Here is a 288,358-nt window from a genome sequence, read left to right as displayed (position 1 = left end):
GTTCTCATTAGCCATCTAAACATCTAATCCCTAAATGCACTCTCTCCTGACATGGGAATTTAGCAGACGCATTTCAGGGAAGATGCTGTCCAGGTGGCCCCAATAGGAAATCATCCTTTCCTCTTAAGTTTTCTTCTCCACACTGGAATACCTAAAGGCAACACCATCACTGGAAGGTGTCCATAGGGATTTAGAGTCCCTGGGGAATTTGAGCAGCAGATCACTTGAATGTTTGTGTAGTATAGGCACTCAGGTAGCAATGCCTATAGTTGAGGTTGCTCATCACTTTCCATTATAAGACCCTGTTTTTAGTTGCTTATAACTTTACCACACTTGAAATGTTTAGGCTTAAATTTTCCATGCCAGGTGTCTGCCTCAGGCTGAAAATATATACAAGTTTTAGCTAAAAGGATACAGCCATTTCTGAGAAATGAGATTAGGAAAAATATATTGAGAAGCTCTATCACCCCCAAGTTTTGGACCTAGGACTTAAAATTTGGCTGGAGTGCGTGCGTGCACATTTGAAGGATGTGTGGTTTCACACTGGTGTCAGGGATGTGACAGGCCTGCGGAAATTTGCCCAAATTTCCTCTAGCTATAAGTCTTCAAAAATAGCAGTTCAAATATGCTCAGAAGAGACTTGTTAGAGTTTGGCACCTAAATTCTCCCAAGATTCCTTCTGCATTGACCATGCTCCAGTCAGAGGCAGATTAAGTTTTTATGGGGCCCTGGGCCAGAGCAAGTGGGGTCCCCTCTCACCCCGTGCCTATGCTTCCCCATGCCCCGACCCACTCCCCGGCAGCAATAACCATGAAACCCACTAGCTGTGAAACCCACTGCCCAAGTGTTTGGTCTGCAGTTGGTAATTAACAAAGATGGTAGCAGAATGCACACACACTAAATTAAGGTTGCACAGGATACTTTAATTCTGGCATTTCCTAACTTCTGAGCATTTGGCCCATGCATCTTTAATGTTCTTTTAACATTTTTGATAGCAGATACAGCATGTAAGGTTCTGCTAGTAAAGGAGCTGTACTTATAGTTGTAAAGAGCAGAGCAACCTGACCCAGTTATCCTGAGGCTAGAACCAAAACAACACACCCATCCCTGATGGTATTATACCCCTTTCTCCCTCACCTATATTCCCAGCCTGAAGAATAACAATGGCATTTGCTGCTAGGTTTAATGCAGTTAAAACACTGAATTTTAAACTAGAACTCTTAGCAAGAGAGAGTATTTTGGGACTGCCACAGGGCATGAGGACAGGGAAGGGGCCGTATACAAGCAGAAAGTGATGGAGGTAAGGTTTATGGAGTTACTGTAGCTCAGGACTCTCAGATTAAATAACCTGTATAAATCTTGTATGTGTCTTTTTTTAAAGTTAGACTTTTGATGAGACTATTAATGTTATATGGCTCATTTACTTTCAAGAACTTCATTCATTTAACTGATTTCAGACACCAGTAAAGTGGCACCTCCTAAATTGGAACCTCTGTTAAAAGCAAGATGGTGCCTGTGATTAATAATTTCCTGTAGAAAAGAAACTCAGACAAGGATTAGTGAAATAGGTCCTGCATGCTTTACAACATTTATTTATGCTCAGCTACTGTTGCCTTTTAGCAATAGAGAGAACATAGCAGCTCAGGTGGACACTTTTATACCATTCCAAAGGCTTCTGGCTGAGTCCAATGAGGGGCACTTCACCATCAATGCTGGAATTCTTTTGCAGGAAACTAAAAGAAGGACCACTTTTCTTTTAAACTAACTTCATCTAATGAGAAGTACTGGGATAAATGTCCAAGGTTTTCAGTGCAAAGAGAATGTCTAATGACTGGCCATTGGTCTTGCCTTTACCAGCTTGGGAAAGTCTAGTAGTGGTTGTAGTAGCCACTGCAAGTAAACAATATAAGTTATGTGTTACTTTTCTCCCCTCTCTCTGTCTCTGTCATTGTAATGATCCAGATTTAATCATAAACAGGAGGCAAATAGACCTGATAGAAACTTTTTTATAATGTTTTGATGAAAATTTGTCATGATTTTTCGATCAGCTGACCAAGCACTCCTTGGATGGGAAATAGTCTCCTAAATATCTCCCCTTCTTACTGTAATATCTCTTGGAGAGGCATGGCCACAAGTTGATACTATCAACACCAGCAATACAGAAGGGGATATGGAATCTCTCAAGGGCATTGAATCAGGAGGCCATTGACCATATGTTCATACTTTAGACTCTAGATACACCTGGAATCACAGCTATAAAGAGCTGAGCACACTGGAACCTATTATCCTCAGGTTATGATGCCAGAGTCAAGAGACACCCACCCCTAAAGACACCCACCCATTTCTTCATCACATACATACCCAGCATGAAGGATAATGATCTCTTCTGTTGCTATAGCTGTTCCAGTTAACCTGCAAGGCATGAAGATGTCATTGCATTGAGTGTGGTATAAAAAAATGCAGATAGAATAGGTAAAAGTACTTGTGTCAATTTTCTTCTAGTGTGAATTCTCATGCAAGTCTTCACATAGGAATGCATATTTGCACCTGTATTTGTAACACTTGCCCCTTCTGTAAACATTTTTGCAAAATTTTGCTCCCATGTATGTTTATGAACAAAGAGGTGCGATTACACGTCTCTAACTTCCCGATCGATTCCAAGTCTATCACTTCTCTCATACTGTGAGACCATTAGACAGCTTATATTTTTTAATGATACTTGGCTTTAATGGCATTATTCTCTAAGAGTTCTAGCTAGCTGGCTTGTTTCTTAGATAAGTAAGCTACTATGACCTCTGCATTAGGAGGGTAGTTATGGCTGGAGGAATTGAGGATTAAGGCCCTTAACCCAGCTGGTTATTATTTGACAGGAAATGCTTGACCCAGAAGTCATCACTGTTATTATTAACTCCAAAATTTACCAATGAGCACATTTTAATGTTTACCAACAAGTTATTATTTTAAGCTAGTTAAAAGCTGAATCACATAGACTAATGGAATTTGAAACCCATAGAAATTAAAATAAATAGAAAGAAAATGTGGAACAGGTGTAGCTAACATCCATTTGTTCAAATTGCTTATTTGTTGCTCCCCTTTCGTCAGTCCTTAATCTCTATAGTCTCTATTAGATTGTAAACTCTTTTGGGACATGCATTCATGTTATGTCTAGGCAGTGCTAAGAACACAGTGGGTTCTAGACAAATTAGTGTGTAGTGTCATCTCAGCCAGAATATCATTTCTTTCCTCTCTAAAGTGCGAGGGGATCAAATCCAAATGACAAGTTTCAGAGTAACAGCCGTGTTAGTCTGTATCCGCAAAAAGAAGAACAGGAGTACTTGTGGCACCTTAGAGACTAACAAATTTATTAGAGCATAAGCTTTCGTGGACTACAGCCCACTTCTTCGGATGCATAGAATGGAACATATATTGAGGAGATATATATACACACATACAGAGAGCATAAACAGGTGGGAGTTGTCTTACTAACTCTGAGAGGCCAATTAATTAAGAGAAAAAAAAAAAACTTTTGAAGTGATAATCAAGCTAGCCGAGTACAGACAGTGTGATAAGAAGTGTGAGAGTACTTACAAGGGGAGATAGTCAACGTTTGTAATGGCTCAGCCATTCCCAGTCCTTATTCAAACCGGAGTTAATTGTGTCTAGTTTGCATATCAATTCTAGCTCTGCAGTCTCTCTTTGGAGTCTGTTTTTGAAGTTTTTCTGTTGTAATATAGCCACCCGCAGGTCTGTCACTGAATGACCAGACAGGTTAAAGTGTTCTCCCACTGGTTTTTGAGTATTTTGATTCCTGATGTCAGATTTGTGTCCATTAATTCTTTTGCGTAGAGACTGTCCGGTTTGGCCAATGTACATGGCAGAGGGGCATTGCTGGCACATGATGGCATAGATCACATTGGTAGATGTGCAGGTGAACGAGCCCCTGATGGTATGGCTGATGTGATTAGGTCCTATGATGATGTCACTTGAATAGATATGTGGACAGAGTTGGCATCCATGGGTCCAGATGCCCACAATATGCCAACATTTTTATGGCTGACTTAGAACAACGCTTCCTTAGCTCTCGTCCCCTAACGCCCCTACTCTACTTGCGCTACATTGATGATATCTTCATCATCTGGACCCATGGAAAAAAGCCCTTGAGGAATTTCACCATGATTTCAATAATTTCCATCCCACCATCAACCTCAGCCTAGATCAATCCACACAAGCGGTCCATTTCCTGGACACTACTGTGCTAATAAGCGATGGTCACATCAATACCACCCTATACCGGAAACCTACTGACCGCTACACTTACCTACATGCCTCCAGCTTCCATCCAGGACACACCACACGATCCATTGTCTACAGCCAAGCTCTAAGATATAACCGCATTTGCTCCAATCCCTCGGATAGAGACAAGCACCTACAAGATCTCTATCAAGCATTCTTAAAACTACAATACCCACCTGCTGAAGTGAAAAAACAGATTGACAGAGCCAGACGAGTACCCAGAAGTCACCTCCTACAAGACAGGCCCAACAAAGAAAATAACAGAACACCACTAGCTGTCACCTTCAGCCCCCAACTAAAACCTCTCCAGCGCATCATCAGAGATCTACAACCTATCCTGAAAGATGATCCTTTACTCTCACAGATCTTGGGAGACAGACCTGTCCTCGCTTACAGACAACCCCCCAACCTAAAGCAAATACTCACCAGCAACCACACATCACTGAACAAAACCACTAACCCAGGAACCTATCCTTGTAACAAACCCCGATGCCAACTCTGTCCACATATCTATTCAAGTGACATCATCATAGGACCTAATCACATCAGCCATACCATCAGGGGCTCGTTCACCTGCACATCTACCAATGTGATCTATGCCATCATGTGCCAGCAATGCCCCTCTGCCATGTACATTGGCCAAACCGGACAGTCTCTACGCAAAAGAATTAATGGACACAAATCTGACATCAGGAATCAAAATACTCAAAAACCAGTGGGAGAACACTTTAACCTGTCTGGTCATTCAGTGACAGACCTGCGGGTGGCTATATTACAACAGAAAAACTTCAAAAACAGACTCCAAAGAGAGACTGCAGAGCTAGAATTGATATGCAAACTAGACACAATTAACTCCGGTTTGAATAAGGACTGGGAATGGCTGAGCCATTACAAACGTTGACTATCTCCCCTTGTAAGTACTCTCACACTTCTTATCACACTGTCTGTACTCGGCTAGCTTGATTATCACTTCAAAAGTTTTTTTTTTTTTTCTCTTAATTAATTGGCCTCTCAGAGTTAGTAAGACAACTCCCACCTGTTTATGCTCTCTGTATGTGTGTATATATATCTCCTCAATATATGTTCCATTCTATGCATCCGAAGAAGTGGGCTGTAGTCCACGAAAGCTTATGCTCTAATAAATTTGTTAGTCTCTAAGGTGCCACAAGTACTCCTGTTCTTCTTTTTGCAAATCCAAATGAAAACATAATGCACTCCACAGTCTCCCTATATAGCATTCCTCCCAGGCCTCAGCACCACAGTCCTTCAGACTAGCCGAGGAAACAGCTCCACCGGATGCCAAAAGATATTCAAAACACCGGACAACCCTCACCTCAAAAGTAACGTAGAAATCACTGGAGGAACAGAGCCAAAGCAACAAGCCAGAATGCCACAGAGCCCCGTGCAGAACCTTCACACTGGGGCAATTGCATCTCAACAATGAAATGTGACAAACTAAAGCAGACTCTCACTCTGTACAGTATCAGAGACTAGAAACTACAGCTGGAAATAGGAACAGACATTTGAACCCAGCATAAAACCAGGGAGTAACATCCTTGCAACCAGAATTGAAAAGGAAACACTGAAATAGAGGAGGATTTCGTATTCCAAAATCCAAAACGTGAGGGAGTGTGAGAAAAATATTTCCTCATATATTCAGAAAAGATAAAAGACATTCCATTAAAATGAGGAAAACTAGTGCCTAACCCTGGGAGAAAAGAAAGAGACAGCAGAGATAGTACTAAGCTATGTAGCAACCTTCTGCCAAATCGGGAATGATCAATGGCAAGTTGCTACAGGTGATTGAACTCCAAATGCATTGCCAAGTGCTATCCCAGGCAAATAATTGAAATACTGTATTTATCTCTACTAGAGCCCTGATGACTCTGACCCCTCTTTCCATCTTTGGCAATGCTTGTATGGTTTTCCTGCCAATAAAGTATTTTGAATAGGACAGCAGTAAACTGGCCAGAGAGATAATACTTTAACAAAATTTGGTACAGTGCCTCAAACATATAGAAAGCAACTTATGGAACTGGTGTAGAGGAAAAGGAAAGAAAGGGGGAAAAAGCAAGTTGAGATTTAATACAGCTGCGCTAGTGCTCCTGAAGACAAGCTGCAGTGAAGACAGAGTGAAATGGTGCAGTAGGAACTGGAAGGAAGGGAGCCAAGTTTAGTTTCAACGACTGATTGAAAATGAAGAGGAGGATTTTAAAGTGGATTTGAAGCAAGGAAATGACTCAGTTGCTTGGTGACAGAGAGAGCCATAGAGATGGGACTGCACCCATGAAAGACTGTCCCCCTCTGTCAAGAGTTACTCAGGAGGCCAGATTAGGCGAGGGGAGAGAGACAGTATGTGTGTCAGAGGACTAGGTAGATACTAGGTCCAAAAAGCAATACTTTTGCAGTGGATTCTGTAGTGAACAGCAGATGATCAGTGAGGGTAATGGAGTTTAAGATGAGAGGAAGCTACACTGTAACCAGTTAACTATCAGCAGAACTTTGCCAGTAACTGGATTAAGTAAACAATTCCTGGCAGGGAAAATGCTACCTTTATCACGAATATTACTGTAATGCCCTCTTTTATGTCAATAGAACAGATGTTAATGTTGTTGCATCATCATACTGTATCACACATTCCTCTGCTAGCCAAAACAGACACTGCTGCACATTTTTCAACTACTTGCTGTGCAAAAAGGGGCTGGTTGTCTTTTTAGCTGCCTCGGCTGTCTCCCATCTACTTACCTGACTTAATGTACATTCAGTTCCATGTTGCCTGAACTTGAAGCATCTCCAGCAGCTTCTGTCCTGGTTTAGTCATTTAACCACATGAAGTGGTTTTTACTCTTGAATAAAAAAGAAAAAGGAAAAAAAAACAATCCACTAGAAACCATGAAACCCTTGAAAACTTTGGGAACATTTTTGATGGGAAGCGTTTCCTATTTTATTTTTGTCAGAAAATTTCAGAGTATTTTGACCAACTTTGTTTCTCAGCTCCCTTCTTCCTGTTTGCCCAGGTGTAACTGAGAACAAAATTTGGTTGGCTTATCCCCATCTCTTTTCCTGCGAGACACTTTGTTAACAATGCGGCTAACAGGAAACCGTTCATATGAAACCCTGAAAATTTATAAGAATCCTATTAACTCAAACCATCCATTTTTGGAAAGTGATGCATATGGATAGAGCCTGAATAGAATTCTCAGGATTATTTTTCCTCCCCTCTTGTTACTAGTGACAACTATGATTACTAGAACTGAGATACAAGAGGAAAGCTTCCTTTTTCTTTCCAGTTTGTTTACTCACTATATTTGGGAGCATTTTAAGCCACTTACTCCCACTAATAAGCACAGTTATTCACAGAAGTCATCCCATTAACTTCATTGGGACTGCTCATGTCAATAACTACACATCAATGGGAGTAAGGATTTCAGACTCTAGCCACTGGTGTCTGACATGTGTGGGTCTTTGACAGAGCAACAAGGGAAAGAATATTTTTTTTTAAAATAGGAAAGGGCGATTGTAAAACCACAAGTAACAGACGGAGTCAAGGGAAATTGCAGCGCCTGAGACGATTTTATTTTTTTAAAGTAACTACATTTCAAGTTGATGCTGTCTCTTTAAATTCTCCACCAAATGTTTCACTCATCTCTAATGCTGAATTAAGAGTGTGGTCATCACTGAATCTTTCTCCAAATATTTAAAACAATAGTGTCTTGTCAAACCTTGTAAGGGAAGAGAGAGGTTCCTAAGAAACTGTATGGGTGAGTTACACTGGAGTGTCACAAACCCTCTTCTGTAGCGTAATTTATATCCAGTGAGTGAAATAATCTGACCACAACCAGACTGAACTGAAAATAAAAGACCAGGAGCCTCTTTTTATTATGGGAATTTGAAATAGTGGAATTACTTGAACATGAGACATTGCAGGCCTCTACTGAAGTCAATGTCTTCACCTCAAGGATGAGCTCAGGCCAACATTTAAAAAGCTCATCAGAAACAACTGTGGAAAAAATCCTTTCCTGCATTGGCGATATTGGTGAAAGAGCCTATTGAAACTTTGCTGCTTTTTTGGCGACTGACTGGGATAATTATTAAATAACTTGAAAGATATTTTTGCCACAAATTCATGTGACTATGGCAAAGCTGACTGGCAGTACAGTATACAACACAGTAGGTGAAATCCTGGCCCTATTGGCCAGTGGGAGTTCTGCTATTGACTTCAGTAGAGTGAGAATTTCACCCAACATGTGAGTAAATTTTTACACTGAGGGCCTACTCCAAAGCCCTTTGAAGTCAATGAGAGTCTTTCCATTGACTTCAATAGGCATTGTATTAGGGCGTTGTGGTTCTTAATAAGAAACTAAATGTTCAAGCCCAAATAGAAAATATCCCAGTATGCATGAACATATTGTGACAGACCCAGACCAGTGGGGTACAGAGTCTGGTAGAGGGCAAATATACTGGTCACTGGATGAGTAGTTTTCTGTTCCCTGAGTGACCAGAGCAGAGTAATCAGGAACCTGCTAGAACCAGTTAAGGCAGGCAGGCTAATTAGGACACCTGGAGCCAATTAAGAAGAAACTGCTAGAATCTATTAAGGCAGGCTAATCAGGGCACCTGGGCTTTAAAAAGGAGCTCACTTCAGTTTGTGGGGTGAGTGTGAGGAGCTGGGAGCAAGAGGCGCAAGGAGCAGAGAGTGAGAGGGTGTGCTGCTGGAGGACTGAAGAGCACAAGTGTTATCAGACACCAGGAGGAAGGTCCTGTGGTGAGACTAAGGAAGGTGTTTGGAGGAGGCCATAGGGAAGTAGCCCAGGGAGTTGTCGCTGTCACGCAGCTGTTACAGGAGGCACTATAGACAGCTGCAGTCCACAGGGCCCTGGGCTGGAACCCGGAGTAGAGGGCGGGCCCGGATTCCCCCCCAAACCTCCCAATTGACCTGGACTGTGGGTTCTTCCAGAGGGGAAGGTCTCTGGGCTGTTCCCCAACCCACATGGTGAATCTCTGAGGCAAGAAAATCCGCCAATAAGCGCAGGACCCACCAAGATAGAGGAGGAACTTTGTCACAATATAAAGATCCTAATGGAAGATGGGATTATCAGAGAATAACATTTTACTTTTAAATCTCCTCCTTTAAAACCCAAAGGAAATATAAGAGCAGGAAATAAATTACAGGCAAACAAGTCTCTCTCACTGGCTTGTGACTTACTTTGACCACATCTTGAAACAGATTGCTGGTGCAATTGCCAAATATTTTGCCTGTAGTCCCAGCTAACGATTTTGGGGATTTATGATAAGGGCTGAAAAACCAGCTAATAAATCTAAACCTTTGGCAATAAAAGGTTTCCAGTTTTTCTTGTGTTTGATGCCAACCTTTCCTCTTGTAAAAATGCTGCTGTTCATTATTATTTGTGTTACAGCAGCGTCTATAGGTGCCAACCAGATCAGGACCCCATCGTGCTAGGACTCAGTATACACATAGTCAGAGAAAGCCTTTCATATGAAACACCACAATTGACTTTGTGCAGACAGACCCCTGCACCTGCGTGCAGTCTCATTGGCTTCAATGAGGCGCCACAGGGTTCTGCTTGGTTTGTCCAAGGTTACACAGAAAGACTGTCTTAAAGTTGGGAATCGAACTCAGATTTCTCGTATCCCAGTCCAGTGTCAAACACAAAACCAGCCTTTCTTGCTTCATCTTACTTCATTCAACAAGAACTAGCTTTTAAAGGGGCAAAAACAGTGGAGTACGTTAGAACTATCAAATTTCAACCCGCTCAGGGAGAATTGAATCTTTACATCATTTTAATTAATTTTCCCTGAAAATGGAACAAGTGAACATATTTAGATGAAAACTTTTTGAAACCACTTCCCTAGATAAATGCAGTGTAATCAATATGTCTTTTGGCTCTCTGCAGGGAGAAATTAACTCCTTGGGTGGTTTTGAATTGAACTTTCCTTAAACCTTAAAATGACTTAGGTTTCAGGGGGGATGAGGTGGACGAGGCTTTCTTCTGGCAACTAGCAGAAGTTGCTAGATTGCAGGCCCTGGTTCTCATGGGAGACTTTAATCACCCTAATATCTGGTGGGAGAGCAATACAATGGTGCACAGACAATCCAGGAAGTTTTTGGAAAGTGTAGGGGCCAATTTCCTGGTGCAAGTGCTGGAGGAACCAACTAAGGGCAGAGCTTTGCTTGACCTGCTGCTCACAAACAGGGAAGAATTAGTAGGGGAAGCAAAAGTGGATAGGAACCTGGGAGGCAGTGACCATGAGATGGTCGAGTTCAGGATCGTGACACAAGGAAGAAAGGAGAGCAGCAGAATACGGACCCTGGACTTCAGAAAAGCAGACTTTGACTCCCTCAGGGAACAGATGGGCAGGATCCCCTGGGAGAATAACATGAAGGGCAAAGGGGACCAGGAGAGCTGGCTGTATTTTAAAGAATCCTTATTGTGGTTGCAGGAACAAACCATCCCAATGTGTAAAAAGAATAGTAAATATGGGAGGCGACCAGCTTGGCTTAACAGTGAAATCCTTGCTGATCTTAAATGCAAAAAAGAAGCTTACAAGAAGTGGAAGATTGGACAAATGACCAGGGAGGAGTATAAAAATATTGCTCAGGCATGCAAGAGTGAAATCAGGAAGGCCAAATCACACTTGGAGTTGCAGCTAACAAGAGATATTAAGAGTAACAAGAAGGGTTTCTTCAGGTATGTTAGCAACAAGAAGAAAGTAAAGGAAAGTGTGGGCCCCTTACTGAATGAGGGAGGCAACCTAGTGACCGAGGATGTGGAAAAAGCTAATGTACTCAATGCTTTTTTTGCCTCTGTCTTCACGAACAAGGTCAGCTCCCAGACTGCTGCACTGGGCAGCACAATATGGGGAGAAGGTGACCAGCCCTCTGTGGAGAAAGAAGTGGTTTGGGACTATTTAGAAAAACTGGACGTACACAAGTCCATGGGGCCGGATGCGCTGCATCCGAGGGTGCTAAAGGAGTTGGCGGATGAGATTGCAGAGCCATTAGCCATTATTTTTGAAAACTCATGGCGATCGGGGGAGGTCCCAGATGACTGGAAAAAGGCTAATGTAGTGCCCATCTTTAAAAAAGGGAAGAAGGAGGATCCGGGGAACTACAGGCCAGTCAGCCTCACCTCAGTCCCTGGAAAAATCATGGAGCAGGTCCTCAAGGTATCAATTATGAAACATTTAGAGAGGAGAGGAAAGTGATCAGGAGCAGTCCGCATGGATTCACCAAGGGGAAGTCGTGCCTGACTAACCTAATTGCCTTCTATGATGAGATAACTGGCTCTGTGGATGAGGGGAAAGCAGTGGATGTGTTATTCCTTGACTTTAGCAAAGCTTTTGATACGGTCTCCCAAAGTATTCTTGCCGCCAAGTTAAAGAAGTATGGGCTGGATGAATGGACTGTAAGGTGGATAGAAAGCTGGCTAGATCACCGGGCTCAACAGGTAGTGATCAATGGCTCCATGTCTAGTTGGCAGCTGGTTTCAAGCGGAGTGCCCCAAGGGTCGGTCCTGGGGCCGGTTTTGTTTAATATCTTTATTAATGATCTGGAGGATGGTGTGGACTGCACTCTCAGCAAGTTTACAGATGACACTAAACTAGGAGGCGTGATAGATACACTAGAGGGTAGGGATCGGATACAGAAGGACCTAGACAAATTAGAGGACTGGGCCAAAAAAAACCTGATGAGGTTCAACAAAGACAAGTGCAGAGTCCTGCACTTAGGACGGAAGAATCCCATGCACTGCTACAGACTAGGGACCAAATGGCTAGGTAGCAGTTCTGCAGAAAAGGACCTAGGGGTCACAGTGGATGAGAAGCTGGATATGAGTCAACAGTGTGCTCTTGTTGCCAAGAAGGCTAATGGCATTTTGGGCTGTATAAGTAGGGGCATTGCCAGCAGATCGAGGAACGTGATCGTTCCCCTTTATTCAACATTGGTGAGGCCTCATCTGGAATACTGTGTCCAGTTTTGGGCCTCACACTACAAGAAGGATGTGGAAAAATTGGAAAGAGTCCAGCAGAGGGCAACAAAAATGATTAGGGGTCTGGAGCACATGACTTATGAGGAGAGGCTGAGGGAACTGGGATTGTTTAGTCTCCAGAAATGAAGAATGAGGGGGGATTTGATAGCAGCCTTCAACTCCCTGAAGCGGGGTTCCAAAGAGGATGGAGCTCGGCTGTTCTCAGTGGTGGCAGATGACAGAACAAGAAGCAATGGTCTCAAGTTGCAATGGGGGAGGTCCAGGTTGGATATTAGGAAACACTATTTCACTAGGAGGGTGGTGAAGCACTGGAATGCGTTACCTAGGGAGGTGGTGGAGTCTCCTTCCTTGGAGGTTTTTAAGGCCCGGCTTGACAAATCCCTGGCTGGGATGATTTAGTTGGGAATTGGTCCTGCTTTGAGCAGGGGGTTGGACTAGATGACCTCTTGAGGTCCCTTCCAACCCTGATATTCTATGATTCTATGATTCGGGTCCATTTAAAGATAGGGCATGAGCCATGTGACTCCGTAGATTTTAATGGAGGCTGGGTGGCTAAAGCACGGCACCTGTTGCTTTGAGGAGTTACAGGTTTTGGTCCAGAAGGCAGTGGAAAACTTTCCCCAACACTTGTGCTGGCTTTAATAGTTATGATATACTGCAGCTCTAAAAACATCCTAAAGGCTATACTATGTTTAATTTTGAGCTCTTTAGGATAGCTTTACAAGCAACAGAAGTAACCACTTCACACAAGAAACCGGATTCTAAATCAGTTCTGCTTCATCTGCACAAAGTTTTACTGTTTCCTATGCAAAAAGGAGCTTTACTTCAAGTCCTGTATTTCAGCCCAATGAAGGAGAAAAGAACTATGGCAGGAAATGATGGTGCGCAGGCCGGGTTTTCCCTTCCAGGCTCAGAAAGAAGACATTTTGCCAAGCGTAATGAGATTCTGATTTGATCACAATTATAAAAGAGGGTGAGTTAGGACTAGTAATGACATTAAGGCCCAGATCCTCACAGGTATTCAGAAGCCACTGAAATCAATGGGACTTAGGCATCTAAATACCTTAAGTGCCAGATTTTCAAAAGAGCCCCCACCGAACTATGTCCAGTTAGGCACCTAACTCATCATCATCATGTTCTTATTATGCCTCTGGCATTTAGGGCAGCGACAAAGCTCCTCCACTCCTGTCTGTTTCTGGCAAGTCTTTCAATGGTTCCCCAGCTGTGCCCAGGGTTTTTCAGCTCAGCTTCCACAGCTCTTCATCATGTTGTTTTCGGGCGGCTTCATTTTCGCTTGCCTTCAGGCTTCCATCTCATTGCTACTTTGGTGATAGAATCAGTTTGCATCCGAAGCACATGACCGATCCATCTCCAACGCCTCCTGGCAATGATGGTGCTCAGATCCTCTTGGCTGCACTGTGTCACTAGATCTTGGTTTGACATTGTTCTGGGCCAAAAGATACGGAGGATTTTTCTGAGGCAGGTTGTGTGGAATGAAGACAGTTGGACATGTCATACTTTCTCATTCCCCAGCATTCTTCACCATAAAGTAGTGTTGAAAGTACGCAGCTCTCATAAATCTTGAGTTTGGTTTTGGTGTTGTATTTTGATGCTTTCCAGACTGTATTTCAGATCCTGAAGGTGTTCCTGGCTTTATTGATTTTGTTCCAGATGTCCTGGCTTGTTCCACCATCCTGGCTGATGGTGCTGCCCAAGTATGTGAATGTTTCTACATAGGTGAGAACATAATCCTCTATCCATACTGGTGACGGTGAGGCAATATTAAAGGTCATGATATCTGTCTTATTGCAGTTGATTTTCAATCCAATTTTCTGGCTGAATATGTTGAAGCGAGTTGTTTTTTCTTGTATATGGTGTTGGGTATGTGATAGGAGAGCAACATCATCTGCAAAGTCCAGGTCTTCAAGGGATGAAAAGAGTGTCCATTTAATGCCTCTTGGCATGTCTTCTGTTGTACGCCACATTACCCAGTCAAGAGGCTGAAGAGGATTGCAGACATGACAACCCCCTGACGTACTCGTGTTTTGACTTCAAAACTGAGCTCACAGTGATCAACACTGCATGTAAAGTTGAAATAGAAGCTTTTGATGACGATTATATGGAAAGGAATTCCATATACCTGCAGAATGCGCCATAGGCTGGTCCTGTGAATGCTATCAAAAGCCTTCTCAAAGTCTATGAAATTTATGTAGAGCTGCCGTTGGCATTCTAAGCACTGTTCTATTCTGTATTGTAGAGTGAAGATCTGGTCTGTGCATCCACACCCTTTCCGAAAACCAGCTTGTTCTTTTCTGAGCTGCCTCTGATATACGCTAGACTATGATCTTACACAATACTTTGCTTGCTACAGATAAAAGTGTGATACCATGCCAGTTATTACAATCACGGAGAGTTCTTTCTTTGGTATCCTCACTATAACCCCATTGGTCCACACATCTGGCACTTTTTCCATTTCCCAGTCTGATGTAAATAGAGGGGCCAGAATAGATGCTGCTAATTTGGGATTTACCTTGAACAATTCTGCATTCAAGTTATCCTTGCCACGAGCTTTCCCATTTTTTAAGGATTTGATGGCTTGAATGATCTCTTCCTTCGTTGGGGTGTCTGTGTTGATATCAAGATCTTCTTCTGCCTCCTAGAAGTTTGCTTCCTCTTTAGGTGGCTCCCTGTTCAGCAATTCTTTGAAATGCTCTGTGCAGCGCATTTCTTGTTCTTTTTCGGTTGTTAGTAGGTGTCCTTGTTTGTTCCTGATGAGAGTGTTTGTTGGTGTCTGCCATTTACCACTGATAAGCCGTATCATTTTGTAGACAGTTCCTTGTTCACCACGAGCAGCTGAATCCTCTGCTTGTGTTGCCAGATTATCAATATAATGCCGTTTGTCTGCTCTCACAAGATATTCGACCTCCGGGTGTGCCTTGCTATACTGCTCGTGGTATTGGTCCTTTAGCTTCTGGGATTTTGTGTCAAACTTTTTTCTTCAGGGCTCATCTGGTTTCTATGGCATTCCAAGTGCTGAGTGGAATCCACTCCTTCCTTCTCTTCTGCCTGTAGCCTAGACAGGCTTCACTGCTCTGTTTATAAATTGCTGTTACTTTGTCTCACTTCTTGTTGATCTCCTCATCTGCGTTCCCCTCCTCTTCATCCAGGTCTGCAAGTGCTTGAAACCTGTTCTTTAATTGCAGACACCTAACTAGGGAGCTCGAATGTCAGAAGATTTCAGCTCCCATTTAGGCACTAAATGAAGTAGTCACATTTTAAAAGGTGATCAGCCCCTATTGCTCTCAATGGGAGTTTCTGGGTGCTGAACTTCCAGCAGGATAACTGAAAAGCTAAGAGGGCTTGGGGAGAGTTTACTGAGCTCTGAGGGTTATTCTGCTTGCTACACTATGCATTTAAAGCGGAGATCTTCAGAAAATTGTGAATCTAGCTGTACTATATGCCTACACAAGCTAAGCAAATCAGATTATCTGCTCCCCGATAACTGATAGCTAGTTTGCAGTATTGCCAACCTCAAGAGATCAAAAATCAGGAGTCAGATCCCTACAAATCATGAGATTTTAAAAACATGAAAGCATGTTTTTAATCCATCTTGTGACTTTTTAACTCCCCTCTACTCTTGTGACTGGGTGAGACAGGATTTCAGGGTGAAAGGTCAACCTTAAATGCATACAAATGCATGCCTCTCCTTGGCTGCTCAGAGACAGCCCTCTTACCCTCACCTCACCCTGAAGAGAGGGGAACTGCCATCCATTTCCTATTACTGTCTTGACACCCCTTCCCCTGCCCCACTGCCCCCTAAGGCTCCAACCCCTTCTCTGGACCCAGCAGCACCACCTCCCCAACCCACTCCACCTCAGTGCCCCCTAGGGTTCTCCTCTGCCCAGATGCCAAACAGAGGAGAAATCCAAAGGCAGCAGGAGGCAAATAAGTTTTGCTGCGGGTTCCAGGGCCTCAGACATGGAAGGCAGGGCTCAGTGGCAGGACAGACCTATATCCTTAGCCTCCAGGCTCTCACACAGAGCTCTGCCCAGTTCTGAAAATCATGGGAGCTTCTCACTGTCATGTACACCCCATACACTGTGGATTGCATGGCTGCTACTAGCTGGTCAGGTTTCTATACCAGATATGGTCTGGCGAAAGCAGAGGTTCTCAAACTGGGGGTCGGGACCCCACAGGGGGGTCACGAGGTCATTACACGAGGGGTCGTGAGCTGTCAACCTCCACCCCAAACCTTGCTTGCCTCCAGCATTTATGATGATCAATATATTAAAAAGTGTGTTTAATTTATTAGGGGGGTTGCACTCAGAGGCTTGCGATGTGAAAGGGGTCGCCAGTAAAAAAGCTTGAGACCCACTGAGCTAAAAAGCTTCCTTCCTGGAAAGATACATCAGAGATGTGTTCACCTTAAGACAGGATATACTGCCAGGAATGCTTGCTATGAGCTAAGGTGTGTTGCACACAGTGCCACTTAGTGGCTGAACATTATAATGCAGTTTAACATTACATCACTTTTAAGTTCTAGATTCCCATCATTTATAACATGTATACTATCACACTAGTTTTGAAGTTTAGTGCAGATCTCTGAATCATACTGATTAATTTCACAACCTAAATGTGCAAAAACCTGATCATCTGGCTGTCCATTAATTGCAATGACTGGCTGTGGTTGGTTTGGAATCTTTGAGTCTGGTTCTATTTGTTCTGCAGCCACCATCTGTTGAGTTTGCTCTGGTGATTGTCCTTTCTGAGGAACAAATTGAATATGTTGATGGTTTCTGTTGAACTCTCCCCTGTCAGTCTCAATCACATATGATCTGGGCAATGAATTCTTTATCTTTATGACAGCTGGATTTCTCCATCCTTTTACTCCATCCACTTTGACAAACATTGTCACCATTCTAGACCTGGCAGTTCTCTAACTGAGTGACATCTGCTATAAGAGTGTAAGTTCTTTTTGCCTTTTTATCCAATTTGGATATTCTTCGTGTCTGGCCATTTTGGAGATAGAACTACTGTTCTGACTGAGGAAAAGAACCTGAGTTGTCTTCCCATCAGGAGTTATGCTGGACTATATGCAGTAGATGGTATTGGTGGTGTTCTTCAGAGTTACAGATCAAGGAATGGCTCTTCCTGCTGTGGGATTTTCTTGATGGCCTGTACAGCTCTCAACCTCTCCATTTGCTTATGGGTAATATGAGCTGCTAGCAATATGATCAAAATCATATTTAGTTTGGAATGACTTCAATTCTCCTGTGGTGAATTCTGATCCATTGTCTGTCACTAGTTGTTCAGGAATATCGAAATGACCAAAAGTGCACTTCAGTTTCTCTATAATGCTACGTCTTTCAAGTACATTTTTTCTACAGACCTGGAAAAATGGTTCACAACAATCAGGTAAGGATGTCCTCAGAATTTGCATAAATCTGCATCTAGTCTCTTCCAGCTTCTGGCTGGTAGAGGTGTTTTATTTTATATGTTCACAATTATCTCAAGGTAATTTATACTGGATCCCCTTTCAGAAGTCCAATATAATCAAATACTTCGTTGAGTTTTTCCAGCTTTCTCACTAGGCCCATCATGGCTGCTATGCTGCAGGTGAGAAGACTGTTGGTCTGATCCTTTGATCACATACAAAGACAAGAGCTTCGCATTCAGAGTGTAAATTGTTCTATGGCTGAACTGGCCCATGCAGTTCAGAATACCTCCATGGCTAGTCAGGCCTGCGTCAGGTGACTTCACCTCTGGGAGATGCTGAAGGTTATTGTAAGTCCCTTCTGAGAGGACTGTGACATCTATTCCTAAGAGTCAATTTTAAAGTCAGCAGTCTTTCCATGAATATTCAGTTTCACTCTCCAAGCAGGCTCTGGGTCATTGCACATTATAGATCCCAGCAACAATTGCTCTTGATTGACTGAAATAGTAGTCAACTTCCTGACTGCTTTGGAGTAGGAAACAGCTGCAAAATGTCAATATTTTGTGCATTTATTATACCTTGCCAAAAATACATCTGTTTGGCTATGATTTTTTTTCCACATCTCATGCATTTAGATTGAAAGGCTTTGGTGTTTGAATGGAATTTGTCCGTTTTAGCCTGGGAGTTCTCTCTCCTTGCCTCGGGGATTTTATGAAAATGACTTTGAGTTCTCATGCTGTTTACAGCTCCCAAACTAGTTTCAGGGTTTTCAAGTTGCTCCCGCCTTTTGTTCTGCTGTTTGACTACTTCAGACTGCTTTGCCATTTATATAGCTGTAGATAGGACTGTGGGTAAGGTTAAGTCTGTTTTTCATTGTAGCTGCTGTGAAATATTTTTATCTATTAACCCCAAAACAAGCCTGTTTCTGACATTTTCATGGTTTGCAATCCCCAAATCAGAGTTTCTAGACAATGCATGCAGTCTTAGAAAATATTCAATATTTCCTTTGTTCCTGAATTCTCTGATGAAAACATACTCTTTCATAAATCACATTTCTCAGAGGTATAAGGTATGCCTCAAACGCAGCCAAAACTTTCAGTCACCTTTGTGAATGTCTTTAGTAAAAACGGAAAGATTTAAATATAGATATATGCTGCCTGCTCCCCTATAACAAATTAAAGAAGATATCAGAGTATCTCTAGTTTCTTCATAGTTTGATTGCAATATGGCATCTTGCAAAATACTGCTTCCAGTTGGTCCATTCTGAAGGTTTGTCAAAACTGAAGTTCTTTGGGGCATCGAAGAGTATTCCTGACACCATGTCATATAAACCTTGTACACAGAACATTGTTACTAGTGAGTCAAAGCTTCTGTAGCAGTCGTGGACTGGCTACAGAGTTTCCCTCCTAGGGAGATACACCAGAGATGTTTTCTTCTTAAGACATTTTAATGTACTACCAGGAATGCCTGTTAGAGAGACAAGGGGATGAGGCAATATCTTTTATTGGACCAACTGCTGTTGGTGGGAGAGACAAACTTTCAAGCTTACACACAGCTCGTCTTCGGGAATGTCTGTTGTGAGCTAAGCTATGTTACATTTGGGGCCACCTAGTGGCTGATTATAATATATTAGCATTCCATTACATGAACATTATTGTGACAGCTCCAAAATCCTGTGATTCATAATTAGTTCATGAGAGTTGGCAACACTGGCTTCCGTCGGCTGCTCAGAGGGGACTCCTTAAACCACCACTACCCTCAGGCAGGGAGAGCTCCCATTCTAACCTCTCCCCCATCACTATCCTCTACACCCTCCTCATCAGCCTCCCTCCTGCCCCATGTTCTACCCTCTTTTTCTGCAACCCCTAAATCTGCCTCCTGCTCTCACTCATTCACCACATCCACATTTCATAGTGTCTTTACTGCTCTTTACAGCCCCTGTGTCCTATCCAACCCCTGAACCACAAAGAGGCAGCCATTTTGCCTGTGGTCATAGCTTCTAGCTTATTGAAAACTATGGGAGGTGGCAGCCAACTTAATTAAGGGCAGCCTCACTTCCACATTAAGATACACTGTAAGGAAATGGAGTTCACCTTGCTGGCTTCAGTCTCCATTGACAGTAATAGGTGGCCATTTTGAATAAGGGAATATTTGTGAAAACAACAAGGAGTCCAGTGACACCTTAAAGACTAACAGGTTTATTTAGGCATAAGCTTTCGTGGGTAAAAAAACCCCACTTCTTCAGATGCATGGAGTGAAAATTACAGATACAGGCATAAATATATATTGGCACATGAAGAAAAGGGAGTTACCTTACAAGTAGAGAACCAATGTTGAAGGCCAATTCAGTCAGGGTTGATGTAGATTCATAGAGTCATAGACTTTAAGGTCAGAAGGGACCATTATGATCATCTAGTCTGACCTCCTGCACAATGCAGGCCACAGAATCTCACCCACCCACTCTGTAATAAACCCCCAACCTATGTCTGAGCTATTGAAGTCCTCAAATCATGGTTTAAAGAGTTCAAGGTGCAGAGAATCCGCCAGCAAGTGACCCGTGCCCCAAGCTGCAGAGGAAGGTGAAAAACCCCCAGGGCCTCTGCCAATCTGCCCTGGAGGAACATTCCTTCCCGATCCCAAATATGGCAATCAGCTAAACCCTAAGCATGTGGGCAAGACTCCCAGACAGACAGACAGGAAAGAATTCTGTAGTAACTCAGATCCCACCCCATCTAACATCCCATCACAGGCCATTGAGCATATTTACTGCTAATAGTCAAAGATCAATTAATTGCCAAAATTAGGCTATCCCATCATACCATCCCCTCCATAAACTTATCAAGTTAAGTCTTGAAGCCAGATATGTTTTTTCCCCCACTGCTCCTCTTGGAAGGCTGTTCCAGAATTTCACTTCTCTGATGGTTAGAAACCTTCATCTAATTTCAAGTCTAAACTTCCTGATGGCCAATTTGTATCCATTTGTTCTTGTGTCCACATTGGTACTGACCTTAAATAATTCCTCTCCCTCCTTGGTATTTATCCCTCTGATATATTTATAGAGCGCAATCATATCTCCTCTCAGCCGTCTTTTGGTTAGGCTAAACAAGCCAAGCTCTTTAAGTCTCCTTTCATAAGACAGGTTTTCCATTCCTCAGATCATCTTAGTAGCCCTTCTCTGTACCTGTACTTCTTAAACATGTTTTCCACTCCCAATAATTGATGATGAGGTTAATACCAAGAGAGGGGAAATTGCTTTTGTAGTGAGCCAGCCACTCCCAGTCCCTATTCAAGCCCAAATTGATGGTGTTAAATTTGCAAATGAATTGTAGCTCTGCAGTTTCTCTTTGAAGTCTGTTTTTGAAGTTTTTTTGTTGAAGAATGGCTACTTTTAAATCTGTTATTGAATGTCCAGGGAGATTGAAGTGTTCTCCTACTGGCTTTTGTATGTTACCATTCCTGATGTCTGATTGATTCATAGATTCATAGATTCTAGGACTGGAAGGGACCTCGAGAGGTCATCGAGTCCAGTCCCCTGCCCGCATGGCAGGACCAAATACTGCCTAGACCATCCCTAATAGACATTTATCTAACCTACTCTTAAAAATCTCCAGAGACGGAGATTCCACAACCTCCCTAGGCAATTTGTTCCAGTGTTTAACCACCCTGACAGTTAGGAACTTTTTCCTAATGTCCAATCTAGACCTCCCTTGCTGCAGTTTAAACCCATTGTTTCTGGTTCTATCCTTAGAGGCTAAGGTGAACAAGTTCTCTCCCTCCTCCTTATGACACCCTTTTATATACCTGAAAACTGCTATCATGTCCCCTCTCAGTCTTCTCTTTTCCAAACTAAACAAACCCAATTCTTTCAGCCTTCCTTCATAGGTCATGTTCTCAAGACCTTTAATCATTCTTGTTGCTCTTCTTTGGACCCTTTCCAGTTTCTCCACATCTTTTTTAAAATGCGGCGCCCAGAACTGGACACAATACTCCAGCTGAGGCCTAACCAGAGCAGAGTAGAGCGGAAGAATGACTTCTCGTGTCTTGCTCACAACACACCTGTTAATGCATCCCAGAATCATGTTTGCTTTTTTTGCAACAGCATCACACTGTTGACTCATATTTAGCTTGTGGTCCACTATAACCCCTAGATCCCTTTCTGCCGTACTCCTTCCTAGACAGTTTTTTCCCATTCTGTATTTGTGAAATTGATTTTTCCTTCCTAAGTGGAGCACTTTGCATTTGTCTTTGTTAAACCTCACCCTGTTTAACTCAGACCATTTCTCCAATTTGTCCAGATCATTTTGAATTATGACCCTGTCCTCCAAAGTAGTTGCAATCCCTCCCAGTTTGGTATCATCCGCAAACTTAATAAGCGTACTTTCTATGCCAATATCTAAGTCGTTGATGAAGATATTGAACAGAGCCGGTCCCAAAACAGACCCCTGCGGTACCCCACTCGTTACGCCTTTCCAGCAGGATTGGGAACCATTAATAACAACTCTCTGAGTACGATTATCCAGCCAGTTATGCACCCACCTTATAGTAGCCCCATCTAATTTGTATTTGCCTAGTTTATCGATAAGAATATCATGCGAGACTGTATCAAATGCCTTACTAAAGTCTAGGTATACCACATCCACCGCTTCACCCTTATCCACAAGGCTCGTTATCCTATCAAAGAAAGCTATCAGATTGGTTTGACATGATTTGTTCTTCACAAATCCATGCTGGCTATTCCCTATCACCTTACCACCTTCCAAGTGTTGGCAGACGATTTCCTTAATTACTTGCTCCATTATCTTCCCTGGCACAGAAGTTAAACTAACTGGTCTGTAATTACCTGGGTTGTTTTTATTTCCCTTTTTATAGATGGGCACTATATTTGCCCTTTTCCAGTCTTCTGGAATCTCTCCCGTCTCCCATGACTTTCCAAAGATAATAGCTAGAGGCTCAGATACCTCCTCTATTAGCTCCTTGAGTATTCTAGGATGCATTTCATCAGGCCCGGGTGACTTGCAGGCATCTAACTTTTCTAAGTGATGTTTAACTTGTTCTTTTTTTATTTTATCCGCTAAACCTACCCCCTTCCCATTAGCATTCACTATGTTAGGCATTCCTTCAGACTTCTCGGTGAAGACCGAAACAAAGAAGTCATTAAGCATCTCTGCCATTTCCAAGTTTCCTGTTACTGTTTCTCCCTCTTCACTAAGCAGTGGGCCTACCCTGTCTTTGGTCTTCCTCTTGCTTCTAATGTATTGATAAAAAGTCTTCTTGTTTCCTTTTATTCCCGTAGCTAGTTTGAGCTCATTTTGTGCCTTTGCCTTTCTAATCTTGCCCCTGCATTCCTGTGTTGTTTGCCTATATTCATCCTTTGTAATCTGTCCTAGTTTCCATTTTTTATATGACTCCTTTTTATTTTTTAGATCGTGCAAGATCTCGTGGTTAAGCCAAGGTGGTCTTTTGCCACATTTTCTATCTTTCCTAACCAGCGGAATAGCTTGCTTTTGGGCCCTTAATAGTGTCCCTTTGAAAAACTGCCAACTCTCCTCAGTTGTTTTTCCCCTCAGTCTTGATTCCCATGGGACCTTACCTATCAGCTCTCTGAGCTTCCCAAAATCTGCCTTCCTGAAATCCATTGTCTCTATTTTGCTGTTCTCCCTTCTACCCTTCCTTAGAATTGCAAAGTCTATGATTTCATGATCACTTTCACCCAGGCTGCCTTCTACTTTCACATTCTCAACGAGTTCCTCCCTATTTGTTAAAATCAAGTCTAGAACAGCTTCCCCCCTAGTAGCTTTTTCAACCTTCTGAAATAAAAAGTTGTCTCCAATGCAGTCCAAGAATTTGTTGGATAGTCTGTTCCCCGCTGTGTTATTTTCCCAACATATATCCGGATAGTTGAAGTCCCCCATCACCACCAAATCTTGGGCTTTGGATGATTTTGTTAGTTGCTTGAAAAAAGCCTCATCCACCTCTTCCACCTGGTTAGGTGGCCTGTAGTAGACGCCTAGCATGACATCTCCCTTGTTTTTTGCCCCTTTAAGCCTAACCCAGAGACTCTCAACATTTCCGTCTCCTATGTCCATCTCTACCTCAGTCCAAGTGTGTACATTTTTAATATATAAGGCAACACCTCCTCCCTTTTTCCCCTGTCTATCCTTCCTGAGCAAGCTGTACCCATCCACACCAACATTCCAATCATGTGTATTATCCCACCAAGTTTCAGTGATGCCAACAATGTCATAGTTGTATTTATTTATTAGCACTTCCAGTTCTTCCTGCTTATTCCCCATACTTCTCGCATTTGTATATAGGCATCTAAGATACTGGTTTGATCTTTCCTCCCAGTTTTTTCCTGACTCTCCTTTCTCTCTGCCAATATAGCCCACACTCCCTCTTGTTTCCGACTCATTTCCCCGGTCTCCATGTTCCCCACTTACCTGTGGGCTTTGCTCACCTGTCCCCGTGTCCATTGGTGTCCATTTATCCTTTTATGTAGAGACTGTCTGGTTTGGCCAATGTATATGGCAGAGGGGCATTGCTGGCACATGATGGCATATATCACATTAGTAGATGTGCAGGTGAATGATCCCCTGATGGTGTGGCTGGTGTGGTTGTGTCCTATGATGGTGTCGCTAAAGTAGACATGGAAACAGAGAAGTCAACGAGGTTTGTTACAGGGATTGATTCCTGTGTTAGTGTTTCTGTAGTGTGGTGTGTAGTTGCTGGAGAGTATTTGGTTCAGGTTGGGGGGCTGTCTGTAAGTGAGGATTGGCCTGTCTCCCAAGGTCTGTGAGAGAGAGGGATCGTTTTCCAGGATAGGTTGTAAATCGTTGCAGATCGCAAAGCTTGAAATGGACGTAAACAAAATGCTATCCCAGCCTCCCTAGATTATGAACAATAACTGCTTGCATTTTTTTAAATACCCCCACAGCTGCAGTACTGGCCAGACCCTCAAGCCAAGGACCCTTATCAATGGTCAAGTGTCTGGCAAACCTTACAAGGAGAAACTGGAAAACTCATGATGAAATGTTGACATCATTAGAGATTCCCCCCCAAAAAAGAGCAAAGAGGGAGGCAGTACCTAAGGACAGAGAGAGACTCTGACAAGGAGCTTTCCAAGGAGATTGGTGCAGTGCCAAAGAACAGTGTGGCAAGTTGCCAGAGAAAACAATGCCATGGCCAAAGACTGTGGAAAGAGACAGGGAGATGCAGAGGCAACTCCAAGCAGCAACACAAAATCAGTATGCCTGGTTGCAGCCCATGTTACCATTAAGGCAGCAGGCAGTGCAGTGCTGCAAACCAGCACCACCCATGTTATGCAGACCCTGGACAATACAGTCTACTGGGAACAACAACTGTTGTACCCACACAGCACTGCTCCCTGAGGCTATTTCCCTCACAGACGCCAGCTCAGGACACTGAGAACAGGGGGCCCTCGGACATCAGCTCCTTGGAGCCCTCTGCAGCCCTGGGTAACTTCAAGCCTTGGTACTCAACACCGGAAGTCCCACAAACCAGAAGAGGCAGAGCCAAGATATCTATCCACCCCTGACTTTACATCCGCCTGACCCTTACATTGCACCCTTCACTGCACATTTTGTTTCACTGCTGGTTTAATGAATTTTTTTTTTAAATATATTGTTTCATTATTCAAACCTGTTTCATTTTCATTTCAGTTGAAGGATCATTTCTGTTTTCTGCTTAATAAACTGAAATTGTAAAGGTTATTATATTAAACATTCATGAGGACTTTAGAGTTAATTTTACGTAGCAAATAGTTAGGTTTGCACTAATTCATAAGGTTTTAGAAACACATGTAGGCACGTAAGATACAGCAGGGATTGCTACAATATTGCAGCTCTACTGCCCACAAACAACACTGAATTGCACAAAAACTTCCAGTTTCAGGCCCAGGACTCTAAATAAGAGTAATAGCCTTCTTTGGCAGTATTGCTCCAGCTGTTTGACTTTTGTATTGCTCATTGGTTCCCTCATTGTAGCGCTGGGGTTAATTCAACATAGAACTCCAAAATGGGTGCCTTACCCATCCTGAAATACTCTCACTGCTGTTGGTCATCCCAGGTCTGCAGAATCATTCTTTCCCACCAATCCACACTAGTTTCCCAAGCCCAGGAACTGGTCCTCTACTATCTGTTTCTTGGTGTCTTCCTCATCTATGCCCCTGTTCTACTGGCACTGAAAACCCTCCTGCTGCTGCTGGAGGAGCTGCTGCCACATTATCTGCTTGGTGGTGCAGCTGATGAAATCCCAGGCCAAATTCATCCATCTGCAAGTACTGAAATGCAGCCCAAACAGCCATTGCATATCCGAGGTTACAGCATAGGGGCACAGAACACGATTGAGTCCATGCTGGGCTGGCAGCAATTCAGAAATAGTTCTTGTCACAGTTTTAGTGCAACTGCACCTGTGTTCTCCCCTCTGTGGTCCCTCAAGGGCAGCCATTTAAAGGTTTCTAGTTCCCTGTGGTCACCTCTCTTGGGAAGAGACCCACCTCTCACTCCCTGCTGATTAGGGGTTTAAAGGCTGCACAGCTCCCCGCTCTATACTGTGATATCCCCAGCAAGCCAGTCTGCCTAAAAAGGCCAGCACCCATGCTTTGCTTTCTCTCTGAGGACTATGAGTATTGCCCTCAATTACAAATTACCTCACAGCTCATTCCAAGCAAGCACATTTATTCTTCAGGTAAAAGAAGAACAGAAAAAACATTCATAAACAATAAACATTCCGATATGCATGCTAACAGCTTACCAGAGGTCACCTATCAGTTTTATGGACCCCAGAAAGCCAAAGTCTTTCCAACCCTTCTGGGTGTCTCCCACCCCTTGGTCCTGTTGGTTTGCTGGACCAGAAAGAAGGGCCTGAGTCAGTTTAAACTCAGGTTATTTATCCAAAAAAAGTCTTTACTTTGTCCGTTTGTCTTTGGAGAATCCAATTTGAATTAGGCTATGTGATCCTGCGCAGAAGGTGGTACCACTCTGGGGGTGTGTGACAGGGTGCAATCACCACTAATGGTGCCTCCTCTTGGCCATCCTAGGGATTAGCTCTGCCAGGCATTGCACCCTCCTCTGGTGGTGTATTCATCCATCCTGTCTCACCCCTCTCACTCCAGGGACCGCAGCCTCCTCTTTGTCACTTGGCTGTTCAGCCAAGTCACTATGTGGTTCCCCCTTCCAGGGCGGGTGGGAAGGAGGTGTAACTAAGTCTTTCTAGGACAAACTGTCCCAGGCAGTCTCCTGTCTTTTGCCTGTTCTAAGCCACTTCCTCCGGGGCTGGTAAGACAACCCAGGTTCACCCTTTACTCCAGTTCCAGCTCAGGGGACCTCTAAACAGCAGCCAAGGTCGACACTCCTATTCCTTGCTGTTCGTTTCCTGAGCCTTCTCCTGCCATTCTGGCTCTCCCTTTCCCTGGTTTGGCAGCCTCCTAACTCCCCTCAACTTGGGAGTAACGGTGGACTACCTCCCTGAAGCCCCCTTCTGCTCTCAGCTCCAGGACTTTATAGAGGCCTCTCCTATTCCTTCCCAGGTGAGTCTCATTTAACCAACACCTGCTCCCTGGCTCTGTCTCCAGGGGCAGCCTGTGGAGTTAATTGACTTACCTGGCCCCTATAACCTTTTCAAGCCTTGTGTGGGGTGGGCATCCCATTAAAGGGTACGTCTATACTTACTTCCTGGTCTGGATGTAAGTGATCGATCTTCTGGGATCGATTTATCGCGTGTTGTCTAGACGCGATAAATCGATCCCGGAAGTGCTTGCCGTCGATGCCGGTACTCCAGCTCAGTGAGAGGAGTACGCGGCATCGATGGGGGAGCCTGCCTGCTGCGTCTGGACCCGCGGTAAGTTCGGACTAAGGTACTTCGAATTCAGCTACATTATTAACGTAGCTGAATTTGCGTACCTTAGTCTGAAGTGGGGGGTTAGTGTGGACCAGGCCAAAGGGTGTTACAACTTGGCTGATTTGCCTTAATCACCCACTGCTTTTAGTTCCTGGCAGAGCTGTGGTAACTGTCCCCATGAAGTAGAATACAATCATACATAAACCATTCATGTAGACAATGGACCACAAAGATACTGCATGGGGTTAAAATACAGTTTCTCAAGCCCAGAAACAGCTCTGAATGCTGTGAAGCTGCTCCTGGAACCTGTCCTCTATCATCAGTGGCTCAGTGTCTTCCTCTTCTTCCTTGTCTGTGTTGCAGTTCCACCACCACTGAAGATCCTCCTGCTGCGGGAGGGCTGCTGCCACATCACCTGCTCAGTGGTGTGAGAGGTGATGTCTGAAGCCTTAAGTGCTGAAGTACAGCCCAAGCAGCCTCTGTGTATTTGAACAGAGCACCATGGAACATTGTCGGGTCCATGTTAGCCAACAGCAGTTCGAAAATGGCGCTAGCCCACCCGTAAAGGAAAGATGGGGTGGAGACAAATGAATCATGGGATTTTTTAAAAAAATTGAACTAGCTCAGCAATGAAGCAAAGGAGCATGGGATACCCTCCAAGAATGACACGCTGTCAGTTCGCAGCAAACCCCCCATCATGTGTACACAATGATGCATACTGTCCTGTGTGCATGCTATTACTGAGGCTTGCCTACAATCCATTACCCGACACAGGGTAAAAAACTGTGGATTAAACTTCCCACGTAAACAAGCCCTATATCTACAATGATATTGAACAATCCTAATTTTTTCCCCTCAGTGAAGTGCAATATGCAAATTGCAATTCTAGTTTCAGTGAAAAACCCACTTACAGCAAAGCTATTCAGTGTGTAAAAGCAACAACTACATCCCAAGAATTTACTTACAACTTCTGATTGGAACGAGGTTAATTCGATCATATTACCCACCATTTTGAAGTTTCTCCTTTGGCTCCCACTGAAATCCTGGATGGATTTCAAAACTACTCATGCTTGTTTACAAGTATTTAACAACATTAGCCCAGAATATCCATCTGACTTACTCCTCAACATCTCATTGGAGATGTGTCGGTGTGTCCAAAATATAACTTGGAAACATCTGGAGCAGTAACTTGTAGTAATTAAGCTTCCTCATTTGGGAACTAGCTTCCAGTCAAACAGATTCAGCTTTTTGGATGGCAGGTTTCTAAATCAGAATTGAAAGGATTTAAGATTGAGGTATTTCTTTGTCATTGCATAGTGAGCGTTAGGCACTGTTAGGTTTTTTTGGAAGGAGGTTATAGCTTATTGTTGTTGTTCTTTGCTTAGCTTTTCCATTCACTGATATTATATATATATATATAAATAAATAAAATATAAAAAAAATCAGTGAGATCAGATTCAGAGAATACAAAGACATCGTGTATGGAAGTATGCGGATTATTTAAACAGGAGTGGGAAATTACTGCCCCAATGTGGTGCACTCAGTTCCTGCATGTTTCTTTAAAAGAGTTTAATTCACCTCCCTTTCCTGTATTGTTTACATTTTTGAAAGCTTTTCATATCAGTACGGTCACAAGCTGCACCAAGCTTCAGCTTTGTTGGTGTTTGTCACTTACCTAATACTCTGGGTCGTTTAACCATACACTAGTGAACAGCTACTACAAAGCCAAATTTTCTGTTTTTTATGAATATGTAGATAGAGTGCTGCTTATGATGCATGCACTTACCCACAGCAGGGTAAGAGATGGCATGCTATCTGGCAACTGAAATAAGAAAAAGCCACATTCAATTAACACACCTGGACAAATGTTTTATTGGAAGTCATTTTTTGAGAAACAATGTTTGTTTGAAATTTTCCCAGCTTTGGTAAAATTTGTCTTCATGCCTGGGAAGTCTCAAGAAATAATAGCTTTATTCACCACTTCATTACTCCACAGAGTGCAAAGCCATTGATTTCTACTGTATAAGAGAGTGGTATTTGAAGCCCAGGACCTGTTAAAAATGACAATTGTCAGAACAGAGGCCTGAAAATCTGCTGGCAGAGGAGACCTTTTGTGTGTACAAATATTGCCTCAGAGTTTCCTTGTACTACCCTGTCTCTGTGTCTACGTGTTGTGTCTTGCATTATTTAGATTGTAAGCTCTTTGGGACTGGGACAGTCTTTACACTGTATTTGTACAGCACCTAGCACAATGTGGGTCTGGCTCATGACAGGTACTCCTAGGTGCTATGATAATACAAATAATAAACAATCTCACTCCTCTCTCCCCTGTTGCTCAGCATAGATTACCCTAGGGATGCACTACAGCCTCAGCCTGTGGAGGCTATACCCTTTTTACTTTAGTGCTGGGACAGCCACCAGTTGGGAAAGCCCTTGTAGCATGCTCCATTGCCAGAGATTGGTAGGAAGGAGAGTGCCATGGAAACATGAGGCATCTATTCAGACTGCCCCCGTCTCCTGCAGATCATCTTGGATCTGTGTAGATTCCAGAGGATCTGAGATTCCGCCCTATGACCCATTCTGCAGGGCAGACATGCCTATTGCCCAAAGGAATGATGGGGGAGGAAGGGGAATTCTTCAGAGATTTCTAATACTTTCTCCCCTTTGCATAGGTTCTCATTCAAAACCACGTAGCAAAGCAATTGTTTAAATGCTCTAGGTTATGTCTACACTACAGTTTATGTTGGCATAACTTATGTCACTCTGGGGAAGGGAATAGATCACACATCTAAGCGACATAAGTCACATCAATAAAAGCACGCCGGTTTGGACAGCACTATGTTGGCAGGAGAGATTCTAGGGAGGTGGTGGAATCTCCTTCCTTGGAGGTTTTTAAGGCCCAGCTTGACAAAGCCTTGCCTGGGATGATTTAGTTGAGAATTGGTCCTGCTTTGAGCTAGGTTGGACTAGATGACCTCCTGAGGTCCCTTCCAACCCTGATATTCTAGGATTCAATATAGCTTCTGCCGCTCGTGAGGGCTGGAGTAGTTAAGATGATGGGAGAGCTCTCGCCATCAGCTTAGAGCAGCTACATTAGGGAGCTTACAGCAGCACAGTTGTATTGGTGCACCGCTGTAAGCTCTCTAGTGTAGCCGTGCCCTTAAAAACCCAAGTACCTTAGCACCAAAGTAATTGCTGTTGGCTCATACCAGAGAGAAGCAAAAACCATTCAGAACTTCTGGCTGGATATCTGACATAAAAACAGTCCACAAACAGGTCATAAACCTAAACTCATTCCTTGTAAATAACCATCTTGGTTTGGACAAAGTATTGTATCCTGACCATTCAGCATCACTACTGCAGACAGAAAGCAAAACGGGAGGTGGTAGGTAACTTACATGCCGGTGGTCACAAGATGACAGAATTCACATTACCAAGAATAGAGTGATGAGAGCAGCAAAATAATCATCAAATGGTGGGGCTGACCTGATCCAACATAGGACGGTTTAAATCAGGAGCAGTTCCACTGAAGTCAGTGGTGTTTCACCCCTGTAAAGCTAGTGCAAGTAAAATCTGAATCAGGCCCAGAGGGCTAGATTTTCAAAAGAGCCCAGCACACAGGGGATGAGATGCTGTGCTGTACGTCTGAGAACTGCAGCCCAGAGCGAAGAGTTGACAGGGAGAGTTAAGCCACTTTTGTGCCTTCTCCATCCTAGGCTGTTCCAGGGACTGGAGAGTTCCCTAGTGTAATTTATACAGCTCCAGAGGCCTTTTAAAGTTATGGCTGCCTCCCCAGGCTGTCATATGGGCTGCAGTGCTGCCTGGAATCTCTACCGCACTCTGTTATGGTCCTGTCCCCAGCATGCCCTTCCCATCCCTAGCCCCACCTCCATTATGTCCCCTACACCAGGGCTTGAAAGGGGGTCTTTGGGAGGCATCCTTATAGCTCTTTTTGCAGTGTCTGTGCTGGGTAAATCCTCACACAACAAGAACCTGGGCTTTGAGGGTCACTTCACAAAACTTCAGCCCTTTTACATTGTAAGGGAGATAGATCGAGGGTGAGGATCTCACTCCAAATGCCCAGCATTTAGTTTGCTCAGCGAAAGAGCTCTTTATTCTTTTTCCATAGCAAAGTTTGTGGTATCAGCTGTACCTAATCTGTTTTATAATGCCATTGATAAATGTACTGTGCAAAGATAATCAGGTTATAAAGTAACCATTGCTCAATCAATATATCTACCAACCAACTAGAGAAGTTAATTCAGGCCTCTGATCATAGCATTAAGAGGTTATGTTGACAGTGACAGGCCATTGTTGCAGGAAAGTGTTATTGCAACCAAGTTACTTATGGAGATGGTAGAGGCAGAGGGATAGAAACAACAAAGAAAATAAAATTGTTACAATATTTGGTTTATTGGGAAGAAAACTATATTTCATGTATTTACATAACTAATTTCCATTAAATGTAGACTTTTTGGAGGGAAGACTGAGCAGAAAGCATACATATATATATATATTCCACTGAAGAGTGTAAGTTATTACTGAAGAGCAAAGTAGTAGAGAATAATTGTATAGCCATTCTGAATTAACCGGAGAATAATTTGTGACAATATGCTAACTTTTATGTTCCAAAGTCATAGAATCATAGAACTGGAAGGGACCATAAGAGGCCATCTAGTCCAGTCCCTTGTGGTCATAGCAGGACTAAGTATTATCTAGACCATCCCTGACAGGTGTTTGTCTAACCTGCTCTTAAAAATCTCCATTGATGGCGATTCCACAACTCCCTGAACAATTTATTCCAGTACTTAATCACCCTGGCAGGAAGTTCTTCCTAATGTCCAACCTAAACCACCTTTGCTGCAATTTAAGCCCATTACTTCTTGTCCTATTCTCAGAGGTTAATGAGAAAAAATTACCTCCCCCCCCTCTTTATAACAACCTTTTATGTACTTGAAAACTGTTATGTCCCCTCTCAGTCGTCTCTTCTCCCAACTGAAAAAAGTGAGTTTGTTTAATCTTCCCACATAGTTCATGTTTTCTAGACCTTTAATCATTTTTGTTGCTCTTCTCTGGACTTTCTCCAGTTTGCCCACATCTTTCCTGAAATGTGGCACCCAGAACTGGACACAATACTCCAGTTGAGGACTAATCAGTGTGGAGTAGAGCAGAAGAATTACTTCTTGTGTCTTGCTTACAACACTCAGAATGAAGTTTGTTTAAAAAAAACCAAACCAGCAGTGTTACACTGTTGACTCATATTTAGCTTGTGATCCACTATGACCCCCAGATCCCTATCCGCAGTACTCCTTCCTAGGCAGTCATTTCCCATTTTGTATTTGGGCAACTGATTGTTCCTCCCTAAGTGGAATACTTTGCATTTGTCCTTATTGAATTTCATCCTATTTACTTCAGGCCATTTCTCCAGTTTGTCCAGAGCATTTTGAATTTTAATCCTATCCTCCAAAGCACTTGCAACCCCTCCCAGCTTATCATCCACAAACTTTATAAGTGTATTCTCTATGCCATTAAAGAAGTCATGATGAAGATATTGAACAGAACCAGACTAGAATTGATCCCTGCAGGACCCCATTTGATATGCTCTTCCAGCTTAACTGTGAGCCACTGATAACTACTCTCTGGGAACAGTTTTCCAACCAGTTATGCACCCACCTTATAGTAGCTCCATTCAGGTTGTATTTCCCTAGTTTATGAACATCATGTGAGACAGTATCAAAAGTCTTACTAAAGTCAAGATATTCCACATCTACCATTTCCTCACCTATCCACAAGGCTTGTTACCCTGTCAAAGAAAGCAATTAGGTTGGTTTGACAGAATTTGTTCTTGACAAATCCATGCTGACTGTTACTTGTCACCTTATCTGCTTCTAGGTGTTTGCAAACTGAGTGCTTAATTATTTGCTCCATTGTTTTTCCAGGTACTGAAGTTAAGCTGACTGATCTGTAATTCTCAGGGTTGTCCTTATTCCTCTTTTTATAGGATGGCACTATATTTGCCCTTTTCCAATCCACTAGAATCTCTCCCATCTTTCATGACTTTTCGAAGGTAGTCGCTAATGGCGCCAATCGGGGCTTTGGAGCTGTGCTCCAGCTCCTGGCAAAAACCTGCAGCTCCACTGCTCTGGAGCTGCTCCAGGCTCCAGCTCCAGGCTCCACTCCAAAGCCCTGGCTCCAATATCTCCTCAGTCAGTTCCTTGAGTGTTCTAGATGTATTTCATCAGGCCCTGGTGACTTAAAGACATCTAACTTGTCTAAGTAATTTAATTCATTCTTTCCCTAATTTAGCCGCTGATCAACCTCATTTCACTAACATTCACTAGGTTAGATGTCCAATTGCTACTCAACTCTTTGGTGAAAACTGAAACAAGATAGTCATTTAGCACTTCTGCCATTTCCATATTTTCTGTTGTTTCCCCTCCCCCCCCCAATTGAGTAATGGGCCTACCCTGTCCTTGATCTTCCTCTTGCTTCTCGTGTATTTGTAGGATGTTTTCTTGTTACCCTTCATTCCAGTCTCTTATTTCTTGACAGTATAGGCATCTAAAATTTGGAGGACTTTGTGAGGTTTTTCACAGAAATGTTTTGTCAAGACTATTGGTCTTAATTCACTACTGGTGACCATTGTCATCTTCTCCTGCCCCACCCCCAGTCCTTTGATAGGGTGGTGGTGGAAAAGTACCCCAAAGCAGTGGGTTTTGAAGTTAATTCTCCATTGAAATGCGTAGGACAGTTCATACCACTCAGAGGTGCTATTTTAGGCTGTCTGACTATTCAGGCAGACCTTACTTCATTGATTGCCCTTAGTGTACATTTCTGAGCTTTCCTTCACAATGGTTCATGCTGGAAACTTTAGAAAAAACACGAAAGTGGAGATTTTGAAATTACTCTGAAAGCGAGGGCCTGGATTCACAAATGGATTTAGGCATTGCAATGCTGAGCATCACAATACCTAACTTTTAGGTCCCTATAAAAATCACAAGGAACAACACTGTGATTTTGTAGTCTGAGTTAGGGACCTCAGCTCCCTTTACAATGAATGTGGAGACGTGCACCTTAGAATGAGATCCACAAAGCCAACATGCTAGATGGGAAGATGCCTATCCTAGCCAACGGGAGATACCAATGAGAGGAGTGTGTACTAAGCCCCACTCCTTTTCAGAGATAGGTGCTGAAGCCCTGCAGCCAAACTTAGGTGCTTATCTCTGCTACTGATTCACAAATTGGGGGAAGATAGATGCTCCTTCACCTAGCTCACATGTGGGACCTGATCTAGGAGGTGTGCTCAGAGGTTCACTAGATCTAGGCGGAGAAGAAGACGCAGCTTCATATAACCTGTAGCCCAGTGGCTAGAGAACTCACCAAGGATGTTGGAGATCACTGGTTCATGTACTCTACCTGATGAGAAGGTACGTGAATGGTGATCTGATGCCTCTCAGGTGAGTGCCCGAGCCACTAAGCTAGAGTGTCATTTTAACCCTTTCTCTGGTCTCAGTTATTTAATTAAAGTGAAACAACTTCAATAAGAGACGGAGAAAGCTCCAAGGCAGAATACACTATAGTCCAGTGGGATGGAGCACACCCTTGAGCAATGGCAGACCCCTGTTCAAATCTTTTCGCCTTCTCCAGAAGAGGGAAGAATTGAACTGGGGTCTCCCACATCTTAGGTGAGTGCTTTAACCACTAGGCTAAAGGTATAAGGGAGAGCCTCCTCCCGCACATCTGTTTTGTGTAGATCTAGGTGGCCCTTGAGTACACTCACCAAATCAGGCCCTCATGTGACAAACAGCAGAATGCCTGTATTCCCCTGCTTCATGAATTGCTCTGATTCTTAAATGGGAGAAAGATGGAGGCATACCTAGAGTGAAGCAATAGGGCACATGCTCAGAGACAGGCACATTGGAGCCAAGGGGACTTTTGCTGCGGAAACTTAGGCACTGAGCAAGTTTAGGTGCCTACAGGGTTTGGTGGCAACCGAGTTTAGTGGTTTGCAGTGGTGCCTAAAAATGGGACTTAGGCACTTGAGGATCCCTTTCTAGGAACAAATGTACAGACCGAGAGCGCCTGTGCCTTAATCCAGCCCAGATTTCAACTTATTTTTCCCCCCCCTAGGAAAAAGTTCCCCTCCTTCATTGATAAATAGGGCCTTAAATATAGTAGATTCCTTCTGAAGAGTGTTTCTTCCAGGTAGTTTTCACACCTGAACATATTGAGCACCAAGTTATACTGGATAAACATTTAAAGATTTAAGATAGCATGGAGTATCTAGCAAGGTAATTGTTATGGGTTCACTCACTGTTACGGGCACCTCGTCTTGGCCGCTCTGGGGATTGGCTCCTTCCAGGTGCTGGGCCCTTCTCTGGCGGTCTCTTTATCTGTCATCCTCTCTCACCCTACAGCCCCTCTCACTCCAGGAGCTGCAGCTTTCTCTTTGACTTAGCCCTGCTGCCAGGTCACTACAGTTGTCCCCTTTTGGGGTATCAAAGTCTTGTAGGGCAAATTATCCCAGGCAGTCCGCTCTCCACTGCCTGATCTGTGCCACTTCCCCAGTGGCTGGCAAGAGAACTCAGGCCTGCCCTCTACTCCAGGTTCTAGCTCCTGGACCCTCCACACAGCAGCCAAAGTTCGCACTATCATATATCTTGCTGCTTCCCCCAAGTCTTTCAGGTTTGCTAGACGAAACTCCCTCCTTCCAGTCCCACTCTCCCTCTATGGTCCCAAACACACCTCCCTTCACCCAGGGAGTGACTGCAGACTACTTCTCTGCAACTCCCAGCTGCTCTCAGCTACTGGGCTTCATATAGGCCTTTTCCATTCCTATCCAGCTGAGCCTCATCCCCAATTAGTTCTTGCTCCCTGGATCCTCCTCCAGGTGCAGCCTAGGCAGTTAATTGGCCCACCTTGCCACCTTAACTCCTTCAGGCCTTGTGTGGGGTGGACACTCCATCGCTAATGTCTAGTCATACAATAAAACTTAATTTAAATTGTCTGGGTGTAAATCAAACAAACACAGGAGGTCAAATTCATACTTGATGTAACTCCATAGAAGGGATTGGGCAGATATATTTAGTTTATGGTCTGCAAAAATCTAGAGCTACTTCTCTGCTGCTAGGTGCCCAAATGAAGCTAATCTAATTATGATTAACCTGCCAGAAAATGCAGATTGACTAGGCTATGAAAGGCCATATAAGACTGATTTCACTACCACTTGTCTTCCAATGGTGTTGGTCCCATGGATCCACTTACAGTCATCACCTGAGCTTCCTAATGTTATTTCCTATACTGGGGAAAGCCAACTATGACAGACTGGTGGCTTGCTAAGCAGTTGGCATATAGCTATACTGGTTCCTGATCCTATAATGGATTTACAGACATTTAAATTGATAGATTAGGACATGTTTGTTTCAGTTAAACTGAGATGAGCTCTTACCAGAACCAAATATTAAAAAAACCCCAAACCAAACCATGTAAGCAGCTCAGTAACTTCCCTTTTATTTATCTATTTTCCCCTTTTCCTTTATCATTACTAGAATAACAGAGGGGTTACCAGTCAGAAATGAAGTAGCAACGTTTAGTAGAGAAGCACCTGCCTATTTATATTATGCTTGATGTAACCAAGCCCAGTTCGAAACCTATTCCTCCAAATAGGAGACCCATTTTAGCATAGAAAAAAAAAACCAAAAACAAAAGCTTACCTCTTTCCTGCTATTTATTTCAGAGCAAATGCAGTAGAGCCTCTCCAGTGCCTTGGGTTACTTTTTCAATCAGAGTTCACCATGCAAAATAAGCCCACAGAAATAATTCCTGAGGGAGTTGAAAGGAGGTTTCCCCTAACAGCAGCAGCCTTCCTAGGAAGCAGCTGTCTTTTCATTTGCTTTTTTAAAAGATTGGGAGCAGCTGTCCTGCCTCCTTCCCTTGAGCTCCAGAGGGAACTCCTCTGGGTCCTAGCTTCCCACTCTCCTGGCAGATATTGCCTCCTTTCATTAAAGAAGAGTTGGGGCATGGGTGGTGGTTAGTACAATGGCCACAAGGTCCCCTGCCTGTCACGTACCTCCTCCCTTAGACCAAGGCCAGGGTTCTGCTGATGGTCAGGTATCTTACCCAGACACAGAGAAAAGGAATCATCATTTAGGTGCTTGGTCCTCAGCCAGTGCAGCAACTGAAGACAGTGATACCAGATCAGTATGAAGCCAGTGCAGTGGGGCATAGTTTATAAGAGACAAATGGTTTCCCTAAAAGTAGTATTGGAGGTTTGTTATAGCCCACTGGGTCAGTAGACACTCCTTCAAAGTGATGGCATATTGAGTTTCTCTAGGATAGAGCATTCAGCATCAGTATAATATTGGGTATAAGTAATTATGAAAGATCGAGGCCTAGGCCCATGTTTGAAGCACCACTTGTAGTGTGAAGGCCTGTGTGAAGCCAACACTCTGAAGCACAGGGTGCTGCTGCATAGGCCTGACATCACATAGACATTCATGAAAGGGATTCTGTCGCAGTATGTCATCTAGTGGACCTGTTTTGGAGTTCTCTATCTCGTGACTTCTATTAAGGGAATGGCCAGGATGACATAGTAGGAAGCACCTGTAATAGCTCTGTAAGGGGTCAGACTCACCCCTGCGGCGCTTCCTGCTGGTTACTCTGGGGAATCAGCTCAATCCAGCCTCCAGAGCACCCTCTGCAGGCCAGTGATCTGCCTTGTCATCTGCACTGGCCCCATGTCCCTCTCAGGACCCCGGTGCCTCTTGCTTTGGGTGCTGCCCCCTGGCAGTACCCACACACACTGGGTCTCCCCTCCCAGGGGAACCCCCACCTACTAACCCCACCTTGCCTCAGTATCAGGCTACTGCCAGTCATCATCTAGCCCCACGCCTGGGGCAGACTGCAGTATCAGCCTACTCATCACTGGCAAGGTTGGGTTTGGACCTGCTGCCCTGGCCTACACCTGGGCTGCCCTCTGCAACCCCCAGTACCCCTTGGCCTAATACTAGGCCACAGCCTGGGGCTTTTCCAGGCTGGAGCACCGCAGCCTTTCTCCAGCCCTGCTCCACTCAGGTACTCTGTCTTAGCTCCCTGCAGCCAGGCCCTTCTCTCTCTGAGTGCAGAGAGAGACTCTGTCTGAGCTCCTGGCTCCCTGCCTTTATGGGGCCAGTTGAGTCTGTTTGGGGCGTGGCCCCAGCTGCAGCCACTTCCCCCAAATCAGCTCAGCCTTCCCTGCCCCAGCCTTCTCCCAGGGCTGTTCCAAACCCCTCAGGGCAGGAGCGGGTGTCCACCCCGCTACAAGCTCCCTAGTCCTTGAACAGATTACACGTTGTTTTTGTTCAGGGAACTACGGTTTTCTTTAGTGCCTCCTCTTTATCTAGGAGGCATAGAATTTTCCCCTTGCCCTACCAGGAACCCCAAGTATTTGGTTGCCTGCATAGCAAATTTATTCTTCAAATTAGCTGTGAATCTGGCTTCTTTCAAAACTAGTTTTGGCTTCCCATTGGTGGGGCTCAGATGTACTGCTGGCCTTTTTGGGTTTGGCTCCTAGACAGGGGTAAAAATGTAAGTGGTAGCACTATCCCAAGCACACTATCCCACTGACTTGTGGTGACAAAACAAACTGTCACTCAAAGTACATTGTGTACTAACCCTAACCAGGGCCGGCTCCAGGCACCAGCCCAGCAAGCAGGTGCTTGGGGCGGCCAAGGGGAAGGGGCGGCACGTCCGGCTCTTCGGTGGCAATTCGGCAGCGGGTCCTTCGGTCCCTCTCTGAGGGAAGGACCTACCACCGAACAAGAAAGCGGCTTTTTCCCCCCCCTGCCGCTTGAGGCAGCAAAAACCCTGGAGCCGGCCCTGACACTAACCCTAAAATATTACTATTAACAGTAATGATTATCCAAGGAAATATAGTAGCAAATGTACAATTTGACCTTTTTCAGTTATTTTGATTTGATCCCCGTTGATTAAAGAGGGAGCAAAGAGTAAATGTCAAGCAACTGAATCACCAAATATTGAAAAGGTTAAAGCAAAACATGATGCTACTAAAATACAATTGACTGGAGATATAAGGCATTGCAATAATTGTATTTGGGGAAAAAAACAAAAAACAAAACAAAATAGGGTAACAAAACTAGGAAAAGGACCAAGAATCTGTTGTAGTTTACAATGATGGGAACAAGAACACAAAATAGTCTCAGTTCACTACTAAAGGACTGGATGACCTCTCGAGGTTCCTTCCAGTTCTGTGATTTCTATATAGCTAATCAGGAGCAGGTTATGGTCGCTACAAGGTACCATTTGTTAGGCTGTAGTCACTATAAGGTACTGATCCTTTAATGAACATATACCTTCCATTTTTATGGGAAATCAAGATTGTCTTTCAGACTGTGCCTACACTACAGAGACTGTATGCTACCACATAGTGTAGATGCAGCCTACACCGATGGAAAGGGGTTTTTCGTTGATCTAGGACAGAGGTGGGCAAACTATGGCCCTTGGGCCACATCCAGCCCCTGAGACCCTCCTGCCCGGCCCCTGAGCTCCTGGCCTGGGAGGCTAGCACCCGACTGTTTCTCCTCCCCCGCAGCCTCAGCCAGGGCCAGCTCTAACTTTTTTGCCGCCCCAGGCAAAGAAGAAGAGCGCCGCCCCGTCGTACTCCCCCCCCCAGTGCCGTGCCGCCGAACACCCCTCCCCCCCAGTGCTGCACCGCCAAAATCCCCGCCCCCTCCAAGCGCCACACTGCCTGAAGCCCTGCCCCCCTCCAAGCGCTGCGCCGCCGAAGCCCCCGCCCCCCCTCTGAGCGCCGCACAAGCCCCCGCCCTCCCTCCAAGCACCGTGCCAAGCCCCTGCCCCCTCCGAGCGCCGCCCGAAGCCCCCGCCCCTCCAGCGCCGCGCCGCCCGAAGCCCCCACCCCCCGTCCGAGTGCCTCCTGAAGCCCCCACCCCCCCTCCAAGCGCCATGCTGCTCTGAGCACCGCCCCGCCTCCGAGCACTGTGCCGCTCCGAGCGCTGCCCCCCCAGCGCCATGGAAACAAAAATAAAACCCTCCAGCGCTGCCCCGACAACCAATAAATAAATAAATAAAAACCCGAAGTGCTGCCCCGCCCCAAGGTGCCGCCCAAAGCACGTGCTTGGTCGGCTGGTGCCTGGGGCAGCATCCAAAGCAAGAGGCACCGGCGTCCTGAGAGGGACACGGGGCCAGTGCAGATGACCGTCAGTGCAATGCTCTGGGTGGCAGGCTGTGAGCTCTTGCCGGGCAGTGCAGCTGCAGAGCCGTGGCCTGACCCAGTGCTCTGTACTGTGCGGTGACGTGGCTGGCTCCAGCTGGGCAGTGCGGCTGCCTGTCCTGGTGCTCTGGACAGCACTGCTGTAGCGCCGCCAGCCACTGGTGCTCCAGGCAGCACGTTAAGGGGGGTGGATAGAGGGCAGGGGAGTTCAGGGTGGTGGTCAAGGGTCGGGGGTGTGGATAGGAGTTGGGGCAGTCAGAGGGTGGGGAACAGGGGGTTTGAATGGGGGCAGGGGTCCCGGGGGGACAGTCAGGAAGGAGGGGGAGGTTGGATGGGGCAGCGGGGGGCAGTCAGGGGCAGAGGTTCCAGAGGCGGTCAGGGGACAGGGAAGGGTGGATGGGGTAGGGGTCCCCAGGGGCCATAAGGGGACAGGGAACAGGGGAGGGTTGGATGGGGCAGGAGTCCCAGGGGGGCCTTCAGGGGGCGAGAAGCAGGGGGAGGCAGATAGGGGGTAGGGAGCCGGGCCACACCTGGCTGTTTGGGAAGGCACAGCCTCCCCTAACCAGCCCTCCCATACAATTTCAGAAACCCGATGTGGCCCTCAGGCCAAAAAGTTTGCCCACCCCTGGTCTAGGCACACCATCTCCCTGAACAAAGTTAGCTATATTTACGAAACCATGCTCCTGTTGATGTAGCTGCATCTACACTGGGGATGTAGCTGTGTCACAGTGGCCAATGCCAGGTGCCCCAGAGGGAATGACCAGAACAGGTAATCATCAAGTGATCCATCCCCATTGCCCATTCCCAGCTTCTGGCAAACAGAGGCTAGGGCAGGGGTGGGCAAACGTTTTGGCCTGGGGCCACATCTGGGTGGGGAAATTGTATGCAGGGCCATGAATGTAGGGCTGGGGCAGGGGCTTGGTGTGCGGGAGGGAGTGCGGGCTGTGGGAGGGGGTGCGGTGTGCAGGATGGGGCTCAGGACAAGGGGTTGGGGCAGAGGAGGGGAGTGGGGTATACGAGGGGGCTCAGGGAAGGGGGTTGTGGTGCAGGAGGGGGTACAGCATGCAGGAGGGGGCTCAGGGCAGGGGGTTGGGGTGCAGGAGGGGTGCAAGGTGTGGCAGGGGGTTGGGGTGCAGGCAGGGGGCTCAGGGCAGGGGGTTGGGGTGCAGGAGGGGTGTGAGGTGTGGCAGGGGGTTGAGGTGCAGGCAGGGGACTCAGGGCAGGGAGTTGGGGTTTGGGGTGCGGGCTTACCTGGAGTGGCTCCGGGGTGGCAGTGACGTGCATCTGGGCCAGGGCAGGCTCCTCCTGTGGGGAGGGGGAGAAGAGTACTCCGCGTGCTGCCCTTGCCTGTGGGTACCTCCCCCGAAGCTCCCATTGGCCACGGTTTCCCGTTCCCGGCCAATGGGAGCTTCGGGGGAGGTACCCACAGGCAAGGGCAGCACACGGAGCACTCTGCCCACCCCCCCCACCAGGGGTCACAGGGATGTGGCGCCAGCCGCTTCCTAGAGCGGCGCAGGGCCCGCGGCGCCACAGGGGTGGCAATCCCGCAGGTGGGATCCAAAGCCCTGAGGGGCCGGATCCATCCCGCAGGCCGAAGTTTGCCCACCCCTGGGCTAGGGACACCGTTGCTGCCCATCCTGGCTAATAGCCATTTGTGGACCTATCCTCTATGAACTTATCTAGTTCTTTTTTGAACCCTGTTATAGTCTTGGCCTTCACAACATCCTCTGGCAAAGAGTTCCACAGGTTGGCTGTGTGTTGTGTGAAGAAATACTTCCTTTTGTTTGTTTTAAACCTGCTGCCTATTTTTTTTTCACACCCCTGATCAACTTGGCTTGGCTTTTTAAGTGTAATCCATGCCTTAGCCTCACATTAGCTGCCTTTTGGGTCTGATCTCCTTCAGTGGAAGTGTTTTTCCAGATGAAAAACTTTCTAATTTGTCAGTTATATTTTCCACAGGCCCAGTTAAAAATTAAGCAGGACCATTTATGAGCAAGAAATATTATTCAATTGGGTATTTTCTAGTGAATTAAAAATACATTAAATATTAAAATGGAAAATGAGCAATTTTACACATACAGAAGATTTCTCTTGTGTTGTGTATCAGCATGCTGGCACATCATATGGTCTATGATGTCTTAATTACAACATCCAGCTACAAATTTTAAGCTTCAGGGAAATCTGTGAGATGTAAATGCAAAATTTCATTTAGCTAAACTGTCAGCTGGGACAATACATAAAGGTGCAAGAATGTGCACTTAGTGAAATTATATGATACAGCTGCTCTAGTTAAAGTTCTGCTGGGATCTCCCTGTATACTGTAAATGATGATTGGGAGTGCTTAATATTGAAGATATTTTAAGCTGCGGTGAGCTAAAATTCAGTATGCCAATTGGTAGCGCCAATTAATACTTTTTTACATTCAAGATCCTGGTTCACCAACCATGAACTACTGACTACATAAACTCTCCTTGGGTTCAAGGAGAGTAATTTTCTCCCTCTTTCACCCTTGGGAGAGCGGCAGCTGAAGTGGATTTTCACTGCTCTCTACATACAGCAGTTCTGCCAGAAGAGTAGTTTTTAATGCTGGCTGGGACTCCAGAACAAATGTTCTTGGGGAGCCTCCATGGGAGATGTGCTAAATCATAATGCTGTCCCCTCTAGGACCCCCAACAAAAGGGTTTGGGCTGGCCTGCACTGCTGCACTGTATTTTGGGCAGGTGTTCTGTTGTGTGGGGCTAGAGCCACAAAGGGATTTAGGAGTTGCCACACTGAGTGTAGCAACTCCTAACTAATAGATGCCCTGCTACCCAGTAGAATTCACTGCTCTGAGTCAGGCATCCAGGCTCCCTATACAATGCATGGGGGAGAGGTATGCACCTAAGAATGGGATTCACAGAAGCCAGCACTCTGAGATGGGAGCTATCCAAGTTAGCCAAGTCAGAACTCCTGAGAAAAGGGACAAGGCCTTAGCCTTATCTTTCAAAGGTTGTTAGGCTTTGCTCAGGGATCATGGACGTGAATCCTCCCTGGAGTTAGGTGCCTAAGCCAGGTCAGCTCTTTCTCATGAAAAACAAAAGACAGACCCCTCTCTTAGCAGCCAATAGCCAAGTGGTTAGGGCACGCATCTGTTTTCAAATTGTTCTCTGCCTGATTTGGAGAAAGAACTTGAGTCTCATATCCCAGGTGAGCGCTCTAACCACTGGGATACAGAATCCATCTCTTTATGTAATTATTTGTACAAAGTGGAACAGCTTCAACCGGAGAGATTGAGAGCTCCACCCCAAAATACCCCAAATCCTGGTGATTAGGGTACTCGTGGGAGAGAGGGGACCCAAGTTCAAGTCCCTGTTCCAAATGAGGCCAGTCTGAGAACAGTTCTCCCATATCCCAGGTGAGTGACCTAACTGTGATGTCCTGCCCCTTTATATGGTTGGCCACTTTGTGCTCAGAGCAGAGCTTCAATTCCATTTGTTCATATTTGTTTCCAGAACAATAAAGTCACCACAGCAGATAGCTGTGTTGAAATCAACTCCCCTTGTGTCTCTCTTTGTCTCTGCTGGGTCCAAATAGAACAGTGGTGCTGAGGAGCTTCTATCCCCCGAGTGTACAATGCACCCACAGCCTGAACAATAAGAAAAAGTAAGCAAATAATAAAAAAGCAAAGAAAAGACGTTCACTTAGAAACACAAGGTGGCAGGCTGAACCAACTTTATGTGAAAACCAGTAGCCACTGCCTAATATTGAAGATTTGTTTGCTGCTCTTAGGCTGTGTCTACACTACAGAGTTAAGTTGACTCAAGTTACGCTGATGATCATGAGCTACTATAATTACATCGCTTGTGCATGTTCACATAATGCTCTTTTTGTCGGCAGGATGCATCCACAGTTGGTGCTCTAGGGTCGACAGCAAGAGCAATCCGCTGTTCGTAGCTATCCCACTGTGCAACTCATCACCTTCTGCAGCTAGGAGTTGTGGGAAGGTGGAATGGATTGCAGTGCATCATGGGTGCATGCTCAATGTCCCATTATGCAGTTTTTTCTGTCTCTTCAGTCCATGCTCTTTCGACTATCTTTCATGCCATTTTTCAACAGCCCCTGTTTACTGTGCACCTGTCATCTCTGTCTGAAAGATTGAATCCTGCACAGCTCTCTACTGTTGTGGTCAGTGTTATGAACACAATGCGGCTGATCATTTAGTATATCATGAGCTTCAAATCTAAAGAGGAATCCATGGTGCCTGCCCTGCTGTGTGCTATGGAAAGAAACAACACCAGATTATTTTAGGCATTCACGGAGCAACTGCACACAGTAGACCATCGTTATTGGGCTTGGGAAATAAGCACTGAGTGGTGGTATCACATTGTTATGCAGGTCTGGGATGAGAAGCAATGACTGCAGAACCTTCAGAAGTGTAAAGCCACCTTCCTGAAACTGTGTGCAGATCTTGCCCCAGCACTGCGGGGCGGGGACACCAAAATGAGCACTGCTTTCTTGGTGGAGAAGCTGTGGCGATCACTGTGTGGAAGCTAGTGATTCCAGACTGCTACTAGTCGGTCGCAAATCAGATTGGAGTTGGGAAGTCAACCATTGGGGCTGCGGTAACGCAAGTGTGTAGGGCCATTAATCGCATTCTGCTACAAACGACTGTGACTCTTGGCAATGTGTGTGACATAGTGGATGGCTTTGTGGCAATGAGATTCCCTAATGTGGCAGGGCAATAGATACATGCATATTCCAATTTTATCCCCAGACCATCTTGCAACAATACATCAATAGAAAGGGGCATGTCTCTAAGTTATTGCAGATGCTTGTGTATTACTGGGGTCATTTCACTGACATCAATGTGGGGTAGTCAGGGAAGGTGCATGATGCATGCATCTTCAGGAACACTGGCCTATACAGAAAACTGCAAGCAGGGACTTTCTTTCCAGACCAGAATATTCCAATGGGGGATGTTGAAATACCCATAGTGATCCTGTGAGATCCACTCTACCCCTTACTCCTATGGATCATGAAGTCTTACATGGGAAACCTGGATGCAGCATGGAGCACTTCAACAATAGGCTTAGCAGGTGCAGAATGAGTGTTGAATATTTGTTTGGCAGATTAAAAGCATGCTGGTGCTGCCTTTATGTCAGATTAGACCTAAATGAGGAAAATATTCCCATGGTCATAGCAGCTTGCTGTGCACAGCATAATATTTGTGAGGCTAAGGGTGAAAAGTTTCCCCAGGGTGGAGCACGGCAGTGGATCACCAGTTGGCTGATTTTGAGCAGCCAGATACCAGGGCTATTAGAAGGCCACAACATGGGGGTGTTCGAATCAGGGAGGCTTTGAGGTACCATATTTACAATGAGCACCAGTAATGTGTCTTTCTGGAAAGCATTCTGCCATGCTTTGTTAACTTGCTGCATTGCATGAAAATTTTGATGATTGCTTCCTGACCGTGATTTGTAGTTTGCAAATGTGCCAATTGCTACTGTGTATTAATTCCAGCAGCAACCGCCATGCGTAGGAGACAAATAAAGATTGATTATCTTTCAGAGCGTATCTGTTTATTAAATAGCAACAAACACCACAAAGAAAATGCATTGTTGAAAGGGACATAACACTGAGAAGGCCACTCCCCCAATGGAGGCTCTCATAGCTGTGTGGAACTCCAGCTATCATTTGCAAAGAGGTCCGAAGGAGTGGACTGAATGGAGTACTACGACTGGCTGGGAAGATGCAAGGAATGTGTGAAAGGAGTTTGGGAAGGGCATGTAAAGCAGTTCTGTATGGGCTACGAGGGGATGAGCACACATGTTCTGCCTGCAGCACAATTAGGGACTTCAGCATCTCTGTTTGCTCCTCGATCACTTTTATCATCCACTCCTGGCCTACTGAAATTAGTTCCTGGCCCTGCTTCCTCTCATGCCTATAGCCTTTTAAATTTTCATTAACTGTCTCTTTCTGCATGCCCTGTGTTCTTGTTCTATGGCATCAGAGGATTGGAACACATCCCGAAACGTGTCCTCCTTGCTCCTCCTCAGTAGCTTCCTTGTCTGATTGAGGTGCTCTGCTGGTGTGTAGGGGCTCCCCCTGAAAGCCACACCTGCAGAAGCACAAGAAACAGAAGCGTGATTGTTAGTGCACTCACAGAATCGAATCATAATAGTAAAATACACCTTTTTCTCACTGTTCCTTGGCAAGCACACAGCTCGGCATAGTCACTAAATATGGTGAGTTTGGCTGGGGTATGTGTGTGTGCTCAAAATGGGGCAAAGGGTCTTGGTGTTTTTTTAAGGGGATCACTTCAAATGATGAGGGACAATATTGTAAATTCTGCCACCATTTTCCACAGGGTCATTGAAGCCATTATCTCACTCCTGAGGGTAAGCAAGGATGCAAGGGTGCATCTCCTGCATTCGTGCATCTTCAGACCTGGTCCCTATGCTGCTTGCCTACGTGCCAGTTTCGTCCCTGCACAAGTGATTGCCAATTCGTGTGCAGAAAGTTTCCCACAATGGGGGAAAGAACAAAGCAGCTCTGCCAAAGAACCTTTGGCAGAAGATTGGTGAGTACCTCCAGGAAAGTTTCCTAGCGATCTCTCTGGAGGATTCTTGTTAAATCTTGGTGTGCATTAACAAACTGTTCCACAGAGCCCCCACTGCATAGCTGCATCAGAGGGAATGTGAAACCAATGCAAACACAGCTAGTCTTGTACATTTCTATCCCTCAACCCACTTCTAGCATATAGCAAAGCAAAGGACAGCTCCACCTCATGTAACCAAGCAGTATCAAATCAAAATGAGCACTTACTAGAGCTCCCCTCTCTTGCATCACGTGCACCACTGACAGAGTGATTGGACTAGCTTGACCCCTCTGGGGTCGAGAAGAGGTCCTGGCTTGCCACCGTTTCAGACGACCCTGTTGCCTGTCCCATCTTATCCTCCAACTCCACTTCCTCATCCACCACTTCATCCTCAGGGTCAAGTCTGCTGGCCGCTGTCTCCAGCCCTCCCAAAGTATTCATGGGGTTTTTGGTGATGGAGGTGGGGTCACCACCGAGAATGGCATCCAGCTCCTTACAGAAGCAGTAGGTCTTCAGTGCAGCACCTGAGCAATGGTTTGACTCCCTTGCCTTCTGGTATGCCTACTCAGCTCCTTTATCTTCGCATGGCACTGATTCATGTCCCGCTCATAGCCCTTATCCAACATGCCACAAGAAATCTGACTGTAGGTATCAAAGTGCCTATGGCTGGAGTGGTGCTGGGACTATACAGCCTCTCTCCCCACAGACCCAGCAGATCCAACAACGGTGGTGTACTCCAAGCAGGAGAACATTTGCTGCATGAGGCTGCCATGGTCAGCTGTGAAGATGCGATGTGAGCTCTCCATGCCGAGTAACTAGGAAGTGGAATTCAAAAATTCCTGGTCTTTTAAAGGGGGCGGGGCAGATGCTTGTGTACCTGGGTGCAGGACAGCGGAGTTCGAACTGCTGACCAGAGCGATCAGGATGGGCATTGTGGGACACCTCTTGGAGGCCATTTATGGTGACATAACCAAGTGCAGTTCTACACTGACACTTTGTCAATCTAACTTTGTTGCAAAAACCTCTATGCCTCTCGTCAAGGTGATTTTGTTTTGTCGGCAAAGCAGTCAAGTTTTGTCAGTGGGAAGAGCATTGTAGTATGTACACCTCCACTGTTTTGTCAATGAAAGCTGAGTTTAACTGTTCTTAGATGTTCTCCCTCTGGTTTCTCTTATTCTTGGTCTTCTCCCTCTCACTGGACTAAATAGACAGACCACATGGGCAAAGCGAACAAACTGATGAGACAGCCACTGGTTCTTACATTCTCTCCTTACATATTCTGCTCATAGGCTTGATTGGCAGTTGCTTTACTTACTTTTGCTAATATTTCCTTGTCAGAGCTCTGCAGAGGGCATACCACATCACAACGCTGTTTCCAATGCACTCAATTTCATACTGAAGTGGGGCACAGCCACTTAGTACCACTCCAAACTATAAGGCAATGTGTTTTGGGATGCTCTCTAGCTTGTTATGAGGGATTTGTGTTTTATAGCACCAATAAGGGGTTGTGTTGTGTTAGGGATTTGTGTTTACACCAATGAAGGGTGCTTTGTTTTGGAAAGAATACTGCTTGTGTCAATCATTTATCGGAAGGCTACATCAGTGTACTCTAAGATATTCCTTAGCTACCCTGGAGACCCATACCTGAGGAGAAAAGATGGGTTATAACAGGTAGGCTATTTTGAGGAAAAACTTTGGGAGAAATTTACATTCTGTTTTCAGGGTAACAATGGGTGATTGTTTGCTAGTGAATTATAGCCTCCAGCCATATTTGTATTATCATTGTCTGTAAAGCAAAAGTAGCCAAAGTGATCAACATGTTCAGACAACATGTCACACAGATATTTTGAGTCTGGTACATTTTAATTTATCTCATAATGTATTTGGTATGGTGTTCATTTGAATGACTATATTGTCTGTCATACTACATTTGGCATTGGACTGCTTCAATATATTTAACAAATTCTTCCGTTTGTAATAACCACATAAAAATATCTTCATTGCATAAAAAAAGTCCATATGCATATCTTCATGAAATACAGTATGTACATTATGATCCTTCAGTTTTAAGGAAAGTCAAAATGTGGGCTTAAACATATTTACAGTGTTCATTTAACCTCTGCAATAAAAATATTCACTTCAATAGTACCTGTTTTTTTTCCTTGTTATCTATTTAGTAAACATTTTCCTCATATTAGGTTTATGCAGTTTCAAGGTTTAACCATGATTTAACCTTATATGTTATGGATCCAAATTGTAAATTAGAATGAACGTCATCAAGAAGTTTCTAATATTAAAAGGATAATTCTGTTGCAATTGTTATCTAAAGATTCTAGCAGCCACATTTTCAAAAGAGTTTGTTAATTTTGGGGGACCTACTCTGGACAAATTAGGCCTGATTTCAGAGGGGCTGACCACTTTGTGCTCCCACTGGAGTGGGAAGCACTAAACATCTCTGAAAATCAGGCCCAAAGTGCTTTGAGTTGGACACACAAAATCAAAGTCTAATTTTGGCCTAACTATATGGGCTGGGACTTTCAAAAGGGCATAAAGGAGCTAAGTGTCTAACTCCCATTGACTTCCAAAGGGAGTCAAAAACTGCTTTAGGTTCACTGGTCAATGTAAAAAGTAGGCCATAAAGCCTGAGACAAATAGATAAGGGCATCTCAGTGTTTGCAGTACTCCCTATCCTCACAATAGGGAATACAGCAGATAAAGAGATCATGGTTTTTAATTATCTAAGGCAAGTGATTAAGGTTAAGGGTGGCCATTGTGGGTGCCATAGTTTTCCCCACCTTAGCCACTGTGGTTTCATGCATAATTATAATGACACTGTTCTGGCACCTCTGAAAAACTCTTTTTCCTTCTCCTCCCTGAGAGAGGCCCTTTAAAGTTTCTAAACCCTGAGTTCATTGAGTCTGAGACCTGCAGTACATAGTTTGTCCCACACTCTTCATTACTAGCTGAGCTGGTAAGGCTAAGAAGTTTCACAGAATCACAGAACTTCTCTGGATCAAAGTGGATGTACTCTACAAATGCTACCTTAATAATAACTTGGATTACACTCCAGAAAAGACAGAAGCCCCACCCCCAACATGTACTTATAGTTTATCCCCCTTCCAAAATAATTATGATTTGACCAACAAAATTATCTTTCAGCTCACTCAGTTAGACACTAAAAACCATAATCTGTAACAAATTTCCTGGGCAATGACTTTTTCTTAAACCTTCAGTATAAAAGGAAGAGATGGAGATGTTTAGATTCTGATACTTTGTACAAAAAAAACATGCTCCACAAAGTTTATTCAAAAGCTATTACTGTCAAACTATGATTTTCTTTTTACTAGAAATGGGCCCAGATAAAACCCCGTTATTTAAACAAATTATTTAAACTTTGAAGATGTTCATATCCAGATGCAAAAGCTTCCAAGAACTCAGAGAGGTTAGCATTTAGAGTTTGGTTTGGTCCTTCCTAGATGGAAATGTCAACTAACAAAACGATCCAGATGCAAACTCCTCTAAAATTTGGGGGTGTTCAGAGCTGCTGGTGTGGTTCAAGACATTATAGAAATTGGGGAAGCTCAGAAGCTGGAAACGGATCAGAACTTCTCCAAGGTTCAGGCGGATTTGGATTGCGGGCTTTGCTTCGGACCTCAACAATAGCTTTTCAATAAAACTTTGTGAAAGGTGTTTTTTTCTCAATGCAGGAACTCCCACTGGAATCCAGCTTCCTGGAAGGATAGCTCAGTATTGGTTTGTTGAAAACATAGTGGGATGAGTGGTAAGGAGGCAGCTCACATGATGTCACAACAAACCTCCACAAGGAAATATATTCAAAATTAATTACTTCCATGGCTTTGAATTTTATTTGCAAATTGAGCAGGAAGGCTTTTTTCCCCCTACTTGGGAACATTTTCTTTTGAAAAATAAATGGATTTTGATTTGGGGTGTTTTTAGACCAGGCCTTATATGCCTTCTTCTCTTCCATTTCATTCAATTATACTTATGTATATTTAGGAAAGGAATATAGAAAGGCTATAGAAAATATAATAAGAGGTTAAGATATGAGGAATTTAGATTTACAGAGCTATCAGTTTTAATCATTAATACGTGGTCTACTCAAGCCTTAGCTGATATATTTGGAAAGAAGGAAATTGCACATTGAGTAATCTAAGATTTTTTTTTCCTCTGGAAAGGGGTAAAATAAATAAATATCTTTTCTCAAATGACATTTTTTGTCAATCACAGATGCAAGGGGCTAGCCAACTGCAGTTTTTCATTAAAGACCTGGAATAATTTTATTTCTTGATCTGTTCTAAAAATGTGAACTTAGTTTGAAAAATTAAGGGAGGATAAATATGGCTTGAAGTGAATTGTTGAATTTTTGGTTCATTGTTTAAATGTTTAGGTTAACTCTTCCTTTCTTCCTCTCTGGGCTCAATCAAAAGTTTCTCCCCAAGTTTTCTAATGAGTTCTGCCAGGTCTTCTGTGTTCTGAGATTTTTCCTCAAGAAGTTCATAACGGAGACTTGAGATGTCCTGTTTAATTTCCTTCAGTTCACCTAGGAGAGATAAAATTAAAAGTTATGAAGCAAAAGAAAAAGAGAGTGTAACCAAGGTTATGATGATAACTGTAACTTAGTGCCAGACCATCCCGTGCATGGATTTCCTCTGCCCAACCAGAAAGGTAGGTGTCTAATATCACTGCCTCCATGGCCCTGTGCCTCTTCCTGAGTCTTTAGAGGGGGCTCTCTTTGGGGTCAGGATCCACACGAGGAGACGTGACTGGGAGTAAGGGAGTCTGGGATGAGGAGTAAGGGAGTTGTAGGGGGCACATCATAACCCCAAAGAAAGAGTCTGCTCCATGTATATGAATACTATCCTCCATGTAGAGGAATCACTCTTAAATGAATGCTCTAAAGGTAGCAGTGGCCAAGGAGCATGGTAGATTGGTGCTAGAAATGCCAAAGCCAGTTGCCAGGGAGCGGTCTCAGGGATCACAGAGGCATCTGAAGCCCATTTCCTCCCACACATTCCCTCGATTCCGCTCAATTTGTGGGTAGAACAGCAGCAAACCCACAGAATGATTGGGGGCACCTCCATGAGGAAAGCCTATGGAGTTTTTCTCTCTCCAGAGGCAATTCCTTGGGAAGGGTTGTACTATTGCTGGAAAGGGTGGCCCAGTCTTCAGATTTTAACTCAATTTGGAATAAATATTTTTTCTTAAAGGAGACACATCAAGTAACGCACACAACTGCTGATGTAACATGCTTGATTTAACGCTACTGAAACCAATCCCACAAAGGCACGTTCGTGAATAATCTACTAGTGTCATCGTATCAGAAAACAGGCTTGTTTAAGAGCAGTTTCGAACCAGGCTGGCGAATAAGAAAATGAACACCATTTATTAGAAGATAGGTGTTTTCTTCCTAAAGACTGACAAGCCTGGTTCAGAACTAAAATAATACACTGGAATTCTATTAATATTTCAGTAGTTTAGAAACTGTGGGTAACAAGCCTGCAGGGGTCGCAATGTAGGTCCCCAAAAGACACAGTGATAACCAGCCTTTTCCACCTCCCCTCTGGGATTCACCTGAACCGGTGACAAGCTAATATTTACTTCCATGGTTTTGATCATTGGCAAACAGGCACAGGCACTCGAAGAGCTAGAATACTGCTGAGCTTCTGCACTTCACTATGGCTGTGGCTAAATAAGAGAGTTTACAGCGGCGCAGCTGAACCAATGCAGCTGTGCTGCTATAAGCTCTCTCGTGTAGCCGCTCTAAGCTGACGGGAGAGAGCTCTCTTCTCAGCTTACTTGCTCCAGGCCCCACGAGTGGCGGTAGCTATGTCAGCGGGAGAAGCTCACCTGCCAACATAGTGCTGTCCACACCGGCACTCAAGTTGACATAAGTTATGTCGCTCAGGGGGCGGTGGCTTATTCACACCCCTGAGTGACATAACTTATGTCGATTTAAGGTGTAGTGTAGCCATAGCCTTAATCTGCATCACCTGCTGAACCACAGGGAAAGCACTTCAGTACAGAGGCACAGCTCTACTTTAACTTCCCAGCTGCCTGTCTGGAAGGCAGAAGATAGAGTCAGAAAGAAAAGGAAACAGAGCAGGGTTTAGTGAGCAAATAAGCCAGATATGCAATTGGCCAGGGTACCAGGCATTCAGGGGCAATATTCCACACAGAAAGGCAGAGCCAGTGCATATCTATGGCGAAGGATGAGAGAGGGAGGGCAGCTCTTCTGTGTGGTGGTCTGCAGACCACACTTGCTAGTGTATGTAAAGAGCTGTCTGGATATATTAAATCACATTAAAAGAAGCTAAACTCTGTTAAACACTTTCCCAGTATTACTTTTTCACATAAGGGATTGCTGACCCACACCATGAAGAATGCCAGGGGAAATGGCCACACGACCATCTCTGAATTAACATGATGGTGCTCCATGAGAATTTTTAACAATTCCTAGATCTGGGGAATGTGTAACTACTAGTAGAAGTGGCAACACTCTTGACATGTTATAGCCATTGTTGTTTCCAGTGTGGGCAGCGACACTCTTACTGAAGCAATATCAGGGCTCATACAAACCATCCTCAAACCACTCATCACATAGTGGGCCAATTTCCTCCAAGATACTACCGACTCCCTCCTGAAACTCCACAGTATTAATCACCTCCCCCAGAACACCATCTTTGTTACCAGGGATGTCAGCTCCCTATATACCAATATCCCTCATCACGATGGCGTCGCTGCCTGCCTCAAATACCTACAAGATAATGAACAATGCTCAGAAATCCAGCCCAAACCCATCATCAAACCTATCCATTTCATCACCACCCACCACACGACAACTTTACATTTAACAACAAATACTTTTAAAAACTGTGCTAGGTACTAGGATGGTGCCCCAATACACCAACCTCTTCGTGGACCACCTTGAGGAAGAACTTCTGGAAAAATGCACCACAAAACCAATGATATACCTGAGATAGATTGATAATATTTTCATCTTCTGGACAGGTGACCTAAACTCCCTTATAGATTTCCACCACAACTTCACCACCCATACATCGAACACTCTTGAACACTCCCATGCCAAAATCAACACCCTAGACATCACAATCAGCTTCAACAATGTAACCCTACAAATGCTATGTACAAAAAACCCATGGTGCAACACACTTACCCCCAGATCCAGCAACCACTACAGACACACCAAGAAATCTGTTATTTATGGTCAGGCATTCAGATACCACAGAATTTGCTCAGAAGAGAAAGTCTGGGTTAACACTTAATCACATGTAAAACTACCTTCACTAAATAAGGACACTCCACCAGAGAAGCAGATAGTGTCATGGAACTGACTACCCAAATATCCCGGAACAACCTGCTTTAATACAACTCCCCCCCCCAAAAAACTGACCACACACCCCAAGTTGTCACCCTGATTTGTCACCCCACACTAGACCAAAATTGGGTATCATAAAACAATTACAACCCATACTTTATTAGGACTCAGCCTTGAAAGAAATCTTTTGTGAACCCCCCTCTTCTGGCCTTCAAACAACCCCTCAACTTTGCCAAGCTCATCATCAGAAGTAAACTCCCCACAACTCAAAACGGCACCAGATCCTTCCAGAACAACAAATGCCAAACCTGCGGACATATAATCACTGCTATGATAATCAATAACGCCCACAACACAACTTTCAAGATCCATGGGTCCAACACATGCCCATCACAACATGTCATTTAGCTCATTCAGTGCATCAAATGCCCCCAAAACAACTATGTGAATAAAACAAGACAATCACTATGCTCTCAAATGAACTAACACAGAAAAAAATGATAAAAGACAAAAATATCCTGTCACCCATGGTTGAAGACTGTTCACAAAACAATCACTCAATAGCTGACTTCTCAGTCCTCATCTCAAAGGAAACTTAGACAACACCTTCAAAAGACAAGCCTGGAAACTTAAATTCATAACTCTGTTGGATAGCAAAATCCATGGATGTAACAGAGACACTAGTTTTATGGCTCATTATAAGAATTTGTAACTCATCCTCCTGCCTTCTAACCTTTAATTGCCCACTTCATTTTAAGTAGTCTCCTACAACATATGTGAACCCCTTATACTTAATCTGTCCCACCTTGTAGTAAGCTAACAGATTCTGGTTACCTTCTCTAGACATGAGGAAGAGCTAGCTCACAAGCTTGTCCCTTTTACCAACAGAAGTTGGTCCAATAAAAGATATTGCCATATCTATGTTATAACCAGGAAGCCAATCTCTGGTGTGGGAAGCAGAGATCCAAGAAACATATCTCTCACATTAATGGTATACCTTTTTATTAGGTAATAATTTACTATTAGTTCTGATATATTTTTGTTTTGCCATGTATCCAAGGATTGGATGTGATTGAGATGTGATTGTTCCAAAAAGTTTGGGAAATACTCTTCCAACAAGTTAACATAATCTTTGTTGAGTTGCTTCTTTTGATTCCATGATTAACTTTGAAACTGTGATCAATATGCTACACTCACCTTCATTGACTTCATCACTCTCCTTGTCTATCTGAGCTTTCAGTACATATCTTTTAATGAGACGCTTCATTATCTTCTAGGGCGAGGAAAGAGAAAAGAGTTAGAATTTTCAAAGCTGGACTTGTTTGCATTGATTCTGAAATTCCAAAGCACGTGCTCAGTCAACATTTTGCTGCTGTATATCTAGTGTTGCATTTAACTCCTCCAGTCCATGGCATTTGCCAGGATTAAAGGCCTATTATGTATAAAAGAAACATGACCGTCTCTGCTTTCATCTAGACTATTGATCTGAAAATTAATTTTCCAGTATATGTATATATGCAAGATGACAAAAGTGGACACATCTTATTAATTATTAAATTTTATTTGCAATTAAAAAATGATGCAGCAAAACCAGACTCTATGGGGCTGATTTACACCAGCTAAGGACCTGACCCTTAATCAGTGCTAATTATTAAATAACTTTGCAATAAATGTATTGTTTCAGTATAATTTTACATTACACTAAATTATAAATGCTTCCAAACTCAAGACTGAGAAAATTCCCTGAAGCGCTGGGTTCTAACATTTAATGTGGTGTAACTGTGCCCCATCCTAATCCAATGTGACTTTTGTCTACCTCTAGTAGCTAGACCAAGTATACTGGTTTATGAGTCTGCTGTTGCCTAAACACACCTGGTGTTTTAGCTCAGGAAGTAGAGGCTCATGTTCTAAATCCAGAAGCCCGGATTCAATCCCCACAGATGATTGGATCAGCGGCATCATTACATAATCACTTTTGCAATGTAGATGACACTATGATAATCATAGTGACACTATGATAATCGTTTAATCATCCAAAAAATTCCAAATACAAAGCCACACAGCCTAATGGAGTAACTTCTTAATCATAGTAGCTATCAGCCCATCATAACTTGATTGGCCATGGCAAAAGCCAAGACATTCTGGGCTAGATAGTATCATTAGATACAACATACAGTCAGGGGTGGTACCACACTGCTCCAAGGAAAGCAGCAGCAGGCTTCCTGTCCCGGAGATGAAAGAGATCCTGAGTAGTCGATCTCCATACTTGCTACTAGACCCTTTTGTGGGATGTAGCTATGCCTAGGCTATGTCTACATCACACCACTGGCGTCATCGTGTAGTGGAACGTGTAGCTACATGCTACAGCGAACAGTAAGCTGTGTCTACTCTGAGTGGACTTGTGTTTAGCTATGTAGAGTTACACATGTCAGTGGAAGGCTCTGGCAGGGGGAAGGCAGCGGAGAAAGGCTGAGCCTTTCCTCCCTGCAGGAGCCTTTCCCACTACTGGAGCCTTTCCCCACCTCATGGAAAGGTACCATAGCAGGGACATGCCCAATCCTTTCCCCACTGCCTCCCCACTGCCAGACCCTTTCCCCATTGCTGGAGCCTTTCCCCTCCACAGGAAAAGACTCCCTCAGCAGGAAGCAGCGGGACACTACATTTCTAAAATAGCTTGCATGAGTAGAGAGCATACATGCATACATACCCACACCTTTCAGAAATGTCTTTACTCACCTAAGGCAGGCCTCACCAACTACACTGCTATTTATACCTGTGTTAGTGGGACTATAGAATCATAGAATGTCAGGGTTGGAAGGGACCTCAGGAGGTCATCTAGTCCAACCCCCTGCTCAAAGCAGGACCAATCCCCAACTAAATCATCCCAGCCAGGGCTTTGTAAGCCTGACCTTAAAAACCTCTAAGGAAGGAGATTCCATCACCTCCCTAGGTAACCCATTCCAGTGCTTCACCACCCTCCTAGTGAAAAAGTTTTTCCTAATATCCAGCTTAAATCTTCCCCACTGCAACTTGAGACCATTACTCTTTGTTCTGTCACCTGGTACCACTGAGAACAGTCTAGATCCATCCTCTTTGGAACCCCCTTTCAGGTAGTTGAAGGCTGCTATCAAATCCCCCCTCATTCTTCTCTTCTGCAGACTAAACAATCCCAGTTCCCTTAGCCTCTCCTCATAAGTCATGTGTTCCAGCCCCCTAATAATTTTTGTTGCCCTCCTCTGGACTCTTTCCAGTTTTTCCACATCCTTCTTGTAGTGTGGGGCCCAAAACTGGACACAGTACTTCAGATGAGGCCTCACCAATGTCAAATAGAGGGGAATGATCACGTCCCTCGATCTTCTGGCAATGCCCCTACTTATACAGCCCAAAATGCCATTAGCCTTCTTTGCAGCAAGGGCACACTGTTGACTCATATCCAGCTTCTCGTCCACTGTAACCCCTAGGTCCTTTTCTGCAGAACTGCTGCCTAGCCATTCGGTCCCTAGTCTGTAGCAGTGCATGAGATTCTTCTGTCCTAAGTGCAGGACTCTGCACTTCTCCTTGTTGAACCTCATCAGGTTTCTTTTGGCCCAATCTTCTAATTTGTCTAGGTCCCTCTGTATCCTATCCCTATCCTCCAGCATATCTACCCCTCCTCCCAGTTTAGTGTCATCTGCAAACTTGCTGAGAGTGCAGTCCACACCATCCTCCAGATCATTAATGAAGATATTGAACAAAACCGGCCCCAAGACCGACCCTTTGGGCACTCCGCTTGATACCGGCTGCCAACTAGACATGGAGCCATTGATCACTACCCATTGAGCCCGATGATCTAGCCAGCTTTCTATCCACTTTATAGTCCATTCATCCAGCCCATACTTCTTTAACTTGCCGGCAAGAACACTGTGGGAGACCGTTTCAAAAGCGGTATGTACTCGAAATGTTGCCAAAAGAAGTGTGCAGTGTAGACAGACCTCTGCTCACATGGCCAGCCAGTTCTATTTGTCCCTTTCCCATCCCTTTGTGGCACTATATGAAGGGAGTTGTCTCTGTGCTTCTCCAAGTGCAGGAGCTGCAGTGATTTATGGAGCTTACGTGATTTCTGGAGTTTCTGGCTAAGACTCCTTACATGCTCCCTCCCCACTGTGCTCTCTCAAAGGCAGACTGGGGCCCCATGAGAAGCAAAGAATACATACAATGTACCATAATAATATGGAACTGCAGGAACCAAGCTTACAGTGATTTGTAATTCTTGAGGGATAAGAAAGAGGAACTATAATACAGAAAGGTAATTTGCATTAGCTTTTGAACTGGAATTTTTTCCAAAAAGAAGAGCTGCTTCTGATTTGCACTGTGTAACTGAGATGCCAGTCTTTCCATTTAAGTAAAAGGGTTCTTCGTTTTAACCTTTTACAATATTCCACTCAGAAATGTAGCATTTAGGAAGCATTCTACCATAATCACACAGCCAATGCAATTATTCTGGATTTCCATCCAGTAGATTTACTTCGGATTCACACTATAACTAATATCATAATTTGTCTTCAAATCTTTAATCTGACAAGTCTTACTCCTTTTTCAGTGCAAGTTGTATTAAACTGCCTTTTACCTGGTATTGTCGTGGAGGATTACTTAAGCTATCTAAATGGAGATCATCTGTGCTTCTTATACTTGATTGCTTACTTTGTCCAAGCTGAAATAAAAACATTTGATCAGTATCAGCAATAAATGTAAGGATTATTTGGTTATACTTTCTTATGTACAAGCATTCTGCAGCAGAACATTAACTTTTAGACTTAATGGTAGGGATAAGGGTTAAATTTCAGGAGTGAAATCCTGGCTCTACTGATGTCAATGACAACACTCCCGTTATGTTCTATGGAGACAGCATTTCACCACACCAGTTCACTTTAACTCTTCCATTCCCCACTTCAGGAAAATGCCTCTATTTAGAAAAGCACTTAAGTACATGCTTCAACTGAATGTAAAAACAACGAGGAATCTGGTGGCACCTTAAAGACTAACAGATTTATTTGGGCATAAGCTTTCATGGATAAAAAACCCCTCTTCTTCAGATGCATGGAGTGAAAATTACAGATACAGGCATAAATATACTGCCTTTACTTTCACATGAAGAGAAGGGAGTTACCTTACAAGTGGAGAACCAGTGTTGACAAGGTCAATTCAGTCAAGGTGGATGTGGTCCACTCCCAATAATTGATGAGGTGTCAATACCAAGAGAGGGAAAATTGCTTTTGTAGTGAGCCAGCCACTCCCAGTCCTATTCAGGCCCACATTGATGGTGTTAAGTTTGCAAATGAATTGTAGTTCTGCAGTTTCTCTTTGAAGTCTGTTTTTGAAGTTTTTTCCCCCTGAAGAATGGCTACTTTTAAATCTGTTATTGAGTGTCCAGGGAGACTGAAGCGTTCTCCTACTGGCTTTTGTATGTTACCATTCCTGATGTCTGATTTGGAGTTAGGTGCCTATCTCTGCTTGGGAACCACGGCTTGGAACCTCTCTCCTTACACACCTGGCTAACATAGGTGTAACTGCACTGACGTCAGACCTTATAAGCCACTAGCTTCTGCTTTGCAGCCACTTTGTACAGGTGTAAAGGTTACACCAGGTGTAAGAGAGTGAAGAATTAGGTTCCCTTGGGTTACATTGGGAGTGTGTTGCTCCCCTCACTTTCACCAATGTCTTAGTTTAAGACGATTAAGCAATGCAAGTCAGAAGCTCGTGGAGGTTCTGATTTGACAGTATATTTCTGAACAGTATTTTTGTTAAACCCTGGAGTGAATGGACATTATTCAAAACTGGAGTACAAATTACTGTCAGATAATCCAGGGCTTCAGTTATCTAGGATGCATTATTGGTTAATGTCTTTGAAAAAGACCAAAACACAATTTTGTTATGAAATGATGAATTCAGTAGTGTAGCTGAATGATTAGATTGTAATAAGGATGATTTGGGAATTGTCAGAAGAAAACAAATCATGTATTACTATTGATTGAGACAAATCAACCAGCTCTCTGAACAGTAATGCAAGAAATAAGGAATCTGAAATATAAACTATAATTGACCTGGATGAGGACCTAAAAAGGTCAGCATTACAAAGTCAAAATATTTTACAGTTATATCTGAAATACAAAAAATATTTCCTCTTCAAAATATAGGAACACAGCCGCAGTATCTCAGATGCTATTGTATATTAAACCGAGGGTACATGTTGTATTTTTAGTGGGGATTTTGGTACCAGGCATTCTTGTTCTTTAATGAGTTGAATGTTTAGCTATAAATGAATTGGAAATCCTTGAAACCTGACAGACAGTACATTGGGATATAACAGGAAATAAGCTATGCCTGAATTGCAAGAGGAACTAAGGACTAGTGTGTAGTAAGTTTTCAGCTTGTGTCTGATATTAGAATATGAAGTCTGAGCAGAGAACTTTATTAGGGCTAGATTCTGATTTCACTTATATAGAATGTAAATCAGGAGTAAAACCTGAGAAGTCAGTGTAAAACGTGTGCAAGTGAGATCTGAATCAAGCCCTTAATTTGTAACGAGGACAACACTTAAAATGCTCAATTTTCCCCACTCCCTTCAGAGCTTCCTAATTGAAAGTTAGCCTTATGTCTTAGATTTTCTAATATGGCTTGTTTTCTAGAAATCAAAAGCAAACTTTACTTTCACATCCTGGTAAATCCAAAATAATGCCACTAAAATAACGTAGTTACTTTGGATTTACCCTGGAATAAATAAAGCAGAATTTTCCTGTACGTCTTTAGGCATCAAAATATTTCTTAGTCTAACTTTGCTTGTGTGTATCTGTGAGATAGTTTTTTTTAAACAGGTGCATTATACCAGCAACATTTTTTGTGTAAGCCATTTCATGGTCTTGTTAAAATAGGACTATTGGGTGATATAACATGAATATCTGTTAGAGGCCTAAAAGAAGGAAGCATTGTTATAAATGTAAAGTTATTATGGTTTAAAGAACGAATAGTAGAATAACATTGTGCTCATAGTTTAGGGTGAACACGAGGGAAAAGTTCAAACAGTAATCTCATTTAGTCTATGCAATAATTTTTCCAGTGAAGTGGTGAGATCCTGGACTAGACAAAGCCCTTGAAAATGGCTGGCTGAATAGGATGACAAAATAACTGTTTTTTGTTCTTAGTTTCTATGACTGTGAAGTACCCATCATGGTGAATTTCATAGTTCAATTCCACTCTTCCTTGTTGTACATATGCTAATGTTGGTGACAAGTGAAATTCTATTCTCAGCAACTCAGAATTTTGGCTGGTTGGGAAGTTTTTGATTAAATGACTTTTCAGCAGAACCGAAACGGCTCCTGGGTATGTATTGGTTTTGATCAAACTTTCATTGGGAAGGTTACTGAGAAAAGTCAGATTGAGTAGTATCTTGAACTTGGGCCTTCCTATGTTGTACATGACTGCCCTAACTACCAGGCCATTGGCTATTCTCAGGTAGGGTTCTCTCTTTCTCAACCTATGCTGGTGGAGCTGTTCCACTTTGTTTAAATAATTAAATATTCACTGGAGCAGGGACTGGTACCTAGGTCCCTGCTAAGTGACATAACCAATGGCATAACTCAATTCTAAATTGAGTGCATTCCCTTCTTTCATGTTTTGAAAATAATTTGAAAGGCCTCAGGTTCATTCCAATATGTAATGGGAAAAATTTTCAAAATCTTGAAAAGTCACAGGATGGGAAGGAAAACTGTTTCCTACCCAGTTCTACTCATGATAATGAAGAAAGCTAAAATTTAGCAAATAAGTAGACCAGAGCAGGGAAACTGGATTCTTTCTACCTCACAGGTTTTATATGTTTCATATTATGTATCTGCATCTGTTTGTAATAGCCCTTGAAGGTCTATTTAGTTGGGAAATAAAATATTTTTTTTTAACTACAACAAGGTATTGATTGTTTTTTGTTGGTATCTCTTGTCATTGTTTGCAATTATAAACTGACATAATGTATTATTATGGCAATACTTGAAGGGCTTTTAAAGACAATTCTAAATTAGAAAATAAAGTCATCTTCAACTATCCAGTATCTCTGAAGCTGTATTAGAACCTGTTTCTGAAAATTGCTTCCTGTACCCTATTTTGAAACATGAACAAGACAGAAGTACAATTCTATTCCCACTGAAGTCAAAAAGGGGGTTAGAGATTTCCTTCAACATAAGCAAGCTTAGGTACTTGTTGGCACAAAATCATTTTGTTTGACAATAACTGCAATTTAATGGCTCTACTGTGCATGGGTTGCCATTTTTTGCCATAAGGACTTCATTGTATTTTGGTGAGGCCTCATCTGGAATACTGTGTCCAGTTTTGGTCCCCACACTACAAGAAGGATGTGGAAAAATTGGAAAGAGTCCAGCGGAGGGCAACAAAAATGATTAGGGGTCTGGAGCACATGACTTATGAGGAGAGGCTGAGAGAACTGGGATTGTTTAGTCTCCAGAAGAGAAGAATGAGGGGGGATTTGATAGCAGCCTTCAACTACCTGAAGGGGGGTTCCAAAGAGGATGGAGCTCGGCTGTTCTCAGTGGTGGCAGATGACAGAACAAGGAGCAATGGTCTCAAGTTGCAGTGGGGGAGGTCCAGGTTGGATATCAGGAAAAACTATTTCACTAGGAGGGTGGTGAAACACTGGAATGCGTTACCTAGGGAGGTGGTGGAGTCTCCTTCCTTGGAGGTTTTTAAGGCCCGGCTTGACAAAGCCCTGGCTGGGATGATTTAGCTGGGAATTGGTCCTGCTTTGAGCAGGGGGTTGGACTAGATGACCTCTTGAGGTCCCTTCCAACTCTGATATTCTATGATTCTATGATTCTATGATTGTAGACTCCTGTGCCACAGTCGTTGACTTTTGTTTTTGCAGGTGGGTGCTTCTCTCCGCCCCCTCTGCCCCAGGCAAGCAGCGGGCGTGGCCTCGGGGGGAAGAGGCTGAGTTGGGACAGGGCCTTGGGGGCAGAGTGGAGGTGGGGCCTCAGGGGGAAGATGCAGAGCGGGGGTGGGGCCTCGGGGTGCAGCACGGGTGGAGAAGGGGGCGGGGCCATGGTCTGCGCACCAGGGCCCACAAAAGATTAATCTGGCTCTGCAGGTGCTGAGCACCCCCTATTTTTTTTCAGTAGGTGCTTCAGTCCCAGAGCACCCACGGATTCGGTGCCTATGTCTTATACAATGTTCATAACACCTGATTAAGAAAAGTAGAAATGAATGGCATACTGCACTACCTTTATCTTAACTTTACTACATCTTCCCCTTTGTCAACAGACTTTTTATTAACTGAGCCCAAAGTTGAAAGAAAACAGAAAATGTGAAATGCACTTAATTTAGGCAGGTAAATCAAGTGATATATAAAAGTGTGTAACTTTGTGAAATCAACCTGTAACAGCAATAGAGATGGGATATATATAATTTATTGCATAACTGTGTAAAACCACTTGGTGGCAGGGAATGCCAGGATTACAACTGCATTTCACTCTCATAACAGGTTTGGAAGCTCTCTCTTTGAGCTTCATAGCTGCAGCATTTTCTCTCCTGAAAATTACTCAAACAATAAATTAAGTTTGGCAGAGAAATAACAAACTTAAGCACGAAGATTTATCAACTGTGTAATCATAGACAGCGCATAAGTATTTAGAGAAAGTGCAAAGGATTCCCATCACGCCTGACAAAATGACTACACCTCAGTTCAGCAAAAGAACTTGGAGATGTGCTTAACTTTAAAAACCTGCTTAAGTGTTTTGCTGAATCAGGGCCTTGCCATTTATGTGGCAATGTAAGCCATACAGTGTCTCTCTTATCTAAAGATAAACAGATGGGTAAGTGACAGGTGATCACTACGGAAGTGTTGTGTAAAAGAGGTGGAGTGGTCCAGAACTTTGGTTACTTAGGGTATGCCTGCAGCAGTCCTACGCCAGCCAACTCAGGCTCACAGGGCTGGGGCTGTGGGGTTGTTTCATTGCTGTGCGGACTTCTGGGGCCAGGCTGGAGCCTGAGCTCTGGGACCCTTCTACCTTGCAAGGTCCTAGAACCCGGGCTCCAGCCTGAGCCCGGAAGGCTACATAGCAATTAAACGGCACACTAGCTAGAGCCCCGCACATCCGAGTCAGCTGGCATGGGCCAGCCATGGGTTTTTCTTGGCTGTATAGACATACCCTTAGTGTTGCGTGTCCATATTGTTATATATCATTATTCTGTATCATTTAAAAATCAATCAAGACTTTTTTTTAAAGTAAACCTTGCCTATTGTGGTAGCAGTGTTGTACTGTACTTCATTAGTGTCATACAGTCACATTTGCAAAAGAGGCTGCTGATTTTGAATGCCAGTTTCTTGCTGTCCAACTTGAGACAACTTGAACCTGATTTTCAGAGGTGGTGAGCATCAGCAATTCCTATGCACTTCAGCAATTCCTATGCACTTCACTGGAGTTTGGAATTGCAGCACATCTCAAAAGCATGACCAAGTTGCTCAGTTTGGACATCAGAATCAGAGGGCACTTTTCACCATTGTATATAATAGTAGAATCTATAATAGTAGAATAAAAAAATTACAAAATTATATTTTGCATTGTTAGAGTCAGCAAAAGCATGCTAATATGATACAACAAAATTTGAATTTATTTTCTATTAAGAATACATCTATTAGTTGCTCCTTATTTCTTTTCTGAAAGGCCATTTTCAAATATGACAGCTCACTCAGGACACATGCTGTCATCATTCTCTTGGTCAGGAAAATGAATAGATTTCATGGCCTTCAAACCCAGTTTGTGGAGAAGCAGAATTTTATGCTTCATTCAGAAATTTGATTCTAAAATTCAAAGCAATGGATGCAATTTTTTAAAAAATCTACTTCTCTCCATTTTTTGGTTCTTCACTTATAAAATGTCACCCCAGATCCAGCCTGAAAGGCTGCCATAAAGGAAAGAAAGCCACAGGAGCCTTGGACCAAAAGGCTGAGGCAGGCTGCACACAGGGAGACCCTTTGGCAGTATTCGGAGGAGACATTGATCTTCTCTCTCCAGGAGATGTAAGGGTCATGCTGCTCTAGTCAAGTGGCAAAAAGAATTAGGGGAAATGTGGGGAATGGTTCACATTGAACTGTGGCCATGGATTACAGCCTTTAGGGCCACCGTTTCCTGAGTCACTGATTCAGTGGAAAGGAAGGAATACCCTGGAAGAGAACATGTGTCATGCCTTTATTTCGAAATGTTAGGTGGATTTCAAAAAACTTGTTTGTGGTGTGCTACTTTGTGAGTTCCACTTAAGCTACTTCCCCTATAAACACCAAAGGTCTGGCTTTGTCTCCGGCCTATAGCAATATGAGGAGGGTTGGCACTACAGAATTTCCACATTTTCTCTGTGCAGCCTTCCTTTTTAGTGCCCTAGTGCTGCTACTCCTGCTGTAACAAGAGCAGAAAGGATCTATTTGTAGAAAACATAGGGAGTTTTGTGTCTGATCCTGCACACCCATACACAGTTCAATCAGCCCACTGAAACTACTCCTGTGAGTATGGACAGCTTAACTGGTTAACAGTTTGCAAGATCAGGACTCTTCCCATGGTCTTATTCCAAATTACAAAGCTTATTAACGGGCAGACTGTGGATGCCTTTCTGAGGATGAAATGAAAACAATGATAATGAATCATCCATACCTGGTCTAGATGGGGGAGGAGATGATTTATTATAAAGGCTAGAAAGGGAAGGTGATAAATAATGTACCAATAGTGGTCATTCTAAACAACGCCTTTGGAAACAAAAGTTGTTTTTTTAAGAAGTAGGCAGGGGTGCCATGTGATGGAAGCAGGAAGGGCCAACTCCAGACCACAGGAATGTCCAAAAGCAAAACTGTGACTAGCTAGCAGTTTCAGACTCTGAGGTGGAAACCCTAAATAGCCAGGGGATGTGAGCTCAGAGGGTTTATGGCTTTTCAGTGGAAGAGGTTTTATTTATTTTTTTATTGAGAGTCAAAAGTTTATAGCTGTGTTAACAGGAGAGAAAGTACACTTATTTAGCATTTGATATTCTAGAATCACTCTGCAGATAGTGGAAAACATTATTAATATTTGAAATGTAAGACCCAGGTCAAAGCTGGATAAAAACCTTCCAAACGCGGGTTACATTGCACATAGCATCTTTGACGGATGCCATTTTAAGCTACACAAACAGGACTAGGGTTCTAGGGTTCTGTCCACAATGTCCAAGGTATGATGATAGTTAGCATCTTTCCAGAAACACCTGTTTGTTTATGGTTTTAGTTTAAGGTCCAAACTCAGTTTCCCTGGCCAATACAGATAGGGTGCAAGGATGAGATATGGAAGAAGTGACTTAGAAGTCATTGAAAGCAATTGGGAGTGGTGCTTCCAGGTCCCTTACGTGCTCTTGAAAATCGTACGTGAAGTTGAAAACAAAAATCTTTTGTTTTTTTGTTTCTTGCCATCAGCCCATTTTGAGCAACACATGTACCTCCTGCAAGTCAGTGCATTTCAGTGACACCCTTCTCACTGAAGGAAGCTGTAAAATCAGTTTGCACCTAGTAACTCGACAAGAGGTTTGCAAATGCTGAGGTCATTAGAAACCATGCACAAGCAAAATGAAGCATCTTATCGTGGGTATTATATATGCATTTAGTTTAATTTCTCAAGTAACATGATATGAAATCTGAGTAATGATAGTTACCAGAGATGCACAGAATGTATCTAAAATCAGTGAAGAGGCAAACTGTGTCAATTTCAGTGGCAATATTGCTTATGGGATCCATGATCATTTTTGAACCTATTGTGTATTTGTTGAGAAGCAGGTCACAACATAGCCCAATGCCGCTCCAGTAGTTCCTTTCCTTTTGTCCTAGGATTATGACCAGTTGTTCCTCAATACTGTTTAATGGAAAATCTTATCTTTTAATAAGAGGGTAGAGGAGAAAGGAGACAAAAAAGCAGGGGAGTAGAATGCACATGGACGGAGGAGGAAAGATTACACAGGCAGGAGAAGAGATACAATGCGTAATGATATATGAAAGGGGGTCAATCGAAATCACAGAGCAGAGACAAAAGCAAAAGCTTTTCCCCAGGTGAATCAGCTCTCTCTGCCCCCACACCTCTGCTAGGCTCTTCTTTTTGCTATTGAAGTGCTGTCCTCTACTGTCTGCTCACAGCAGGGCAAACTGGTTGAAATTTGTTCCAGAAAAATTGCTTGTCATTTAACTAATAACATGCTGACACACAAACCTTATTTCCTAGTCCCAGTCACATGAACTTGGTCAAGCCTGCAAAAGTTATTAACCCTGTCACATGACTCCCAATTCCAGTGGTGGTTGTAACAATGGTAAACTTTAAAAAAGCAAACTTCTATAACATTTGCTTCTGCCACCATGACTACCTTGTGACTTTTCCTTAAAAATGTTACAATAAACTCACTTTCCTACTCAGTAGACAGTACTGATAATCTGCTTTCTGGTCTTTTGGTTTGGTCCCCTTCCTCTTGAGTTGCAATAATGTCATAACACCAGTCTTCACACTTCCAATACAGCCTAACATAGTGTGTTATATGATTTGTTTCCATAAAGCAATGAGCGTTTAGCTTACACTGAGATACTGGCAAGGTAAATAATTAACATACTGAGTATAAACACTGAATAAATCCTATTAAATAAAGCAGCAGACCAGCTCTGCTGCACTGTAGTGTCCTATCATCTAAATGCATCAGAGAACAGAAGACTTTTCAGATAAAAGCATGCCACATAAAACAATAGGGGAAGAGGTATAGACTTAGAATGAGACCCACAGTGTTGCAAGGCATAATTTGAGAGGCCGTGCCACCCAGCGGAATCCACAGCCCAGAGTCAGGCAGCCAGGCTCCCTATACAATGCATGGGGAGAGTAAGGTGCCTAAAAAAGGGGGCACACAAAAGCCATCATTGTGAGTCGGGAGCTGACTTAGCTAGCCAGTAAGAAATGTTGAGGAGATGGGTGGGGTGTAAACTCTGGCATTCAAAAGGGACTTGGGTGCCTAAGTCTGACTCAGGGAGAAGTGCCTATGTCTGCTCAGGATTCACAGCCCTTTCTCATAAAAAACTGAGGAGAAGGAGCCTACCCTTATCCCTTAGTGGTCAGAGCACTCATCCAGGATGTGGGAGAACCAGGTTAAAATCTCTCCTCTGCCTCATGGGAAGAAGGAACTTGAACCCATATCTCCTACCTCGCGGGTGAATACCCTGATCTCTAGGCTATGGGGTAGTCTAGGGTAGGGCTACCTCGATCAAGCTGTTCCACTTTGTATGAAGTAGTTAAACAGTCACTGGAGCAGAGACTAGACCCTCAGTCTCCTACTTCCTAGGTGAATCCCCTAACCACCAAGCTATAGAGGAATTCTCATACTCTCACTCTGGCCCAATGACTATTTAAGTATTTGAAATACTAGGGCTTAGGTGCGCACACAGTAACGAGCAAGATTTAGTTGGCTTTGTGCATGCCCACTGCTAGAAATTTAGGTATTTAAGAGACTTTATCAGTGGATGTGCAGGTGCTCAGGGACTTTAGGCACCTACAGGGTTAAGCAGCAGCCGAGGACCTAAATTTTGGACTAAGGAGTCTAAAGCAATAGTTAGGCACCTAAATTCCTTTATGGATCTAGCCCTTAGTGCCTAGAAATAAACATACAGATCCATATTAAGGCACCTAAAGAAGAGCTTGATACTGCTCCTCCTGAAACCAGTAGCAAAACTCGCATTGATTTCAGTGGTGTAAAATTGGATCCAAGGTGGTCTGTTTTTAAAGATGCTAGGCACCCACTGCTCCTACTCAAGTCGACAGCAGAGAAAGGGTAAAAATATTATTAACATTTAAAATGTGTATATGGTGTATTGTAGTGGAAAGTTACCTTATTCATCTCTGCATCTTCCTGAAAACCTTTCTTATGGCATAGGAACACTTTAGACATCCATTTTTTTATTCTGAGTAAGAGATAAAGCAAAGATTTTGGAGTTGGCACTAGGTTGAAGGGTACAGGAAGAGTTCTCCCCTCTTCAAAGTAGGAAAACCAGAGTTTAGCCCTAGCAAACTTCCATTCCACATCAGCATCATCCTGTAAGACAGAAATATGACTATCAAAACAATGCTAACAATGTCTTCATTATTAAAATTACCCTAGCCAATGGCATTTGTGTTTTGAACAAGAATGGCTGACATGAATACCAAGCAGATCAAATTACTATTTTTACCACTGAAGAAATGAAACATTAATTATATAAATTGTTTGTTAATCTGAGAAAAGCAAAGGAATAGACCTAGGAAAAGGTAAATTTAGTTTGACTATCAGCTCCCTCATAGTGAGTGCTATTAGTTTGTAAAAAGTGTCTCAGAGAGGCCCTATCCTTTGACACTTTTCGAAATTAGACTGGAGAAAAGTAAAGGCCTCATAAGCATATGCTTAACTTTAAGCTTGATGTGGATTTTTGAACACATGCATAAATGCTTCGTTGAACAGGGATGGATTTAAGCACATGCTTCAAATAGAGCATAAGACATAAAACTGACCATTTGTAGGAATTAAATATTCCATGGCACTTTTTCTAAGATTAACCACATTTTCCTGTGCAATTTCGAATTTGCTTCCATTACAGTACATTCTATCTAAATTTCTCTCGCATTTTCAGTTGGATGCAGCATCCTTTCTTACTTTCTGTCCTATAAACAGCTGCTGAGTTCTGTCCCAGAGATAAGTGCATTTCAGTGGTCACTGAAGTGGCTGCTCTGTATCCCTTAACTATATTTTTTGCAGGCCTGTGGTTTGAGACTAAGTGAATATCTGTAAAATGCTATGAATAAAAAGTGTCACATAAGGGGTGCCATTAAAAATTAAACATTTACCACAGTATAGTGTCAATACTTAGTGGTGACATATTCTAAATATAAAAAACACTATAGGAAAGTCATTTGTGAAATACACTATTTTGTTCACTTCTGAGTGGCATACATTGCTAGTGTAAAGGAGTAACAGTAAAAACAAAACACAATTAGACAACAATATAAGTCAAACCCCACAGTTCCACTTAGTACTCACACCAGTAGAAACACCACTGAATTCAAAGTGAGTTTTGCTTGTGCAAGGACTCAAGGATTTGATATTATTCTCCTCTTGAGTGCAGCAGATGAGCATTGCCAATGATCATACACAAAGACTCTGGCACTGGGCTAAGTTATTTTAAGGCACACGTATCTGCCCCTTCCTTCATCATTTAATACACAGGTCAATTTTTAAGACTAGATATGGTTTAAAGATTTCACAATCTGCACTTTTTGGATAAAATTAAATTGCTCCATTTTCTTTATCCTTTCCTTTTGTTTTATTTTTGACATTTAGTTTGTGGCATGGCTGGAGACAGTAGAATGTCGTAAGGCACTCCGAAGTGCTTTCAATATGACCCGTAAGGAAAGAGAGAGATTTCCCTGATCATGAGTTTCCTTAGAATGCAGATGAATTTTCAATTTACTTTAACTGTATTTACAGAACAAAATGTGTTCAGTAATTCTAATTTATGTTCACTGCAGGACAGTGTAAATTTCAACTTGATTTTTTTCTCATTGTCATTTTTGTTGAAGGGGTGGGGTCAGCCCTGTAAGTTATGATTATCCATCTACCTCTTGCAGAAGTCATGCTTGATATCTCCTAACTTTGTGGTGGTGGCCCTTCCAGAACTAATCTGCTGAGCCAATTTGCTAAAGACCAATGATAATCAAATTCTGTATTTTACGCAAACTAGTGAGGTTCTTACCCACGAAAGCTTATGCTCCCAATACTTCTGTTAGTCTTAAAGGTGCCACAGGACCCTCTGTTGCTTTTTACAGATTCAAACTAACACAGCTACCCCTCAGATACTAGATTTATGCAGACTCCAGTATGCAAAATAAATACATAAATAAATACTTCATTTGTGCACCTTTGTCAACAATCTACTCAAAGTCACATGGGAAACCTAAGTTGTTCCTAAACTTACTTAAAGCTGGGCTCCTCTAATTTAAATACATTTTTATTCTAAATTTATTCTCTGACCAAAGTGGTACCCAACTCTCTTTGCCAACAGAGAAGGTATTTTTGATTTTTAATGTGATATAGATCTCATTATTTCAAGTAAGCTTGGCATCATGGTTTTTACAGTTCAGTGTTAAAACAATTGTATTGCTGTGTTCACTGGGGTCCTAACAAAATGACGGGTCACAGTGTCACTAAAGTGTGAAGGAGGCAGCAAAGCCACCTTTGCATTCCCTCAGTCCTGGGGCCAGCAAAGAGCCAGCCTGGTTCTCTCTGCCAGACCCCTTTTCTCCCAGAAACACCCTTGAAGCTGGATGATGAGAGACAAGATGGCTATACTGGCTCTGTGTCAAATCGGGATTCCCTTTACAAAATGGTTAAACCAGCTTTCAAGCTGCTTTGGGCCACTGGAGTCATCCCTAGCAGCCAGAGTGGACTCCAGAAAGGGCCTGATATTTATAAGCATAGGTATGAGCATAATAATGGGTAAGTATGGGGTAATTAATCTCATCTCAATTACCAGGATCCTTTATTATGGCGTTCCTTCTAACCTTCATCCATAAAATGCCTGTGTTATATCTTTTGGAAAGTTATTGTTCTTCCACTTCTATGCAATAAAGGGGAAAAATAGAAGAAACTCTTTTAACCAGATAAACTATGTATCTATGTTAGGTACTTATATAGCCCCCATTACCGAAATATCAGAATGTCTCCCAATTTTTAAAGTATTTATCCTCATTGAGGGAGGGGATGCTATTATTCCCATTTTACAGTTGGAGAACTGAGGCACAGAGACACCACAGGTCAGATCCACAAAGGGACTTAGGTGCCCAAAATCCAGTTTTAGGTACCACTATGATCCACAAAAAAATCCACTTGATTGTGGCCTAACCCTGTAGGTTCCTAAATTTACTTACTAAATTTTCACTGTAAACGTTCCCTACATGGCTACATTTCTGTCTTTGGGCATGCATACTGAAGCCTCACTCTAGGCATCTGGATGCCCCTCTAATGCCGAAGCCTCAGTGTGATGCACAAACCAGGAGAAGATAGGCAGAGAAAATCTATCTTGCCTGCAGGGCCTGATCGGAGCACACCCAACTCCACCCCAAATGGCGAGGATGGAGAAGGTCTACCTCCTTTGTAACTTTTAGTCCCGCATTAGGGTACTCACTCAGGATGTGGAAGACCCTGATTCAATTCCCCGCTGTAACTGATGGGGCAAAGGATTGGAAAAGGGGTCCCCAACTCTCAGCTGAATGTCCTAGCTACTGGACTATGAGATGCTCTGATGTTGGTCTCTCTCAATCTCTCCAAATGAAGTTGTTCCACTTTAATTAAATATTAATTGGGAGAAAGAAAGAGTGAGATCACTTTATTGTGAGAAGTTATTCTTAAACATTTATAAGGTGATCTGGCCCTTTATTTCCCACAACACCCAAAGGTTTGTGTGGATTTTTACCTGTTTATTCCATTGAAGATTCTGTTTAGTAGGGAAAAAAGCTGAGTTGCTGACAATTTAAAATGATGTATTGGATTTGCCTATAGGCTGGATGCATATGAATGACGATTCCCTTCTAACAGAAAGAATAGGGGTACCACTCAAATAATAATTTGAATTTAGAGATGGAAAAGACTTGCAAGATCATCTAATACATCCCTCTGTAGCACTGTTCTATAATATTTTTTTAATACATTGTCCAGTCTAGTTCTTACTGTTCCAAGCATTGGAGCTACATCACTTTCAGCTACTTTCAATTTCACCACCAACAATTTGGAAGGAATGTATAGTGCTTATCTAATCCAAAAATAACTCCAGGTTGTTTCTCTGTAACAAAGATATATCTATGTCAAGAAATTAAGTGTTTGTCATAATGTGTGTTTTCTTATACACTAAACCTCAATGAGATATAACCAGTCAAATATAATTATAAAATATAGTTTTACCTCAATCTCCTGGAAAGAGCTGTTGATCATTGCAATTAGCATGTTCAATAAAACAATGACCATAGTAACATTATAGACTCCATAAAGGACATAACCAATATTCTCAATAAATTTGTGTTTATAATTTATAACAACTGATTTCACTTCTGAAAGTCCGAATATAGCCCAGAACAATGTCTTAAAACTTTCTTCAACTCTGAAAGGAAAAACAGAACATGGTCATATGCTACTGTAAAAGATTTATAAAAACTGTTCTCATAAACAAGTCACTGCTATTTACCTACCATATAAACTTCTCCTGAATGAAACTGTAGAAGTCTGATCTTACTGATATTATCCATCATACACTTAATGTAATAAGCACTCCCATTAGAAACTGATTCATAATAACAAAGTTTCAATTTTAAGGCATAAAAGATAAAGCCAACTACTTTAGTTAATTATACTGGTAAATCAAGGCCTGAATATACCCAGCAGGCAGGAGAGAGGAGGAGAGCAAAGAATCAGAGGTTGCAGTGCACAGGAGGAAAGACGTTCATTCTCAGGATCTACCTTAAAGGGAGATTAATACAAAGGGACATGATAAAAGTATATAAAATAATGAATGGTGCAGAGAAGGTAGACTGGGAATTTCTGTTCTCCTCATCTCCTAATACAAGAAGATGGGGACTGTCAATGAAATTAAAAACCGATAAAAAGAAATAAGTTTTCATACACATTTGATTAAACTGTGAAACTCACTGACACACGAAGTTTTTGTGGCCAAGAATTTAAGATTAAAAATGGGATTGATATTTTATATAGAGATCAAGACTATCCAGAGTTGTTATAATTAAATAACAAACATTTTGGAAGGGATATTAAACATCACGTTTCAGGGTTTAAGCCAATCTCTAACTATTAGACATCAGGATCAGATCTCTTGGGGAGGAGGGGAGGACGATCAGATAATCCCACATCTACCTACAGAGCAGTTCTTACACCTCCCCCTGAAGCAGCTGGTTTTGGCCACTACTGGAGACAGAATATTGGATTGAATGGAACTTGAATCTGATCCAATCTGGCAATTGCTATGTTCCTACATCCTCCTCAGCTGTGGGCAATGGTTCTCTTTTGCATTCTGCTGAAATTTCCTTTGAAAAAAGTGAAACTGGCGCACAGCTGGCATATGAAGCTTATGTTAGTTTAAGCAGCTGCAACTCATGGAGAAGCCTCTGGGCCAAACCAGTGGTGACGTAAGTAGCAGTGTAGGTAAATTGGTATCCATGACAAAGCAGCACAACTTGCACTGATTTGGCATTCTTTGGGTCTGCAAAATGAGAGTGACTTGTAGGCAGAAGGGTAGGAGGGTAACTGTAGAAAAAACAGCAACTAACATTGGCATGGCAAAGGAAGCCTCTACCTTAATTTACACCAGCACCATTCCCAGCACAGCTCTCCTGGGGTCAGGTTTAAACCTGATGAAAACATGCCACCTCTTGTGCTGAACCCTACCTATTTTATTCAGCCGAGTATTGATCATTATTTATATTGCGGTAGCATCTACCATCCCCTATCATGGATCAGGCTTGGATCATTGTTCTAGATGCCCTTTGTAACAAAGAGCTGGCCCTTTCCCCAGAAAGCATACAATCTCAGTCCAATTTATGTTCAATGGAGTCGCTCCAGATATGCCCCAGTGGCACTGAGATAAAAATCTTATCCTTGATTTCAATTATATCTTAGTGGCACCAGGTCTACAGAGAAAGTTACCACTCATTACAAGAGCAAGAGATTTAATAAAAGATGGGAATCTTATACCACACATTATGACACTTAGTACATTAATGCATTCAGTTCAAGTAGCTCTCCTTCTACAAAAGATGTGCAATTGTTAACATTTAAACAGGAGTAATACTTACGTTGTGAATGCTTCGTTTTGTTTGGCCCCACGGTAGTAGGAATAGAGATTAAACATTCCTATCATGAAGGCCACAAACACCATGATAAATATTACCATGAACTTGAAGATGTCTTTCACAGTTCTGCCAAGTGATATCTGTAGAGGTCCAAAGCTTTCATTGGCTGGGAGAATGTAGGCTATTCTGGAGAAACTTAAAACAACAGCAATTGCGTACAGGCCTTCAGATATGATTTGTGGATCAGATGGATCCCAGTTTATTCTGGCTAGAAATAAAAGATGAGAGTTTCTTGTAACTGGGCTGAAGTATACTTTAGGCTATTCATGGGATTATTCTCTTTTGGTTAGAAAAGAAAGAGTGGCCCAGATCCTTTGCTAGTGTAACCTGGCACTGAAATCAATAGAGTTATGCAGCTGGGGTGCTGGCTCGCTCTTTAGTTTTTCTTTTACCATACCTGAAAAAGAAATGCAATGCAGCCACTTATAAAGAGGGAGGCCAATTTTCAGACTTGGGTGCCGAAATGAGAGCACCTGATTATGCACCTAAAATATACACATGAGTGAAAACACTGATTGCTCTCAGGACTCAGCTGCTTAGTAGCATGGGCCCCTACCTGCAATGTGAGTGCCCAAACTGAGCCCACAGCAATGATTTTTTAACAGTGCTCAGCAAACTCCTTGCGTGAAGATCCTGCCATCAACCAAGGCTAGAGAAAGAAACATGCTTTCTCAAGTCTAACACAGAAATGGGCTAGTTACCCCAACACCTAATGCCCCTGAACAACAACATTTCAAAACATCCTTATATATAACACAGAAAATGACGTTCCTGTCCCAGGAACTCAGTGGAGAGCTAACATTTAAGCAACACAATAAATAAATGAATGACTCACTGGGTGAATTTACACATGGCATGGACTCATTTAGATTATGTACATTTGCTTGTGAACAGGGCCTTTTTTAGATGTAGTTCATTTCTTGTAATTACATATCTGTTCAGCAAATTTCTGAGCTCCTGCCTGCGGATTTAATTGCATGCAGCATTCTAAAACCAAGAGGTTGGACCCTTACTTTAAGTGCAAAATGGAATGCAACCTTAACTATGAAATCACAACTGGCACCTCTATAATACTGATGTCAATTGAAGCTCCGCTAATACAGTTCTATAGCATGGACTAGAGAGAAGAATTTTCCTTGGCAACTTTAGAAATCCAGTGCAACTTAGACACTGGTCCCTGTTTGTAAAGGCAATAGTTTGCTGTAATTTATAATTGAATTCATGTTTAACTAGCTGTTTTTAATAATTTCCCACAGCTGGAAGTTTTAATCCATGTTCATACTTCAAAAATTTATTTTTAGTGCTCTATAGCACATTTATTCATCATACTGCTTTTATACATCCTGGGTAATGAAGTAAGTCATCCTGCTATGTACCAGCAGAAGTGTGTTCGAGATACTGGTATAAACAAACATCACACCTAATGTAATGAAGAGAGTAAAAATAAAGTTGGGTGAAAAATTAATCCAATGTGATTGAGAGACTACATAAAGAATTAGAAACTTATTAACATAGAAACAATTCTTCTTCGTCCTATATTTAAGTCTGCATTCTGTGAATTCAACTCACCCAATGTGTAGTATTTTGTGTTGGGATCCAATGTTGCAGTTGCCAAGTCCGTCATATCTTTATCTGCATCAACAATGCCCTGGGCTCTGGAAGCATGCCAAAATGCCATAAACCTTGCAATGAATGATGCTGCAAAAATGGCTAACATACCAAAATCAAGCATATTCCATAACTCAAACAGATATTCCTTGGGCCCTTGAGACCAAATTTCTTTACATTCAGACCATATCATGCCTGCGTAAGAGAGAAGAGAGAATATACTTCATTCATTTTTAACTTCAGATTCATCCTCTTTAATATTATATTATGAATAGGATGTGCTCTTGGAAGCAGTCAAACTGGAAAGCATTTTGGCTTAAATATTCTGAATTCCTTTTTGATGTGCAAATCATACACTTAAACAGAGAATGAAGGAAAATTAATTGTGTCTCTCCCATTCCAACAGGAGGGCTAATTCTTTTCTCATGATAGTTTTATATTGGTGTATCTCCACTGACTTCCCATGAATTTACCCCAGTGTAAGGGACAAAAGACTGCTTACATACTCACATGAGTATTTCACTGACTTCAGTTAATAATGGGACTCCTCACAGGTGAAATTCACCTCTGTACAGAGAACAAGCACAAAGCTTGTGCTTCAGTTAAACTAGTTTGAGGGCTTATGTGGGAATTAAGTGATGCATGGGCATTGTGCTTGCTTTATGGATTTTCAATCATGTGAGTAAATCAAAGCTGCTTTAAAACACTAACCCATACAAAAATGGTTGACACGAAGTATAATTTAGGTAAGTTCTACAGACTGCGTTAAGCAGGAGGTCAGACTAGACGATCACAACTATGCTAAATTTTGATTAGTGTTGGCCTCTCATTATCATTCTCAGTATGAACAATAAACTTCCTGTGAGAAGCAACATCAGCAATACAGACAGTTGCTGGTCATTACTAGAGGCCAGATGACCTACAGTAGATCAGCACAGTAGCACATGAAGCTAATGTGACATGTTATCAATTCCCTCTGCTTGACCATCTGAAAAATAATTGAAGGAAGCTGTTTTTCTTTGGATAAAGTAAAAGGACAGATATGCTGCCTTTTATATCTTTATCAAGGGCTGTGCGCATGTGTCAGCAAAATCTTTTTTTCTAGCTGTTTGAAAGGTAACTTAAAAATGTATTAATAAAAACATGTCATGGGAAAACCACTGTGTGTTTCAGATGTGACACTCAAATCCTCTTTACACATTTGTGTGTGAGGATCTAATAGCAGAATGGGCCTGATCCAGTGTTCCTTAAAGTGATTTGTGTTGTTATATGGGCTCAATTCAACAAATTCTTGTTCATGTAAATAAGCCCTTTCTCATGCATGTAATAATATTATTCTTACATACTGGTTTTTGTCTGTATAGCTCAAAGTGCTGTACAAAGGATAGTATCATTATCCTCATTTTACAGGGGGGGGAAATGGAGGCACAGAGCAGTTAAGTGATTTGCTCAAGGTTAAACAGCAGGCCAGTTGCAGAACCAGGAATAGAAGCTGTGTTCTCATTAAAATTCACTGGATACTTCTTGTCTTCCATGAGACTGCCTGCATAAGTAATGACCAGTCACATAGGTAAGGAGAAGGCTTAATATTTCTCAAATAAAATAAGGGAAAGTTTGTATTTGTTCATTTACCCAAAAGCCATCAAATAATATTCAGGTACCATAGGCATGCAGTCTATCAGTATCCTGCATCCTTTTTCATTACCTTATTTTAAAGGTAAGAAGAAAATACCCTTTGTTATAGCTATGAAATAGCCTTGTTGGTTTCTGGACAATAACGCACACTATAGTCATTTTACCAATGATTTACTATAGTTATCAAATTATTTTGTGTAGGACATTTTCAGTTAGTTTTCAGTTAGTTATTTTTCAGTTAGTGTCAATTAAAACCTCACCCAGAGTAACTGTTTAAAATGCAATATATCTGACATCCATATAAGATCATGGCAGTAACTCATTTTTGATGAACATTTACTTGTATTATATGATAGGTACCACAATGAAGTATTAGACAATCATTTCACACAGTTTTGCTCCTAAATCAGATTACAATATATAGGTTTAATTAATACAATTAAAGTTCTTAGACTGAATAATTTATTTATTCATTTATTACTAGATGAATTATGTTTATATAAAGCTATGAAATATAAGTGCTATATAATTTACATGCTATGCTACTATATATTCATTTATTTGGTTAAATATTATAAAGTAATGAGATTGTTAGTGCTTTTTAAGACTATAAAAATGACGATATATGGTATGGCACTGATTTTAATCACAGAAAGGCCATAAAATGCTGATAGCCTCTGATATATAAACTCCCTAATTTACTTAAGCATCCTCCTTAAAAAGTAAAAATAATTAAATTAGTGTCTCTATATTAAGTTTTGCTGAACAGAACTCTAGCTAGACTGAAACGATGAGTCTAACTGATGTGTTGAATAGAGGACAGGAAGAACCATGTCACTTCAGTTAAGGGTAGGAGTTTTTAAATGAAAGTCAGTTCAATGGGATTTAGGCTGGTTCTGTAAGACAACGCTCTAAACACTTGGGATTTGAAAGAGAACCACTCTAAGTTACATACTATTTATGCATCACCCTGACATGTCTTTAGGAGAAAGAAGTATTTGTTCAGTTCTGATGTTCTAATTATGCTTTACACTGAATGCTTGACATACTTAATATCAACTGTGACATTGCACGAAAGCTAGATTTTTCCTCAATAATTAGTGCATTTGCACAGAAAAAGGCTAGAAAAGCATTTGTTAAATTAAAAAATATTCAAATTATGTCTCTCTTTTTTGGCGCCTTATTTTGTTTTCATGTGTCGTCATTTTTTATTTTATTATGGCTAGGGGCCTCAAAGGCTGGAAGGGGCCCAGGCCTTTCTGGACCTCTGAGAGGGCCTGGTCAGTAGGGAATTCCCCATATAAACACATGGCAATATATGACTTCAATACAGTCTTTCTTAGGCAAAACTCCAACTTCCATTGATTTCAGTAGGAGTTTGCTTAAGTAAAAACTGCAGGATCATGGGTCTATATAGCTTGGTTTTCAGTTTCTCTTATGACTGATTTTGCTAAGGATGAGTCCTGGCATCCTTACTCACCCTGAGTAGTACTTTACTCCATTGAACTCAATGGGTCCATTCAGGGTACTTTTCAACATATGTGACGGTGGCAGAATTTGCCCCGTAATATTTAGGAGGATAGATTTTTCCTCCTCTTAAGTTGAGCAATACCTTATTTCACAAGAAGTCCTATTCATTTTAATGGGATTATTTGCACAATAAGATACTACTCAATACAGAGGCAGAGATCCTTAATATGGTAAACTCATTCCATGGGAATGGAATATTGAATTAATAATATGTACCCTATAGAGGCTGACTGCAAAGAAAATGAAAGATGCAGATGTGTTCCCCTTGTGTTTTGTACTTTTTCCATGTAAGACTGGTAGCAGTTACTGGTGTGTAACTGGAATTCAGCCCCGTTGCCATCACTGCAAGACAGAATTCCAATTGAAAATTAATCTTTACCTATTACCCAAGAGATAATGAGCATCTCCATCCACGAGAAGCTGGATGTTTTCATTCTGAACAGCTGTTTTGCATGATCTGTTCTAGTTTCATTAGGTGGGAGTTTGATGCCTTCAAATCTGTCAGATGCATTCATGACTAGCAGACCAAGAAAAATTGTGAAAGAGGCTGCGTGTGCTACAAACTTCATAAATGGTCCACGCATTATCCTCCCCAGCTGCAACACAAAACAAAACACAAACAAATTCTATCAACTTTTTAAAAGTACATTTATGTCAAAATCACAGTAAATAAAGACGATGAAAATATATACACACTGTGATATCAAAATGAAATTTACCTTGTAAAAATGTCTATTTATTGGCTAACTTCAGAAACAAGAGGAACAATTTTGTTATTAAATGTCAGTATTCTTCTTTACCTATATAGCAATGTTTAAAAATATTACTATAATTCTTTCTTGCGCTTCTTTGCATCTATTATCATAGCTCATCAAGAGAAATATTCATTGTCATGGGAAAGTTTCTTTTAATTTTCATTCTTGAGATCCTTAAGAAGCAGCAAAGGAAATGGAAGAAATATTGTATAGTTTGGTAAGTAGGAACACTGAAATATCAATGGGGCTACAATAGAGATGGGGACACCAGATTTTGGTTTGATGTAGTATTCAACTTAGTGGGCAGGATCAGGATAGCAAAAGCAGTTTTTCTGACCTGCCTTGCCTTTTGGTTTTTAACATTTAAACAGGCCCCAAAAGGTTGTGTTTACACTTCTGTAGCTTCTCACATTCTTTCTTGATTCTCTTAATGGAAATTTCCTTAAACACCCACCAACAGAGATGACTACACCTTGAACAGACGTTTAGATTGATTCAGCATGACACTAAACAAAACTGAAAATTCATGTAAGCCCACACCCTTCTAGGCTATTAAAATATCTATTTTAAAGGGATTGGTAACTCCTTGCATTCCTCTCATCAGTCCTAATGAATTCATCCAGTTGCATGCTGGGCACAAAATGCCTATCTTATTTTGGGTCATGACAGCCACTGCTTGTGCCAAAATAGGTGAAGAATTCAAAGCAAGCCTCAAGGGGTCATTGGCTGAAATAGTTAGTATTGGTGGCCACTGAAAAAGGTAAGGAGAGGCCGCAAGCATTAGTTACTATAAGTAGTTATTTAGAATTATTATTTCCAGGTCCAAGTCAGACTTCAGCCAACATCAAACTGAAATTTAAATAACCAAGGAATAAGAGGTCAGTGAAGGATACAGTAGTAGCATTGATAAAACACAGAGAACTTACTGGAAAAGATAGTCATATCTAAAAATAATATTATTAAAGGAACACTGTCAAGGTTAGTAGGCCCAAAATTTGACCTCTCTACTCTTCTACATATCCTTTTGAAAATCCATGCAATTCATTATGTATTTCCAAACCCCCATAAAATTACTTTGTCTTTTTCCTAAAAATAATCAATTTCCTCAGCCTCATGAGGTGCCCTACAACAACAGTTTATTCTGTGTGCAGTGTGACGTGAAAGGATACTTCTTACAGGTTTCATTTTCAAACTTCCCCTGAGGGGTTTATAAACAACAGTGAGTAAAACAGATTTTGAGAATGATAAACAAAATACCTTGACAGTGTCCTTTTACATGCATTATCTGCCTGTGTTCACAAACGAGGATGGGACTGGGAGACAGATGCCAGAAAGAGACATACCCAGGGAAGAAGCAGAAATATTGAAGGAAATCAGGTTAATGCCAGAATACCTGATAAAGAAATTAAAAAAAAAAAACTAAAAGATTGACAAAGCCCCCCGCTCCCCAGAAAACAGAAAAAATCTTTACTAGGTGTAATTAAAAACTCACTGGAAATAAAATAGGCTACAGACAGCCTGGAGGGTTTTTTTGACACCTACATTTGGGAAGTGACCAGAGCTGGTCTAGGAATAGAAGTTTTGTAACTTTGACTCTACCTGTGGAGAAGATGCAGGACAGAAAACATTAATTAAGGACAGAATGGGGAAACAGAAAGACAGGGCTTGAAACCAGAGCTTACTGCACTGAATATGCACTGAATTTAATAGGAGTTGAGGGCATGCAGCATCACATAAGATTGGACAATAAATCTTGGTAGATGACATGGATATAGAAATGTGAAATGACACTTTCCAATGGTGAACAAGGAACAAAACACTTGGTTGCAAAAAGGTAGTGGACATGCTTTTTAGGGTGATCCCTTCAAGCTTCTCTTATAGAATCATAGAGTCATAGAACTGGAAGGGATCTCGAGAGGTCATCTAGTCCAATCCCCTGCACTAAAGGCAGGACTAAGTATTATCTAGACCATCCCTGACAGGTGTTTGTCCAACCTGCTCTTAAAAACCCCCAATGATGGAGATTCCACAACCTCCCTAGGCAATTTATTCCAGTGCTTAAACACTCTGACAGAAAGTTTTTCCTAATGTCCAACCTAAACTGTCCTTGCTGCAATTTAAGCCCATTGCTTCTTGTCCTATCCTCAGAGTTTAAGAAGAACAATTTTTCTCCCTCCTCCCTTGTAACAACCTTTTATGTACTTGAAAACTGTTATCATGTCCCCTCTCAGTCTTCTCTTCTCCAGACTAAACAAACACATTTCTTTGAATCTTCCCTCATAGGTCATGTTTTCTAGACCTTTAATCATTTTTGTTGCTATTCTCTGGACTTTCTCCAATTTGTCCACATCTTTCCTGAAATGTGGCAGCCAGAATTGGACACAATACTCCAATTGAGGCCTACTCATTGCGGAGTAGAGCGGAAGAATTACTTCTCGTGTCTTGCTTACAATACTCCTGCTAATACATCCCAAAATGATATTTTCTTTTTTTGCAACAGTGTTACACTGTTGACTCATATTTAGCTTGTGATCCGCTATGACCCCCAGATCCGTTTCCACAGTTCTCCTTCCTAGGCAGTCATTTCCCATTTTGTATGTGTGCAACTGATTGTTCCTTCCTAAGCAGAGTACTTTGCATTTGTCCTTATTTAATTTCATCCTATTTACTTCAAACCATTTCTCCAGTTTTTCAAGATCATTTTGAATTTTAATCCTCTCCTCCAAAGCACTTGAAAACCTTCCCAGCTTGGTATCGTCCGCAAACTTTATAAGTGTACTCTTTATGCCATTATCTAAATCATTGATGAAGATATTGAACAGAACCGGACCCAGAATTGATCCCTGCGGGACCCCACTCATTATGCTCTTCCAGCATGACTGTGAACCACTGATAACTACTCTCTGGGAATGATTTTCCAACCAGTTATGCACCCACCTTATAGTAGCTCCATCTAGATTGTATTTCCCTAGTTTGTTTATGATATGGTCATGTGAGACCGTATCAAAAGTCTTACTAAAGTTAAGATATTCCACATCTACCATTTCCCCACCTATCCACAAGGCTTGTTACCCTGTCAAAGAAAGCTATCAGGTTGATTTGACACAATTTGTTCTTGACAAATCCATGCTGACTGTTATTTATCACCTCATTATCTTCTAGATGTTTGCAAATTGATTTCTTAATTATTTGCTCCATTATCTTTCCAGGTACAGAACTTAAGATGATGGTCTGTAATTACCCAGGTTGTCCTCACTTCCCCTTTTATAGATGGGAACTATATTTGCCCTTTCCCAGTCTTCTGGAATGTCTTCCATTACTTTTATGGATCTGGGTAGCCCATCATTTTCACATGCACTTCCTTTGCAACATGGAAATCTCATGTTGCAGAAGACTGTATATATCTCTCATATCACTGCTTTGGGAAGTATACTCTTCCCCCAGGGACTGAGAATATTACCTCTGTAGAACTCTCAACCCATGGTGACCTGGCAGTGAGGATTTTGGTTTCATATTTGGATCCCCCATTATGTTGACACTTACTCACTGGGCTGCCCTTAGTTACATCTGTGCAACTCTACTGAAGACACTAGAGTTGCTTGAATGTAATAGAGGACAGAATTTGACCCATACAAAATTTCATGAAATAAAATACTATCCTACAAAGATAGGATCAAATTCTGCTCTCAGTTATGCTGATGTCAATGGAGTGAATGAATTTGCACTTGTGTAAATGAGAAAAAAAACTATTTTAGTAAATATGGTCTAAGGATTGAACTATGTGACAGTGCATAGAAAGGTCAGGAAGATTGGTGCTATAAGAATTGGCATTGGTGATTCTAAAGAAAATGTATTTCCCTCTTGGCCATTACTGAATCAATGTCTCCATGTATTAAGGGGCACAGTAGATTGGAAGCTGCTGCCCTCTGGATAACACTTAAAACAATTCCTGATCATTTATGGCCATTACTATCCCATGGCTCTTGTTTTGTTTGGGTTGAAATGTAAATGTCAGTATCTTTGCTACACTCCAGTATAGGTAATTACATGTTTCCTACCCAAATACTTTCTGTAGTTTCAGTTGGATATACCTGATTCTTGTTATAAACTCTATTTTCGTTTGCTGTGATTTAAACTACTTCTGCTGGTACCTTGATTATAGTTTTAAGCAGTGACTGTTTCAGCACAGAGGTGGGGTGCATTCATTGGCACAAAAGGTGAGGTGATTCCTATAACTACATATGCACTTTGTAAAGTGGGCTAAAATTGATTCTTCTGGTAAACAGTGCTATATAAAAGTAGTGTTGTATCATTATCATTACCTGTGACTGAGAGACATTGGAAATGAAAGGGAAGTAAGATCCGGAGTTATATAGTGATCAATATTTGGGGCATATTTGTCCAATATAAACAACTATAGAAAGTTGTAGTAAGGAAATTATATTTGCTTATGATATAGAACTGGCAAATGCACTTAAATGTAGTGAAATGTAAGAATACATATTTTAACATGCAAAGGACTGGACATACAACTTGCGTTATAGAAAGGAACAATCAGTTGCACACATACAAAATGGGAAATGACTGCCTAGGGAGGAGTATTGTGGAAAGGGATCTGGGGGTCATAGCGGATCACAAGCTAAATATGAGTCAACAGCGTAACACTATTGCAAAAAAGCAAACATCATTCTGGGATGTATCAGCAGGAGTGTTGTAATCAAGACAGGAGAAGTACCGTATATACTCGTTCATAAGCCGAATATTTTTGGTAAAAAAGTGACACATCACAGAGCGGGGGTGGGCTTATAAATGGGTCTACACCAAAATTTGATGATTTTAAACTCTATGGAATCATTGAATTGAATATCTAATATGGGGATTGGCAACCTTTGGCCCGCGGCCCGCCAGGGTAAGCACCCTGGTGGGCTGGGCCGGTTTGTTCACCTGCAGGTTCGGCCGATCGTGGCTCCCACTGGCTGCAGTTCGCCACTCCAAGGCAATGGGGGCAGCAGGAAGCAGCGTGGGCCGAGGGCTGGGAATGGCGAACTGCGGCCACAGGGAGCTGAGAGGCTCCATGCCTGCAGACGCTCCAAGTAAACAAAATGTCCCAACCCGCCAGCGGCTTACCCTGATGGGCCGGGAGCCAAAGTTTTCCAACCTCTGAAATATAGGGTCAGCTTGTGAAAGGGTCATACAGTTTTTCCTATTTTTATCTATCCATTTTGGGGGGTTGGCTTATAAACGAACGAGTATTCTTCCACTGTACTCTGTGCTGGTAAGGCCTCAGCTGGAGTATTGTGTCCAGTTCTGGGTGTCATATTTCAGGAAAGATGAGGACAAAGTGAAGAAAGTCCAGAGGAAACCAACAAATATGATTAAAGGTCTAGAAAACATGACCTGTGAGGAAAAAATGAAAAAAAAAAAAAAGGGTTTGTTTAGTTTGGTGAAGAGAAGACCAAGAGAGGGACATGATAACAGTTTTCAAGTACATAAAAGGTTGGGTCTTGCCCATCTGCTCACTGATTGCCATACTTGGGGTCAGTAAGGAATTTTCCCCTGGGTCAGATTGGAAGAGCCCCTGGGGAGCTTTTCACCTTCCTCTGTAGCATGGGGCATGAGTCATTTGCAAGTTTAAACTAGTGTAAATGGTGAATTCTCTGTAACTTGAAGTCTTTCAACCATGATTTGAGGACTTCAGTAACTCAGCCAGAGGTTAGGGGTCTATTACAGGAGTGGGTGGGTGAGAGTCTGTGGCCTGTAGTGTGCAGGAGCTCAAACTAGATGATCACGATGGTCCATTCTGACCGTAAAGGCAAAGAATCTATGTTGTTACAAGGAGGAGGGTTCTCTTTAACGACGGAGGATAGGACAAGAAGCAATGGGCTTAAATTGCAGCAAGGGAGGTTTAGATTGGACATTAGGAAAAAACTTCCTGTCAGGGTGGTTAAGCACTGAAACAAATGCCTAGGGAGGTTCTGGAACCTCCATCACTGGAGGTTTTTAAGAACAGGTTAGACAAACTAGACATTCCTATCAGGAATGGTCTAGTTATTACATAGTCCTGCCTTGAGTGGAGGGGACTGTACTAGATGGCCTACTGAGGTCCCTTTCAGTTCTACACTTATATGATTCTATTATTATCAGAGCCAGCAACCGGATGCCTATTTCACTAGTCTCTGAGATGTATATTTATTGCACGATGATAAGGATAAAACAAAGCAAAAAGATCCTTTCCTCATAATGGCTCATGCTACCAAACACGACAGAAGAAAGATCCATATTTATGGGGGAAGAAACTTTAAAACTTTTAACACAGAATTTTAGAAGGTATATATAAACATCCCGAACCAAAGGAAATCACTATCATCATCATGCATTTTTATTACAATAGCACCCTCAAGTCCCAAACACATCAAAAGGCATTGTCCCTACCCCATAGAGCTTACAATCTAGCTCTAATTGCTGTTCTGTCCTGACATCATTTACTAGGATCAATATTCCCAAGCTTCCAACACAAAGCAGGTGGGAACATCCAGAGCTCTCAGAGGTGTGGGTAATCCAGTAAAACCAATCATCTGAGGACAAGAGATACAGGCAGAGTGGGCACACGTGAAAAATTCACTTTGGTTCTGGAGAGATTTTTGCTATGTTCTCCATTTTGAATAGAGAAAATAACACTGGAACCAGTAATATATCTAAAAGCAGAATGAACTTTTGAAGTGCCCATCTGTAAGTAACTTTCTTTTTTTCCAAAGACGCCATAGTCAATAGACCACAACTTATTTATTGACTTACATTTGTACTAACTACCTAAAAGAGCACCTACTCCAAGCCCTTGACAAACTCTTGAAAATACAATTAATCCTTTAACAGACTGGCATTTACTCACTGATGACTCTACCCCAGAAACAGTGTGAACATAAACACATAATAAACTCCACCATCAAACTCAGCACTGGAATCTCCAACCTGCCCTATCCCTCAGTTCCCTACAGCCAAGTGTGCCATGAAGGTTAACAAACATGAGCAGTTACATATAGATTTGGTGGAAAATTGGGTTCTAAAGTTACAGGGACCTAACAAAGAATGCCCTAGATATCTAAGGTACTTATGTGGTGCCCATTACTGTAATATCTGAATGCCTCACAATCTTTTATGTGAGGTAAGGAGTTCTATTTATCCCCATTTTAGAGGTGGGAAACTGAGGCACAGAGAGGCTAAGGGCCAGATTTTTAAATGTAGTTAGGCACTGCTTCACTCATCGTTGCAACATCTAACTGATTTACGAGTCTAAATCCTAGTCTCAAAAAGGGAGTTAGACACTTTGGAGCCTAAATCCCATCTACTGTCACTGAGATTTTGATTCTGAAGTGACCAGAGCCCTTTTGGAAATGAGATTTAGGGTCCTAAATTAGTTATACATTGCAATACTGAGTACCACAACTCCTAAATATCTTTAAAAATCTGGACCTAATTGTCTTGCTCACTATCAGACAGGAAGTCTATGGAAAAGTAGACACTTGAACCCATATCTCCAAATTCCCAGGTTAATACCCTAGCCAATGAACCAGCCTTCCTCTCCTGTACCAAAAAGCAACTTCTTAGGTGCCTCCACTGACTGCAACTGTGGGACTATGTCACAGGGAGGGATATCACCTCTGAGATAGGTAGGTGCCAGAAGGTTTTATCGGAAAAAATAAATAGGTTAAAAATCAACCTGGAAACCAAAAAACAGCAAATGGAGATCAGAGAGCACTAGTTTAATATGCTCACAAAATGAAACACCACTTAAAAGCAAGTGCCAAAACCTGCACCAGCTGCATTCCGTGGATGGATTTAAATTGTAGTCTCATGCAGAGTATGTCACTCTAATTTCAAGGTGAGAAAGGGATGCATGACAGTTAGAAGGACCACAGCTGAAATAAATGGGCATAGCCTCCAGGTCATCTGGAAATGAAGGAAAGCTGACCTAGTCATAACTGCAACTGGCTCCTCTGTGAGCAGCTGGGTGTTTAACTGGACTCTCCTATTGGGAATCCAATCCACAAATGCAGGATACATACCCTCCTGTCACATCTTCCAATTGCTTCCCTCAGCCAACCAGCATCACCTCCAACTTGTCTGGATTGAGTCTCAGCCAGTTTACCCTCATCCATGGCCCAATCTCACCTAGACACTGAGAAATGTAAATGACCACGCCAGCTGTATCAGTGGAGATGGAGGTATAAAGTTGTGTGTCATCTCTATACTGAAGACACCAGAGCCTATGTCTCCTCACTAACTTTCCTACCAGCTTCACATACACATAAATTACCCTCAGACTGGAGATGTAGTTACGTTATACCACACTGAGAATAGTGGGCTCAGATATGAGCAGATGCTCAGGGCTGTCTCACTTGAACCTTTTTGATATTCTTAATTAAAAATGATACGGGGCAATAGTACTTCTCCACTGGCCTTCACAAGCCAACAATATCAGTCTCAAGCGCAAGTTGATGGCTGAAGTGTTCCCAGCACTTTCTACACTTCAGAAAGGGACACTGGCTGAAAGTCAAGCAAAGAAAATGTGACTTTTCCCCCTCAAATATCTGCTTTATTTCCCGGGAGTTGGGCAATTCTGACCAAATTCACTCAATTTTATCAGCAACATAAAAAAATTTCCTCACAATAGGAGATACTCAATTCAGCAACTGTGTGGAGGTGACTCAGATTAACTAAACTGTCTGCCCCTTGAAATAGAACAATGGATTGAATAACTATTCCTTTGCCTCTCTCATAGCCATGGCATAAGAATTTCAAAAATCTCTTTGTCATAAAGAATCAGACTCAAGCTGGGATTTTCACCGGACATGCTGTGGTCATTTTCCCTCTCCCTTCAGCTGTTGTTGGACATCTTTAAACCAAGGTGACCCATGAGATAAAAGCCAGAAAAGATGCCTTAGAGGCCACTTCATAGATAGTTGAGGACAAAAGTGTTACAAAATTCCACCCATCCATTCATAGATCGGTGTGTCAGAAGAACAATATTCTGTTTCTCAGTCCCCTGGAACTGCTCTGGTACCTTTAGTTTTCAAGGGTAAATCCCCTGCTAGGAGAGGAAAACTCCAATTTGGGCTCCAAGGAGGTAATTTTTATTTTAATGATTAAAAACGAAGAGGCGTGTCCCTAAAATAAAAATGAAGCACAGCAACAACTATAACAGTTAGAAAGGGATGGGCCAACTTGCCCATTCACAGTAGAAAATGTAACACAATCGTTAAACAGCTATATCACAAGGAGGGGAGACAGTTGTAAAACAGAACAGAGGTTAAATTTTAAAGGGATGCTGTCAATTGAAACTGGACAAAAAAAGCTATGCAGAAACAGATTTTCTAAAACCAAACACCAATCAAAACGATTTTACAATCCAATAAAAAGAAGGGCTTTAAACAACAATAACAAAAACCAAACAATAAATACACACTTCCTTGCAATGTTTGAAACCCTGTAGCAATATGAATCTGAAGGCATGTTTAAAGACAAAAGTCTTATAAAAAACATCGAGACTATAAACAAAAATGGAACAGACTAAATTGAATTTTATTGTCCAGGCTGAGAGAAATGCAATTAAACAAACAAACAAACAAACAAGTTAAGGAAACTGGATATACTTTTAAAAATCTAAGTTGTTAATCATAATACATTTGTTTATTTACAATGCATAATTTTAAATTTACAATGTCCCCTTTACCTGTTATGACAGCAGGAGAACTAAAATACTCCAGGGTGGAAACCTTGAATCAGTGACCAGCTAAAATAGATATTCTAAACAAAAGCAAAATTCTAGGGGATGGGAGAGTTTGGGCATATCTATGTCGGAAATTGATTCTGCAACATGGATCATCCAAACTGACATTCAGCTCTAGAAGCCAAATCGAAGTAACAGTGTTTTGTTAATACACACAGAAAAGACCATGTGACTGCTTTGAAAAAATTCATGAGATGAAATGAGCCTTAACATTATCTTGACAAGCCCTCAGGTTGTAGCAGTCAGATGGTCATTTAAGCACAGCTTTCTCGGTAACAACAGAATTTATTGTGTCAGTGTTAAAAAGTGGTTTGAATTTTCTAAGGCCTTTCTTCAGCTCATCCCAGGGATCTTTTCATTTCAAGGCTGTGGAGAAGGCCCACACTGTACGATGAAATCCTGACCCCATTGACACCCATGGGGGTCAGGATTTCATCCATTGTGTATAGCTTTCTTATACAAACCTTAATTCCATTCAAAATACATCACGCTAAATTCAGTTCAGTTACACCAGTGTACCCAGAATAGTTTAATTCACTTCAATGGATTGACACCACACTACATTAATGGAACATATGAAGATCATTCATTTCAGACATATGCACATCTATGTTGGGCAGATATTTGGGCAATTTGTATTGGTGGTTTGTGGGCAGTAAATATAAACAAAGGTGACATTTTATCCTGTGTGAAATCGTAAGATGGTAGCTAGCTAAGTGGTTTTAATCCTGAATTTTATTTAAAGTTGGGCACTAATGACGGTAGTGTTAGCTTGATGTGAATTTAAGAGGATTATGTTATTCCGACATGTAGCTTGATTTGGTTCCTATCTTTATTTTATTTGAATGGCATGAAGGGCCCCCAGTATCTCTCAGAATCAGGGCCACATATTTTTCTATGAATAATAAACATATTCCCATTTGTAAATAGCTGGCAACCTGGATAACACAAGGGAGAAGGAAGAAAACCTGCTAATTGCAGTGCTTACTATCACTGTCTGAATACTTTGATGGGCAATTTCTCACTAAACGAGTATTTCATTTTTCTGTAATGTTCCGTCAAGCCCCATAAATGTATTAATTAGTTTTTGTAAAATAATCTAGCTATTATATATTTATTTAAAAGCATGGCAACAAAATGGAGAGTACTTTGATTCACTGTTTCGATATTACTGTTTCTACATGGCAATACTTCCTTCCCTCCCTGATCATTTTTTCATTTAGTATTCATTATATTCCACATGATGCATTTACTTTTTTTTATTGTGAATGTTTGAGTGTGTAATCCTGCAGCTATTCCATTACAATCTGGCATTAAATAACACACCACTGAAGCTTTGCTAAGTGCATCAGTAATTTATACATATGTTTCATCTTTGCCAAATTAGAAACTTGCATGCTTTTACAAGACTGTACAGACTAACCTTGCTGCATGGAGCAATCCAGTAAACCACTGACAGGAATGGCAGCCCTACTGCAACTGCAAGAACAACTAGAAACTTCACTGCCATGGTCTGCTGGCGTAAACCTGAGAGATTCTCATACCAGATTGAGAGAAGTTGTTGCTGGCAGTTTGGATGTGCTACAAACTATGACAAAAAAAAAAAAAAGGAACACAACAAAGGAACATTATTGTCAGAATACCACTAAATAAAATGTTAGCCATCTGAAATGGATGTAGAGTGTAGGAATAACATGTCAGCTAATATTCAGAACACTATCAGAGTGTACAGTAGTATAAAATAGCAATCTACTCTTTTTGATAAGCATAATCTACCTAGAATGTAGGCACACTGCTATTCATGGCAGGAATTTTGGCTAAACTGGTCCTAAAGTCACACTGGAGTCTGTGTGGCTAGTTAAAACTTAAAAAAAAACCAACTCATTCTTCAAACTAGGGGAAATTTCATTTCACCTGTTCACATTTCAACAGAATGCCTTTGCCTATGCCTTTAACTTCATCTCAAATGTATGTCAACACTGTTTTATATTATTTCATTGCGATATAATCATGTGAAAAGGAAAAAAAATAAGAAATGAGACACTGAATCGAATTGCTCTATTCACAGTTTAAATGCTATTTTATTGCAAAGTGAGAATACTGATGAGTTTAATGAATTTTAAAACAGCAATCTAAATCCTGGTTCCATTACAGTCTATGGGAATGTTGCCATTGACTTCAGTGGCATCAGGATCTGGCCTGGCATTGGGGTCACGATGGAGTCTTTCTACACCAAGAGGTTCCAATGTGAATAATTTTAGGAATGTGAGATCCCTGCATCCCTCAAAATAATTCAGGTTGAGAAAAAAAATCACGATTCTATGGGTAATCCTTTCGTGCCGGTGATTATTATACTGCAATTTTTCACAAAAGACTTTATGCCAAGAAAATGTATCATCAAAATACAATTAAAAGTGAATCATGCAGAATCAGAGCAACATAGGGCTGGAAGGGAACTTGAGAGGTCATCTAGTCCATCCCCACGGACTAAGGCTGGATCAAGTATACCAAGACCATCCCTAAACAATGTTTGTCTGTTCTTAAAAAGCTGTTTTTACAAACCTTCAATGACAGGGGTTCCACAACCTCCATTAGAAGCCTATTCCAGTACTTAACTGCCCTTATAGTTAGGAAGTTTTTCCTAATATCTAACCTAAATGGCCCTCACTGTAGATGAAGCCCATTATCTCTTGTCCTACCTTCAATGAACATGGAGAACAACTGATCACCAACCTCTTTATACCCAGTCTTTCTAACCATTCCTCATAGGTTATGGTTTCTCAACTTTTTAGCATTTTTGTTGCTCTCCTCTGCACCCACTCTAATTTGTCCGTATCTTTCTTAGTGTGGTGCCCCAAACCAGACACAGTACTCCATCTGACATCTCACCAGTGTTGAGTACAGAATAGGACAATTACCTCCTGTCTCACATACAACACTCCTGGAGGAGAGTATAAAATATATGTAAAGTCAGTGTACCTCTCCTAGGCAAGCAGAAGTCACAAGCATGTACTTACATGGACACACCTTTTTCCCCTGGATGTTCTAAACTGTAGTATGAGCATATGGATTACATAGTATAGCACAACATGAGTTTCCAAACACTATAGTCACTTATCTAACCTTAATTTTACAAATTGTATACGTGATATTTCAACATTCGTGTTTCAAATGGGTACAGATTCTCCCTCTAGCTCTAGAAAATCCAGGACCATGAAAGGCATTAAAGAAGTCATAAATTGAGCAGTCCACATTATAAATACTAATTATTAGTGGCTATCATTTACCATTATTTTAAAGATAATTACTATGGCATTTAGACAGTATTCAGTAACAAAGAATCAGCCTCAATCTGAGCATAATGCACAGGAACTAACTGGATCTATTCTATTCTATTCAGGCTTTTATACCATGCTCATCACCGAGATATCTGAGCACTTCCTCATAATGCATTAAGCAAGGTCTACACATCTGTCATGTGTTGCTTGTGCTTTCCCCAGATGGAAAAGTATGTGCAGTGGAGTCGGGGCAGGGTGTATCTTTCTCTTTTTTAAAATATAAATATATCTGTTCCAAGTTCATTGTACTGGGAATAGCTACAAAGTCTGCTGACATTTATATTCCTGATGCTCTCATTTCTGACGCCCTAAAAGTTGTTGCCTTTGTGTCCTGTACTGTAGATGACAATATACAATTTTCAGTCATGAAACAAGGAATACACAAAATGTTCACATGAAAAATATCAGTTCTTTTATTGAAAACAAGGAACAGCAGTTACTGGTGCAGGCAGTCAGTAATTGTTCTTAATCATGCTATGGCAACCAGGTCATGTAGACCAATTCTGTAAAACTGGGAAGTGTAGAACACAGCCCTTTTTCCCATCCGAGCTCTGTGACATTGTAAAAGGTATACTGGAAATGGAGGTATAAATGGATGATGGGATTTACTTTGCCTGGTCTGTAATAAACTATCAGCCCAAACCTGTAATATTTACCTAAGAACTCAGAGTTTTACAATGGAAGTTTTCCAAATTAAAGGTGACAAAATCAGAACTGATGTCTGCTAAAGAAAAAAAATAGGGGTAAGTAGAGAGAGTAAGTGACTAATTATGAAATAAAACTCCTCCATGTTTAATATGTAGGAGAAATTGTTCAATAACAGTTCAAACTCCATCCATGCACACCATGAATACACCTAACTATTTTAGGATTTTCCAAAAGAAACAGATCAATTAGATCTGCAGAAAATGACTCTATTTCTGCCCAGGTAAACTGGATGGGTACAGTGGGTCCCTATTGGACTTCATAGAATTCCATCTCTTCTACCTTTCCTTGTTACTGGATGTTGGTGAGTTTTATGTGTTTTTCACTGTGCAGATGTAATTCTTTTTGTCATGGTGGGAAAGCTTTATCATAGGTCTTGCGGCTTGCTCTGAAAATGGTCAGATTCTGCATTAGTCTAATCTCCTTTGGAAGTTAATTCAACAGGTAAATCCCCTTGACTAAAAAAACTTTATCTCTGGTTCACACACACTTTGTCCTGGACATTATGAGCTTCACTGTCCAAGAGAAGCATAGTTATCCAAATGAGTAAAGGTGGAGAAGCAGCTACTAATGTAGTTGGGTCCTGACTTACTGAGTGCATTCAAGATCCAGACCAAGGGCTTAAATTGGCAACAGAAGTGAACTAAGAGCTGATGAAGGGGCCATAGCATGGAGATGATATATTCATTCCAGCTCAGGTCATTGAGGAGATTGGTGGCCATGGTTTTTACCAAGCTGGAGCCTATGCATGGCTTCCAGACTGATCATCAGATGATTGATGCTGATAAATTCTGGTATTTTGTAAGCTACCTAGTTTTGCATATGTCTTTCAAATTTCCTAGAGCAAATAAAAATTGGCCTTTCTCAGGAGGCAAATCCTCTGTGAATAGTTTGACATAAAGATGTATTTATTATTATAGGGCCAATATGTTACATGGTACATTTTAATTAACTGTATCCAATGATTTTGTTTTAGAAGATGGATTAATTATCTCTCATTGGTTAAATAAATAAATGCAAAACCTGCAAATAATGTACACAGCTAGTTCAGGTAACCATATATTACTATTACTGTTACCTCCTTGTGTGCTGCATACACCTTTTATCTCTGGTTTTTATTAAGACAATAAGTACTTTGGGGCAGGGACTCTCTTTTACTGTCTGCGTGCACAGCATTCAGTGCAATGGGACCTGGATCCTGACTGGCACCTCTGGGTGCTGCCATAATACAAATAATGAATGGTAATATGAGTTAATAGCACTGCCACTCATTTAAACAACTATTTTATTAATACCAGGGCTTACTTTTTTGACTTCATACTTAATGGCAAGTTTTAAGCGGCTAAGGCTGGGACGACCATGTTCTCCACTATTATGGCTCATCTCCACATCTCCATTCAAAATAGCTTCCACTTCTTCAGTATTTCTGCACAAATCGAGGAGTCCAACTACAAAATCCTTGCATTGCATAGACAATTTTTTGTAATCATTCTGGAGAGGGGGGGAAAAAAAAGAAAATTAATAGCTGTTTACACATAACCCATGAGAAACCATTTTACTCCTTCAAGTGCTATTCCTTTCTGAGTGACTATTCACCAACTAGCCACAGGAGAGGAATGAGAAGAAGAGAACTGGGCATGTCTATATTCCTTTTATTTGTAGTTCTCAAAGTTATTTATGAACATTATAAATTAAGACCAACAATAGTCCTCTGAAATAGATATTATTTCCCCCATTTTTGTGATGTGTAACCAAAATTATATAGAGCCAAATTCTCCCATTTAAATCAGTCAGTTTGCATTAGTTTAACCATAGAAAATTCAGCCCATCAATTCATGGATTATAAGGCCAGCAGGCAGGGGCCCTTATGACTACCTAGGCAGACTTCTTGCAGAACACAAATCATAGAATTTCACCAAGTGGTTAACTACTCTCACTGTAAAACAGCACCTCCTAATTTCTAGTCTGAAGTGGTCTTGCCTCAGTTTCAAGCCATTGCATTTTGGTATGCCTTTGTCTGCTAGATTAAGGAGCTCCCTACTATCAAAAATCTTCTCCCCATGGAGGTAATTACAAACTATGAGCAAATAACCTCTCAACCTTCTCTGGGAAAATCTAAATAGATTGTGTTTCCTTTGTCTCTCACTGTAAGGCAGTTTTCCAGACCTTGAATCATTGTTGTAGATGTTCTCTGAAGCTTTTTCAATTTTCAACATTCTTTTAAAAGTACAGCACCAGAACTTGAACAGTACAGTAATGGTTTCATTTATGCTATATGCAGTGGTGGTAACAGCTCCCTACTGCTACTCAATATCCCCCTGCATACACAGCCAAGGATATAATTTGCTTTCTTAGCCACCACATCAAACTGTGAGCTAACGTTCAGTTGGTTATCCACCTTGAGTACTGAGTCCTTCCCTCAGTCAGTGCTTTCCAAAATACAGCCATCCATCCCACATTCTTGAAGAATAGAAGTTAAGTTGCTCTAACAGTGAGCCAGTGGTAGGGTCAGGGTAGAATTTGGGAATACTGTTCCTGTTTTTGCAATTTCCAATTTCATATAACTTGAAGGTGTAGCCAAGGATAAAAGGTATCAGGTATCAGAATATAGAGGTGAAATATAAGTATTAATTAATGTTGTAACACAGGGCCTACAGGCCTCAGGCCTGTAAAATATTTAGCTTAGCCAAATTAAGCCTTAGGATTTAGAATAAATTAGCATAAGTAAATTAATAATAAACCTGCTGAGCTTGTCTGTTTGTGATATGCTGATGTTTTGAAAATAACTGCTATGATTCTACAATTCCACAGCTTATCTTCCACCCCGGCTCAGGGTTGTGCCTGAAGTCATAATTTATCTGTGACAGGGAGATGTTCTTGGCTCCTGTCTTCCTGCACAAATGGCTGACACACCTCCGGTTTGTAATCACCACTGTGTATGTTGTGTTCAATCCACCACTACTCTCTTACAATCCCGTGCAGCAGTTCTAGGTACAGTGTCATACACTCATCATCCCCTTTTGCCAGAGAGAAGAGATCTCTCCATGCAGAGATCTCCCTTTACCCTGATGCTGCTGACCCACCTCTCTCTCTCATTATCCTGCACTTTCTTCCTGTGCTCCTTTTCTACTCTTGCTGTTAATTGGCTAATTAGTTCCTTTGCTCTCCCCAGCCTAGGTTGATCTAGTAATTAACCACTCCGTCCCTCAATCAGGCCCTCTCCAGGGGAACTAACTGGATTTACAGTGACCAGAGTGCTGGTTCAGCTGCTGATTCTCAGCACTCTGTCACACACCTGCCCCTTTTGTCTGGTGGAGAAGTTTCTTATTCCACAGGTTCTCATCCTTTATTAGAGGTGCTGCTCTCCTTGAGTCCTTCTTTGCCCCCAGGGTGGTTCTCCAGGATCCCTTTATGGGGTCCACCCATTCTCCATCCACAAAAATTAGATTTGTGGGCCAGGATCACCCCCCTAATCCTGTCTCACCCCACAGGTATTCACACCAGGAGCAATCTGGTGGGATATTTGCCCCACTCTCACCCCCTTTCCTTTGTGACAGGGCCCATTGGCAATACTCGCCCTCCTGATCACCCAGAGCCTCAGGTTCTCCCAGGCCTCTGACCTATTCCTGGGGTCTCCACTCTCATCATTCTGGTGATGGGGTTCCAATAACTGTCCAATCCCTGTCAACGAGTATGAATTCTCCTTATCCCAGAAGGCTAATTCTGTGTTTTATTCCTTCTCCCCCGTCACACTATCCCGATGTGCTCTGATGAAGTTAAAGTTTAAACTGAGCACTCAGGCACTTTCCAGTTCAGCCTACCCAGGTAGAGGCCTTGTGCTTTTGAGATGTTTACTCAGAACCTCCATCCATCAATTTGGGTGTCTTTAATGATTTTTCTAATCACATTTAAGTCATAAAAGGATTAAATAAACAAGGTACTATCTCCAGCTAAAACAACACTCCTTGACTTTTTACTGTGTTAAAAATACCCACAGAAAGTTAAATGTATTACCATGACTTGTTCCCACGCCCCCATTATAAGTATTCCTGCTGCTCCCACTTTCAACTTTTCTCTATTCATTTCATCCCCTTTGAATCTTTCCTACTCCAGTAGCTGCCATCTGGAAGCACCCTAGAAGGCAGGTGACTAATTTTCTCTGTGGTAAATTCAGGGCTCTCTGTATTCCCATGATAATCTCTGAGAACATGCCCCAACGTGCTTGTTCTTCACTAGCCCATGGGCCCAGTGCTTCGTATTCCTTTGCAACACCATAGCATCAGTTTGTTACTTGGATAGATTAGCCAAATGACGGTATTCACATTTCACATTTAATTTCAATCAGATATTTGTTCAAAAATAAAAGAGCCACACACATTTTTTAATAATGTCATCTAAGTCTAGGCAGCTTGACTCTGTCATAAAGTGGCAATGAAAATTAATGTGGTTTCTCTACCAAGAAGATGCCAGAAGCCAAGCACAAAATTTTACAATTTCATGACAAGTTGTATACCAATATGGATGTGGAAAGCAGATGCACCCATTTTATATCTCTCAAGAAGGAAATATAGAGATATTAATTAAAACCCTAAATTGGTAGCACACCAAATAGAATTTGTTTTGAGACTAATGTCTCTTTTTAAATTTGTTTGTTCTACTAGGATTATGGTTGAAATTGATGTTGTGGTTTCCCTTTGCCTGGAAGTGTCAGGAAAGATGGCTATCCGTGTTCATCCTTCAACTCTAAGATGAACTTTTCAATATTGGAGTGCAACTGCTTATGCTGTAATAGCTAAGATTATATCTGTATACCCTTTTATAACTAGACCCTGTAAATTGATCTAGGGTTATTCAAGGACTCAGCCAAGTAACAAACCTCTCTAAAAATGTGGACAAAAAAGAACTTGATCTTGTTGAGTAATTGGATTGATATATGCACATAGATATATTTTCTGGTTTGATATATACATTTATGCCTATGGGTAGCCTCTTTGCCTTCTATTGGAATATCAGGTGTGTAAAATTCAACACGTGTGACTGCGCAATTGCAAGCCTTGCAAAGGAAAGAGTTCTTCACTCCGGAGATGGACTGCCAGAACGGTTTCCTGATCAGTTCATTTGGACCCCCCATTCATGTCTTACCCATTTGTATTACCCATTATTACAGTAATGCCCTGACTAACCAAGATTGGGGCCCCATTGTGCTAGGCATAGTACAGAGACAGAGTAGCAGACATTCCCTGTCCTGAAGAATGTTTTTGTACTTTTAAACCTGCTTTCTTTTCACCAGCTGAAGGTTGTGTTTGGGCATTTTTCTGTTCAGCTTTTTATAACATTCCATATTTATCCATCAACACTGAAAAATGGGGTGATGCTTTTTACTCAATGAATGATCATTTCAGTGAGTAAATAATGTCTAAGCTGCAATTAAAAACCACAGCTGGCCTGCCAGCTGACTTGGGCTCGCAGGACTTGGGCTAAGAGGCTGTTTAATTGCAGTGTAAACATTCAGGCTCAGACTAGAGCCTGGGCTCTACACCCTGCGAGGTGAGAGGGTTCCAGAGCTCAGGCTGCAGCCCAAGCCCAAACATCTACACCACAATTAAACAGCCTCTTAGCCCAAGGGCCATGAGCCTGAGTCAGCTGGTATGGTTTTTAATTGCAGAGTAGACACATCCAATGTGGCTAGTGATATAGGCATACTTTGGGTGTGAAAGGGGGAGGACCATGTGTACTAAGTTGGTGCCACTTTGACTATGCAAACCCATCCATCCCCTCCCCTATGCTATGCACCAGCCATGGATGCTAATGAAACCTTAGGGTGGCTGCAGCAGCAGCACAGGTGTGCTGATGACCTATATCCTAGAAAGAAGGGTAGTGCTGCCCAGCTGCCATGGAAAGCCCCAGTGCACAGCAACTCAGTTACGGATGGCAAGTCTTGCCTATCAAATAATGGTTTGAAATAGCACAGCATTCTCCAGGATAAATACTCATGAATGGTCAAATATTTTTAGTCTATTATTTATATAGAGGTTGATATCTGTAAATCCGCTGCCCGTAGGTGTAAGGCTGTAGCACAAAGTGTTGGGAGTCAGAAAGAGGAGGGACGGTTTAGAGCAGTGATACTCAGATCTCAGTGATTCAGGAGCTAAATTTGTGACTCTTTTGGGTAATGTTGATTGCTGAGTGTGAATTCATTGTTTCATTTACTATTTTTTAATATATTATTATTTATTATTATTGTTGTTATTATTTTATTCTCACAGCAAAATGACTGACCAAGTATTCTACAATTGGTTAATAACAGAGTAAAAGCATCCTGATTGGTTAATAACTTAGATTGGTTAATAATTAAATTACACATTCTTTTAATATCATGTTCTGCAAACATAGATGCTGGAACTAGAGGTGTGTGGGGTGCTGCCCACCCCCGGCTTGAAGTGGTTTCCATCATACACAGGGTTTACAATTTGGTTCAGTGCTCCCAGCACCCCCCCTATACAAATTGTTCTAGCACTGTTGGCTGTAAAGAGCCACAGGAGACATGTTAAAGAGCCACTTGTGGCTCCCAAGCCTCAGTCTGAGTATCACTGGTTTAGTGCTTAGTACCCTGGCCTGGAACCTAAGAGACCTGGATTTGAGTCTGTTTCACCACAGACTTCCTGAATGACCTTAGGCAAGTCACTTAACCTACTGCTTAATTTGTGCCAGGGCTTGTCAGGGCTGAGCCCTGGCACTGCTAGGCTTGGCAGTTTATAGCCCCAGCATCTCTTGGCTTGCTGTGCCAGTTATGAAAGTAAAAATCTTGCTTGAGCCCCATAACCACTTTGCTTGCTGCATCAGTTATGAAAATAAAAAAATTGCTTGAGTCCCGGCACCTAATTGCTTGAGCCTCAGCATCTCTTTCATTACAAATTAAGCACTGACTTAACCTCTCTGTGCTACAGTTCCCCATCTGCAAAAGGGAGATAATAGTATTTCCCTACCTCTGAGGAATGGTGAGAAGATAAATGCATTAAAGATTGTGAGATGCTGAGTAACTACACTAGTGGAGGTCATATAAGAAGGAAAGATAGACAGAAATTCAGATTTAAGGTTGATGCTCTGTGCTTGTTTTCTTCGTGTAATAATGAGTAAGTTAGGGACGCATGAAAGACAAACTTCACACTTTATAGCAATTAGCTATTTGTGCCAAATAATAACACACCCACATTTGTTTAAAATATTCCACTCCTACCTCATCCAAGTATAAAACAGAATCCTACTCTGTCTTTTTTGGCTGAAGAGGACTTTGGTATTAAAGAGGAATCTTGTTCATTTCATAACACCACTGATTCACAGATATCCCTGACTGCAGGATATATTTATTTCGGCCAATGTTTGTCAGATATCATCCATAGCCCTATGAACATTGTGAAGGTAATAGCTTGGTGGTAGATCAAGCAATTTAGAAGAAAGGAAAGGTTGGCTCCAGCACAGTAAAGTTAAAAGATTTTATACAGCACCAAACCCTGGAATGTTACACATCTAGCCCAGGTACTGGAGAGCTGGTTTAAATGCTTCTCAGCAAATTTTGTAAAGTTCAGAACTACTCAAACTAAGCCTGAACTAGTTGCTCAGCTTGGAACACAGACTTTTCCATATTGACTCTATTGTCATCACTACATCTGTTCTGGGATCTTTACTCTGGAAGTAGCCCTTTGTAATATTTCTATTTATTCCAAACAAAATATCATCCCATCACAACCTTTAGGTGCATTTACAATAAGAACAATAAATATAACACAATGCACCAGCTTGCTAATGACAGGTTTCAGAGTAGCAGCCGTGTTAGTCTGTATCTGCAAAAAGAACAGGAGTACTTGTGGCACCTTAGAGACTAACAAATTTATTTGAGCATAAGCTTTCGTGGGCTACAGCCCACTTCTTCAGATGCATAGACTGGAACATGCTAATGTTAGATGACACAGCCCCAGAAGTATGAACCAAAGGAAAGAATTAATTCCACAATCTAGGGCCCTCTACTGGTTATACCACTCCTCAGCATGGACCAATCTAAGGTGTGTCAGTCTTGGTGTTCCCACTAATTTTAACTATTGGGATTAGACAAGAGAGAGACATAATGTCTAAGATATTCAAGATGCATTTAGCTTTCTAACTCAGAACCAAGACCTTGAATTTCACCTGGAAATGATCAGGATGCCAGAGGAATCTGTGTTGCACTGGTGTTATATACTCCCATTAAGAAGGCCCTTGAAGTATGTCTGTTTCTACCCTAGGAAAAGGTGTATTTTAAATGTGTGTTAAATCCTAGTGCAGGCAAGGCAGTTGTATTTTTAACACATCAGCTGGTTGATGTAGGCCCTAAGAGGGAGCCTAAGTTTTACCTCATCTAGCTAACACATATTAAAACTACAACTTGCCTTGTCTACACGAGGATTTTAACATGTGCTACCTAACATGTTAAAAACACACATTTTTCCTAGTCAAAACAAAGCCTAGATGGGCACTACACCAGTGGATAATTGCAGCAAGGTCCCCATTTGAAAGAAAAGGTCACAATCCTCTAGCCAATCTGCTATTGATAGAAAAGAATTATTCTGAATCACTGCATCTATCTGGGCAGCCACAAGCAGTTGACGCTCCAAAAGACCTGCTGGTTGTGAATCTGAGTAAGAAAAGATAACCACAAACTCAGGAATGGAGACAGTGGATGCTGCAGTCATTTCCTCTGGTTGCTTCCTCAGCCTCTGAACACTAACTCTATTTTTTTGGGAGGGAGTGGGATTGTGCCTCAGCCAGTTAGCTCGTATTCAAGTCCCTGTATTAGCTAGACACTGTGAAAGCCTATCTACCACATTGCTCAGGAATAAGACAGAGCTGAGCAGACTTATCTGTCTATTTTAGGCACTTATATGGCTCCCATCACCATAACACCTGAGCACCTCACCATCTTAATCTTCACACATCTCCTGTGAGGTAGAGAAGTGCTATTATCCTAATTTTACAGATGGGGAACTGAAGCACAGTGAGGCTAAGTGACTTGCCCATGGTCACACAAGAAGCCTGATCAGGGAATTGAACATGAGTTTCCCAAGTTCTAGGCTCATACTCTAACCACTAGCTCATACACTACCCATCCTTTATTGGTGGCATGGCAGTACAAACTGTCATACCCGCAGTGCTTCTAGCCAATTATGTAATGCGGCAAATGGGTAAATGAGATCCTTTGCGGATGATTAGCTTATGCAGCAAAGCAAGTAGATTAATTACTTTTATCATAATCTTAACCTGTGTAACTCCAAATGTTGTAAATAGGCATGAAGCTATGCAGCCAGTTGTAAATCCAACCACATTTGTCTTGATGTAGCAGTGAATTTAACAGGCTGAGATTATGATGAGTAAAGAAAGATTTTTCTATTCTGCTCTAAATTTACTGCCCTTTGATTTAATCACATATCTTTGTTCAAATCTTCAGCAGCTGCTTAAGAGGAGGCAAGTAAGCATGTGGAGTAAGTCCCCTGCTCTAAACAGCACAGACACACACTGTGGGCATGTCTATACTACAGAGTTAAGTTGACATAAGGTAGTTTACATCCACCTAACGTAAATGTACACGCCACAGTGTTTCTCCCGCCGCTGTAATTCCCCCGCTACGTCGACCTATTAAAGCCACCTTGATGAGAGGCATAAGGCTTCAGTCGATGTAGTTCGGGTGATGCAGTGTCTCTGTACACACTGCGTTACTTGCATCGCCTGATGGCTATCAGGGTGGTTGACAGCTGTAGCCCTGAAATTGACAAGAATGTCAATTTCACGGCTGGTAGGGTCCCTGTTTTGAAATTGGGGAAGGGAGGGTGGGAGGTGTTCCAGCTGTGAGCCCCAGCAGTGCTGATAGCTGGAGCCTTGCTGCCCGGCACTCAGAGCCTGGATTCTGGGCTCTCTGCAGAGCTCCCAGCTGCCACCCGAGCTCTCGCATCCCCACTCTGCATGGAGCGCCCTGCTGCGGGGAGCTGAAAGTCCAGGCAGAAGTTGGGTTCCAGCTGGGAGTTCTGTGGGCTCTCAGCCCCTGACATTGCCCCTCTTAAGATGGTGCAAATGCTCCTGGTGAGGACACACACCGCCAAAAGAACAGGGAGGGTGCAAGGATGTTTCACGCCCTAGGCGAAACTTCCACCTTGCGCTCCCCCCTCCCCGAGCCCTGTGGCAGCTCTCCGCCCCCCTCCCCGCGGCAGCTCCCCCCTCCACCCTGAGGCGCCCCGCCGCAGCAGCTCCCCCCTCCACCCTGAGGCATCCGCCGCAGCAGCTCCCCCCTGCCTGGGGAGCCGTACGGCAGCTCCCCACCCCTGCTCACCTCTGCTCCGCCTCCTCCCCGATCACGCCGTCACTGCTCCACTTCTCCAGCCTCCCAGGCTTGCGGTGCCAAACAGCTCCCCCCTTACTTGCTGCAGGCAGCCCTCCCTGCACCCGCCTGCCCCAGCTCCCTCCGCCTAAATGCCAACGACGACCGGGGCGACTGAAGATCCGGCCGCCGCGGTCGCTGCCGAAGGACCTGAAATGCCACCCCCCAAATGCTAGCACCCTAGGCGACCGCCTAGGTCACCTAATGGGTTGCACCCGCCCTGAGTGTGGACATGAAAAACCACAGTAATTACTGTGGTGGTTGTAAGTTGACCTAACTTAGGTTGACTTAATTGTGTAGTGTAGACATGGCCTGAATGAAATCCTGGCCCCACTGAATACAGTGGGGTTCACTGACTTCAGTGGGACCAGAATTAGATCTAGCGTGTGAAGTCGATACATACCCACTTCCCAGGCTTTGACCTTACTGACAACTCAAACAATAACAAAACATACAAACTCAAACAGCTATGCTATTCCTAAGGTTTCCCTGCAGAACCTCCCCTGTCCCAGCCTCTAGTTCCCTTTCGCCCACCATGACCAAACTCTCTTATATCCCGTCTGGAGCTCAGGAGAGTCATTTATCAGCATAAATTAAGAGTAATTAACATAACATAGATTTAACCCCTCCCCCACATACATTTGGAGTTTGATGGCTCCTGGAGCTCCAGACTGAGTCTCTAAGGGGGACCTACCAGAACAACTACAAATATAATGGCTATCAGAGCCCTCTGACCTCATATCGCAGCATGCTTGGAGTCAGGGATGGGGACAGAAGGAAGCAGAAACTGCTGCTGAAGCCCAGTGAGGGGACAGCTTGACTCAGACACACAGAGAGATAGTTTAGTTTCAGTTTTTGGTTTGGAAGTGGAGAGCCAGGCAGCTCAGCTCAGGGAGTCCCTGCTAAACTCTCACTACCCCCAAAGCTGATAGCTGTGAGATCTAGCTGCCTGGCCCAGGCCAATCCAGCACCATGGAGACCAGCCTCCAGCAGAGAGAGATCCAAGCCAGTGTCAGCTACAGAGAACCAGGAGTGACCGCACGAGTGACCGCAGGAGGGTTTCAGACCAGGGAACAGTGACCCTGGTGGGAATCAGGAGATGACCCTGGGTGAAGATAAAGTAAGGGGACTTTTTGTTTAAGCCAGCCAATACCACAGTGCTGCACTACACTGTCTGGATGCTCAGCCTCAGCTGACCATCTTCCTGACCCTGGAGCAGCTTATTTTCCCATCTGTGCAAGCTCAGTGGGCCAGTGCCTAGTCGGGGTAAAGCCAAGGCTGTGCCCATTCCCCTCCTTTACTTGCCCAGTCCCCACCCACCTGTGCAGTTCATTGCTATCACCATATTCCCCACACTATGAATTGCAATACTGGTAGCCCACATAGAGCAATAAACAAACTCCTGGGGATTGAAGACCTCAGTCCAAAGTTACCTCACTTTGCCCTGCCAGTGTGTGATGAAGGCCTGGTCCCAAAATGACCACTTCTACAGGTGAGAGGGTACCAGAATCTCCATGTTCCTTCAATACCTGGCAACTGCCAAAGAGTGTGAGCGACACATCAATTTCTGATGCTCTGCATTATCTGTCCTTACCATTAGCATTCCACATTGTTTCCCCTAGTTATTACCCCAGAAGGAGTGGGGCTGTTGGGAGCACATTTAACTGACTTTCTAATTCTGTACAAATCAGAATCTGTTGACCATACACTTACCTTGAATTCTTTTTCAATGTTTGCAAGCACAGCCAGCTCATTGCTAAGTTCTAAGGCAGTCATTACCGGGTCTTCACTGGATAAGGAGAGGTAAGCAGGGCTCGCCAGACCTTTGTAGGCATTGATTCTGGACCTAGAATGGCTGAAAGAGTCATGTTTTTGCTTCTCACTGCACTCACTGCATTTGCAGAAATAGTCATGTGGCCTTTCAATGCGAGCACCTTTTCTCAGAAGGGTGTGGACAATTTCATATTCATGGCAGTGAGCAGCCAGAATGATTGGGGTAACATCATGGGAGAACCGGGTTCCATCCTCATCGTATGCATAAAAGTCATCATGCTGGAATTCTGATTGGCTGGGACTTAATGCAAGTCTCTTGCCTTCAGCGAATGCAGGATGATTTAGGATGGCTTCCACTATCCGAATATAACCTTTACTAATAGCCAAGAGCAAGGCATCCCCAACCCGGGAGAGGTTCTCCTTCTTCAGTAAAAGTTCTATAATCTCCAGATGCTCATTGGCAACTGCAAGCTGCAAAGCATTCTGCCCCATGTAGTCCACACAGTTCACATTTAGTGAAGTACACTCTTCCAGCATTTTACGAATCACGGGAATATTTCCATATTCTGCTGCATCCAAAAAACGCTCCTCATCAAGAGAGAGGCTTGTGGAACGATCATTAAACATGTATGCTGGTCCTCGATTGGCCAGCCTTCTGCCCTTCTCCCGGAGTATGGTCTGTCGTCGAAGTGCTAGCCTATTCTCAGTACCTCGACTGAATGGAAAGAGAGATATCATCAGTGCTTTCATATGCAAAATGATGTGCATTTTTGACCTACCCTTTGGGAGGACACATAAATCTTAATACTAAAAAAAAATTCCTATCAGTTATCTGCTGTGCACTTTTTAATGCAGAAGTGAGACCATAAAGCTTACTTTGTTGCACTGTATAATCATTATAGCCATACAGGTCTGGAATGGATACCTTTATTATGCTCTGCTTCAGTGGAGGATCCCACAGTTTACTCCTAGCTCAAGATCCCACTTGTTTACCTTATCTCACCCACAGTTATCACATCTGAATCCAGAAAGATAAACTGAACCAAATTCTGCTTTCAGTTACACCAGTGTAAATCTGGAGTAACAACTATAAAGACAGTGTAGTTACTCCAGCTTGAGAACCATGGTCTTTCTTTCCAGTACTTTCCATTATTTGCTTTAATTCTACAGATAACAGGCAAAGATCTCATCATTTTACAGGACTGAGACTCATCATTCTTTGTCCCACATGTGTCTCATGTATGAATGGTTGGTCCAGAAAATCAGTGAAGTAGGTAACATCAAAACAATTTGCACATACTGAGACCTCACATTCCTGGTTAAATGGATTGCAGCCCACCTGTAGACAAGGAGTGGTGATTCAGGAGCCAGAGGAGGCACATGAGGAGTGATGGTGGACCCTTATCAGCACAGCTGACAACTTGTGTATGTGGAAACCCTTGAGATTAACACCCTAAGCAAGGCTGGGGCACAGAGGCCCCATGTTAATATGTGTATAGTATATTGCGTCAATCCAGTGCTGACTGACTTCATCTGCTCTCATTCCTTCAGTTACTACTACATGAATAATTCCCTAATCTCTTTGCTCTGATTTCTTCCCTCCATTCACTCTTGCTTTGAGTTCTATTGATTCAAAACACTAAATAAGAGCTCGGTATTTATTATTATTTTTATTATCTGCAGCTGTTTCTCTGACATCTAGTCTGGAATGTCCAATTGCCAATTCAACCTGAACCTGGTAGAAACTGAACATGTGATCTCTCCCTCCCTTAAATCTTGCCACTTCCTTCCTTTATCATCCTCTCAATTATTCTGGCTCACAGTCTTGATTTCATAATCATTTCTCCAACACTCAGGCTGCCATGAAATCTTGCCACCTCTTCCTTTTTAACAGCTCTAAAATCTGTACCTTTTCTTCTATTCCCACTGTTAAAACCTTAGTCCACTGCTTGGCTCTCACTCTCTCTTGTCTTGACTACTGAAACGTGAAGTGAAACATTTTGAACACTTGGGGTTGGCTATACTGCATTTGTTGAGAACAACTCTATTTTTGCAGTGATTTCTCAGTACAAAATATATCCCATTTTCATTAACAAGAAAAGAGAATAATATGTAATCTGGGAAAACTAAGCTTTTAACCCCCCACAGAAACTCATTTTCAAATTGATTTGGCCTTCCAGAATTACATCGCTGGTATCCAACATCCACTACAATTTTCTGCTTTTTTCTTTTCTTTTTTCCCCCAGTTGTAGCTCAATGGCACTTATTCCTTTCTTACACATTTTCATAAAATACTGCAGGTTTCTTACACATTTTCATAAAATACTGCAGGTTGCAACAAAGCAATATATACAGTATTCTTGAGATATTGCTTACTCATGAACATAAACTCAGATGTTAAACAAGACTTGGAAAATATAAATCTCACCTCTTAAACTAGAAATGAAAACATTATCACAAAAAAGGGAGGAAAAAGACACAGACCATTTATGTAACTACGATTCCTATAAAGCTTCTCTATCGACCAATCTTGTCCAGAAGAAGAAATCTTTTCTAGTATTGTTTTTCTTCCAACTTGCCCATGTCACCAGTCTATAGATAGAACAGTTTTCCAAAACATAGCCACAGAGTGGTGTAATGTACTTGTAGCTAATAATATGTTATAACTAGAGACCATGACACTGGCTATTACCCAAAAAATACAAAGAAAGGAGTCCGATTATAAGATTATTGATGAGGTTTAGGGCTATGAATATGTGCTCAAACAAGGGGAAAAGAGAGTTAGAATTCCCCTATGGCTCTACATGGGCAACATGGACAATGGGTTCAGGCACAATGGAGAAAACAGAGTTATTCATATTAGTGTTAAATAAAAGTTTAACCTCGATTGCAGGTTGAACATTTTCCATTGAAAATTTGTTTGACAGAAAATGGCTTTTTTATCTAAATGGAAACTCTTGTGAGAATCATCCATTTTTAACTAAATTTTTCAAGTTTTCAATCCCCCCTCCACTTGACAATGAAAATGTTGTGGGTTTGATGCCATTTTTTTCATTTCTTAAACACCCCCCCCACACACGCACCCACACACAAAATCAAAGAAAAAAAATCAGTGAAAACAATTTTTTGTTTTTTTTCCAAGGGGAAAAAAATTCTCACCCAGGAAAAGACAGATGTTTGAGAAATCATAGAATCAGGAAGAAGTTACAGAATTTGGCAAGAACATACATGTTGGGGGAGAAGGACGAGAGGAGGCAATGGAAATAAGAATAATAATAAGAAAAACAAAAATAACATTTGACTTCTATAGCACCTGAGACTGTGAGCCTAAGGGAAAGAAGGATGTGGGGTTGCTAACTGTAGTAGAGAATGTTGAAAGGGGCACGTGGAGAGATGAAAGGTTTAATTTAGAAATGCTATGAGCAGCAGCACATCCAAGGAGACCTTTGAGAAACAAATGTAGGTCAGGTGTGCAAGCCTGGGCAAAAGGGGTGAGGGGTCAAGAGTAGAGAGGTAGAACTGTGAATGATGCAGATATGAGTGGTAGCTGAAACCATGAGAATGAATGAGATTGCCTTGAGAGAGAACAGAGAGACAAGGGGCAAAGGTTGAGAGAATTCAGATTACCACGGGACAATACAGAGATGAGAGAGGAACCACTTAAAATGATGAAAAAGTTAAGAGAAGCCAGGAGAGCAAGGTGTAAGATGAAACTCCAACATATGCTTTGGATTTGGTGTATTTTAGTGACCTTGGAAGCAACAGGAGCAGAGAAAGCCAAAGAGATGGTTGGAAAGAAGAAAATCTAGACAGAGGGAATTGACAGCAAATTCCAGAATTTTAAGAGACAAGGGGAGGAGGCAGATACATTGGTAGTTGGAAAGAGATGTTTTTTTCAGGATAAGGAACCCAAAGGCATACTTGTAAGGCTGGAAAGAAAGAGCCGGAGTTGGGGAAAGATAGATAGGTTAAAGATAAGGAAGAGCAAAGAGATGTAAAAGAGGAAAGCAGGGGAGGGCTTCTGCTCTATCTGCCCCTTGGCTCCTATTCTCCCTTTCCCTCCAGCCCCATTCCTCACCTTGCTGCATTTTTCCACTTCCACAGTGCCCAGCCTCTAACAGCAAGAGCACTGAGAGCACAGAAGACAGTCTCCCTGCTTGCAGTTCTTGTGCCCAGCACTACAGCCACCACTGGTAACTGCTCAGCCCCTGCAACTCCAGGGAAGGAGTGTGTGTGGAAACTCAGATGGAATCTTTGAAGAGTTTAGCTGCCACACTCTAACATAGCTCTACTGAGCATGTGCAAACTGAGATTTTTCAGAGATTTATACCTTAGCCAAATCTGAGCAAAATTTCAACATGACAGCAAAAGGCACATCCTTGACTCCAGGGCATTCCACTGCAAAATCTCAAGTCCCTACTCCAAAGGATGGAAACATTAGCGATTTTGTTGTAAGAATATTTTAAACATCTAAAAACTAACCTATTTTCTCTTAAAATAATTCTCAAAAATGGCTGATCCCATGTAGCTTAAAATTTCCAAAAACAATTCAGCCTGAGGCAGACACCTGGCATAGAAGATTTCAGCTCAAAAGGTTAAACTTTGGCAAATGTATAAGTAAATGAAAACAGGTTCTTATCATGGAAAGTTTGGGTGAACTTTAACTATAGATGGCACTACCCGCTCTGCCGATAATAAAATCATTGTTAATAACTGGGTTAAACGGGCAATGCCAGGGTTGGGGCAAGACAGTAGTTGGGATTACTCAGATTTAGATGAAGGAGATGGTAAGACTGAGGAGGAGGAAAATTCCAGTCATCGAGTGTCAATTTCATTTGCAAATGTATTCTCTGAAACTGTGAGTTTATGAACACATAATTGATTAAGTAATATTTTATTCTTGTAAAGTCACAGAATTATAGACATGTAGGGCAGGAAAGGACCTCAAGAGATCATCAAGTTTAGCCCCCGATGCAGAGTCAGGACCAAGTAAACCTACACCATTCTTGACAGGTGTTTGTCCAACCTGCTGTTGAAAACCTCCAATGACGTGGATTCCACAACCTCCCTTGAAAGCTTATTCCAGTATTAACTATCCTTATAGTTAGAACATTGCTTCTAGTATCTAACCTAAATACCCCTTTGTCAGGACTGAGATCCCCACTTTGAACTTTAGGGTACAAATGTAGGGGCCTGCATAAAAACTTCTAAGCTTAATTACCAGCTTAGCTCTGGTTCGGCTGCCACCATTTTCAATGGATTCCCTCCCTGGGAAACCTTGAAAAACCTTCACCAAATCCCTGGTGAAAACAAATCCAACCCCTTGGATTTAAAACAAGGGGAAATTAACCATTCCCCTCCTTCCTCCCACCAACTCCTGGTGAATCAAGATCCAAAACCCCTTTGGATCTAAAACAAGGAAAAAATCAATCAGGTTCTTAAAAAGAAGGTTTTTAATTAAAGAAAAAGGTAAAAATCATCTCTGTAAAATCAGTATGGAAATCAACCTTACAGGGTAATCAAACTTAAAGAGCTCAGAGGACTCCCCTCTAGTCTCAGGTTCAAAGTACAGCAAACAAAGAGAAACACTCTAGTAAAAGGTACATTTACAAGTTGAGAAAACAAAGGAAAACTAACACGCCTTGCCTGGCTATTTACTTACAAGTTTGAAATAGGAGAGACTTGCTTAGAAAGATGTGGAGAACCTGGATTGATGTCTGGTCCCTCTCAGTCCCCGAGAACGAACACACTCCCAAACAAAGAACACAAACAAAAGCCTTCCCACCCCAAGATTTGAAAGTATCTTGTCCCCTTATTGGTCCTTTAGGTCAGATGCCAGCCAGGTTACCTGAGCTTCTTAACCCTTTACAGGGAAAAGGATTTTGGAGTCTCTGGCCAGGAGGGATTTATAGTACTGTACACAGGACAGCTATTACCCTTTCCTTTATAGTTATGACACGCCCCCCAAATCACAGATAGTGTTGGATGTTTGGTTCCACACTGGCTGTGATTTCTTCCTGGAGTTTTAGGAGAAAACAGAGTTAATAAGACACATGTACCTTTAGACATACGACTGATTATATAAAAACTAACAATATGTTTCATTCCAAAAACAATTGTTAACCAGTTAACTCTGGGAAACTTTCCCGGGAGAGTGCATCAGCCACTTTGTTAGAAGCTCCCGAAATGTGTTGTATTTCAAAATCAAAATCTTGGAGAGCTAAACTCCACCGAAGAAGTTTTTTGTTATTTCCCTTGGCGGTATGAAGCCACTGTAGCGCAGCATGGTCTGTTTGTAGTTGGAAACGCCGTCCCCAAACATATGGGCGTAGCTTTTCCAGCGCGTACACAATGGCATAGCATTCCTTTTCGCTGATTGACCAATGGCTTTCCCTCTCAGACAGTTTCTTACTGAGAAATACGACAGGATGGAATTCTTGATCCGGTCCTTCCTGCATTAAAACTGCTCCCACACCTCGCTCGGACGCATCTGTGGTTACTTGGAACGGTTTGTCAAAGTCTGGGGCCCTTAGCACAGGGTCAGACATGAGTGTTGCCTTAAGCTGGTTAAAGGCCTTTTGACACTCATTAGTCCACTGAACTGCATTTGGCTGTTTCTTTTTGGTTGGTCTGTCAGCGGGGCGGCGATTTGGCTGTAGTGGGGTACAAATCGCCTATAATATCCAGCCAAGCCTAAGAAGGATTGGACCTGTTTCTTAGACTTTGGAACCGGCCACTTTTGGATAGCATCCACTTTGGCCTGTATGGGATTTATAGTTCCTTGACCCACCTGGTGCCCCAGGTAAGTCACTCTGTTTTGGCCTATTTGACACTTTTTAGCCTTAACAGTTAGCCCTGCCTGCTGGATGCGCTCGAAAACTTTTTCCAGGTGCTCCATGTGCTCTGCCCATGAATCAGAAAAAATGGCCACATCGTCGAGGTAGGCAACTGCAGATTCTCCCAATCCTGCTAGGAGACCATCTACAAGTCTTTGGAAGGTGGCGGGTGCATTTCGCAACCCGAAAGGGAGTACATTGAATTCATACATCCCTGCCTGGGTGACGAAGGCTGACCTTTCCTTAGCGGGTTCATCTAGTGGTACTTGCCAGTACCCCTTGGTTAAGTCCAAAGTAGAGATGAATTGGGCATGTCCCAATTTCTCCAATAGCTCATCTGTGCGTGGCATTGGATAGTTGTCAGGACGAGTTACAGCATTTAGCTTACGGTAGTCCACGCAAAAGCGTATTTCCCCATCTGGTTTGGGAACTAGAACCACTGGAGATGCCCATGCACTCTTAGAGGGGCGGATTATACCCATCTGTAGCATGTCCTGGATCTCCCTTTGTATAGCAGCTTTGGCATGAGGTGACTCCCGGTAGGGTGGGGTTCTAATAGGGTGAGCATTACCTGTGTCAATGGAGTGGTATGCCCGTTCGGTCCATCCTGGAGTGGCTGAGAAAATTGGTGCAAAGCTTGTGCACAGCTCCTTGATCTGCTGTCGCTGCAGACGTCCAAGGGTCATGGAGAGGTTCACCTCTTCCACGCCACCATCCTTTTTTCCTTCGTAGTAGACACCTTCAGGCCACTCCGCGTCATCTGTTTCCTGGGCAGTAAACTGGCAAACGTTTAATTCTCTGGAATAAAAGGGCTTAAGAGAATTAACATGGTATACCTTAGGCTTTATGTTGGAGGTGGGGGAGGCTATGAGATAGTTAACAGCTCCTAGGCGCTCCTGGACCGTGAATGGTCCTTCCCACGATGCTTCCATTTTATGGGCCTGGATTGCCTTTAAGACCATGACTTGGTCTCCTACTTTGAAGGACCGTTCTCTGGAATGCTTATCATACCAGGCCTTTTGCTCTTCCTGAGCATCCTTTAGGTTTTCTTTAGCAAGGGCCAAAGAATGTCGGAGGGTGTTTTGTAGGTTGCTTACAAAGTCTAGAATGTTTGTTCCTGGAGAAGGCGTAAACCCCTCCCATTGCTGCTTCACCAACTGTAATGGCCCCTTAACCTCACGGCCATACACAAGTTCAAATGGTGAAAACCCTAAACTGGGATGTGGTACAGCCCTGTAGGCAAAAAGCAACTGCTGCAACACGAGGTCCCAATCATTGGAGTGTTCATTTACAAATTTACGTATCATGGCCCCCAAAGTTCCATTAAACCTCTCCACCAGGCCATTGGTTTCATGGTGGTAAGGGGTGGCAACCAAGTGATTCACCCCATGAGCTTCCCACAGGTTTTCCATGGTTCCTGCCAGGAAGTTAGTTCCCGAATCTGTAAGGATGTCGGAGGGCCAACCTACCCTGGCAAAAATGTCTGTTAATGCCTGGCACACACTTTTAGCCCTGGTGTTGCTTAAGGGTACTGCTTCCGGCCATCGGGTAGCAAAATCCATGAAAGTCAGTACGTACTGCTTTCCTCTGGGTGTCTTCTTTGGGAAAGGACCCAGAATATCCACAGCTACGCGCTGAAATGGGACCTCAATTATGGGTAGTGGCTGGAGAGGGGCTTTAACCTGGTCTTGGGGTTTTCCCACTCGTTGGCACACCTCACAAGACCGGACATAATTAGCAACGTCCTTGCCCATTCCCTCCCAGTGGAAGGACTTCCCCAACCGGTCCTTGGTTCTGTTCACCCCAGAATGGCCACTGGGATGATCATGGGCTAAGCTCAAGAGCTTTACCCGATACTTAGTGGGAACTACCAACTGTCTTTGAGGATGCCAGTCTTCCTGGTGCCCACCAGAAAGAGTCTCCTTGTATAAAAGTCCTTGTTCTACAACAAACCGGGATCGGTTAGAAGAGCTGAGAGGCGGTGGGGTGCTCCGCGCCGCCGCCCAAGCTTTCTGAAGGCTGTCATCTGCTTCCTGCTCGGCCTGGAACTGTTCCCTTGATGCTGGAGACATCAGTTCCTCCTTGGACTGTGGACTGGGGCTTGGTCCCTCTGGAAGCGATGCAGGTGCTGGGGCTGTTTCCATTGACTGTGAACCGCTGTCCGCTGGTGCACTATGTGGTAACTCAGGCTCTGGCTGAGCCTCTTGGGTAGGCTTATCTGCTGCTTCTGCCAGTTCAGGCTCGCTGGTGCCCTCTGGCGTTGGAGTTGTAGACGGGTTTGCAAGCGCTGGACTCAGGGCTGGCAATGGTTCTGGTGCTGGTTGCGTTGCCAGTTCCGGTTCTGGGACTGGCTTTGGCTGGGTCTCTGGGATTGGATCCACTACGGCTGTTGCAGTCGTTGGCAGAGGATCCAGTTCCACCACCTTTGTCTGGGTCTCCGGTAACACAGACGGGGCCCTGGTGGACGGCTCAGGAACAGGGATGGGGGTGAAAGCTTGCTTAGCCTGGCTGCGGGTGACTATTCCCACCCTCTTGGCTACCTTCACATGGTTGGCCAAATCTTCCCCCAGCAGCATGGGAATGGGATAATTGTCATAGACTGCAAAAGTCCACATTCCTGACCAGCCCTTGTACTGGACATGCAACGTGGCTGTAGGCAAGGTTACAGATTGTGACACGAAGGGTTGAATTGTCACTGTAGCCTCTGGGTTGATGAGTTTGGGGTCCACTAGGGATTGGTGGATAGTTGACACTTGAGCCCCAGTGTCCCTCCAGGCGGTAACCTTCTTTCCGCCCACTCTCAAGGTTTCCCTTCGCTCCGAGGGTATGAGAGAGGCATCTGGGTTTGGGGATCTTTGGTGTGATTGGGGTGTAATGAACTGTAATCGGTTAGGGTTCTTGGGGCAGTGAGCCTTTATATGTCCCAGTTCATTACATTTAAAACATCGCCCTGCTAAGGTATCACCGGGACGAGGTTGGTTGGTGGAGACTGGTGTGGTGGGGTGAGAAGGCGTCTGGGGTTTCCTTTGGGATGTGGGTGGGGCCTTGGGTTGTCCCCGGTGGTAAGGTTTTGTTTCGGCTCGCCCCTTCTGATATTCGCTCCAACTGCTACTAGTTTTTTTCTTTTCTGCCACCTCCACCCATTGGGCTCCAATCTCCCCCGCTTCAGTTACAGTTTTGGGCTTCCTATCTAGGATGTACCTTTCTATTTCCTCAGGAACACCCTCTAAAAACTGCTCCATTTTTACTAGGGAAAGCAGATCTTCCAGAGATTTAACATTTGCTCCTGATACCCAGGCATCACAATTTTTGTCAATGTGGTAGGCATGACGGGTAAATGACACATCCGGTTTCCACTTTAGGGCTCTGAACCGCCGACGGGCATGCTCGGGTGTTAGCCCCATTCTGAGTCTGGCCTTGTTTTTAAAAAGTTCATAACTGTTCATGTGTTCCTTAGGCATTTCAGCCGCCACCTCTGCTAAGGGTCCACTGAGCTGCGGCCTCAGCTCTACCATGTACTGGTCTATAGCGATGCTGTATCCAAGGCAGGCCCTTTCAAAATTTTCTAAGAAGGCCTCAGTATCATCGCCTGCCTTGTAGGTGGGGAATCTTCTGGGATGGGAAGTGGTACCTGGAGGGGGGTTGTTAGCATTGGCTGGTGCATCCTGCTTAGCCTTTGCTACTTCCAGTTCATGCTTCCTTTCTTTTTCTCTCTCCTCCATCTCTTTTTCTTTCATCTTCATCTCTTTTTCTTTCAGCTCCATCTCTCTCTTGTGGGCCTCCTCTTTGGCTTTTTCTTCTCTTTCTCTCTGCTCTGTCTCGAGTTTTGTTAATTGAAGCAGTCTCTGATGTTTTCTTTCATTTTCTTCTGCTTCTAGTTTGGCCAGTTCTATTTTGTTAGCTACTTCTTTGGTAGTCATTTTCCTGTTTTCTTGTGCTGGGTCACCCCCTTTGCAGTTGACAAACTGGGAAGCTCTCAGCTCTGGCTGCTGCAGAGTTAACAGTAACTTTCTAACTAGCTACTCCGGAGGATGTAAAAAGAAAAAAAAACAATTCAGCTTGTAAATACCTTTTACCAGTCATTTGCTAATTGAACCCTTCTCTTAACAAAGGACCTGTAAAAAAAACTTAACACCTCTGCCTTCAGGCAAGGAGAGATAAGATATGCATCTATCTACTTCTAGCTCGGCTTTCCAAGCAGCTAGAAGGAAAAAAAATCTCACTGGCTTTTTGGGTATAAAATGATCCCACCGCTATTCACCATGTCAGGACTGAGATCCCCACTTTGAACTTTAGGGTACAAATGTAGGGGCCTGCATAAAAACTTCTAAGCTTAATTACCAGCTTAGCTCTGGTTCGGCTGCCACCATTTTCAATGGATTCCCTCCCTGGGAAACCTTGAAAAACCTTCACCAAATCCCTGGTGAAAACAAATCCAACCCCTTGGATTTAAAACAAGGGGAAATTAACCATTCCCCTCCTTCCTCCCACCAACTCCTGGTGAATCAAGATCCAAAACCCCTTTGGATCTAAAACAAGGAAAAAATCAATCAGGTTCTTAAAAAGAAGGTTTTTAATTAAAGAAAAAGGTAAAAATCATCTCTGTAAAATCAGTATGGAAATCAACCTTACAGGGTAATCAAACTTAAAGAGCTCAGAGGACTCCCCTCTAGTCTCAGGTTCAAAGTACAGCAAACAAAGAGAAACACTCTAGTAAAAGGTACATTTACAAGTTGAGAAAACAAAGGAAAACTAACACGCCTTGCCTGGCTATTTACTTACAAGTTTGAAATAGGAGAGACTTGCTTAGAAAGATGTGGAGAACCTGGATTGATGTCTGGTCCCTCTCCGTCCCCGAGAACGAACACACTCCCAAACAAAGAACACAAACAAAAGCCTTCCCCCCCCAAGATTTGAAAGTATCTTGTCCCCTTATTGGTCCTTTAGGTCAGATGCCAGCCAGGTTACCTGAGCTTCTTAACCCTTTACAGGGAAAAGGATTTTGGAGTCTCTGGCCAGGAGGGATTTATAGTACTGTACACAGGACAGCTATTACCCTTTCCTTTATAGTTATGACACCCTTACAACAGATTACTTCTTGTCCTACCTTCAGTGGACCTGGAGAACAAATGACCAATATCTTCTTTATAACAGACCTTAACATATTTGAAGACTTATCAGGTTCCTCCCCTGTCTTCTTTTCTCAAGGCTAAACAAGTCCAGTTTTGTTACCCTTTCATCATGAGTCAGGTTTTCTAAAGCTTTTATCACTTTCGTTGCTTTCCTCTGGACTCTCTCCAATTTTTCAATATATTTCTTAAAGTCTGGCACCCAAAACTAGACACAACACTCCTGCTAAGGCCTCAACAGTGCCAAGTGGAGCCGGACAATCACATTCTATGTCTTACATACAAAACTTATATTTAAACACCCCAGAATCATAATAGCCTTTTTCGCAATGGCATCACATTGGTGACTCATATTCAATTTGTGATCCGCTACATCTCCCCAGATCCTTTTCAGCAGTATTACCACAAGCCAGTTATCCCCTAGTCATTGTTATCGACAGAACTGTGGTCAATATGAAAATAACCTGCAATATCCTAGACAACCCTTATTGAATTAAGTTAAACCTTATTGAACTAAGTTTAAATATTTTAAGAGTTTGTTGTATTAAAAATGAAAATGTCTATGTACTATTTAAGTAAGGGGACTGGACTCAATGACCTCTCAAGGTCCCTTCCAGTCCTAGAGTCCTAGAGTCTATGGATCTATTGAGGGATTGTATGTATTTCTATGGAGGAGGGGGACCACAGCCCTCCAGGAATTAAAAACAGTGCGGGTAGTTAGGCAAATTCATTCAGGTTGTAACACCTCCAGAGAGCTAGTACCAGTTGGAGAGAGGCTTATAGTTACTAGTTCAAACTGGAATCTCCAGGGACCTACAGTTTAAATTAACTGTTGTTAAATAACTTGAGTTAAAACTGACTCAGGGTCTTCTTTCCAATCCAGCAAATGGACAGGACCTCTGGTCTAAGGGGACTTGAATCTTTGGAAAGGGTTGGAAGGTCTTTGGCCCACCGATGCTCCATAAGAGTTGAGAGCTAGTTCTAAGTAAAAGCTGTTATGAACTGATGACCACAGGAAAAAAACCTGTATTGGGGGTTTGAAGAACTAAGCACCAACCAGAACCCTTGTTGGAGTTATGGGATTATCTCTGTTAAGCTTATTAGCATATGCACAGGTTCTTTTATTGTTTTTAATGTTTTCTCTGTAATGCTTTCACCTTAAGAATAATGTGCTTGCTTAGAAAGTGCTGTGTGGCAACTTAACTATGGCAATTACATTGTGTAATCTCTGAAGAAAGAAGCGAAGCAGGCCTTCTTAGCAGTCTGTCTTTTGCTGGGGAGGTCACAGTATAGTCAGAAAAGTGTTCAGCTTGGAAAAACCCTGGTTAGAAGGGAGAGAAATGCAGGTCTCTGGCCAAGAGAGGTGATGGCTGAGGAGTCTGGAGCCTAGAATAGGTGCCCTTGCTGTACCACAGACAGGAAATCTATGTGCAGTTGCCCTGCACTGTGAGACATTTTATTATGTAGGCTTGCATTCACTGTTTTACTGAAGTGTGTGGCTGTACAAATTTAAAAGAATTAAATAGAGAAGATTTGAAAATTTTGCATGGAAGAAAAAATGTACCTGGATACTGTGTGTCTTTTCAGGTTCCCAAGCACATGTTCAACAGTGATATTTACTATGGGCAATTAAAGACATGCTTTAGAAGATGTGCCTGCTGTGAAAGTGAAGAAGTTTCTGTCATCCTTTGCCTACTTATTTTTCAACATAATATCCAAACCAATCTCCTTTTGTGGCTCCATAATAAACAACTGCATCTTCACCTCAAGTTCCTTATTAAGGTTTTTTCTCCTAAACTAAATCTTTGCTGATCATTGCAAAAAATTATATTTATCATTGTTAGTGAGACAGATTAATTTTTTCATGGTTCATACTGAGAATTAAATAAAGCGTCAAGGATGAAATCAATCCTGTTGTGAAAGGCTTTGGTCGGTCCTCCGTGGCTAAGGTCATAGATGGAACAGACACAACATTTTGAAAAAATATTTTCAACCAATTGTACCCACGTCCCTATGAATATTCTTCTACAAAATTAATTTAGTGATGCTTTGTTTGGGGAGCAAGTGAAAAATGTCTTCTCTTCCTTTATTTGTAAATATTGCCACTTTGCACACTCTAGTAGGATCCAGTGTCCTTGAATCTAAATACTTTTTACTGCTCAGAGGAAATCAAACTTTTTATAATTAAAGGAGTTAGAGTTGTAACATAATCCTAATAGTGTATTATACATCTTGTCCACATGTGTCTCTCATGATCTTACTTGGATGTGATCTGTGGTTTTAGAGTTATGATTGATGCAACTTTAACTGCCTCTAAAGTGCAGTAATAAATCTTCATTTCAGTCCAGGGAGAGAAAATAAATGTATAAACATATATATCAAAAATATGAAAAATGACAGTACTGTACAATTTGTAAGTCTATTTACAAGTGTAATGATATTCAAATTCATTAAATGATTAACTACCACCACATTTTAAGAGACATTTAGAGAAATAAAATCATCTGCACTGGATTGCTGGATTGATGTAAAGAGAACCTTCCCTGTCCTCTTTCTTCTTGCTACAGCATTTCAAAACCATGAAAAAATGTGTAATTAAAAAAACAAGTAAAAGTTGATCAGACTGGGGCTGTGATGAAAATTTTGATTGCAAAAAAAAAAAGATTTTTAATGAAATATTCTTTCTTTCATCCTATTTTCTCTTCTTCTTGTTTCTCCATCCTTGAGTATAGTTCAGATATGCAAGCACAAGTTAAAAGCATTAAATGGGATGACTGTTTAAAAAAGTAATAAGATTAGGAAATGCTTTTTGTAAAAAATAGCATTTTTACTGAAGGGTCATAGAGGAAAGAGGACATTTTCCATAGCAATTTTGAATGCAAAATTTGTTTTAAAAATCTATTTGTTGTAGAAAATAATTCAGTTATCCTAACTAATTTGACATGGTAAAGTCTCTTTTTTTTTTTTTTGAGTATTGATGTCAGTTTAAAAAAATATACAAACACAACATTCAACACATTACAAATGCACAAAAACTGGGACACAGATAGCAATAAAGAATGTATATTATAGAATGTATATTATAGAATGATTTCTTACAAATTTCAGATCCGTTGCTCAGATTTATACATTACTAATAAACCAGATTGCTTTCAATGAGTTTACATCTAAACAGAATATTGCTCAGGCTGCATTTAATCATTTTGCATTATGCTTTACAGCAGAATAAATGTTTCTATCCAAGTCACTTGAAAAATTATTGCCCTACAAAATGCCAAATAAATACACTTCTCAGTGTATATTATAGTTACAAGCAGCCCTAGCTGTGCCCTGCATCTTTTGGATTTCTTTCAGATGAAATAACCAACGATTTATTTCATCCACCTCATTTTCCTACTTTTTTCACTGTTGGAGAAATATTGCAGCTCTGATTCCACACAGTGAAACATGCTGGAGTAAAAAGAAATGAAATCATCCATCCCCATTTGAAATGTCAACAATGCAATTTAGTTGCTAGGTGGAACAAATTGTGTGCTCTATTTTATGCAGCCAAAGAATATCTGTTGCTCTGCTTCCCTTTAATAAGTGGTTTTGAATCAAATGTAAATCAAATGTGACAAAAGTTAACAAAAGGTTTAATATCCAGATTAAATATATTTCTGTTTAGCGTTCATAAAAAATCATAGTACTTTCAATTAAAATCTGATAGCTATAGTAAGCTGTAACATGGACTAACCCAGAGTAACACAAATTTAACCGCTGTAATATGATTTAATGTAATTAAAGTAAAAGCTCTATTATATTCCAGGCAGGTTCTTAAACACACTGTGGTATATAAACTCCTTCCAATAGCACATTATGGGACTGACCCTGCTCCATTGAAGTCAACAGAGCTGTGACCATTTACACAATCGGAGTTTTGTAATTGACTTCAATGACAGCAGAGTGAAGTCCTGAGCGATGTGACCAGCATCTGTTATGTGTGGATCTTAATCCATTTCTTATTTTTGGCAAAGGAAAGGTTTGGCAAGATAATCATTAAAACAAGCACAGGCCTGCATCTCCCACAGCCATGCGTCTACCCTTTGCTGAAATCCTGGCCTACACCTTCCTCTCCTCTCACTTTGACTATTGCAATCTCCTTAAACTCCAGGATGTGTTCACTGCCTTCTAGCCAATACAAACTCTTCAGAAAATGCATTGGCTCAACAATCACTTCACACTCCAGTTCAAAACTGTCCTTGTTTTTGAAACTCTTCATTGTTTTGCCCAACCAACGTCATGGACTAGTTTCTCTCTACTCCCTATCCTTGCTCCCTCCTTTTCTCTCTCACTGGCATACTCTCAGTCCTTCCACACCCAGTTGCTATTGATGATGTGAATACTCTCCACTCTGCACTGACTGCCATCTGGAATGGCTGTCTGTCTGTATCTCTGCCTCCTCTATTCAATATAGATTTTTATACCATGCTCATCACCATAGTATCCGAGGGCCTTCTGGTAGAACATTAAGCAACATGACTAACGTCTGTCATGTCTTGTTTATTCTCTCATCCTCTTCCCAGACAGAGAAGTTTGTGCCAGTGCAGTGTTTGGGTAGGTTTTTGTTTTTAAACAAATATAACTGTTTATATTAGCCAAGGCAAGGTCAAAGAAATGTGCTTTACACTTGGAGCGGAAAGTGGTGAGGTTCATGATGGCCCTTCCCAAATCTCACCTTAATTACATCCCTTTTCTATCCTCCTTTATGTTATTGTTCTCTTTTGGTGTAAATGAAACTCCCATCAAACCCCTCAGACCTGTGCCCATTTACGTCAGCAGAGAATGTGACTCTGAATTAAATGTTTTGACACAGTTTTATGGAAGAAGACACACATAACGAAGTTGTATTCTATGCATTGTTGCAAGGGCAACCCTTCTTAGTGAAATCAACAGGCACTGGAAACTTGTTGGGCCCAAAGATTGTAACTAAACTGCATATAAATTTAAATGTTTTTAAATTATATCATTCTCACAACCATTATATTTACTTATTCTTACAATTTGTACTTGATAATTAAGTGACTAAAATCCATTTTTTCATGTCTGAATATTGGTGACATCATAGCAGAATTTTCAGAAGCTTTCTAGATTCATTGCTATCTTTGAGCACTCAGCAGCTGACCTTCATGTGACCTGCCACATGCTATTTATCCATTTTCTCACTGGTCGGCCCCTGCTATGATGGCCCACAACCATTCCTTCCATAATATCTTTCTCGACGTTATTTTAATCTCTATGCCTTATGTGACTAAGGTACATAAGTTTGCACCTGTTGAGTTCCGACAGCAGGGTCTGTTTCTTACCAATAATATTTCTAATATAAGCATTCATCTTCTTTGCAGTACAGGTGATACCCAAGAGTCTTCACCAACACCACATTTCAAAGTCTTTAATTTTCTTCTTGTCAGGAGTATTAATTTCCTACAATTTCACCAGTTGAACCTCCATCCACATCGAGATGCCACATTTTTTTCAAACGTTTGTAAGGAAGGCTATGGCTGAGTGAGCCATTCCTAGTCTTCTTTTAATTTTATTGAACAGCCTCGTTGGTTAGATATATATGATCCCGGATAACTGAATTCATTTACTGCCTCTACAACCTGACTGCTAATTGTGATATTCGTTTGCATCTTGATTTTGTTAATAATGTCAATGTGCATCCATTTTGTTTTCATCTCATTGAGGGACAGTCACTACCTGTTTTAACACACTCCAACATTGCATTGCATCAGTGGTTGTGGTTATAGCAGAGTGTCATGTCATCAGAGTATCTCAGGCTGGTAAAGAGGAAATTCAATCCTACAGAAATCTCAACTCCAGCCGCTTAGTAGAATCTTCTAGCACTTGTCTCATAATAAATTATACATACATGTTAAAAGGCTTGGGGACAGAATGTCTTACACCCTGCCCAATGCAAAACCACTCACTGTCACCTGTTGCTGTTCACACTATGGTCTGTTGTTGATGGAAGAGACTTGCAATGAGTTCAATGAGATGTTTTGGTGTCCTTATATACTCCAAGGATGGTCACATAGGACAATCTGGAAGGCTTTTGAATAGTCAGTGAAACACATAATCAGTTGGTGATTATATTCCCTGCATTTTTCAGTGATGTGACAGATGATTGTGATTTGATCACACATGCCTCACCTTTCTCTGAAACCAGCTTCTGCTGGTAGTTCTGCTTCTATCATTCGCTTCATGTGATCCTGCATTATGTGGAACAGAACTTTGCTCATGTGCTATATCAGGAAGGTAATACGAATGTTACTGTGCTCTCTTATGTTTCCCTTCTTTGGTAAGGACAGAACTATTCCCTTTGTCCAACCATCTGGCCAATTTCTAGTCATCCATATATCATTGCAAATTTTCCATATGAGATCAATACCGCAATCACCAATCGCTTTTAACAATTCTGCTGGTACATTATCTATTCCTGGTGCTTTCCCAGGCTACATTTTCATATTGACATGCACCACTTCCTTTTGCAGGATTGATGGCTCTCTACTTTGTGGGTGAGTAGAAATTATTATCAAAAAGCTCTTCATTTCACTTTCCTACTTGAACTTACATCAATTTATTACTATGCCACCAATGTACTCAGTATGACTTACAAGAACAAAGTGCAAACATTTCCAGCAAAGGGCACTTAAAATAAGTTTGTTTGCCCAGTGGTGGTTCCTCCTTCTTTGGCTGTGATTAGCCCAAAGGGATTTCCTTAAATGGGAAATCAAAAACATAGATTCTCTCTGTGCTAGCTTTTCCTCTGGATGACAGAGTTTATCACAGACTGAGATGAAACAGTTTTGAGAGAATCCCTCATTAAAATATTGGCAGCACATACTGCTGTGGTGAGGTTCTGGGACTTCAATGTAATCTATTTTCCCCTCCCACATACACTTCATCTGTATGAAATAAATTCCCTATTTTACCAATTTGCCATCATTTACAGCCATTGTAGTGTAAATTGGTTTTGTAATTAAATCTGGTACAAAATCTGATACAAAACAAAATCAACAGTGATTATTTCTACTTAATTATGTACCTGTAATAAATATTCACTTGGTAGGAAATGTTTACCTCAATATTATCTAGGGCCTTATTTTACAGTTTTTAAGCAGCCAGAAGTCCACGTGAGAGTCAGAGTCACAGGATCTGGCCATAATGCAACACTCTGAAAACAAAGCATCTATACATTATTCTCGATCAGCAAACAAAACAGAGCCACCCATATCATAGCCTCTGCCAGAAAGTCTATGACTGTGGCAAGCCTTTGGTCTTAGATTAACTTGCATTTGTTTTACTTACAATGAAGACAGGGGAACTAAAATAGAAGCACTATTAAATTTACATTACCAATAATTACAATGTTCTTTCTTATCAAAAAATTCATGACCCACTGAATCTCATTAATTGATACCTAACAATATTAGACCTCAGGCTGACTTGGTGGTGTGATGGTGTGCAAATTCACTGCCAAACAGGAACTAAGTTCTAATTTTCCCAGGCTGCAGATCAGAGTTCTTTCACATTGCTAGAGTGTTTGGAGAGCCCAAAGGCTGCTGGTTGTGGAAAGTAAGAATGACCAAGCCACCAAAAATCTATGGGCAAGTTATTTCCCACTCATTAAATACTTGTCAGAATTGTTTTTAAACAAAGTGCTTCTGAAAACAGCACATATACACTAGTTTAGTGAGTACATTAGACTAAATAGAACGTGTCCACAGATTTGTTCATGTTGGTACAGGGCTCTGGAGAAGTCAAGCTGTATGCACAGTATTAATTTTGCACTATAGTAAATGCTGGAACAAGCTTTTTCATTCCATGTTGCAAGATGTGCCTATCACAGCTTCTAAATGCAAATGTAAAAAGGTATATAAAACCCACAAAAGTATATATAACTAACTGATATAATGTCAGTTCAAAAGAACCCTCCTATCCTCAACCACCTCCTTACGCAAGTGACCAGATGAGCCTTGAAATTTATTATTGATTCATTTTTTGTGAACACAAACTAGAACGATCATAATGGCTTATTACAAAGAGTTGGCAAGATCACACCTGGAATATCATGCATGATTTTGGATGCCTTATTACAGGAGAGAGTTTAAAGAATCAGAAATGGTACAGGAGAGCACAGCTTGAGTTATAGTGTCTCCAATGTTATGACTTGGATGGAGAGATTAGGAAAGTAGATTTTCGCTTTTCCATTGCAGTCCTTTAGAAAAGAATCATAGAATCATAGAATATCAGAGTTGGAAGGGACCTCAAGAGGTCATCTAGTCCAACCCCCTGCTCAAAGCAGAACCAATTCCCAACTAAATCATCCCAGCAAGGGCTTTGTCAAGCCGGGCCTTAAAAACCTCCAAGGAAGGAGACTCCACCACCTCCCTAGGTAACGCATTCCAGTGTTTCACCACCCTCCTAGTGAAATAGTTTTTCCTAATATCCAACCTGGACCTCCACCTCTGCAACTTGAGACCATTGCTCCTTGTTCTGTCATCTGCCACCACTGAGAACAGCCGAGCTCCATCCTCTTTGGAACCCCCCTTCAGGTAGTTGAAGGCTGCTATCAAATCCCCCCCTCATTCTTCTCTTCTGGAGACTAAACAATCCCAGTTCCCTCAGCCTCTCCTCATAAGTCATGTGCTCCAGACCCCTAATCATTTTTGTTGCCCTCCGTTGGACTCTTTCCAATTTTTCCACATCCTTCTTGTAGTGTGGGGCCCAAAACTGGACACAGTATTCCAGATGAGGCCTCACCAATGTCGAATAAAGGGGAATGATCACGTTCCTCGATCTGCTGGCAATGCCCCTACTTATACAACCCAAAATGCCATTAGCCTTCTTGGCAACAGGAGCACACTGTTGACTCATATCCAGTTTCTTGTCCACTGTGACCCCAAGGTCCTTTTCTGCAGAACTGCTATCTAGCCATTCGGTCCCTAGTCTGTAGCAGTGCATGGGATTCTTCCGTCCTAAGTGCAGGACTCTGCACTTGTCCTTGTTGAACCTCATCAGGTTTTTTTTGGCCCAATCCTCTAATTTGTCTAGGTCCCTCTGTATCCGATCCCTACCCTCTAGTGTATCTACCACGCCTCCTAGTTTAGTGTCATCTGCAAACTTGCTGAGAGTGCAGTCTACACCATCCTCCAGATCATTAATAAAGATATTAAACAAAACTGGCCCCAGGACCAACCCTTGGGGCACTCCGCTTGAAACCGGCTGCCAACTAGACATGAAGCCATTGATCACTACCCGTTGTGCCCGACAATCTAGCCAGCTTTCTATCCACCTTACAGTCCATTCATCCAGACCATACTTCTTTAACTTGGTGGCAAGAATACTGTGGGAAACCGTATCAAAAGCTTTGCTAAAGTCAAGGAATAACACATCCACTGCTTTCCCCTCATCCACAGAGCCAGTTATCTCATCATAGAAGGCAATTAGGTTAGTCAGGCACGACTTCCCCTTCGTGAATCCATGCTGACTGTTCCTGATCACTTTCCTCTCCTCTAAATGTTTCATAATTGATTCCTTGAGGACCTGCTCTATGATTTTTCCAGGGACTGAGGTGAGGCTGACTGGCCTGTAGTTCCCCGGATCCTCCTTCTTCCCTTTTTTAAAGATGGGCACTACATTAGTCTTTTTCCAGTCATCTGGGACCTCCCCGGAACGCCATGAGTTTTCAAAAATAATGGCCAATGGCTCTGCAATCTCACCCGCCAACTCCTTTAGCACCCTCGGATGCAGCGCATCCAGCCCCATGGACTTGTGCACGTCCAGTTTTTCTAAATAGTCCCGAACCACTTCTTTCTCCACAGAGGGCTGGTCACCTTCTCCCCATACTGTACTGCCCAGTGCAGCAATCTGGGAGCTGACCTTGTTCGTGAAGACAGAGGCAAAAAAATCATTGAGTACATTAGCTTTTTCCACATCCTCGGTCACTAGGTTGCCTCCCTCATTCAGTAAGGGGCCCACACTTTCCTTGATTTTCTTCTTGTTGCTAACATACCTGAAGAAACCCTTCTTGTTACTCTTAACATCTCTTGCTAACTGCAACTCCAAGTGTGATTTGGCCTTCCTGATTTCACTCCTGCATGCCTGAGCAATATTTTTATACTCCTCCCTGGTCATTTGTCCAATCTTCCACTTCTTGTAAGCTTCTTTTTTGCGTTTAAGATCAGCAAGGATTTCACTGTTTAGCCAAGCTGGTCGCCTGCCATATTTACTATTCTTTCTACACATCGGGATGGTTTGTTCCTGCAACCGCAATAAGGATTCTTTAAAATACAGCCAGCTCTCCTGGTCCCCTTTGCCCTTCATGTTATTCTCCCAGGGGATCCTGCCCATCTGTTCCCTGAGGGAGTCAAAGTCTGCTTTTCTGAAGTCCAGGGTCCGTATTCTGCTGCTCTCCTTTCTTAATGGAGATTAATGTCCAGATTCAGCAGACTATTTGAGCACACGCATAATACTATTGTCTTCAATAGAGCTACTCACATGTTTAAAGATGGCATATGTTTAACTACCTTGCTGAATCAAGGCTTAAGGCGTTACCTGACTGAAGCATATAGCATTCTGAGGAATAGAGTGAAGGTGGAGGCCATAAAGCTATTTAAGAGGGGGAAAGTTTCACTAAAAAGAAGGGAGAATGTAAGGTAAAAAAAGTCCAGACATAAGCACATGTACACACGCACACACAGGCTGGCACGCACATACACAAAATTTAGAAGAAAGGTACTTTTATAGGATAGGGTTGGGAAAAGTTCCGAACATTCCACTGAAGTCCTGGGCCCTCTCAATTCCCACCGAAGTTAAGAGAAGTGATGGGTGCTCAACACTTCAGAGGACCTTATAGGACTGAGCCCAGACAGAGCGAAAAAAAGTTTGAGAAAAGTGCATGAGGCAGCAAGAGCAGCTGCAACCTTGAACAGATTCAAAGGCTATCTCTACACTTACAGTGGCATGTAGAGTACAGGCACTACATGTGTAGCTAGCACCACAGTGAAAGGCAGGCTGCCTTCATACTTGCCACTGTGGTATGTAGCTACACATCTCAGTGAAAGGCTATGGCAGCAGGAAGGCAATGGGAAAGGCTCTGGCAACTCCCCGCAGCTGGAGCCCTTCACTGCAGCAAGGAAAGGCTCTGGCAGTGAGAAGGCAGTAAGACACACTGCTAAAAATAGCAGTGTAAATGAGGGAGATACTGCTTGGGTGTATAAAGTGTTCAGGGGGTGGGAGGGTCAGGTGTATAAGACACTCTAATCACTTAAACCATGTCCCACATCTACACTAATTATACCCATGCTAGCTGGTGTGCAATGTCTATACTCTACACACTGTCAAAAGTATAGACATTGCCAAAGACGCTTGAGTCAAGCATTATGTGAAAGAATATATCAGAAGATACAAATACTAGCCAGATATGCAGCTAGAAAAGTTGTGTTGCCACCATCTATGCCGTACAATGATTTTACTTTAAAAAAGTAAAAAGAGTGATTAATATATGACCTCCATTCGAATGAACTCATTATGCTTTTGGTGAAAGCAGAACTAATGTATGGCAATGTACTTATTTAACATTACGATATTACCATTTCAGCTTGTTCAGTTTAGTACGCAGTAGCCTGGCTATTCAACTAAACTTGTTATGCAACTAAAATCCTCCAGAGTCTGGGCGTGCCAAATCCATATAATATTCCTGAGTGATAATGTTTGCATTTGGACCATTAGCAACCAGATTGTGTTAAAATGCACATCTCTAGCTACCTCCGTGGTGGCTCCACATCCGAGGAACCTTCTGGGTATTAATGTTTCTACTGAAAAGGCTGGGATAACTTTTTTGCCTGAGTCAACCTTCATTTCAGCAGGTGTCAGGATGGAAGAATCCAATTTAGTAATGTGCTGTGCTAAAAGCACCCCATTTGGGCCAAGTCATCCTCTTTCTTTAGGGAATCTGTTATTCCCAATGCAGAGGCAATGCACATCTGGCATCAAACACTATTTGGAGTGTGAAATGATCCTGTGCATCCCCCTTTACATGTTTGTCTCAGGAGCTTTTTAGCAAAGTCTCTCAACTAATAACTATCTCAGAGTTGGATCCAAAATTCCCCTGCCACTCCTTTTCCTTTGTATAACCTCATCTAATATGATTTGTTATGGTCTAAACTTTTATCTAAATTGTATATTGTCCTAAAGGAGCTCTGCTAAAGTCAGTTAGGCCTGATGTTTGACCTACCTTCAAATATTTATAATCTGAGAAGGAAATGTCAGCCAGCTTTTAAGTATGTGAAAAATATATAAACCAAGAGGGCCAAATTATGATGCCATCTTTATGAGTGTGCTTGAGGTAGGGAGAGCCCTTTCCCTAAGTACATTCACATGTAAAGAATCATAAAGCCTATGCTTCTTGAATACAAAGAGAGAGAGAGAGAGAGAGTGTGCGTGCGTGTGCGTGTGTGTGTGTGTACTGACAACAATACTGCAAACCACAAAGGTGGCAAGTCTGGGCTCAGGGTGAAACCATAGCACTCAATGCACCTGAGCTAGTACCAAGTGGCCAGGACTGACTGGAGCTTGCAACATACCTTTTACACAGATGTAGTAAGTGCACAACTGCAGAGCTCCCGCCCTACCTAGGCACAATATCTCCCATCACCACCCATCATACGCTACAGCTGCTGACTTGTCTCATAGTACACCACTGACTCTAAGAATGATCAGTTAGTTCTTAGAATGAATGTGTATTTTAGGAGATTAATAATGGGCTATAGACCCTTTCACCTTATTTACAGACTCTAATCTCGCCAAGTTAGTAGTGCCAGAAAGTATTGTACAATGATGTATGTGAAGTAGTGCTTTCAAAGCTCTCTGGGGACAGGTATTCAAATTTTATTTGGCATAAACTGGCTCCCAGCTAGGAGGGTACAATAACTGCACGCAGGTCCGAGGAAGCTTGTACTGCTACTCCTGTGCTGTACATGTACTGTAAGTATAGAAATGGCTTCTGTGGCCAGCGCTCTCAATCTGGAATCTTTCAAGAGCACTAACTTCACTTTAAAATATTTGTACAGTTGAAAAATAAATTTAAAATGATACAGACAATTAGGTTAGTAAATATTGGGCCAGATTGTGATCTCAGTCACAATGGTACAAATCCAGAGTAGGTCCCTTGAAACCAATGGGTTTAATTTTGATGTAGACTTATGTAGACTAACACGGCTACCACTCTGAAACCTGCCTCCTGGGAGTGGTTCACCTCCTTTGTTGTCACTAGAGAACTAGCAGTGGGCGGCTCCCAAACTCACAACATATTTCAGTAACAACCATACAGCAACATCTCATAACTTCATATACATTAATGATATACATATTTTGACAGAACAATGGGATTCAGTAGATCATGATCTTTCATAGGATATGCTTTGTATGAAATATATCATAATTATATGACAGGGGTGAGTATGGGGATTCCAGGGTGCTGCTTTGAGTTACAGAGTGCCCCAGTGGGACATGAAGCAGAGGAATGAGAAAAATAATTTGGAAAGCCTAGGGATGTGGTTAAAAAAATAAGATCTGAAGAATAACTCCCAGATGAGAAAAGTGAGTCTGCACAGAGTCTCTGCAGGACCCTGCACAGAAGAAACTGATCAAAAGAAAAGAACCATAAAGTTTAGGAAAATCTGCTTGATTGAAGTTTTTAAGTGGAAAAAAAGGATTGTGATTCTGGCCTATGAGCAAAAGGAGACAAGAACAGCTGTGCCAGGCCATAGCCTAGCGCACTCAACATCTGCACAAAGAAGTAGATACAGCAGATTAAACAGGATGGATAAGTTAGGATAGACAGACAGGCAGAAGGGAAGAGTTTTTCTTTCTATATTTATTTATTCCTTGAGCCAGAGTGATTTAGGGACATATTAAGAGTGCATCTTTTTTGCAACTTGAGCCCTATTTCAGCAAAGCACTTAAGCACATGCTTCAATCCCAGTGACCACAGTAGAAGCTGCTGGCTGCTTAATACTTTTGAAAGTCAGGCTACTCATTTAGGTGCTTAGATGAAGATTTAGGAGACTAAGTTTAGGCTCTCATTATTGAAAACCTGGGCTGTTGTGTGGATGTTGTTATGTATGCCAGAAGAACCTTATCCAGCAGTTGTCCATACAACATCTGAAGAGCTAGACTCCATTATTTCTTCACATCTCTGCAGAACTGTCTTTTCCTATACTGTAAAAAACATGCAAATAGGGTCCACATTGCTACATCCAGGCACAAGTTATTAATATTTAAAACTCATTTTTAACACAAAGGCAATTGCCCAGCTTCAGTACCTGTCTGATCACTAGACTGCTACAGCCAGAGAACAGAAAATGTAAGATCTGACGCACAACTCTGACAGTTTAATCTGAGGTGATAAATTGTGATTCATCTACTCATTAGGCATGGACTGACGCAGCAGTACCCATCTTGCTCATGTCAGATCCAACACTGAAATCCCCAAGACTTTTCTTAATACCACTTTCTAAGTCATTTTTATTTGTGAATGGTGAGGTTTGCATTAAAACCATGTTAGGTTAATTTTAAAGGCACGTATTTCATTACAATAAATCTAAAGTCTTGTCTAATCATACTAATCACAAGACATGGTATGAGCATAGTACATACAGGCCTGGTTATATATTACAAACATGTTGGTATAAATAGAACATTATTAAATTACTAATAAATCTGCAAACACAAACAAGATGGCCCTTATTATCTTACTACACATTTCAAATAAAATGAATCCAGAAGCTTAAAAATAGTTCAAAAAATCTTCCTTCGGTCTTCAAAATATTATGCTATTTCTCCTTGTATGACCTTCCACTGGTTAGAAAAATAAGCACTTAAAATAAAATTTGGGTTCTTGTACTAAAATTAATTCCTGATAAAACAAAATAAACTTCTATTATATACGAACAACGTGACTTGATACTCTATCTCTGGAGACTATTGGTTTATTAAAGGTACATTGTCAAGATAGAATCATGAGCCAAATTTTGTGCTGCATCTCTCAACATAGAAAGTTCAGCCCAGGGGGATGGAGGAGCAAATGTGGCTTTTACAGCTTCAAAAGGGATAAAATGGATCTCTCTACAATTCATAAGTAACAAAAAGGATTATTGATATATCCCTGTAATCTATATGAACCAGCAGTCTTTGCCAGGTTCTCTCCTTAGTAAGAAGGTTTAGTAGGATGTCTGTAATAAAATGCCTACAAAGAAGATGACAAAGAATAGTGCACTAAAACCACTGCCTATCATACCAACCAATACAGTGGAGCCGCATCATAGGCACGTTTAACTTATGCGATTTTAACTATACGTGCTCAGCAAAACAAAACAAAAAAAAGAAAAATAACAATTTAAATACTGTACCTGTAGTGTGAGCGATTCCGCCCGCCATTCCACTCAATGAGCATTTGACTATACGAGATTTTCACCTTACACGCTGACTTTAGAACCTAACCCCCATGTAAGATGCGACTCCCCTGTACTGTCTCACTCTTTCCTTGTGCTCTCCCATCTGTTTGTTATATCTACCTGTTGTCTCTTATCTTGTACTTAGATTGTAACCTCCTTACAGGGCCGGCTCTAGCGTTTTTGCCGCCCCAAGCAGCAAAAAATAAAATAAAATAAAATAAAAAAATCCACGATCGGCAGCAATTTGGCGGCAGGTCCTTTGCTCCGAGAGGGAGTGACGGCCCCGCCGCCGAATTGCCGCCGAACGGCCGGACATGCCGTCCCCCTCTTCTTTGGCTGCCCCAGGCACCTGCTTGCTATGCTTGTGCCTGGAGCCGGCCCTGGCTCCTTGGAGTAGGGACAATCTCTGTGTTACGTGTTTGTACAGTGCCTAGCACAATGGGACTCCTGTTCATAAGTGGAGACCCTAAGCATAACCATGAAACAAATGATAAACAATAACAATGATTGTTGTCAACAGACGTTTAATATATAGAGAGACTCATTAAGCACACATTAGAACTCTGTATCTGCCTGAAAAGTAATTTAAAATGTTCATTGTAAACTTATCTTTACTCTAATAGAGGCAACATTTTAAAAATGCTATCAATCTGGATATTTATATCATGCTGATCATGATGGCATCTAAATACCTACCATACTAAATAGATTAGCTAAAGTAAGATAGATAAAATAGATAACGTAATTGGATTTGGTCAAACAGGCCCTGCAATTTCATCCAACCAGATCTTGGTTATACATGAAAAACTAGGGGTATCATCATCATTTAAACAATGGATGGTGATAACTTTATTAGTAACAAAACAAACAAACAAAACCATAAGGTGAAACCAACAGAACCAAAATTAAATGTTTTGAGCCAGGCTTTTCTCTAACACACAGTCTTTTCCTGCTTGGTCTCTTTCCACCCACCACAAAAGGGAGTGAAGGGTTAAAGTCCTCCTAACCAATCACTTCAGACCAGGCCTCCACATCCCTGCACGCAGCAGATGTGGTCAAACCTCTCATCTGCCTGAAGACAGTCACTGAAGGGCTGCTACTGAGCACCACTAGAGCAGGCCACAAAAGCCATGTCAGAGAATCTCTCTAAAGGATGTTAAACAGAAGCTACTAAAGTTAGACATTATTAAATGAGCAGGTCCAGATAACTTGCATCTAAGAGTTTTAAAAGAACTGGCTGAGGAGCTCGCTGGACCGTTACTGTTGATTTTCATTAAGTCTTGGAGCACTGGGAAAGTTCCAGAAGACTGGAAGTTAATATGCCTATTTTTAAAAAGAGTAAAGGGATGACCTGGGGTAATTATAGGCCTGTCAGTTTGACATCAATTCTGGGCAAGAGAATAGAGTGACTGATACAGGACTCTACCAATAAATAACTAAAAGAAAGTAATGGAATTAATGCAAATCAACAAGGGTTTATGGAAAATAGACCCTGTCAAACTAAGGACATTTTTTAAATGAGATTACAAATTTGGTTGATAAAGGTAATAGTGTTGACATAATAGATTTCAGTATGGCATTTGACTTGCACAACATTTTGATTAAAAAACAATAACAATATAAAATTAACATGGCACAGATGAAGTGGATTAAAAACTGTCTAGCTGACAGGCCTCAAAATATAACTGTAAACAGGAAATCATCATTAAGTAGGTCTGTTTCCTGTTGAGATTAGTTCTTGGTCCTACGCTATTTAACATTTTTATGAATGACATGAAAGAAAAAATAAAATCATCACTGATAACGTGTGTAGATGACACAAAAATTGGAGGAATGGTAAATAATGAAGAGGATAGGTCACTAATTCAGAGTGACCTGGATTGCTTGATAAACTGAGTGCAAGCAAATAATATGTGTTTTAACATGGCTAAAGGTATATATATAGACATCTAGGAACAAAGAATGTAGGCCATAGTTACAGAATGTGGCACTCTATCTTGGGAAGCAGTGACTCTGAAAAAGATTTCGGGGTTGTGGTTCATAATCAACTGAACATGAGCTCCCAATGTGACGCTGTGGCCAAAAGGGCTAATATGATCCTGGGATGCATAAACAGGGGAATCTTGAGTAGGAGTAGGGAGGTTATTTTACCTCTATTTGGCGCTGCTTGAATATTGTGTCCAGTTCTGGTGCCCACAATTAAAAAAGGATGATGATAAATTAAAGAGGGTTCAGAGAAGATTGAATGATTAAAGGATTAGAAAACAAGTCTTCTAGTGATAGACTCAAGGAGCTCAATTTATTTAGCTTAACAAAGAGAAGGTTAAGGGTTGACTTAATTACAGTCTATAATGGGGAACAAATATTTAATAATGGGCTCTTCAGTCTAGCAGAGAAAAGTATAATATGATACAATGGCTGGAACTTGAAGCTAGACAAATTCAGACTGGAAATGAGGCATAAATTATTAACAGTGAGATTAATTAACCATTGGAACAATTTACCCAGGATCATGGTGGATTCTTCATTACTGATAATTTTAAAACCAAGATTGGATAATTTTCTAAAAACTATTCTCTAGGAATTATTTTGGGAAATTCTATGGCCTGTGTCACACAGAAGATCAGACTAGATGATCATAATGGTCCCTTCTGGCCTTAGAATCTATGCATCTATGAAACTGTGAACTCTCTCTCTCTCTCTCTCACACACACACACACACACACCTTTCCAATTCCTCCCACAAAACAGTCCTCCCCCCTAGAAATTGCCTCCTGCCCCTGTAGGCCTCTCATTCCCACAAGTTATCCATGCCTCCCAAAGTCTGCTCCTAGACAGCACCAATTCCAACTGACAAGTCACTCCCTTAGTGCAGGGATATAAATAAGCAACCCTCCCGCCTTGCAAATGAGAACCACAGATTACTTCCATTGACCCCAAACTCATCTTCAGTGCAGGTTGAGCATGCGTGTGCCCCCACACACACCTCTTACCCTTCCCAGCACAGTAAACTATAAAGCAATTTAAAAACAAACAATAAAAGTAAGACCCATGTTTTCATAACAAAAATGTAAAAAAAAACCCCACAGGAGTCTCTTAAAGGGATCAGCCTTGCAACAGACACATGGCAGGTGGGGCAACAGACCAGTGGACAGGGCATGGGCCTAGGACCTTGATTGTGCCACTGACTTTCTCTGTGATCTTGAGCAAGTGTGATGTTTAACAAAGACAAATGCAAAGTGCTCCACTTAGGAAGGAAAAATCAGTTTCACACATACAGAATGGGAAGAGACTGTCTGTGAAGGAGTACAGCAGAAAGGGATCTAGGGGTTATAGTGGACCACAAGCTAAATATGAGTCAACAGTGTGATGCTGTTGCAAAAAAAGCAAACATGATTCTGGGATGCATTAACAGGTGTGTTGTGAGCAAGACACGAGAAGTCATTCTTCCGCTCTACTCTGCGCTGGTTAGGCCTCAACTGGATTATTGTGTTCAGTTCTGGGCACCGCATTTCAAAAAAGATGTGGAGAAATTGGAGAGGGTCCAGAGAAGAGCAACAAGAATGATTAAAGGTCTTAAGAACATGACCTATGAAGGAAGGCTGAATGAATTAGGTTTGTTTAGTTTGGAAAAGAGAAGACTGAGAGGGGACATGATAGCAGTTTTCAGGTATCTAAAAGGGTGTCATAAGGAGGAGGGAGAAAACTTGTTCACCTTAGCCTCTAAGGATAGAACAAGAAGCAATGGGCTTAAACTGCAGCAAGGGAGGTCTAGGTTGGACATTAGGAAAAAGTTCCTAACTGTCAGGGTGGTTAAACACTGGAATAAATTGCCTAGGGAGGTTGTGGAATCTCCATCTCTGGAGATATTTAAGAGTAGGTTAGATAAATGTCTATCAGGGATGGTCTAGACAGTATTTGGTCCTGCCATGCGGGCAGGGGACTGGACTCGATGACCTCTCGAGGTCCCTTCCAGTCCTAGAATTTATGAATAAGTCACATCACCACTCTGTGCCTGTTTCCACTCTCACTCTTGTCTATTTAGTTTATGAGCCTTTTGGGACAGGGACTGTCTCTCGCTGTGTGTTTGTACTGTGCCCTGATCTTGGTTGCAGCCTCTAGATCAGGCCTGCACAACTCGTAAAGCGGCGAGGGCCGTATTACTCCAAAGAAAACAGCTGAGGGCCGTAAGCCCCTGAGCGCCGCCAACCCCCCCGCCCCAGCACCGCCCGCCCCACGGAAATAAACCCTCCTTCCCCAGCGCCGCCCCACCGAAACAGCAGTATTGAACCTCGGTAATATGTTATAGCGGGCCCCTAAGGTAGTATAATTTAAGGTAAAAGAAAAATGTCTTTTTGCTAGAAGTAGAATAAGATCTTCCCCCCACTTTGTAATTAATTGCCCTGTTGAATGAATGAGGTGTGAATGAGGAAGGTGTGGAAGGCAGGCACCTCCAGACAGCTGCAACCCTTGGAGAGGGCACGGCTGGCACTAGGATTTTTGCTGCCCCAAGCAAAAAAATTTTTGGCCGCCTCCCCTTTCTTTTTCGTGCCCCTCTGCCCCCGGCCCCACCCCAACTCCACCCTTCCAAACCCCTTCCCCAAATCGTCAGCACCGCCTCCTCCCCCGGTGTGCCGCATTTCCCCCCCCCATTGCTTCCTGCGGGCCCCCCGCGACCTCCCACCCTAGCTCACCTCCGCTCCGCCTGCTCCCCCAGGTGGCCACCGCTCCACTTCTCCCCACTCCCTCTCAGGCGAGGGAGGGCTGAGAAGTGGAGCAGCGGCGTGTTCAGGGGAGCAGGTGGAGCAGAGGTGAGCTGGGTGAGGGGGAGCAGGAAGTAACAGGGGGGTAGAGGAACCGCTCCCCGCTCCAGCTCACCTCCGCTCCACCACTACTGCCTCCCCCGAGCACCCGCCGCTCGGCTTCTCCTCCCTCCCAGCCTTGCTGCGCAAAATAGCGGTTTTGCACGTGGCAAGCCTGGGAGAGAGGGTTGAGAAGCTGAGTGGCGGCGCGTTCAGGGGAGCAGGCGGAGTGGAGGTGAGCTAGGGTGGGGAGGCGCAGGAAGTAACACTCCAGCTCACCTCCACCACCTCCCCCGAGCGCCCCGCCGCTTGGCTTCTCCTCCCTCGCAGCCTTGCTGCGCGAAACAGCTGTTTCGTGCACAGCAAGCCTGGGAGGGAGGGGGGAGAAGCAGAGCGGTGGCGGTGCACTCAGGGGAGCAGGCGGAAGCAGAGTGGAGGCGAGCTGGGGGGCGAGGGCACTTTTTCCCCATGCCCCGGAGTCAGCACCTATGATAGCCGGTGCCAGAATGCCGCACCTAGAAATGTGCCGCCCCAATCACCTGCTTGTTTTGCTGGTGCCTGGAGCCGGCCCTGGGAGAGGGGATGGGAGCCAGACCACATCAGTAGAACAGGTCAGCCACCGACTCACCACTGGCCTCCTCAGCCCCCCTCCCCCGGCTCGCTTACTCACCCTCCGTCACTGCCTGCTCGCTTGCCTCCTCAGCCCCCCCACCCCTCCAGCTCGCCGGCTCACCTGCCCCCCCGCCACTGTCCGCCCACTCGCCTACTCAGCTCCCCCTCCCCCGCCACCGGCTCACCTGCCTCCCCTGCCACTGCCCGCCCACTTGTCTCCTCAGCCCTCCACCCGCCCGGCTCGCCTACTCATTCCCCGCCACTGCCCGCCCACTCGCCTACTCAGCCCCCCCAGAGGCCGCACAGTGAGCCCATCTACTCACACCCCCCCCACGGGCCACATAGTGAGCCCATCTACTCAACCCACGTGGGCCGCACAGTGAGCCCACGCGAGCCGCATGAGGCCCCCGGGCCGCATGTTGTGCAGGCCTGCTCTAGATATTCCTGTAATACAAATCATTAATAAGATCATCAGATACAATGGAGCAGTGACCCAGAGAAGACAGCAATTTGTGGGGCCTGGTTGCCCTTTAAGGGCTGAAAAACTATACATTTGACAATATGGTCAAAACCGAGAACATCTGTGTATCTCAGGTATGGCAGACGTTACAAATGTCTGATCCTAGCAAACCAAATCCCTCTCATATCTCTTGTCTACCGAGGAGCCTAGTCAAATTGTGACCTTATTACAAGCATTTACCCTCTGTTCTGCTTCTTGTCACTGTTTCCTCAGTAGGATGATACAGTTGTTCTGGCTATCCCTCTTGCTGCTTAATGTTCAGCATACTGATGCTGATTGCTGGCACTGCCATCACTATGTCCCGTCATGATCATTGGCTAGCTGTGGAGTGAGGGTCCATTCACATCTCAGTAGGCCATCACTCCTACCACCATGTTCCTCTTCATACTATCCCCACATCCCTCCTCCTTCCCTGTGTCTCACTTCTACAGAGAATATGTTGAGGCATAGGGAGAGCAGTGTATTTAAAACTGTCTTGCACCCTGAAGTTACACTCTCATAATGTGCTTTGTGCTGCTTCCTTTAGTCATGCCTTCTTTCATTCCAACCACACACACACACCATTTTAAACAGTGTATGGAGTGAGAGCTGATGATAAATTACGCTGCTTGCTGTTTATTCTTCAGGGCAGCGAACACAAGAGTGCCTATGGTTTGGAGTATGAGGACCAACTTTTACTATGAAGTGCTGTAACTTACACTTTTTAATTCCCTCGTATGGCATGCAATGAATTGATAATTAGGTGTCTGAATCCAAGGGCTGTCAAGAACCCTAGATGTAACAGAGGACAGATACCAGCCCACCATCTGGTCCATCTGTACTTTGGTGGCACAAAGGTTCAGTAACTGAGCCCTAAATGGGTGGCAGAGGATTCCCCCACACTGATAGACTCACCCACTCCTCTAGGGTCAGCATAGCAGGCTGTAGGACACCCTCTCCTGACCCTTCCCCAAACCACCCCCAATGTAGGGGACATACTGGCAGCATTGGTCTGAGGGACCTGAGATTACCTAATTTACACTGGCCGGCCAAACCAGCAAGAGGAGAAGGCATCAGTGGACTTAAAACAAGCTTTGTCCCTTCTCTCTTCATCTGTGAAGAACAGGACTCTGGTGCAGCTGGGCATCTGGGCCCAGAATGAACGTGATAGTTCTCCTATTGTATTTTTGAATAAGAGGCATGAAGTGCACAAACCATAACAGTGTAAACTAATAAAAATTCATTTCTGTGTAAGTATTTTGTCTTTATTTGTAACATACACCTGGCTTTTGATAATGAAGATTACATTACTCAGGCGACAGGACAGCAATGCAGACAGACTATATACTGGAGAGGGAACTACATTTGGTTCACTTCTCTAAATAAAGCTATGGTCATTCAGTTTCTGGTTTCTTTTCATAGAAGCATGGAATCTAATTAATACCACAATAACTTAAATGTATAGTTAACGGACCTATGGTTATGAAATCACTTTATCTGTAAGAAGGAAAATGGGCCAAAGAGGCTAATGCAACTAAGTGTCAAGATTAGAGACTGGTCTGAGTTGCAAAATGTTGCTCTAGATTTTGATCCCTGAAGTTCTGGATTGTGCAGATTCACGGTTTTGATTCAGGCCTATGTCTAATAAAGATTGACATATGAAATTAAACATGACTATTTTAAAGACATAAACAACCTGGTTCAGTAAATCAGAAGCTAGGGAGATATGTCACAGGAGTGAAAGCGCAAGCAAGAGAAGTTCATCAAAAGGTACTGCCTCTATATTGCTGGCTCCGGTAGCTGGGAGCACACAGACCAAAATGACTGCTTGGCAGGATGTATTAGCGGCTGTTCAAACTTTCCCACAGTGCACCACTGTCCTAGGGCTACAGTGGTCACATTTCAGGGGCATGCTAGAGACTCTGGGATATGGTTACTCTGACTTACAGGTGTGCGTTGCAGTGTAGACACGAGAACCCCAGGTTCGAGCACGGGTTAGAAAAGCCTTAATGTAGGGTTAAAAAATAATGTAGATGCTCAAGCCCAGGGTTCTCTAACAAGAGTCAGCTGACTTGAGTCCCACTAACCTGTAGCTTGCACTGCACTGTAGATAAACCCAAGAGGCTTTGGGGATAACAGATTGTCTGACTCTCCTCCCAGTCCTCTGGCTGCTGCAGTAATTACCCTTTGCCTCTGAGGCTGAGAGAAGACAAGTAATACACTGGGCCTAATGAAATCCCTATTCTGACATTAAAGTACTGCTGGGTTACTCCACTCTTGGCTCCTTTTCATTATGAAAAGTTCCATCTATGGCTATACTTTGTTTCCTGGGCTTCAGCCAGTTTTCGGTTCGGTATCCTATTTCTTCTTTTGTTCAGCTACACTGTACTACAGTAGTTAATCTCGGATATGTAATCATGTCAGAAAATAGAAATGTACTACATCTAATGAATTTTCTTTATCTACAGTTATACAGTATCTTAAAAGAACTTCAGGAAATTAACTAAGCATGAGCCCTTGCCCTTGAATTGCAGTTGGCTACCAATAATCAAATTTTTCAGGGATTCTCCTACACTATCCATTATGGGAAATTCCAGGATTTTGGGGTAACAGATAACCTATCAGACTGAAATATTTCAGTCTCCTCCTTTCAGAACTTAATCCTTGATTCTAAGCACCCCTACATCAGGACAAAACATGATCACTAAGATAAAAGAACAGGAGGGGGAACAGAGACGACCGCTCTCTCTCTCACCCTTTGTCCTATTTTAGCAACACACTAGTTTATTAGTGCAAAACATTCAAAAATCTGTCTCCAGGGATTAAGAATGCATTCACTTAAAATACTCAGTGGTCTTTATCTTCCAGAATAATTCAAATGGTATTTTTGGTCTATTTTGGTGAAAAGATCCATATCTGGAAAAACAATATCATAATGAAAGCTGGACAAAGAAAGGCAATAATGTTTTATGGAGGCTTTTCTAATTTCAAAATCTGGTTTAGTTCCAAATCAGAACAAAACCCTACATTTTCAAAATTCTCCATGAAAGGGAATGGTGCTCTAGCTCTGGGGCAATCCACCTGGGGGGCTGTCCAAAAGCAGGAGCACCTGGAAGTTGTGTGAGCCTAGGCAGTTAAGGCACCATGCACCTGGGAGTCAGGACTCCCAGGGCTTTCAGGCTCCTGGCTCCTTGGTAGCACCCCACATGGGCTGCCAAAGAGCTGGGTGGGTGAGCCTGTAAGAAACCAGGCAGATTTCTGATAGAACCTTGCCTGGGTTCCATTGGAACTTCACTGAAATCAAACGGTCTCCTGGAAACAATTTGATTCCAATGAATCAGCAAATTCCAACACAAAAGATGTTTCACCAGAATTTTTCCAACCAACTCTAATAAGAATGTAATACTTACTGAGGGCTAGATATGACTTTAGGCACAACCTAAAGTAAGACAAGAACCACGATCCAAATATTGAGCATGCCTGGAACTCAAGAGACCTGGGTTCAATTCCCTGCTCTGCCATAGACTTCAGGTGTGACTTTGGGCATGTACTTTAGTTTCTCTCTGTGCTCCAGCTACTCATCTGTAAAATGGGGATAATAGCACTGCCCTACCTCACAGGGATGTTGTGAGGTTAAATACATTAAAGATTCTGAGGTGCTCAGACACTACGTTAATGGAGGCCATATAAATACATAAGATAAACTGCACAATCACAGGCGGCATGGAGACTCAGAAACATCCCCTGAGACACAATTTCTGGCCTGCTGCTTCTTTGCTCTGAGCTAACAGCAGTAGTCAAAGTGCACTAGGGAACTTTTAGTGTGCCCATAGACAGTTAGCACCTGGCCAGCTGGAGCAGTGTAGATTTACACCCCAGCTTGCTGCACACTACTTGTTGTCCTAGACGAGCCCAGAATCAATAGTTTTCTTCTGGATGGCTTGAAGGAGAGCACACACAGTGCACTTATGCCTGAGAAAGCAAGTCAAAATGGCTTTCATTGCCTCTTGAGCACAAGTTTAGGGCTAGTCTACACTGGCAACGTTAAAGTGCTGCATAGTAGCAGCAGAGCACTGGGAGAGAGCTCTCCCAGCACTCTAAAAAAACCCCACCCCCACGAGGGGTGTGGCTCCCAGCTCTGGTAGCGCGGCTCCCAGCGCTGGTGCATTGTCTACACTGGCGCTTTACAGCGCTGAAACTTGCTGCACTTGGGGGGGAGGGTGTTTTTGCACATCCCGAGCAAAAAAGTTGCAGCTCTGTAAAGTGCCAGTGTAGATGAGCCTTCAGTTGAGCTAAATAAGGTATGTTCTCAATTATCCAAGGGTGCACATGGCAGGGTACAAAACCTTTCAGACCCACATTTTTAAAAGGTGCATACACAAAATGAATGTGCAGTTACATCCCCAATTTGTGTGTGCAATTCCTGTGACTGTGCGTGAAAACTGGGTAATTGAAAGTGCAGTTGATAGCTTCATAGATTTTAGGGCCAGAAGGGACCATTATAACTATCTAGTCCAGGGGTTCCCAAACTTGGTTCGCGGCTTGTTCTAGTTTGACCTCCTGCATAACAGAGGCCATAGAATTTAACCAGTTGGTTACTGCATCAAGTAACTCAGCCATAACTACCACCGGAGCTAGAGCACATCTTTTAGAAAGGCATCTAATGTTTCTTATTACTTATGGTTGTTTGCTCACACATTTATCCAGTTTTTGTGCAGTCATGATAGCAGTGCATGCAAAACTTTTCCAGAAATCTGGCCCTCTGTGACTAACTTTGATTAAATGTTCTGACTTGGAAAAAATTCTAAAGAAGTTCTGCATGTTCACTTATGTTGCATAAATACATGGAACAAGCCTCCTAAGAATAAAGTTCAAAGTGAAGAATCTCTCTTATGGATAAGAAACACAGGCCTTGTCTACACAAGAAAGTTGCACATGTAAAAGTTAAAACATGGATTTAAACCAATATAGTTAAATCAGTGCAAAACGCTTTGTAGACACTCTTATTTCTGTAAAGGAGTTGCTTATTTTGTCCTAGTTACACCTGTTCCTAAAAAGACTTATGCTGAAATAAACTACCCTTGTACGAAAATAAGTGTCTAGATAGCTTTTTACACTGGCTTAACTATATTGGTTTAAATTCACACCTTAACTTGTACAGGGAAACATTCCATGCCACTGATGAGAATAAAGTGCATGTGCTTAAATTCAAAATAATGTAGATGGAAGGAACAGAGAGAAAATTGCCTTTTTGTTCTGGTGTTGTGTGCAGTGCTAAATACCACAGTGATAAAGACCATAGATAAAGAGATTAGACAAATAATAACAGGCTGGCCTAGCAACCCATTAAACTGACTAGCTCATCTGGCATTAGCACAATTCTCCAGCAGTCCAATCTGGGCCTGTATTTGTTCTGTTCACTCCAAGCAAAATGTATAAACAGCCTTTAAACATTAGCCTTCTTCATCAGCCACCATGATACAGCCAGTAATCAGGGAATACCTTGCAATTCAGACACACCAAGTTGGCCTGAAGACCACCAAGCCTGGGCTCTGAGAGACTACGTGGAGCAGTTGGGAAGGAACTGAGAATACCAGGTTGCAAATAGCCAAGAGTTTAATATTAAGGACAACCCAAATGCCCCAAATGATCTCAGCGGTGGCAGGGTGCATAAGCACTGGGTTATATGGACATGTAGGGCCTTAGCCCCATCAATGTTCTGGAAAGCAGGCCCAGACCCACCAATGTTTGAGCCAGGGGCACAACACAAATTTTGCCAAGGAGGGTGTCATAACTATAAAGGGAAGGGTAATAGCTGTCCTGTGTACAGTACTATAAATCCCTCCTGGCCAGAGACTCCAAAATCCTTTTCCCTGTAAAGGGTTAAGAAGCTCAGGTAACCTGACTGGCATCTGACCTAAAGGACCAATAAGGGGACAAGATACTTTCAAATCTTGGGGGGGGAAGGCTTTTGTTTGTGTTCTTTGTTTGGGAGTGTGTTCGTTCTCGGGGACTGAGAGGGACCAGACATCAATCCAGGTTCTCCACATCTTTCTAAACAAGCCTCTCCTATTTCAAACTTGTAAGTAAATAGCCAGGCAAGGCGTGTTAGTTTTCCTTTGTTTTTCTTGTGCTGGGTCACCCCCTTTGCAGTTGACAAACTGGGAAGCTCTCAGCTCTGGCTGCTGCAGAGTTAACAGTAACTTTCTAACTAGCTACTCCCGAGGATGTAAAAAGAAAAAAAAAACAATTCAGCTTGTAAATACCTTTTACCAGTCATTTGCTAATTGAACCCTTCTCTTAACAAAGGACCTGTAAAAAAAACTTAACACCTCTGCCTTCAGGCAAGGAGAGATAAGATATGCATCTATCTACTTCCAGCTCGGCTTTCCAAGCAGCTAGAAGGAAAAAAAAAATCTCACTGGCTTTTGGGTTTAAAATGATCCCACCTCTGCCACCATGTCAGGACTGAGATCCCCACTTTGAACTTTAGGGTACAAATGTAGGGGCCTGCGTGAAAAACTTCTAAGCTTAACTACCAGCTTAGCTCTGGTTCGGCTGCCACCATCAATGGATTCCCTCCCTGGGAAGCCTTGAAAAACCCTCACCAAATCCCTGGTGAAAACAAATCCAAAACCCCTTGGATCTTAAAACAAGGAGAAATTAACCATTCCCCTCCTTCCTCCCACCAACTCCTGGTGAATCAGTTCCAACCCCCCCCCCCCCCCCCGGGATCTATAACAGGGAGAAATTAACCATCCCCCCTCCTTCCTCCCACCAACTCCTGGTGAATCAAGATCCAAAACCCCTTTGGATCTAAAACAAGGAAAAATCAATCAGGTTCTTAAAAAGAAGGTTTTTAATTAAAGAAAAAGGTAAAAATCATCTCTGTAAAATCAGTATGGAAATTAACCTTACAGGGTAATCAAACTTAAAGAGCTCAGAGGACTCCCCTCTAGTCTCAGGTTCAAAGTACAGCAAACAAAGATAAACACTCTAGTAAAAGGTACATTTACAAGTTGAGAAAAACAAAGGAAAACTAACACGCCTTGCCTGGCTATTTACTTACAAGTTTGAAATAGGAGAGGCTTGTTTAGAAAGATGTGGAGAACCTGGATTGTCCCCGAGAACGAACACACTCCCAAACAAAGAACACAAACAAAAGCCTTCCCCCCCCAAGATTTGAAAGTATCTTGTCCCCTTATTGGTCCTTTAGGTCAGATGCCAGCCAGGTTACCTGAGCTTCTTAACCCTTTACAGGGAAAAGGATTTTGGAGTCTCTGGCCAGGAGGGATTTATAGTACTGTACACAGGACAGCTATTACCCTTCCCTTTATAGTTATGACAGAGGGCGCCTAGGTTACCTGCCCAGCCGCTGCAAATTTGATTGGCATTACGAACTGGTGCACATGATGGAAGGGCAGCTGGGCCAAATTTGACTGCTGGGTGACCTAGCATGTGGGGTCACAATGCCATTCAAATTTGGTGCAGATGCCCCTCTGTCACCCCATGACTACCGGGGGTAGGGGAGTTCACCCCCTGACCTATGGGGCTCTACCAAAAAATTTACAAACCCAGCTACTATAGCAGTGGAATGTGGGGGAGAACCAGGTCTCAGACCACTCAGGGCTTTACTAAATTGCACCTGAAAGTTAATCAGAAGCCAGCATTGGCTATGGCTCTACCCTCTCCACAGTCAAATCCCTCCTGTAAACTTCCTATCTGCTATCATGCATTTGGGAAAAAAAAACAGTAGATGGCTTATACTGGAAAGTTTGAGAGATAATCCCAGGCTACCACAGGCTACCTGATAACTTTTCATATATGTTGTACCCATTTTCCTTTGCCATCTATTCATCTGTCAAGACTGTGAGCTCCTCAGGGCAGGGACTGTACCTTTTTTTTTTTTTTAAAGCACCTTGCATAATTATGAGTGTCTACTTCCACATGAGCATGACTATATATAAGTAATCATATGGATCAATTGTGTTATGCTCATGGTGGCTCAACCCACTAAGAAGGCTGACTTTGCACTTGATTTACCTTCATGGTGGATGACTTGTAAAAGGTCTCATAATATATGCATATTGAAAGCTTTTTCGTGTTCCCCTTTAAGATGTGAGTTTCTAGGCATTAACGAGCCTTAAGTTATGATGTTACAGATGAACTTTGATCTCTTTTCTTGGCTCTATTAGCTTTTGCAGACTGCAATTTTTTTAAAAAAAGAAAACACACATAAAGATTCCTGGGGTAGGGGGAAAGAGATATTTTGTGGGAAAAAACCCGGACAAACACATTTTTAAATGAAAGGTGTGCTGGTAAAAGTCAAGCTGCAGAAACAGAGTGACTGCCCTTTTAGAAGAAACTTTAACTGAGCAACTAAAACAAAGAATAAAAAGCAAAATGGAAATCACTCTAAGAGTGAATATAAAGAAAGAACCTGGATAAAGAAATAGAGGCAATAGCAGACACGAAAAAAGTGTGAATAGTGGTCACCATGAAAATTCATACAGTTTTACCTTTTGCCTGATAAACGCATATCTCTGTGATTAGTACTGGAAACACTGCAGTAATGTTAATTACTTACAAACATGACATGTAAAAGGCCTCGTTAAGATGCAATATATCGATCCCCAAACGCGCTCACCATCGACTCCGGAACTCCACCAGAGCGAGCAAGGTAGCGCAGTCGACGGGGGAGCCCCGGCCGCCGATCCCGCGCCGTGTGGACCCCAGGTAATTCGATCCAAGATACTTCGACTTCGGCTTTTCACGTAGCTGAAGTTGCGTATCTTGGATTGATCCCCCCCTAGTGTAGACCAGCCCTTACAAACATGACATGTAAAAGGCCTGGTTTTCAAAGGTGCTCAGCATCTGCGTCTCCCATTGACTTCCATTAGAACTGTGGGTCCTAAGCACCTCTGAAAATCAGGCTCAAAAGCACTTACTGCATTTTTATTTTGTTAAATGGTTTTCACTTTTATCCAATATAAGCAATAAACCAAGTCTCTTTTATAGTGAATCAAAGTATTTTCTCTCAAGAAAGTTAATGGGGTTGCACTAGTGTAACTGAGAGGAACTAGGTTTAGTATGTTGCATTCTTTTCCCAGCACTCTCACTCATAAAGCTCACTGGTCTAATGTTTCAATGTTCCTTGGCATAACCTTCCCTGTATAATATATCTCTGTTGAAAGAGTTGCTGGTTCTCAGAGTCAAAGATTGGAGTGACCTAGCAGATCACCGGTCTAGATAACACCAGAGGGGAACGTCACACACATATTATGTGGGTGTTATTTAGGTGAGCATTTAAAAAAAAACAATCTATGTAGTAGGTGTAATGCTCAAGGGAGATATTTCAATCATATATAAATATATTCATCTTTCAGGTATAGGGGGTGGGATGTCTGAATCTCCATAAAATTACTCCTGTTCACATAAGAAAGCATCTGTCATACCTTTCTGTTTCTTAACTCTACCATTCATGGTGAGTAAATCATGTCACTCTACCTCACTGTGCCTCTGTTTTCCCTACCACCCTTTTGTCTGCATTCGCTATGTAGACTGTAAGCTCTTCAGGACAGGGATTGTCTCACTATGGGTAGGTCTACACTACCCGGTAGTTCGGCGGCAAGCAAATCGAACTTCTGGGTTCGACTTATCGCGTCTTGTCTGGACAAGATAAGTTGAACCTGGAAGTGCTCGCTGTCGACTGCAGTACTCCAGCTTGGCGAGAGGAGTACTGCGAAGTCGACAGGACAGCCTGCCTGCCGCGTCTGGACCGAGATAAGTTTGAACTAAGGTACTTCAAACTTCAGCTACGTTATTCACGTAGCTGAAGTTGCGTACCGTAGTTCGAATTGGGGGGTTAGTGTAGACCAGGCCTATGTGTTTGTAAGATGCCTAGCACAATGGGCCCCCAGTCTTAGTTGGAGCCTGTAGCACTACATCAATCAAATAATAATGTACAATATTGCATGCCTTGTTAGCGCATCCAGAATCTAGAGTACCACATTTCAAAATTCATGTGGCGCACCAGGTGCAGAGTGCCCCATCATATGTACTCTTCCCATAATGCCACAAGTTATAAGAATCAATGAGGCTGCTATTCCATAACTGGATTTGGGACCAGTGAAGTCTGTGAGTGTTTTTTGTTTTTTGTTTGTTTTTTTTAGCTGAATAAGTTTGAGGTTACTTTCCCTAGACATGTGGAGACTGTAAGATGCTCTGTCACTTGTCATCAGCATCCTGGAATATGTTTCTCCCATCTTCCTTCTTGTACATTGCCATGGCTCCCACTTCTTTCTTCTTATGCAGTTTAATTGCCAACAGGATGGTATTCTGAAAACAGATCATACGCCAGAAAAATATAGATTGAACAATTCATCTGAAAGTATTTTAAACTGCTTTCCTGTTTGTTTTCATTTATTTGGAAGCAGAAAAACAGATTTCTGAATAAGCTGCATTAAGAAATGCCAGCTGCAAAGATGAGTTATATTTCAATTAAATATAAACACAACACAGAAATGATTAAAATGGCTCTTTTAATTAAATTTGACATAGTTACAGTTAATTCAAAAATATATCATTATAAAAGGAATGAGGACAAATAATCGCAAGTCATTTTATTCAAGGTTATTGGAAGCCTTAAATTCCAAATAGCAATTTTTGTTTTGCCACTTCAATTTAGGTTTAATTTCCCCCCTGGGTAGATGCATATGTAGTGTGCTTGCGGGTACTGTAATGTGTACACCAGATAGTGAAATAAAATTGTGAAATGTACTGTACTATGTAGGGCTTTGGCTGCATATTATAAATAATGGGAACTGACAGATTTATCCTTTTAAGAGAGAATTTGAATGCAAAAAAACATAGGTATTGCAAATGCACTGTTGCTGCTTTTTGCTTAAGAAATTTATCTAGCTTTCCTAATGTTATGTCAACTGGTTTTATTTTTTTAATCTGAGTTTAATATTAAAGATATAGGATTGCAAATATAGTTTGTCTGTGGTTGAACGAAGTGTTAAGAGCTTTTTGATGTTTTTTAAAGATGATTGTAGAATTTAGCTTTAACAATTTATTCCAACTGGTATTATGGTTGAGTGAGAAAGAGAGAGAGAGAGAGAAAGAAAGAAAATAATAGTGAATTTAAGTTAAAACCTAAATTCCAAATCTATTCTAACACTAATTTTCAGAACAGAGCACAACCGATATGACTGCTGAATCTTGCCTTTGGGGCCTGATCAAACGCCCACTAAAATCACTGGAAAGACTCCCGTGATTTTAATGGAAGCTCGATCAGACTCATTCAGTGCAATGCAACTCTACATGATTTGAAAATGTAAATACTGGATTGCAGAAGATGAAATTAATTTCTGTGCAGACTCAGGGTCTCAAAATAAGACCGCCTTGGGACTTCGGTGGTGGTTAGGTCTTGTACTGCCGCTCTGAATTGGGGTGAATTTCACCCACAGTAGAGAGTTTCTGAGAGTACATGTCATTTATCTGATGTTTGTGGCTTTGTGCTTTGAAAAATGTTCCTTAAGAGAATCTTTGCTTGTTGGAACTCCACACACAAACTACAAGTTGACTATTGTCAATGGTGTTAGGATTTTTCCCCCTTGATAAAACCCCAAATAAAATTGAAAAGGATTCTGAAAGGAGATGCAAAGACAAGTCATAGCCAGAGACTGCAAATGATGACAGAAACAAAGCATGCCTGTCTAAAGTTTAATGCACCCTGGGGGATATAAAAGCTTGCTAGAGTTGCTGAAGAGTAAGGATGTCAGAACACCTTCTTCAGCCTTCCTGGAACCCCAAATTAAACCAACTAAAACACAATGTTTATCAAAATTATTTCATATGGCATGCAGAATGCCCATAGCTATTGCTCTAATCAGAAACTAACTGCAGAAACCAAAGCAATCAGTGTCCTGCATCACTGTCATAGATAAGATTCACACAGCCAACAGAGCCCATAAAAAGAGAAGGAAGAGAATATGTAGGTTAATTTCAAGCTCTTGTGGAAGAAATGTGGAATGGCAACTTGAAGATAAGAAAAGAAATATAGGTATCTAGTAAGCTGAACTGCAAATAAGCAGTTTTAAATATACAAATTAAAAAGATAAAGAGAGATGTCACTGAGTTAGAGGACTGTGATGTAATAACTGAGGGGAATTTTCAACTGATACAGAAGAAGGATGTATACAGTGTAGTTGTATCTGTGTCAGTTCCAGGATATTGGAGAGACAAAGTTGGTGAGGTGAGGTAATATCTTTTTGTTAGATCAACGTCTGTTGGTGAGAGAGACAAGTTTTCACACAGAGCTTTTCCTCAGGTCTGGGAAAGGAACTCTCAGCCTCACAGCAAAATGCAAGGTGGAACAGATTGTTTATCATGAGTACTTAGCACATATTCTAAGGAAAGAAGTGAGGTTTTAACCCATGAAAGCTTATGCCCAAATAAATCTGTTAGTCTTTAAGGTGCCACCAGACTCCTTGTTGTTTTTGTAGATACAGACTAACACGGCTACCCCCTGATATTCTAAGGGATCATTCAAGGTAGAGTGGCCCACTAACACCTCTGCAGTCATATGACAAAAAGAGGTGGTTAGTGGGTTACAGATGTTTAAGGATGTCAAGTTAAGAGCAGAAGATTAGAAGTAATGGAGAATGGATAAGACCTAACTTGAGAAGAGTTATGGATAAAGAAAGCAGAGGAGAAAGAAATTTTTATTACCATAGGGCTAGATTCACCAAAGGATTTAGATGACTAACTGTCATTTTAGGTGCCTAAATCCCAGAATCAGGATCCACTGGGATTCATAAAACCCCCACTCAGCTGCTGCCAAACACTGTAGGCACCTATTTGCAGTAAAAGTTCTCTGGGCACCTATGTTTTTGCTTTGGGCATGTACACTGCAGCCCCATTCTTGGTGTCCAGATGCCTATGCATAAACCTGGCCTTCACCTAACTCACCCGCAGGGCCTGATTCAGTAAACTTGCTCAGAGCCTATCTACTGGATAGGGCCCAGATGTGAACTGACACAAAACATCGGGGGAGGGGAGAGAGAAAGGACCTTCCTCATAACTTTTAGCCCAGGGGTTAGGGTACTCAACTGGAATGTGGGAGATTCAAGTCCCTATCTCTGCCAGATGAGGAGAGAGCATTTGAACAGGAATTTGCCACCTCTCTAGCAGGGCCGGCTCCAGGCACCAGCCCTCCAAGCATGTGCTTGGGGCGGCACCTGGATGGGGGCGGCGCTCACCCAGGGAGAGCGGGGCCGCGGCCGGGCTCGCCGCCCTCCCCCCGGCACTCTGGCCGGCTGGGGAGAGCAGGGCCACGGCCGGGCTTGCCGCCCTCCCCCCGGCGCTCCGGCTGGCCAGGGAGAGCGGGGCCGCCCTCCCCCCGGCGCTCTGGCCGGCTGGGGAGAGCGGGGCCCCGGCCGGACTCACCGCCCTCCCCTGCCGCACTCCCCGCCGGGGGGCGGGCGGCGGGCGGCTTTTTTGCCTGGGGCGGCAAAGAAGCCAGAGCCGGCCCTGTTCTCTAGTGAGAGTCCTAACTACTAGGCTATGGGATATTCTGATATGGTATTCCCTCATTCTGTTCCCTCATTCTGCTCCACTGTGGATTAAATAATTACAGCGTCATGGTGGGTGGGGAGTGAGAGAGAGCATAGAAGCATGAGAATACATCTGTAGCCAGGTGGTTAGAGCACTCACTAAGCAGATGGGATACTCAGGATCCAGTGCCGTGAAATTGACAAGAAAGCCCAGCTTCCCATCTGGGCTGTTGCTCAGTCTCCACTCCAAGCCGGGCTACCACCCAGGTTCCTGGCTTGGGTTGCTGCCGGGCTCCCCACTCCCAGGAGCACAGCAGCCAGCCAGACTCCAGAAACGGATCTCCCCACCAGAGGCAAGAATCTCTGGGTGGCTTCTACCCCATTCCCGGCTGGGGAACTGAGAGCCTGAGGAGGTGGGAGCAGCTGGGTTTCTGAGGGGGACCTGCAAAGAGCTGAGAGCCCACAGTGCCCCTCTTCAGTCGGTGGAAGTGCTCCTGCGTGTGGACATCAGCCACCGCAGTAATTACTACCATAGGTCGACATAAGATTGTAATATAGACATGCCCTGAGGTACTAAACTCCCTGAAATAGGGGTAGCTTAGGGCACACCCCTCGCCTTGGCATCTCTTATTGGCTAGTTTAGGTTTGGAGCCTTCTAGTGTGCTAGCTTTTGTGAATCCCATTCTTGTGAATCCCATTCTTAAGCAACTACAGGGGGAGGAGGGATAACTCAGTGGTTTGAGCATTGGCCTGCTAAACCCAGGGTTGCAAGTTCAATCCTTGTGGGGGCCATTTAAGGATCTAGGGCAAAAATCCATCTGGGGATTGGTCCTGCTTTGAGCAGGGGGTTAGACTAGATGACCTCCTGAGGTCCCTTCCAACCCTGACATTCTATGATCTCACTCCATTCATTTTATAGGAAGTTGAGGGCCTAACTCAGGCTTTGTGAATGCCAAGGATTTTCTAGACACCTAAAAGTTAGGCATGGTGACTCTCAGCTTTGCCATGCCTAAATTCCCTTGTGAATCTAGCCTGTAGCACTTACCAGCCTTAGTCATTGACCAAGAGCCTATCGTGTATGAATACAGAACAAAAATACAGTAGTTTGTGATCAACCTGCTCACAGTAATGATTTTCAAAAGTACAAATAGCAGTTTAGGTGCCTAACTCCCATTGACTCCTAATAGGACACCTAATTGCCATTTGTCCCTTTGAAAATTTCCCATGATATTCTTGAGTACCTGCCAGAAGTTGCACTGGATATAGGGCCTTGCAAGTAAAATGCTGAGAGGGAGAGTGCCTGAGAGTAACCCTACAAAGGCTTCTGTGTTTCCAAAACTAATAATAAACCCTTCAGTATGCTGGGAAAGATGGCAATCTGAATGATAAGAATTTTTTTCCATACATTCCCAGACACAAGCTTTGTAACAAAACAAGGAAGAGGAAAGAAGGTTGTGATGTTATTGATGGACTTAAAAGGAAGAAGAGGCAAAGAGAACATTAATTCTCCCAAGCACTAATTATTCCAGCTAAACTGAGTGTCTAATGTTACCAAAACTGTGAAATATCCACAGCCCACTATGCAGAAGAAGCAGAAGTCTACCTTGCTCCATTAAGCAAAGCCTATTACTATTATTATTTATCAGGTCAGGGCTCCATTGTGGTAAACACAGTACAAATATATACAGTAAATGACAGTCCCTGACACAAAGGATTAAACTCTTCAATGTACTTTGTGTATTAAAATGTAAATAAATATTATAGGAGAGTGAAATAGATCAGGTTAAAGCTTTCTAAAAACTAAATCTGTTGTGTAATATCAGTCATTTTGAAATATTAATGACTTGGTATGGAAAAAACAAAAGAAAAATATAACCAGAAGAGACCCCAATCCAGTAAAGCATTCAAGCATGTGATTACCCAGAGAATATGAGTAATCCCATTGACTTCAATAGGACCACTCACATGCTTAATGTCAAGCACCTGCTTAAATGATTTGCTGGATCAGGCCATCCTGTGTAAACATTTTTAAAGTTTATGGAATAAAGCAACATTTTTTGATGATTTAAACTGTTTGGTCCAAATTCTGCTCTGAGTTACACCTATGTAAATCTGGAGGAACTCCTTTTAAATTAACTGAGTTGCTCCAGCTTTACGCTGAACTGGCCCTTCGTTTTCCTGTATATGCTGTTTGCAACACACAACATTCAAGATGTATATATGTTACATTTAAAATTAAAAGCTGGTTGTCAAGTGAAAGCTGGGAGGAGGGCTTCACTAAAGGACAAGGGAAGCATTATCTCTACATATTGCAAGGGAGATCAGGATGAGAGAAGAACAGAAAATAAACCAGACAATAGTGACCATCAACCCCAGTATTATTAAATGCTTGATTAAAAATATACTGTAGAATAGGAAACAGAAAGGAAGCATGCATGATCCAGAAAGAAAACTGCAGAGTTATATCTAATCCGCAAGGTCCAGTCCTGCCATTGAAGACCACCTTTCCATTCTGCTCAAACCTCTTGTGTTAGAATTTAGATTTATTTTACAGCTGTCACCGTTATTTTCTACAGGAATTGAGGAAGCTTAGCACATCAAAGGACTGGGCTCTAGTAGATGTAAGGAGTGACTGAAACAAACAAAGAGCTTCAAAATGAATCAGATACAAAAAAAAAAGGAAAGGAATAGTTGTTAAAAATTGTACTCACTATGTAATTCCTCAGATCTTTGTTGAAGCGAATTTCTAGCACTTGTAAAATGTATTTTATTGGAAAATCTCTATAGAGAAGGAGACTAGATACATTGGCCACCTTCATCAGACAGCCACATCAAGGTGCCTCAAGCCTGATGTAGAGAGATTCTCTGTAGAGATGAAAAGCCACCCAAACTCTGCCTATTAAATCTTCTTTTCTCTGTGGATTCTGTCAACAAGGGTACCATTTACTGCTTATTGCGATGGTGGCACCTATCCATGAGGAACTGACCTGAGATTGCCAACTCTTTTCTCATAGGACACCTAATAAGAGACCATTCATAGCTTATTTCAGGACAGATCCACTGAGTTCCATGGAGCTATGACATTTTACACCAGATGAGGATCTGCCCCTCACTTGCTACAGGCTTGAGGTGGATGTGAACTGAATCCCATTAGTACCAGTCACCTGAGCCATCCCATCCTCAATTACTAGATTTGGGCAAATGATGACACCCATGTTTTTTTTATTTGAACCATATTTTTAAAAAGGTGAGTTCATTTGTAATAATGTGTTAAAGAGTGCGGAGACAATGGTACCCTAAAGGTTTCACTGGAGCTGATTCTAGTTTTTCATTGCAGGTAAAATTCACCCCAGAAGGACTGGCAAATATAACCCAATTAAAATCCAGCTGAAGTGCTACTGGGTCACTTTAAATGACACGGTGAGCCTTGCACATGGCCTCTGACTGGGGTGAATTTCATCATCATTATATACAGGCTGAGTCCAGAATCTAAGCTCTGGCCCACCACAAATGCTAGTGAAAATAGGTAACTAAATAATGAGTAACTACCATTTAGAAAATTGCAGCAAGAAACGAAAGTGAATAAATCACATTTGATTGGTCAATTTTTTTTTACAAGATGAAATTATTTAATAAAACATTTTAAAGTCTCCTGTATGATTGTGTGAAAAGGAACAGTGTATTGATCAACTAGTTTTTAAAACTGAAGACTATGGTATTGTAATAGGTGATGATGGTTTTAAGTGTCCCAAAAAGATGGTTTTCTCTTATGCATTATTGTCATGTTTTCGAAAGTTATATGTACTCTTGCTAAAGCTATCACGATACTTTAATTTTAATCCTTATTTCAGGAATTCAGAATCTACCTATAGACTGTCTTATGTATGGCTCTAGTACAAGTCTGATAAAACACATGCAATAAAACTAAGCAAATTTTATCAAACTATTAAAATCACAACCCAGTTTAGTTGTGACCATTTATTTCAGAATTATAAATTTAATCCTTCTGATTAGTGATGTTGGCAGCATCACAGGGTAGGGCTCAATATCTAGAGGTTCCTCTTAACATTACAAATTAGGTCTAGTGATCACTGAGTATAAATGAGGAATCTCAACGCAGTCAGATCAGCTCTGTTTTTAAACTCTGGAGCAGGTGATCAAATGGCATCTAGAACTCTTCAAATAAATCCACACTAGCAGGTAAAAACACCTGCCCCCCTCTCTCTCTGACCTTCACTTGGATTTGGAATCACTACTCCCAACTCAGCATCTGAGATTAAAGTCTGGGTGACCCCCTCAATTAAGCATATTAAGTACAGTTCTGCTTACATCTTAATCATACAATAAGGGTAATATTTTATAAAAATAATTAATGGAGATATCCCATCTCCTAGAACTGGAAGGGACCTTGAAAGGTCATTGAGTCCAGCCCCCTGCCTTCACTAGCAGGACCAAGTACTGATTTTGCCCCAGATCCCCAAGTGGCCCCCTCCAGGATTGAATTCAGAACCCTGGGTTTAACAGGCCAATGCTCAAACCACTGAGCTATCCCTCCCCCCAATTTTATTATACTTATGTCCAAAACTAAAGTGAATATTAACCCAAACCCAAAATTAACTTTGGCAAAGAAGGTCTTTCTGCTGATCACCTACCAAAGTAGGTGTCTATGTAGATATGGTCTGCTTCTGAGGAATTTCACCCCAGTTCATCAATAAAAGGCAGGGGGGAGCTCATTCAGACCCTGCTTACAGAAGGTTTAACTCAAGCATGTATCCATATCAAAACATGACATGTAAAATTTCTCTAAGTCTACACTTAATATGAGAAATGTGCTAGGTATGATTTTATATAGTGGAGCTAAGTAAATCACATCTGACTCACTGAAATTTGTCATTCTGATTTCTCTAAAAGTCTAATCATGAAATCCTGCCTCCAGTGAAGTCAATGGCAAATCTCCCATTGACTTCAATGGAAGAAGGATTTTACTCCAAGAATGTTCTTACATTAAAGTTCTAATACAGTATGCTAACCAAGGTAAGACAAATGTTAATTTTAATATTGATGCATCCCTTGAACCCAAATAAAATTATTTCATGTTACTAAACTGGGCCACTTTGGGACAATTCAGTTTCCAGTGAAATCAATGGAAAACTTGCATTGATTCCAATAGGATCTGTATCAGGGCCTAACAGAGGTAGTGGCATTATTTAGTTCATTCTTATGTGATACAAAATCTACCATTATGAGAATTTTCACTGAATTATTTGACCTTTCACAATTACTTAGACTAAATATCATAAACCTACATTTTAAAAGGATAGTTTAACTTGCAGAGCATTGATTCATATTCATACTTCTGAGACCTATGTTTTAAATCCAATTTCTAGTCCTAACATATTTATATATTTTGCCTTTGATAGATGTGCATGCGACAAAATTAATATTGCATATATTAGTATAAGATGCCCTACCACCAATTTTCAAGCATGTTAGAAAAAGCTTTGTTTATTCAGACTGTGTCCAGTTTTGCTCAGGACAGTAATTTGCAAGTATAGACAGTGAGCTGCACTTCCAGCCATGTTCAATGTAAGCTGTGCAGTGGTTGTGAAAATAGTGCAAAAGTAAAACTGGCATTTGTGAGCTCAGTTGTGGGTAAAGCAATCTCCTGAAAAGAGTCATGACCAGCATGGATCCCAATTTTGCCTGACAGAATTTGTTTCATTCATACTGTAATAATGTTTTAACCATAAGAAAATTAGTGCAATGAGGCCCTGGCTTCAGAATTTATTCAGACCATGATGTGGTTATTACTGGCTGTTTGCTTTGTAGCCTGCCATGAACTGAAGCAGAGAGAAAGGAAGAAACAAAAGGACCAAGCATGGACGCTTGCAAGTAAAGTTCCTGCCACCAACTTTTAACCTTTGTAGCTATGGAATCTAGAACATTCTAGTGAGGCTGTGCACAGACCAAGAACCAAGTAAATGTTTGTTTTCTTTATGGGTTGGCTTTATCTGTTTCTTCTCTTTCTCTGTTAAATAAACATCCTGGGAAGAGATGGGCAGCACCAAATGCCATTGATTCAGCACTTCTTAGAGATTGGCCCATGATTTAGATTTTACCGTAACAGGAAAATAAGTGCCAGCTGACTGCAGCATGAGTGAGAAATGGGCTACAGTTGGAGCAGAAGGAAACATGTGGGGATCACTGTATCCTAGCCCAGTAATCCAGGTCAGAAAAAAAGGGATTGGCCTGTGGGTGGTGGATGGGGATCCTAACTGGCATATGAGACCCCTCAGACCACCCTCAGGGTGTTAGGTTATTCAGTGAAGGAGACAACTGGCTGACAGGCATGCATAGTGTGTTTAACCTGCACGAGCTATTTTATCTATTCATAAATAGCAATTCAGTAAAAACAATGTAATAATTTGAATTTCAGAATTTTTTGTGTTTAACTGTATTTTAACTGAGTGATACCCTGCTGCATTCTATAAAACACGAATGTCAAAATATTTGATAGAATGTCTTTAGAAATTGTATTATACCCTACCAATTGTAGCCTGCATTGGGCAGTCCAATTTCTGCATGGTTGACTTTTATTTGCTTATAAATTTGCTTATAATTTATTTGCTTATAAAGGTTAAAATAAAAATAAAAAGAATAAAATTTTGGAGGGCCAGAACCCAGCTAGTTTATAAAATGATCGTATATACTATAAAAGCCTGTAGCTCTATGGATACCAGAGACTAGTCTCTCTGATTGTCTGAAGCACACAATAGGTCTGATTCCTTTACACAAGGTACCCATTCTTCCAAGTCAGTCCTAGGTACAGTGGGTCGATAATTCTATGTGAGCAAACTTCTCACCATCAAAATCCATTAGATAAAATGATTATTTCTGTTACACCAACTGACACATATTGATTTAAAGTCTTTGTAACAGATCATTGTTACATTGCTATTTGACATACATTGATTTTTTTTCACCCTCTGGGTTCCTTATGCAACACAAGCCATTGGAGCTCTGTTTCAATCACTGAACCCTATTATAGTGAGATGGATTGTTCACACCAGGAGAGGGAATACTTGACAAAAGATCCCATTCCAGATCTCCTGAGGAGTGATAGCAAAGACATCTCTTCATTCTGGGCAACTTCAGGGAGAACTGGGAGATGCTTGTGGAAATCTGGGGTTTCTGCTCTAGCTTTTTCAAATCAGGTATACTGTAGTGTGAGAACCAAAGGGTAATTAGGATGAGCTGGTCAGGTTTTTAGGATGATCAGCTGGTATGCACCCAGATCTTCAAATGTTCTGGGCCCACGTTGCTAACTGAAAGAAATGTGACTCAGTATCACTTTCATTAACTTTATTAAAACTATTAAACAAATAAAATAAAGAAAAGAAAATCAAGAAAACATATCCCCAAAGCTAAGCTACTATTACTGATGTTAAATTAAACCAATAATAAAGCAGTAAAACTATCAAGGTCAAATCAACAAGTTAGTCTCAATAATGGGTTGTAATTAAATAATCAAGTTAGTTAAATCATCAGATTAATACAACAAATAATCAGCCCTTATAAATCCTAAGAAGGGATCTAAGGAAATAGCTCTCTGTTTGATTATAAACCCCAACAAAAGAAGCTTACCAACATCAATCAAACCTATAACTTGGAGCTGGTTAAATATTTTGAGACTGAAACGATGGAATTATATAATGTCTGGACCACAACCTCAGAGCCTATTGCAAAGCTTCCTCCTTAGTTTTCAGTTCTTGGGTGGTGAGTAGCCCTTTTCCCTCTGCCTCTCATATAATAGAGTGTTATAAGACAGCCTTCAACAGAATGGCTTGATAAGCAGAAGTTTGAGAACTCTCATGTACCAAAACTTACCTAGGACACCTTCCCCATGTGGGCTTTATGGGTGCTCATACATAGGGCTTTGTGTCATGGATTCTGTGACTTTCCGCAACCTCCGTGACTTCTGCAGTGGCTAGTGTGGCTGACCCCAGGGCTGCCCAAACAGCTGGCTGTGGGGCCAGCCGCTCAGGTGGCCCTGGGAACGGCCACACCAGCTGCTGCTCGGTGGCCACCAGCAATTGGTGCCACTGCCACCCACCCCTTCCCCCTGGAGTGGCTCCCTGCCCCCTCTCCCAGCAGCACCCCTTCCCCCCAATTTAGTCAGGGGTATTTTTAAGTCATGGACAGGTCATGGCTTCCATGAATTTTTGTTTATCGCCCATGACCTGTCCATGACTTTTACTAAAAATATCCATGACTAAATCGTAGCCTTACTTATACACACATGCATGCACACAACCATGTTCTTAGACAGTAATAGTAGAGAATAAGAAGTCTGGAACATGTTCCAGCTAATAAAAGTCAAATGGGAAAATCAGGTATGCAAGATAACAGGGGGTTCATGAACTCTTCAGCTTTTGTAGTTATGACAGGTTGGGTCATAGAAACTCCCTCAAGACTGTCACTAGATTTGCTAAGAACAAACCCCCATGTCAGAAAAGGCTTCCCTCCACTCCCATCTTGCTAAGCTAGACACACCAGTTGGCTCCAGCACAGACCAAGAGGTTGGCCACGCCCCCCTGCAGTTCGCAGAAATTAAGATTCACTTAGCCCAGGGGCTTCTCAGTTAACAGGGACTTTCCCAGCACCCAGTATTCAGTTTTTTTGGGGGAGCCTAAACCCCAAATAAATCCGTTTTACTCTGTATAAAGCTTATACAGTGTAAACTCAAACTGTCTGCCCTCTACAACACTGAGAGAGATATGCACAGCTGTTTGCTCCCCCAGGTATTAATGACTTATTCTGGGTTAATTAATAAACAAAAGTGATTTTATTAAATATAAAAAGTAGGATTTAAGTGGTTTCAAGTAATAACAGACAGAACAAAGTAAGTTATCAAGCAAAATAAAACAAAACACACAAGTCTAAGCCTAATACATAAAGAAACTTAATACAGATGAAATCTCACCCTCAGAGATGTTCCTATAAGCTTCTTTTACATACTGGACTCCTTCCTAGTCTGGGCCCAATCCTTTTCAGACCAACATTGTAGTTTATGGCCTGGGTCCAGCAATCACTCACACCCCCGTAGTTACAATCCTTTGTTCCAGTTTCTTTCAGGCATCTTTTTGGGGTGGAGAGGCCATTCCTTGTGCCAGCTGAAGACAAAATGGAGAGGCTTCCAGGGCCTTTTATATTCTCTCTCTTGTGGGTGGAAACCTCTTTGTTCTTCTGTGCAAAGTCACAGCAACAAGATGAAGTTTGTAGCCATCTGGGCATGTCACATGTCCATGAATGATTCAGCTTTTTGCAGGCCTAAACCATTATTTACATGTTAGTTTGAACATTCCCAGGAAAGCTCAAATGTGTTGGCCAAATTTGCCTTATGTGTTTCCTACAGCAAACACTTTAAATACAAGCATAGAGCCAACGCTCATAACTTCAGATATAAAAATGATACATGCATAAAAATGGGATGAATATATTCAGTTAATCATAACCTTTGCAAAGATATGTTACGTGGCATATCTAGCATAAAACATATTCCAGTTATGTCATATTTTCACTCAGAAGCATATTTCTATAAAGCATTATAGAGTGCAACGTCACAGTAGTTTCCTGGACTCTCATGGAATAGGAGCCAAATTGCAGTCAAGGAGTCAGACAATGTTGTTGCTGGAACAGCACTTCACACTAGCATGTCTCCCCTGGGTGCAGAGAGAGACTGGTCAAAAGCTGGAGTGGCCTGTCCATTGATGTCATAACTTACTCTCCCTGAGGCGATCAGTCTCAGAGATTCTGGACTGTCAGTCTTCCCTGAGGTGGCTCATTGAACCAAAAGGCAGGGCTTCTTGTCCTTACCATTGATTCTTAGGGTTTGTGAGCTTCATTCACTCCACTTTGCAGAGCCTCCCTCCAAGATAAATCAAATGTGAGTTAGGTTATTCTTAGCTAGTGTCCATTTTGGGGAAAGTCCCACTAAAGCCAGCAATTTTAAAAATGTTTGGTGATTGCCAGAAAGAGTGAGTTGGTGACTCCCCTCCGCCCCAAAAACTCAAAAATACAAAACACAAGATCACTTTTAAGGAAACTGTTGTGGCCTTGTCCAGGTGCAAAGGTCTTAAGATGATATTAAATCACCAGATGGTGGAAAGTTTGATCCAAAATCCTGATTGAAAAGACCTTGGTATATTCTGCAGCTGAATATTGTGCACCAGTGTGGTCTCATAGCAGTCACACTAAACTCCTTGATACTCAACTCAATAATATTATGCGCATAGTGTCAGGGACACTCAAATTTACTCCAGTTGACTGGCTCCCAGTCCTATCGCACATACAGCCTCCACAGATTAGAAGAGCTGCTCAGACATCTCGCTTTCTTAATCATGTCAATGCAAATACAAGGATCCCACTGCACCATGACCTGCAGAACCTGTCAAAGACGAGATTAAAATCCCGCAACTCTCTATGGAACCGTATCAAGATCCTTACACCCAACTTTGATGCTGAGGCTCAATGGAGAGTCACATGGAGCACTTCGACCGCTCAAAACAAAGAGCTCATCGTTGATCCTGTTAAGGAACCACCGGGTTTTGATTTATGTTGGAAAGACTGGTGCAGATTGAATCGCATCAGGACATCTCTTAGGAGATATGGACAAACCCTCTTTAAATGGAAAACGAGGCGAACACCCATAGGCGACTGTGGTCACCAGGCACAACCGATAGAGCACATCATATCTGAACATCCCCTTCGTTCTTTTGCCAGGGGCCTGTAGGACGTTCACCAGTTCATTGCTGCGGCAATGTGCTGGCTATCAAATTTAGATATAAATTTGTAGTTGTTGCTACCTATCCAAGCCATAGGAAAGAAGAAGAAGAAGAAGATTGAAAAGACTCTAACAGCCAGCCTCTCACCATTCATCCATTAGCAAAATCAGAAATAAGTGTGAACATGTTGAGACCAGATCATTCTTCTCAAATAAGACTGTTATAGTAATCTTTATACTTACGATCTGGGCTATAAATCAAGCAGCTTGTTTTTGAAAGTTTTCATTTAGATAGAGAAATATTACCTTAAAACTCTCAAAAATGAAACCTATGTAAGAAATAAAAGTAATTAAATTATATATAAGGTTTGCATTCCCATGTATGCTAATTCTCTCAGGGTAGGGCTAATGCACTTAGCCTTAGCATTAGGATGAAGTAGGGTGAAGGCATCTATTGTAGAGAGCCCTCTGATGGCTCACTGGTGGCAGTCCTAGAAGTGACTATGTACCTCTTTCCTCCTGGTTGAAGGAAGTGCTACCATGAAAGATAATTATTTATGGAGGAAGAGGTCAAGATGCTACATGACAGGGACAGTTTCTTCCTATGTGTTTGTATTGCACTGTATGAAATAGAACTTAATCATGACTGGGGCTGTTTAGGTAAATAATAACAGGTGAGGCAAAAGTCGTCCCCATGGGAGAGATAAGCAGGAGGCCTTATCTATCCACCTATTTTATTTTTAGGCACCTATCACCCTGGTACCAATGTGTCTGACACAAAGCCCATTGAAGTTAACAGGAGTCTCTCTACTGATATCACTGGACTTTGGATATTGCTCTAAATGACAGACAAGAACGTCAGTTAGCATAATCTTGCCCAAATGAGGTTCATCTCCCTTCCCTCCCATTACATTCCATGGTTGTCCATCACAAATATCATGATAATCAGAATTTATATAGTATTACAGTGAAGGAAGTGGAGTATGTAAAGTGACTATTGCTAAGCACAGGAGTCTTATTAGTTCTTTGCCAAGCACAGAACAAAGTATTTAATTGTGGGCTTTGAAACAGATGATTTATGAAAATTAGCTGGTCTCTGATAGTATTCAAGGAAAGCTCTCAGAGTAACTCCACCAAGAAACAGCTGAACATACATCTGAACAGACTTTGAAATGGTTATCATTTCCCCCTAGGTAATTTTATGATTCATTCATTCACTGGCAATCCCTCGGTTCGAGGATAATTTCTACCACGGATTTACATATGGGTCCTGAGATGACTCAGGAGTCCAATCCTGGAACCACTAATCCGCCCGTAGTAGGTACAGACATTTCATGACAGGCCATCTGCTTGCTGAAAGTTCTTTTAACTTTATTGGCATCCTTTTGTCGCAGAAAAGTGGGGTCAACTCCCATAATTTACACCAGGCATTACTCAGGAGGGCACCATCCTCAGCAACTATTGTTCCTAGGCATTTTAGTTCTTTCACTCTTCTAAGCTGTCAGCCTGTACCATCCCTATGGTGAGTCCTCCTCCTTCAGTTATAATAGCCTCAGTCTTAAAGTGAAGGTTGATAAGTCCCACCTACGCAAAACTATGTTGCTGCTGTTCAGAGTTGGTTTGCAGAGCCTCACAATCTTCTGCACATATCACTAAGTTATCAGCAAACAGCATATTCAAGGTGGCTCCCTTCGTATATTCTCATTTATCACACCCATGACAACTGCAAATAAAAAAGGGCTCAACACTAACCTCTGGAGCAGGCCAATGTTTACTGGAAATTCTCTGCTGTAGCCCCATTGGTTTTGACTACAGTAGTTACTCCTTCATACATATCCTAGGTAATATGGATATGTCCTTCCGGCATACCTCTTTGTCGCAAACTCCGCTAAACTAATGATCTTGTTATACGATTGTATGCCTTCTCTGTGTCCAAACAAGGACAATTCATGATTGGAACAATTTATCAATGGTGGATTCTCCATCAATAGCAATTTTAAAATCAAGATAGGATGTTTTTCAGAAATATATGCTCTAGGAATTATTTGGGAGAAGTTCTATGTCCTGTGTTAAACAGGAAGTTAGATTAGATGATCACAATGGTTCCTTCTGGCCTTGGAATCTATGAATGGCATATATCTGATTATTTGGAGATGAAGTTATGCACAGGTAATGCTTTCAGGCATGAAGGAAGCACAATACAGATTCTTGTAATTCAATTCCTGTAATAGCCATCTTGGTAAGAAGTTAACATGAGGCTTAATTTTTCCTTTTAGAGTAATCTGGAAATAGGGAAGGTTCATACAGTAGTTATGGTGTTAGCCGAAGTCTTAGAAGATCTGGGTTCAATTCCTGAGTGATGCTGGGCAAATCATTTAGTCTCTCTTTGCCTCAGTTCCCCATCTGGAAAATAAGGATAACACTTCTCTATCTAACAGTACTCCTGGGGGAATTCTGTGCCAAAAAAATAAAAATTCTGCACACAATATTTTAAAATTCTGCATATTTTGTCAAAATATCACAATATAATCACACCAGTTTCAATTATTTTGGTCATTTATTTCAAAATACCTGTCACCAAATATGTCTGTAACAATACAGACAACAACAAAAATTCAGGAAATGTTTTTTGACAAATAGATTCCTTACTAGGCATATTAATACAGAACTCTGAGTAATAATTTAAACTACAATACAGAACCGTATTTCCCGCACCCCTCAGAAGGAGTGCAAAGACTTGGGAGAGTCAAGGGTAATGGTGGAGCTGAAGGAGATGGAAGTAAATTGCTGGGAAGGAGCCTGGGTGTGAACTTGGAGGGCTGTTGGGTATGGGAGGGAAAAGTATGGAACAGGTTTTTGGGAGGGGGTGAGGAGGGATTGTTAGGGAGCTTCCCCCATGTAGACCCTGGCTGAACCCTAGCCTCTCCCATTAAGTCAGGCACATTTGCTCCTGTCCCCATATGTTCCTGCACCCCCATGTGTCTTTGCACCCCCTGACCACCTGTGTCCCTCCACCCCCACCCAGATACCCACTCCCCCGTCCCTATGTGGCCCTGTACCCCCTCCCCCATCACTATGTGGCCCTGTGCCTACACTCCCATTAAGCCCCTGCCCCAGTCTATCCTCCCCCACTAGCCCTTATGAGTCCCTGTCTGATGCCCCCAGCAGCCCCATGCTATCTGTCTCCCTATAGCCCCTGTCTCCAGACCTGGCTTGACAGATGCTGTGAAGAGGGCAGGCTCTTTCTCTTCCCTAGCTGGCTGGAAGCTGCTGCTATGTTCTATCACCACAGCACCTTCTGGTGGGCAAAGGTGGAACTGCAGCAACATTTCATCAGAAGCTTTTTTTCTGCCCAAAAATTTAAAAATATGCATGGGAGCTGCTGCTATGTTCTATCACCACAGCACCTTCTGGAGGGCAAAAGGTGGAACTGCAGCAATATTTCAGCAGAAGCTTTTCTCTGCACAAAAATTAAAAAATATGCATGGCTCATTAATTATGCACATGCGTAGCAGTGCAGAATTCCCCCAGGAGTACCAACAAGGGTGTTGTGAAGATAAATACTTTGAAGATTTTTGAGATGCTCAGAAACTTTGGTAATGAGGACTATATAAATATCTAAAAGGGATTGTTTTAATGTTCTAGGAAAATATGACAAATAAGAACATTTTGTAGAGCTTTTTACTGGAAATAGTGCTAAAGTAAGTAATTTGCCATGATGACATTACAGAGCCTTTGAGTCTAATCCTGCGCAGTGTTGATTACCTTCTGCTCTCATTGATTTCAGTAGGCTTTGAGACCACTCAGCACTTCACAGTCATCTTCATAAAGAAATCAACATTGAGTTAGTAAGCTATAGAAAGAATCAAATTGACCTGAACTTTTTTCTGAACTTCTAATAGGTTCCCTCTACAAACTACCAAAGGTTGATAGATATTTGTATCTATCGTTTTCTATCTGGGCCTATACTTCTACCTCTTTACTATGTCCTATTCCATTTCTACATGACACCATTAGTGAGAAGAGGACATTAAAAAAAAATAATGTGATCATTTATGTTTTAGCTATTCAATCAGTGATATGGTTCCTCTATAGTATTGACTGTCTGCTATAACACAATGTACAGTTTATTGAGCAACCAAAACTGCTGGTTAGCAGAAGTTCGTTAATGTTCCCTGGGGTTGTACTCTTCATTGTGCTTTGGGTTATCCACACCTAAGATGCAATGAAAAGGTGCCTCCCACATTTCCCAAAGCCAAAGATATCAAGGAAGTTACACTCTGGATTCCTGTTGCAGAGTGAGGAGAATTCTGCAGCCCCACTTACACAAGGCCATTTGGTTTCCAATAGTCTACACTCTGAATTCTTTAAAGCCAGAGCACAGAAAAGAGAAGACAAGCCACTATTGTGAGCTGTCTGGAAAGGGAAACAATACTTGGAGCCAAGCTTGTTTAATGTCACCTGGTCTGAAAAGCAGGTCTGCCTTGTTTTCGCTGTGCTCGGTGATTGGGGGACTGACGGTCCAGGTAATTCAGAGTCATGATTCTCTAAAATCAGGGGAAACAACAGGCTTCGAAGAGCCCAGAGTGCAGACTTCTGAGCTGATGTATTAGCTTCCCCAGTTGTATGAAGATTTTGATCATATCTGAAGACCTAATCAGGTTTGTACTGTGCTCTAAAAATGATAATTCTGACTGGCTGTACATTCCCTCTCAATATCACTTTTAGAAGACCCTTCTAAAAATTCTTAGATACTTAGATTTAGACCTTTTAAAATGGTGGTTTTTTAACATTGTTCAGGATCCATCTGATTTTCATAGCTAGTGTTAACAGGATGCATTCTACTCTTGCCTTCAGGCACCTGTTGCCTGTAAGATGAGGTGTTCATTCTGGAAGGTCACAAAATGTTATGGCTTATTTGTGTTTCTTCTTGATATTTTAGATCTGAAGTTGGTAACCTTGGATGCTTGGTCTTTGTTGTTTGAATACACTTATTATGGAGGAGGGAACAATTCACTTCTTGGGGTTACTTACAATAAATTTATCATACCTGGAAAAATCTTTTCAGAATTCTTCGATTATGATTATAAGATTTTGCTGCATATTCTTTTGGTGATATAAATTACTTTTGTTAACAGGAATAATTGTATCAATTCTTTAATTTAATCCCCCAACATTTTGATATGTTAAAATATTGTGAGGCATCCTGCCTTTTTTACCAATAAGAGGTTTTCTTTTCCTCTCATTTTTCATAGAATCATAGAATCATGGAAGATTAGGGTTGGAAGGGACCTCAGGAGGTCATCTAGTCCAATCCCCTGCTCAAAGCAGGACCAACACCAACTAAATCAAGTTTGTCAAGCTGGGCCTTAAAAACCTCTAAGATTTCAACACTACCCTAGGTAACCCATTCCAGTGCTTCACCACCCTCCTAGTGAAATAGTGTTTCCTAATATCCAGCCTAGACCTCCCCCCACTGCAACGTGAGACCATTGCTTCTTGTTCTGTCATCTGCCACCACTGAGAACAGCCTGTCACTATGTTGCCTTCCCCATTCAGTAAGGGTCCCACACTTTCCCTGACCTTCTTCTTGTTGCTAACATACCTGTAGAAACCCTTCTTGTTACCCTTCACATCCCTTGCTAGTGCAACTCCAGTTATGCCTTGGCCTTCCTGATTACACCCCTGCATGCTCGAGCAATATTTTTATACTCCTCCTAGTCATCTGTCCAAATTTCCACTTCTTGTAAGCTTCCTTTTTGAGTTTAGATTTCATCAAAGATTTCACTGTTAAGCCAAGCTGGTCGCCTGCCATATTTGCTATTCTTTCTGAACATCAGGATTGTTTGTTCCTGCACCCTCAATAAAGCTTCTTTAAAATACAGCTAGCTCTCCTGGAATTCTTGTCCCCTCATATTAGCCTGCCAGGAGATCCTGCCCATCAGTTCCCTAAGGGAGTCTAAGTCTGCTTTTCTGAAGTCCAGGGTCCGTGTTTTGCTACTCTCCTTTCTTCCTTTTGTCAGGATCCTGAACTCAACCATCTCATGGTCATTGCTGCCTAGGTTGCCTAGGCTTCCCCAGAGAGATCACAAGCTAGACGGCCAAAACAATCACAGTCACACAGGTCTAACTGAGATGAAAATTTCAGCCAGAGTCAGAACTTGGGCGTGAGGTGAAAGCAAACTCAAAACCTGCCTCAGCTACCCTAAAAGTGTGTCTGGGACCACCTCCTAAAACTTCCTTGTATAAAAATCCTCATGGGGAGCTCACAGCTTGCACTTGTACCGTATACCTAGGGCAAAGAAAATGGCATCCATGGGTTGACGTGACAGGAATTCAAAATCTAGAATCTCCCATTGTCTTACTCTATCTGAAGGATCAGAGAGTTTTTGTTTAATTTTGTTCTCAGTTGGTGAGATGTATATTTTTTACTAAAAAGGTTGGTTAGTTCAAATTTGAAAAGTTCCTCATAAATCAATTTGCACCATACAAAAATAAATAAACATGAGCACCTTATTACCATAACAGCTAAGAATATTTTCCCACAGTTAGTGTGATGCCTGCAAGTAAATGAAGAAACAGTCTCTTAAAAATTTAAACCAAAAAATGTGTGTGTATATATATATATATATTTACTTCCATGGAAAGTGTGTTATGTTTCTATCCAAGAAACTATGAAAAATAAGAAAATGAAACTTCATTTTAAATGCTTTCTATGGCTAATCCAACCATAGATTTTTATTCTTCCCACTTAATGCCATAACAGAAACTAGGGTCTGTTGACTTCAATGCCGCTATGACAATAGACAAAAGCTGAGGGTCTGCCCTAATCAATTACCACAGGATCTGCTTCATATTACATCTATCAACACTGTCCTCTGTTTCAGTTATATTGAGTATATTTGCTATACCTTTGTCCTGGGGGAATTGCTCCTGAAAATGTATAGTGGCTTTAGGGACAACTATACAACCTGTATTAAAGGTGAAAGGTATTAAAGGTAATTGGGTGAAAGTAAAGTACTGGTTTGTTATTTCACATGCAATCCAGATACATAGTAAACACTCATAACACAAAATTCTACAAGAAATCATAGAAGTCACAAAAGGTTTCTGACTTACTGTTGTACTTCCCCTTAAGAAAGAATCAGGAAATGATTGTCCACTTAATCTGATATCTATTTAAATTATCGAAGCATATAATAAATAAGGTGAGATTTAATTATCTGGAAAAAGTGTCTTCAATTATAGAAACACACAATGGGTTTATAGTTGGAAAAGAAATGGTGTGAGATAAGCACAGGGTATTGCACCTTCGCCTTATTTATTTGCAGTAAATATACTCAAGAACAGAGATGTTAGATAGCAAAAGCAAACTGCAGTTTTGTCCTCACAGAAGTAAAACACGAATTTCAAGATGCAAGAAAACAGATCTGGTGTTGAAATCATCAGCCAGACTTTCTTACCAACTGCTATAGGATTTTACCCAACTGTGGGTAAAATCCTGACTCCAGAGAAGTCAACAGCAAAACTACCATCGACATCCATGGGGCCAGGACTTCACCTGTGTGTTTAAATTCCACCACAGGCAGGTTTCAGGACAGATTTTCAATATCAATAGCTCCCATTTAGGCACCTAAATTAAGTGGCCAGATTTTCTAAATTGCTTCTCAGTTATTGCTTCTGATCCTTTATCCATGGTTATGAAGAGCATCTGAGTTGCCATTCAGAACCTCTTCACACACACTGAGGCAAAACCAGCCCTGGTGTGAGTCAGAACCAGCCCTCATGTAGAGGTGATATGTCTGGAGCTTCCTAGTTAAACAAAAGAAAGCCAACCAGCATCTTGAAAGAATTCTTATTCTAGCCCATTATATTTCACAGAAATCTCTGTCTTTAAAACATTAGGTGTTGTGAACCCCTAACATTAAAGTAAGGTCCAACTATCTTCTTACAGTTCTATGTTGCACAAGGGTACACATTAGTATCAGCACCCACACAATTATGCAAGCAATTTTCTATTCAGCTAACTAGGTATTCCTAAATCCCCCATCACAATGATATCTAGGCATCACAAATACTTGTTCATATATTTCTCTGAGTGCAAAAGTGGAGGCAAGTTTGGCTCAAAGTCTTACCACTAGGGGGTGCAGGCACAAAGTGAGAGACAGCTATCTCGAAGGAAAGAATCTGAGACAGATACTAGGGATGATAGATTACAAATTAAATATGGGCTCAAAGAATGATGTAGTTCTGTGCAAGGACAATGCTATTTAGACGCATATATGGGGGATCAGATGTAAAATTGTAAAGGTAAAAGTGCTTCTGTATATAACTCGGATGGAACAGCAGGTGGAATATTGCATGAAGTTCATGCCCATATATTTAAGATGTTTATTGAAAACCTAGAGAAAATACAAAAGAGGGCTACAAAAATGATGCATGGTTCAGAGGATAAGATAGGCATAGCGACCAGGAGAAGTACATTTATGTTAATCTAGAAAAGAGAAGACTCAGGGGAGACATGATCACAGTCCATAAATACATTCAAGGTAAAAGCATAAATGAAAGGCAGCAATAATTCACAACCTTTAAAGAGGGTAGAAAAGGAAACAGCTCAGGGAAGAAAAATTTAGGCAAAACATCATGCAAAAGTTCTTGCAACGGGGGCAGTAAAGAACAGATTAAGAGGAGAAGTGACTCAGGCACCATCAGCACAAATATTCAAGAGTTGGTTAAAGAAAAGCTAATGGGAATAATGTAGGAAGTACTTTTGAAAATGCAGGGGCCTACAATGGGTGACCCAACTGGTCTCTTCTGAAAATACAATCAATAATGATCATTTGTACTTATTTTTACTGTTATAGGAGGGGAAACCATTTTCTGATAACAGGTTAATATATGATTAATAAATATTAGTAAATGTATCAAAGCTGAAGACAAATCAAACAGAGTTAATAATACATTGCTATGTTAGAAATTCATGCTAGATCCCCAGCACTACTTTACTTCCAGCTCTCTGATCTGGAGGGAAATGGAGGTAAATCTTTTACAAATGTCATAAAGTTGAACCATACATGCATCATTTATTTTAGTATTCATTGTAAATGGAATACTCATGAAACACAGGGTCTAACAGCAAAAAGAGCTAAGTGGGAGAAAAAATCCCGATTAATAATTACCCAAACTATTTGTATTAAATGGCAGATTCAGGTTTTGGGCATTACAGTATGATCTTTGTCATTATTGTTTGTATTATGATATGCCTAGAGTCCCCACTGGGCTGTGTACTGTTCATGCATATAGTAAGATATGGTGCCCTGACTAATATAGGAAACTTGTGACAAAGCCACATTTCCCAAATCTCTGTTCAGTACTTTAACCACAAGGTCACATTCCCTCTCAAAGTTTGGAGGGCTAATTTCCACTCTCAACAATGCAATGAGGGTTGTTCCCCACCACATAAATTAACTGTTTTCTTGTGCTCATATCTTTGTTATCTTTGTTATTTAAAGCATCATTGACTTTATGCAGCAAAGGGGTGTGACAATGTAAGTGCAACTTATATTTCTTACAAATAATGAATAAATATGATTAATTTCTGATTTTTGTTTTTCATGATGTGTTAATTTTATTTCTGATCCTTTGAAGACTGTAATCCCAGTGAAACTATGGGATGATGTTTCTGGAACGTACAGGTTAAGACTGATTCTTCATATTGTACATTGATGATAAATCTATTATTGGATATGCCTTTTTGTCTATAAAACAGCAGTTTAAAATGTCTATTACCATTCTAAAAGATATCTTTAAGATTCTTAAAGAAATTTACAAAGAAAGGTTCTTTCTCTTGGGCATTTCACTCCTATAATGAATTGATCAGTAGTTTAAAATACTACTCGTTTGCGCCAAAGATGACCATGGATTTTATATCCTACTTGTTTGATGACCAAGTCATAAATTTAATACAAATTCCTGCATGCACTTATTTGTTCTTGAATTATGGCATTTTCTAGATAATACTCAGTCCTGCCAGGAGTGCACGGGACTGGATCAGATGATCTCTGCATCTGAAGAAGTGGGTTTTTTACCCACGAAAGCTTATGCCCAAATAAATCTGTTAGTCTTTAAGGTGCCACCGGACTCCTCATTGTATTTGTAGAAAGGTTACTCCAAAGGTAAGAAGCAGAAATAAAGACAAGAAGCAGGACTGAAGACAAAATGGAGAGGATGCAGCTTCCTTTTATAGTCTTTTGCCATGCAGCTTCATTTCCTTTGTTCCAAACTCAAGCAGCCCAGAACATGGCCTGAAAGCCTTAGAGTTATGTCCATAGGTGCAGAGTTCTGTCCTGCATGACTTGCTGAGTCATAAAGTATATCCCTTGCCTTCTCTCAATGGGTCTATTGTATAGCTGATGTCACTTGATGGACCGTCAAGCAGGCTAGGCAGTGCTAATGCCAATATGTCTGGGGGTGCCACCCAGATGCACAACACAAGTTTGGAACAACAGACATACCATACATATAAATTACAATACAAAGGTGATACAAACACATAAATGAGATTATCATACCTGGCAAATTATAACATTTTTGAAGATATCTTACTCGGTATATCTGACACAACACATTGCACTTTTACAATATTGGGCTTCATAATATCCTAAAGTGTACCCCAAATTTCATACAGCATCACACTATATTATTAGGTACTAGTATCATTAATAGATGGAGGAGATTGGATGTTGCCACCTGCATTACCTACAGAAATGATTTTAAAAATAAACTCAAGGATTGACTGAATGCTACCTGGCATAATAACAAACTTCTAAGACAGTAGTAAAGTTTTACTTAAAACTATAACTAAATTTTGCATAAGAAAACAGTTTAGGTAAAGTAAAGGCCAAACATATTTCTCTGAGAAATAAGAGTTAAAGGGACACTGACAACTTAATAATCACAGAGCTGTCTAAAAAGGATTTTATCTGCTATTGTCTCATGTAAGAAATAGAGGATGCTGGAATACAGGCATTAAATGAAAATACATGATATCCCAGATCTTCCCCTCCTAAATAACCTGTCCTCCATACTTGCACCCTTTGTGGGGATCACCCTGCAGCATCCCCGGTTGACATATAAATGAAAGCCCTTCATCTCTTTATTGGCTGTAGGCCTCAGCAAACATCCCCCATCTTCCTAGCAACAGGTACACCCCTGGCCACACATGCCCAAGGATTCATGGAGAGCACTCCATGAAAAGGTTCATACAACCTCAGACCTATCCCTCTATCCATCTGGCCTGGCCTGTTTCCATATCCTCCTAAACACAGACTCTGGCACAACAGGCCTCTATGGTGTCTGGAAAGGAAGCGTGTGCATGGACAGGGGCAGGAGACAATACCTGTTGGCAACTGGAGCTCCTGTATGTGCAGAGGGAATCTGCATACAGTAGCATCCTTTTAGTGTGGATCTAACAGGCACAATCTGTGCTAATAATAGTTTTCTCGTAGGACAGTGTTTAAGAGTTCTCATATATAGTTTAAAATGCATAAAGACAGCAAGACACCAACATGCACATACAGAAAATATATATTAAAATATTATAAACCACTGACTAGTACATTTTGTTTTGATGAAGTATGTTACCCATGCCTAAGTCACATGGTTTTATACACCCTCCCTACAGTCAACTTTATACACATCTTCATACAAAGAAAAAAGATTGAAAAGACCATAACAAATGCAAAACATGTAAGTATATGCTTAAAGTTAAACACATGCCTATTTAGAAAAGCACTTAAGCGTGCAATTAAGTCCTATGATTTCAATGTGATGTAAGCATGTGCTTTAAGTTATGCATGTGCCTAACTGGTTTGCTGAATTGAGGCCTTAGCCACAATGTACCACATATGTTTCTAATGGCTTTGTTATTTTTCTGTTGGAACATTTCTGTGCCAGTTTTCATATTACACCTCTACCCCAATATAATGCTGTCCTCGGGAGCCAAAAAATCTTACCGCATTATAGGTGAAACCGCGTTATATCGAACTTGCTTTGATCCACTGGAGCGCACAGTCCCGCCCCGCCGGAGCGCTGCTTTACCGCATTATATCCGAATATGTGTTATATCGGGTTGCGTTGTATCGGGGTAGAGGTGTATATGTGTACGGTTGCCAGGCATCTGTTTTTTTACCAGAATGCCCAGTCGAAAAGGGGCCTAGGTGGCTTGGGTCAGCACCACTGACTGGGCTGTTAAAAGTCCAGTCAGCGACACAGCGGAGCTAAGTGGTGGCTCTGCGTGGCTCCCGGAATCAGCAGCATGTCCCCCCTCCTGCTTCTAGGCTCCATGCGCTGCCCCCGCAGCTCCCATTGGCCAGGAATCATGGCCAATGGGAGCTGCGGGGATGACCTCTGCGGACAGGGCAGTGCACTGAGCCGCCTGGCCGCACCTCTGTGTGGTAGGAACCGGAGGGAGGGGCATGCAGCTACTTCCGGGAGCTGCCTGAGGTAAGAGCCACCCAGAGCCTGCACCCCTCATCCCCTCCCACGTCCCATCCCTCCACCCCAGCTCTGATCACCCTCCTGCCCTCCAAACCTCTTGGCCCCAGCCCGGAGCACCCTCCTGTACCCCAAATCCCTCATCGCCAGCCCCACACCAGAGCCTGCACCCCCAGCTGGGGCCCTCACACCCCCTCTCACCCAACCCTCTGCCCCAGCCCAGAGCCCCCTCCCGCACACCAAACCCCTCATTTCTGGCCCTACCCCGTAACCCACACCCCCAGCCCAAAGCCTGTATGCACTCTGACACCGGTGTGGTGCTCTGCTCTGTTCAATGTTGATAACAGTGGGCTGTGTGCGTTTGTTCCCTCTGAGCAGAGCACCACACCGGTGTCAACATCGGTGTGGTGCTCTGCTCTGTTCAATGTTGATAACAGTCAGCTGTGTGCGTGTGTTCCCCCTGTGTGCTACCCTGGCTCTGTGTAAATAGCTGACACAGCAGATCCTGAGAGAACCCTCAATGACCACAGACTCTGATAAGGTACGAAGGCACCCGGACAGGTTTATTGCCAAACAAAACACAGTCTCTAGCTCCCCGGATCAGATGTCTACAGTTCTGCTAGTACATATGTGCTCCCTGACAATGGACCGGCTCAGTCAGTGGCGAGATTTACCACTGCCCCCTAGGCCAGACAAAGACATCCACTCAGGGATGCATTCTTATACATGGGTACAAACAAGTTACATATCACTCCTGACGTATCTAGGTACAACCCCTCTGTGTGTTGGGGCATTGCCTCTCTCCTGATACATGTTGGTTCGAACAAACAAGTCTATCCATCATATTATCCTTTTGACCCTGTCTTTTAGGATGGGTCATCCTGTTCCTCATTATCTCTGTGGAATGTGTTCATACGGGCTGGTCTGGTGCCATCCTGGCCCATGTTTATCCTGTTAGTCCTTGATACCCTTTAGATATGTGTATACATCCAATTAGCAGCCTTCTTCTTGCCAACTTTTGTGAGCAGGGACTGCCTCTGGCTCACAGCTTAACTTTGCTTTATGTTAGCAAAGTCTTGACCATTCCTTTGGTTCAGGCCTCAGGCCTCATACCAGGCCTCCGATACCAGGATTTATGTTTCAGGACCTCATCTTACTACACAGTGTACAGTAGAACCTCAGAGTTACAAACACCTGAGTTACGAACTGACCAGTCAACCACACACCTCAATTGGAACCGAAAGTACACAATCAAGCAGCAGCAGAGACCAAAATAAAAGCAAATACAGTACAGTACTACTAAAAAAAATAAAGGGAAAGCAGCATTTTTCTTCTGCATAGTAAAGTTTCAAAGCTGTAGTAAATCAATATTCAGATGCAAACTTTTGAAAGACTAACTGTAATGTTTTGTTCAGAGTTACGAACATTTCAGAATTATGAACAACCTCCATTCCTGAGGTGTTCAAAACTGAAGTTCTGCTGTACAAAAATATATGGCAGTAGACACTTAAAGGTGGTGAAAAGAAACATTCAGCATTACAAACAAAAATGTTTGTATGTAACTCACACTATAAATATGTGGGTCTTCCTCTCCTCCCCCATGAACGTAAATTTAGGATCCTGCTACTGCTTCCAGCTAATGGACTTTAGCCTTTTAGTTTAAGCAGTAGGGATTTGTACCTCTAGGTCCCAGGTTCAAACTCCATACGCTGCCTAAGCAAGGTTGCTTATGTTTACAGTTGCTTTCTAAAGGTTAGAACATGGCACCTAGCCACAGCCCTGCAATAGAGGGTGCACATCTGCGTTTGCTCTGGTGGGGCACTGGAAGGCCTTCCGCCTCAGGCCTTGTTTAAACTAGGATTTAAAGGTGTGAAGTTAGCACGTGTTGACTCCTCCCTAGGCTTCAGCAAAATGTGCCTGGTCTACATCAGACTTTTATAACGTGTCAGCATGTTAGCTAACATCACACTTTAAATCCTAGCCTAGATAAGGCCTCAGAGAGCTCTGCAGCATGGAGTAGGGGGGTGAGAGAAATTTGCAACTCATCACTGTGAGGCTGACCAGTTCTGTTAGCCATTGTTGATATGTGTGGGACGGGGGACAGAGCCATGACTGTATCCCTTGTGGGTGACTTGTCCTTAGGAAGAGCAGTTTGGTAGCACTACTTGCAATCCTCTGATTTCAGATGTGCAATTCTGGCCAGCCCCTTTGTAGGCCACGTAAGCTTCCTATTCCCTTGATTCACAAAGCAGTCAGTCTCAGATAGAGAGAAACATGACATTGTGTCGAAAGACTAATTTAGCCTATGCCAGTGCTCCCAAGAGCTCTGCTGAGCTGCCACTTCAATTATTGAATGACACTTTGTAATTCCCTTTAATGTAATAAACTTCAAATAGAAAAAAATAATTTAGAAATCAATGTTAAAAAAAAAAAAAAAAAAGTAAAGCCCAAAGAGTTCAGTTGGGTTTGGTACCATGCATTGACAGGTACCATACGGATATGAAAAAGCTTAAAGTAGTCTTTAAATCTGCATATTTAAAAAAAAACAATTATAATCACAAGTATCTAGAATTCAAGTCTGTAGCAACAAAAGCAAGAGAGATTCAGAGTTGATGCTAAAAAATCTAGACAACACTTCAAACGTGATTCACACTTTCAGTATCTTTTCTTAATATGCATCATTTAAAAAAAAGTAGTAGTAAGTGCTGTATTCATCAGCCCCCATTTTCAGCTTTAATTCTGAGTTTCTTGTTTTTATGGATTTAATTAAAACATTTTACAGTTGTTAGTTTTGGGGGAGGGGTTTTAAACACAGAATTGCAATCCCTGATTGGTATCAGCAGTAAGGCCAGAGATTCATAAAAATCACCTTCAGCAGAAGGGCAGGGGTGTAGAAAGCAAGATCAGAAAGAGGAAGATAACAGTAGTTCAAAATGCCTTAATTAGGAAGGTAGACGGCACAGTCTTAGATATAATGCTGCTTCCCATACTGTTCAGTTATAGAAAAATATAAGTAGGCTATAAACAAAAGAGAGAGATAGATCAAAAGGAATAAAAAAAGTAAAACCTATCTGCGGCCTGTTCCTGTTCTAGATAACTTACATAAATTAAGAAACAGCCACAAAAGTTATAACCTTCAGCACAATAATTCATATCTTCCGAACAACACAGTGAGGAAAAGAAGAGACACAGGTGAGGTCCTACAGCATGAATTATAAGTAGGAAACAATCTCTGGACTAGAAAGGTCCTAATATTTCCACACACATGACTGGCAAAGTAAAAACAGTGAAAGGATATCAATTTATGATGAATACAAAGTTGTACAGTCCACATTGTAAGACCAACTGTATGTGCGAAGACTCAGTCACAATACAATTATCCCCTGACATGGTTAAAACATGGGTGAGTTTTGCAACATACAGACACTCCCCGACTTACGCAAGCGTTCTGTTCCGGAACGCCTTGCATAACTCGAATTTTGCGTAAGTCGGAAAGGTATACCCGACCATTATGCGAAAAAACAAACAAAAACAAAAACAGAAAAACCCTATTTCTAGCTCACGGAGCCTTTTCCGTAAGTGTGGATTTGCGTAAATCAGGTTTGCGTAACCGGGGGACGTCTGGAAATAGAACTGTAGCATGGTTTGGAGACAGACCAAGGGATTAACTACACAGAGACATAGAGCATGTCTACACATGGAAGTGGGGTGTAATTCCCAGCTTGCATAAACACATGCTAACCCTCATTGAGCTAGCACACTAAAAACAGCAATGCAACTGAAGTAGCACAGGCAGCGGAGAGCAGCAGTGTAGGCTAGCCATGCTGAATACAAACCCGCCTCAACCCTGTTGGTAAGTACATGGCACAGTCAGCCCATGTTGCTGCTCACCACTGCCCACGCTACCCTGGCTACACTGCTATTTTTAGCATGCTAGCCTGATCAGCTGGGAATCATACCCCCAGCTCCAAATGCAGATGTAGCCTATGAGCGTAGCAAGCCAGGGTGTGAATTTACAATGCACTAGCCCTGTGCACACTAACTTGTCGTGTGCCCCCTTGTACTGTGCACTAAAACGTTCAGTAGCATGCTTTGACCTACTGCTGTTTGAAATGGGAGTAAGTCAACACAAACTATGGAACTTTTAATACATGGTTGCAGGGTCTACACAGTGACTTAGCGTTAAGAGGGCTGGTGCATAGCAGGCTAGTTTGCTGTAGGTTTATACCCTGGCTTGCTGCATGCTAAATCTGCATGTAGGCAAGCTCTACACCATAATTTGATCCAGTCTACTCTTCAAGTCTACACTGTACTTTAATCGTGTTTGGGAACTGCTGTGTTGTAATCAAGTCTCCCAATATTTATATTATTTATATTATAACTTGGAACACTGCTTGTTTAGGGAAAGCCCCTGTCGGGCCGGGCCGGTTTGTTTACCTGCCACATCCGCAGGTCCGGCCGATTGCAGCTCCCACTGGCTACGGTTCACTGCTGCAGGCCAATGGGGGCTGCTGGAAACGGCGGCCAGTACATCCCTCAGCCCGCGCCGCTTTCAGCAGCTCCCATTGGCCTGGAGCCGCGAACCGCAGCCAGTGGGAGTCGCGATCGGCCGGACCTGCGGACGCGGCAGGTAAACAAACCGGCCCGGCCCGACAGGGGCTTTCCCTAAATAAGCAGTGTTCCAAGTTTGGGAAACACTGATTTAGAGCCATCAAGCAGTGAATAAAATGAGTCTTGCAACTACATGAAATTATTACTGGTTACCCTGGTCCTTTCTCCCCCTTCTTACATGTCAGGCTCACTTGCTGCTGCATCTTGTCATAAATGAAATTGTACACTCTGAGATAGGAACCAACTTTTCCTGTGTGATTGTACAGCACTACCACAATGGGGCTCTGATCCTGACTGGACTTTTTGACTCTATGATAACAAAAATAATAATAAATAATAATAATAGTTATAAAGTGATAGAGAGGGGCTCGGAAATGACTTATAGGCATATGAAAGTTTACCACAGAAAAAGAGGTAGATAGAAAATCTAACACTCTTTCCATGAAAGATCTAATATAGTGAGGGTAACAAAATCCCCATAATATAGACACAAGGGTTATAAACATTAAAGAAAAAAATTAAAAATTATACAGGTTGTTTAGGACAAATAGACAGTGGACACATGCAACATGCTAAAGGAAGCATATAAAAATGCTTTACAGCCCAGGAAACATAAAAGCTTGATTCCATGATTCTTAAAGGCTATTCATAAAAATGTGCCTAGGTTAAAGATATCTGATGGAGATGGATAAAAATTAGTTATGCGTGGGGTATTGCAGGAGGGAAATAAGGAGTTATGAGAAAATGCACAGAAAAATGTATTGGGGATTTTAAGTCAATTAGACACAAACTTGAACGTATTTAAAGAAAAGGGACAGCAGGCTCGTGTGGTTATGATACAGACTAATTTTTGAACAGAATAAGTGGGAGAATGGATCTTGGTTTTAGCAGTACTGATGGCAAAAATGAAAGTGCCATTGAGAATTTATGTACAATTTGTTACTGAAGGACTCTTTTTGAAGTGGTCTTTCCGCATGATTTAAGATGGGACATAAAACCTGATTAGTCCCTTGTTGATTAAAGGGGTGTCAGTCAGGTTTAAAATCTTATTGGTTAAATTCCATATCATTCTTACTAATAACATGTTTGATTATGTTCATGGAAAGAATTTTTAAAATCTATTTTAGTCTTCACTATTTCCATTTAGTTTCATAGTCCGAACAAAATGAAATGCAAAAAGTAATCAAATGAGTTTGTTTCTAACCCATTTCACTTTGTTCCTCATGAGCTAGCACAATTTGAGTTGTAACACTGAAAATATTTAAACTTATCATGTTTTCAATTAATTAAAAGAAATAATGAAAGAATGTGTGCATGCCTGTGTGCAAATGTATTTTGGTGACCAAAGTATTTACAAAAAGTAAATATGAATGCATGTGCATTCGTACACACGCACATACACAGGTATTACATCTTGTACATATTTTTATCCCCCAACCCCATCTTTTGAGCTAAACTCATGAGTATTCCTTTTAAAGGCCCCAAAGAACTGCACATGAGAATAGGGGTGTTAGTTCAGGTGCCCTAGCCAAATTCCAAATTAGATAATTACTAGAACTCAATGATTTAATTAACAAAAAAGAGGAAAAGTCAGACAAAACTTCCTACCAGTTCATTTCAAGTAATTACACACCCCTGAAATTTTTATTTCTCCTACTGAAGACCCTACAGATGAAATTTTAACCAGAAAGATTAGTGTGGAAATTCAAGGAAGATGAAATGCATTTCTCCAGGGCATATATCCTAGAGAAAAGAGCACAGAGCTCGGACCATAAAGCTCCTGAATTCTCTTCCCACCTCCGTCATACTTGGCTTAGAAATACCAGACCTGAAAAAGATCTCTCTGTGGCTCAAAAACTTGTCTCTCTCACCAACAGAAGCTGGTCCAATAAAAGATATTACATCACCCACCTTGTCTCTCTAATATTTATATACTGCCTCACAACATGATTTAGTTAGGCCTCATGATACCCACCTCTGAGATGAGTAAATATCATTGCCCCATTTTACAAATGTTATGACAGTTTTGGTACTACCAAAAATAACTAACTAGAACACTAATAAGATGGATATGAGAATGGAGGGGAAATAATATATTTTAAAATCAAACATCATTCCTGCTGTGAAATGAGTCTAATCCTCACACATAGTATAAGAAGAGGTCTAAGAATAATATGGATGACAGAAGAGGTCATAAAAGTCATTAGTGGCAAAAATAAGAGCATAAAATGTAAATGAGGCTAAAAGGGACTATGAAGTAAAGGTATAAATTAATTAGTGGGGCTAAAACTAATAGAGGATTGCTCAGGATAAGTTTAAAAACAGTAAAAGGTCTTTTAAATATACAAAGAGTAAAAAAATAAAAAACAGAACCCCTGACAAACAAAATGAGAATGAGTGGAATTTAATAACACAGAATCCTCTATTGCAGAATCTGCACTCAAATTGTGTGCTCGGTGTTTGAGGGAGAATGGACATAAAGCGTCAGATTCATCCCTGGTGTAACTCCAGAGGAGGATATAGTAGTACTCGGGGCATTACTTACATCAGAGCAAATCTTGTTTAATTTGAAAGGGACAAGTAAATAATGTATAATACTAAAATTCCAGAAAGAGATGGCAGGTGAGATTATTCTAGCACTCTGTTTGAAATGGCTTAATTTCAGGCACCCCACTACATTTGTTTATTTATTAATTATGGCCAATAAGAATTTAACAGGGACTCATCAGCTAGTTTTGGCACCTTTGACCTTATTTAACATAATACAACAAAAATAAAACCAGCAGGAAGCCTCCAGAAAAACTCCACTCCCAATACAACCAATAAGCAAGACTTTCCCCTACCAGGCCAGTCTCTCTCCCTCCTAAATAATAACCCTATTATATGCCAATCTCTTCTATTGAAAATATATCAAGAAGATAAAACAAATCCAGAGGAAGGCAACAAAGAGGATACAAGAGATTCTCTTGAACAAGACTGATTCGGGTATAGTATGTACATTTTCCCAACCTTCCTCCAGTTGAGGCAACTTAATTACATTCTGCCTATCTACATTCATCCTGCAAATGCATTTGGAACAAAGTTTTTTTTTCCCCCTCCAAGTGCTGAGCCAGCTTGACTGTCTCCTCTTTTGAGATACAGAGAAACCACAGCCCCAGATGGTATAGACTTACATGTCCTGGCTTCTTTCTGTCAGAAAGACTGAAGTTGTTTTTGTTTCCTATTATCAGGTAATACAAAACATATTTTTTAATGTGCACATTATTGAAGCAGTGGGGCTGTTTAGCTGATCTGTACTTTTTGTCCTCTCTCCACATAGAAGAATTACTGGGAAATCAAGGGGTTAAATTCCTGAGAGATGCTGACTACCGGCAGCTCCCATTGAAATCAATGGGAATTACAGGTGCAATGCACTTCTCGGGATTTGGACTCTGAAGCTTCCAAGATAATAAAAGGAGGGAGTGAGAGTGTATGCTGTTTATAGGCAAAATCAAGATTACAGGCAAAACTCTTCACTGAGAGAAAAAGCTTGTGGAATGACCTATCATGAGGTAGACGCTAGCCATGATACAGAAAAACCTAACATGGGAACACTGGTATTCGTCTTCTTAGAGTATGCACAATGTGCCTCAGATGGCATGTGACCAGGATTCATCACCAAATTTGGACCACTGTTTGGATCATTAGCTTGTCCAGGCCGGGTACTGATGGGGAGTGTGATGTGAATGCTGATGAGATAGAGAGAAGCAAGGCTCCAAGTCAAAGACATGTGGATGTGTTCACAATGAACTCCAGAAGATACCTAGTTTTATTCATAAATCCTTACCAGACTTCATTTTTGCCATCAGTACAACTTAATTTATCTTATATCCAGCAGCACACTGAAGGGCCAGGTCCCAGTTATCTCAGATGCCTCCTGTTTCCAGAGATTCAACTGAGACAGCTAAGATTAGTGGGGACCCTCTGGCTGAAGGACTTCACTGTGGAACTTTTGGGGATGAAGGCAGAGTTTTGTTAGGCTAGGTCTACCCTACGGGGGGGAGGGGGTCGACCTAAGATACGCAACTTCAGCTACGTGAATAGCGTAGCTAAAGTTGCGTATTTTAGGTCGAATTACCTGGCTTTGAGGATGGTGGTGAGTCAACCGCTGCCGCACCACCGTCGACTCCGCTTCTGCCTCTTGCCGCGGTGGATTTCCAGAGTCGATGGCAGAGCCATCGGGGATCGATTTTATCGCGTCTTCACTAGATCCCCAATAGATTGATTGCTACCCGCCGATCCGGCGGGTAGTGAAGACATGCCCTTAGTGTGATGTTGGAACTCACATTCATTGGAGACTGACTGAGCACAAAACTTACCACTAGTAGGGAGTGCTGCCTCACCCATCTTTGTACCCATCCTAACAAAATAAAAATAGTTAATGTAAGCTGGAAGGCTCAATCACCAGCCTATTTTGTTGGTCCCTCTGGCTTTTGGCAGCTCACTAGTCAGGATCTTCCCTAGTCAATGTGCGGTTTACAGGGCCTACTTGACATCTCACAGTCCTCTGCTACAAGTATAGGAAAGTGTACCACCACCCCTCTCCTGGTTCCAGGTCCATCATGGAGCTAGGGACCTCATTTATGTCACTTAGCTGGGAATCATACAACCCAGTCACTTGACACTGTCCAGCTGGGACAGATTATTCCTGGCACATGTCTGCTGGGATCCTCTCCAAAACAGAACTGATTGCTCCCTGGCCCTCCTGGTGCTTAAAGTGGCAAACTCCCTGTCACCATTCTCCAACAATACTCACCTAGATGGCCACCAGTTGGATCTGTTCTCTATTTAAGTGATGTGGCAGGGGAAGAGAGATTGTGGTTCTCATTATGTGAATGTGATGTATTACTAATTAATGTAATGCATGTCAAGGCATTACAGAATTATAGAAACATAGGGCTAAAAAGTACCTTGAGAAGTCATCGAGTCCAGCCCCCTGTGCTGAGGCTGCACCAAGTTAACCTAGACCACCTCTGACAGGTGTTTGTTCAACCTGTTCTTAAAAACTTCCAAGGACAGGGATGTTACAGACTCCTTTGGAAGCCTATTCCAGAGCATAACTACCCTTATAGTTAGAAAGTTTTTCCTAAATCTAACCTAAATATCCCTTGCTACAGATTAAACCCATTACTTCTTGTTCTACCTTCAGTGGACATGGAAAACAATTGATCACTGTCCTCTTTATAACAGCCCTTTACAAATTTGAAGTCTGTTATCAGGTGCCCACAGTCTTCTTTTCTCAAGTGTGAACATATCCATGTTTTTTAAACCTGTCCTCATATATATCAGATTTTCTACACCTTTTAAGCATTTTTGTTGCTCTCTTCTGGATTCTTCCCAGTTTGTCCACACCTTTCTGCAAGTGTGGCACCCAGAACTGGACACCGTACTCTAGCTGAGGCCTCAGGAGTGCTGAGTTGCGCAGGACAATTACCTCCCATGTCTTACACATGACACTTCTGTTAATACACTCCAGAATTACATTAGCCTTTTTTTTCCGCATCACACTGTTGACTCATATTCAATCCATAAAATAGAGAGAGTCCCTGGAATACCACGCTTGATAATTGGCAACAAAATGGCAGTGGTGAAATTCAATGTTGATAAATGCAAAATAATGCACATTGGAAAATATAATCCCAGCTATATTTACAAAATGATGGGGTCTAAATTAGCTGTTACCACTCAAGAAAGAGATCTCGGAGTCATTGTGGATAGTTCTCTGAAAACATTAGCTCAATGTGCAGTGGCAGTCAAAAAAGCTAACACAATGTTAGGAACCATTAGGAAAAGGAAAGATAATAAGAAAGAAAATATCATAATATCTCTAGATAAATCCATGATACAACCATACCTTGAATACTGCATGCAATTCTGGTCAACTCATCTCAAAAAAGATAAATTCGAATTGGAAAGGGTACAAACATTATTAGGGGTATGGAACAGCTTCTGTATGGGAAGAGATTAAAATGACTGGAACTTTTCAGCTTGGAAAAGAGATGACTAAGAGGTGATATGATAGAGATCTATAAGATCTATAAGATCATAACACAAGAACTAGGGATCACCCAATGAAATTAATAGGCAGAAGGTTTAAAACAAACATAAGGAAGTACACCTTCACTCAATACACAGTCAAGCTGTGGAACTCGTTGCCAGGGGATGTTGTGAAGGCCAAAACTATAACAGGATAGGTCCATCAATGGCAATTAGCTGAGATGGTCAGGGATGAAACCCTATGTTCGGAGTGTTCCTAGATTCTGTTTGCCAGAAGCTGGGAGTGGACAACACGAGATGGATCACTTGATGATTGCCTGTTCTGTTCATTCCCTCTAAAACATCTGGCTTTGGCCACTGTTGGAAGACAAGATACTGGGCCAGATGGACCATTGGTCTGACCCAGCATGACTGTTCTTATGTTCTTGGTTAGATAATAATATAACTATAAAACTGAGCATTGATCGAGGTGATTAGTGCCTTAGGTAGATCATACTTCTAATTGTGCTCTAGAGAAAATCCGTAAAATAATTACTCTTAGAATTAAATAGAAGAATCTTCCATTCCTACTTAATACTAACTTTAAATGATTTTATGTTAAATCACTATACTTCACAGTATTAAGTGATTTCATTAGTCTGAAATAAATACATCTATACCAATTAAACACAGTTTTCCTCAATCTGTCTCTCTTACATGTGGCCAGACTCTCCTACAGGAGGTACAAACCAATCCAAGGAACACGAGAAGAAAAAAATATTTTTCTGTATGGTTTTCACTACAGATGATTGGGAATTTTCCATTGGAATGATTTTATGATGGAAAATGCAGTTTCTGCAAAATCAAAACTTTGCCAAATATTTTTTTAATTGTTTTTCCACCATGAAAATCTAAATGAAATATTTCATTTTGGATTGGTTTGACCCAAATCAGAATGTCTGGTTTTTTAACTGACCCAAAATGTTTAGTTCAATCACACATTAAACTGCATTTTCTTGTCATGGTGCATTGCCTTCTGAGAATTGTAGGTCTAGTCCCCATTCTCTCCAATAGAGCAGGCTCCCTGGAAGAATGCATCTCCGATAAGACAATGTGTTGATTTTACTCTGACTGAGCTGTGCAGTGCATTATGGGAGTCGCATGCCTATAGTGCATTATGGGGCACGTAGTCAAGGCAGGAAACCTAGCCAATAGGGGAGAATGGGGAACATCAAGCTTCCAAAATACAATTCCCATATAACAGTGTGCCACCACAGAGAAATTAAGTTTAATGTTTAACTGACTCAAAACCAAGTATTGTATGTCATTTCAAGAAATTGAAACAAAACATTTTGAATTTGTGAAGGGTGAAATATTTTGTTTTTCACATTTCGTAATCAAAAGTTTTCAGAATTTCCATTGTTCAGAAAATGTAAACTTTTCATCTCATTTTTGGTTGAAAACAAACGTTGAAATATTGGAATTTCCCCTGGGCAGAAATTCTGAATTTTGTTCAGCGCTAGGATTTGGGAAAAACAAAACAAAACAATAGGCATATAATATATTCTCTGTTCAAGAAATGGTTTTGCTTTAACAAAGTCCAAGGGGGTAATATACTAGAATGGAAGAAAATGAAGGTGAAGAGCTTTAATTATAATTTTGATTTAATCAGACGGTTCTCCCTCCCTCCCTTCCCAGGCTATTCTCCCAAAAGGGAGGAAAGCAAAATTTAAGGGGAATGTGTATTTGGGAGGTCTTTTTATTTATATTTTTGTGTAAATGGTACCAATGTCAGGATCTTATAAACAGGTGATGGAGCTGTGATAAAGATGGTGGCCAAATATCTCAGTTTTTGAATAGAGAAAATATCTTGGATCACCAGCCTGTGCGGAAGGGATGGAACCCTGGCTATGCCACCATTTCACCCAGCCATGCACTTTTGGGATATGAAGCTAGCCTGGCAACAATAGTATCACTTCCTCGGACCTTGACCTTAAGGATTTGAGCTTCAGGATCATGGCTGCTCCCTACAAGCATGCAGGGAGTAGGAGAGATGGTTCCTTGTGCCCTTTTCCCACCTTTGTGATGTGAAATTCAGGGGCAGTATAATCGCATGATAAAAAGTAAACGGACTAGTTTCTTAAGTTTTCTCTGCTCCTTTTCACAGCATCTCCATCAAGTTTTATATCAAGTTGGTGAGGATGTCAGACAGAAAAATTACCATTAACACTTCTATCTGTCTCTCTCTCCATTTTCTGCATCTCTGACATCTTTAAAAGAAACATTCTTTCAAATTATACTGTTTTTTATTTCCTAGAAATGTGAGTACCTGAAATGCATTATTCAAAAACAAGTTTAAATAGGAATAGATTAGTTCACACAGACAAAGTTGGCACAGTCCAGGCTGGTCAATGGTAATGTAGGAAATACTCTCACAAAATATTCCTAATATAGCTAAAGGAAATATTAAATCACAGCTGAGAAGTATTCAGAAGTGACAATTTTGCTCAATAAGAGACATTTCACAGCCATCTCTCTTCATGCAATGTAAGTCTCCAAACTAGACTATATGTCCCTAAATGAGACTTAAATCCACAATGCCTTTCAGACTTGAAAAGAAAATAGTTTGCTACCATATGATTAGTGACAGGCTGGATCACTTCACAAATTTCACACTTTTAACATATAAGCTTAAGGGATCTGTGGGTAAAAGTAGTTTAGGACTAACATTTTTTAAAGTGTGTGGGCCATCACACAGCTAAATGAAAATGTACAATTTCATGTTTTCTATATGACTTTTATGCATGTTTATTGTTTCAAAACAATGAGATAAAATGAAAAGCAAATCCTTGGTTGTAACTCATGAACCCTTTGGGCTACATTCTGCCCTAAGATGCATGCAAACAGCCATCCTAGAGACTCTGAATGACTGAAATCAATGAATTTTGTGGGCATATCAAAGTACTGAATGTGTTCGGGCAACTTAGAATTTCAGTCAATATGACCTTAATAGTAAGATATTCCATTTTGAAACTAATACCGATCTGAAAGACAATTAAAATTCCCATCTTACTGATTCTGACCACCTCCAAGTGAGTACAGAAAGCTATGGAAATTTTGAAGTTTGCCAAATTATTTGAATATCATATCCATCAACTCTCTCACCCACCCTATAAGAAAAATCAATGAATTTTGATAATTTAATAAACTATAATTGTAATCTTCAAATTAAAACAAAAGATACATAGAAATAAGCAATCTGAGTTGGGCTTACCCAAGCTTGACAATTAAAAGTTTTTTATAGCAAGGACTTCCTTTTCTCCTACATTATGTATATCTTTTCCTGCCTTTTCACCTCTTGAATGCAATAAGGTATCTTAAAGTTACAAATGGCTAAACTGGAAAATGCCTCCTTCCCTTCTCCGCAAAAAAGCCATTACATGAACATTAAAGTTTCATCATTTAGTACTCAAAAATTAAGAAATGTACATGTGCATCACAATATAGTCAAAGGATCAGAACAATTTTTCAGTTAATAGAATCATAGAAACATAGAATATTAGGGTTGGAAGAGACCTCAGGAGGTCATCTACTTCAACCCCCTGCTCAAAGCAGGACCAACCCCAACTAAATCGTCCCAGCCACGGCTTTGTCAAGCCTGACCTTAAAAACCTCTAAGGAAGGAGATTCCACCACCTCCCTAGATAACCCATTCCAGTGCTTCACCACCCTCCTAGTGAAAAAGTTTTTCCTAATATCCAACCTAGGTCTTCCCCCACTGCAACTTGAGACCATTGCTCCTTGTCCTGTCATCTGCCACCACTGAGAACAGCCTAGCTCCATCCTCTTTGGACCCCCCCTTCAGGTAGAATCATAGATCATAGAATCATAGAATATTAGGGTTGGAAGAGACGTCAGGAGGTCATCTAGTCCAATCCCCTGCTCAACACTTTGGTAAGTGTAACGTATGTCACTTAGAGCTACTTGAGGGCTACTAACCCCCTCCCTCCCCCTTCTCTTCTGCAGACTAAATACGCCTAGTTTCCTCAGCCTCTCCTCATAAGTCATGTTTCCCAGCCCTCTAATCATTTTCATTGCCCTCCGCTGGACTCGCTCCAATTTCTCCACATCCCTTCTGTAGTGGGGGGGCCAAAACTGGATGCAATGTGACCTCCAGATGTGACCTCACCAGTGCCGAACGGAGGGGAATAATCACTTCCCTCGATCTGCTGGTAATGCTCCTACTAATGCAGCCGAATATGCTGTTAGCCTTCTTGGCAACAAGGGCACACTGTTGACTCATATCCAACTTCTCGTTCACTATAATCTGCAGAAAAGGACCTGGGGAACTGCTGCTTAGTCAGTCGGTCCCCAGCCTGTAGCAGTGCATGGGATTCTTCCATTCTAAGTGCAGGACTCAGCACTTGTCCTTGTTGAACCTCATCAGATTTCTTTTGGCCTAATCCTCCAATTTTTTCTAGGTCACTCTGGACCTTACCCCTACCCTCCAATGTTCTACCTCTCCCCCTATGTTAGTGTCATCTGTGAACTTGCTGAGGGTGCAATCCATTCCATCATCCAGATCATTTATGAAGAAAGTGAACAAAACCGACAACTTATCATGCAACTTATCTTTCCACAGCCTTTGCTATGTATATGTAACTTCTTGTGATTTTTTCCCTATTTTTGTATACTTACACTATTTTAATTATTGAAACAGTCCACGATATCTTTGATTTTGATTTCTTACAGGATAAGTTTTCTTTTCACTAAAGTATGCATTTTAATAGTTCAAATTCTTCTCTCAGCTTTATGAATGCAACCCCCATTAAAGTCAGTGGACCCCACATCTGTGTAACTCAGAGTAGCTAAACTGGACACACTATATTATTTTCAATCAGCTGCACAGATGTCCTTGGTACACTTCAGAGAAAAGGAAGTTAATTAAGGCTATGCACTATACACTAGCACTTACTGTGGTATAATTCATGTCACTCAGGGGTGTGAAAAGGCCACCCCTCTAAGCGACGTAAGTTACACTGACCTAAGCACCAGTGAAGACAGTGCTACGTCGGCAGGAGAGCTTCTCCCACCAACATAACTACCGTTGCTCGCAGGGCTGGAGTAATTAAGCCTAAAGCTATGGCTACACTGAAGAGTTGACAGCAGCGGAGCTGCAGTGATGCAGCTGTGCCATTGTAAACTCTCTAATGTAACCGCTTTAAGCCGACCGGAGAGAGCTCTCCTGTCAGTTTAACCACTCCAGCCACACAAGCAGCAGTAGCTATGTTGGCAGGAGAGGTTTTCCCACCGACATAGCACTATTTACACTGTCGCTTTGGTAAGTGTAACTTTCGTCACTCAGAGGAGTGGCTTTTGCACACCCCTGAGAGACGAAAGTTATACCGCAGAAAGTGCTAGTGTAAACATAGCCTAAATTAGACATTAATTTAGCTGAAAATAAAGGTGATATATATTTGCCCTTAAATCCTCACTACGCCTCCATGCTGCTATACCAAGGCCCTGATCCTGCAATCTGACTCATATGGATGGACCCCTGTGCCCACGCAGAGCCCCACTGACTCTGACTGGGGACCATAAAAGCATAAGGGTCCTCCTGAATGGATCAGATTGCAGGACTGAGACTTTAACTGGTCGAATGTTGTGTAAGAACATTTAACTATATACTTTCCAAATAAATAGATTTGTGGCCATCTCATTCATTTATCACATTTGTAGCTTTATGGAAAATCAATGGCGCATTTAGTTTCTGCTGAGATCAGATGAGTTTTAAGAATATACATTTGCAGATATAGCAGTTCTTTACAATTCATTCCCTCCCCTTAATTTCAGCTGAGAAGACACAGAGGATTATTTATTCTGCTCTTCAAAAAGAGCAAGAAACTTGTAGGGTCCTTTTGATAAAGAGTTTGTCATTGTGACAGGTAAACAAGACTTTTGGCACCTCTGGAGGATCTACAATAAAAGAATAACTAGCAATCAAACAGAAAGCAACTACCTTAATAGCCTGATAAAGGAGATTAGGAAAATACAAGTCCAGTTGTAAATCTTTTGAATAGACAGTAACAAAACTGTTTTAAGATAAATTCTATACATATATATATATTTAAATTCAGTTAATTTAATGTCCAGGGGTAAAATTTTCAAAAATGCCTAAGTGACTTAAGATCCTGTTTTCAAAAGTGACTTTAAGACCAGATTGTCAAAGGTATTTAGACACTTAAGTGTCAAGTTAGGTTCCTGGAGGGGGGGGGGGGGGGGATTTTCAAAAGCATCAAACTCCCATTGATTTTACTGGGAGTTAGGCAACTAACCTACATATGAAGCTCTTTTGAAAATCCTCTCTGCACCTTTAGATGCCTCCATACCTTTGTAAATCTGGCCCTTAGGAGCTTTCCACAGTTGTGGAGCCACACCTCCTTCTAACTGCACCTTATCACCAGCCCCACCTCTAACACTGAGGAGAATTCACATACTCCTCAAAGCCACAGACACTCTTAGGTAAGACCTCTCCTTCCATCTCTTTATACAGGAAAGGGAGAGATTGTGTCAAAGTATATAACACAATTTGGGATCCTTTTGGAAGAAAAGCACCACAGAAATAATAGCTATATAAGAGATAATAGATTTAGCATCTTATCAGACATTTGGTGGTGGAGTAAGAATATGACAACGCTGATTTCAAATGAACACATAATGATGAAGGCAGTGTGGGTCTTACAGGGGAATGAGCACAGGGTAATTTAATTTCAGTACTTTACATTACATTCATACTTTTCAATAGGGAGTTAGGATGGTCTTATTCCCCTGTTCTCAGCAGTCTCAGATGGTTCCTTCTCCAAGGTTGCAATGATAGGACACACACAGCATTGTGCTGTGCCCATATAAATTAAGTGGTGTTTGAAAAGAACAGGTGTGATCTCTTACTGCTAAAATAAACAATACTTTAGTTTTAAGAAGGCTGTCTGATCACTGTAAACCCCTGGTCACAGACTCCCAGGGAAGATCAGCAGGTACCTGGACTCAGTAAGCCCAGCAGGGGGAAAAACAGTTGATCCATAGGATACTGCACTGACCTTCTCCACTTCATGTAGCTTGGAGCCAAAGGTAAGAGATTTATAAAATTTAGTGCCATAAAACATAATCTAATGAAGCTAGAAAAGAAAACCATGAAAGGCACAGGGGCTGGCTTCCTCCTTGCCCTGGGGTTGCTCAACCCTGCTCCACCCCAGGCCCTGTCCCCACTCCACCCCTTCCCCCAATTAATTCCCAACCAAGAGTCAGAGCTCAAGCAGTCACTGCATTCTGTGAGCATTTCAGCCCATTTAATTGGTGGACCACAGAGGGGGAATATAGGTGCAGTTACCCTGAAACTGTGTCAGGAATATCAGGAGCAAATGCTCTGGGTCTGATCCTATGAAAACCAGTGGGAATTGCAAGTGCTCAGAATCTCACAGGATTGGGCCCTAAATGCTCAACTATATGAATAATGGAGCACTGTGTAAATGAAGTAAGAAAACTTTACGATCATCTTTATCAGTGAACCGCAACCTCTCTGGAGTTGGAGTGTCCTTTGATGCCATAATGCAGTGTTTCCCAAACTTGGGATGCTGCTTGTGTAGGGAAAGCCCCTGGCAGGCTGGGCCGGTTTGTGTACATGCCCAGTCCACAGGGTCGGCCGATCGCGGCTCCCACTGGCCACAGTTCGCTGCTCCAGGCCAATGGGAGCTGCTGGAAGCGGCACAGGCTGAGGGACATACTGGCCGCCGCTTCCAGCAGCTCCCATTGGCCTGGAGCAGCGAACTGTGGCCAGTGGGAGCAGGGCTGCCCGGGGGGTGAGAGGGGAGGGGCAAGTGGGGCAATTTGCCCCAGACCCCGGGCCCCACAGGTGCCCCCACGAGAATATAGTATTCTATAGTACTGCAACTTTTTTTTATGGAAGGGGCCCCCAAAATTGCTTTGCCCCAGGCCCCCTGAATCCTCTGGGCGGCCCTGAGTGGGAGTCGCGATCGGCCGGACTTGCAGACGGTGCAGGTAAACAAACCGGCCCAGCCTGCCAGGGGCTTTCCCTACACAAGCAGCATCCCAAGTTTGGGAAACACTGCCATAATGAGAAGTGGTTCTTAATGTGTATGAGGGGATATTTAATCCCTTTATTACAGAGAACACATATACAATCATCCAATGAGTGCCTTCTTTTTAGGGAATCAATATCGCAGTCGCCCTGGGATTAGGGTTATGCACGAGACTAATCAAATGACATTTTCTTTATGTAATTTCTGTCAGAAATTCTAACATTGCCACCCCTGGAGCTGTGGAAAACTTTAATTGCAAAGCCTGAAGCCATGCAAATTTTAGAGACAAGGACTGAGCACTCACAACTCCTGTTTTCCCAGCAGGAAGAATCAATGTTCATGACCTGCAATATCAGATCTGTTGCCTGGTTTAATGTTTGGATAGGGCAACAAAACTGACAATGGACTGGATTCCAGGATAAGTCAGTTTGGGATAACCTATATTTTGTCAAAACTGGAAGTGAAACCATTTATTGTATTCAAAAGTTCAAAAACTGAGCATTATGGATTTGTTATGTGATTTCACAACAAACAGCCACCTGAAGCTTGTTAAATTATAAGGGCCAGATTTTCAAAAGCACTCGGCATTGGCCTCACACTGTTTCCATTGACATCAATTCCCATGCTCTTCAGAGGGAACAAGTAGGGCTAAGGCAGTGTTGAAAGTCCAACCCTAAGTCTTCTGGACCATTTGTTGACTGAGCTTACTCTCACATGATCAGAAGTGATAATCACAGCACTTGTGTCAGGGCTTTCACTGAGATAGGGATTGCTAACTAAGTTCTGTGATTCCATAGTTTCCAATGCACCCCAATAAAAACAAAAACCTCAACTCAATTAAAATATTTTCTAAATTCACACAAGGCCATACTGGGTCAGACCAATGGTCCATCTAACACAGCATCCTGTCTTCTGACCGTGGCCAATGCCAGATGCTTCAAAAAGAATGAACAAAACAGAGCAATCCATTGAGTGATCCATCTTCTGTTATCCGTTCCCGCTCCTGGCAGTTAGAAGTTTAGGGACACCCAGAGCATGGGCTTGTGTCCCTCACCATCTTGGCTAATATCCATTGATGGACCTATCCTCCACGAACTTACTTCTTTTTTTAACACAATTATACTTTTGGCCTTCACATCATCTCCTGACAATGAGTTCTACAGTTGACTGTGAATTGTGTAAAGAAGTACTTCCTCATGTTTGTTTTAAACCTGCTGCCTATTAATTTCATTTGGTGATCCCTGGTTCTTGTGTTATGTGAAGGGGGTAAATAACTCTCCTTATTAACTTTTTCCACATCATTCGTGATTTTATAGACCTCGATCAGATCCCTCCTTAGTCATCTCTTTTCTAAGATGAACAGTCCCAGTCTTTTTAATCTCTTCTCATATGGAAGCTATTCCATACCCCAATCGTTCTATTTTTCCAGTTCTAATATATCTTTTTTTTGAGAAGGGGCAACAAAAACTGCATGCAGTACTCAATGTGTGGGTGTAACTTAGATTTATATAGTGACATGATGATATTTTCTGCTTTATTCCCTTTCTTAGTGGTTCCTAACGTTTGGTTAGCTTTTTTGACTTCCACTGCACATTGAGCAGATGTTTTCAGACAACTATCCTCAATGATTCCAAGATCTCTTTCTTGAGTGGTAACTGCTAATTTAGACCCCATCATTTTGTATGCATAGTTGGGATTATGTTTTCCAGTGTGCATTACTTTGCATATATCAACACTGAATTTCATCTTCCATTTTGTTGCCCAGTCACCCAGTTTTGTGAGATCCCTTTATAACTCTTCACAGTCAAATTTGGACTTAATTATCTTGAGTGATTTTGTATTGTCTGCAAACTTTACCACCTCACTGTTTAACCCTTTTCCCAGATCACTTGTGCATATGTTGAATAGCATTGGTCCTTGTACAAATCCTTAGGAGACCCCTTATCTACCTCCCTCCCCTGTGGAAACTGACCATTTATTCTACCCTTTATTTCCTGATTTAACCAGTTAATGAACCATGAGAGGACCTCATCTCTTATCCGATGACTGCTTAGTTTGCTTAAGAGCCTTTGGTGAGGACCTTGTCAAAGGTTTTCTGAAAGTCTAAATACATTATACCCACTGGATCACCCTTGTCTATGTGCTTGTTGACACCCTCGAAGAATCTAATAGATTGGTGAGGCATGATTTTCCTTTACAAAAGCCATGTTGACTCTTCCCCAACAAATTATGTTCATCTATGTGTCTGATCATTCTCTTCTTTATCATCTTTCAACCAATTTGCCTGACACTGAAGTTAGGCTTCCTGGCCTGGCCTGCCTCCAGGGCTTTTTTAAAAAAAATTGGCATCACATTAGCTATCTGCCAGTCATCTGGGACAGTGGCTGTTTTAAGCAATAGGTTACATACCATCATTAGTAGTTCTACAATTTCATATCTGAGTTCCTTCAGAACTCTTGGGAGAATACCATCTGGGCCTGTTGACGTATTACTGTTTAATTTATCAATTTGTTCCAGCGCCTCCTCTAATGACACCTCAATCTGGAACAGTTCCTCAGATTTGTCACCTAAAAAGAATAGCTCAGGTGTAGCAATCTCTCTCACAGTGAAGAATGAGGCAAAGAATTCATTTTGCTTCTCTGAAATGGCCTTGTCTTCACTGAGTGCTCCTTTAGTATTTCAGTCAGTGGTCCCACTGATATTTTGGCAGGCTTCCTGTTTCTGACGTACTTAATTTTGTTGCTGTTGCTGTTTGTTATTGTTTATATTATGGTAGCCTCCACACTGTGTGTGCGTGCGAGCATGTGTGTGTATGTGATACACTTTGAAATCCTTGGGGAAGATGCCAAATATTAGATTACTACTACTTAGGAGGCCTAAGGCCTGTATACACAGAACAGTCCTAACAAAGTTTAGTACTTTAATTTGGGTATTCCAATTATATCTAAAAGTAAGGTGATGGAGTGACCTTTAAAAAGAAATTAGGATTTGTCTGCAGTATATCTGGAAATGCATAGCACAGGCAACCCCTCACACTGAAAAAAAAAACACAGTGCATTCATCAAAAAGAGGAAGCCCTCCATTTTCAAGGGGGCCTAATCAGCTAGTTATAATTCTGAAATACCAGCAAGCTATCAGAGAGCTGTTGCACCAAATTAATCTGAGTTTAAAATCCCTGACAGGGATGAATAGAAAAATCAGGGAAGCAAGGACTAGAGCCAAGTGGCAGAGAAAGATATCACTAATACCTCTTCTAGTAAACTGCTATCTTCACAGATGGGTGATATTGCACCAGCCTGCAGCCTATGCAGAGAACTGGTCCACCAGTCAAATACCCAGTTGTCATGTGACTCAATCTGGTTCTGGTGAGGCAGATCAGGGATCCAGACACTGGAGGGTGACAAGGGAGACACAGGAGGATAACTGTGTTGCTCCCCTGAGCTCAGTGTGTCCAGTGCCCAGTTCTGATGTGAGAGGTGAAGCACACACAAATCCTGCATCAGTGAATTCCCAAGATATCATGGCTAAAGGAGACATAAGTGTGAGCTCTTTTCCTTCTTTTTAAATAAAATAAATTTGTTAGTCTCTAAGGTGCCACAAGTACTCCTGTTCTTCTTTTTGCGGATACAGACTAACACGGCTGTTACTCTGAAACTTTTTAAATAATGACTCAACTGGCCTAAACAAGTGATGTGTTCTGCTGTCGGCAGAGAATTGGCTCCTCCATCTGGGTGGTCTGGCAAGACTCCCATTGACTTTAGTGTTGCTAGGATTTCACCCTGGAAGATCACGGGTACCGCTGATTGTAGGAAACACAAGATCCTTACTGAAACATATCAGGACAGTGTGTATAAACTTCCACTGCCATTGCCTAATCTCTACCTTTTCTGTGAAAAGATTACCGTACTTTAGTTTCCAGGACAGGCAGTGGATTCTTTCGTGGAGCAGTGGACTTTGTCTGGGGTTCACTCCTTGGTGTTCCCATATGGATGCCTTGTTTTGACTCTGTGACATGTTCCCCCGCCCCTCCTGTTCCTGTTTAATTTTTTGTCCCCCATGATTTCTTGAGTTCTGACTTCTGTGACCCTTCCCTCACCTGAGGTGGTGGGCCTCCAAGTTATTAAATAGACTGGCAACTTTAATCCATCCACCATCCCACCCTCCCATCCATTGAACCATGCAGGTCCTTACTGGCACCCCTCACTAGTACCTGAGCACTTTCCAACAATCTCACTCCTTCTTCCTTCCCTGCTGGCAGAAGGCAAGCTTAGATTTGTTTTGCTTTTAATTACTTCTGTATATAGGAGAGTAGGACTGTTGGTGTGACTAAGCATACTATTGCAGGAATGTTTGAGCAAAGAGACAGATGTTGGGTTGTGTGTTTGGTTCTGAGTGATACAAGGTTATTACTACACTATTTGTCATTCTTATTTCATCTGACAGTGTAGTCCATAACCACCAAAACCATATTAAAAAGAAAGCACTCCATATGTAGCAGAAACCCCACCCAGCAGGTCCATCCCACAGAAACAGATTTTTTGTCTAATTTAGTGAAATTTTCTTTAGGAAAGTAAGTAACTAACAGTTCCTGTAAGAACCAGGCAAGCAGGGAGCTATATAAATTTCCCAAACAGCTTTGACAATGAACCTAAATCCTGATCTGCAGCATCCAAGCTATTCCATTAGTAAGGTTCAAGAATCTCATCCCACTCTTCATGATTTGTGCAATGAAACAGGAGCTTATTTTTGGATGTGTTCAAATATCTTTTCCTCAGTTCCCCACCAAACTGCATTCACCATCCTTTCTACTAAAAGGAATGATATGCTGAAGTCATTTTGAAATGGATACAGAAAATAAACTGGGATTCAATAAGCCACCACCACATTGTTTCTCATATTTTCTTGCACAATTTCTGAAAATTATTCTTCATTTAAGTACTTAAATTGTCAATGCTTAACAAATAATAAAATAATTATACTACTATGCGATCAAAATGCTAATCCATGCTAGAGAAAACTGAATAAAATGTAATTCTCACTAATATTTTTGTCCACATTTAATTATCATAACTTCCATTTGAATACATCCTACTATCCCAAAGCCCTTTAAGCTACTGTAGAGTAGACTGCACACACACGTGCACCACACATGCCCATCAATGAACTAAAGCCATCGCTGAGGTAGCTGTCCAATGTTACACAGCACTTTGGGGCAGGTAATTAACGATGTTCTAGCCCAGTAAAATTACAGCAATAATTTAGGTAGGCAGAATGTAATTACTCAAACTTTTTCCCAGCCATGTCCCCTATGCTGAGGAACAAAGGCTATGAGGAAAGTTACAAAGCCATCATATTGACTCACCTTCACCTGGGGATTTCCATTGCACTACAGGAATTCTTCAGATTGCAACTTATAAAAGCTTTCCACACAAAGCAGTTTGGGGAGGGTATGTGGCAAAAAATTGGTCCTTGTTATTAACACTGATAGTGCAAACATGAACTAGACTGTGTGTGCACAGTATTTCTCACCATTCCACCTCCTCCATCCAAGCTTAGCAAATCACATATACTTACATACCAAGCTTAACGTCTTAAAAACATAATTATTTTTGTTTAGCGAACGGACTTGTTTTGTATTTCAGTAACCAGATGAAAATCTATCTGTAAATGTACATTGTTCGTAAGATTCTACAGTGCATTTAAGTAAATTCTACAAATAAACTGCTACAAGTCACACCAGATGGATTATTAATTTTATCATAACTCAGGCTACTTAATGAATGACCTCCTATTTATCTGCATAAATTCAATTTGACAATACATATTTACCAATAATACACCAGTGCTTAACATGTAATAACCACGTTCCTCACCAAGTAGAACATACAGGGCTTGACTCGTTCTTGATGGTGCACTGGTACGCAATTTACAGCCCCCTCTACCAGCAGGAGCAGCTGCACCTAAGGGCTATGCTTACACAGCACTCTCACTGCATTCAACAGTTTCAAAAAGCATTTAGGAGGACTCCATAGAATATTCCCCTGTGGAGGTCACTCAAGGGATTTGTTGGAACAGAGCATTTAGAGGAATCCTGGCCACACTCCTCACCCTGGCTATAATAATTCACTTTTGGGGCTATGCTGTATGACCCTACTGAGGTGTGGTGATACGCACTTGCAACAGGCCTCTGATTTTCTGAGGCAAAGTGGATAGGTTGGCCTGAAATCCTTCCTCCACTGCCCCTAAAGAACCACTGAAGCATGAGCCTCCATTTCAGCTTCGAGCCACAGAAAACCTTTTAGTTTATCTCTCTTCTCATTTTTTGATGGCACAGTAAACACAAGATGACCAAAGACATTTACAGCTCTTGGTGTAAAAGGAGAATCTGCCAACCCTCTTGAAAATATGTGACCATTTTGCTAATGCTTTTCAGAGATATTTGTAAGAGGGCATAGCATCTCAAAGCCTCTAAGCAGCAAGACTGGCACTCTCAGACACAGCTGCCATATTGCACCATACTCTCCAAAGTGATTAGGTCTAACGAAGAGTCTGAAAGATCATTTTACAGCGTATTTCAAGCAGAGTAGTTGAGAATGGAAATAAAACTGATGCCAAGGGAGTAGCTGAAACTATTATATTGCATTCAGTGAAATTACACATTTTGCTCAACATATATAGGGGTTAGAAATATGATTGACTTTAATGTTGCCTAGAAATTACTTGATTTGAAAACTACTGAAACTGAGAAACAAGCTGTGCTTCAGACAGTGATCAAATTCAAAACTCTTCTCTTTTTAATGTGGTATTCTGTTTGCTTTACAGCTCAGCTTTCAATGCACACTTGTTTCTCCACAGATTTACAAGGAAGTGTGTTTTTTGCAATGCAAATTGTTTTTAAAAACTTGAATAAGCAAGATGAACAGATTGGACAGACATCTTCATTTGGCTGGGTCTACAATGAATGTTATTCAGCCTCAAAATGTACATATATGTACTGTCATTATCACATCAGATAGCACATTTGCATCCTGACCGGGATTAGACCCCAAACCTAATTCTCAGTCCTGTTTTGCATCTGCAAGACCAGGCTGCCTGCCAATGAAATACTGTCTGCAGCCTGATCTATAGATTATGTATTTATTATATTGATTTCTTTAGAATTCCAAGTTTGAGAGCTGACTGGTTCTTGTCCCAAGATCAGGCCCAGTATTATTAAAATTACTATATAGTTGTGAACCCCAATGTGCAGGGTTGCAACACTCACACTAAAGGAACTCTCCTATATTTACAATAATGTATTAATACATTTAGCAAAGTCACAAACACACCAACTCAGTAAGGGAGATAGAGATAATGCAAAATGTACCTTTGAAATCCATATACCCGCACCATCCCTTGCAGAACAACCTGAAATGTTAGCCATTATCTTCCTCATCACCATCACCTTCCTCATCATCACGAATGGCCATCATTCTGGCACCTCCCAAGAGTTACATTGCTGTCTGCTACTGCCCACAGGCTAGAATACAACTTTAATATGTTATATTGTTGCCACTAAGTCTAATGCATATTCAGTAGGGGTTTCTCCCTTCTTCCTTATTTGTATTTCTTCACTCTACTAATGTTGGGGTGTCCTTCTCCTGTAGGTTAGTATATCAATGATCTCAACTTATTATCATACATCAGTTCTTTGCCATGGCACTCTTGTGGTCAATCATCTGAGGATATTAGCTTATGTTCCTGTGGCTGACTGGTGTCATTATAGAAAAGCTTCAAAATTCAAGGAAGTGTGTTCCACACTCTATTCAGCTCCCCAAAACTAGGGGGTTTCCCTCAGTACGTTTATCTGTGCCAAAGTTCATAGGCCTCAAGCTTTATGCTAACTGCTGAAACTAATGTCTTACAGGATACAGGCCTATAGGTTCCTGGCATTACCGATGAATATAATAAAGGCAGAATACAATGAAGGCAAGGCAGTGAATATAATGAAGGCAAGCTTTCCTTATGGCAGGGGTTCCCAAACTTGGTTCGCGGCTTGTTCAGGGTAAGCCTCTGGCAGGCCGCAAGACGCTTTGTTTACCTGCGCATCCACAGGTACGTCTGTTTGCAGTGGCCGCAATTCGCTGTTCCTGGCCACTGGGAGCTGCGGGAAGTGGCGTGGGCCATTGGCTGGGAATGGCGAACCGCAGCCACTGGGAGCTGTGAGCAGCCGTACCTGCTGACGCTCAGGTAAACAAAACATCATGCGACCCACCAGGGGCTTACCCTGAACAAGCCTCAAACCAAGTTTGGGAACCCCTAACCTATGGGCTACAGGCACCAGAGGAACAATTAGCCGAACATTTGTACTTCAGCAGACTTTTTAAATACATGTAGGTCACTATATATCTTTTGATTCTTTAAAGGGACAGAATGATTCCAGAGGAAGACTATCTACTCATCTATCATTCAAAAAATATAACCATGTAAGAGAACACCAAATTCAAAAGGCCTTCTTTTCTACATATTTTTGGAGATAGTCTGAAGTGTGTTTTTTCCACCAAAAGGTTTGGAGATTGTTCTAAACTTAAAGAGAAGTGGATATTTCAGGCTGAAACCAGAGCTCAAATATGGGGTATTGTGCCACGCAGACTACTCCTGCTACTAGTTTAAAAAAAAAAGATTCTGAAAATTGCAGCATGCTATCCCTTTTTGATTCCAGTACTAATGCTATCTGATACACGGCAGACAGCTGCTAGTGGAATTGAAGGTATTCTAAGGAGGAACAAAGGGATAATCCTCTACAGTCTTCCACTGTTTTACTGTGTCTCAGTTCCAGTGTGGTTACAGTGCTGCTACAAGGGAACAGTGTGGTTAAGTGCACAACTATTTCCCCTTACTCCTGAAGAGCAATGTTCTTCCGAGTAACTTGCTGGTTAGGAACTTTGCTACTTCTCTCTTGCAATTATTATCTAGTGATGCTAGAATCTCAGGGTGGGAATTTCAAAAGCACTTAGATCAGAGGGAGTTGGGTGCCTAACTCCTTTAGGCACTTATAGAAATACCTCACTACATTTCTGTCTCTGGGAGCAGTAAACTTTACACAATAGCCCTTTAGCTGTCAAACTTTTCACCTTTTCCTGCCTCAGCAGTAGCAGGGACCACAATATTTGGATATAATCTCACCTCACTTTCTCACTCTGTTTATCCTTTTACAAGGGCTCTCACTTTCTATAGGCAGTGACTGATCATCTCTACAGTTCCAAGTATTGATCTGTTTTCATTCACTTTTTTCATTCTGTAGTGTTATTTCCCCTCTGTTGAAATTCCTTCCTTCTCTGCCTTATGCATAAGCCAAGATTCCATAAAAATATTTGATCTGACTCACAAGAAAGGTAGTAGCTGCCTCTGATATGGTAAAGCCATTCTCAAGACAGATGTTGTATGTAGGATTCTCAATATTATAATAAAATACATTGTGGCAGATACAAAGCATCACCTATATTCCCTTTGCTAGCTAATAGTACTGAAGCTCAAGTTTAGTCTCAAATCCACCAGTAGGTCTGGCATGTGATGCTTTTTCTAGCCATAGTACTAGCTGTGATGCTGAACTAGTGTGTGCCAGTTTAATATTTTCAGTTATTTTACAATTCATATGTACTTTCCTAATAAAGCACAATAGGCCTAATTCAGCCCACATTTAAGTAGGCATAATCCCCTAAAGGCAATGTAGCTGCATCCATTTATGCTGACACTGAATTTGGCCAAATATGTCAGAACTCAAAAAAAATTATCAGATTTACAGGACTTTATAAAAATATGTCTTTACCAAGGTGCCACCACTAAAGTCTTTGACATTCACTATGCCCCCAAAATAAACTTGTTTTATACTTTAAAAAATATTATTTGTGAATAAAGGTTGTGATGCAATCTGATTCAAAGCAAATCTGATCGATATAAGGAGTTTGTTCCAAGAAAATACAAACTCCTTTGTAATGTATAAACCAAGTTTGAATCAGTAGCTGCACCATTTATCTAGCCCTGTTATGGAATAAGTGAAGGTAAATGATCAGAGTGAATAAATTCTTTTGAACAGGAATGTCTCTTTCTGTTAAGCAAAGAATCAAACACTGTTAAAGACGCTATATACTAAGGCCCCCGATCCTACAAACATGTACATGTATACTTAACTTTACAACCACGTGTAGACCCATTGATTCAAAGTGTTTTGATGTGGTGTTTGCAGGATTGGGGCCTTAAATTATAAACACAATGAACAGTTTTCTTTAAACAGTTATTTTAGAAGTCTGTAAACAGTCCAAACATTAGAGGACCTTGAAATTTACAATGCATATTCTCAAAGCAATACAAACCCTGTTAAGAGGCTTGACATGCATAGAATGATCACTAGAGGAAAACTTTTCCTTAAGGTTAGCACACTTTCTTCACACGTTCAAAGTGCTAATCATGTTACACAGATTATGCCATTAACTGTGTTATTCTACAGTTATAGTGAGAAACCAGTTTTCTCAGTTCTTACTCAGGCACAGTTTCTATGGACTTCAGTGATCGCTTTTCTTCAGTAAAGAATGAGAAATCATGGAAGTGTAGGACTGGAAGAGGCTCGAGAAATCATCTAGTCCAGTCCCCTGCACTCAAGGCAGGACTATGTAACAACTAGACCATCTCTGACAGGTGTTTGTCTAACATGTTCTTAAAAACCTCCAGTGATAGAGATTCCACAACATCCCTAAGCAATTTGTTCCAGTGCTTAATGACTAAGGATTTACTCAGGACTAAAGTAGAACTGCCACATCCCAGCTGAGTGCCCTAAACACTGGGCTATATAGTCAATTGATCAGTCTCCCCCTCCCAATTTTTAGTTATTTATACAAAGTGCAACAGCTCCAACAGGAGAGATTGTGTTCTGATGGGGAATGAACACAAATTTCAAAACCTTGACATTCTTGCTTTCCAGCCAGCCCCTCTTACAGGAGTTTGTTTATTGAATTTAGTAAAAGTTACAGATGTTCCATATCACTGAGAAACAGGCCCTCAGTGTACATTTTTACCTCTGAAATAAGTGAATTATTACCAGTAATGTACTGATCAAGATTAATGATGACATTATTAGAGTAAGTACCAGTTTTACTTCAATCACACTGTCATCATTGTAGTCTGAAACACCCATAAAAAGAGTACCATGTCTTCATTTAAGACATTAAGTGTCCACTTTCGTTCCACAGCTCAAACCATTTCTCCTTGTGCAATGCAATTGAGATGAAGGCAACTTAGATTTATACCTTTAATTCAGGTGTTAAGGAGAGCCTGAAATGAAATAAATTATTGCCTTTCTTCTTTTAATCAGCAACAGCCATGCTGACAACTTCACAAGCTTGTATGTTAGTAATCCAAAAGTGAATCTTATGAATAAATATAGTTAGATATCCTGACTCTATTCCACAACAATCACAGCCCTTATCCTATCTGACCCTGAAGGAGAGACAATTCAGAAAACTTATTTTCCTAGGGCCCAATCCCATGAGGTGTTTAAAGACTGCCACTCTCACAGAAGTCAATGGGGAATACCACTTGGGAGGCACTTAGTTTGTAGGACTGAATCTCTAAATTGTTGTTGTTATAAAATTCTGCAGCTACCCCTTCAGCTGCTGACTTAGTATTTTCTGGTTTATATTTTATATACATCACTACTGGAAGATGAAAAAAAACACATGTCACACTGTCTCTTGAGATAAGCACACAGTGTCAGGTAATTTAGGTACATAGTATAATTAAAGATATAACTGGAATTCATCTGATAATAAATTTGAGAAAAATAGTAATCTGAGAAATATTTTGTATTACAAACTTACCAACAGGAATTACTGTTGCATAGTTTTACACACACACACACACACACACACACACACACACACACACACACACATACACACACTATAACATATAGCACTCTCTGTATTCTATATATTTAACAAGAATATACCTTTGTCATCTGGCTCTATTTATCTAGTTAAATACAAATATAAAGAAACTGCCAATAATGAACAGATGAACACAGAGGTCTTGATCCTGCCAAGACTTACTCAGAGGATTTACATTATGCACTGTGAGTAGTCCCACTGACTCCAGAAAGACTACTCACTTTGTAATGCTAAGCATGTGCTTACGTTTTTGGAGGACTGGAGCCTTAACTAGTAATCTAGCTAATTTAAAGCATACAAGTAACTGTCCCCCACTAGCCCCAGTAAAAACAACAAGGAGTCTGGTGGCACCTTAAAGACTAACAGATTTATTTGGGCACAAGCGTACCCACGAAAGCTTATGCCCAAATAAATCTGTTAGTCTTTAAGGTGCCACCAGACTCCTTGTTGTTTTTGTAGATACAGACTAACACGGCTACCCCGACACTAGCCCCAGTGACAGCCCGGCTTTCTTGTCAATTTCACAGCTCTAGCATGGAGCCATGAAATTGACAAGAAGGACAGCCAACAGCTGATGTAAATAACGCAGCGCCTACACAAACTATGTTGCCCTAACTACACCAACATAAGCCCTATGCCTCTCGTGGAGGTGGAGTTATTATGTCAGTGTAGTAGGGCATTTATGTGGGCAGGAGCAAGACTGTAGTGTGTACACTGACATAATTAGATCAACGTAAGCTGCCTTCTGTCGACATAACTCTGTAGCGTAGACAGTTTGTTTACTAGGATACAGTTTGTTTGGAAATGCAACTTACTCTGACCATCTCTCTGTACTATATGACAAGTGCTCAATTTTATCTCAGATTTATGTATTTATTTACTTACTTGCTTAGAGCCTCTGGTGGGGGAGGGGAGTAACAAAAGAAGTGGCAGGAATCTTCCCACAGGTCAAATACAAATTGGGCAACATATATTCTGTAACACAGCACCTTTAACTTATCCTTTTTCAAATACTGTGCTATATTGCTCCGGATTACAACCCTAGATCAAAAAGTCTGTAAATCCTTTTTGTATGTACATGTGATAGTAAGGTTTTTTCCCCCAATTACTGTTTGCCAAAAATGTCCTTAATAATTGGCTATGCCAAGAAACACAGTATGAGAGAGATTAGTAGCTTTAGGTTAAAACATTTTACTTTAACACAATAATTAATGCTAGTTTCTTAAAACTATCTAATTCACTATCACAAACTATTATACTTTCTCCTAGACCTTCACATTAGCTTAGACACAAATTGAGACTTCCATCATATTATTTACCAGAATAATACCATAAAAGTTGGCTATTATGTGATTCACTGAGGGCAGAAAAAAATATTTTAAATATTCAGCTCTAGATATACTTTATATCAGTATAAATATCTAATCCCATTGCTCTCTGACAGTTTTTCTGACTATTATTCCCTTTCTACACCAGGCTGGTTGATAAATCTTATCTAGGCAATGTACCATATGTCAGAGGAGGTTGATAACCAGAGGAATCAGTTAAGTAGTAGGATATATGACAGAGTATGTCTGTATGAAAGAAAGTTTGTCTTGTAATCAACTGAAATTATAGATTCTTGTCATGTCACATAATATAATCATTTTCCCACTCTCTGTGTTGCCTCTTCCCTCAGAAACACTAACAAGTGATAACTATACCAGTCACATTGATAATACATAACTAGAGATGTTGTAGGCAGTGGATGTATTGCCCTGATTATTTAAAAAAAATATTCCTGGAATTTTAGTACTGTAAAAAGTAGAAAAATTAAAGTATAATCTGCTTACACCTTGCTAATTTAAAAATGATAATAATTCAGTGGTACTCTGAAAATCAAATTGTCAAGCCTGTATGATTTGGATTGTACATACCAATTGAGAAGCTTGTGGCTTAATGAATTAGAATGTAATGTGCACCCAATAAGGACCACTGACCATAGAAGTTACTGTGACTATAGAAAACCCATTGCAGGGTGTTAATTTTAAACAGACCAACCAGTGCAGTCCATAACATACTCCATATTTAGTTAAATCTATTCTATTCAGTTAGGACTTTATTTCAGTGCCATTATAGCAGGGCATATATTATCTTCCATGTCTTTGGTTCTGTCTATTCCAATTAACTCATATTCAATTACTTTTTTCTCTTTAAAAAAAAAAACAATTACAATATACAATTCTACTGCAGGAAAGGTGACCAAATTGTTCAAGTCCCAATCTAATCTCCATTTCACCGGTCAAATGATGTTTTGTTGCAATAAATGTTAGTAGCAATTAAAACAAAACAAAAAAACCCACAAACCACAGCTGCCAGATGTCTCTTCTAGATATATGACATGAGACAAACAAAACTAAAAACCATCTCCATTAGCAAACGGTAATATGAAAATGAATGGCACATTTGTGCATTTGCTTTTAGAGGACAAACTGAAGCAAATCCTGATTGAAAGGCCACAGTTCCTAAGCCTTGAAAAAGTGTGTGTAACTTTCATTTAAAAACTCAAATACAAATTGCGAGGATTTCCTGGTAAGGTGGTAGCTGCAGAGTCAGACTTTCTTATAGCCCCCCTCTCCCAAACATTCGTGAGCAGCCAACCATCCCCACCTCGAACAATCAGACGTTGCCTGTTGACAGCAGGGCGCATCCTAGTGAACCACGCTGCTGCTTGCGGGAGGGAAAGGACAGAACCGGCTCAGGTAGCGCTGGAGAGCGGGACCCGGATCTTTTACAAGCCTGTTTGTTTTTGTAAACAGGCCGCTTATTTCCTCTTATCCAACATCCCCTCCCGCCGTCCCCTCATTAGCTCAGTGCCTGCTCTTCGCGATGCAAACACAGAGATCAACTATCAACTCCCGAGTATTTGTTTTATGACCGGTCCCAGCGAGAGGGGGACCCCAGACAGGCCGTGCGCTTGCGGGGCTGTAGGCTGTCCCTGAGCCCCAACCCACCCCAGCGCGCCCCGCGCCCAGACCCCGCGCATCCCAGGCAGGCTTCGCAGCGCTACCGCGCCCGTGCGGGGCGCACCTGAGGCCGGAGAGGGACTCCCGCTCCCCGCCGCCTGAGTGCCCGTCTGCAGAGGCTCGTTCAGTCTCCCCGCCCGCCCGCCCCCCACGCGCACCTGCCCGCCCCCCACGCGCACCTGCCCCTCGCTGCGGTGGGGCAGGGGCTACCTCTGCCCTCTCTGGGGCACTGCTGGAAACTCCCGGCTCCCAGCCCACCCTGGGGCCAGAGGGGATGCTGCAGCCCGCCCCGCAGCCCCATTCCTGCCGCCCTGGGGAGGCTCCCCCCTCCTGCTACCGCTCTGCCCTAGGGCGACCCCCGGCCCCCCGCCGAGCCGCGTTGCCGCGCAGGACTCACTCACACGGGGTAGTAGGCGTAGGGCGGCAGGGGGTTCTCCTCGCACAACCCCGAGGCCAGGAGCAGATAGTCCTGGCTCTCCGTCCTCCGGCCCGGCCTGGCCGGGGAGCTGCCCGGCCGCGGCGCGTAGGGCTGGCCGCGGCTCATGCTGTTCCCGGGGGTCTCTGAGCTTCGCGCCGGAGCTTGGAGGGGCAGAGGAGCCGCAGAGACCCGGGCGCCCCCACAGGCAGCGCCGGCTCTTCCAGCCTGACCCTCCCCGTCAGCGATGCGTCCCGCGCCCGGGAGGCACTGACCGCTCAGCTGCTCCGCTGCCTTGGGGCGGCCAGGCTGGGGCACCGGGCTCCTTCAGGGCCGCTCCCGGACCGCCATGGGGCCCGCAGAAGAAACACTCGGGCTGCCCGGCGTCTGCAGTCAGCGGCAGGAGGGCAGCAGCGCCCCGGGCTCCCTCCACGCCCACAGCCAGGCACGGGTCCAGCAGCCACCACCGCGGCCGCCAGCAGCTCCCAGCCACACTGGCTGAGAGGAGCGAGCGAGCGGAGTTACTATGTCAATCGGCAACATCCTCCTCCCCAGTCGTCACTGCCCGGCGTTTGGAGCGATCAGACGTGAGTAAAAGTTTGCGCAGCCCCATCCTGAGCTGTGTCCTCCCTAAAGCTGCTCCCTACGGGCAAGTGCCCCGAGTCACTGGAGCTGGGAAGTCTGGAAATGCACATCAGCCTCCCACTATAAACTACCTGCTCCCTGGGTCTACAGTCCCCGGCTGGGAGTGGAGCCCTTCCTTCTCCTTTGATATTGTTCCCTGGGTGATTTGCCTATAAAACTAATATTCTGCTATGGGCAGTGCGCAGGAATTTAAATGTGACTACTTATTATGCCATACCAACGCATGCCCATACATCATATGCAGCACAGAAATAAACAGCAGTATATGCCCATTTCAACGAAAATCGATGTGCCATGGAGCCATCTGAATAAAGGTATCCACAAGTACTTCGCTGCGGGGTGGAGTGGGGGGGGGGGCTGTGACAGAGCTCCTCCTGCCCTGGGGCTGGGTTGGGGAGAGCCAGCTTCTCTCTAGGCCCAGGGGACCTTTTGTTCTCTCTCCCTCTCAGAGTCCCAGGGCCAGAGGAGCTCACTCTTACTCCCCACTCTGGCCATGGGCTGGAGGAAATCTGTGACCCTGCCACAGCCAAGTACTTGAGGATACATTTATTCAGATTTAATGTGTATAATATGTGTATGTTTAACATGTTACTCCAAAAGCAATCAATTTAAATTCCTGGGCCCTGGGCGGGAGGCACTCACTCTCCCAGCCCTGGCCCAGAGGAGCTCTGTAACCCTGCCGCAGCCCCAGGGGCGAAGGAGCTCACTCTCCACCCTGGGGCCCTGGGGCTGGATAAGTTCGGTCACCTCACTCACCTCCCTGATTATTGGGGAGGACAGTACCCTGGCTTGCCCCCTCTCCCACCCCCCCACCCCGTTTGTACATGCCCCTATGCTGTACTAACTACACTGCCTTCGGGCAGTAGCGTTGGAGTTCCTGTGAGGCTCTCTACCTCTTTGAGAATTTCATAAATAAGTCACCAAGGTCAGTTTTTTAGTGCCAGTCTGTAAACTGGCAAACAACCCCCCACGGTCACAGACATGAATGTGAAGAACTGGATAAAGGAGCAAGGATAATTAATCTGCCTTTTAAAAATAAAATTGAAAAATTCACTTAGTTAATTGTTTAAAAAAAATAAAGACTCCATTCACACTCCTTTGTAAAAGAAATTTATATATATATATATATATATATATAGGCTGTCAAGCGATTAAAAATTAATCGTGAGATTAATCATGCTGTTAAACAACAATAGAATATTTATTTTTATTACAAATATTTGCACTGTAATAAACAAAAATGTATTAGGTGAATTGAAAAATACTAATTACTGTAGTGCAATCCCTTTATCGGGAAAGTTGAATTTATAAATGTAGAATTATGTACAAAAAACCTGCATTCAAAAATAAAACAATGTAAAAGTTTAAAGCCTACAAGTCCACTCAGTCCTACTTCTTGTTCAGCCAATCGCTCAGACAAAAAGTTTGTTTATCTTTACGGGAGATTGTTTACAATGGCATCTGAAAATGAGACCAGGCCTTTGCTGGCACTGTTGTAGTCAGCATCACAAGATACTTACGTGTCAGATGCACTAAAGATTCATATGTCCCTTGATGCTTCAGCCACCATTCCAGAGGACATGCGTCCATGCTGATGACAGGTTCTGCTTGATAACAATCCAAAGCAGCATGGATTGACCTTTGGTCTGACCCAGTATGGCCATTCTTATGTTCTTATGCTCATTTTTATCGTCTGAGTTAGATGCCACCAGCAAAAGGTTGATTTTCTTTTTTCGTGGTTTGGGTTCTGTAGTTTCCGCATCAGAGTGCTGCTCCTCTAATACTTCTGAAAGCATGCTCCACACCACACCCCTCTCAGATTTTGGAAGGCACTTCAGATTCTTAAATTTTGGGTTGAGTGCTGTAGCTATCTTTAGAAATTTCACATTGGTATCTTCTTTGCATTTTGTCAGATTTGCAGTGAAAGTGTTCTTAAAATGAACAACATGTGCTGGGTCATCATCCGAGACTGCCATAACATGAAATATATTGCAGAATGCAGGTAAAGCGGAGCAGGAGACATACAATTCTCCCCCAAGGAGTTCAGTCATAAATTTAATTAATGCATTATTTTTTTAACGAGAGTCATCAACATGGAAACGTCCTCTGGAACGATATCTGAAGCATGAAGAGGCATATGAATCTTTAGTGTATCTGGCACGTAAATATCTTGCAATGCCACCTACAAAGGTGCCATGTGAATGCCTGTTGTCACTTTCAGGTGGCGTAATTAAGAAGTGGGCAGTATTATCTCCCATAAATGTGAACAAACTTGTATCTCTTAGTGGTTGGCTGAACAAGAAGTAGGACTGAGTGGACTTGTAGGCTCTAAAGTTTTATATTGTTTTGTTTGAGTGCAGTTATGTAACGAAAAAAATCTATATTTGTAAGTCGCACTTTCACGATAAAGAAATTGCACTACAGTACTTGTATAAGGTGAATTGAAAAATACTATTTCTTTCGTTTGTCATTTTTACACTGCAAATATTTATAATAAAAATATTATAAAGTGAGTACAGTACATTTTGTATTCTATAATTGAAATCAATATATTTGAAAATGTAGAAAAACATCCAAAATATTTAATAAATTTCAGTTGGTATTCTATTGTTTAACAATGCGATTAATCGCGATTAATTTTTTTAATGCATATATAGGTCAGCAGCTCAGCACGTGTAACTACAGTAAACAGTAAACAGACCCAGGGGGCCTGCATTATGCAAATAAAATGGGAAAAAAACCCAGTATAGAAATAGATTTTAGTTTCAAACATTTACATCAAGTTAAGATTATCTAAAAAGTATGCTAAAATTCTTCTCATATTAGCATTATGCACATGCTTAAATGTTTGTGGGTCATTGTCTAGCATCCATTCCTGATCCCTTTGAAATCATTACCACAATTAGTTCCACTGTCTTACATGGGAGGCGAAGCAAACTCTTACTCTTTTACCTAGAAATGCAGTACTGATACACATTCTGCTACAAACTCTGTTGTTCATTTGTTTCACCACAAGATATTTTTCCAGTCCTTTAATTTAACTTTCCTCACACTGGGGAGAAAAAAATGATACTGTAATTATTTATATGCTGCCATGGCACTGTAGTTTAGCAAAATTATTGTAGTAATTTAATTTAAGATGCAAAATACAGCACAACATTTAGCAAGACCCAGTCACAATATATTTCTATTCAATTTCCATGAGGACACTAACATAATCGTTGTGATACACTTAGTTTATGGCAGTAGTTTGTACATTTAAATTAATCCCAAATTATCCTGCAAAATCCTGTAGCATATTTAAGAAACAGCTCCTTTCAAGAGTTCTTGAAGCGATACTGGGTGTATCTTTTAGAAGGGAAAATTCATAATCAGATTTGATAATTTGTGAATCTGGAGTATAAAATAAGTATATTCTAATAAAATCCCCCCTCACCCCTCTTCCAAAGTCACATCATCAGCGCTATATCAGCATTTCTTATGTGGAAAATGTGATTAGTAGTTTTTTATGTCCACCCTTACCTCTCTTGGTTATATTCTGAAAAATAGACCTCTTTATTAAGTGCTTGAAGTCTTTGCAATTACTTCCAAAATGAAGACAGGATGCAGCTGCCCCTGCTATCTAACTACTAGGTACTTATACGTGTCTCATTGCTGTAGTATTTAACATCTGAGCCATTGAGACTGGCCTTCTCCCAGCTGCTGACCTGTGAGAGACGAAAGTAGATATAGAACCTGCTCCAAAGTTCATTGACGTCAATGGTAGTACTTCAGTGAATTTAAATTGGCTTTGGATCAGGTGCTAAGAAAACTGTTGCTGGGGTTGCCTAGGCAAAGGCCCTGAGACCACGCTGACTCCATCTTTCCCCAGCTGCGGATTGCTGGAGAAGGAAGAGCACAGCATCTGCTCCTGAGAGAACATATCATATTGCCACCATATAAATCCATGGTACGCCCATACCTTGAATATTGCATGCAACTCTGGTCACCCCATCTCAAAAAAGGTATTAGAATTGGAAAAGGTACAAAGAAGGGCAACAAAAATGATGAAGGGTGTGGAACAGTTTCCGTATGAGGAGAAATTAAAAAGACTGGGGCTGGAAAGGAGACACTAAGAGGGAATATGATAGAGGTCTATAAAATGGTGACTGGTGTGGATAAAGTGAATAAGGAAGTGTTATTTACCCATTCACATAACACAAGAAGCTGGGGTCACCCAATTAAATTAATAGGCAGCAGGTTTAAAACAAACATAAGGAAGTACTTTGTCACACACAATGCACATTGAACGTGTGGAACTCGTTGCCAGGTGATGTTGTGAAGGCCAAAACTAAAAGAGGCTTCAAAAAGAACTAGATAAGTTCATGAAGGATAGGTCCATCAATGGCTATTAGCTAAGATGTTCAGGGATGCAACCTCCTGCTCTGAGCGTCCCTAGCCTCTGTTTGCCAGAAGCTGGGAATGGATGACAGGGGACGGATCACTCAGCGATTGCCTGTTCTGTTCATTCCCTCTGAAGCACCTGCTATTGGTCATTGTCAGAAGACAGGATATTGGGCTAGATGAACCATTCGTCTTATGCTGAGCGTCTAAATCCGCCCACCTCTATGAAGGCCCCACTTGCAAGGAGGGGAGAATAGGGAAATAGCCTCCTGGCTCTGCCACTATTACTACTACTGCCTCTGGAGCTAATGAGCCTCTTGGCTGATTTTTAAACCTTTTCCTTTTTATTCTGCTTCTCCGCTACCTTCCCTGACCCCACCCTGCATCTGCTCCTTTTTCTAACAGCAGCATAACCCTTCTGCTATGCATTGACGGCAGCAAAAACAGCCAGGTTCAGTGTTATAGGAGTTCCCTTAAAGACTTAACTGATGCCAGCTTGAGCATTAATTACTGTATTTGTGTATGCACAGGTAATACATATGTAAACTAATTTAATTTATGTATTACTTGTGCATACACACATACAGTAATTAAACATACCAAGATAAAACCCACATATAGATACACACAGATATAGACATGGACACACATCCACATATTTTCCTAAGTTACTAGTGTAAACCCTATGGCTTGAAGCCTTAGAAAGTAAAGCGAGCTCTACTGTCTTCTGTTGGCAAAATGGGAAAAGAGTGGCCCAGAGCTGCTTTGACCCCTAGAAGTTTATCTTGGGGTTTGTAGTTAACTTTTTCCTGTTTTGAACATCAATTTTTTTATTAGCTCAAGGAGGCATGTTCCCCATTCCTGTAATTCTTATAAAGCTTCAAAAGCCAAGAGGGAAGGACAAGAATGGCAGTTCTTTAGACAAATCCTTAAAAACACCCATGGCATCTGCAGATTTTATGGAGAATACAAGCAGATCATCCATTGTATAATCCCCTCTACACTCTTAAGGCATTATTCAATGAGCAGATAGGATTTCTGCAAGTGCACAGCCAGCTGTTATGCCTACATTTTCATTAGCAAATATAGTTTCAAGCAATTCAAGGTCTAAGATTCAGTCTTTTAGGCTAAATTGGACATTGCTAGAAATAAAATACCTCATTTTCTCTGAGTTAAGGATGAAAAATGATTATTACAAATGGTAAATAAAGTTTCAGCTTTGGAATTAGAAGAACAGACCAACAGATGTTCACTGGAGCCTTAATAAAAGATACTGCTTCAACAGATAGAAAGCTGGTGGGTCTAGAGAGCACTTGCAGCTGCTCCATAGAGGGCTGGCTTCTTCTCCTCTTCCCAGGTGCAAAAGCATATCATCCCTGTGGTAATTCTGTTACCCGCGGTTCTTTCAACCCAAAGCTCTTGGTAACTTTACTCTGTGCGAGGAGGTGTCAGGAAATAAATCGGGGAGACACGGCCATCCGACCGATAGATGGCTGGCACAAACAGGACAACACAAGAGTGCTTTCACTTAAAGCGAAACTTTACTAGTCTCAAGCACTTACACATGTCCTCAACAGGATTAGTAAAACACCCCCAACCCTTGATAATTACCAAAGCTGAGTGTGGCTCTCGAGTGGCACAGTGGCAGCCCGTCTGCTGCTGGGGAACACAAGATGTATCCAGAGGGAGAGTCCAGTCCCCAAACGAGTCCCACCTATCTCAAGATTTCCCCCCCTTATTTATACATTAGTAATACAATGAATGACATGTCCCTTAAAGAAAACTTGTCAAGTAAGCAGTTTCAAGCAAGAGGCTCCTTCTGATTATTGATTAACCAGGTGTGGGTTTTTCCAGAGTCTGCAGCTCTGAGACCCCAATAGATATTCCTGCTCTTTTAAAAAGCATGTATCAGCAACTTCAACACAATTCTTATCAGGAAGGACATGGGGTCAAGCTGCCCCTTCTGTGGCACCCCAAAACCCCCTCCCCTCCTGCCTTAGTCAAGCTGAATTTGCTGAAAGGCCAATTTACAGCTTGCTGACTAGGCTGCTTTAACAATAAGCCATCGTGGTTTTAGGCACTTTACTGGTTTGCCAAAGTCTCCCCGTACAATAATGATAGCAATCGATTACATGGAAAACGAATATTAAACATGTTTTTTACAGTCTTTCCCATGTAATCGATTGCTATCATTACCACAGGGATGATATGCTTTTGCACCTGGGAAGAGGTGGCTCACCAGATAGCAGGGCCTCCCAGAGAATTCAGGGGGCCTGGGGACTTATTAGAGGGATTAATACAAGGGAGGGAGAAGAATTATTCCAGCTTAGTACTAATGTGGATACGAGAACGAATGGATATAAACTGGCCGTGGGGAAGTTCAGGCTTGAAATTAGACGAAGGTTTTTGACCGTCAGAGGGGTGAAATATTGGAACGGCCTTCCGAGGGAAACGGTGGGGGCGACGGACCTGTCTGGTTTTAAGATTAAGTTAGATAAATTTATGGAGGGAATGGTTTAATGGTAAAACATAGTAGTCAAGGAAAACCAAACAATGGTAGGTAAATCGTATAATGGCTGACAGGGGTCAGGCTGGTGACTCTTGCCTATATGCTCGGGGTCTGACTGATCGCCATTTTTGGGGTCGGGAAGGAATTTTCCTCCAGGGCAGATTGGCCGAGCCTCTGGAGGTTTTTCGCCTTCCTCCGCAGCATGGGGCAGGGATCTCTAGCAGGAGGGTCTCTGCCGATTGAAGTCACCTAAAACAGGATTGGGGACTTCAACAGCAGAGTCCAGGGAAGGGGTAGGGACGGTTTTATGGCCTGCAGCATGCAGGGGGTCAGACTAGATGATCATAATGGTCCCTTCTGACCTTAAAGTCTATGAGTCTATGAGTCTATGAGTCTATGACTTCAGCGGCAGGGGGCCCCCGGTGCCGAATTGCCGCAGAAGACCCGGCACTTCGGTGGCGGGTCCCGGGGTGGAAGGACCCCTGCCGCGGGTCTTCAGGGCACTTTGGCAGCGGGTTCCGGAGCGGAAGGACCCCCCGCCGCTGAACTGCCACCGAAGACCCAGAGCGGAAGAAGCTCCGGGGGCCCAGGCCCCGTGAGAGTTTTCCGGGGGCCCTGGAGCGAGTGAAGGACCCTGCTCCAGGGGCCCCAAAAAACTCTCGTGGGGCCCGGGGCAAATTGCCCCACTTGCCTCCCCCCCCCCCCCCCCAGGTGGCCCTGCCAGATAGTGGAGAGAAGAGAAATGATCCATGAGAATCTATTAAAAGGCAATCCACACTATGAAAATATCTGAGAACTGGCAGTATTATTCTGGGCAGACCACAAGGCACCACAGTATACCTCACTAGCCTACCAGAGAGATGGCGCTTTGCCATGCACTCAGGGAAGGACTACTTATGGTAGCATGAGCTGTCCTAATTCCAACTCTCTCATAGGATTTTTTTTTTTTTTTTTTAAAGAAAATCAGCCTGTGGCTTACCGGGACTAGGTATCATTTTTTCCTTGCCCCAACTCTTAAAATAAGACATTTTTATCTGATTTTTGCAAACTTCACTTCCTCTGCAAAAGAGTGTGTGTGTCCTGCCACCTCCCCACCTTCTGGTTGTTGTTAATTGTTTTCAGCAGTTTTACAAGTTTTGCTAACCTTTTGGTTTTTTTACAGCTCTCATATTAAACATTCTTATTAGCATTTGTACTGTAAAATAAAGACCCAGCACTATACAAATCTTCTGCATATGAGAAACATGTTGATTAAAATCTCACATTTTATTATTGTAATAAAACCGTTGGCTAGTAACACAATAGGTCTGTGATATTTATTTCTTTGAATTTTAAGCTGCTCTGATTCTTTCTGTTCTGTCCTGGTCACTCTGAACCCATCTCTTCATTCCCTTGGTTTCTCCAGACTTGGCTCTAAAATTATTTGGCTGTTCTTTTCTTGTTTCTGCTCTACTGCCCTTTCCCCACACAGTGATAGGGTGCTTCATCTCTCAACCTCTGTCATCTCTCTCCAGACAATTTGAGGATTTTCTATGAACTCTTTCCTTTGACCACTTTCTTAGTTCCACAGTAGGCTGCTATTTCTCACTGCTCTTCTTTTGTTTTAACGCCACCTTTTTCAGTGCCCAGAAAGACAGACAAGTTCTCCCACAATTCACTGGGAAAGAACCATACAGCTGGATGGGTGAGGTTCTGTGGCCTTACAAGATGATCATGATGGGCCCTTGTGACCTTAAAGTCTGAGTCCTCAACTTCTGTACCTTCCCACTTACTTACCCAGAGCCAGCCAAAAGCTGTCCTACTTTCTGAAAAACTTTCTTTTACGCCTTTGAGTTCCACCAGACCCTGAGGAACCATTTTCTCCATGTCTTCTGCTATTCCCTTCAAACTTCTGTCTCCAACTATTGCTTGATTGCTCCTAGAAATGTTTCTCAGCTGCTCCCTTGACACTTTGACATCTGCTTCAGCTTCCCTCTAACATTCCACTGTTTCTCAGCTTCGTCCTAAAACCCAGGGCCTCTGTACCTCACTCCCCCAGCTATTCCATCTTTAGTTTTTGAAGCCTCCTCTATCATGCCAAGTTTCCTATATTCTCTTCTAGATGCCCTGTGTAGTCCAAACCCACCATGGTTTCCAGAAATTCTATAGCCAGTTTCACAGATCTCCATCCTCATGTCTTCACTCCTGAGCTCACCATACTATCTGCTTCTGTTCATTGTGCTCAACTCTGAAAGAAAATAGTAACTTTTTAATGCATATTGTAACACTAATACACTGTGAGAATATCTATTATCTCCTGCTCCAATAGGGAAGTGCACACCAACACTGTGACTCCCTACTGCCAGCTAATCACAAACAGCCTCAGCGTAGTACTAGTTGGCTCAGGAGAGTGGTGATGGCATATGAAACTTTCCACTTCTAGGTCACCAGTTCAAGTTAGTTGTAGATCATCTATTGATTGGTGACATCTGTGAAATTACTTGATTGTCCAATTTATAATGTCCAGACATCTATTTCACTGCACTGCCACCAAAAAGGTGCCCCAATGCATAAAAGGTGGAAGTGTTCAATAAATATTTCTGTTCTGTATTTAGGAAAAAGCCAGATGATGTAGTCATATCATATGATGACGCTCTTTCCATTCCAACTAATAAGGATGTTAAGCAGCAGCTACTAAGGTCAGACATTTTTAAATCAGCAGGCCTGGATAACTTGCATCTGAGAGTTTTAAAAGAGCTTTTGGGGGAGCTCACGGGACCACTAATGTTGATTTTCAATAAGACTGGAACTTCCCAGTGTTCCAAGAACACTGGAAGAACTCTAATGTGCCAATTCTTGAAAAGGGTAAATTGGACAACTTGGGTAATTATAGGCCTGTCAGTCTAACATCAGTCCTGGGTAAGATAATGGAGTGGCTGATACGGGATTCAATTAATAAAGAATTAAAGGAGGGTAATATAATTAATGTCAATCAGCAGGCATTATGGAAAATAGAACCTGTCAGACTAACTTGATATCTTTTTTTGATGAAATTACAAGTTTGGTTGATAAAGATTAACAGTGCTGACGAAACAAACTTCTGTAAGGCATTTCACTTAGTGTCACAGGACATTTGGATTAAGAACCAGAATACAAAATTAACATGGCATACACTCAGTGAATTAAAAACTGGCTAACTGATAGGTCTGAAAACGTAACTGTAAACAGGGAACCATCATCAAGCGGGTGGCATCTCACAGGGATCAGTTGTTGGCCATACACTATTTAACATTTTTACCAATGACCTGGAAGAGAACATAAAAATCATTATTGATAAAGTTTGCAGACAACACAAATATTTGGGGAATGGTAAATAATGAAGAGGACAGGTCACTGATACAAAATGATCTTGATCGCTTGATAAACAGGGCACAAGTAAACAATATGTGTTTTCGATATGGCTAAATGTATATATCCAAGAACAAAGAATATAGCCAATATTTACAAGATGGGGAACTCTATCCTGGTGAGCAGTGAATCTGAAAAAGATTTGGGGTTGAGTAGGGTAATCAGCTGAACATGTGCTCCAAGTGCAATGCCATGGCCAAAAGGGCTAATGCAATCCTTGGACGAATAAACAGGGAAATCTTTAATAGGAATAGGTTATTTTACCTCTGTATTTGGCACTTGTTTGATTGCTGCTGGAACACTGTGTCCAGTTCTAATGTCCACAATTCAGGAAGGGTGTTGATAAATTGGAACGTGATCAGAGACGAGCCATGTGAATGATTAAAGGATTTGAAAACATGCCTTATAGCAATAAGCTAAATAGATGGAGCTCCTTGAGTCTAACAAAAAAGATGTTTACCCTGCCACACAGTTTTGACTAAGGGAGTGTGAATAGCAGTACATGCCAAAGAGCTGTGATGTAACTCCTGGATGCTACTTGTGTGAGCTTAAAATCCACTACATTTTTGTGAACTTGGGATCTTTAAGTTCGCGTCCACTGTGTTCAGGTGGGGGAGGAAGAGGGGTCATAGCTCAGCACTTTGATATGCACAGCTATTCACACCCCGTTAATCCAAACTATGGGGCAGTGGACACATGAGAAGTTTAAGGGTGACTTGATTACAGTCTGTAAGTGCCTACCCAGTGAACAAATACTGATAATGGGCTCTTCAATTTAGCAGAAAAAGGTATAATACGATCCAACAGCTAGAAGTTGAAGCTAGAGAAACTGAGATTGGAAATAAGGTGTAAATTTTAACAATAAGGGTAATTAACCATTGGAACAAGTTACCAAGGGGCATTGTGAATTTTACATCACTGGCCATTTTTAAATCAAGATTGGAATTATTTGGGGAAAGTTCTAGGACCCGTGTTATTCAGGAGGTCAGACTAGATGATCACAATGATCCCTTCTGGCCTTGGAATCTATAAAATGGCAACTTTGTTGGCAGTCACAGAGGAGAGATGAAAGATTAAATAGACAGACAGACAATCATAGAATTGTAGGACAGGAAGAGACCTCGAGAGGCCATCTAGTTCAGTCCCCTGCACTCATGGCTAAGTCCCCTGCACTCATCTAGACCAGGGGTAGGCAACCTTTCAGAAGTGGTGTGCCGAGTTTTCATTTATTCTCTTTAATTTAAAGTTTTGCGTGCCGGTAATATGTGTTAACGTTTTTTAGAAGGTCTCTCTCTATAAGTCTATATTATATAACTAAACTATTGCTGTATGTAAAGTAAACAAGGTTTTCAAAATGTTTAAGAAGCTTCATTTAAAATTAAATTAAAATGCTGATCTTATGCCGCCAGCCCGCTTCCAGCCTGAGGTTCTGTTCACCTAGGCCTGCAGTGGGCTGAGCGTGGTGACTTGAGGTCAGGGCAGAGGGCTGGGGTGTGTGTGGAGGTGCAGGGCAGAAGGCTGGGTGTTGGGGGGGGGTTCAGGGCAGAGGGCTGGGGTGTGTGTGGAGGTGCAGGGCAGAAGGCTGGGTGTTGGGGGGGGTTCAGGGCAGAGGGCTGGGGGGGTGGAGGTGCAGGGCAGAAGGCTGGGTGTTGGGGGTGTTCAGGGCAGAGGGCTGGGAGTGTGTGGGGGGGTGCAGGGCAGAAGGCTGGGTGTTGGGGGGAGGTCAGGGCAGAGGGCTGGGGTGCTCAGCTTGTGGGGGTGCTCCCAGACCCCTGCCCTGAGCGGCTCATGGCAGGGGGCTGGGAGGGATATGCCATGTTCCAACCCCTTCCCCCAGTCCCGTCCCTACCTCTCTCTGCCTGCTCTACGGAGCTGTGTGCACGCTGCCACTCTTCCCCCTCCCCATCACAAGGGCCATTGTGGGCAGGGAGAGGGAGGAGGAGGAGGAGGGGCCGGAATGCACCAAGCTGTGGGAAGAAGCCGGGGAGGAGGGAAACTTGGCTGCTGCAGGACCAAGCTTCTGCCTCCTGCCCCCGCAGGGGAGAGCAGTGGGCGGGGGGGGGGGGGGGCTAAGTGGGGTGGGGGGCCGGGACCCCCCCCACACCGCTTTCCCCTGCCAGGGCAGGAGGCAGAAGCTTGGTCCTGCTGCAGCCAAGCTTCTCCCCTTCCCCCACTTCTTCCTCCAGCTTGGTGCATTCCGGCCCCTCCTCCTCCTCCTCTCACCGGGCAGGCAGCATGCCACTCAGAATTGGCTCACGTGCCGTGTTTGGCACACGTGCCGTAGGTTGCCGACCCCTGATCTAGACCATCCCTGACAGGTGTTTGTCTAACCTGCTTTTTAAAATCTCCAATGATGGAGATTCCACCGCCTCCCTAGGCAATTTATTCCAGTGCTTAACCACCCTGACAATTAGGAAGTTTTTCCAAATGTCCAACCTAAACCAAGCCCATTGCTTCTTGTCCTATTTTCAGAGGTTAAGGAGAACAATTTTTCTTATTCCTTCTTGTAACAATCTTTTATGTACTTGAAAACTGTTATCATGTCCCCTCTCAGTCTTCTCCTCTCCAGACTAAACAAACTCAGTTTTTTCAATTTTCCCTAATAGGTCATATTTTCTAGACCTGTAATCATTTTTGTTGCTCTTCTCAGGACTTTCTCCAATTTGTCCACATCTTTCCTGTAATGTTGTACCCAGAACGGGATACAATACTACATTTGAGGCCTAATCAGTGGAGCAGAATTACTTCTCGTGTCTTGCTTACAACACTCCTGCTAATACATCCCAGAATGATGTTTGCTTTTTTTTGCAATAGTGTTACACTGTTGACTCATATTTAGCTTGTGTTTCACTATGACCCCCAGATCCCTTTCCGCAGTACTCCTTCCTAGGCAGTCATTTCCCATTTTGTATGTATGCAATTGATTGTTCCTTCCTAAGTGGAGTACTTTGCATTTGACCTTATTGAATTTCATTCTATTTACTTCAGATCATTTCTCCAGTTTGTCCAGATCATTTTGAATCCTATCCTCCAAAACACTTGCAACCCCTCTCAGCTTCATATCGTCTGCACACTTTATAAGTGTACTCTGTATGCCATTGTCTAAATCATTGATGAAGATATTGAACAGAACCGGACCCAGAACTGATCCCTGCAAGACCCTAGTTGATATGCCCTTCCAGCTTGACTGTTAACTATTCTCTGGGAATAGTTTTCCAACCCGTTATGCACCCATCTTATAGTAGCTCCATCTCGGTTGTATTTCCCTAGTTTGTATATGAGAAGGTCATGCGAGACAGTATCAAAAGCCTTACTAAAGTTGAGATATACCACATCTACCACTTCCTCCCTATCCACAAGGCGTGTTACTCTATCAAAGATTGTGACCGTCTGTCCTCTAGAGGTCAGGGTATAGGGTTGCCACCCATCCAAATTTTACCCAGACAGTCCGGTTTTTGGCTTCTGTGTCTGCATCCCATTTACGGTTGCCAGGTGCCCGGTTTTCAGGTACCTGGCAACACTAAATGGCCCCTGAACCAAAAGCATGGTCACTGTGGGGTGGGGGAGGTGCCAGGTCATTAACCTGCACCAGCACCTGCTTAGCTGTGGCTACCTCCTACCTGCAGGCAGACTCCCTGAGGTGATCCAGTGAGCGACATGGGGAAGGAAGAAGAGGAGGAAGCGATGGGGGGTGGGGCCTTGGGGGAAAGAGGCGGAGCAGGGGGGCAGGGCCTCGGAGGTCCAGTTACCACCAATTAGAAAGGTGACAACCCTATCAGGGTAGTTATATATTACTGGAGAACTGTGAAGAAGCTTGCACTTCTACTGTCTCTTCTGCATTTGTTCTGAATATAAACACTTCAGTCTTCCAGGGCTGATGAAGACCAGCACTCTTTGCCAGCACTAAATTCACTTAGGAAGCCACCTCAGGATAGTGCACAGTTTTGCTTCACTTCATTCAAAACGATCTCAAATGTGGAGATGGTTCAGTGGTCCAGTTGTAACATAGGGCCTGATTTTCAGAAATGCTAAGCACACACACCACAAACTCCATTTGAAGTTAATGGGAGCAACAGGTAATCAGCATTTCTAAAAATAAGACTCTATTATGCCGGAGCAGCTCCAGCCAGGCCAGAGACATCCTTCCTTAGCTCACCCCAGGTAAGGGGGGAAGGGATGGGATAGGGAGAGTGTGGGAGTTCTGGGCTTGGGGTGGAGCAGGATGGGGTTACACTGGGAGGGGTCATGTGGGGGGTGGTCACAGGGGTTACTCTCCTGACCCCCAGCTTCTTCCCCCTTCCAAAATTTCCCCACCAGTTGCTGGCCTGTCAGGGTAAGCTGCTGGTGGGCCGGGACATTTTGTTTATTTAAGTTTACCTCTGTGCCTGCGGATGCTCAAGGTAAACAAACCATCTCAGCCCACCAGTGGCTTATCCTGATGGGCCGGGAGCCAAAGTTTGCCGACCCCTGAATCACAGGGTTGGCTTATGAATGGGTCATAAAAATTTACCATTTTTACTTATCCATCTTGCGGGGGGGTTGTCGGCTTATAAACGAACCGGCTTATGATCGAGTATATACGGTACTCTATATTTTTACATATAATGTTGATAGGTTTTTTTAAATGGCTATAAATCTTTAACTTTTTGAATCCTAGTGATTTTCATTAAATTATTCTCTGCAGACCCACCCATAATTTCCAACAACTGTGAAAATGTAAGTAGATAAAAATGGGGGAAAAAAAGTTTAAAAATAAATACTGAGACCTGTAGAAATTATAAAAAATAAAAATCAAATTCTGCCAACCCTCACTATAACTGACAGTAACTGTGTGAAAAGGACAGCTTATAAGAAGATGTATTTTAGAGGGTTAAAGATGTATGCTGCTGTGTAGACGTTGTTCTCAGAGATGGTGGAAGGCGAAAACACTCTTACAAAGGCGTGGGGTTGAAACCAGGCCATTATTGCCTGAAGGTTCTGTTTGCTCCCTAGTACTAGAAAATTAAGCTAAAAGGGTGAATGTGTAGGGAATCTAGCAAGCAGCTAGGATGAGGGAGTAGGGAGTCTTCTGCCTGGACAGTGGGTGATAAGCCAAAAATGCCTGCCACAGTATGACATTTACTGCTTGTTACACATCTTACATACCTCCCAAGTGATCAAATGAAATTTATATTACGTTGGCCTTGGCAAAGACTGTTTCTGTTTACAATAATAAACATATGCTATTTCTCAATGAATTACCCATTATTGGTAGCTATGTAATGTTTCCTTTGACATTTAAAATGCAAATCAAATTAAAACGGAATCCTTGTGTATGTTCCAGAGAAAGGTTTTAGATCTGCAGTGCAGTATTTCCAGTCCAAATACATCTTTAAATCGTGGGGGGGGGGGAGAGCATTATGAGATAATTTATTCAGAGCCGTGCCTATCTAATTTTCATTGTTTTTAACAGCAAAAATATTTATAGACTGTACTAATGTTCCTAGAGGTTACACTGTTTAACTACTTTGGGACTTGTACTATTTGCATGTTCCTGAGCACATATTCTGAAAGTGCACATATTCTCTGCTATTGACAGATCAGAGATGTATTTATGCTATTGACAGATCAGAGATGTATTTAGGGCAAAACAGAAATGTCTGTTTATGCCTTATAAATAGTTTCATTTATTTAATTACAAATTCAAATAACATTAAATCATAACAAAAAGACCCAATAGCTTCATCAACAACCAGTTGCTGTCTACTCCCCCATCATCTTCCAATTAATGGGTTGAGATTTTACACACACGAAGTGAAGAAATTGAAAGTTTGAGTTCCCACCCCAACTGTTGGGGAGAGAATGAACCACACATGATGGTGATAGTTACATCACTTAATCACTGCGAATATCACTCATGTACTATGGTGATGAAGATGGTATAAAAACTGTTGTACAATAGAATAGTACTGTAAGTCAGTCCATTTAAAATTTTATACAAAGAAAGCTATCATACCATCGTTCTGTTTCGCTTCAAATAATCAGCACTGGTAGTTCCTAAACTCTTGATCCTGTTTTTAATTTAAACAAACTATTTTCTACTACTAATTTTTCAGTTACAAAGATAATGAAAAAATAACTTACTCCTGAGGGCATTCTGCACCAAAAAAATAAAAAAATTCTGCACACAATACTTTAAAATTCTGCAAGTTTAATTTGTCAATAAATAAATGCAGAGGTTCCAACATGGCAGTGAGGAGTACAGGCCAGTGGCTACACAAAGGTGGGAGATCACCCTGCAGCCCTCCCATCCCGGGGACACGGACTCAGTGGTGAGGTTGCACCCGACCCTGATATAGTATAAGGCCTGGGCCTGCCCCAGAAACACTCTGGGGCCCTGCCACTCTGCGCCAGGTGCACCAGGTGTGGAGAAGGCAGGCGGGCTCAGCCAGGCAGGATCCAAGTGTGGAGAGGCTCAGTGTGGGGGGATCCAGGTGTGGGGTGAGAGAATTCTGTGTGGGACAATCTGGGTGCAGGCAGCTCAGTGGGGGGTCTAGGTGTGGGGGGATCTGGATGCACAGAGGCTTGTTGGAGGGGTTCCAGGTGAAGGTGGTTGGAGCTCAGTAGGGGGATCTGGGTGCAGCTAGTTGGGGGTCAGTGGCATGGGGGTCTGGATGTGGGGGCTCAGGGTGCTTCAGGGGAGTGGGGCTCATCAGGTTGGGGGTTTGAGTGCAGGGAGCTCAGTGGGGGGTTGTCTGGGTGCAGGGCTCTGGGTCTGGAGGCAGTAGGGGGGTCTGGGTACAGGGGGCTCCAGATGCAGGGGTTGAGGTTCAGTGGAGTGGGGTTCGGATATGGAGGGCTAGGGGGTTCTGGGTGTATGGGATGAGGCTTGGCAGGGGTGTCTGGGTATGGGACGTTCAGATGCATGGGGGTTGGGCAGATGGGGGAGCAGCTCTCCATACAGTGACCCCTCCCCCCACGGCTGAGGAGCAATGGGGGCAAGAAGCAGGGGAGCATGCTGAGCTTCCTGCAGCTGGGAGAGGTTTCTGGGGGTGGATGTGACACAGTCCCAGTCACTCCTTCCAGGGGAAGAGGAAGTTCCATCCTCTCCTGCCTCCAGCCCAACTGGGACTAGCAGCTGATCCCAGCTCAGGGTAGGAGCCACTGGCTGGGGTGTCCCCAGCCCTATAGTGATTTACCTCTCTGCCAGCTGCTCCAGGTGCCTGAAACAATATACCAGTGCAGCCAAGGAGTGGTGTGGTTGCTCTTGCAGCTTCCCTTTGCTTCCCTGTTAGAAAGTCATTTTTTTGCAGGGAAGCAAAGAAATCTGTGGGGGACATGAATTCTGCACACATTCAGTGGCTCAGATTTCCCCCAGGAGTAAACTATGTATGCAGTATGTCATATTCTCATGTTGTTAACTGGTCACATTGGCTTGGTTTTATATTTCAAGAGAAATACACATGGTTACATTCTATGCAAGGTTAGCAACATAAATTATGGTTCTGATCCAATTGAAGATACCTGATGCCATTGGGAGAATGCAAGCCACTGAATACCATGGCTGTTGGCAGATTGGCTAGCCAATCTCTGCAGCAGAAAGGCAGTGCTGGCATTGAACTGAACAAAACCATTTAACCACTCCAGTTTTGCTCTGGTGTAGCTACAGAGCTGCTTGTACAAGAAATGAATTCTCCTCCTGACCTCCCATTCTTTGCAACTCCCAGTCCTTTGGAATGTCATGACTTGTTTTACACAGTGTAATTAACTGACTACAATTAGTTTTACATCTTTTGAAATGCACACCTACACCCAGCTGCATTGTATCTACATTATCAAAGTCAATGCAACTGAAACATTGTGATTAAATACACTGCAATTCCATTATAAATTATTGAGCAGTTTTTGAATAAACATGTGTTCCCAACCCCAGAGCATGGAGCTTGCTGCTAGGAGATAAACTTCTATTTATCAACCCCTTTTCCCATTACTGATAATCAGAGATGTCCTCTATACTATAAGTGAGTAGGAGTATGTTTTTAAAATCAAAACTAGAAAGGCATGTTTCATCTAAATCTATCTAGTTTCCAAGGATCTGACCCTATTATTCTTCCAATAAGAGAGTAGACATAATAGGATTTTGGACTCCAAAGATATTGGACTCCTCTCATGAACACAAGTGGAAATTCAGAGCAATTCCATTGAAGTTTGTGGAGTTATACCATTGTATACTAGCATAAGTGAGATCAAAATCAGGTCTACGGACTTTTACTGTATCCTTCCTTCAGTCCTTTACATACATAAAGAAACAAAGTAATGAAGTCTTCTCGGTAACTCTGGACCCTATCATCAACTTATTCACATGCTGTACAAGATATCTTTTCTATATCGTTTCTCTTGGCACTCAAACTAGTGCATTAACTTTTCTGTCTCTAGCACAAGAAGTTCAAGGCACTTCCATTTGTAATCTCATTCTGGCACACATGTGAAGAACAGGATATTTCTGATCTTAAAACTTTTTCATTATTATAACCCAGACAAAATAGGTAACACTTCTCCACTGGTGCAAGTAAGCTGGTATGGTCAGGTACACCGTACCATTAAGACATTTATTGCTGGTACGCCTTACCAGAAAGACATTTTCAAGAATGAATTGTAGAGCCCTGTGCAGATACAAATGTACACCCATAGATGCGGATATAAAATCGGTATCCGCTGAACCACAGGTCTCTCCTGGGAACTGTAGTGATGAAAGAAGCAGAACGTGGGACCGCCACTCCCAGGAGCTAGCTCCCTAGGCCGGCAGCTCCTTCTTCGCAGCTATACCACCCTCAGCCCCGCCCACAGCCCTGTTCTCCAGCAGGGCTGTACAGACCCCAGACAGGAGACACAGCTGGGTGGAAGGCCTGGTGGCGGGGCTGGTGGCAGTACAGGCACACAAGAGGAGCTACTGGTGTGGGGTGCTGGCTCCTGGGAGCACTGGTCCCATGTGTGATGGGTTGGGTCACAGAGACCCCCTTGGGAATGTTACCTGATGTGCTGAGACTACCTCTGAGCCTGTTTTCTCTGCCAGTTTGGGCCTCCAGAACACTGTCTTGTTGAGCCAGATATGCTAATCTGCTGTAACACAGACCCAGGGTCTGACCCACGCCCCCAAAGTTGCAGACTTAACTGAAAATGACTTAACAAGTGCTCCTGTTTCTAGCACCCACACATCCAGCTCCCAATGGGATCCAAACCCCAAATGAATCTGTTTTACTCTGTATAAAGCTTACACAGGGTAAACTCATAAATTGTCTTGCAAACTTGACACCATCAAATTAGACATCTCCCACCTTTTCATGCTCTCTGTATGTGTATATATATCTCCTCAATATCTGTTCCATTCTATGCATCCGAAGAAGTGGGCTGTAGCCCACGAAAGCTTATGCTCAAATAAATGTGTTAGTCTCTAAGGTGCCACAAATACTCCTGTTCTTTTTGTGGATACAGACTAACACGGCTGCTACTCTGAAACCTGTCATAAATTGTCTGCCCTCTATAACACTGATAGAGATATTTGCACAGCTGTTTTCTCCCCCAGGTATTAGTTACTTACTCTGGGTTAATTAATAAGCAAAAATTATTTTGTTAAGTATAAAAAGTAGGATTTAAGTTACCAAGCAAAATAAAACAAAACACTCAGTGTTACAATTCTTGCGTAGAGACTGCCCAGTTTGTCCAATGTACATGGCAGAGGGGCATTGCTGGCACATGATGGCATATATCACATTCAAAAACCAGTAGGAGAGCACTTCAATCTCCCTGGACACTCAATAACAGACTTAAAAGTGGCAATTCTTCAACAATAAAAACTTCAAAAACAGACTTCAATGAGAAAAACTGCAGAACTGGAATTAATTTGCAAACTTGACACCATCAAATTAGGCCTGAATAAAGACTGGGAGTGGCTTGGTCACTACAAAAAATAATTTTCCCTCTGTTGATACTCACGCCTTATTTTCAACTGTTTCTACCATGATTGAATTGGCCTTGTTAGCACTATAAAGAGTAATTTTCCCTCTGTTGATATTCACCCTTTCTTGTCAACTGTTGGAAATGGACCACATCCACCCTAATTCAATTGGCCTCGTTAGCACTGACCCCCCACTCGGGAAGGCAGCTCCCATCTTTTCATGTGCTGTGTATTTATACCTGCCTACTGTATTTTCTACTCCATGCATCTGATGAAGTGGGTTATAGCCCACGAAAGCTTATGCCCAAGTAAATGTGTTAGTCTCTAAGGTGCCACAGGGACTCCTCGTTGTTTTTGCTGATGCAGACTAATATGGCTACCTCTCTGAAACCTGCAGCCTTTCTATAGACACCTTACTTAATCTCCTTTGTACAAGATTTGGTGCAACTATAGGACCTTGGTTGCAACAATGATCTACATGGTCACAGTTCATGTCAATAATGTCACATCACGTTCTGCTCATTTTGCCACTGCAGTTCCTGGGAGAGCCCTGTGGTTCAGCAGATACCAATTTTCTATCCGCGGATGTCCGCGTCCATGGGTATACAATTTGTATCCGCGCAGGGCTCTATTCACAGAACATTTTTTGTGAGGTGATTCAGGGGTCGGTACTGTATCAGTAAGAGTTAAAATCCACTTGCACTACTGCACTTCTCTTGCCAAATCAGTATTAAACCAAATCAATGACAAAAGTAAGCAAAGAATGTAACTAGTGACAAGTGAATTAGAGAGTTAAAAATGAGAGAATAATAAAAATTCAGAGGACCATTAGCAATACTGGTAAAGAAATGTGTGTATTTGTACAACATATGATTTTTTTTAGTTTGATATTGTCCTTTTAAGTACCTCCATAATAAACAAGCACAGCTATTGAGCCAACAGGAATAAATTTTCTTTTTAATCACACTTACCTTCATAGAGGATAAATTCCTAATCCTCAGAAGACAACTTACCTGTTTTGCCTTGCGGACTCTGAAAATTTGTCCACAGGCCTGGAAGAGTGCCTTTCAGTCTTCATCCTTAGATATTAACCTGTATGTATGATATCACTAGGCTTGAGGATGGTAGCAGCTAAGATGACAGGAGTCTTGCGGGAAGGTAGAAGGTGACCAACTGCTCATGATGAATAGTGAATAGCTGAAGGAAACTAACAGGATGAAATTTGTTAATTCTGGCAAGTGATGACATCACTCACAGAAAATGGGATAAATTTGTAAACAGGACAGAGGGCTAAGTATGTTGGATAACTTATTTCTGATGAATAATTTGACCACCTCTGTCCAGGAACCTGGGCAAATTCCAGTTTGCATTATGACATTCTGCTTACATACAATCCTCCTATAATTTCAGAGACAGTATAGGCTGCTGTGCCATCCATCAGTATGTGCTAAGTCTTTTTCAGCTTTCCCAATGTCTGGTAGAGACTGGGTATTGGACGAGGGCTAGCTGGCAGAAGCTCAGTCTGCATAAGCCTAGTGCTGGTGGGCTAGGAGAAATAACCAGAGAGTATGGCAGAGGTGATATCTGCCCCCTTGAATTTAATCTGTTGATGAAAAAACACTGTATAAATGTAAGCTCAATTATTATTACTTTGCATCAAAACTATGTGGTGATGTAAGATCTGAGAGTAGTTTGATTGACTGGATCCTTTGGGTGCACATTTGGAATGGAGATCTCAGTCTCATTATAACAAATCTATTTCAATGGAGCTGCACAGGCGTCATTTGGTCCTAGGTTAGGAACACCTGCTGTAGATGTGCTGGAACCACAGATTTATAATGCCATCAAAGCTGACTTGCCCTTCAACCTTCCAAGGTAGATAAATTGATTACCATGTAGTTTACTAAGTGTAGGTCTTTTGAATGGTAGCACTTTTCATAAGAATAGGAGTTTTTCCTGCTGGTATGGATCCAAGATTTTCCTCTTTTTCCTGCTGTCTTTTGGCAGTCACCCTCTATTTCAAGCAACTGCATTTTAGTAATGGTGCACAGCAGCTGTACAGCTTGCAAAAAACATTGAGATCCAGGACAAAAGGTTTTATTTAAAAATTAAGTAATGTATTCAACTGTCCCATGGAATAGAATGAAAATGGCTCAACTGCATGTCATAAGCCATATACTGGTAATAATATACTTTTAGATCAAGTGGTAGAAAGATCTGAGCTCTCCATCTCTCGCTTTGTTGCCTCAGAGCTCCAAATAACTGTGTGGTGACTACTTTGGGAATGATAAATCCTAACTGTTCATAACAATATTGTATGAAATCCATGGCCAAACATGGGCCAAAGGAGCTCTCTGCCTTAGCATGGACTTTCTACTTATCCATTAGCACAAAAAATAACTTATTTCAGTGCATAGTGGGCAACATCAATGTCATTTAAGAGTTGGAGTGTTTGTCTCAGCACAGTCTGCTCCTGCTGCTATTCATTCTGTGGGCAATTCTGATACCCTAATAGCAGGGCCGGCTCCAGGCACCAGGCACCAAAGGGGGGGGGGCGGGCTCTGGCGCTCGGCGGGGGGGGTGGCACAGTGCTCGGCAGGGGGACTCGGGGTCGGCGCTTTTTTTTGCTACTTGGGGCAGCAAAAAAGCTAGAGCCGGCCCTGCCTAGTAGGGTTTAAATGCCAAAGTAACCAGTGACAAACTTAAGGCACATGAAAGGCTGCAGCTTTTCAAACTATGCTACAAAGAATATACTCAATGCTAAGTTGGATATTAGGAAACACTATTTCACTAGGAGGGTGGTGAAGCACCGGAATGGGTTACCTAGAGAGGTGATGGAATCTCCATCCTTAGAGGCTTTTAAGGCCTGGCTTGACAAAGCCCTGGCTAGGATGATTTAGTTCGTGTTGGTCCTGCTTTGAGCAGGGGATAGGGCTCAATGACTTCCTGAGGTCTCTTTCAACCCTAATATTCTATGATTCTAAGTCCTATGTAAAAACAAATTTCAATTTAGAAAACATTTAAAATATGAAACAGATCAGTGGTAAATGAAAATATCATTTAATTAAAAGCCCTTTTAGAACTTTTCCTTTTATGAACTCCATACAAATACACCATAGTATTGTCCCCAATCCCTGTCCAAACCACCTACAGTGTCAATGAAAACAGACCCTGTTCTGGAACGTGTGGGAGGGAGACCACATGCCTTTCTTGGGTTTCAAGCAGATTTTATCACACAGCACAATTCATCATACAGCCCTCACCATGGTATTTTAGGCCACCCCACAGTAACCACCTGGTGAAACTTAAATCAGGTGTCAATAAAGTATGCTTGGGTGCTCAATCAGATGGCCAAGGCAGGGCAGTGTCAACTTTTTCAAGCCCCATACACTGCATATTGTTTATCACACCCCATTAGCCCACATGTCTGTAACAAAAAGGAAATTTGCTCCAAAGTTTGCGGGAGTCTTTAGACAAATTAGAAAAACAAATCAAGACCACACACATCACATTGGGGAAGGTTCAAGGCAGAAGGTCTGTGGTAAAGCAGAGAGTATCTTTAGGTATATTCTTGTTTTCATCATTCTAATAAAAATCTTTGAGCAGTGTTAGACGAAAGCTACTTTGTTTGTGATTCTTTACCATTTTCACATGCCAACTACAAAGCCAATAAAGAAATTTTTTTTTAAAAAATAGACCTTATTCATATACTTATTTGGAAACAAGAGTTAGCAAGACTACAATATCAATCCAGTTTAGCTTAATTTGTTTTATGTTTTGCAATGAGTGTCCACATGCCATACTAATGTGCTTGTAAACAGTGCTGAGCAAAGAAATAAAAGGAACTAAAAGTGAATTAATACAGTAAATAGTAAATCTCATTTTCTTTTCAATACAAATGTGTGCCTAGGGCCCAACTTTGATTCCCCTACAGCAGATGTGGGTGTGTGACAGGATTCTGTAGAGCATCTGTATCCAAGAATAATGCAAAAGGGATCTGGGATATTCAGTTTATTACTGGAGAGTGGGATTAATGTGGAGTGGATAAATACACATATTAAACAAAACAATAATGGACTGAAAGTCAAGTCCTATGGCATGACCAATGTAAAAAGAAAAATATATTTGTGCACAATATTTTGGAGAAATTCTTCCAGAACAAATAAGGATAATAACAACAATAATAATAAAAACCACAGCAGTGCTGCTAAGGTCCTTATTTGCCTACTTTGTCTGGGGTGTATTTTTGGTTTTGTTATGTTTCAATCAATTAGACCTGCCTAGAGGCTGAGTGAATTTGCTCAGCCAGCATTTCAGGAAAAAAATTAGAAATTTTTGGTTGATTAGTCAGATTTTTCTCTTGTTCCAGACTTCATAGTTTGCAGGTCTTTTATCTTTCACTGAGAAATCTGTTGAATCTACAATGCAGAAGAACACAAATTGTATGAAAAATACAAAAGTAGAGGCATGTTGTACACAATAGCATGTGCTTCTGTTGTATGGTGCATCATTTGTTCTGTGCAATTCCAAAGGTCTTTAACTTAGTTTTCATTTGGTCCTGATTCAGATAAACTCTTGCTGAAGTAACAAAGCAAGCTTGGACTGCCAGCTTGAAGTAAAAGCTACGCAAGGGCCTCAGTCTGGCCCTACATGAATGCTGTACCAGCTATATGGACTTAAAGTAGTACAGTAGATTTTAATCCTATGTGGATCCTCTAAACTATCTCGTGGTTTAATCTCCTCCAAAAGATTAGAAAAATCCTATTTATTTGGCATAAATATATGAACCAACCATCATATTTCGAGTCTATATGATATGTTTAAAAATAGCACTTTCAGAATATTCCATGAACGTCAGCAGAGTTTCCATTTGCTGAACAGTCACTTTGGCAGATACTTGTAGCTGGGGTGGGGAGGGGAAGAAACACGTTTGCAATAACACAAAAACTAAATACGAATACACAAAACTACCCAAAATTGTCCATACTGAGTCACATAGGCAACTCCTCTCATGCAGCTTCTGTAATTACTCATTGTTAGTTCCCTGGATATAAATTCAGGTCTGTTGATGGGTAAAATCTGCAATGACCTAATGGCAGAGGAAGCTGTTCGCCAGGAGCTGGGAATGGGTGACGGGATGGATCACTTGATGATTACCTGTTCTGTTCATTCTCTCTGAGGGTATGTCTACATGAAATTAGGTTGATTTTATAGAAGTCAATTTTTTAAATATCGATTTGATACAGTCGATTGTGTGTGTCCCTACTAAGCGCATTAAGTTGGCGGAGTGCGTCCACAGTACCGAGGCTAGCGTCGACTTTAAGAGCGTTGCACTGTTGGTAGCTATCCCACAGTTCCTGCAGTCTCCGCCGCCCATTGGAATTCTGATGGGGCAAAAACATTGTCACAGGTGGTTCTGGGTACATGTCGTCATGCCCCCCTCCCTCCTTCCCTCCCTGAAAGCAACGGCTTTCCCTGGGTTACCTGTGCAGACAGCATACCATGGCAAGCATGGAGCCCACTCAGCTCACTGTCACCGTATGTCTCCTGGGTGCTGCTGGCAGACGCGGGACTGCAGTGCTACACAGCAGTATCTCCTTGCCTTGCCTTGCCTTGCCGGTGGCAGACAGTGCAATACGACTGTTAACCGTCATCATCATCTCGTGGGTGCTCCTGGCCGACCTCGGTGAGGTCAGTCGGGGGTGCCAGGGCAGACATGGGTGCTCCTGGCCGACCTCGGTGAGGTTGGTCGGGGGCGCCTGGACAAAAATGGGAAAGACTCCAGGTCATTCTCTTCTTTAAGTTTCATCTAATGGAGATTCAGTCCTGCCTGGAATATCATTCCAGCTGAAGGCTTCTGCCTCAGGCTGCTCTCCCAGCTGGCAGCACCGCGCGGTCGCACCTACCCCAGCCTACCCCTTGCTCCCATGGCTCATGAAGCCTGGACAGTAGTATGGAGTAGTTCAACTATAGGCTGAGCAAGTGCAGAATGGTGGTAGAATGTGCCTTTGGACGTTTAAAAGCTCACTGGCACTGTTTGCTGACTAGGCTGTTTGCGATTAGATTAGAAGAGCACAGCAATGTGCCCTGCGCATCACAGAGGCTTTGAAAACCAGTTTCATGACTGGCCAAGCTTCGGTGCGACAGCTGTGTGTGTTTCTCCTTGATGAAAACCCGCCCCCTTTGTTGATTTTAATTCCCTGTAAGCCAACCCTGTAAGCCATGTCATCAGTCGCCCCTCCTTCCATGAGAGCAAGGCAGACAATCGTTTCACGCCTTTTTTCCAAGCAGACACCATACCACGGCAAGCATGGAGCCCGCTCAGATCACCAGGGCAGTTATGAGCACTGTAAACGCCACACGCGTTATCCTGCAGTATATGCAGCACCGGAAACTTCAACAGCAGGCGAGGAGGCGAGGAGAGTGATGAGGACATGGACACAGAGTTCTCTCAAAGCACTGGCCCTGGCAATTTGGACATCATGGTGCTAATGGGGCAGGTTCATGCCGTGGAACGCTGATTCTGGGCCCGGGAAACAAGCACAAACTGGTGGGACCGCATAGTGTTGCACATCTGGGATGATTCTGAGTGGCTGCGAAACTTTCGCATGCGTAAGGGCACTTTCATGGAACTTTGTGACTTGCTTTTCCCCGCCCTGAAGTGCAAGAATACCAAGATGAGAGCAGCCCTCACAGTTCACAAGCGAGTGGCGATAGCCCTGTGGAAGCTTGCAATGCCAGACAGCTACCGGTCAGTCAGGAATCAATTTGGAGTGGGCAAATCTACTGTGGGGGCTGCTGTGATCCAAGTAGCCAACATGATCACTGAGCTGCTGCTATCAAGGGTAGTGACTCTGGGAAATGTGCAGGTCATAGTGGATGGCTTTGCTGCAATGGAATTCTCTAACTGGTGGGGCAATAGACGGAATGCATATCCCTATCTTGGGACCAGACCACCAAGGTAGCCAGTACATAAACCGCAAGGGGTACTTTTCAATGGTGCTGCAAGCACTGGTGGATCACAAGGGACATTTCACCAACACAACATGGGATGGCCGTGAGAGGTACATGATGCTTGCATCTTTAGGAACTCTGGTCTGTGTGAACAGCTGCAGCAAGGGACTTATTTTTCAGACCAGAAAATAACTGTTGGGGATGTTGAAATGCCTATAGTTATTCTTGGGGACCCAGCCTACCCCTTAATGCCATGGCTCATGAAGCCGTACACAGGCACCCTGGACAGTAGTCAGGAGCTGTTCAACTATAGGCTGAGCAAGTACAGAATGGTGGTAGAATGTGCATTTGGATATTTAAAAGCTTGCTGACGCAGTTTACTGACTCGGTTAGACCTCAGTGAAACCAATATGCCCATGGTTTTTACTGCTTGCTGTGGGCTCCACAATATCTGTGAGAGTAAGGGGGAGACGTTTATGGCGGGGTGGGAGGCTGAGGCAAATCGCCTGGCCGCTGATTACGTGCAGCCAGACACCAGGGCGGTTAGAAGAGCACAGCAGGGCACTCTGCGCATCAGAGAAGCTTTGAAAATCAGTTTCATGACTGGCCAGGCTATGGTGTGAAAGTTCTGTTTGTTTCTCCTTGATGAAAACCCGCCCCCTTGGTTCACTCTACTTCCCTGTAAGCCAACTGCCCTCCTCTCCCCCCTTTGATCTCCACTTGCAGAGGCAATAAAGTCATTGTTGTTTCAAATTCATGGATTCTTTATTAATTCGTCACACAAATGGGGGGATAACTGCCAAGGTAGCTCTGGAGGGGTGGGGAAGGAGGGAAGCACCAGGTGGGGTGGCCGAGGAGGGGAGAAGAGAAGGACAAGGCCACACTGCACTTCAAAACTTATTGAATGCCAGCTTTCTGTTGCTTGGGCAGTCCTCTGGGGTGGAGTGGTTGGATGGCTGGAGGCCCCCCCCCCACCGCATTCTTGGGCATCTGGATGAGGAGGCTATGGAACTTGGGGAGGAGTGCAGTTGGTTACACAGGGGCTGCAGCAGCGGTCTGTGCTCCTGCTGCCTTTCCTGCACCTCAGCCATATGCCGGAGAATATCAGTTCAATCCTCCAGTAGCCTAAGCATTGCTTCCTGCCTCCTCTCATCACACTGATGCCACCGATCATTTTGATCCCACCATCTCTCCTCTTGTTCCCGCCACCTGTCCTCACGTTCATTTTGTGCTTTCCTGCACTCTGACAGTGTCTACCTTAAGGCATTCTGCTGGGTTCTTTCAATGTGGGAGGATTGCATGAGCTCAGAGAACATTTTGTCGCGAGTGCGTTTTTTTCACCTTCTAATCTTTGCTAGCCTCTAGGATGGAGATGATACGGGGAGCGTCGAAACATTTGCAGCTGTGGGAGGGAAAAAAGGAGAGTAGTATTTAAAAAGACACATTTTAGAGAACAATGGGTAGACTCTTTCATGGTGAACCAAGCAGTTAACATTACATAGCACGTGTGCTTTCTTTACAAGGTAGCATTTTGCTGCTTATATTGAGGGCCTGCTGGTTTGGTGTGAGAGATCACACACACAGGGCCAGCGGGCAACAGAATTCGGCTTGCAGGCGACATGGTAAGCCACAGTGTTTTGACTTCTTTAACCTTCATAACATGTGGGGATGGTTTCAAACAGCAGTGCCCTCATTTCCCATACCAAGCACCTGTTGGGTTGGCCATTTAAAATGGGTTGGCCATTTAAAAGGAGGAGCTGTGCTTTTTGGGTTAACGTGCAGCACAAACCCAACTAACCCTCCCCCCCCCACACACACACCCAATTCTCTGGAATGATCGCTTCACCCCTCCCCGCACCGCATGGCTAACAGCGGGGATGATTTCTGTTCAGCCACAGGCAAACATCCCAGCAGGAATGGCCACCTCTGAATGTCCCCTTAATAAAATTCCCCTATTTCAACCAGGTGACCCTGGGAATACATCCAGGAGAGATTCACTGAGATGTCCCTGGAGGATTTCTGCTCCATCCCCATACATTTTAACAGACTTTTCCAGTAGCTGTACTAGCCACCAATGCATCCCAAGTCTTCAGGGCAAATTAATCATTAAAGAGGCTTGTTTTTAAACCATGTATTATATTTACAAAGGTACATTCACCAGAAGTCCCTTCTCCACCTTCAAGATCCAGGAGCCCACCTTGGGTGGGTTGGGACGGTACTGGCTCTAGGGTGATAAACAGTTCCTGGCTGTCGGGGGAAACAGTTTCTCCCCTTGCTTGCTGTGCGCTATCATCTTCCTTGTCCCCAAAATGCGCATTACTGTTGCGTGAGAATCCATTGACGGAGTCCACGCACAGGGGTGAGGTACTGGATCTGATCGCTGTATGGGGAGACGAATCCGTGCTATCAGAACTCCGTTCCAAAAGAAGAAATGCCGGAATATTTGAAAAAAATCTCCAAGGGCATGAAGGACAGAGGCTATAACAGGGACCCGCAGCAGTGTCGTGTGAAACTTAAGGAGTTCAGGCAAGCCTACCAAAGAACCAGAGAGGCAAACGGCTGCTCCGGGTCAGAGCCCCAGACATGCCGCTTCTATGATGAGCTGCATGCCAGTACCTCCTGTTCGGTCCATGCTGGAGCTCTTTTGCGATTCTGGGACTCCATGGTCACCTGTGCTGATGAGCTCTGCATGGTCACCTGTGCTGATCAGCTCCCCACGCTGGCCAAACAGGAAATCAAATTTAAAAGTTTGCAGGGCTTTTCCTGTCTACTTGGCCAGTGCATCTGAGTTGAGAGTGCTGTCCAGAGTGGTCGCAATAGAGCACTTGGGAATAACTCCCGGAGGCCAATACCATCGAATTGCATCCACACTACCCCAAATTTGACCCAGCAGGGTCAATTTCGGCTCTAATCCTCTCGTTGGGGAGGAGTACAGAAATCAATTTTAAGAGCCCTTTAAGTCAACAAAAATGGCTTTGTCGTGTGGATGGGTGCAGTGTTACATCAATCTAATGCTGCTAAATTCTACCTAAGCTCGTAGTGTAGACCAGGGCTGAAATACCTGGCATTGGCCACTGTCGGAAGACAGGATACTGGGCTAGATGGACTTTGGTCTGACCCAGTATGGCCGTTCTTATGTTAATTGATTCTGCAGTCCATGCTGTCATTACCAACCTTGATATTCTTTTTACTAAGCTATCCTCTTAGTGCTTGTTGGTGCCCCCACAAACAAGACTGGGTGGAACAGAAGGAGGACTGTTCAACAATTTAAAAAGTATAAGTGTTAGGTCTGATCCTGCAAACACTTGCTACTCAGCATAGTGCTGCTTAGTATCCTGAGTAGTTTTATGGAAACCACTGACTTCCGTGGGACTACTTAAGTAATGAGGGTGAAATCCTCACCATATTGAAGTCACTGGGAGTTTTGCCATTTACTTTAGTGGGTCCCAGATTTTACCCTTTATGTTTGCAAGATAGAGACCAGAGCATTTAGACACTTGTCTGTATACTGTATGTGCTTCAGGGCAGGGTCAATGTCTTTGTGTATGGAAAGCACAATGTAGATAACTCATACCAGAAAACTCCTCTGTTGCGAGTAAATTCCTTGTGCCCTGCTAATGTGGCCTTCCAAAATTATTTTTTAAATTGTTTTATAAATGTGACATGTGTCTTCAGTGCTACCTAGGCATGTGGTATCATGAATATTTAAGATGATGCATTCTGAAGAATTCACAGCAAAACACAAATCCAGCCAACCTAGAACTAAGGGATTTTTGTATAAGGTTAATTTTATACCTACTTATGCCCCAGTCATGCAAACACTTGTGCATTTTTGCTTAATTTCACCAATGTGAAATTAAGTCCCATTGAGTTCAATAGGACTACACAAATGCACAAAGTTAAGCTCAGAATTGTTGGCAGGGATTGGGGCTTTATTAGGAATTTCCCCCACTGCCCATTAGTAGTGAGATTCTTCACAGACTCCTGTATTTTCAAGATTTTTGAAGGTTACCTTTAAATAAATAAACCAGGCTTCTGCAGTAGTTTCTTCTGTTTTCCCCTTTAAATCAGATTAGCTAAGACACCCTTTTGTAGAAATCTTTGTTTTTTTCCCCAGTAATATGCAACCTTTTTGCTGGGGGGAAAAAATTCTAACAGTGTATCCCAAATTTCATCCACTTCAGCAGGCATCAGTTTGCTTCAGAGGTTTGTTTTTATTGGGGACATACTAGCTTCTGCTAGCAGAGGTTTTGGCACAAATTGTTAGCTAAATTATTTCCCAGGTTAAGTTGCTAGTTCCATTAATCTACTGCTGCCCTAATTATAACATGCCCATTCTATGTATTTTGAATGAAATGTTGCATACTGAATATTCTGACATTAAGAAACTGTGGTGTTAACTCATGATATTATTGTGAATCTCACAATATTTACTCTTAAAGCCTCAGTTCCTGGAGTCATATTAAGTCCATATTAGAATACTTAAACTAGCTGAAGCAATCTCAGAACTGTTAGCAATCATCTTTGAGAATTCACGGAGGATGGGTGAGGTCCCAGAGGACTGGAAAAAGGCAAACATAGTACCTATCTTACAAAGGAGTTGGGGAATGTAGCGGGGCAGTAACCCCACTCCTGCCCTGATGGGCTAAAAATCTTTCAAAGCTCTAGAAGTCCATAGTGAAACTGGTCAGGATAAACATTTTTAAGAAGTTTGCAAATGTAATGTTGAAAAACTTTTGGTGCAATTGTAGCAAGCAAAATACTAAGATATTTTTGATAATTAGAATGCCAATAATATAGAATATAATGCAATTTACTTAGATTCAGTAAATTTACTTAAGTAAATTACATACATACAAAATTGTGTGTGGAACTTAATTTCTTTATGCCTCGCCTTCTCCATCTGTAAAGTGGGGGTAACACCGCCTACTTATCTCACGTGATTCCTTAATGTTTGCAAAGGGGATTTTTATCCTTGGATGGAAGATGCTGTAACAATGCAAATACCACCATATTCCTCCTCTTTCCTCACTGAGCCAAAACCTGTCATAAATGTTTAACATTGCTAGCGCTTCATGGAGCCCCTTAGTGGTTATACAGTAACACTGAAATATGCAAGACAATTGCTTTTCTCTACCACAGCCTGAGGATCCCTGGGGATATAACTTTTAATTCTCAATAACAAGTTCATACCAGGCTACATGGCTCTAAATAAATTAAATAATCCACAAGCAAACATAAAGCCAAAAAAAAGTTAATAACAAAATTAAAAATATATCTGATATCAGATGACCAGGCCCTCTCAAAGGACAAGAGAGGCCTGGGCCACTTCCAGCTTTTGAGGCCCCTAGCCGTAATAAAAAATGACGACACATGAAAACAAAATAAGGCACCAAAAAAAGTGTGAAACAATTTGAATATTTTTATTTAGCCTTTTTCCATGCAAACGCACTAATTATTGAGGTGGGGAGGGGGATCTAGCTTTCATGCAATGTCACAGTTGATATTAAGCATGGCGAGCCCATTCAAACGCTCTTGTCCCATAGATGAATGTTGATAGTTCTTTACCTGCTTCAACACGTTGAAGGTGTGTTCACCTGAAGCCACTGTTGTAGGCAAACTGACAAACATGCAATGCAATTGCGATATTAGGAAACAGCCCAGAGAGTCCAAGTTCGAGTATTTCTTGCAGCAATTCCTTTGGCTTGCAATCCAATTTAAAATTCATGGAATATATTCATTTGAGGAAGATGCCCTTGTCACTGAGATCTTTTGAGATTTCTTTGTTATACTGTTGCTGAAATTGTTCAGCTGCAGAAAGTAATTTCATTACTCAGTCTGTTGAACTGCTAAAGAAACCCAAAAAGGGTACAAATTAGTCACAGTGACTCAAAATTGACGTGCAAGACCTGATTGACCCTATAATGCGGCTCAGCATTGGATTCAGTAGGTAAGTTGGTGGAGAACTCAGATGAAATGCCAATATTCTGTGCTACTAATTTGGACTCAGTCAAGATCGCATCCCATTGTTCATGAATCTGTTGAATGTCATTGATAAGACTTTCTATGTTATCCCTCTCAACATCAAGTGTAGCATTGAGTGTTTCAATTACCAGATTAGTTTGGTGGATCATTGTAAGTAGCTTCATCCACAAAGATGACATCAGAATGCATTCAAATTTGGACATGTGCTTCTGAATAGACTGAAGTTCAGTTCGAGCCTGTGCAGTGAGATTGAGAGATTCAAGCTCATTTAAAGCCTCACTGAATTCAAATGCTGCACAACTGGTTGAACACCTTCAATCTGTACAGACCATCTAGTTTTGGACATCCCATGCAGTGAAACAGGAAGATATTGCTTCAGAATTTCCCATCCTTGTGCACTACTACTGAAGAGATTTTAAATTTGCTGAACAGTTACAAAGTAAGTAATTGCCTCCTTGCATGATTCAGCACAGTCAACATCTACAAGGTTTAATGTGTGGTTTCCACAACTGGAGGAAACACAGTTTGAATTATGCTCAAACAGTTCTGCTTGAGCACCTTTGTACTTCCCAGCCATATTAAATCCATTGTCATAAACTTGACCAATGCAGACTTGAAAATCTAACTTAAAACCTTCTAGAATTGATAGTACTTGAGCAGCAATTTATTTTCCAGTTTCTTGTGAAATTATCAAACAAAATAAACCTTTCTTCAATTGAAAATTCTGAGCTGTCTACAATCTTAACATATCGAATAACTATAGTAGTCTGTTCCTAGTGAGAATAATTTGGAATGGCAGCAACAATGATTGAAAAATACTTGGCATTTTGAATCTTATCAAGAATTGTTGTTTATACGAATGACACACATAGCTCAATAAACTCCTTTTGTATGCATGTGGAGAGATAATGGACTTGCATGTGCTTTTGATGCTTTTGCAATTCTTGAACATGTTTAACATGCTCTGATAAAAGTGGGTCATATTTGCTGAGGAGCTCAACTATGCCGAGAAAGTTTCCATTTGCACGATCACCAATATGTTGACTGGAACCAAAGAAAGGTAATCCCCGCTCAGAAAGAAAAAGAATGACATTCAGGATAGAATCATAGAAGATTAGGGTTGGAAGAGACCTCAGGAGGTCATGTAGTCCTACCCCCTGCTCAAAGCAGGACCAACACCAACTAAATCATACCAGCCAGGGCTTTGTCAAGCTGGGGCTTAACCTCTAAGGATGGAGATTCCACCACCTCCCTAGGTAACCCATTCCAGTGCTTCACGACCCTCCTAGTGAAATAGTGTTTCCTAATAGCCAACCTAGACCTCCCCCACTGCAACTTGAACCATTGCTCCTTGTTCTGTCATCTGCCACCACTGAGAACAGCCGAACTCCATCTTCTTTGGAACATCTCTTCAGGTAGTTGAAGGCTGTTATCAAATCCCCCTTCACTCTTCTCTTCGGCAGGCTAAACAATCCCAGTTCCCTCAGCCTCTCCTTGTAAATCATGTGCCCCAGCCCCCTAATTATTTTCATTGCCCTCTGCTGGACTCTCTCCAACTTGTCCACATCCTTTCTGTAGTGGGCGGCACAAAACTAGATGCAATACTTCAGATGTGGCCTCATCAGTGCCGAACAGAGGGGAATAAACACTTCCCTCAATCTGCTGGCAATGCTCATACTAATGCAGCCCAATATGCCGTTAGCCTTCCTGGCAACGAGGGCACACTGCTGACTCATATCCAGCTTCTCATCCACTTTAATCCCCAGGTCCTGTTCTGCTGCTTAACCAGTTGGTCCCGAGCCTATAGCAGTGCATGGGATTCTTCCATCCCAAGTGCAGGTCTCTCTGCACTTGTCCTTGTTGAACCTCATCAGATTTCTTTTGGCCCAATCCTCCAATTTGTCTATGTCACTCGACCCTATCCCTACCCTCCAGCATATCTATCTCTCCCCCCCATCTTAGTGTCATCTGTGAACTTGCTGACGGTGCAATCCATCCCATCATCCAGATTAATAGAGATGTTGAACAAAACCAGCCCCAGGACTGATCCCCGGGGCACTCCCCTTGATACCAGCTGCCAACTAGACAATTGAGCCGTTGATCACTACCCAGTGAGCCTGACAATCTAGCCAGTTTTCTATCCACCTTATAGTCCATTCACCCAATCCATACTTTAACTTGCTGTTAAGAATACTGTGGGAGACTGTATCAAAAGCTCAAGAAGTTTTTTCCAGTTATTGGTTTCTGTAGTGAGTTCAGTCAAGAGTAAATTCTCAACTGAACTTTTAGCTGATGCTGCCCTATTGGCTGATTTCCATGCAACAGTTTACTTTGTGCGATGTTGAACTCTCATGTGATGGTATTTGGTCTTTCAACTTCCTCCAACCTCTGTTGATGCTCCACCCTGATTGATCAGAGAGAACTGACAACCTTGGCTCAAGTGATCATGAGCTAATTCAGTTTAAACTAAATGGAAAGATTAACAGAATTAAATCAGAGACTAAGGTTTACGATTTCAAAAGGGCTAATTTTAATAAATTAAGGGGACTGGTTAGGGAAGTGGATTGGACTAAGATTTAGGGATCTAAAGGCGGAAGGCACCTGGGATTATTTCAAGTTGAAGTTGCAGGAGCTGTCGGAGGCCTGTATCCCAAGAAAGGGAAAACTGTTCATAGGCAGGAGATTTAGACCTAGCTGGATGAACAAGCATCTCAGAGGGGTCATTAAGAAAAAACAGAAAGCGTACAGGGAGTGGAAGACGGGAGGGATCAGCAAAGAAACCTACCTTATTGAGGTCAGAGCATGTAGAGATGGAGTGAGAAAAGCCAAAAGCCGAGTAGAGTTGGACCTTGCGAGGGGAATTAAAACCAATAGTAAGAGCTTTTATAGCCATATAAATAGGAAGAAAACAAAGAAAGAAGAAGTGGGACCGCTTAAGACTGTAGATGGAGTGGAGATTAAGGATAACCTAGGCATGGCACAATATCTAAATGAATATTTTGCATCGGTATTTAATGAGGCTAATGAAAGGGCGAGGAATAGTAGAAGTGAGACGGATGGGAATAAAGGAGTGGGTGGGTCAGGTTTTGTGGCCCGCATCATGCGGGAGGTCGGACTAGATGATCATAATGGTCTCTTCTGACCTTAGAGTCTATGAGTCTATGATGGATTTGCAGAACTTTTATTCAAAATGAAGGAGGGTGCACAGTACAGTGATTAGTATCAGAGGGGTAGCCGTGTTAGTCTGAATCTGTAAAAAGCAACAGAGGGTCCTGTGGCACCTTTGAGACTAACAGAAGTACTGGGAGCATAAGCTTTCGTGGGTCAGAACCTCACTTCTTCAGATGCAAGTCTGAAGTACTTCTGTTAGTACAGTGATTGTTTTTCTGTATTCCAGCATAACCAGTCTCTTGTGCAGGTCTCACTATTTGGAAGAGGTTTTTGTCAGCAGATGAGTAGGGAAAGCATGATTATCAGCATCTCATGGAATGTTACTTGGAATTTCAAAACAACTAATTTGAAGAAAAGATTTCATTTGGGCAGCATTGCTCTTGTCAATAACTCCAATGTCCATCACAGTCAAACCTGTAATACTCATGAATTGCTCTTGCTGCATAAGATTTACATCTTCCTGTTGCTATTGAGTTTCTTGATCGTACACAGGAACTTCTGCTGCATCTGTTACTGTTGGCACATCTCCTTCTTGACTACTGTCCTCATGTTCAGGTATTGGCATTGAAATATCACCTATTGCAGTTGCGGAGATTTCATTATCTGTAGCATTGTTTGTTGGGTAAGGTGTGTTTTCCAGTCGTTTCAGAAATGAAGTTATTGGCTTTGAGTTCTTAGCTGCCGCTTCACTCAGTTGTTTTCGCTGTCTCTTGCTTGTACCTCCTCTTCATAATGATCTATCTGGTCAATATGTAGCCTATCCACACTTGAAATATTCTTCTGTAAATAAGTAAACATGCACACAAATGCTGAAAAGACTTAAAACGAAGGAATACTAATTAAGAACACAAAATGAAACACTCAGGTTATTATCCTTATCACTGAATCAAAACTCAAGCACACAAGGTATAATATACCAGGCTGAGCTGAGGACAAAAGGATGACAATATATATATATATATATATATAGTAGACACAGATACAGACAGAGGGATAATATACAAAAATTTCAAACATGTGTCCTCACGAAACTCACTGTACAAGATTGTCCTCACAAATTTTCACCTTGAATCTGGGCCTATAGACTAGAAAAGCCTATGATGATGGCCAAGCTAGGGCTCAACCAACCAGTCACCTCTTTTAGCTACCATATGAAGATAATAATGAGGAATTCTCACACATAAATAATTCCTTAGTCAACTAGACATAAAACTATAAAGACACTAAAATGTAACAATTCTCTAACTTTCAACACGCACTTGATCCACCACCAGTAGTGGTTTGTTTATATAATCAGCTGATCTGAGAGGACACGTTCATCACTGTCTAATCTTGTGCCATCAGAACAGATATTTTTTTTTAATATTTATGAACATTTTTAACTCTTTACTATGACAGTCTATATCAGTTAACAAAAATTATGTCTTTTACCAAATCACATCTCTTATTTTCTTCAATTTGCAGCTCTAAGCTGAGAGTGTGTCACATTTTGGTCCAATAGGGAAGTGCATAAAAACAAGTTGCGAAACTTATCAAATGCCAAAAATTAACAAGTGTCTAAATTTGAGGCCCTCTTTGAGCTTGAGGCCCAGGCCAAATGGCCGCCCTGGGCCCCCCTCTGATTGGCCCTGCATATGACCAATGAGCAGCAGCCACTCTGTCAAATAAAAGGCAGTGGGCAATAATCAAAGAAGAGAAACAAGGTGGGGGAAGGCAAAGTGACTCAGAGGGAGGCCTCAGATCAAGCCTTGCAGTTGACTTTTGAGGGACTCTGGCATAGTCAGAGCTGAATAAATGTAGTTAATAGCAGACCATATCTATGGAACCCCATTTCCACAACCGCCACTGAGTGATTTTCAATGGGTTGCATTGGTGTAGCTGAGGGCAGAACTTGGTCATCCCAGAGATGTTTCACAGTTATTATGAGTCCTGCTGTGAGTGACCCTCTTAGAGAAAAGTGAAAGACAAAATTTTGCATTGCAAGGCCAGAAGGCCCAGCAGAGATGGTACAGTCCTGAGATTTTTAAACTAAGATTATTTTGTGTACCCACCTCACAAATTCCAGCCTTCCCTTGCCAGCTGGCCCATATTTGCCATCTAGAAAACTTCACTACAGGAATTTGCAATACGGAATAACTTTTAAGTCAACTCTCCTATATTATTGCAGTAAAAGGGAGTGCAAATATTGAAACATTGTGTGTCAAATTCACCCCTTGCATTCCAGTGGCTCAAAAGAGTGGAATTGTAGCCTGGGTCCCACCAACAGTAGGTCACACGATGGTGCAAGTTCTTGCAATCTCAACTCTTCTGAGGCCAAGTAAGCATTGACGCCAGCCTGCCTGGGAGATACATCACCACACCATATGGGCTCATGGGCATCAGAAGCTCCAGTAGGAGTTAGTGAGCACTGGGAACTCCAGCCCACATTCCTACCTCCCTGTGGATGGCACAAGCCCAATCATTCTGGGGCAGCAGGCTCCATCGACATTTGTCCCATCAGATCCCATGACTTTTCCAGGCCCTGCCCCTAGCAACACCAGCTTCAGCAAGACTCAGAGGAGCACTCATATCTAATGTTAATAGTTAAAGCCTTCTTCTGTCACTTTATCTGAAACATTCTTAGCCAATTAAATAAGATTCAGTGACAGGGAGATAAATCAATTGTAAGTTAAGAGTGGAGCTGCTAAAGCCCCAGGACAATTTAAGATAATTCTTGCATACCAAATGTATTAATCCTGTGAAAAAGCACAAAGGAGTAAACACTTCCTATTTATTTAATGGAACAGAGGCACTTGCAAATAAGCTTTTGGGGAGGGAGTTGTATAATAACCGAATATAATATTTATTATTATTATTATTAAGGGAACTGAATACCAAGACTTCAGAAATAAAAACTCTTCAAGGCAACAAATGTAAACCAGATTTTTGCTGAAAGGAAGGGGTGAAGGGTGGAGAAAGTCATTTCATAAAGTAAATAGTTACTAAGGACTTAATATTAGGGTTTGGTCTGATCCTTGTTGAGGAGTTGTTTTTGTAGCGTAAAGAGGTGATATTCTGTAGATGAGAATAAAATGAATGCAGATAGGGTGGGGTAACGGGGTGGGAGAAGAAGAGGGGGGAGGGTTAAGTAGGGTCAAGCTAGTGATAATTTCAGTTTAATAATAATTAACACACACACACACACACACAATAATAATAATAAACACACACAGACTTCTAAAATTTTCAGATGCTAGTTGCTACTCCCCTGTTAACTATCTAATCAAAGTCACCTAGAGTTCAAATTGATGCCCAGTTTTACCACCTGATTGCAACAGAACATCTCTTTTGAAGTCTCTTGTTTAGCCCTAAATTTGCTTCAGTACAGTGCAATGAGTTAAAGGACCACACGCTGCTCTGTTTTTCCTCATTAAATCTAGTGTAAGACAACTGGGCTTTATGACTCTGAGGATTGCATTTGGCTCAAGGAAACACTTGCATTCTTAACTCAGATTTTTCTTGTTTGTATAAACTTAACTCTGAGAATTAAGGCCAGATGCTGACCTCATTACAACAGTGTAAATCCAGAGTACCTAAAATTTCAATGGATTTGTTCTAGAATCAGATCAGAATCTGGCTCTCTGCCTCATCTAAAAACCATCTTGAAATGATTTTCTACATTGACCATATATGGCCAAGTAAACAGGACTCTTTTTTTGCTTGTATTTGAATTCCATACAATTTCTCATGTGCTGCTATTTTCCCCGTAATCTCATATGTTACTGCGTCACATGCAGAATATTATTTTTGCCATGTTGAATAATGCATTCCAGGTCACATATCCTTCAGGAAGCAACTTGTTCTTTTCTGTAGTTTTGAGAGAGTTATTTTTACTCTAATATTCTATCATTTTACAAACAGATTCTTCAAATTCTTCCTTTTTTTTGGACCCTGGCACAGAATACATTCTACTTTGGGATTAAAATAAACATCCCCTAAAGAGGACTGAGGCACAAAGCAAAATGTGGGGGGGGGAAATATGAGGAAATGTCACTCCACTTCCTTGAGTCTGGTATAGTCAGCTACACTTGTTCAAAGTGAGTGTAAAATGCTACCATTCTGATTTGCTACTGCTGAATTAATATATCTACCAAAAGGGTTCCAAAGTCTTTTTGAAGAGGATTTGTTTACATATAACACCTCCCTTTCATCATTTCCTGAGTGTGAACAAAATTATTTTTATTCCATGAAAAAGCTATTGTGCTTGTGATTTACAATCACTTTGGTTATGTGAAACAAACAAGTCACTAAACAGACAGTTTCAGAGTAGCAGCCGCGTTAGTCTGTATCTGCAAAAAGAACAGGAGTACTTGTGGCACCTTAGAGACTAACACATTTGAGCATAAGCTGTAGCCCACAAAAGCTTATGCTTAAATAAATTTGTTAGTCTCTAAGGTGCCACAAGTACTCCTGTTCTTTAAACGGGAAGTGACAGTAGTGAGCTGAGCTAGAAATTACTACCACCTGCTGCATCTCCAAAGGTGCTCTAAGAAACATAGTAAAATCTTTGATAGATACTAAAATTAGTGGGGATAGAACAGATTAATTGTAGGGAAAAAATCTCATTCTGTTTTATTAATTGAAGAACAAAACAGAATACATGAAGTCTGATCTACAGGAACATGAACATCATGATTCTGACTTTTTTTACTTGATTGCATAGTTATTATGGTGGTGTATCTCCATTGACAGCAAGGGAATTACACCAATGTAAAACCAGTATAACAGAGTGGAGAATCCGGCCTATTTGAACCCTGCAACATGTTTTTTTTTTTCTCATTTTGACCCTTGTAAATTTCAGTAGAGAGTGCAGAATGAGAGCCATCTGATGGTTAATTTAACACTTGCACAAGAGTAATGCTGGAGCCCTGCTTCACTGGAGCTTGAGATTCTGGGCCTGGTTGTCCACTGCCCTGCACCTGTCAATTACACCTGTGCAAGGAGGACGCAAAGTAGGCTTAAAATGCTGCTCAAGCAGGATAGTAGCACTTTACACCCTCTTTGCATAGGCAAATAAGTCTTCATAGAGTATAAGGCAGTAGAGAATCAGGCCCCTTATGCTGTATGGTCTTTGGTTAACATCACTTCAAATATCTGGGCTAGGTTCTTTGCATTTGCAGTGATGCCAGGAGAGGCGAATCTGTCCACTGAGTTTAAATTCTTTTGTTGTATTTTTATCGAAACTCTTAAATTGTTGTGGAAAGATAAACTGAACCATAACACCTGCAACAACTGATTAACTTGACTATTCCCAAGCTACTATGTGCTACAAAAAAATCCCAAATTTTAAATCATTGTTTTGAAGAAGCAAAACACAGCAGTACTGTATATATGATGGCACCTTTCATTCTGAATGATCCCGAAGTTCTTCACAAGCCACTGACAGAGTACTGAAACACAGCCAACTCAGGAATGTCCAGCAACAGTCAACCAGTACACAGTGGCACCATTGCACTCAACAGCAGGATGGGAGAAGAAACTTTGGCAAGGGATACCAGATCAAAACCCCACTTGTACAGACAATGCTATGAGGTCTTTGTCTGTGTACAACAAATAAGACCTCTTTGTATGTAACAGACAAACTCCATGGTATGGTCAGTTTGGCCTTTGAAACTGAAAACACAAGAATTTGAACCTGTGCCTGGATATAACTCATCTATTGCAAGTTATTGCCTTGACTTAGTAATGTACATATACAGTAATATGCCGGATAGTCATGAGAGTCTCTATGTGAAGCCAATGTACTTGGGCTGTGCACAGAAAGTACAGCATAAGGGATAGAACGCTGGACTGGTACTTGGGAAACCTGTTCCTCTGCCACTAACCTTAGAGGTTAATGACACTGACCACCTATGTAAAGTGCTTTGAGATCTACTGATGAAGAGTGCTATGAAAGAGCTTAGTATTATTTATCACAGGCCTACACAACTCGTAAAGCGGCGAGGGCCATATTACTCCAAAGAAAATAGCCGAAACCCCCCGGACGTGCTGAAACACACAACCTCCCCCCCCCCCCCCCAGCACTGCCCAGCCCCCCGTGTAAGCAAGCAGGACTCACCCTGGCAGCACCTCCTGCTGGTCTTCTCAGGAATTAGCTCATCCAGCCATTGGAGTGCCCTCTGCAGGCCAGTGTCCCACTGCTACTGGCTCTGTGTCCCTCCTGGACCCAGGTGTCCTTTAATCTGGGGTGCTGCCCCCTGGCAATACCCCCACACTCTGGCTCTAGGTCTCCCCTCTCTGGGGAACCCCCAATCCTCTAATCCCCATCTCACCTCAGTATAAGGCTACTGCCAGTCACCAACTAGCCCCCGCGCCCTGGGGCAGACTGCAGTATATCAGCCACTCATCACAGGTAAGGTTGGGTTTGGACCTGTTGCCTCCCTCTATAGCTGGGCTGCCCCCTGAAGCCCTGGTACTGGTCTTAGGCCCTTAGCTATGTCCGCAGATTGGGGGTATTCCAGGCTGGAGCTCCCCAGCTCCTCTAGCCTTCCCCCAGCCCTGCTCCACTCCCAGTACCCTGCTCAGCTCCCTAGCAGCCAGACCCTTCTCTCTCTCTACAAGCAGAGAGAGACTTCCTCTGGGCCTCTGGCTCACAGCCTTTTTATACAGGCCAGCTGGGGCCTGATTGGGGCATGGCCCAGCTGCAGCGGCTTCCCCAAACAGCTCAGCTTTTCCCTTGCCACAGCCCTCCCCCAGGGCTGTTTTAAGCCCTTCAGGGCAGGAGCAGGGTAACCACCCTGCTACACCCCCCGAAACACATCCCCCACCCCAGCGCCGCCCACACCGCGGAAACAAACTCTCCTTCCCCAGCGCCGCCCCGATGAAACAGCTGTGGGACGAAAAGGAAGGGTTTGGGAGGGGGAGGGGGGGTGAAATGATACTTTATTAAGAATTTTTCAATTAAAGCAAACAATTTTTAATTTTAATTTTTTGTATGAATCATGGAAAAAATGAAAAAACACCTCTTCCATTGAAAGAAAACATTTGTACTTTTCATAATTACCTTGCAAATTTAGTGAGAGATATTACATCTCTTTTTGGCAACAAGCTTGTCATATTCGGGGGTCATATTTGAAGTAGATATTTTCATAATGTCTTCCAAATGGTCGTCAGAGAAGAACGTTGCTTGTTTTTATTCATGTTCATGATGGAAAATGTTTGTTCACATATGTAAGTGCTTCCAAAAATGCTGAATGTTTTCAGTGCAACTTCGATAAGATTCTTGTATTTTTTATAGTCTATACTTTTGTAGAAGTCCCACAGGCTGCTTTCTCTGTGCTTCTTTCGGTAAACTGCCGAACATTGTAGTTCAATAACCTCCAACTGCAAATCTAGTGGCACTTCCTCTGGCTCCACAGAAAAGGGATCTTCAATCAGCTTCAACCAGATATCATCATCTTTAGACAAAGTCAGTCTTCTGTCAAATTCTTCAATCAAAAGATTAATGTGCTTTGCATATTTTTCTCCTAACTCGGTGTGTTTGTGCTGAGGGATACGCTGTGCACAAGTGACACATTTCACCTTTTGACAGCTGACTTCTGAAAAGTTTCAGTTTCATTTTGAAAGCTTTCACTGCTGCACACATTTGAAATATAAGTTGATTTTTTCCCTGAAGTTGAATGTTGAGATCATTCAGGTGTGCTGAAATATCACAAAAGAAAAAGATCTTGATTCCAGGACTCGTTTTCAAGCTCTGGGAATTTTATTGGCCCATTTTCTAGGAATTTTGCTACCTCCTCTTTCAAAGCAATGAAACGCTGGAGCACTCTTCCTCGACTCAACCACCTCACTTCTGTATGGTAGATTAAGTCGCTGCACTCGGCATCTTCCCCTTCAAGAAAGGCTCAAAATGTCCTATGTTTTAGTCCTCTAGAACGGATATAGTTTACAATGGAAACTACCACTGACATTACATGCTCAAATTTTAAGACTTTGCTACACAAAACCTGCTGATGTATAATGCAGTGATATTTGGTTATTTGTCTCCCGATAAATTCTTCAAGAAGACTAACTGCTCCAACATTTTTTCCCCGCACATAGCTGGAGCACTATCAGTACAAATAGCCACCAAGTTTGTGAAATCTAATCCCAATTTATCATTCATGCACTTTATCACTTCACTAGAGATTTCTTTTCCGGTTGTGCGACCCGTCATGGAGCACATGCCAACAAGTTCTTTAGTAATTTCAAAGTTTTTATCAATACCTCTAATAAAAATAAGAAGTTGGGTGGTGTCTTAAATCAGTGCTTTCATCCATAGCTAGGGAGTAAAAGCAGAATTCACTGACTCTCTGCTTAACTGATCACATAGATTGGTAGAAATGTCAGCTATTCTTCTCTGTACAGTCATGCATGATAGACTGACATTCTCAAATATTCCCCTGTTTTCTGGACATAACTCAGATACAGCAATCAACATACACTTTTTTAAAAAAATCGCCTTCTCTGAAGCATTTCCCAGCAGCAGCAATTTCCTTAGAAATTTGAAAGCTTACTTTAGTACCCATAGCGTTCTCAGTGCTCACTTTCTTGAAAATTTGCTGTTCTCCACTAAGGTTTCCTCTAAACTGGCTGCTTTAATTATTTTTTCATTTGGGTTTAATTTGGCGAGATTGGAATGTTTAGTTTCAAAGTGCCGCTGAAGGTTGTATTCTTTCAGAACAGCTAACGTTTCGCGACACACAAGGCACAGTATTTTGTCTTTGGAAATAGTACATAAGTATTTATTCGTCCATTCAGTGTTGAAAACTCTGTGCTCTGATTCTATTTTTCTCTTTTTCTTTTCACTCATGGTAGCCATTATGAAGCTCAAGATTTTGTTGAATAAATTCACACACAAGGGAAACACTCACAGTCACACACAAAGAGAAGAGATATCTCACGGTGCGTGGCACACTAGCAAGGCACTGACAGTGTGTGGAAGCCTGTACAGGGGGAAAGAAACGGCGTACATAGGGTAACCAGATCACAGCAGTAAAATAAGACCCACCCCTTCCCTGCTCGGCCCCACCATTACACCCCTCTTCAATCCCTCAGGGGTCACTATATTACTGCACACAGCAGTACCAAAAATTAAAATACTGAAAATGGATGTCTCCCGCTAGCTACCAACTTGTCGCTCGCCTCCTTCCCCCCTCCCCCCAAGTATAAAGCCTCAACGCCACTACCTGCCCACTCACCCTCTTGGTTCATCATCCCCCCATGAAATAAGGGGAGGGGGAAAGGGGGACAGTTTGAAGGGATTTTCTAAGCCAGGGAGAGAAAAGGGGGGCAGTGTGAAGGGACTGGATGTGACTGTCCAACATACAAACACAGGGGCCGCAGGGAGCCCGGGGGGGTGGGAAGCAGGGTGATAGGGGCCAGGGTGGGGTAAGGTCCCTGGACCAGGGAAGGGGGGGCAGCAGTCGTGGCAGGGCAGGTGCAACACACACACACCAGGCAGGAGGAGCGGGAGACGGAGACGCATGTGCCATTTTAAAGTTTAACAATGAAGTAATTGTTAGTCATTTTAACAAAAACCTCTGGCTACTCTGGGACTGTGAGCAAAACAAACATATAGGTGGAGTCTGAGCACTTCCCACAATCTGTTCCCAGCTTGAAACTTTTTTCCCCTAAATCTGCAAGGAACACAAGAAACCTCTGCAAAAGTCTTTCTTAAATGAAATAAAAGAGTATGTCTTTATTAATAGAGTTCAGACTGTTAAAGATAAAAGGCTGAAAAAAGGTAAAGTTACCCACACAGGATCACTTTGGCCCCAGACCCAAGAAAGCACTTAACTTTGAGCAGTTTACTCTATGGCAACGGTTCTCAACCAGGGGTCCCAGGAGGGTCTGCAAGCAGGTTTCAGGGGATTCACTAAAATAAACCAGAGAGCAGGACTAGCATTAGACTCACTGGGGCCCAGGGCAGAAAGCTGAATCCCGAGCCCCATCACCAGAGGCTGAAGCCAAAGCAACTTAGCTTTGAGGGGCCCCCTGTGGAGTGGGGTCCTAGGCAGTTGCTTTGCTTGTTATCCCCTAACACCAATCCTGGCTTTTAATCTACTGAAAAACAGTTGTGGCACAGGTGGGCCATGGAACTGTTATAGCATGTTGGGAGGGAGGCCTCAGAAAGAAAAAGGTTGAGAACCCCTGGTCTATGGGACTACTCACACGCTTAAAGTTGAACACATGCTTAAGTGTTTTGCTTGACTGGCACCCAGGACTTTAGGAATTCCCACTGTAAATATAATTGTTTGAATTCCTTTAGCTAAATGTGGATAACCTAGTCCAGGGAGAATTGGAATCAGAGCAACTTTTCCATCAGCTGAAAATTGGTATATTCTTTAAAAATTCAGGTTTAAAGCACAGAAGACTTATTGAAAAAAACAGTAGTCAAATAATAATGAATGCCTCTTACTTTTATCCTGGTAGAGGAATGGGACAAATTTAGCCTTGGGAAAACTGAACATAACTCCAGTGAAATGAAGCTTTTTTGCACAGAGACTTATTTGCCCTACTGGAGTGATCTGTGAAGGAAGTACAGTTAAATTGTTAAGTGTCAGGCCAATCCTGTACTCCAGTACTCAGTAAACTAAGGTCCAGATCATTCTCCTTAGAACAGTGCACAGAGGGGACCCTCTCACGGATCTCACTCTCTGTGTGGAAAGGGAAGTAAGCCAACTCCATAACATCACCCACCACTTCACCCTTCTCATCCCCCAAAAGCCCTCAGCAGGCCTAGGGATCTGCATGTTGTGCAAGCAGAGGCCTGTGGTGAGTCTGGGGGGAATTCATCATCCCATATCCCCACAGGAAATCTCATGGAAAAAACTAATCCATCCCAAGGCTGCATTAACTTTTATATGGACCTACCTCCCTACTACGGGGAACCACTTGAACTCAGGTCACCAGGAAGGGGGAGCCAGAGGTTTTCTAAGCTGGGGTACAGGCACTTGACCTCCATGCAGATGGTCCTGTGCCCATGGGGGAGGGGGGATATCTGTTTAGCTAAACATAAATTCTGGAGGAGTTGAGGGATGAATGCTGTGCCCATTCTGGGGTGGAAAGGGGCCAACCCCACCGTGGACCAACCAGGGGGAAAATGTGCCTGTGGGTTTTTGCAGAGGAATCAGTGAACTGACCAGAGGTAAGACATTAAGAGGAAATTATGGCTCAAACCCTTACTTTACTTGCAAATAGTTATGGCAAGTTTAAAATTTAACTTCTGAAACATAGAACTTGAAATTAACTATACAGAACTGTAAAAAGATTTACCTTGTATATTTGACACTTACGGGGGTAGGGGAGAGGAGTTGCCAAATTCATTTACATAGGAAAGTTCTTCTCAAATTGAATATCCGGTTTACAGAGAGATACTAAGTTTTCCAGCTAGGATGACTGAGGTGGCAAGAAGAGCAACTTGCCCAAGGTTATAGAGAGAATCAATAGTCTAGCCAGAATTAAATCCCATGATTCATCTTCTTTCTAAGTCTTTGCTTTAACATCTATGCCTATTTCTCCCCTCCACATGAAAGGTTTCCTATATAAACTTAAAAACAATTCAGAGTATAGATTAGAACAGAGATTCACTAGGTTTTTCATAGCGTGGACCACATCTTAATAGGGAGATGGTCCCATGGACCACCTCATCTTTCCTTTGCAAATGTATAGATCACTGCTGCTACCGCACTACAATCACATAACTTCCATGTGGCAACTATAACAATTGTTCAGATGGGAAGTGAAAATTAGGAAAGCATTTGGTGTCTCCTTAGTTGTCTATTAATGCAATGTGGCAAGTTGAATCAAGCCAATATCACATGATGAACCAGCTCTTAGACCACCAGCAAATGCTGCAAGGACCACAGCTGGAGAACTTCTGTGTAAGAGCATTCAAAACAGCCATTGCAAATGATATCTTTGTTTTTGAAGAGGATGGGGATTGGAGAGACAAGTGTTACCATTATTTACTCCAGTACAAAAATCAATGGAATTAGTAATCCAGATTTAGATCCATTACTTTATATATGTTTGTATGTCAGCCACCTCCCAAGTGCCCCCTTGTGGCCAAAGTGGCTCTGCTGTACCTGCCTCAGTTTCCTCTTCAGCTCAATGCTCTTCTGAAGGCCACACAGCCCAAGTATTCAAAGTATTGGACCCCCAAAGGGGAATTTATTAAAATGTGCACAGAATCTTTCAGACTAGATCTCAAACACAGTCTTCACTCCAGGAAATTAAAACCAACAGTAAAAGGCTCTTTAGTCATATAAATAAAAAGAAAACAAGGAAAGAACTGGGACTGCTAAACACAGAGGATGGGGTGGAGATTAACAATAATCTAGATAGGCCCAACACCTGTATGAATATTTCACCTCAGTTTTTAATATAGGTAATGAAGAACTTGGGGACAGTGGCAGGGTTGCTAATAGGAATGAGGATACAGAAGTAGAAATTATCACATCCACGGTGGAAGCCAAACTCAAAGCAGTTTAATGGGACCAAATCAGGGGGCCTGATATCTCCATTTAAGAATATTAAAAGAACTGGCACATGAAAAGCCCAATAGCAAGTATTGTTAGGGTACAACTCCCAAGTTTACAAATTCACTATGAATGGAGAATTGCCAATATAGATCCTATATTTAAGAAAGGACAAAAATGTGATCTGGCCCATTAGTTTGACCTCAATTGTATGAAAAATATTAGAACAAATTTTGAAAAAGAGAGTGGTTAAGGACATACAGGTAAGTGGTAATTGGGATAAAATACAAGATGGTTTTGCAAAAAGTAGATTGTGCCAGACCAACATGAGCTCCTTCGAGAAGATAACTGATTTTCTAGATAAATGCAGTAGATCTAATATTCCTATATTTCAGTAAAGAATTTGATACAGTTCCACATGAGAAATTATTAGTTAAATTGGAGAAGATGGGGATTAATGTGTGAATGGAAAGGTGGTAAGGAACTGGTTAAAGGGAGACTACAATGGGTCATGCTGAAAGGTGAACAGTCAGACTGGAGGGAGGTTACTAGTGGAGTTCCTCAAGGAACAGTCTTGGGACCAATGTTATTCAACATTTTCATTACTGACCTTGGCATAAGAAGTGGGTGTGTGCTCATAAAATGTGTGGGTCATGCAAAGTTGGGAGGTATTGCCAATACTGAGGACGTCCGGAGTATCATACGAGAAGATTTGGATGATCTTGAAAACTGGAGTAATAGAAATGGAATGAAATTTAATAGTGCAAAGTCATGTACTTGGGGACCAATAAGAATTTTTGCTATAAGATGGAGATAGATCAGTGGGAAGCAACAGAGTAAGAGAAAGACCTGGCTGTATTGTTTGATCACAAGATGATTATGAGACGCCACTGTGATGCAGTAGTGAAAAAGGCTAATGCAATCCTAGGATGCATCAGGCAAGGTATTTCCAGTAGAGATAGGGAAGTGTTCTTATCTTTATAAAAGACTCTGGTGAAACCATGTCTGGAATACTTCTGGTCTCTCATGTTTAAGAAAGATTGAATTCGAACTGGAACAGGTGCAGAGAAGAGCTAGTAAGGTGATTAGAGGAATAGAGAACTTGCCTTACAAGAGGGAATTCAAGAGTTTGGCTTGTTTAGCCTAACAAAATGAAGGCTGAAAGGAGATATGATTGCTCTCTATAAATACATCAGAGGGATAAACACCAGGAAGAGAGAGGAGTTAATTTAAATTAAGGCTCAATGCTGGCACAAGAACAAATGGATACAAACTGGTCACCCACAAGTTTAGGTTTGAAATTAGATGAAGGTTTTTAATCATCAGAGGAGTGAAGTTCTGGAACAGCCTTCCACGGGGAGAAGTGGGGTCAAAAAAACCTAATTTGTTTCAAGACTGAGCTTGACAAGTGGAGGAGATGGTATGAGGACATTGCCTACAATGGCATGCAGTCTACCCACAACTGCTATTATCAAATAGCTCCAATGGCTGGAGATGGGACACTAGTTGGGGTGGACTCTGAGTTATTATAGAGAATTCTTTCCCAGATGTGTGGGTGGTGGATCTTGCTCACATGCTAAGGGTGTAACTGAATGCCATATTTTGGGTCAGAAAGGAAACCTCCCAGGTAGACTGGCAGAGAGGGTTTTTTCCCCTTCTTCTGCAACGTGGGGCATCAGTCACTTGCTGGTTTGAACTAGAGTAAGTAGTGAATTCTCTGTAACTTGAAGACTTTAAATTAAAATTTGAGGGCTTCAGTAACTCAGCCAGAGGTTATAGGCCTATTACAGGAGTGGATGACTGAGCTTCTCTGACCTGCAATGTGCAGGAGATCAGACTAAATGATCATGATGGGCCCTTCTGGCTGTAAAGTCTGAGTCTACTGCCTGCAGTTGTTTTCTCAGGCAAGCACAGCCTCCCACTCAAGCTCCTACAGGAGTCTCTCTCTTCCTTCCTTTTATCCCCTGGCCTGAGTTAATAATATGACCTCCTTTATTATTACTCATCACACACACCATGAGCTATGCTTGTCATAGGTGGGGCTGAGACCCATCTCCCCGTAAGGGGCCTAGCCACCCTATGACAATGTTATATGAATAAAAGGGACTCTAGAAACATTTCATTGTTAATGTGGCATGATGTAAGATTTTTACTCAGAATAAACACAAGGAAATGCAGTTAAGACACCATAAGAAGTAAATTAGCAGGTTAATTAGAAAACTACTCATTTAATCTTTAGGTGGGGAAATCCCCATGTTCAGTCTTTATTATTAAGTGGTTTTAGCACTGAACAAACCTCAAAACATTTCGCAAGTCAAAACAGAACAGTTGGCAAGTCAGCTCTGAAAAAGTCTGGTTACTTTTCCAGTGCTATGTATGTGATATCTCAAGCTGTTTCAATGTCAGGGGACTGTGGTGACATAAAGAGTAGCACTGTAACGTGGTTCACTCACCACTGTGGCACCTCCTGCTGGCTGCTCTGGGGAATTTGCTCTGCATATTAGTGCACCCTCTTCAACTGAGGATAGCTCAGTGGTTTGAGTATTGGCCTACTAAACCCAGGGTTGTGAGTTCAATCCTTGAGGGGGCCACTTAGGGATCTGGGGCAAAATCAGTACTTGGTCCTGCTAGTGAAGGCAGGGGGCTGGACTTGATGACCTTTCAAGGTCCCTTCCAGTTCTAGGAGATAGGATATCTCCATTAATTTTTTCTTTTTTTTTTTTTAACTGGTGCCGAGCTGCCATCATGCTCTAGGACTCTAGGACCCACATCTTTCCAAGGATCGCAGCATCCCCTTCAGTGACACAGCCTTCTGGCCATGCCACACACTGTGCTCCCCAATTCCTGGCGACCTGCAGTCCACTGTTCAGCCACTTCCCTTAGTGGCAATGACAGTAAATTGTCTGGCCACTTCCTCATGTCCCTAGCATCCTCTTTGACCTTGCCTCAGTCTGCAAACCCCAGGAGCCAGCCAGAAGCAGTCTCTCACTCCTCCGGTCCCTGCTCACAGCACTGCTCTGTCCAGGGTGCTAGCAGTTCTCTCAGGCCTCCAGAAATACAGTCTTTCCTCCCTGGGCTCCAAACAGAAAACTACACTCCTCTGCCCTGCAGCTCCCTTTTTATATGGGCCTGCTTGTCCCTGATTGGCTGTTCCCTTCAGCCCTTCTCTTATTGGCTGCATCTCTGTAGCCACCCTAGGGCTCTATTATCCCCTTAGAGCCCACTGTGGGGCAGGCGCTCCATCACTAGCACATGGACATGACATCACGCTCATCAATATGAAAGTAGAAATAGTTATACCACAGTGGGCATGTTTACTTAAATAATTAGTTTTTGGCAAGGTAGGGTGTAAATCTATGCAATACTAGCCTGCTATGCCCTAACCATCCATGTGGACCCTAATGATGCACATTAACATTGCTTTATTGCACTTTGATCAAGTCCATTTCAAAGCAGCGTAGATCAAAATGCACTAAAGAACTGATAGTGTGCATCAGCAGGGTCCACATGGATAGTTTATGTGGATTCACATCCCAGCTTGCTGTAAACCAGTGGGTCTCAAACTTTTTTACTGGCGACCCCTTTCACATCGCAAGTCTCTGAGTGCAAGCCGCCATATAAATTAAACACACTTTTTAATATATTTAGCATCATTATAAATGCTGGAGGCAAGCAAGCTTTGGGGTGGAGGTTGACAGCTTGCAACCCCTCATGTAATGACCTCGTGACCTCCTGAGGGGTCCCAACCCCCAGTTTGAGAACTTCTGCTGTAAACTAAATGTTCATGTAGACAAGCCTAGTGTTTGATGCCAAATAATTCCTCGCACTCCATTGAGTTTACACCCTTCAAAATTTTGCAGTCTGTTAACCTCTCCCTACTTTAGTGCTACGTTAGCCCTTCTAAAATCTTTCATTGTAAGTTCATTTCTTCAGCCCTTTGAAAACTCTGCTCATTTTTGTGGCTTTTCTCTGAACTCCCTCCATTTTGTCTATATCATTTTGGTAGTGTGACTTCCAGAACTGAACCCAATACTCTAGGTGAACTCAGACCAGCATTTTAAAGTTTTATGGGGCCCAAACCAAAGCTCACTGAACTCAATGGAAATACTCCCATTTATTTCAATGGGCACTGGATTAGACAAATCTTTAGAGAACAATAGAGTACTGATCCACAATCTCTTGTCCTTACCATTGACTCACTATAAAACAAATATGGAATGACACAATTTCTAGCAGTTAAACAAGTGGATTATAGACAATCAGTGAACTTTAATGTTTTGGATATAAAATAAGCCTTTTTTGGAGGTATACATTTGTAAAAATGCCAATCTTGTTTATACAGGTATCAGAATATTGCCTGTGTACATAATCATGAACAAAAGCATGAGTACAACCATTGCTTGTGTGTTTGCTATAATAATATATTACATAGAAAACAAGAAATAACCTTTAAAATAATTATACACATAGAAACATATAGCTCAGAAAAGAACAAAAATCAAATAAATCCAGTGACTGTTAAATATATGAAGCTTCAAAAATGTGGCATTTTTAGGTGTTGTAGATTTATTTATTTATTTTTGTACTATTAGAGTTACTCCATATAAGGAGATATCTTAGTGAATTCCATGTTAAAGTGTCACTCAGAAATCACACCATTTCCTGAGAATATTAATGGTTTGATACATTATCAGAATTCTACAATGCTGACAGAGAAAGACAAACATTAGTAACTGAAATGCAAAGATCAGACTGAAATGTCAACCTCTCTTATCTACACAAGCCTAAATGTTTGAGTATATATAAATAAGACAGGAACTGTCTGTTATAACCAATTTTAATATGAAGCCACTATTATTACTGGATATAAAATATTGTAAATTAAATAAAACCAGACTGTGAAGATAATAAAACTGAGAGACCTGATATTTTGAGATTAGAATAATAATGTCATAATAGAAAACAATAGCTGGTGTATCATGGTGTTGAGAGCTACCGTGTTGACTTACTGAAAAAAAGAAACATCCGTGACATCGGTGCTTCTTAGCTGATAAAGCCAAAAATTTACAGGGCCTAAATGTTCAAGACTATGAGCCACCTGCAAGCTCTCCTCACCCACCCAGCTTTTGCCTGAAGGATGTTTTAGCCTTTGCCAGAATGGATTAAGCACTCCAACCCTTCTACAGATATAAGCATGCAGGAGGATTGACAGATATAAAGCAACAATACTTGCAGTTCTTTCATTCAGTAACTTGTTTAACAAAAGCTATAGCCAGTTTGATCCCCATATCCACCTTTATCTGAGCCCTGCCATTTGGTCAGCTACACAGATCACATAGGCCATCCTGAACTCTCAAAAAACCTATAATGGTTGTGTGACAGGTTAGATCACAGAACCCCGCTTGGGAGCTGCCACCTGATGTGTCAAGACTACTTCTGCTCCTGCTTTCCCTGTCAGCTCAGGACTCCAGCACCCTGTCTTGTTGAGCCAGACACACCTGTCTGCTTCAACACAGACCCAGGGTCTGAATTACTTGCCCCAATGCTGCAGACTTAACTGAAAGCAGGTTACAGAAGAGTTCTCATCTTTAACACTCAGATGCCCAACTCCCAATGGGGTCTAAAACCCAAATAAATCCGTTTTACCCTGTATGAAGCTTATACAGATGTAAACTCATAAATTGTTCGCCCTCTATAACACTGATAGAGAGATATGCACAGTTGTCTCCCCTCCCCCCCGCCCCCCCCCCCGGTATTAATACATACTCTGGGTTAATTAATAAGTAAAAAGTGGTTTTATTAAATACAGAAAGTAGGATTTAAGTGGTTCCAAGTAGTAACAGACAGAACAAAGTGAATTACCAAGCAAAATAAAATAAAACACACAAATCTATGTCTAATACAGTAAGAAACTGTATACAGATAAGATCCTCACCAGTTCCAGAATGCTTCCTTTTACAGACTAATCTCCTTTTACTCTGGGTCCAGCAATCACTCACACCCCTTGCAGTCACTGTCCTTTGTTCCAGTTTCTTTCAGGTATCTTTGGGGGTGGAGAGGCTCTCTCTTTAGCCAGCTGAAGACAAAATGGAGGGTCTTCCACAGGCTTAAATAGACTTTCTCTTATGGGTGGAGACCCCTCCTCTCTCCTATGCAAAGTCCAGCTCCAAGATGGAGTTCTGGAGTCACCTGGGCAAGTCACATGGCCATGCATGACTCAGTTTTTACAGGCAGAAGCCATTGCCCACATGGTATCTTGAATGTCTCCAGGAAGACTTCTAATGTGGATTGGAGCATTCCAAGATGCATTGTTCCTTAAGTGCTTCCTGATTGGGCACTTTGCAAATTCCTTTCTCCAGGAACTGACCAAATGGTCTACTAAGGTTATATAGAAATCAAGCCAGTACACAGCCAATATTCATAACTTTGAGTACAAAAATGATACATGCATACAAATAGGATTAATAGATTCAGTAGATCATAACCTTTACATAGATATGTTACATGGCATATGTAGCACAGAACATATTCCAGTTATGTCATATAAATTCATAAGCATATTTCCATAAAGCCTTATGGGATACATCATCACAGGTTGTCACTAAAAAACACTTTCAAACATTAGACTGAGATACCTCAAGTTTAGAGCTGATACTGTTAGCTTTGATGACACAAGTAATCCTTATTCCAGTTCATTGAGATTGCTCACATGAGTAAGTGTTGCAGTACTAGGCCTTAATTTTCTATTCAAAGTGTAAGAAGACACTGCAGCCGCTTTGACCAAGCTGTAGTATCTATGTTACCTTCTTAAATGACAGCCACTGCATCCAAGTAGTTTTTATTGCTCATGTATTTAGGAACAGTTTCATTTTTTCAGTCACATTTTATGCAAACACAGATTGAAGGCTGCCCCAGTGTCAGGGCAAAGGTCCCAGAGGCATTTTCAGTCTTCAGAATTAATAGTATATCTTGGAGCACAAGAAGTGGGGGTACAATTAGTACCACCATGATTAGGGGAGAATCCATTGTTCTGTTTTTCCTGTCCCCTGCCTCTCCACAGGCCTTTGAAGTTTAAAAGGCCACCATTAACTTGACCCCCTTTAAATAGTATGGCCTGAAACTGTATAAGTGCTTATAAGCATTTTTTATGTTCCTCTCTTTAAGCAGGTCCCACGAACATGACCAAACATGTGTGAGCTTCATCCTTCCTGCCTCTTTCCTTCACCTCTTCATATCTGTGCATGCCTGCCAGCTGCCTCTTCAGTATCAGTTCTGCAGCTGGTGGTACTGGTAAACACCCTCAGGTAGGATTTGGGGAGGAGCAAGCACATTAGACTCCTTGTAATGGGGTCAGCACCCACCTCTCACAAGCACTCTCTCTGATTGGGTGTGTCCGTGGTCTTTAAACCAGTCCCAGCCCTGCCATCAAGCCGTACCCCCAGGGCTTCCTCCCTGGGGGTAATGGTTTTGTCTCTTAGGCTGTTTTGGCCCCCGTCTTCAGTCCCCTTTTGGGGATTTACTGATGTCCAATTATAGTGGGCAGGCCCCATACCCCCTGTAGGCCATTATTCCCCAATGGCCTACAGGGGGAACGGGGCCTGCCCACTACTCTGGATCCCAGCCCAGGAACCCTAAGAATAGTAACCATGTCCCTTTAGTAAAACTGTCTTCAATTCCCTGGGCCACTTTCCTGTGGCCTCAGCCTTCACTGATGCCTTACCCGTAGCTCAGGGCTCTTCTAAGCTCAGGCCCAGTAGCCAGCCAGGAGCTATTCCTTGCTCCCCCGGTCTCTACTAGCACTGGGCTGTCCATTGTGCTGCAGTTCCCTTTGGCAAGCCAGGAGTCCCCCTGCACTCTTCTAGTTCCAGCAAGGAACTGCACTGTGTCTGGCTCTGTAGCTCCTTTTTATAGGGCCCTCCCCTGCCTGGCTGTTCCCCTGCAGCCATTCTAACTTGCTTTAAGGACCTCTCCACTGCTCCTTAGCTGGGACAAGTGTAGCAGGACCCTGAAGTCTCCAGCAGGAGACCTCTGGGCCTAGTCCACCCCATCACACCCTTCTAGAACAGCACAGCAAAATTATGTTGTCATGCTTGACAACTATACATAATTAACTATACACAAAGTACTGTCAAATGAACGATATAAACAAACTGGAAATAAAGGGAAGTTTTTTTTCCTGTAATATCTTACAGTTATAGCAATTCTAAGGACTATTTGTTTCAGTAATAGGCACAAAACATTCAGATGGAGATGTGATTTGAGTTGAGAATGCCACTTTAAAGTGAAGTTAATTCCCAAAAGCAAACTGTAAAAAATGAAGTAAGTGAGGCTTCATCTTTATTGTTTCCCAGTCATTCTGGATCTGAGAATCAAGCTGGGTTCTTTTATTAGCATCACCAGCCATAAAGTTCTGTAGTCCAGACTCTTTCCTCCATTAAACCTTTGCAATCCTGCTGTCTTCAAATCATGCCCTTCAGGACACAAATGCAATCTGTGATTTATTGCCTTTGGTGGTTCTGAAGAGGTGTCATTGATGGCCCTATAATTGGAATTTAGAGTAATAGGTTTTAATTGCAGAAGGGACCATTAGGGGTTCCCAAACTTGGTTCGCGGCTTGTTCAGGGTAAGCCTCTGGCGGGCCACGAGATGCTTTGTTTACCTGAGCGTCCACAGGTATGGCCACTCACAGCTCCCAGTGGCCGGGGTTTGCCGTTCCCAGCCAATGGGAGCTGCGGGAATGCAGATGTGGAGGGATGGCCCCGCCAGCCTACATGGTAGTACTCAAAAGCTGTGGTCAAGATTGGGAGCTCACAGTGCTGGGCCCTGCAAAAATCATAGAAAAGAGGCAATCCATGCCCTGAAAGTCTTCCTTTTAAACGGTTTCTAAATTACTCAGAGATGTGTGAGATATCTCACATGCTCTGTGCAAAACTAACACCATTGTCTTTGTTCTCATAGGTTTTGTTTCACTATTCAGCTCTCTGTTGGTGATATTTTACAAAGTCTGTTTCAATTGACTACTTTTTGTTTTGTGTTTTTGTTTTTGTTTTGCAAGCTGCTGAAGTGCTCAGACCTTTAGGCTAATTTTCAACAACTGTCTCAAAACAACACTGGACTTTTTGCCAGATATGTTACTGCCCCTAAATTTTTTACAGCCCTCTGTAAAGTAGTTGAAATTGATGAACATCAGTTCTGTTGCACATTTTGTAGAGGGTGGTGAGATCTTCAATTTGAGGAGACTACAGGCGAAGCTGAAGGTACAGGAAGTGACTGTTCATAATCTTCTATTTGCTGATGACTGTTCCCTGAATGCCAAATCTGAGTCTGACATGCAGCAGAGTATGGATTAGTTCTCTTCAGCTTGTGACAACTTTGGTCTCACAATCAACATCAAGACGACAGAAGTGATGTACCAGCCTGCATTAGGAAAGCCGTATGTAGAGCCTACTATCACAAGGAATGGCTAAGCTCTTCAGGCAGTGGACAAGTTCAACTACCTCAGCAGTACACATCAAGGATGAAATCAACACCAGAATTGCCAAAGCAAGTGTGGCCTTTGGCAAACTATGTACAAATCTGTGGGAGAATAGAGGCATCAGTCAACAAACAAAACTGAAGGTCTACAAAACCACTGTGTTGCCAACTCTGATGTATGCATGCAAAACTTGGATGGTGTACAGATGCCATACTATGAAGCTGAATCACTTTCACATGGGCTGTCTGAAAAAAACGATGAGGATAAGATAAGATACGTTTCCAGATACTGAGGTTCTCATACAGGCAGACATTCCAAGCATCCATACTCTGTTGATGAAATCACAGATGAGATGGGCAGGCCATGTCACCAGAATGTCAGGTAACTGACTGCCAAAGAAGATCTTTTACAGTGAGCTAAAGGAGGGAAAGTGCTCTCAAGGAAGCCAGAAGAAACATTTCAAAGACTCCCTCAAGTTATCCTTAGAGCGTTTCAACATTGACCCAGAGTTTTGGGAAGATCTTGCTCATTATCATTCTACCCAGCGAAGTCTCATCCATACGGGAGCTACAGTCTATGAGCAGAGGAGAACTGCTGAGGCAGATCAGAAGTGCCAGAAGCGTAAACCTCGCAAAAGCAGCACATCCACTATTAATCAAGCAACCTATAGTGGCATCTCTTGTTCAGTGTGCCACAGACAGTTCAAAGCTCAAATTGTCCTGATCAGCTACTCATGTGTTCACAGACACCAAGCCAAAAAGTGATGTCATGATCATCTTCGAACACAAAGGATGAACAAAAAAAAACAGAGGGTGAAAAAGCCTCAGGAGGTTTCATCCTTACCATTTTTATTCTACTCAGTGTTGCTGTACACAAATGAACATTCTTTAAAATGAGCTGAAATATAAAGACTTATTTAGCCTTTGACAGGTGTCAAATGGAATCTATGAAAATCTGTTTTTGTCCTTTGACTTGTGTCTAGTATAGTAAAAATTACAGCAAAAACGTGAGACAATTTTTTGAAAAAAATAAAAATTTTCAACTAATGTCAACAATTTTTGTGAAAAGTCTTGGTTTTGGAGGGAAAAAAGGCCATTTTCCAAGGAAAAAAAATTAATGTGAAAAATTTCAACCAGCTCTAGTTTGGATTTATTCTATATTGCACTGTTCAAGGATAGCAAAGTGCTTTCACATCATTAACTAAGATTCACTACTCACTCGTAAAGCAGAGATTATTTCTGTTTTACAAAGGGGGAAGTGAGACCAAGGGACATTAAGTGACTTTCCCAAGGTTATCTGTCTCAGAGCTAGGATTAGAACTCCAGTCTTGTGGTGACTCAGTTCTATGCCTTTACCATGAGAGCACCCTTCCTCTTCATGAATGTGGTGGTGCCTTGAAAAACAAGCAAAATACACTTATATTTGATTTACGTTTGTAGAACTTTTGGAGCTCTTAAACACACCATTTCATGCTTATACCAAACACTCTTCCAGATGTGGTGCAGACAGTCACAGATCTCATTGAATCAGAATTAGTTTTTCTACCTTTTGTATGAAGCAATTTTATCTGAGCATTTAAAATGCATCCTTTGGATTGAATTATGTATGCTAGAACACAAATACAGGGTCTAGAAATTAACAATGTTTTGGTTGAAAGGTAGAGCAAGTGAGATATAATCCAAGTTGTTGATCATGTAAACGTTACAGTGACACTTAAATCTAATAAGAGGAAAGATTATGTGTAAGAAATATAGCAGCTCAATAGGTTCATTCCGTGCACCATCCAGCAACATTTTTGTTTGTAAACCAGAGAATAAATGCTGTTTTCATAAGATAAGATGAAAGGATGCTTTAAGTATTTTGTAAGCCAAACAAATCATCATCTTTGCCTTGTATCCAAATTATAACACTGCAAATAGTCATAAACTAAATTTATTTTCTCAAAACTGTGGAGAGCATTAGTAATTGTAACTAAGTAAATTCCTCTCTGATGTTTTGTTTGCATAGGACTCAGAAATGGTAATCAAGAAGGAGAAAGTTCTTTGGAATTTGTAAAATGGTGTTTAAAGGTTTACCACCTAATCTTTTTGAAATTGCACTCTGCATAGAGAAGGAACCATAGTGCATTGAGCATAGAACTGGGAGCCAGAAATCTCTGGGTTAGAATCTCTATTTGGTCGTTGACTCAGTGTGTGTCCTAGGACAGGTCATATAACCTCTCTGTGCTTCAGTATCTCCACTTGCACAACAAAAATACTATTACTTACCTTTTCCTAGATGGTTTTAAATTGTTTGGATAGCATAATCACAGCTGGATAGGACATTCTCAAGGGACTACAGACAATAGTCTATATCCATGGATGGTGACATGTACTTCATAAAATATACAAATGGCTTGTAATTACACCACTTCATGGTGTAATCTGCCTGTATGCAGATACCTCTGAAGCGCAAGGGGCAAGCTATAAAGTTTTCAGGTCTTCCACCTTGAACCCAACCTTCTGAGAGGCATTTAAAAGTAGAGTCTAGGGCAAATGTGATGCAACTGCAGTTGGTGGCTCCTCTTCTATCACAGATCAGAGGTCTGAAAAGCAGGTAGAGTCAGAAGGATACTCAGCATTGCTGGCTGTAGTGTGTAGAGATGGAATTCCATGTAGACAGGTGAAATGATCTGTGGAGAATTGGTGATAAGGCCTATTTCATATGTCATTCCAATGACTTTGTGTTGGTGTGAAATGTTAACTCTACCCACATGATGTTGATTTAAGAAGTTAGTCGATTATACATAAGTAAAAATGTTCCCCGTTGCTGTATAAACTACTATGGAAAGTATTATACACATCCGTTTCTCTCTTCAGACCAGCACATTTAAAGCTGTTACACATGTCTAGGAAAGACTGTGGTCTTCATCACAAGGTAGAGGTAGGCCTGCGGTCAGTTTCTGTGATATTTGTCATCTAGGTAGATAAACAGAAGCTTCCTTTAAATGAGGAATCACACAAACCAATTTACAGAGGCTGAGAATATAACAAACTTTGAAAAATGAAGAGGATTAAACTAATTGCAGCAAATTCACTGATCTAACTACATCACTTGTTAGCAATGACAAACTAACTTTCAAAGTCTGCTAAACTTAGTCTGAAGCTTTCTGAATATAGAGGTCAGAAAACAAAGTGGATGGGTTTAAAACTAATTTGCTAGGGAAAGAAGATTCTGAACAATTTAAAAAAGTCAGAAATAACTCCAGAAAAGAGATTCTGGAGTTTTTTTTCATGAGAGTATTAACAGACTATGACTAATACCAATAACATCATCATACATTGCACATTTCTGTATTCTGGCAGCTCCTTCTCACTTCAGGGAAAATGGGAATTTTGTGAAAAGCATAGTGGAGGAAGCCTATCAGATAAATGAAACGTGTACCTGAAAATGTTCTGGTGCTACATCTGCTGACACTTTTAGTACACTCACACACAAGTTCTGTAAGCAAAGTGATTTTTGCAGAGTAGATGGGCTCTAACTAACAAGAAGAATGGCTAATTCCAGAGGGAATGCACTGTTTTAAAAGGTGAAACAGAAAAAGCATTTATACAATACATTTTTTAAAAAATCGTATGTTCATTCACAGAATGCACCAAACTCAGCCCTGGCATAAGCAGGCTCAGTCCCTACTGAAATCAGTAGAGGTTGCATTCCATTTATACCAAGAATTAATTTCATTCAATGTGGATTTTTTTCTTTCCCTTTAAGGCAAAAGTGATTAAAATAATTTATTCTAATACCAATGTTGTAATTCCTACAGAACAAACAGATCCCTGCTTTCAGGGTTACAGATGTTCCCTGAAAAGTTCTTACTGTGAAGCTTTCATGAACTCACAGAAGGTAGGAGTGAAAAATGCCTATTAGAAAGCCCCACTACTTGGCACTATTAGAAGTAGATGAGAAAGTACTAGCAAATGCTGGAGGGAACATCCTGCACTGGCTGGGAGATGGGACTCCATTCTATAGTCTAATGTGTCTCTGTCAGGATTTTTTTCTGCTATCTTGGAAGTATATTGTCAAATGATGTTACTATACACAGTGAGTTGACAAGTCATATCTATAAACCCGTTCATCATTTGGCAGACTATCAGGCAGACTGGCAGTAACATGGCATTAAGCTTCAAACCAATTTAAAGTCTATAAAGCCTAGGGTGACCAGATGTCCCAATTTTATAGGGACAGTCCTGATTATGGGGTCTTTTTATTATATAGGCTCCTATTAACCCACACCCCCTGTCCCGATTTTTCACATTTGATGTCTGGTCACCCTAATAAAGCCACTGTGCTGTCCAATTTGTTGTATGGGTGGGAGACCTGGACCTGCTACTGGCATCACATTAAGCTTCTACATAGATTCATAGATTCTAGGACTGGAAGAGACCTCGAGAGGTCATCGAGTCCAGTCCCCTGCCCTCATGGCAGGACCAAATACTGACTAGACCATCCCAGATAGACATTTATCTAACCTACTCTTAAATATCTCCAGAGATGGAGATTCCACAACCTCCCTAGGCAGTTTATTCCAGTGTTTAACCACCCTGACAGTTAGGAACTTTTTCCTAATGTCCAACCTAAACCTCCCTTGCTGCAGTTTAAGCCCATTGCTTCTTTTCTATCATTAGAGGCTAAGGTGAACAAGTTTTCTCCCTCTGCCTTATGACACCCTTTTAGATACCTGAAAACTGCTATCATGTGCCCTCTCAGTCTTCTCTTTTCCAAACTAAACAAACCCAATTATTTCAGCCTTCCTTCATAAGTCATGTTCTCAAGACCTTTAATCATTCTTGTTGCTCTACTCTGGACCCTCTCCAATTTCTCCACATCTTTCTTGAAATGCGGTGCCCAGAACTGGACACAATACTCCAATTGAGGCCTAACCAACACAGAGTAGAGCGGAAGAATGACTTCTTGTGTCTTGCTCACAACACACCTCTTAATGCATCCCAGAATCATGTTTGCTTTTTTTGCAACAGCATCACACTGATGACTCATATTTAGCTTGTGGTCCACTATAACCCCTAGATCCCTTTCTGCCGTACTCCTTCCTAGACAGTCTCTTCCCAGTCTGTATGTGTGAAACTGATTGTTCCTTCCTAAGTGGAGCACTTTGCATTTGTCTTTGTTAAACTTCATCCTGTTTACCTCCGACCATTTCTCCAATTTGTCCAGATCATTTTGAATTATGACCCTGTCCTCCAAAGCAGTTGCAATCCCTCCCAGTTTGGTATCATCTGCAAACTTAATAAGCGTAGTTTCTATGCCAATATCTAAGTCATTGATGAAGATATTGAACAGAGCCGGTCCCAAAACAGACCCCTGCGGAACCCCACTTCTTATACCTTTCCAGCAGGATTGGGAACCATTAATAACTACTCTCTGAGTACGGTTATCCAGCCAGTTATGCACCCACCTTATAGTAGCCCCATCTAAGTTGTATTTGCCTAGTTTATCGATAAGAATATCATGTGAGACCGTATCAAATGCCTTACTAAAGTCTAGGTATACCACATCCACCGCTTCTCCCTTATCCACAAGACTCATTATCCTATCAAAGAAAGCTATCAGATTGGTTCCATTTATGACATCTGCATGCCATACTCTGCATCAAAGGGCAAGATAAAGTTACCAATAATGAGGTTCTGGAACATAGTCACTTCACAGCAAATGAAGCCATGTTTAGCACATCACAGTTACGCTGGGCTGGTCATATGATGAGGATGGATGATACCAGAATGCCAGCTGCAGTATAGCAAATTGAAAGTGGGCAACTGCACATAAAGCAGCCAGAAGAAATGATGGAGTTACTCAGTTCGAGATTAACCACCGTATGCTGAAGCACAACTTGAAACAGTGAGACATTGACAGCTGAGACTTGTAGCAACAGATAGATCATGCTTGCGAGCTAGCAGCCAATGATGGAGTTACTCAGTTTGAGATTAACGACCATATGTATCTTGAGGCACAGAGGCTGAGTCATAAACAGCAGCAGACTCAGCAGGCATAGATTTAAATTCCTTCCTTGGCATCAAACTACCTAGGTACTTTGTGCCAAAAGGACTGCCACTTGTGCATTGGCCTTTTTAGCCACAACCATACTCACAGTACATAATACCATCATCAGTGTCATCTTCAGTCATGAAGGACAATAACAACAAAAAGTCCCTTTCCAAATGTAATCTCATTAGTCCTAATTAACCCCCTTTCTACAACCCTAATTAATTCCTCACCTTTCTTGGTTTTTAAATCCTTTAAATACTTTTAGAGAATTATATAACCCTCTAGCCCAGGGGTAGGCAACCTATGGCACGGGTGCCAAAGACAACACGCGAGGTGATTTTCAATGGCACTCACACTGCCTGGGTCCTGGCCACTGCTCCGGGAGGGCTCTGCATTTTAATTTAATTTTAAATGAAGCTTCTTAAACATTTTTAAAACCTTATTTACTTTACATACAACAATGGTTTAGTTATATATTACAGACTTATAGAAAGAGACCTTCTAAAATGTTTAAATGTATTACTGGCACACAAAACCTTAAATTAGAGCGAATAAATGAAGACTCGGCACACCATTTCTGAAAGGTTGCCAACCCCTGCTCTAGCCTATCATCTCATAGCAGTGAAAACATATACTTAGCTCTTTTCATTTTTCCTCGTGGTCCTCCAGCTCCCTACTCCCTTTTGGTGCTGTTCTGAGAGCTTCTTCTTTCTAATAACTTTCTGGTAATGAGGTGTCCGGAATAGAAAATGATATTCCAGGCTTAATCTCACTAGTCCACTAGTCCACTACACTACACTAGACCACTACAGAGCCAACCTCTGACACAATGCATTAGAGAATGCATCCCAAAATTGTACTAGATTTTTTGTTGACAGCTATGTCTAATTTGCTGTTCACTGTCACGTCCAGGGATCTTTCAGCATTACAGTTTTCTAGTACTCTGGGTTCCCTCCCAGTGAGTATCTGTGATTCTATTTTCTCCATTTACATTAATTCACTATTATTCCAAATTTAATCTTATTTTATTGTTCTCTACTCATCAGGGGGTCCAGGGCAAAATCTGAAACTGCAGTCCCCCACCCTTCCAGAAAAAGTTACCACTGAGAGGAGGCTAGGGGAGGGACGAAGTTGAAGAGCAAGCCTGACTGCACATTCCCCAGAGTGATACGTAGCGCCTCTGGTTTGGCTCAGCTGCCCCTCCATTGTGATGGAGGGGAAGCTGGGCCAAATTTGAGTGAGTGGTGCTTTCACCCTACATGCCAGATCACAACAACACTCAGTTTGGGAGCCCCCTCAAATGTGGGGCCCAGGGCAAACTGCCTGTTTTAATCACCTCACTCCCCTGAGATAGCCCTGCCACTCAAGTTTCTAACCTCCCGAGGTGTGTCTGCATTTATTTCTCTGTCCTGATTGCTGTTTACAACACTTTTGAGCTTATCATTCTTTCTGACGTTTATTAAATGCTGTTGATTTCCTTTTTCAGATCATTAATGAAAAGTTTTAAATAAGACCATGCCTAATACTGAGTCTTGCAACATGCACCTCCCACCCATTCTTTGGAGTGCTATTTATTACCCTTTATTTCAGTCCTTCATACATTTTCTCTCTATATGACAGTTTTCACAACCAACTGATTTCCAGCAGGCTATTCAGAAAGCTGCTTCTTTCACTTAAAAGTGCCCAGTCCCAAAGAACTATATCTTTATACCATGTTGTTTCATCAACAAATTATGGTCTGAGGAGAAAAAGTACATTCTGTCAATAAACTGACTTTTTCGTGTATCTATGTTGTCAGTACAATGGTTAATCATGGACCACACTGTTAGCCTGTTTTACAGAATGCCTGGCCAGTCTCAAGCTAGTAGTTAAGGAGCCACAAGAAAATAATATTGGTATTTTGTTTTCTGTGTATAATGATTTATTTTCAGTAATAAGAGAAGTAGCTCTCAATGGCAAAATCAGCACTTCTTGTCTCACCAGCCACTTTAAAAAGAGAAAGAAATAATCCACTCAAAATAAATGGTTTCAGAGTGGTAGCTGTGTTAGTCTATATCAGCAAAAACAACGAGGAGTACTTCTGGCACCTTAGAGACTAACAAATTTATTTGGGCATAAGCTTTCGTGGGCTAAAACCCACTTCAGCAGATGCATGGAGTGGAAAATACAGTAGGCAGAATATATATACACACTAAATGAAAAGATGGCAGTTGCCTTACTGAGACAATTGTCTTGTTAGAACTGACCCCCCACTAGGTAAGGTAACTCCCATCTTTTCATTTAGTGTGTATATATATTCTGCCTACTGTATTTTCCACTCCATGCATCTGCTGAAGTGGGTTTTAGCCCACGAAAGCTTATGCCCAAATAAATTTGTTAGTCTCTAAGGTGCCATAAGTACTCCCCGTTTTTTGTTTCAAAATAAATGATGGCTCCTAAAATAGCATCAGCCAGATGCAAAAAAGCTATTTGTTACATATAGCAGAATGGATATTTATCTTGTTTAAATTACAAGGAACAGCCACTTCCACTAGGATTCATTGTTTTTATGTGCATCATCATCTTCTTTGCCTTCACCTTGCCTGTTAGTTGGGATTGTTACAGGTCAGAACAACTGCACCTGTATTCCCCCTCTGTGGGCCACCAAGAGCAGGACCGGACTTAGGGGTGAGCATGCTGGACGATGTCGCAGAGTGCGCCTTGCTGAGGGGATGCTTCTGGAGGGGATGTCCTGTCTCTCCTCCCTCCGCTGTTCTGCGGCCATCTGCAGATATCGCTACTCCTGCCCAGGAGCGAGAGAAGCTCCCAAAACATGGCCTTGCCCCCCAGTGCCATCCCTTCTCCCCCAGAGGTTGTCAACTCTTTTTCTTCATCTCACGAAAGCCAACCAATGTTTTTAATAATATAATTTACTGAACATGGAAATGCAAAACTATCTGCCCACATATTATTTACCTGTGTTTGGTAATACAAGATTTAAAAAATATCAGGACTGCAATGTTTGTAGTCACAACCTAAAAACTAAGGGCCAGATTTTCAAAGGTATTTAAGGGGTCTAAATATGCAAAGAGGCACCTAGTACGATTTTCAAAGCAGATTAGGTGCCTAACTCCTATGTTAATGGGAGTTAGGTGCCAAACCTGCTTAGACATTTTTGGCGATTCCCCTAGGTGCCTATCTGCATCTTTAGGTGCCTAAATACCTTTGAAAATCTGGCCCTATCTATCCCCCCCACTGAACCTATTGAAACTTCCAAATAGGTTTTCAGCTGAATTCATCCCAGGCTTAACTGCATGAACTTAGTTGATGTCACAATAGGGATGAATTTGGACCAATGTGTCTGGTGATAGAGGTGATTGGAAAACAGGATTTTCATTCCATAGGAAATTTCAATATTTTGACATTTGTTTTTTTATTCAGAATAGGAACAAAAAGTCAAAATGGACTGGAATGGAAATGTAAACAATTGTCAATATGGAAACAATTAAACATTTTGTTAATGTTGAAACACTACAATATAAAATATTAAATTTAATAGATACATAAAATATTAATTATAGATGCATGTAATACCATGAATATGTTAATATAAGACAAAAGACAAAGTTAAATGAAACAAAATGTTTCATTATTATTTAAATGAAACCAGCTGATCAGTAATTGGATTAATTCACAACAAGGAAGATTGAGGTTAGCTTTTAGGAAAACGTTTCTAATTGTAAGGAAGTTAAGCCTGGAATAGTTTACTAAGGTAGGTGATGGAATCCCAATCATTGGAGGTTTTTAAAAACAGGTTAGACAAATCATCTATCAGGGATGGTGTCACACGGTTCTCTATTCACTGCCGATGGTGTCTTCTTCTGGCCACATTTGGGGATTATCTCTGCCAGGCTGATGGCCCTTCCTGCAGTTGCACTTTATCACTTCCAGTCTCTCTCCCCCAGAATTTGACTGCTCCCTCTTCATGGCTTGGCCCTTGAGCCAGGTCACTGTTGTTTTCATCTTCTGGCTAATCAAAGTCTCCCAGGACCCACTGTCCTAGGCAGTCTTCCCATTCACTGCCCCTTTACAGTGCCAATTCCCCAGTGGCTGGTAGAGGAACCCAGGCCTGCCCCCTACACTGGGTTCTAGCCCAGGGACCCTACAACAAGCGGTCATGTCTGCACAGTCCTGAACCTTACTGATATATCCCGGGGCTACTTCCTACCTGGTTTTCTTTCATCCTGAGAGTGACTTCCGCCTCACCCTCTGCAGCCCACTTCTTGTCTCAGATACTTGGCTTTATACAGGCCCCGCCTATTTCAGTCAAACTGAGCTTCATCTCTAATTAGTCCTCCTTCCCTGGCTCCTCCTCCAGGTGCAGCTTAGGCGGTTAATAAACCCACCTGGCCAGCTTAGCCCCTTCAGGCCTTGTGTGGGGTGGACATCCCATCACAAAAGGTCTAGGTCAGGGGTAGGCAAACTATGGCCCATGGGCCAGATCCGGCCCATCAGGGCTTTGGATCCAGCCCGCGGGATTGCCACCCCTGTGGCGCCATGGGCCCCACACTGCTCCCGCAAGCAGCAGGCACCACATCCCTGCGGCCCCTGGAGGAGAGGGAGGGGCAGAGAGCTCCACGTGCTGCCTTCGCCTGCAGACAGCACCCCCCGCATCCTCCATTGGCCGGAAACGGGGAACCAATTGGCCACTCCCATTGGCTGGGAGTGGCCAATGGGAGCTTTGGGGGAGGTACCCACAGGCAAGGGCAGAGCACAGAGCCACTGCCACCCCGGAGCTGTTCCAGGTAAGCGGCTCCGGGCTGGAGCCTGCACCCTGAACCCTTACTGCACCCCAACTCCCTGCCCTGAGCCCCCTCATACACTCTGCACCCCTCCTCTGCCCCAACCTCTTGACCTGAGCCCCTTCCTGCACACGGCACTCTCTCCTGCACTCCAACCCCCTGCCCCAGACCTATATTCATGGCCCTGCATGCAATTTCCGCACCCAGATGTGGCCCTCAGGCCAAAAAGTTTGCCCACCCCTGGTCTAGGTATTCTTGGTCCTGCCTCAGTGCAGGGAGCTGGACTAGATGACTGCTCAAAGTCTCTTCCAGCCTTACATTTCTATGATCCTATGAACTTTTAATATGACTTAGCAGTAATGATACTGCACATTTGTGAAGGATTTAGACACCTAAAAACAGGATGACTCAGAAGATACAATCCCTACAGAAGGTGCTAGATCCTGCCATCCAGGTTCCTCTCATTTCATCAGGGTGGAATAAGGGAAACCTCTAACTAAATTGCACAGACATAACCACTCCCATCTTGCATTTATATGTAGTTTAAAGTTTAGAACAAGTCTAAGGTGTTTCTTGTAGCATTTATATAAGTCCTCTTGGATTCCCATGGGTTTTAATTGGTAATATGTTTTTAAATGTTTTACTTGTATGTAAACTCAAAAGTGAATTGTTGTCCTTGACTGATTTGGAGTATTTACTTGTTGAGGATTTTTGAATGGGATGAAAACTGACAGCAAAGGAGGCAGAACAACCTGAAGGTAACTGTCAAAAAATCCAATTTTCATGAGACACTCACGCAAACAGAGTCCCCTCTGGTAATGAATAACCATGTGGGCCAGTTCTTCTCTCCTTATGCAGTCATAAGCTATTGTCTCTTAGCCCAAGGGTCTCCTTCTTCCAAGAACTCTCTTGGGGTTCAACTATCTTTGTAAATATTCAGCATCTACTCCAGACAGTAAACATAGGCTGTTTCCAGGGGTGCCCGTTGTGCTTCCTTTGATTGGGTCAGCTCTCAGACTACATCTCCTGTTTCACACCCAACAGTTTTGGAACACAATATACTATGTTATATAACTCAAATTGTTTTCCATACCAACATCTCTCAATAACCATGACAATCAGCAAGACTTCTTGTCATGGAGTGTGGGGGGACACAAGGCCCTGCACTCCCGGCTTCCTGCGATTCACCATGACTCTCAGCCAGCCAGTAAAGCAGAAGGTTTATTTAGACGACAGGAATACAGTCCAAGACAGGTCTTGCAGGCACAGACAACAGGACCCCCCTCGGTTAGGTCCATCTTGGGCTCCCAGGGTGCCCCAGCCCCCTTGGGAGGTCAGAGCCCCGTCTGCCTCCCAGCCATCTCCTGAAACTCTGCCTTCAGCGACCCCCTCCCACAGCCTTTGTTCAGTTTCCCGGGCAAAGGTGTCACCTGACCTCTAACCCCTTCCTGGGTTCTCATGTTACATGCTCAGGTATTCTCCGTTGGTCAGTCTCCCATCCCCCAATGCAGACTATCCTAGCCACACTCCCCTGTCAGCATTCGAAGACCACAGTAAGAACAGTCCCAGTTCATCACACTTCTTTCAGCAGAGACTACATGTGACGTTGCACTCTATATGATTTTATGAAAGTATGCTGATGAGTGTGAATATAATGTAACTAAAATATGTTTCATGCAAAAGGTCTCTTGTAAGGCATCATTACAAAGCTTATAATCTACTGAGTGTGGTCATCCTATTTGTATAAATGTATCACTCTTGTATCTGAAACTAGAAATATAAAATATAACTCTGAGGGCCTATTGTAATTATGCAAAGTGTGGGCCATTAATGGTGGTTTGGAATCTTGATGGCTCCCATCAACCAGGATAATCAGCTGTGGATGTCTCTGTTTGCAGGCAGGCCTTCCTGTGAGTCGGGCTGGGAGGAATGAAGGCTTGGGGTCTTACGGTGACATATGATCATGTCACCTGAACTGGTGTTTTTCCATTGAGAAGGAGGGGTGGGAACCCAGAGGGACAAAAGATTCCTGCCTTTTGCAAAAGATATATAAGTGGGTGGAACAGAGAAAAAGGGCAGCCATCATGAGAAATCCCCTAGCTACCACCTGAGCTGGAATAAGGGCTGTACCGGGGAAAGGACTGTGCCCAGACTAGGAAGGCATCCAGTCTGTGAAAGAAACTTATTGAAACATCTCTGAGAGGGAGATTTTATCTGTATTAAGTTTTATTACTGTATTAGACTTAGATTTGCGTGTTTTATTTTATTTTACTTGGTAATTCACTTTGTTCTGTCTGTTACTACTTGGAACCACTTAAATCCTACTTTCTGTATTTAATAATATCACTTTTTATTTATTAATTAATCCAGAGTATGTATTAATACCTGGGGGGGGGGAGGCAAACAGCTGTGTATATTTCTCTCTCAGTGTTATAGAGGCCAAACAATTTATGAGTTTACCCTATATAAGCTTTATACAGGGTAAAATGGATTTAGTTGGGAATTGGACCCAATTAGGAGTTGGGCATCTGAGTGATAAAGACAGGAACACTTCTGTAAATTGCTTTCAATTTAAGCCTACAGCTGGTAGGGGATGTGGTTCAGACCTGGGTCTGGGTTTGCAGCAGGCTAGCAGGTCTGGCTCAAACCAGGCAGGGCACTGAAGTCCTAAGCAGAAATAGTCTTGGCACATCAGTTGGCAGTACCCAAGGGGGTTTCTGTGACCCAACCCGTCACACCACACATGAGCCCCTTCGGTGTAATACAGAGAAAATGCTCAGACACAGATATAATGTCCCTGCCAGCAAATGTCTGGGCACATTTGGGCATTTTTGTGTCACTGTGTATTGTGTTTTGCTGCTGTATCACAGAGCAGTATTTTGAGGATTATTTCCAAAGATGAATTCCCTCTCATGCTCCAAAGGAACATTTACTGTACATATGATACACTCACCTTCATTAATTTACTTCTTGCATGAGGGACATTTAAATTCTCTTCATTGCTTTGTCACATTTGATTGTTCCAAACAAAGCCAAACAGAACGTTCCAGAAACCTTTGCTCTCTCAGCTTCACATAAGAAGGACAAGCATTATCTAATGCTTAAAGTAAAAGGCTTTGAGTCAGGAACTCTCAAATCTAATCCAGGCTCTGCTTCAATTTACTGTGTTACTTTGAACAAATTTCTTAACTTCTCTGTGTCTCAGCTTCTCTTTCTGCAAAACAGGGAATAAACATATTTAACCTACTTCACAGGGATGTTGTGAGAGTTAATTTAGTAACATCTATAAAGTGAGATCTTCTGATGGAAGTTGCTTCAGAAGTGCTAATTATTCTTATACTGGACTTGGTCATGGACAAATTTCTTTTAGATCCACATGGCGGATCTCGGGTCTGATATTATTCTTTATCTATTCACCCTATACATGCAAAGAGCTCAGAAAGGGACTGTATCTTCTGTGCAGAGCTAAGAGGAAAATTGTCCTATAATTAGTTGTTGTTTTTTTACAATGGTGGAGTATCCAGTGGCATTCTCCCTATATACCCAGAGGCTAAAATACATATGGTTTGGCTAATTTCATTTGCCAAAGTTTATTTTGGGTCATTTTTTAAAGAGAAGGGATGAAAATAAAACTCTTGATCAAAACTAAGAAGTGATCAGAATCAGATACAATTTCTAAAGCTTTTCAGTATTTGAGTTTTAACAATGCAGTACTTTTCAGCTCAGAACTAAAACTGTTTGAACTAGGTCTGTCCATTAATCACAGTTAACTCACGCAATTAACTCAAAAAATTAATTGTGATTAAAAAATTAATCGTGATTAATCAGTTTTAATTGCACTGTTAAACAATAGAATACCATTTGAAATTTATTAAATATTTTGGATGTTTTTCTACATTTTCATGTATATTGTACTCTGTGTTGTAATTGAAATCAAAGTGTATATTATTTTTATTAGAAATATTTGCACTGTAAAAATGGCAAAAAGAAATAATACTGTAGTACAATCTCTATCGTGTAAGTGCAACTTACAAATATAGATTTTTTTGTTACATAACTGCACTCAAAAACAAAACAATGTAAAACTTTAGAGCCTACAAGTCCACTCAGTCCTACTTCTTGTTCAGCCAATCGCTAAGACAAGTTTGTTAACGTTTATGGGAGATACTACTGCCTGCTTCTCATTTACAATGTCACCTGAAAGTGAGAACAGGCATTCACATGGCACTAAAGATTCATATGTCCCTTCATCCTTCAACCACCATTCCAGATAAAGGGTTCTGCTCGATAACCATCCAAAGCAGTGTGGACCGACGAATGTTCATTGTCATCATCTGAGTCAGATGCCAGCAGAAGATTGATTTTCCTTTTTGGTGGTTTTTAGTATTTATCTGCCAGTTATGCTAAACGTTCATATACTCCTTCATGCATAGGCCACCATTCCATGCTTCCATGCTGATGATGCTCGTTAAAAAAATAATGCATTAGTTTAAATTTGTGACTGAACTCCTTGGGAGAGAATTGTATGTCTCCTACTCTGTTTTACCTGCATTCTGCCATATATTTCATGTTATAAATATCTCGGTCTCGGACGATGACCCCGCACACGTTGTTCATTTTAAGAACACTTTCACTGCAGATTTGACAAAACACTGACAAAACAAAAGGTACCAATATGAGATTTCTAAAGCTAGCTACAGCACTCGACCCAAGGTTTAAGAATCTGAAGTGCCTTCCAAAATCTGAGAGGGACGAGGTGTAGAGCATGCTTTCAGAAGTCTTAAAAGAGCAAAACTCTGATGCGGAAACTATAGAACCCAAACCACCAAAAAGGAAAATCAATCTTCTGCTGGCATCTGACTCAGATGATGACAATGAACATTCGTCGGTCCACACTGCTTTGGATGGTTATCGAGCAGAACCCTTTATCTGGAACGGTGGTTGAAGGATGAAGGGACATATGAATCTTTAGTGCCATGTGAATGCCTGTTCTCACTTTCAGGTGATATTGTAAACAAGAAGCAGGCAGCATTATCTCCTGCAAATATAAACAAACTTGTTTGTCTGAGCAATTGACTGAACAAGAAGTAGGACTGAGTAGACTTGTAGGCTCTAAATTTTTGCATTGTTTTATTTTTGAATGCAGTTTTTTTTGTACATAATTCTACATTTGTAAGTTCAACTTTCATGATACAGTACTTGTACTAGGTGAATTGAAAAATACGATTTCTTTTGTTTTTTACAGGGCAAATATTTATAATAAAAACTAAATATAAAGTGAGCACCGTACCCTTTGTATTCTGTATTCTAATTGAAATCAATATATTTGAAAATGTAAAAAAATCCCAAACTATTTAAATACATTGTAGTCTATTATTGTTTAACAGTGTGATTAATCATGCAATTAATCACAATTATTTTTTTAATCGCGTGATTAATCGTGATTAATTTTTTTAATCGCTTGACAGCCCTAGTTTGAACTATTCATCTTGAAAACACTCATTATCAGCTTTGGTTTGAGTTCATCCTCCATTCATAAACCTACATTCATTTCATGTAATTGATTACCTAATATAAGAATTATAATTTTAGAAAAGAGGTGATTTGGAGCAATCAGGAGCCATCAAGTTATACAGCAACTAACCTATATAACCCAGTGATCCTATTTTCCTTAATTTCTTCCTCCCACAAGCTGGCCTTCCTTTCTTATCACACTCATTCGTGTATCCTGACTCAAATTAGATTGCACACTCCTTGGTACAGGGGCTGTGCTTGAACAGTGCTTGGCATAATAGAGCCCCAATCATTCTTGGGGCCTCTAATTTAAAGAGTGAAAAATAATAATGTGAACAATTCCTTTCACTACACTTCACATATTTGAGGAGGATTTCCATTGACTCATAAGGGTATTTCCATGTGCATCCCCTTGGAGGATATTGGCCTATGCTTGTACAGAAGTCCAAGATATCTATGGTAATCAGAGATATCTATGGTAATCATTGTATACTCATTTCCACAATGCCACATTTAAAAAAGAAAATAGGACTCATGGTTCACAATATAGTAATTCATACTAAAGTTGTTAATCATGAGAAATTATGAGAACAATTATAGCCTTTATCTAACAATAAAAAAATGTTTAAAATCATATGGAGCCAGATTTTGCAACCCATACTCATAACTTATTCTGTGAGTAGTCCCATGTATTTCAATGGGACTTCTGAAAGTAAGATACCACTCAAATACAAGTAAAAATGGCCGTATCTGGCTCTGAACTAATAGTTTAAATCCATACTTCTGTAGAGAGGATACAAAGAGAGCAACATTTATAATAACTCATTGATGAGTCTTGCTCAGGAACAAGCTGTCTCCAGCTGTGAAGAACACTTAATGCTGTATTTGTAAATTGCATAGAGATCTTTGGATGAAAGTTGCATTGAAAATGTAAGGTACAATTAATAAACAATGGGAAAAAGTTAACTATTTTATTATACACAGAATTATGTGTTTTCTTTTCTCCTCTATTCATATATAGTGAATAAAATGTTAAAGGTTTGAATTATATTAGTGTGATAAACTTATTTTTATTATGTTGTAAACATCTAGTTTCTAATCTGACTCAGTGTGCTTTTACACCTGATCAATTTTAATGTTTGTAACTTTGTTATTCCTCAAACAAGGTCGTGGTAGGCTTCACTCCTGGTCAGTTTCTCCCCACCCCACCCTAGCCCACTATGATTACTTCAAACAGTGTAAGGTAACACAAACAACTAACGCCTCTCCTGAAATCTCAACAAGGTCTATATTCATTAGTATATCTTTAACAGGATACTTTAAATATGTGATTAGGTAAATTAGTTGCTGATGGTCGAAACAAACTCTCAAAAGCCACACTAAACAATCTTTAATATTGTGGTGCACAACCAAAATAAATGAGATGAGGATGGAGTCTGGCTTATTGATGATGAAGTAACAATATTCAGAAGGCTAAATGTTTCAGCCTTTACTGTAATGTTGAATCATCGAAGCATAGGGCTACAAGGGACAACAAGGGTCATCTAGTCT

General features: G+C 42.1%; 1 protein-coding gene across 3 annotated transcripts; it reads right to left on the bottom strand.

Annotated features, from left to right (window-relative positions):
• Nucleotides 1-46,412: 46,412 nt before the first annotated feature.
• Nucleotides 46,413-212,045, bottom strand: TRPC6 (transient receptor potential cation channel subfamily C member 6). Of its 3 annotated transcripts, none has more exons than XM_054015598.1 (13): nt 211,517-212,045; nt 107,193-107,967; nt 96,383-96,568; nt 92,458-92,622; nt 80,872-81,088; nt 77,289-77,522; nt 75,663-75,927; nt 73,762-73,957; nt 69,664-69,867; nt 59,363-59,446; nt 55,954-56,026; nt 47,627-51,960; nt 46,413-46,919 (listed from the first exon to the last, which is right to left on the bottom strand). In XM_054015598.1, exons 1-12 carry the CDS (start codon nt 211,657-211,659, stop codon nt 51,809-51,811), a joined length of 2,694 nt encoding a protein of 897 aa, XP_053871573.1. In that variant the 5' UTR covers nt 211,660-212,045; the 3' UTR covers nt 46,413-46,919; nt 47,627-51,808. The 3 variants fall into 3 exon arrangements, with proteins under 3 accessions (XP_053871573.1, XP_053871572.1, XP_053871574.1); XM_054015597.1 differs by having other exon boundaries at nt 55,954-56,029; nt 211,517-212,044; XM_054015599.1 differs by lacking the exon at nt 96,383-96,568 and having other exon boundaries at nt 55,954-56,029; nt 211,517-212,044.
• Between the last annotated feature and the right edge of the window lie 76,313 nt (nt 212,046-288,358).

The sequence above is a fragment of the Malaclemys terrapin genome, chromosome 1, assembly GCF_027887155.1.
Source record: "Malaclemys terrapin pileata isolate rMalTer1 chromosome 1, rMalTer1.hap1, whole genome shotgun sequence".
Taxonomy (NCBI): Eukaryota; Metazoa; Chordata; order Testudines; family Emydidae; genus Malaclemys; species Malaclemys terrapin.
Note: the sequence above shows the minus strand (reverse complement) of the source record. Positions and strands in the feature narration are given on the sequence as shown.

What these genes read in the sequence shown, in the direction of transcription:
- TRPC6 (XM_054015597.1), bottom strand. Translation starts at nt 211,659, where the DNA reads ATGAGCCGCGGCCAGCCCTACGCGCCGCGGCCGGGCAGCTCCCCGGCC. An exon ending in TTAAGTATGAAGTCAAAAAA is followed by an intron (nt 92,623 to 96,382) that starts GTAAGCCCTGGT and finishes TTTTTGTCATAG; the next exon opens with TTTGTAGCACATCCAAACTG. An exon ending in AAGATGCAGAGATGAATAAG is followed by an intron (nt 59,447 to 69,663) that starts GTAACTTTCCAC and finishes TTTTTATTTCAG; the next exon opens with CTTGGACAAAGTAAGCAATC.